The sequence below is a fragment of the Scyliorhinus torazame genome, chromosome 8, assembly GCF_047496885.1.
Source record: "Scyliorhinus torazame isolate Kashiwa2021f chromosome 8, sScyTor2.1, whole genome shotgun sequence".
NCBI lineage: Eukaryota > Metazoa > Chordata > Chondrichthyes > Carcharhiniformes > Scyliorhinidae > Scyliorhinus > Scyliorhinus torazame.
In genome coordinates, this window is record NC_092714.1 from 258,000,634 (window position 1) to 258,242,047 (window position 241,414).

At 48.2% G+C, this 241,414-nt stretch overlaps 4 protein-coding genes across 9 annotated transcripts; 3 read left to right on the plus strand and 1 right to left on the minus strand.

Moving 5' to 3' along the window:
- Positions 1 to 2,512: 2,512 nt before the first annotated feature.
- Positions 2,513 to 9,948, plus strand: tp53rk (TP53 regulating kinase). Of its 2 annotated transcripts, none has more exons than XM_072515161.1 (3): positions 2,513 to 2,661; positions 8,262 to 8,538; positions 9,290 to 9,948. In XM_072515161.1, exons 2-3 carry the CDS (start codon positions 8,289 to 8,291, stop codon positions 9,766 to 9,768), a joined length of 729 nt encoding a protein of 242 aa, XP_072371262.1. In that variant the 5' UTR covers positions 2,513 to 2,661; positions 8,262 to 8,288; the 3' UTR covers positions 9,769 to 9,948. The 2 variants fall into 2 exon arrangements, with proteins under 2 accessions (XP_072371262.1, XP_072371263.1); XM_072515162.1 differs by lacking the exon at positions 2,513 to 2,661 and adding an exon at positions 5,974 to 5,993.
- Positions 9,949 to 15,167: 5,219 nt separating this feature from the next.
- Positions 15,168 to 38,552, plus strand: rab5if (RAB5 interacting factor). Its single transcript, XM_072515163.1, has 4 exons — positions 15,168 to 15,358; positions 31,751 to 31,854; positions 33,236 to 33,365; positions 38,012 to 38,552. Exons 1-4 carry the CDS (start codon positions 15,257 to 15,259, stop codon positions 38,051 to 38,053), a joined length of 378 nt encoding a protein of 125 aa, XP_072371264.1. The 5' UTR covers positions 15,168 to 15,256; the 3' UTR covers positions 38,054 to 38,552.
- Positions 38,553 to 50,086: 11,534 nt separating this feature from the next.
- cyld2 (cylindromatosis (turban tumor syndrome) 2) lies at positions 50,087 to 126,056 on the minus strand. Of its 4 annotated transcripts, none has more exons than XM_072515164.1 (16): positions 126,038 to 126,056; positions 125,063 to 125,320; positions 123,054 to 123,233; positions 122,054 to 122,503; positions 117,223 to 117,361; positions 92,956 to 93,305; positions 89,823 to 89,988; positions 89,088 to 89,229; positions 87,189 to 87,296; positions 85,683 to 85,762; positions 80,573 to 80,639; positions 77,806 to 77,935; positions 73,434 to 73,542; positions 72,786 to 72,904; positions 54,602 to 54,806; positions 50,087 to 51,959 (listed from the first exon to the last, which is right to left on the minus strand). In XM_072515164.1, exons 3-16 carry the CDS (start codon positions 123,054 to 123,056, stop codon positions 51,784 to 51,786), a joined length of 2,244 nt encoding a protein of 747 aa, XP_072371265.1. In that variant the 5' UTR covers positions 123,057 to 123,233; positions 125,063 to 125,320; positions 126,038 to 126,056; the 3' UTR covers positions 50,087 to 51,783. The 4 variants fall into 4 exon arrangements, with proteins under 4 accessions (XP_072371265.1, XP_072371266.1, XP_072371267.1 ...); XM_072515165.1 differs by having other exon boundaries at positions 125,200 to 125,320; positions 126,038 to 126,054; XM_072515166.1 differs by lacking the exon at positions 123,054 to 123,233.
- Positions 126,057 to 147,536: 21,480 nt separating this feature from the next.
- On the plus strand, positions 147,537 to 221,169 carry LOC140428561 (glutathione hydrolase 7). 2 transcript variants are annotated; one of them, XM_072515170.1, is made up of 16 exons: positions 147,537 to 147,974; positions 162,610 to 162,836; positions 164,700 to 164,851; positions 185,113 to 185,230; positions 186,063 to 186,130; positions 188,216 to 188,289; positions 189,796 to 189,989; positions 191,082 to 191,169; positions 196,130 to 196,257; positions 197,106 to 197,194; positions 199,553 to 199,705; positions 200,636 to 200,753; positions 210,400 to 210,537; positions 211,698 to 211,797; positions 216,414 to 216,594; positions 218,612 to 221,169. In XM_072515170.1, exons 1-15 carry the CDS (start codon positions 147,803 to 147,805, stop codon positions 216,575 to 216,577), a joined length of 1,983 nt encoding a protein of 660 aa, XP_072371271.1. In that variant the 5' UTR covers positions 147,537 to 147,802; the 3' UTR covers positions 216,578 to 216,594; positions 218,612 to 221,169. The 2 variants fall into 2 exon arrangements, with proteins under 2 accessions (XP_072371271.1, XP_072371270.1); XM_072515169.1 differs by having other exon boundaries at positions 216,414 to 221,169.
- The last annotated feature ends 20,245 nt before the right edge of the window (positions 221,170 to 241,414 follow it).

The window sequence follows — 241,414 nt, forward strand, 5'->3', positions numbered from 1 at the left end:
ATTTGCACTTGTGTGTTAAAAGCCTGGTCCACAGGGTGGGTAACATTAAAGGGGGGGGGGGGAAATGGTGTATCCATGGCAGGATAACTGGCGAAGAGATTAGAGAAACATCTACCATCATAGACACACCCAGCTGCAGAAAGCAAGCTCTCCCGAAAAACAAGTTGTGGCTAAAAAAAACCTGCTGTCTGAAATCACAACTCGAGCAGAGGAGAATCTCTACGCTGAAAACTAAAGAGTGCTTTCCCAAACGTGGAACATAACCTGTGGGGGTGGTAACTGTAGGCTGGATTTAGCTCATATATAATATTGAATGTTGTTTGGGGAAAAGGGAGCATTTCTCAGAGTTCAGGGAACATAGTTGGTTGGGAACAAGGGGTAACTTCATGAGATACTGTGTGTGTAATTGTTGTAGGTAAGTGTACTGTTGTAATATATTATAGTCTTTCTTGTCTGTTTTCTTTTAAGTTAATAAATATTCCTTATTAACTGATTACAACAAGACTGGACTGTTCCTCCTTGGTTTGCATATCTTTCTCATATTACAGCAAGTTGAAAATATACACCATTAAAAACCAGTGTTCTAAGTTACCCTCCAGAGGGAACCAAGCGGGCACAAAAATATGGGGGCTGAGCCTCCGGGTCCATCTGGATCTTGGTCACGGCCCTTTAATTGTACCAAAGCGCGGCTGGAAAACCTTGGGGAACTTGCTCAGTACCGCACACAGACTGACAGACCCCACTTGGAGGATATGTTGCCAATTCAACTGCAGCCGATGTAGCCAATCGTGGCTCAACTGGCTACGGTCGCTTCCTTGTACGATAATGCGAGGGAGGCGATCCGATTGGTACCCATAAACTACCAGACCAAGCATCGTCCCCACTATATTCAGCCATTCCCCAGTATAAGTGGCCAAACAAGCCACCGTGTCAGCCAAAGTGTACATCCCGTTTAGTAAGATCAAAGGCGCTCTGTGCCACCACAATTCCATCTGGAGCATATGGCCAATTACCTGTTTTGGAACACGAATTGGGGTCACATGAGCTGCTACCAAACAGTTCAACTGCAGTTCAGCCTCATCCTCGGCCTCTTCTGGGTCATCGAGATGCAAGGCCCGGTCCCGGGGCTCACGCCTCCTCGGCCGGGGCACCTGGAGTGCTGCCCTCCTGTTGTCTGCGATTACCCAGGGACCGGCTTCCACACATTGCACACGTCCGGAGTCTCCTTCAGCCGAGTCTGGGGGATGTCCCGCGTCGCGACAGCTGGCCCTTTGTCCAGAGGCAGGAGTCACTGCGGCGGTCAGTCTGGGTCGTGTGGATACCACGTGAGGGACGACACCCAAAACATTCACCGTTATATTTCTCGGATGCCTCATTCCATGCTCTCTCAGGACAAAGCGATCTGTAGCTCCTGTTGAAAAGTCAGAGAGGTTTCACCCAAAAGATTTTTCTTTTTTGCTATATTATTTATACCGCAGACCAAAAAATCGGAGAGTATATCTGATAAAGCAGTTCCGCAGCCGCGATATGAACTCAGTGACAGACTCACCGGGGGATCTCTCCGCCATATTAAAATGATGCCTTTGAACGATCACTGACGGGGTTGGGTTAAAATGTTGCACCACAAATTGGTTGAATGTTTTGTACGTCTACCGCAAGCCAATGTAAGATCCTGATCACTCCAAACGTGTGCGCCCCACAGGCCATCAACAATATGACAATCCGGCACTTATTCTCTGTGATGCTGTTGCCCGGAAGACGTAACGCATTCTTTCTGCCTACTGTTCGAGTCTTCGACACCGGTGTCAACTGCATTTACTTGCCAAACGAGGCATGGCGAAATAAGTAGTTCAAACCTGGGTCCAGAAAATCGGGGGGGGGGGGGGTGGTGTAGCTCAACTGAGTACGTCGCAGAGCCGATAGCAAACCAGTTTACTCCTCGTCGCCAGTTTAATAAGGACACGGGGAGTCCACACCGAGTAAAGAACTTAAATTTATTTTCAATAACGGTATGTACACTTCCGGACAGATGAAGCCAGGTTCCAAAGGGATTTTGGGGTCTGTGTACACATCGCTATGATGTCATAGTCAGGTACAAAATACCACACAAAACTTCATATTTATATTTAGAGGATTAGAATATAAGGGAAAAAACAGAAAGTAGTGGAATAACACGGTAGGGCAGGCAGCATATGTGGAGCGAGAAATACAGTGTTAATGCTTAGAATCCAATAAGACTCTTTTTCAAAACTAATCAAAGCCTTGGTTATATCATATCCGGAGTGCTGTGTACATTTATGGGTCCCACGCCTTAGAAAGGACATGTTGACCTTGGAAAGTGTGCAGCACAGATTTATCAGGTGTGCACCAGTGCTCCAAGGTTTACTATTTTGGATATAACTCAAGTTGGAAAGTCACGTAACTGAACTGTACTGGGACAGGTGCACTTGAGTGGCAACTGCACGGCGCCAGGACTAAAGATGGCGGCCCCCCGTGTCAGCTTCACCAAGCCGTGGTGGGTGTCGGGATACTGGAGGACCGCCTCGGGATCTTCCCCGTGCGCACAAGGCAGTATGTGCAGAATCAGCGGCTGACCTTTCACTCCCCGTCGCCGGGAAAGTTTTCCTTTGGAATAAATTGGCGCCGAATAGCCAGGATAAGGTGAGGCTGAGGGAGGGGAAAGGGCCGGAGCCAGAGGCTCGCGGTGAGGGGCAGGCGTAGCACAGGAGGGGAGTGGGGTGGGGGGGGGGGCGGCACAGGAGGGGAGTGGGGTTGGGGGGGCGGCACAGGAGGGGAGTGGGGTGGGGGGGCGGCACAGGAGGGGAGTGGGGTTGGGGGGGCGGCACAGGAGGGGAGTGGGGTTGGGGGGGCGGCACAGGAGGGGAGTGGGGTTGGGGGGGCGGCACAGGAGGGGAGTGGGGTTGGGGGGGCGGCACAGGAGGGGAGTGGGGTGGGGGGGCGGCACAGGAGGGGAGTGGGGTTGGGGGGGCGGCACAGGAGGGGAGTGGGGTTGGGGGGGCGGCACAGGAGGGGAGTGGGGTTGGGGGGGCGGCACAGGAGGGGAGTGGGGTTGGGGGGGCGGCACAGGAGGGGAGTGGGGTGGGGGGGCGGCACAGGAGGGGAGTGGGGTGGGGGGGCGGCACAGGAGGGGAGTGGGGTTGGGGGGGCGGCACAGGAGGGGAGTGGGGTGGGGGGGCGGCACAGGAGGGGAGTGGGGTGGGGGGGCGGCACAGGAGGGGAGTGGGGTTGGGGGGGCGGCACAGGAGGGGAGTGGGGTTGGGGGGGCGGCACAGGAGGGGAGTGGGGTTGGGGGGGCGGCACAGGAGGGGAGTGGGGTGGGGGGGGCGGCACAGGAGGGGAGTGGGGTGGGGGGGGCGGCACAGGAGGGGAGTGGGGTGGGGGGGGCGGCACAGGAGGGGGGTGGGGTGGGGGGGCGGCACAGGAGGGGGGTGGGGTGGGGGGGCGGCACAGGAGGGGGGTGGGGTGGGGGGGGCGGCACAGGAGGGGAGTGGGGGGGGCGGCACTGGAGGGGAGTGGGGGGGGCGGCACTGGAGGGGAGTGGGGGGGGCGGCACTGGAGGGGAGTGGGGGGGGCGGCACTGGAGGGGAGTGGGGGGGGCGGCACTGGAGGGGAGTGGGGGGGGCGGCACTGGAGGGGAGTGGGGGGGGCGGCACTGGTGGGGAGTGGGGGGGCGGCACTGGAGGGAAGTGAGGAGGGGCGACACAGGAGGGGAGTGAGGAGGGGCGACACAGGAGGGGAGTGAGGAGGGGCGACACAGGAGGGGCAGCAGAGGAGGGGAGTGAGGAGGGGAGTGGGGGGGCGGCACAGGAGGGGAGTGGGGGGGGCGGCACAGGAGGGGAGTGGGGGGGACGGCACAGGAGGGGAGTGGGGGGGCGGCACAGGATGGGAGTGGGGGGGGGCGGCTCAGGAGGGGAGTGGGGGGGGCGGCACAGGAGGGGAGTGGGGGGGGGCGGCACAGGACGGGAGTGGGGGGGGGGCGGCACAGGAGGGGAGTGGGGGGGGCGGCACAGGAGGGGAGTGGGGGGGGCGGCCACAGGAGGGGAGTGGGGGGGGCGGCACAGGAGGGGAGTGGGGGAGGGCGAGGAGGGGAGCGGTGGGGGGCCGAGGGGAGCGGTGGGGGCCAAGGAGGGGCACAGGAGGGGAGCGGGGGGGGCGGGCACAGGAGGGGAGCGGGGGGGGGCACAGGAGGGGAGTGGGGGGGCACAGGAGGGGAGTGGGGGGATGGGAGTGGAGGGGGCACAGGAGGGGGGGATGGGAGTGGGGGGGCACAGGAGGGGAGTGGGGGGATGGGAGTGGAGGGGGCACAGGAGGGGGGGATGGGAGTGGGGGGGGCACAGGAGGGGAGTGGGGGGATGGGAGTGGAGGGGGCACAGGAGGGGGGGATGGGAGTGGGGGGGGTACAGGAGGGGAGTGGGGGGGCACAGGTGGGGGAGGGGTGTGGGGGGGCACAGGAGGGGAGGGGTGTGGGGGGGCACGGGAGGGGTGTGGGGGGGCGCATGTGGGAGGGGTGTGGGGGCACAGGTGGGGAGGGGAGTGGGGGGGCACATGTGGGGAGGGGAGTGGGGGGGCACAGATGAGGAGGGGAGGGGGGGCAGAGGAGGTGAGGGGGAGGGCAGAGGAGGGGGAGCGGGGGAGGGCCTGGGAGAGGAGAGCAGGGAGGGGAGGGGAGAGGAGAGGAGAGTGGGGGAGTGCACAGGTGGGGAGTGGGTGCAGGGCCCAGGATGGATGGATGGTTGGGGGCACAGGAGGTGAGAGCGGGGGAGGAGGGCACAAGAGGGGGAGTGGGGTGTATGAGGGGAAGAAGATGGTCGGGGAGGGACAGTAAAGGCATGCCGTGCCCTGCTGGCCTACTCCAGCTTCTAGTTCTTTTGAATGGGACAAGCAAAAATTGCAGGGGGTGGAGTAGAAGGGGGGAGTGGTGACAAGGGGTTGGGAGGTTTGAGAAGCTGGGTCAATGGGGGTGAAGGATATAGGTTGAGGGAGGGGATTTGAGTGGAGATGAGGTGGGGGTAAAGGGAAAGTGGAGCGGAAGGGCATAATGATACCAGGAATGAGAGACTTAGTTATTTTTTTTAATAAAACATTTTATTGAGGTATTTGTGAATTTGTAACAATAACAGAAGGAACAGTGTACATACAAATATAAACATAGTAGAAAGGCCGTCTCCCTCCCTCACAGGTCCCACCTTTCTTACACACTAATCTAAACTAAACCACACCCCTCCCTCTGCTGACAGTTAATTTTCCCCAAAGAAGTCGAGGAACGTCTGCCACCTCCGGACGAACCCTGACATTAACCCTCTCAGGGCAAACTTGATTTTCTCCAGACAGAGAAATCTAGCCATGTCAGTGAGCCAGGTCTCTGACTTCGGGGGCTTTGGGTCCCTCCAAGCTAATAGTATCTGTCTCCGGGCTACCAGGGAGGCAAAGGCCAGAACGTCTGCCTCTTTCTCCTCCTGGACTCCCGGATCTTCCGACACTCCGGAAATCGCCACCTCTGGACTCTGTGCCACCCTTGTTTTTAACACCTTGGACATGACATCTGCAAACCCCTGCCAGAATCCCCTAAGCTTCGGGCATGCCCAGAACATATGAACATGGTTTGCTAGTCCTCCCCCACACTTTGCGCACCTGTCTTCTATCCCAAAGAACCTGCTCATCCGGGTCACTATCATGTGTGCCCGGTGAATGACCTTAAATTGTATCAGGCTGAGCCTGGCGCATGATGTGGATGCATTGACTCTAAACGCATCCGCCCAGAGACCATCCTCTATCTCTCCTCCTAACTCCTCTTCCCATTTGTGTTTCAGCTCCTCGGTCTGCGTTTCCTCTGACCTCATGAGTTCTTTATGGATGTCCAAAACCCTCCCCTCTCCCACCCATACTCTGGAAACGACCCTGTCCTGTATCCCCCTTGGTGGCAGGAGCGGAAAGGTTGAGACCTGTCTGCGTAGGAATTTCCGCGCCTCCAGGTACCTAAACTCATTCCCTCCCGTCAATTCAAATTTCTCCTCCAACTCCCTCAGGCTGGAAAAGCTCCCCTCTATGAAAGTATCTCCCATCCTCTCGATCCCTGCTCTTTGCCATTTTCGAAACCCTCCATCCAGCCTCCCCGGGGCAAACCGATGATTATTGCTGATTGAAGACCAAACTGATGATCCCTCTGCTCCCACATGTCCTCCATTGCCCCAAGACCCTCAGGACCACCACCACCACGGGGCTGGTGGAGTACCATGTCGGCGGGAACAACAGAGGCGCCGTTACCAATGCCCCAAACTCGTGCCCTTACATGATGCCGCCTATACTCACTCCCACATCGACCCCCTCCAACCACCCAGTTCCTAATCATGGCTATATTTGCCACCCAATAGTAATTGCTAAAGTTCGGCAGCGCCATCCCGCCCTACCCCGGCTACGCTCCAACATCCCCTTTTTTTACTCCTTGCCCGCCCAGACAAAGCCAGAGATCACCTTGTTAACCTGCTTAAAAAAAGGCTTGTGGAATAAAGATGGAGAGGCACCGAAAAACAAACAGGAATCTCGGGAGGATCGTCATTTTCACCATCTGTACCCTCCCCGCCAGTGATAGCGGGAGCATGTCGCACCTTCAGAAGTCGCCCTTCATTTGGTCCACCAGTCGGGTCAAATTTAGCTTATGTAGCCGTTCCCATTCCCGTGCCACCTGGATGCAAAGATCCCAAAAGCTTCCCCCTACCACCCTAAACGGCAACTCCCCAGTCGCCTCGCCTGCCCCCTTGCCTGGATCGCGAACATTTCACTTTTCCCCATGTTTAATTTATTACCCGAAAACCGGCCAAATTCCACCAGAATCCTCAATTTCTCCCATCCCCTCCAGTGGGTCAGAAACATATAGGAGCAGGTCATCTGCGTATAGCGAGACTGTGTTCCATCCCTCCCTGAACCAGCCCCACCCAGTCCCTTGAGGCTCTCAGCGCAATTGCCAGCGGCTCTATGGCCAGAGCAAACAGCAGTGGGGAGAGGGGGCATCCCTGCAGGCCTTCTCTCCATACTCCTGTATCGCCCCCCTCGCCTTCCTCAGCTGCTCCACCGCCTTCCCTGTAGTTAACAAGCCAAACGCCGCCTGTAGCCTCTGTTGTTCCCTTAAAAGCCCTGCCTCTGGGGTCTCCGCAAATCTCCTGACTCACAGTGATGTTGAGAGTGCGGTTACTCCCCTTAGAGCCACAAAGGTTACAGGGAGTTCTAGTCGAGGCTTTGAAAATTGAGGTGTTTTGATAAGAGCAAAGAGGGAGAAAATGTTCCCTCTCTCAGGAAGGTCGGTAACAGATGATTTAAAATAATTGGCAGAGAGAATTTGGAGGGAAGCTGTTCACAAAGAGGATTGATATAATCAGAAACATGCTTCCTGATCGAGACTTTGAACAGAATTGTAGGGAGAAAGCTGGGACTAAATTGGACAGTTCTTTCAAAGAGTCAACCCAAGAACAGTGGGCTGAATGCCTCCTTCTGATTTGTAAGATTCTACAAGGGGAAGGAGGCAAAAATCAAGGATTAAAATACTTTGTATTTAAAAAATCAGGCTGCACCATCTTTTGGCAGCTATTTTTGATTTGCTTACCAATATATTAATTTCAATAATGCTGAATTGCAACATCTAACAAAAGTAATGCATCTCTTCCCAGGCTCTGTAAATAAATATCAGAATTTCCCATCGCTTTCTCCAATCAAAGGGATAGTCTTTGCTGATGGCTCAGTTGGTAACTTGCGCTGTGTGGTGTGGACCGTAAATGCACCGTTTAATCCATGGCCTGTGCTCAAGTCAGCTATGTTTGGCCAAATTGACATTTAGCGTTGAACACTTCACTTCAATGTTAGGTTAGAGGAACCCTTATGAAAGCAAAGAGCTTCTGATTGTTCCCCTGATTTGTTGAAATTGGATTAGTGTGTACTAATGGGCGAGAACAGGGTTGTGCTTGTGCAATTCTTTCTAATGGTCATAAAGGCTAGCTCACTAGCCTCACAACTGGGTAACGTATTGGAATGTTACCCATGAATCTTGAGGTTGTGGAGCGGCACGGTGGGGCAGTGGTTAGCACTGCTGCCTCGCGGTGCCGAGGACCTGGGTTTGATCCCTGCCCCGGGTCATTGTCCATGTGGAGTTTGCACATTCTCCCCATGTCTGCGTGAAAGAGCAAGCACTGCAGCACCTTCTGTTGTAGCTTTGCTTCACCGTTTTCCTGCGTTCTGACTTTTAATTGCAGACTTTCCTTTGAGCTTCCCACACTGTGATGGCAGAAACTCCGCAGCAGGGTGACCCAGAAACACTCGGGCGGCTGCGAGTCCAAGACTTCCTTCAGCATTTCCAGATGGTCAAACAAGGTGCCGAAGCCAAAATCTACAGGGGTCATTTCCTTGGGAAGCCAACCATTGTGAAGGAGAGATTTCCCAAATCCTATCGACACGCTGCTCTGGACAAGAAGCTCACACATCGCAGGACGACTCAGGAAGTACGTTCTATCCTCAGGTGCAGGAAAGCTGGTGAGTGCGGATTACGGGGGAGTTTTATCCCGAATAAAATGACGGAAAACCATCAACATCTCAAAGGAAACCAGTGGTTAACGCTTCAGATGGAAACTGATTAATTTTAGACTTTCAGCAGTTCTTTCCATTACAAAATGCCATACTTTAAGGATTATCTTTTCTCTCAACACTTTGTTCCATGTTCAGTACAGTGCTTATTTCTCTCAAGTAAACATTGAGAAATTGGGATTCACGTTTTTGGCCTTGGGAGTTCTGGAGATTGGATGAGTGCAATCGGATATACGGAAATAAAGAAAGACTTGCGTATATAATATATTTATATATATCATTCAAAGTCACAGGGTACACTAAAGTGCTTTACAGCCAAAGCATTATGTATTTTTTGAAGTGTAGTCTCTGTTGTGGTGTTGAATGAAATAATTTTCCACCCATTCATTTATAATGGGAAGAAAATCACGGGTCGAGCAACATCATGGCAGAAAATCTCAGCCTGTGTCTCCAGTCTAGATCCAGAATCTAGAAACCGATATAGTCGATTTTAATGGGCAGATGCTTAGACTTTGTTTTGACAGATACGTTAACTTAAATAAACGCACTTTAGTACTTGGACACAGTAGCAGAGAAGTGACTGAAAGCTCTCAAAACATATTCCAGCAGGAGTCCAACCTTCCTTGAGATGAGGAAGAAGAAAATCGACCAAGTTAAAGCAAAATATGTAGAAAGTCATTTTTCTTCTTTTTATTTCTAGGTATTGCAACCCCTGTGGTGTATTTTGTGGACTACAATGCAAATTGCATCTACCTTGAAGATTTAGTTGGGGCTATAGCTGTCCGTGACTATATAGCCTCCAAACAGAAGTCTGCAACAGACACAGCAAAGCTATTTGCCTTGGCAGAAAGAATTGGTCAGATCCTGGCGAAAATGCATGATGAGGATGTTGTCCACGGAGACCTCACTACCTCAAACATGATGATACGGCAGCCTGAGGAGGAGTTGAGTTTGGTGCTGATAGACTTTGGCCTGAGTTTCACCTCCGCTTTGCCAGAGGATAAAGGAGTCGACCTTTATGTTTTGGAAAAGGCTTTCCTGAGCAGTCACCCCAACACAGAAAATGTGTTCAAAATCGTCCTAAAGAGCTACTCTACCGCTTCTAAAAAGTCAGCTCCTGTGATAAAGAAACTTGATGAAGTTCGACAGAGGGGGAGAAAGAGATCCATGGTTGGATAGCGAAAATATTTTATTTTAATTAAAATATTTGACTTTTTTCCTAATTTTTACTTTCAAAGGCTTTGTCAAAATATGTAACAAAATAAAATTCTGTGATATTTTTGAGTTCAATATTTTAAAATCACTTGTTGCGGCTACTGATAGGTGGATTAAAAGTGGTCCTTTATTCTTGATTCTTAATTTGATGTCTTCTGCCTTTCCCATCCCTTTCATTCTGCATATTGCTCTGTGCGAAAGAGGACATGTCTGAGGGAAAGTAGTCAAAAATAAATTCAGGATTGCTAAAACAGCAAATTGCAAACCAAGAAACGCTTTATCAGTTGTCAAGGTAATTACAAATATGAGAGTTATTTTTTAATATTCCTTTGTGGGATGTGGGCTTTGCTGGCTAGACCAGAATGTATTGCCCTTGAGAACGTGATAGTGAGCTGCCTTCTTAACCTGCTGCAGTCCGTGTGTTGTAGGTACACCCACGTTGCTGTCAGGAGGGAATTCCTTGGATGTTGGCGCAGTGACCTCGTGAAGGAACGGCGATATATTTCCAAGTTAAGGTGGTGTGGGGCTTTTCACGGTAACTTCATTGCAGTGTTAGTCAGCCACTTGTGACAATAAAGACTATTAATTGTGGGATTATGGGTTTAAAACTGCCCAAACTCGGTTTTTGTATGTTCTTATAAACTTGGGAGTTGAAAGACCAATAGATAACCCACTGCATAATCCAGATCCACATAATTTTGACAGAGTCATCCAGACTCGAAATGTTAGCTCCCTTTTCTCTCCACAGATTCAGTCAGACCTGCTGAGATTGCCCAGTATTTTCTGTTTTTGTTTCAGATTCCAGAATCCGCCGTAATTTGCTTTTATCCCCATAATTTTTGTTTCAGTGGAAAATGTGGTTGTTTGACTCGCAAGAATTGGCACATCTGCCGTACAAAGCTCTTATACCTGTTCCCTTGGCCATGAGTGCACAACCCTTTCATCTCAGCAATGTAGGTTTGAATTTTACCAGGATTGAATAAATGTTTTCTGATTTTGGCTGTCAGAGATTTCATGGTTTCCACCAAGGTGCTTATTAGGAACGTGACTGCAAAGTACAAAATTGCCCTAATTTAGTGTCATAAGAGTTTTACAGCACAGAAAGAGGCCCTTCGGCCCATCGTGTCTGCGTCGGCCATCAATCACCAACTTATTGTAACCCCATTTTCCAGCACTTGCCCCATGCCCTTGTATGCTATGGCGTTTCAAGTGCTCATCTTAATCTTGTATTTAAATTGGCTGGACACACATTTGCTGCAAGGATGGGGAAACGGTGACGTAATGATAATGCCAATGGAGTTGACATGGTTTCAGATCCCAGCACGGTAGCTGCCGTGAATATAAAATCACCAATGATATTTTATTCCGAATCTGTTGCATGTTATATTTTATTACTCACAATTTTTTTGTATTCACAGCGAAAAGATAATTTCCCAAAACAGGACAAGCCTTTATGAGCTGACCCAGCAAGCTTATACATTGCTCGTGAAATACCATGTCAGACAACTATTAATCTTTAGGTACAGTTTGTCACACTGGAGACTACACAGGTGGTTACCATGTTTCCTGTTTAAAAAGGATTGTCAGATTTTAAATATTCATATTTATTTTCAAGTAAAGATAATATACAATTCAGTAAGGCACAGGGAGATATGTTTTTTAAAATAAATTTAGAGTATCCAATTCTTTTCCAATTAAAGGACAATTTAGCATGACCAATCCACCTACCCTGTGCACCTTTTTGGGTTGTGGGGGTGAAACCCATGTAGACACGGAGAATGTGCAAACTCCACAAGGACGGTGGCCTGGGGCCAGGATCGAACGTGTGTTCTCAGCGCCGTGTGGCAGCAGTGCTAACCATTGCGCCACCGTGCCACACAGGGAGATATTAACACTTTAAAATAATATATATCGGTTAACAAGGAATTAAAATGTTATTTTCTAAAATGCACTTCTTGCAGTTTATTATCCAACAGTGTTTTTAAATGAAACAATGTGGAGCTTCAGGGATCCAATGCTACAAGTATGTGACACGATTTATGTTTCAGTCTGTGGAGTACTTGTGCCAATTGTAGAAACTACTGAAGCTGTTGAAAAAGCTCTGCAGTGTGTATTTCAAGCATAAGATCTTTGAATAAGGAGCTGTCAGCCAGTCCAATTTAAAGGGACAATACAAGGAGGTGTTTTTACTCCATGTTGATCAAATTGGCAGTCACCCAGTACTTGTTAATAATTTAAACAGTACATGCTTTGAATTACCCCTACAAAGATCCCCTGATGTTCAGCCACTTAGAATATCTGTAACATGTTTATACCTTTAATGAAAATGAGGTCTCCGTGGAATAGGATCACTGTGTCTGCTGGTTTACTTGAAACCTTCCAATAGTTAGCATCGCAGTTATCAATTTTTCCGGCCACCTGAATTGCAACTTAAAACATTTCACTGTGCATTGTAAGGGTCCTTCTTGTTTATTCCCTTATTTCCCCTTTCTTTTATTTTGATCTAAGGATGACTGATGGACATCTCACTTTAAGGCAAGCAGACTACAAAGCTAAAAAAAAATTTGGAGTACCCAATTATTATTTTTTTACCAATTAAGGGGCAATTTAACATGGCTAATCCACCTATCCTGCACATCTTTTGGGTTGTGGGTGCGAAACCCACACAGACATGGGGATAATGTGCAAACTCCACACAGACAGACAATCCCAGGGCCGGGATTCGAACCCGGGTCCTCAGTGCCGTAGGCAGCAATGCTAACCACTGTGCCACTATTGCCCCTGAAGCCTGTACCTTTAATTCAAACAGAAGAATCTGGAAGGCTATGCTGGTTTAAACTGGAGATTGCATACTGGTTGGTATCTCAGTTTGATTGATTTTGCTTGTGGCCAATGAATTGGCACACAAGGGTGTGCTCTGCCCAGTAACAGGTGGTGATTGGATATTATTTACTGGAAGGCTTTTCAGAGTCTCGAAGTCCCAGTGAAGAGATCCAACTAACTCTCTCCTTAAAGATCCAGCTAATTCTCTCCGGAAGGCTACTGTGAGGGCTGACTCTCCAGGAAGTCTCTGGGTGTTGTTCTCTTGAGACTGCAGAGATCTGAAGTCAAACCACAGGCTGAATGCAAAGTTTGATGTGAAATAGTCTCTCCAGAAAGATAGGAGACCTAAATGTGGATCTCGAGGTGAAGGCCCAGTTTGATGAGGAATAAGGTATTTCTCCAGAAAGCCTGTTGCTTGTGAGTACTGCCCTTGCTAAACTGCAGGGACCTTGAATGAATTATTCTACAAAGAAGACCCTTACTGGCGGCAAACCAAAGACTCTAATCTGCAAGCTTGCTGTGAAGAAAGTGTTCTAAAAGAACCACCATCGGAAGAAAGGAGCCTTAACTTTTGACTTTCATCCTTATTTTTCACCCCTCCCATCCCCCACCCCCTCTGTGTTTGCCTGTCTTGTGGGTAGAGGGTGGGGCAGTTAAAGTGGGTGGTTGACCTGTCATCCAGTTGTATTAATAATAATCATAATCTTTATTATTGTCACAAGTAGGCTTACATTAACACTGCAATGAAGTTACTGTGGAAATCCCCTAGTCGCCACACTCTGGCACCTGTTTGGGTACACTGAGGGAGAATTCAGAATGTCCAAATCACCTAACCGCACGTCTTTCGGGACTTGTGGGCGGAAACCTGGAGAAACCCACGCAGACACTGAGAACGTGCAGACTCCACACAGACAGTGACCCAAGCGGGAATCAAACCTGGGTCCCTGGCGCTGTGAAGCAACAATGCTAACCGCTGTGCTACCTTGCTGCCCATATTTTATGGTAGTTCTTGGTATGAATAAATATCAATCGTGTTTAAACTTACAAACCTGATGACTGTAGTTATTGGGCAGCCAAGGACTTTGGATATTTTTATAAGAATTATTGGTTAATTCACATGTGTTGTGACTCAGGGGCACATGGAGCTAGAATTGATCTAGAACTAGCCCAGGGTGTCGTAACAGCATTTTAACAGGCTATTTATTTATTAGAAGTACTTTCCTTCATGGGCCGAGGGGAGGGGCTGCAGAATGTTTGACATTTTTCTACAAGTGTTAGGCTACTTTTATCCTGAGCAAATAAACCATTTCTCAAATTGGAATCTGAAAAATATCCATTATCCTTATTATAAATAATTGATTAAAAGTTCCTTGTTTTCATTCTGAAATCTCCTCATAGTTCCACAGCAGCAGCTGATATCAATTAAAAGAAAGAAATCGCCTTTAAATGTTACACTTTGTTTATGCTGTTCTACTGTCAGTGGATATGTTTCTGGCAAAAAAAATCCCCAATCTCCTACTCTCTCAACACCAAATTAACTTTAAAAGGCTCTTCCTCGATATTGCCCAACCCTCCTCAAGATTTCCATTAGCTTTGACAAAGAGTCATCGGACTCGAAACAACGGCTCTTTTCTCTCCCTACAGATGCTGCCTGACCTGCTGAGGTTTTCCCAGCATTTTCTCTTTCGTTCAAACATTGTTCGTCTTGGTCATTGGCCACTATTTTCTTGGTCTAGGAAAACACATTTTAAATGTAGAAATATTATTGCAGATGCTGGTAAAATTTTAGCCAGGACACTTGGAATTCTATAACTAAACACAGACTAAAGGTTGTCCCAGGTCTTCACATCTGTGGTTTCATCGTTTTGACAAACCATGGGGTGGGTGCATTCTGCTGACCCTTATTTGTTTTCTAATCACGCCCCTATAACCATAGACTCCCTGCAGTGCAGAAGGAGGACTTTCGCACCATTGAGTCTGCACCGACCCTCTGAAAGAGCACCTTGCATAGGCCCACTCCCCCGCCCTATACCCGTGACCCCGTAGCTCCACCTGCACATCTTTGGACTGTGGCAGGAAACTGGAGCACCCGAAGGAAACTCACGCAGACACGGGGGAGAATGTGCAAACACCACACAGTCACCCTAGGTCGGAATCGAACCTGGGACCCTGGCGTGGTGAGGCAGTGGTGCTAACCACTGTGCCACCCCACCGTGAACACTTTTGTGGTGAGCCACGTATGGCTGTTGTATATGTTATTGTATTTGCTCACTTATCAACTTTAAAAACACTTTTTTAACTCTTAATTGGTGAGTATGAGGAACCTCACAATGGTATTCTGCACCTTACGTCTTGTGAAGGGGAGATGAAAATATTGAAATTGCCAGCGTCCAATGCCACGGTGACACGCCCCGCTGGAAGAGGGAAGATGGCGGCGCCCAGGCCGGCATCATCGCCCCCGCGGGGGCTGCCGGGATACTGGAGGATCCCCTCCTTCCCCGGACGGGGCGCGCGTGCGCCGATGTGGCGCCCGCAGTTGGGAGAGGAATCGGCTGGGCTGGCGGAGCGCGGGCGGGAGTGCGGCAGTGGCGGGGCGGCTTATCGAGCGAGGAGCCGGGGCGACGGGAGAATGAGCGGGGGCAAGTCCAGAGAACACCTCCTGGCCAATGGCGGCATGAAAGTGTCGGTCTGGAGTAAAGTGCTGAAGAGTAACGCGGCCTGGGAGGATAAGGTGAGAGGCCGAGTGGGTGAAGTGATTGGGGTGAGGGAGGCAGGGAGAGAGTGCGGGGCAAGGCCCGAGCCAGCAGCGCCCTGTCACCCGCCCTGTGTGCCTGAGTATCAGAGCCACTGAGTGCAGTCACTGCTGTCACTCTCCTATCACCACCGACTGAATCGTACCTGTGGACAATTTCTACACTACACCCATTGGAAAATCTCCTCGTGTTATCCACCCCCACCCCATCAAATTTAGACTGTGTCTAGAAAGAAAGGACTTATACCCGCCCCCCCCCCCCAGGGTGACGTTCTGGGAGTTCGAGGTATCAGTAAATTGAGATACATGGCCAAGACCATCTGACAAGTTAAAGAGTATTGCCTCAAGTGCAGATTTCTGACAGTAGGTTGAGACCAACACGCCAAACAGTGGTTAGCACTGTTGCTTCACAGCTCCAGGGACCCAGGTTCGATTCCCGGCTTGGGTCACTGTCTGTGCAGAGTCTCCCTGTCTGTGGGTTTCCTCCCACATATCCCGGAAGACAAGCTTGCTAGGTGAATTGGGCATTCTGAATTCTCCCTCCGTGTACCCGAACAGGCGCCGGAGTGACGCGACTTGGGGTTTTTCACACTAACTTCATTGCAGTGTTAATGTAAGCCTACTTGTGACACTAATAAAGATTATTATTATAAACATGGCCAGTTGATGATGCTGGTGGTGATGATGCAAGCTGAGCAGACTTGTGTGATCGTCACGAATTTTAAAACAATTAGCTTGGGAGATTGGCATGGGGGGGGGGGGGGGGGCTTATTTTCATAAAATGTTTTTGCCGCAGGAAAGTCCTTTTTGTTTCTTTGTAAATGGGCGGTGCTCAAGGATCGGTGTACTCCAAGTTTCAGAAATTGAGATCTTGCGCGTTAAAAAGGAGTATCAACGTGTTGTAACCATAGAGCAATTGGAAAATAAATGAAGGTTTGTGTTGAATATGCAACATCGTAATACTACAGATAAATATCAATGACATCAAGCGGCATTTACTTCGCAATAACCTGCTCACTGACGCTCAGTTTGGGATCCGCCAGGATCACTCAGCTCCTGACCTCATTGCAGCCTTGGTTCAAATTGGACAAAAGAGCTGAACTCCAGGCGTGGGGAGACAGTGACTGTCCTTGACACCGAGGCAGCATTTGATCGAGTATGGCATCAAGGAACCCTAGCAAAACTGGAGTCAATGGGAATCGGGGAGAAATCTCTCCATTGATTGGAGTCATACCTAGCACAAAGGAAGAATGTTGTAGTTGCTGGTCAGTCATCTTAGTCCAGGGACATCGCTGCAGGAGTTCCTCAGGATAGTGTCCTAGACCCAACCATCTTCAGCTGCTTCATCAGTGACCATCCTTCCAACATAAGGTCAGATGCGGGATATTCGCTGATGATTGCACAGTGTTCAACACCATTTGCGACAACTCAGACACTGAAGCAGTCTTCATGTAAATGCAGTAAGACCCGGACAATATCCAGAAATTCACGCTACACAAGTGCCAGACAATGACCATCTCCAATAAGAGAATCAAACCAATGCCCCTGACATTCAATGGCATTACCATCACTGACTGAATTCCCCACTATCAACATCCTGGGGGTTATCATTGACCAGAAACTGAACTGGACTAGCCATATACTGTGGCCACAAGAGCAGGTCAAAGGCTAGGGGTCGTGCGGTGAAACTCACCTCCTGATTCCCCAAAGCCTGTCCACCACCAATAAGGCACAAGTCAAGAGTGTGATGGAATACTCCCCACTTGCCTGGATGAGTGCAGCTCCCAACAAGCTCAACACCATCCAGGACATAGCCTGCTTAATTGGCACCCCTTCCACAAACATTCACTCCCTCTACCACTGATGCACAATAGCAGCAGTGTGTACCATTTACAAGGTGCATTGCAGGAACTCACCAAGGCTCCTTACACAGCACCTTCCAAACCAATGACCACTACCATCTAGAAGGACAAGGGCAGCAGATTCATGGGAACACCACCACCTGGAAGTTCCCATCCAAGTCCTGACATTCCTTCACTGGATAGGGGTGATGTCAGAGGTAGGTTCTTTACACAGAGAGTGGTGGGTGTGTGGAATGCATTGCCAGCACAGGTGGTGGAGTCTGAGTCATTAGGGACATTTAAGCGACTCTTGGACAGGCACATGGACAGCAGTAAATTGAAGGGGTGTAGGTTAGGTTGACCTTAGATTAGAATAAATGGTCGGCACAACAACGTGGGCCGAAGGACCTGACTTGTGCTGTATTCGTCTATGTCCTATGTCTCTGATGAGCCACCGTGTATAAGTTGTGTCCATCTTGTAAACTAGACCTTTCATTATGTACTCTATTCATGCTATATTTGATAAGTGATCAAATGAATTGGTTATTTTATACTCAAGCTGTGAATAGTAACTCAATTTTTTTTCTTTTCTTTTTTGAAATAAATTTAGTGCACCCAATTCTTTTTTTCCAATTAAGGGGCAATTTAGGGTGGCCAATTCACCTACCCTGCACATTTTTGAGTTGTGGGGGTGAGACCCACGCAGACACGGGGAGAATGTGTAAACCCTACACGGACAGTGACCCAGGCCCGGGATCGAACCTGGGTCCTCGGCGCCGCGAGGCAGCAGTGCTAGCCACTGTGCCGCCCTTATTGATGTAATTCAGTGATTGGCTTCAATAATCCCACACCATCAACACCCTAGGGATTATCCTTGACCAGAAACTGAACCGAACTAACCATATAAATATTGTGGCGACAAGACCAGGTCAGAGGCTGGGAATTATACAACGAGTAACTCCCCTCCTGACTCCCCAAAGACTGTCCACCATTGGGTCACTGTCTGTGCGAGTCTGCACATCCTCCCCGTGTGTGCGTGGGTATCCTCCGGGTGCTCCGGTTTCCTCCCACAGTCCAAAGATGTGCAGGTTAGGTGGATTGGCCATGATAAATGCCCTTAGTGTCCAAAATTGCCCTTGGGGTTGGGTGGGGTTACTGGGTTATGGGGATAGGGTGGAGGTGTTGACCTTGGGTAGGGTGGTCTTTCCAAGAGCCGGTGCAGACTCGATGGGCCAAATGGCCTCCTTCTGCACTGTAAATTCTATGATAATCTATGATGTGAAGTAGTATGTGTAACCGTGCCCTTGAGTTGTGATTACTGGATGGATGCTCCTATTTATTCAGGGTGAGGTTCAGTGTAGCAAAAAAGTGTTACAAAATGCAGACTTATATCGGAGGAGAGCAGGATCGGGAACTTTGTCCTGACAGGCGTCTGGAGTTTTTGTGCAAGTGCAGATTGGGAAAGGTTAAGCATTTGAAGTCCTTTGGGCTGAGGGCACGGGCCCAGTCTGCCTGTATAAAAAGAAAATAGGGTCATGTCACGCAGACATGGGGAAAATGTGCAACCTCCACACGGACAGTGACCCGGGTCCTCGGTGCCGTGAGGCAGCAGTGCTAACCACTGCACCACCGTGCTGCTCTGCTTAACTTTCTGACTTTGTATAGTAAGGTTTAATTTTTGCTTAAGACTTGTGGAATCTTGTGGCTTTATTGCAAGTATCTTGAATCTCAAACTTTGTCTATTTTGGAACAAAACGTTATTGGCCCTTAACCGGATCGTAGCAAAACCCGTGGGCATGATCCAGGATCATAACTGTTGTCGCACAACATAGGAATTAGGCCATTGAGCTCTTCGAGCCTGCTCCGCTATTCAATAAAATCATGGCTGATCTCTTCCTGGTCTCAAATCCACCTCCCTACCTGTTCCCCATATCCCTTTAACCTGTTTTTTAAAATCAGAAATATATCTATCTCCTTCTTTAAATGATTTGACCACTCAATCTCCTCTGCACTGTGGGGAGGCAAGTTCCATAAATTCACCACCCTCTGCGAGAAGTTGTTCCTCCTCATCTCAGTTCTAAATCTCAACCTATATCTGTGACCCCTCGTTCTAGATTTCCCTACAAAGGGAAACATTTGGTCTATGTTTACTTTATCAATCCCATTTAGTATCTTATATACCTCGATCAGATCCCCATATCTTTCTAAACTCCAGCGAGTACAAGCCCAGATGGTTTAATCTCTCCTCATAGGTCAACCTTCCATCCCCGGAATCAATCTGGTGAGCCTCCTCTGAACTGCCTCCAATGCCATCACATCCTTCCTCAAATAAGGAGAGCGAAACTGGTCTCACCAACACCCTATACAATTGCAACAACACTTCTCTACTTTTATACTCCAGACCTTTTGCAATAAACGCTAAAAATTCATTTGCAAAACGCAGCTGGGCAAAATACATCAAGTAAATGGAGCAGTTTCTATACAGAATGATTACGTAATTGTGAACATAGAAGATTTTAAAATCATGTGACTTGATTTTAGTTGGTGATAATTACCATTTTGTGTTGCGAAATATTGATATGAATATGCAAGCTTCTGTACAGTAAAAGTGTGTGCAAGATTGTTTTGGAAGAGTTATTTTCTGTTGGTTGACTTAAATTCTGCTTAAGTGTTAGATTTCGATAGAGACCTAGTTTGATTACTTAAACTGCATATCACTTGACTCTACAACAGGGTTTCAAATTATTTTTCCAAAGAATTCCAAGTAGATGGAATGGATTTTCAGAAATATCTGTTCTTTGGTGTTTGCTCGAGTCTTCTCTTTTGGAGCATAGCCAGTCTTCTGTGGGAAACTTTGAACGCTGGCATTTTTACTGGTCCATACTAATTGTTGCCTAAAATGCTATGTCAGCCCTTTTCTGTCTTGTCTGTCTTATCTCTATATCACACATGTTCACAGCAAAGGACACCAGTCCTTCATCTGGATCTTGAGATTTACATAGCCCTCTGATTAACTTCAATTTTCTAGTATCCCCAAATCACCTATATTTGCCTATGTAAAGCAATGATCCAGAAGGCACAGCAATTTAGGCAACCGAGCACCACAATCCTGTGCCAGACCAATGACCAACCTATAAATTACTGGCATTTATCTATTGGTCTGGGTGAACTTTCAATGACCAAAACGTCATTGAAATTCCAATATACGGACTTCCGGTTGCGGCTATGCTGAGCTAAGTCGCACGTTCGGCAGCTCCCGCCAGAAACGGACTTTTGGGCTCTTTTGAGGGGCCCCAGCGGCATTTGTTCGACGGTTCCCAGTGTGGGAAGGTGGCAGTACGATTTCTCTGGCACTGTATGGATTGGACCAGGAGTGGAGCGGTGAAAAAAGTAATTCTGGTGCAGCGAAAAGTGCGAGGGAGGAAAGCCAAGATGGCGGCGAGTGGAGACCAGGCAGCGTAGGCGCAAGAGCAGCAGGAGTTTCTCAAGCGCTGCTTCACGGAATTGAAAGCAGAGCTGCTGGAGCTGATGAAGGCTTCGATCGACAAGCTGGTAGAGACCCAGAAGGCCCAAGGGGCGACATCCGGGAGGTGCGGCAGAAGGCGTCAGAGAATGAGGACGAGATATTGGGCCTGGCAGTGACGGTGGAGGCGCATGAGGCGCTGCATAAGAAATGGCAGGAGAAGTTCGAGGACATGGAGAATAGGTCGAGGAGGAAGAATCTGCGGATTCTGGGTCTCCCAGAGGGAGTGGAGGGGTCGGATGCTGGAGCATATGTGGTCACGATGCTGAACACGTTGATGGGCGCGGGTGCCTTCCCGAGGCCCCTGGAGCTGGATGGGGCCCATCGAGTCCTGGCGAGGGGGCCCAAGTCTAACGAGCCGCTGCGGGCGGTATTGGTGAGGTTCCACCGCTTGGTGGACAGGGAGTGTGTCCTAAGATGGGCAAAAAAGGAGCGGAGCAGCAGGTGGGAGAATGCAGAGGTCCGTATATACCAGGACTGGAGCGCGGAGGTGGCCAAGAAGAGGGCCGGGTACAATCGGACTAAGGCGGTTCTGCATCGGAAGGGGGTGAAATTCGGGATGCTGCAGCCGGCGCGACTGTGGGTCACGTTTAAGGACCGGCACCATTACTTTGAGACGCCGGAGGAGGCGTGGACCTTTATTCAGGCCGAAAAGTTGGACACGGACTGAGGATCGGTTGTGAGGGGAGGTCGCGGGGGGTTACTGTGCTTTTGGAGATGTTCTATTCTCTTCTGTATTGTTTCCTTGGGTGCTGGGTGGGGTAGGGTGAAATGGTTCAAAGTGGGGGTTTTGTGAGAGTGTGGGCGTCGGTGGTTGGAAGGACGGGCCCCGTTGGGGGGAGGGGAGATGGGAGGCCCGAGGTGGGGGAGCTGGGATTAGGCCGCAAAAGGGAGAGCGCCAGAGAGGGCGGGGCTTTTTCCTGTGCTAGGGAAGGGCAGTGTTGGAGAGGAGCGCCCGCTGATGGACAGGCGGGGGGGGGGGGACGACTACCACACTGGGGGGTCGATGGAGTGGTGGGGTCAGCAGGAGTCAGCTGACTTACGGGAGTGCTATGGGGTGAGCAACGCAGCTAGGGGAGGGACCTAGCTTGGTGGGGCTGGGGGGGGGACTGGGTTGCTGCTGCATTGGCCAAAGGTGAGCTGGAGCTCGGAGAGAGAGTCGGGGCGGGGGTCTGCCGCTGGGGGGAATGGAGAGTGCGGGAGGTGCGGGCATGTGGCTGGCTTAGAAAAGGGGATGGCTAATCGGCAGGGCTGATAACTTGGAATGTGAGAGGCCTGAACGGGCCGGTCAAGAGGGCCTGTGTGTTCGCGCACCTGAAGGGACTGAAGGCAGATGTGGTTATGCTCCAGGAGATGCATTTGAGGGTGGCAGATCAGGTTAGGCTGAGAAAGGGGTGGGTGGGGCAGGTTTTCCCCTCTGGGTTGGATGCAAAGAGTCGAGGGGTGGTGATTTTGGTGGGAAAGCGGGTGTCGTTTGAGGCGCTGAACATGGTGGCAGACAATGGAGGTAGGTATGTGATGGTGAGTGGTAAGCTGCAGGGGGTGCGGGTGGTATTAGCGAATGTATATGTCCCGAATTGGGACGATGCCGGATCCAGGACTGGTAAGAGGCCGGCGGCGGCCAAGGTGCTGAGGGGGTTTATGGACCAGATGGGAGGAGTGGACCCATGGAGGTTTGTCAGGCCGGGGGCCAGGGAATTTTCTTTTTTTCCCCACGTCCGTGAAGCCTACTCCCGGATAGACTTCTTCGTTATGAGCAGGGCTCTAATTCTGAGGGTGGAGGGCACGGAGTATTCGGCCATAGCCATCTCCATGCCCCGCATTGGGTGGAGCTGGAGCTAGAGGAGGAGAGGGTCCAGCGCCCGCTGTGGCGCCTCGATGTGGGCTTGCTGGCGGATGAGGAGGTGAGCGGGCGGATCCGGGGGTGCATTGAAAGCTATCTAGAGGCTAACGATAATGGGGAGGAGCAGGTGGGGGTGGTCTGGGAGATGCTGAAGGCAGTGATTAGGGGAGAGCTAATCTCCACTAGGGCCCACAAGGAGAAGAAGGAGAGGGGAGAGATTGGTGGGGGAGATTTTAAGGGTGGATAGGAGGTATGCAGAGGTCCCCGAGGAGGGACTACTCAAGGAGCGACAAAGCCGCAGGCCGAGTTCGACCTGTTGACCACCAAGAATGCAGAGGTGCAGTGGAGGAAAGCGCAAGGGGCGGTGTATGAGTACGGGGAGCAGGCTAGCCGGATGTTGGCACACCAGCTTCGGAAGCTGGAGGCAGCGAGGGAGATTGGGGGAGTTAGGGATAAAGGGGGGAACACGGTGCGGAGTGGGGTGGGAATAAATCGGGTATTTAGAGACTTTTATGAGGGGCTGTATAGGTCTGAGCCCCCAATGGAGGAGGGGGGGATGCGTCGATTTTTGGATCGACTGAGGTTTCTGAGGGTGGTGGAGGAGCAGGTGGCTGGGCTTGGGGCACCGAGTAGGGCTGGAGGAGCTGACTAAGGGGCTGGGGAGTATGCAGGCGGGGAAGGCACTGGGGCCAGATGGGTTCCCGGTGGAATTTTACAGGAAGTACATGGACCTGCTGGGCCCTCTATTAGTGAGGACTTTCAAAGAGGCGAGGGAGGGGGGGCCCTACCCCCGACAATGTCCAGGGCGCTGATCTCGCTGATCATGAAATGGGACAAGGACCCATTACAGTGTGGGTCGTATAGGCCAATCTCGCTCCTCAACGTGGACGCGAAGCTGTTAGCGAAGGTGTTGGCTACCAGAATTGAGGACTGTGTCCCGGGGGTGATTCACGAGGACCAGACAGGTTTTGTTAAGGGAAGGCAGCTGAATACCAATGTGCGGAGGCTCCTTAACGTAATCATGATGCCTACAGTGGAGGGGGAGGCAGAGATAATGGTGGCGATGGACGCGGAAAAGGCCTTCGATAGGGTGGAGTGGGGGTACCTCTGGGAAGTGTTGCGGCGGTTTGGGTTCGGGGAGGGGTTCATTAGTTGGGTTAGGCTACTTTACGAAGCCCCGGTGGTGAGCGTGGCCACGAATCGGAGGAGGTCGGAATACTTTCGGCTGTACTGGGGGACGAGGCAGGGGTCCCCCCTATCCCCCTTTCTATTTGCATTGGCAATTGAGCCTTTGGCTATGGCTCTAAGGGAGTCCAGGAACTGGAGGGTGCTGGTCCGGGGGGCGGGGGGGTGACACACACCGGGTTTTGTTGTATGCCGATGACCTGTTGCTGTATGTGGTGGACCCAGTGGGGAGGATGCCGGAGGTGATGAGGATCCTCAGAGAGTTTGGGGCATTTTCCGGGTATAAGCTCAACGTGGGGAAGATTGAGCTCTTCGTGGCACACCCAGGGGACCAGGGAAGGGGGATAGACAAGCTTCGACTGAAGAGGGCGGAAAGGAGTTTTTGGTACTTGGGGATCCAGGTGGCCAGGAGCTGGGGGGCCCTATACAAGCTCAACTTGACGAGGCTGGTGGAGCAGATGGAGGAGGAGTTTAAAAGGTGGGATATGCTGCCACTCTCCTTGGCGGGTAGGGTACAATGCCAATGTGACGTTGATACGCAAGTGGGTAATGGAGGGGGAGGGGGCGGCGTGGAAGAGGCTGGAGATGGCGTCCTGTGTGGGCACGAGTCTGGGAGCGCTGGTGACAGCACCGCTGCCGCTCCCGCCGACTAGGTACACTACGAGTCTGGTGGTGGCGGCGACTTTGAAAATTTGGGGGCAGTGGAGGCGCCACAGTGGTGAGGTAGAGACTTTGGTTTGGTCTCCGATCCGGGAGATACATCGGTTCGTCCCGGGGAGAATGGATGGAGGGTTCCTGAGCTGGCACAGGGCAGGAATTAGAAGGATGGGGGACCTGTTTTTAGGTGGGACGTTTGCGAGCCTTGGGGCGCTGGATGAAAAATTTGGGCTTCCCCCCCGGAAATGCCTTCATATACATGCAGGTAAGGGCATTTGTAAGACGGCAGGTGAGGGAATTCCTGCTGCTTCCAGCACTCAGTATCCAGGATAGGGTGCTCTCGGGGGTGTGGGTTGAAGAGGGCAGGGTTTCGGCGATCTACCAGGAGATGCAGGAGGAGGAGGAGACCTCGGTGGAGGAGCTAAAGGGTAAATGGGTGGAGGAGCTTGGGGAGGAGATAGACGAGGGTACGTGGGCGGACGCCCTGGGTAGGGTTAATTCTTCCTCCTCTTGCGCCAGGCTTAGCCTGATACAATTTAAGGTTCTTCACAGAGCGCATATGACAGGGGCGAGGCTGAGCAGGTTCTTTGGGGTGGAAGAGAGGTGTGGGAGGTGCTCGGGGAGCCCAGCAAATCATACCCATATGTTCTGGGCGTGCCTGGCGCTGGATGGGTTCTGGAGGGGTATTCCGAGGACGGTGTCTAAGGTGGTGAACACCCGGGTTAAGCCGAGCTGGGTGTTAGCACTATTTGGGGTATCGGACGAGCCGGGAGTGCAGGAGGCGGAAGAGGCCGGTATTCTGGCCTTTGCGTCCCTGGTAGCCCGGCGGAGGATTCTGCCACAGTGGAAGGAAGCAAGGCCCCCCGAGCATGGAAGCTGGATCAGCGACATGGCAGGGTTCATTCAATTGGAGAGGGTAAAATTTGCCTTGAGAGGGTCTGTGCAAGGGTCTGTCCAGGATGGTATGTTGCCTCCCTGGTGCAAGGGTCAAGGATGTCTCGGAGCGGCTGGTGGGGTGGGGGAGGGTGAACAGCCAGCTGTCGTGGTGCACATAGGCACCAACGATATAGGTAAAAAACGGGACGAGGTCCTACAAGCTGAATTTAGGGAGCTAGGAGTTAAACTAAAAAGTAGGACCTCAAAGGTAGTAATCTCAGGATTGCTACCAGTACTCTGAGCTAGTCAGAGTAGGAATGTCAGGATAGAGAGGATGAATGCGTGGCTCGAGAGATGGTGCAAGAGGGAGGGATTCAAATTCCTGGGACATTGGAACCGGTTGTGGGGGAGGTGGGACCAGTACAAACCGGGCGGTCTGCACCTGGGCAGGACTGGAACCGATGTCTTGGGGGGGGGGGGGGGTTGCTAGAGCTGTTGGGGAGAGTTTAAACTAATGTGGCAGGGGGATGGGAACCGATGCAGGAAGTTGGAAGGTAGTAAAACAGGGACAGAAATAAAAGGCAGTAAGGGGGAAAGTGTAAGGCAGAGAAGCCATAGTCAAAAATCAAAAAGGGCGACAGTACAAGGTACAGTGACTGAGGGGAGCTCAGTGAATAGGACCAGGAATACAAGAAGAAATAAAACGGGAAGTGAAAACATTAATGGTAAGCGACGCGGCAGGTTGTTACATGAAGATATGGGTTCAACGACAAAGAAAATTAGGAGAAAGGTTAAGAGGAAATATAACTTAGGAGAGGTTACTGATCGAGGTGTTAAGATTCAGAACAGAGGTTAAAAAGCCAACATAAGTGTACTTTACCTGAATGCTCGTAGTATTCGGAATAAGGTAAATGAGTTGATGGCGCAAATCATCGTGAATGACTATGATTTAGTGGCCATTACTGAAACATGGTTAAAGGATGGGCACGACTGGGAGTTAAATATCTGAGGTATCAAACTTTTCGGAAGGACAGAGTGGATGGTAAGGAAGGTGGTGTAGCTCTGTTATTTAAGGATGACATCCGGGCAACAGTAAGGGATGACATCGGTGCTATGGAGTATAAGGTTGAATCCATTTGGGTGGAAATCAGGAATAGTAAGGCGAAAAAGTCACTGATAGGAGTAATCTATAGGCCACCAAATAGTAACAGTATGGTGGGGCAGGCAATAAACAAAGAAATAACTGATGCATATAGAAATGGTACAGCAGTTATCATGGGGGATTTTAATCTACATGTTGATTGGTTTAACCAGGTCGGTCAAGGCAGCCTTGAGGAGCAGTTTATAGAATGTATCCGCGATAGTTTCCTAGAACAGTATGTAATGGAACCTACAAGGGAACAAGCGGTCCTAGATCTGGTCCTGTGTAATGAGACAGGATTGATTCAGGATCTCATAGTTAGGGATCCTCTCGGAAGGAGCGATCACAATATGGTGGAATTTAAAATACAGATGGAGGGTGAAAAGGTAAAATCAAGCACTAGTGTTTTGTGCTTAAACAAAGGAGATTACAATGGGATGAGAGAAGAACTAGCTAAGGTAGACTGGGAGCAAAGACTTTATGGTGAAACAGTTGAGGAACAGTGGAGAACCTTCCAAGTGATTTTTCACAGTGCTCAGCAAAGGTTTATACCAACAAAAAGGAAGGACGGTAAAAAGAGGGAAAATCGACCGTGGATATCTAAGGAAATAAGGGAGAGTATCAAATTGAAGGAAAAAGCATACAAAGTAGCAAAGATCAGTGGGAGACTAGACGACTGGGAAATCTTTAGGGGGCAACAGAAAGCTACTAAAAAAGCTATAAAGAAGAGTAAGATAGATTGAGAGTAAACTTGCTCAGAATATAAAAACAGATAGTAAAAGTTTCTACAAATACATAAAACAAAAAAGAGTGGCTAAGGTAAATATTGGTCCTTTAGAGGATGAGAGGGGAGATTTAATAATGGGAGATGAGGAAATGGCTGAGGAACTGAACAGGTTTTTTGGGTCGCTCTTCACAGTGGAAGACACAAATAACATGCCAGTGACTGATGGATATTAGGCTATGACAGGTGAGGACCTTGAGAGGATTGTTATCACCAAGGAGGTAGTGATGGGCAAGCTAATGGGGCTAAAGGTAGACAAGTCTCCTGGACCTAATGGAATGCATCCCAGAGTGCTAAAAGAGATGGCTAGGGAAATTGCAAATGCACTAGTGATAATTTACCAAAATTCATTAGACTGGGGTGGTCCCGGTGGATTGGAAATTAGCAAACGTGACACCACTGTTTAAAAAAGGAGGTAGGCAGAAAGCAGGTAATTATAGGCCAGTGAGCTTAACTTGGGTAGTAGGGAAGATGCTGGAATCTATCATCAAGGAAGAAATAGCGAGGCATCTGGATGGAAATTGTCCCATTGCGCAGACGCAGCATGGGTTCATAAAGGGCAGGTCATGCCTAACTAATTTTGTGGAATTTTTTGAGGACATTAACAGTGCGGTAGATAACGGGGAGCCAATTTATGTGGTATATCTGGATTTCCAGAAAGCCTTTGACAGTGCCACACAAAAGGTTGCTGCATAAGATAAAGATGCATGGCATTAAGGGGGAAGTAGCAGCATGGATAGAGGATTGGTTAATTAATAGAAAGCAAAGAGTGGGGATTAATGGGTGTTTCTCTGGTTGGCAATCAGTAGTTAGTGGTGTCCCTCGGGGATCAGTGTTGGGCCCACAACTGTTCACAATTTACATAGATGATTTGGAGTTGGGGACCAAGGGCAATGTGTCCAAGTTTGCAGACGACACTTAAGATAAGTGGTAAAGCAAAAAGTGCAGAGGATACTGGAAGTCTGCAGAGGGATTTGGATGGGCTAGGGTCTGGCAGATGGAATACAATGTTGACAAATGTGAGGTTATCCATTTTGGTAGGAATAACAGCAAAAGGGATTATTATTTAAATGATAAAATATTAAAACGAGCTGCTGTGCAGAGAGACCTGGGTGTGCTAGTGCATGTGTCGCAAAAAGCTGGTTTACAGGTGCAACAGGTGATTAAGAAGGCAAATGGAATTTTGTCCTTCATTGCTAGAGGGATGGAGTTTAAGACTAGGGAGGTCCTGCTGCAATTGTATAAGGTGTTAGTGAGGCCACACCTGGAGTATTTTGTTCAGTTTTGGTCTCCTTACTTGAGAAAGGACGTACTGGCACTGGAGGGTGTGCAGAGGAGATTCACTAGGTTAATCCCAGAGCTGGAAGGGTTGGATTACGAGGGGAGGTTGAGTAGACTGGGACTGTACTCGTTGGAATTTAGAAGGATGAGGGTGGATCTTATAGAAACATATAAGATTATGAAGGGAATAGTCAGGATAGATGCGGGCAGGTTGTTTCCACTGGCGGGTGAAAGCAGAACTAGGGGGCATAGCCTCAAAATAAGGGGAAGTAGATTTAGGACTGAGTTTAGGAGAAACATCTTCACCCAAAGGGTTGTGAATCTATGGAATTCCTTGCCCAGTGAAGCAGTAGAAGCTCCTTCATTAAATGTTTTTAAGCTAAAGATAGATAGTTTTTTGAAGAATAAAGGGATTAAGGGTTATGGTGTTCGGGCCGGAAAGTGGAGCTGAGTCCACAAAAGATCAGCCATGATCTCATTGAATGGTGGAGCAGGCTCGAGGGGCCAGGTGGCCTACTCCTGCTCCTAGTTCTTATGTTCTTCAGGCGGTGGCAACCATTCATAGACTTTCTAGCGGGGCGTTAGGAGGTGGTCAGCAGCAACCCAGCAGGGGGGTGGGGTGTACTTTGTTTTCTACTGTGTTTATTATTGCTTAATGGGGGGTTTGTATATTGGGGGAATTTGTGATGTAGTTGTAAGATGTTTATTTATGTGTTCTTTGTTTTTCTTTTTTCTGTAAGGGGGGGGGGGGGGTTTGTTGAAAATATGTAAAAATTTGAATAAAAATATTTCTTTAAAAAAAAAAAGAAATTCCGATATACTCCAGGACAGAGTCGCATCACTCCCCTACCAGAAGTAACCTTCCTGGATTATAGTGTTTACTATGGGCACCCTGCTTTAGGAGGGATGTCAAAATATCTGAAAAGGTGCAGCCAGAATTAAACCTGGGTCCCTGGCGCTGTAAGGCAACAGTGCTAACCACCGTGCTGCCTGAATGAATATCATAGATGAGTGACTTCGGTTATATGGATGGATGTAGAAGTTGAGGTTGTTCTTAAAGAAGTGAAGGTTAAGAGGAGATTAAATACAGGTGTTCATTTTGATAAAATTAGGAGAAACTGTTTCTTCCGGCCAAAGTGTCAGTAACCAAGGACACTGATTTAAAGTGATTAGCAATAGAACCAGAGAGGAACTTAGGTTTTTGTAATGCAGCGAGTTATGATTGTCTATATTGAGCTGTCTAAAAGGCAGTGGAAGTAGATTTAATGGTTGCTCTCAAAAGGGAATTGGATAAATACTTGAGGAAGGGAAAACAAATTACAGGGCTATGGGGGAAGAGCCAGGAGGTGAAATTAATTGAATAGCTTTTTCAAAGAAGCTTGAAGAGATGTGCTGTCCCGAATGGCCCCCCTGTGTGGCATTGGTCTAAGATCATAGTATTCTAGTTTCTGAGAAATGTTGTAATAATGATAATCTTTATTATATGTAAGTAGGCTTACATTAACACCGCAATTAAGTTACTGTGAAAATCCCCTAATCGCCACATTCCGGCACCTGTTTGGGTACGCTAGAATTCAGAATGTCCAAATTACCTAACAGCACATCTTTCGGGACTTGTGAGAGGTAACTGGAGCACCCGGAGGAAACACACGCCGTCACGGAGAGAACGTGCAGACTCCGCACAGACAGTGACCCAAGCGGGACTCCAACCTGGGACCCTGGCAATGTGAAGCAACAGCGCTGACCACTGTGCTACCGTGCCGCCCTATTAGATCGCTATTAGATAGATATTCCAGTTACCAACTAAACAATATGACCATGCTCCAGACCTCAAACTCCTGCACATCACCAGTATTCCACCTTCAGTGACTGTGACTTCAGATGTCTTCCATCCCTAAACCCCTTCAACCCTCTACTTGTCTCCTTTAAAACGTTCCTTCAAAGCTGCCTCTTTAACCGAGCAGTTGAATGCATGTCCTAATATTTCCTTTTGTGACATGGTGTCAAATTATGTCTGCTCAGGAGAAGTGCCTTGTGTTGTTTTACTATCACAAGGGAGGCACTGTTTAAATGCAAATTATAGCAACGGCACCAGAGATTTTTGAGCAATGTTTAGGAGGATAAAAATAAGGCTGAGCTGAAGTTTTGCAGTAAGAGTTAAAGAGTGATGCACCGGTGGCTCTAAGGTGTTTTGCGTTTTCTGCCCTGACTCTTGTTAACTTTAATGGCAACAAGAATTTCAAGTTTAAAGCAAAACAACTTTTATGAATGGATGATATAATCATGGGACCTGGAAAGCAAATTAAGTTAACAGGTAAAAAAAAAAAAATTTTAAAGAATTAAAACGTGTTGAATAACTTTTATTAATCCTAGATTTCAATAAAAGAGAGGTGAAAACGTTGTGGAAGGATGGACAAAAGTAAATGTGTTGAATTGCATTGGGTTAACAGCACAACAAAATCAGTTATCAAACCTGACCTCGTTTTTTCCTGCAGTAAGCATGGATTCAGCATTCGTAGAATCATAGAATTTACAGTGCAGAAAGAGGCCATGCGGCCCATCGAGTCTGCACCGGCCCTTGGAAAGAGCACCCGACCCAAGCCCACACCTTCAGCCTATCCCAGTAACCCCACCCAGCACTAAGGGCAATTTTGGACACTTGAGGGCAATTTAGCATGGCCAATCTACCTAACCTGCACATCTTTGGACTGTGGGAGGAAACCGGAGCACCCGGAGGAAACCCACGCACACACTGGGACAACGTGCAGACTCCGCACAGACAGTGACCCATGCCGGGAATCGAACCTGGGACCCTGGAGCTGTGAAGCAATTGTGCTAACCACTATGCTACCATGCTGCCCCATTACAGTGTTGTGTTTGCTGGAAACCTCCAAACTCTTGTGTTCGCCCCCATCCCTTCGCCTCTCCCAACTCTACTTTTTTTCCTTTAAAACCTCCCTCTCTGACCCAGCTTTTGATCATCTGGTATAATACCCATATGGTTTGGTGATATATTTTGGTTTGTATGCTATTTGGCTGCATTTGTACCTCTGACCAATATGTTCCGTACATTCAAGACAAAATTCTGTTACTGTATAATTTTTGATTTATTGCAGATTTCTATTGAAATAGCCTTTGAAAAGTCAGTCTTGAAGAGAAGCTCGTTGGAATTGATTATTTTCCCTTGTTGTTTTAGAATGGTCGACAAAGTTAACTGAATGTTTTTCCTCTTCTTTCTAGGATGAGTTTCTCGATGTGATCTACTGGTTTCGACAAATAATTGCAATTATTTTAGGTGTTATATGGGGAGTTGTTCCACTTAAAGGATTCTTGGGAATAGCAATGTAAGTTCATATTGTGTTCCTTTATTAATGCAACAGGAGTGAAATATTTATATTCAAGTCAGACTTGTTTTGTGTATTTGTGGTTCACTGTCATCTTTATTAAATTATTTCCAGTTATGGGATTTCCTTTTGGTTTTTTAAAAGATCTGTTCCCCACCCCCTGGCAAGTGTAGTGCTCGCATGCCCTATAACACCAGTTGGCAAGGAAGCGGGCCATTGTTAATTCTGATCAAGCCAAACATTATGAACCGAGGGAAGTTTTGAATCTGTAGTAGATCCCTCCCTTCCTTCACATTCCAAATTTTAAGGCATTTTGTTTTCTTCAGGTTTAGTTCTATAGCCCTCTTACCCTGCCGTCTTACAAGAATTCTGAGCTGGCTCAGCAACCGTCAGTTAACCTGACTCAAAATTGCCACGTTGTCCACAAAGTATGCCCATTTCTCCCAGGAGTGGCTCATGAACTGCACATTGGGTTGCACCATCAAAACCGAAGATAGTTCTGCCTGTGAGTTAGGTGGACAAGACGCTGGGATAGACAAAATTGTAAAAAATATTAAAGACCTTTCCCTGTGAGTTTTCCCCCACCCCCCCACTAAAATCAGGCCTCGTATCATTACAATTCACCTTCACCATACACGCTACAAAGGCACACACACATATATCCAGTGGTTCTGTCTTCATTTCAAGCCCTGCTGGGTATTAGCACAGCTTTATAACAGAGGACCAAGGAAAGCAGTTCTCAGCAACACCGAGACCGCGGAGAGGAAATCTGCTCGATGCACAAATTCTGGATTTGCTTGTCTGCCAAGGATTTACTGTTTTAGGTCTGTTGTTCCTGTTCATTTCCGGTTCAGAGTATATTTGCAAGTGGAGTGGGATTGTCTTCAGGATGATGATAAATGTTATAATTAATAAATGCTGGTATTGTGTTGGGCTTCCTCAGTCTAAATGCATGGGGTTTTGAGGTAAATTTATCTGGGTATCCTGGTGGCCCGTTTGTGAAAGTCCCCGTTGACTTCTTAAATTTCTTAAGAGGGTAGTAGATGGTGCACTTGAATGGTCCTCCGCATCCCTAACCTAGGAAGGAAAAAAATCAGCCAGCCTGCAGATCCAACAACATCTGCTGGAAAGAGTTTGTATGTGGACAGGCCAGGAAAAGATTGCATATTGCATCTGTGGAGAAAGAAACAGAGTTAACGTTTCGGGTCCAATATGACTCTTCAGAAACGTCAACTCTGCTTCTCTCTTCACAGATGCTGCCAGACCTGCTGAGTTTTTCCACCATTTTCTGTTTGTATGACCGCCTCTCTGTTGTCGATTTATAATCTTTGTAGGTTGGGCAGATATCTGTGTAAATGCTCTTTGGGTTTTCTGCTTCCAGATTTTGTCTCATCAATGCTGGGCTTCTGTACCTCTACTTTAGCAGCTTTCAGCAAGTAGACGAGGAAGAGTATGGAGGAACATGGGAACTAACAAAAGAGGGATTCATGACATCTTTTGCATTGTTTTTGGTAACTGGTTATTACTACACGTGCATAATGTAGAAAAATCCTGCTAAATAACATTTATATTTTAAAAAGCAACAATTAATTCCTCTCCACGCGTAGAATTGCGTACAGACTCTGTAAATGTGACTTGTTGATGAACCTGCTTTATAAATGCTGTCTGCGACTTCCTTTATAGACTGAAATTTAATACATATAGGATGTGCAAAAGTATATTTTATTTGGGAAATGGTGTTCTGTTCTTATTCTTGAAATTACTGTTGCCTATGCACAATTGACTAGCTCAGAATTATTGGAAGGGCTTTAACTAGGCACTGCAGTGCATTGATAAATAACCTGCTCCGGCATTCAATCAGATCATGGCTGATCTCTTCCAGGTTTCAAATTCACCTCCCACGTGTCCCCATGTCCCTTTAACCCGTTTTTAAAATCAAAGATATATCTCCTTCCTGAAACCATTTAATGACTCCAACTCCACCGCACTCAGGGGCATCAAGTTCTACAAATTCACACCCTCTACGAGAAGTGATTCCTCCTCATCTCAGTTCTAAATCTACCGCCTCTCAACCTATATCCATGACCTCTCATTCTCGATTGCCCATTCAAGGGGGAACATTTTGTTTACGTTTACTTTCACAATCCCTTTTAATATTTTATATACACCTCGATCAGATCCCCTCTTCTCCTTCTAAACTCCAGCGAGTATAAGCCCAAACTGTTTAATCTCTCCTCATACGCCAACCCTTTTATCCCTGGAAGTGAATATGTTGCACATTAGTGGCAGTTAATGCCAATGTAACTGAACAATGATATAATGATTCATTAGTTTCCTTCAGAGTTCAAAATGAAATAGCCACTTTTAAGAGTGCTGTGTTAAGATGGCTGGTTTGGTACCTATGTCCAGAAACAGTGATTGAGCTATGAAACTATCTAATTCTACGCATAATGGAGCAGGTTGTCATAGTAGCCAAGAGTATGTTTAATTTCTGTTTTAAAAATGAGCTGTTCCAAAGAGTTGAAGGAAGTTGGGTAGGCCCTCTGTCTCAACTGTGCGTCGATTGGAAGGCTGGAGCTGCACTCCTGCTTTTCACTGGCTTAGAAAGGGATTGTGATGCATGGTGCCTAAGAAAGGGATTGAGATGCATGGGAGCGGATAATCTGGGGATGATGAGAATTTGCAGTTGGGGAATTGTGTATGAATAGAGTGAGGTGGTTTCTGGAGCTGTTAGCAGGAGGAGCTCACTAGATTCCAGTAACAAATATGTGGATCAATCAAAATAAAAATAGAACCAAATTTAACAAAAAACTCCGCTTCAAAATTGAGAGCTCATGTGATAGCTTAGTGAGTAAAAATGGGACATGGTGCAGCATTTGATTAGAAAGACAAAAAGGCTCAATTCCTCTGTGGTTCACTGGTAGCACTCTGCCTCTGGAGTCAGAATGTTGTGGCTTCAAGTCCCACTACAGAAACTCAAGCTCATCGTCCAGGCTGACGATCAGTGCACTACTGAGAGTCTGCTGAACGCAGTGTGGGTTTTGGGATGATTATTAAACCAAGACCCTGTCTGCCCAAAGAGGTGTATAAAAGCTCTTGGTGCAATTGGAAGAGGAGCAGGGGAGTACAGGGCAACTTGATAAGGTGGATTCAAAATTGGCTTAGCTGCCAATATTTGTCTGAGGAGACAGAGGGTGATGACAGATGGCTGCTTTAGTGACTGGAATCCAGTGGCGTGCCGCATGGATCTGTGTTGGTCCCCCTATTGTTTGTCATTTATATAAACGACATAGATGACTGTGGGGGGCATGATCAGTAATTTTGTGTATGACACAAAGATTGGTCGGGTGGTTAACAGTGAGTTTGAGTGTCTTGGGTTACAGGAAGACATAGACGGGATGGTCAAATGGGCAGAAAAATGGCAGATGGAATTTCACACTGAAAAGTGTGAGGTGATACACTTTGGAAGGAGCAATGTGACAAGGAAGTATTCAATGAATTGCATGACACTGGGAATCATAGAATCCCTACAACGCAGAAGGAGGCCATTCGGCCCATCAGGTCTGCACCTGCCCTCTGAAAGAGCACCATATCTTGGCCCATGCCCCCACCCTATCCCCATAACCCAGTAAGCCCACCTAACCATTTGGACACTAAGGGACAATTTAGCATGACCAATCCACCTAACTAATCTTTGGATTGTGGGACGAAATTGGAGCACCCAGAGGAAACCCAGGCAGATACAGTGAGAACTCCACACAGGCAGTCACCCAAGCCGGAATTGAACCCAGGCCCCTAGCGTTGTGAGGCAGCAGCGCCAACCACTGTGCCACTGGAAGTTCTTTTTTTTTTAAAGTTTAGAGTACCCAATTATTTTTTCCAATTAAGGGGCAATTTAGCGTGGCCAATCCACCTATCCTGCACATTTTTTGGGTTGTGGGGGTGAAACCCACGCAGACACGGGGAGAACGTACAAACTCCACACGGACAGTGACCCAGGGCCGGGATTCGAACCCAGGTCCTCAGCGCCGTAGGCAGCAATGCTAACCACTGTGCCACCGTGCTGCCCTGCCACTGGAAGTTCTGAGGAACAAAGGGACCTTGGTGTGTTTGTCGTTAGATCTCTGAAGGCAGAAGGGCAGGTTAATAGGGTAGTGAAAAAGACATATGGGACACTTACTTTTATCAATCGAGGCATAGATTTCAAAAGCAAGGAGGTCATGTTGGGAGTTGTATAGAACTTTGGTGAGGCCATAGCTGGAGTACTGTGTACAATTCTGGTCGCCACATTATAGGAAGGACGTGAATGCACTGGAGGGGGTGCAGAGGCGATTCACCAGGATGTTGCCTGGGATGGAGCATTTATGTGATGAAGAGAGGTTGGATGGGCTTGGGTTGTTTTCACTGGAGCAGAGAAGACAGAGGTTCTACCTGATCAAGGTGTACAAGATTATGAGGGGCATTGACAGGGTGGATAGGGAGCAGCTGTTCCCCCTTAGTTGAAGGGTCAGTTACAAGGGGACACAAGTTCAAGGTGAGGGGCAGGAGGTTCAGAGGGGATTAGATGAAAACTTTTTTACCCAGAGGGTTGTGACAGTCTGGAATGCATGGCCTCACGTCCTTTAGAATGTACCTGGATGAGCACTTGGCACGTCATAACATTCAAGGCTATGGACCAAGTACTGGCTAAAATGGGATTAAGTAGACAGGTCAGGTGTTTGTCATGCGTCGGTGCAGACTCTGCACTGTATTATTCGGTTATTCTGAATTCCCCCCAGGTGCCTTGGTACCGTGGGCAGCACGGTAACACAGTGGTTAGCACTGTTGCTTCACAGTTCAAGGGTCCCAGGTTCGATTCCTGGCATGGGTCACTGTATGTGTGGAGTCTGCACGTTCTCCCCGTGTCTGCGTGGGTTTCCTCCGGGTGCTCCGGTTTCCTCCCACAATCCACAGGTTAGGTGGATTGGCCATGCTAAATTGCCCTTAATGTCCAGGAAGGTTAGGTGGGGTTACTGGACCGCGAGGATAGGGTGGAGGCGTGGGCTTAAGTGGGGTGCTCCTTCCAAGGGCTGATGCTGACTCGATGGGCCAAATGGCCTCCTGCACTATAAATTCTATGATTCTATGAAAAATTTACCCTCAACTAACATCACAAAGCAACCTAGTCATTATCTTATTGCTGTTAGTGGGAGCTGCTTTGTGCCAATTTGCTGTTTCCCGCATTACAACAATGACTACACTTCAAAAATGTGTTAGCTGTAAATACATGTTCCTGAGAAATAATACAGAAATGCAAGTTTGTTCTTTCTTTTCTCTTCCGTGCTGATTTTTACTGATTTCAGCCAGCTTGGTAGGAGTTGAGGTGCTAAAATTGACCTCTGTATTCCTGCCTAAACCATGAATCCTGTTTGGCACAGACACCATTCTTCATCACGATCTTTGGAGCCCTGGTTGAAAATGTAGGGCAGCATGGTAGCACAGTGGTTAGCACAGTTGCTTCACAGCTCCAGGGTCCCAGGTTTGATTCCTGGCTTGGGTCACTGTCTGTGAGGAGTCTGCACGTTCTCCCCGTGTCTGTGTGGGTTTCCTCCCACAGTCCAAAGATGTGCACGTTTGGTGGATTGACCACTCTAAATTGCCCCCTAGTGTCCAAAAAGGGTAGGTGGGGTTACGGGGATAGGGTAGAGGCATGGGCTTAAGTAAGGTGCTAATTTCCAAGGCCCTGTGCAGACCCGATGGGCCGAATGGCCTCCTTCTGCACTGTAAATTCTGTGATTCTATATGTGCCAAGTGAGAGCAAATCATTTCAACTGTGATACCCTCAGGTGAAATAACCTGTTGATACTTACTATCTGAGCTGATGGATGGAGAATTGCTGCTGAGTTACACATATTAGAGTATTAATAACATTTTTGAAATTACATTCCAACATGAGTTCGGGAGATGAGGAAAGTCCGAGTACAAGCTAAATCGGTTAAAACATTTTAAATAAAACTCAATTGCCGCCCATTTATATTTTACCCAAATGTTGATATAAATAGCTTGGTGGGTGCCAAGTGAATAATGTCCTTTTATCCAGGCTTTTGTGGAGAGTGAAACTGTAACTGACTGTTTTTAAGTGCAGCTTGTTAAATTTTCGCCTTTTATTTCATTCCAGGTTGTTTGGATAATTTTTTACACTGCAATTCACTTTGATTAAAGATTGAAACGGCTGCCTGTCCCCGTCAAGTTTTAAATTGCGAAAGGAGAGAAATGAAAACACTTTTAACCGTGTTTGCATTGTAAAAACTGGCATCGTTCAGAATTTTTTGTGCCATCAAATCACGGGACCTGTGAAGAAATCTTGGGATATCTTGCAGCGAGCAGTATTCCCACTGAGGCTGTTTTAATGTCTGCAATAATGTATGGAACATCCCAAGAACCTTAAAAGATATGGACCTCTGTTTTGAGACTGTTTTAAGAACTACAGCGTCGAAGGCTGACGCCAACCATGTCAAAAGTGCAGCTTCCCAGTGTCATGCCCTCTAATGTCGGTACTCTTGTTGTTGGTATCTGTTTTAATTTAACAAATGTAAATTACTTGTAGAATTGGAGATGAAACATTAATTTTTGACTTGTACATCTTTCAGAGTTTGTATTTCAGACTTTATAATGGAAAATGATTGCACCTTTGGGTGGCATTAAAATTACAAACCCAAGACTGTTTTGCACCTGCTTCAGCCAGCTTTTCAAAATTTACTCACCTGATAAGGATCAGTACTTGGGCCTGATTTTGAGTTTCTCGTCCTGTCTCCTTGACTTCCTTCTTCTTGTTTTCTTGTACTAATATCTATCCATGTTGTCAGAGATATATATAAACACTTCAATCACTTTACTTTTTGATGTACAATATTTCCAAAGCTTTGAGGCCATCTATCTTTTACTGACTACGCAATATATCCAAACGTTGATGGACGGCAAAAAGATCCTCTGATCCGTACAGCCTGATTCATAATTGTGGTACCCATCGCAACATCTACGCTCCCTGTTCAGTTTTTAAAAATAAAACTTGTGACCTGGGAGAGGTGCAAAACTGGATTTTAAAACCCATGCCAATTTGGGGAAGAGAATGTATTGGAAATAGTCTATGACACTTCCTACCTGATCAAACTTGGTACAAGGAGATCACTGGCCCTGATAATGCCTTGCTGTTGCTCCCGTTTGTAAGGAGCAAACTCTGCCCCCGGCAGAAATGGGCCCAACTCTCGCTTGAATGAACTCGGTGAATTGTCGTCCACCAGACAAGGCAATTATTCATTCCACTATTCTCTGGCAAAAAATAGCCCCCTCCTAACCAAGAACTGGCCTTGTATGTCTTAAACTTGTGACCAGTGGTCCTCTCCTACCTATTGGAACAAACTACCAACCCCCAAACATTTATTCCCTGCAACATCTTATAAACCTCAATCAAATTGCATCTCTAAAGTGGCGTCTCAGTTCTTTTAGCTTATCTTGATAAAATATATTTTTAAGTAGACTGCAAAACTTTATAAATAAGACAGTGGGGCCAGTAGATATGCGATATGAGTGGTCAACTAGATTGCATTTTTGCTGAAGGACAGTGTAGTAGGTGTACCTGCATATAGAACTAGAGGTGACTAAAATGTTATTTCAATAATCTTACAAGAGCATAGCTATATATTTGAATGTTCAAGTTCTGCTTAGCCCCTGGGTGTCATGGTCAGTATTCTTATTGCTATGCCCCATTTTCTTCTTACACAATCTGTGGGTCTGCAGACTTTTTTTCCAGTGTTGCTTTCTGACAATGTGTAAGTCTGTGTTTCAACTGACTTGACTTCGGGTTTGCTGCAATCACTAAAACACTTCACTGCTTTTGTTGGTTTTGTTCAGTTTGATGCAGAGCTAGGGTAGTTAGCAACCTTCAGATAATCTGGAGAATTTTTATTTTAAGACTGAAGGGCAAGATGTGGGTGGGGAGTCTTGGGCAGCTGTTTGTAATAAATTCAGCACCCACCTGCTGCACCCACCTGACCTGCTGTCAAGGGACCGAAAATATGAGGAATGGAGGCGTTTAGTTTTGGGCAAGAGAAGTGGAAAGTGATGGGATTGTGCTTTGTCCATGTTTGCCGCTGATCTCTGCGATGGTGGCGCTACAGGATGCAACATGCGAAGAATCAACGTTTCCCCATGGGTTTTGAGTTTAAACAGACTTAGTTGCACCTTCTCATTTCACTAAGCTGGAGTTTGAACCACAGCTATATAGTTAGCCGGGCTGTCTTGAGCTCAGGTATAATTTAGAGATTCTGTGCATTAGGGAGGCCTTTCTGGGGGGAAGAGGACAGCCCTATCCCTCACGGATGTGTTCCTGGTTCAGGGCGGTGGAACCATGCTGATGGCTGCTGTTGTGGCCTTGCAAAAACAAGTGGGGAAATATTCCATTCAATTTAAAGATGTTCTTGCATATTGTATCCTGTGTTGCGCATTAACATAGTGTATATATCAAAATTAAAATACAATTTACTTTGATTACATGATTCAATTCTGAAAAATCTTGCTCCTTTGTTTTACAGTTAATAGAGTGATTTACCGCCTTGAAACTAATGAAATAATCCAAAAGGCTAATGGAATGCTCGCCTTTTTATCTAGAGGATTGGAATATAAAGACTGGTTATGCTGCAGCTATACAAAACCCTGGTTAGACCCCACTTGGAATACTGTGAGCAGTTCTGGGCACCACACCTTAGGAAGGATACATAGGCCTTGGAGGGAGTGCAGTGTAAGTTTGCAAAAAGAATAACCTGGACTACAGGGGTTAAGTTAAGAGGAGACTAATTTAGTTCTGTTTTTGCTAGAATTTAGGAGGTTAAGGGTGTTTGATCGAAGTCTTCAAGATATTAACAGGGACAGCCAGGGTAGATAAAGATAAACTATTCCCACTGGTTGGACATTCTAAAAATTAGGGCCAGACCATTCAGGAGATGTATGAGGAAGAATTTATTCACGCAAAGAATGATTGAGGTTTGAAATACTCTCCCACAGCAGTTGAAGCTGGAACAGTTGTTAATTTTAAATCTGAGATATAGATTTTTGATGAGCAAAGATATTAAAGGATTGGGCCAAAGGCAGGTGTATGAAGGTAGGCCACAGATCAGCCATGTTCTCATTAAATGGGACAGGCTCAAGAGGTTGAATGGCCTACTCCTGTTTCTAACTCAAAATTGAAAATACGCAAAATGACAATGCAGGACTAATCTGAATGTGACAATTGTCTAATCCTTTATCTGCGATGTAATTTTATTCTGTGGCTGTGGCTCCATGAGATTATTATTAAAGTACCAGTTTACAGGGTGACCTGCTTTCTAATTAAAAGTTGTAGGTTCATGTGGCAGTATTGAAGTGGATCACATCATTCAGGTTGACATCAAGGTAATGCTAAGAATATAAAAGCAAATTACTGCAAGATGCTGGAATCTGAAACAAAAACAGAAAATACTGGACAATCTCAGCAGGTCTGACAGCCTCAGTGGAGAGAGAAGGGAGCTAATGTTTCGAGTCTGGATGACTTTGTCCAAGAGAATGCTGCATTGTTGAAGGTGCCATCCCTCAGATGAGTTATAAAACGAAAGTGTCTCTGCCTGTTCTGACTGATGTGAAGCACCCAATGCCACAGCCTGTTGGAAGAGCAAGTATTTATCATCCTGACCAACATTCCTTCCTCAGCCAATATCGCAACTACAGATTTACTAGATTTTTAATCTCGTTTGCAGTTTCTGAGTTTCTCCTTTGTGCAAATCGGACAATTGCCTATGTAACATTGCACCTGGAAAGTAACTAATTGGCTGTGAGGTTATTTTAGACATTCTAAGGAGATGATAAGCTGCTATGTTTTCTTTTCCTTCCATTGTACCCTACTACAGTTTATTCCCCACTGCTTTTTTTCAACGAAATTATTGAGTGGCCAGCTCTAAATTCCATTGCTTTGTTCATGCACCAAAACAATCGTAACAACCCTAATAAAGGGGAATGTTGCTTGAGGTAAAAATAGTATTGAAGGAATAAAGGGAGCAGAGGGTTAGTTATAATATTTTTACAGCAGTGCTTCATTGCACTGGCAAAGTTGATTTAGGATGAAAATGAACATTTGTAGAAGGGAAGATTGACTTAAAACCGCATTTGATGAATCTGCTAATGTCATCATGAGTATTTTGTATAATGAAAATATATCCAATCAGAAATCTTTTGACCATTGCAGCTACACCCAGGTCTCATTGCAGAACATGGGTGGCACAGTGGTTAGCACTGCTGCTTCACAGCGCCAGGGACCCCTATTTGATTCTGGTTTTGGGTGACTGTATGAAGTTTGCACGTCCTCCCGATGTCTCCATGAGTTTCCTCCAGTTTCCCCTCTCAGTCCAAAGATGTTCAGCTTAAGTGGATTGGCCATGCTAAATAGTCCAAAGATGTGCAGGTTAGGTGGGGTTATGGGGATAGTGCAGTGGATTGGGCCTAGATAGGGTGCTCTTTCAGAGAACCGGTTCAGACTCAATGGACCGAATGGTCTCCTGCACTAGGGATTCACTGGAGTCTATGAGCAATGCTGCTGTAGCTCCCCCGCACCCCACCTCATGGGCAGGGCACATCCAGGCCCGATACCTGGTGCAGGAAAAATGCCAGACTGGCATCTTAGTGCCACCTGGGCAGTGCCAGGGTGGCACCCAAGTGGCTCTGCCAAGGTGCCTGGGTGGCACCAGCAGTGCCAGGGTGCCACCCTGCCCAGAGGGCAACCACTGGGGGAACCTTCGGTCCCCTGGGTGACCCCTCCAAATGTCGTTCCGTCTGGTCCCCATTTGTGAGGAACAGTACTGAACGGCGCTCGCCTGAGGTCTCCGAGGTGAAGGGGTTAGATCCCAAAGCCTGGCATAGATCTGGCGAACTGTATTTTAGAGTGAATAGCTGTTCACTCTAATATGCAGATTTGCCAAATACTGAACCTGCCCACAATGGGAGAAATTCAGATCGTGATGTCTCGCAAGATTCCATTAGATCTAATGAGGCACGGCGAGTCGGGTAGATCCCGGAAGAGTTTGGGCGCAAAGCGGCCAGTAGATCCCGCCCTGGATACCAACCTCTTGCAGATTCTCCCCATCTCTATCAAATCCCCTTGTACAGCTGGATGGGCATAAAACAGTAGAATAAAGGAACAACTTAATGTGTGTACATAAAAGCAAAATGCTGCAGATGCTGTAAATATGAAATACAATGGCTGGAAAGACTCAGCAGGACTGGCAGCATCTGTGGAGCGAGAAACCGAGTTAACATTTTGATTCTATCTGGCCCCAGAGCTGAAGAGGGGCCGAAGTGTGATTGATTATATTGCTGGAGGGGGGGGTGGGGGGATGGGGGATGGGTGGACCAGAATAGGTCAGGACTAGATGGGAGCTCAGGAAAGATTGACAAAGGTGTCATGGACGCAAGAGAAAAGGAGTTTTAACGGTAGTGGTAAAGACTAAAGAAGGTGCTAATAATGGCACAAAGGTAAGGTAACAGAACATGCTAGTGTTTGAACATAGCTCGTGTAATCGATAACAGAAAATCTTAAATTTAAAAGTACATGTTATGTCAAAATCAGAGATATAATCAGACAAAAATGAATGCTGAGGCAAAGGAAAAAAAAAAAAATGAAATGCAAATCGCTTATTGTTATAAGTAGGCTTCAGAGAGATACCAGGAGGGATGTCTGAACGCTTGGGAAAGGCGGGTTTTAAGGAGGGCCCTGAAGTTGGGAGAGGTTTAAGGAAGACAAACAGATAGGGAAGATCAATGAGATACTATTCATATCCTTGTGCTACAACCATTAATTTACTTGCAATTCTTGCCGGTGAGCAATCAGGCAGTCCTACTGGTAGGCTGTATTATTTAATTTGACCACTTTTACTCCTCCATGATGCTCTTTAAAACCTACTATTTGACTGAGCTTGCATTCAAGTTTTATTCCCTCAATTAAAGACCCAAAGACTGGAAAAATATTGGCGTGTTCATGGCGTCTGCCGCTACTGATGCCGAAAGAGCAGCAATTTGTGTGGCAAGAAAAAGATGAACCAAGAGTTGTAAATTGCCAGCAATTGCTGTACAAACTATGCTGCTTTGCTACCAAGAGAAAATGCTGGAAAATCTCAGCAGGTCTGGCAGCATCTGTAAGGAGAAAAGAGATAACGTTTCGAGTCCGGATGACCCGTTGTCAAAAATTTTTCACTCTTTATTTCTCCTCTCTAATTTGATTCTAATTCATCCCATTTCCATCTTTGTTGTTTCTCTATCCAGTAACCATTGGGACTGATCCTCACGAGGCTCATGATGTGCCCCATTGATCTCTAGCTGTAATTTTTCAAACTTTAATTAATGGTGATAATATGAAATGTCTGCAGAGAGAAGGTGTTCAGTGTGTGACATTTAATACTTGGTTGCTTTACGAAAAACACAATTTGCTGGAAATAGGATATTAGTTAGCATCTGTGGAGAGGACTAGCGCGGATTCATCATCAGAACAAGGTATTTAATGGGAGCAAGAGTGTCTGAAGTTGAGGGAGGTGAAAGATGAGCTGGTTTAACAAGGCCATCACAAGGCAGCAATCCGCTTTACCATAACTAAAGGAACAAGAGCCATTCAATTAGATCACAGCTGATTAGAAATTAAAATGTTGCCACAGTCCCAGAGGGTCCATGTGCTGCTCTTTCCTTTGAGAGAGAGCTGACTGGTGGTGTTTTAACCCGAGGGTCACTGCACCTCAGCCCAGCGACAAGGTTGAGAAGGTGGGGCCTTCATGAATACCTTGGCCGGTACAGGAATTCAACCTGCGCTGTTGGCATCGCTTAACTAATTGTACAGCTCACTACACCAAGCTTCATTTCCTGCTCTGATATTTCTTTGTGATAAACATTTTATAGAAATAAATCAATGGGAGCAAGTCATTAACCATTTCTTGCTTTATTTCTCTAAATGCACTAAAAAGGCAACATTGCAATCAAGTGACTAAGTTGCTGAACATTTTTGTACAGTAGCTACTGCCTGCTCTGAGGTGAATTAAACTTGCTCTCAACATGAAATGGCAAAAACAAATCCAATGCTGGAAGTCAAAGTTCTCAAAAAAAAGTGTAATTAAATAATTAATTTAAAAAACTTCTTAATGATGTGAAATCTAACACAAGTGAAATACGTGTGTAGTTTTTCCTGTTTGTCAGCCCCTTTGCATACAATATTCACAAGTACAGTTCCTCCACCAAGAGAGCAGGAACATTTATTCTTCTACAGCTCTGCACCCAGCTTTGTAATGCTGGACAAAGTTGTTGCATCCTCTAACTTTCCTTTGCTCTGACTTCCGGTCGCGGCTATGCGGAGCTAAGTCGCACATTCGGCGGCTCCCGCAAAAACGGACTTTTGGGCTCTTCAGGGCCCCCAACAGCACTTTTTCGACGTTTCCCGGTGTGGGAGGAAGTCTTTAACAGCTCCCCGTCAGTATATGGCTTCAACTAGGAGCGGGGCGACAAAAAAGGTGGTGGTGGACCCGAGGAAGGTGCGAGGGAAGAAGGACAAAATGGCGGCAGGCGGAGACCAGGCAGCGTGGATGCAGTGGGCGGAGGAGCAGCAGGAGGGTATACAGCGCTGCTTCAGAGAGATTAAAACGGACCTGCTAGAGCCGATGAAGGCTTCTATTGATAAGCTGCTGGAGACACAGACGGCCCAGGGGGGTGGCGATCCGCGAGGCTCGACAAAAGATCTCTGACAATGAGGACGAGATCTTAGGCTTGGCGGTAAAGGTGGAGGCGCTCCACAAGAAATGGCAGGAGCAAGTTGAGGAGATGGAGAATCGGTCAAGGCGGAAGAATCTGCGGATTCTGGGCCTCCCGGAGGGGCTGGTGGGGGCCACACGTGGGGGCCTATGTGGTCACCATGTTGAACTCGCTGATGGGAGCGGGGTCCTTCCAGGGGCCCCTGGAGCTGGAAGGGGCCCATAGAGTGCTGGCGAGGAGGCCCAAGGCTAACGAGCCTCCGCGGGCAGTGCTGGTGGGGTTCCATCGGTTCGTCGATCAGGAGTATGTGCTCAGGTGGGCCAAGAAGGAGAGGAGCAGCAGGTGGGAGAACACAGAGGTTCGAATATACCAGGACTGGAGTGCAGAGCTGGCGAAGAGGAGGGCCGGGTACAATCGAGCGAAGACGGTGCTGCACAGGAAGGGGGTGAAGTTTGGCATGTTGCAGCCAGCGCGACTGTGGGTTACCTACAAGGACCGGCACCATTATTTTGAGTCTCTGGAAGAGGCGTGGGCCTTTGTTCAGGCTGAGAAGTTGGACACAGATTGAGGGTCGGGATGGGCGATTGGGGACTGCAGTTGATATGTTATGTTTATTTTTTTTCGAGGGGGGGGGGCCTTTGTATTGCTCTGGGTTTCTTTTTCTCTGTGTTTTTCTCTTTCGGGTCGGTGAGGTGGCTGGGGCGGGTTGGGCACTGTTTTGGTTGGGTTGGTCGGGTGGGCTCTTGGAGGGGGGTAGGTAAACGGAACAGGGGTGGTGGCCAGCGGTGAGATGGGGCCCCGTGGGGGAGGGGGAGGCCCAAGTCGGGGGTGAGGGGACCGGGCCTGTAAAAGGAGCTGCGTCAGAGGTGGCGGGGCCTGGTAGGTGGAAAGCGCGGGCTTTTTCCCGCACTGAAGATTGGAGGGAGCAGGGCTGGGGCAGGGAAGCGAGGGTTGTTTCCCGCGCTTAGAATGCAAGGGGGAGGGGGAGAGCCTATGGATGGGGAACGGGAGAGGAGGGTGTGCCACACAATGGGAGGAGTCAAAGGAGAGGCGGGAGTGGCCAGGGTCAGCAGGAGTCAGCTGACTTGTGGAAGTGCAATGGGGGGAGTAAATCAGCCAGGATGGGTCCCAGCCGGTTGGGGGGGGGGGGGGGGGGGGGGGGGTCGAGACGGGGGTATGCCACTGTGGGGAACGGGCCAGGTGTGGGGCGCGTTGCTGGCCGAGGAGGTGTCATGGCTGGTCGGCGGGGGAGGGGGGGCGGGTAGCCCCCTGATCTGGCTGATAACCTGGAATGTAAGGGGACTGAATGGGCCGGTTAAGCGGGCACGCGTGTTCGCGCACCTGAAGGGGCTCAAGGCAGATGTGGTTATGCTTCAGGAGACACACCTGAAGGTGGCAGACCAGGTAAGATTGAGGAAAGGGTGGGTAGGTCAGGTGTTTCACTCGGGGCTGGATGCCAAAAATCGATGGGTGACGATCTTGGTGGGAAAGAAGGTGTCATTCGAGGCGTCGAGCATTGTGGCAGATAATGGCGGTAGGTACATAATGGTAAGTGGTAAGTGGCAGGGAGAGAGTGTGGTACTGGTCAATGTGTGTACCCCGAACTGGGACGATGCGGGTTTTATGTGGCGTATGTTGGGTCGGATCCCAGACTTGGAAGTGGGGGGCCTGATAATGGGGGGAGACTTTAACACGGTGCTGGATCCTGCACTGGATCGCTCCAGGTTTAGGACGGGTAGGAAGCTGGCTGCGGCTAGAGTGCTGAGGGGGTTTATGGACCAGATGGGAGGGGTGGACCCTTGGAGATTTGCAAGGCCAGGGGCTAGGGAATTTTCATTCTTCTCACATGTCCATAAGGCTTATTCCCGAATCGACTTTTTCATTTTGAGTAGGGCGCTGATAGCGAGAGTAGAGGATACTGAGTATTCGGCAATAGCCATTTCGGACCACGCCCCGCATTGGGTGGACTTGGAGATGGGGGAGGAGAGGGACCAGCGCCCGCTATGGCGCTTGGAGGTGGGGCTGTTGGCGGACGAGGAGGTGAGCGAGCGGGTCCAAGGAAGTATAGAGAGATACTTGGAGACCAACGACAACGGTGAGGTCCGAGTGGGGATGATATGGGAGGCACTGAAGGCGGTGGTGAGGGGAGAGCTGATCTCCATTAGGGCCCACAAGGAGTGGAGGGAGTGGGGGGAGAGGGAGAGGCTGGTGGGGGAGATGGTGAGGGTAGACAGGAGGTATGTGGAGGAGCCTGAGGAAGGATTGTTGAGGAAGAGGCGTAGCCTCCAGGCCGAATTTGACCTGGTGACCACCAGGAAGGCGGAGGTGCAGTGGAGGAAGGCCCAGGGGGCAATTTACGAGTATGGGGAAAAGACAAGCCGGATGCTGGCACATCAGCTTCGGAAGCGGGATGCAGCTAGGAAAATCGGGGGACTTAAGGACAGGGGAGGGAATGCGGTGCGGAGTGGGGTTGGCATCAATGGGGTCTTCAGGGACTTTTACGAGGAAGTGTACCGATCCGAGCCCCCACGGGAGGAGGGAGGGATGGGCCGCTTCCTGGACCAAGTGAGGTTTCCAAAGGTGGAAGAGGGACTGGTGGCGGGATTGGGAGCCCCGATTGGGCTGGAGGAGCTGATCAAAGGGATAGGAAGCATGCAGGCGGAGAAGGCACGGGGCCAGACGGTTTCCTGGTCGAAGTCTCTAAAAAATATATGGACCTGTTGGGCTCGCTGTTAGTCAGGACCTTTAATGAGGCAAGGGAGGGGAAGCATAGCGTGTCACTTTATGCGGACGACCTGCTGCTGTATGTGGCGGACCCGGTGGGAGGAATGCCGGAGGTAATGAGGATTCTTTGGGAATTCGGCTTTTTTCAGGCGGGTTAACAGGAGTATAATGGGGTTTGTGTGGACGCGAGGGACTCCGAGTGTGAGAAGGGTGCTCCTGGAGCAGAGTAGAGATAGGGGGGTCTGGCGCTGCCCAACCTCTGTGGGTACTATTGGGCCGCCAATGCGACGATGGTGCGCAAGTGGGTGATGGAGGGGGAGGGGGCTGCATGGAAGAGGATGGAGATGGCATCTTGTGTGGGTACGAGTCTGGAGGCGCTGGCAACGGCGCCGCTGCCGCTCCCTCCAAGGAGGTATACCACAAACCCGGTGGTGGTGGCGGCCCTCAAAATTTGGGGGCAGTGGAGGGTGCACAGGGGGGGGAAGTTGAGGCCTCGGCGTGGACCCCATTACGGGGGAACCATCGGTTCGCCCCAGGAAGAACAGGTGGAAAGTTTTTGGGGTGGCACAGGGCAGGGATACGAAAGTTGGGTGAGCTGTTTGTGGACGGGAAGTTCGCGAGCCTGGGTGAGCTGGAGAAGTACGGGCTCCCCCCGGGGAACACCTTCAGGTACTTACAGGTAAGGGCGTTTGCCAGACGGCAGGTGGTGGAATTCCCGTGGCTACTGTCACACACAGTACAGGGCAGGGTGCTCTCGGGGGGGGGGGGGGGTTGGAGTGGGGAAGATCTCGGAAACTTACCAAGTGATGCAGGAGGAGGAGGCCTCGGTGGTGGAGGTAAAAGGGAGGAGTTGGGAGAGGAAATTGAGGAAGGGACGTGGGCAGATGCCCTGGGGAGGGTGAACTCTTCCTCATCGTGCGCGAGGCTCAGCCTCATACAGTTTAAGGTGCTGCACAGGGCACACATGACCAGGACAAGGATAAGCCGGTTTTTTGGGGGTGAGGACAGGTGTGTTAGGTGCTCAGGGAGCCCAGCAAATCACACCCATATGTTCTGGGCATGCCCAGCGCTGGAGGAATTTTGGAAGGACGGTGTCGAGGGTGGTAGGATCCAGGGTCAAACCAGGCTGGGGGCTCGCAATATTTGGAGTGGCAGAGGAGCCAGGAGTGCAGGAGGCGAAAAAGGCCGGTATTCTGGCCTTTGCGTCCCTGGTAGCCCGGCGAAGGATTCTTCTTCAGTGGAAAGATGCGAGGCCCCCAAGCGTGGAATCCTGGATCAGTGATATGGCAGGGTTCATTAAATTGGAGAGGGTAAAATTCACCTTGAGTGGGTCGGTACAAGGGTTCTTTAGGTGGTGGCAACCGTTCTTAGACTTTCTGGCAGAACGATAGACATTGGTCAATGGCAGCAGCAGCCCGGGGGGGGGGGGGGGGTTTAAACTTTATTATTGTTTTTGTTATTTACACTGAAGGGTCTGAGGGGGTGTATATACCTGTTGTGTTAAGTCGGGGTGTTAATGTTAATTTATTATTTATGTAGAGCGGGGGTATGGGGGGTTGCTTTTCTAGATTGTGTTTTGTACTTAACCCTGTTGGGTTCTTTTTGTTTTCTCATTTTGTTATTGATATTTACTTTCCTTTGCTCTTCATGGAGATTTGTGAATGGCAAACTGGGATTCTATTGCTTCTTGGTACGGGTGAAACGAAAATACACAACAAAGCAACAACCAAACTGCTGTTTATTTTTCTCAAATGGCGGATGAAATCATTACATACTATCACCAAAACATTGGTAAAAATCTGTGAATGCCAAGTTATACAGAAGAAATTTGACTTTGTCATCATAAATCAGTGGGACCCAGATTTGAGGGAACAGCAGTCTTTCTCGATTAGTATAGAGGAATGAATGAATTGAAAATGATCCTCAGAACACCAGTAAAAATTGAGAAATCTTACAAAAAGGAAAGTAGTGTTTAACTGATTTAATCACATAAAGCAGTGGACTCCCCATCACTGAAGTCAGATCATCGCCACAAAAACATTGCCGTCCCTCATCCAGGCGATGGTGATCACTGACCATCAGAAAGCAAAGAGATGATACTTTGGTTCCTGGCACAATTGGATTTCACAGGAAACTGTGGGCCTGTCATGCCCAATTTCCCAGCTATTTCAATTCATGAATTTAACACCATGTTTTGTGGGTGTGTAAAGCAAGCCATTCTATCCATTATAGTTAGGATCAGTAATAGTGACAATAAGACCATTAGACGTACGAGCTGAAAGAGCGGCGTGGTGGTGCAGTGGTTGGCACTGCTGCCCCACGGCGCCGAAGACCTGAGTTCGATCCCAGCCCCAGGTCAGTGTGTCTGTGGAGTTGGCATATTCCCCCCCCCCCCCCCCCCCCCCCCCCCCCCCCCGTGTCTGCGTGGGTCTAACCCCCACAGCCCAAAGATGTGCAGGGTAGGTGGATTGGCCATTCTAAATTGCCCCTTAATTTAAAAAAGACTTACGAGCAGAAGTAGGCCATTCAGCCCATCCAGTCCGTACTGCCATTCAATGTCATAAGAACCCACCGGCTTCACTATTGCCCTTTAGGGAAAGTAATCTGCTGTCCTCATCCCATCTGGCCTGTATGTAATTCTAGACTCACTGTAATGTGAAATGGTCAGATAAACCACTGTTGTTAAGGCAAGCATTTTTTGCCCATCACAGATAGCCACATCCCACAAAAGAATCTGTAAAACTAGGAAGGAGATTAGTAAACCTGCTTCTTTGGAAAATAGAAGTAATATTTCAGTAAAGTTATAAATTTGTTTCAAGTTCTTTATCTCCTGCATAAGTAAATGTATCGGAATAGAAAATTACACCTGGCAGCATTCTTATAGTGTATATGTGGGTGCAATTATATGTTTAACCTGTCCTCAAGGAAGATAGTCCTACAGTAGTCACATGCTGATTATATGAGTAAATAATCTGATTTCCTGACATGCAAGCTGCTCGGCAAGTCCAGCTGTTACTCTATTGCCCAGTACCATATGGTCAACAATTTCTTTTGCCTGCTACATTCTATAACAGAGCTACCGCATTCTCCTCCCAAAGTCTATTCACGTCATTTTGTTGGTTTTATTTCCCGGCTCAATAAATCCAAAGTATACAAACACTGGGTGAAAATTAATCGCATCCAACATTCCCATAAAATAGGTTTTAATTCAGAAGTCAAAACGGATTGCCTTGTTGTTTCATAGTACAGGGCAGACTATTTTATAAAGATGGTACAGGAGCATTTGACAAACCAACATTCTTTCCTCACTGAATGATTTGCTCCACACGAGAATGTGGAACACTGAAGATGCAACTACTTTCAATCATTTACTGGAAGGTGCAGTTTCATTGTAAGGTTTTTGAATTCCGTTGTGAATCATTTATACAAGCACATCCTTGGGCTCTGATACATGCACATATAGGCATCACAGAACAGTCTCTTAGCAAATCCATCAAGCTGCTTCAGGTCTGCATAAGCCAGCTTGTCCTCTGACATCATCAGATAATCACCTATTTGTGGACAATCTGTTATCTCTGGAATATTCTCCTCACCTAGAATAAGGAGAACAGACTGATTAGCGAAACAAACCTTGCGTCAATTTGCGCATGAGACAATGGAGTTGATGCTTGCACTGTAGAAAGCAGCGGTTTGTGAATTTATATAATTTTTGTACTCAAGTATACAAAATATTCGTATACAAGTCAAACTCAGAGAGCAAGACAAGAAAGCAAACTGGAGGACAAATACAAATGTGACAGGAAAGCTTTAAAACATCCATTAGGAAGAGCACCTTTGCTCAAAGGTCAACATGTTCAAAATAATCTCTATCAGTGCAGAATAAATTACACTGACGAGCTTTTGGCTTCCGTTCTCGGTTTTAACAAAATGAATTTTTTTCATTGAAATAAATAAAAGTAGTGTCTTTGTCCTCAAGACATGTCAAAGAGCTTTAGATCCAAAAAATTATTTGTGAAATGCAGAGAAATGCATTGTCACTTTGCATACAAAGGTCCCAGGAACAGCCATGAGACCAGTTAATGTTCCTGGTAGTGGTGGTTCATAGAATTAGAATTTACAGTGCAGAAGGAGGCCATTTGGCCCATCGAGTCTGCACCAGCCCTTACAAAGAGCACCCTACTCAAGTCCACGTATCTACCCTATCCCTGTAACCCCCGTTTAACCTTATTTTGAACACTAAGGGCAATTTAGCACAGCCAATCTACCTAACCCGCACATCTTTAGACTGTGGGAGGCAACCGGAGCACCCGGAGGAAGCCCACGCAGACACGGGGATAACATGCAGACTCCGCACAGACAGTGACCCAGCCGGGAATCGAACCTGGGACCCTGGAGCTGTGAAGCAACTGTACCAACCACTATGCTACCATGTCCATAGAATCATAGAATTTACAGTGCAGAAGGAGGCCATTCGGCCCATCGAGTCTGCACCAGCCCTGGGAAAGAGCACCCTACCTAAGCCCACACCTCCACCCTATCCCCAGAACCCAGTTACCCCTCCTTAGCTTTTAATTATTAGCTTTTGGTATTATTGTGAACAGACAGATGCAGCCCCAGTTCAATGTCCTATGTGAAAGATCTCACCTGCAATAATGCAAAATTCTCTCTGGGATTTAGCTTGAACCACCAACGTCTGACTCCAAGGCGAGTGTATTATTTATTGTTGAGGAAAACCAAACTTAATGTTCTTATCTATTGCTGGGCAAGGTATGGAACCCAAATGTGTTGAAACATTTTTAGAGTACGGATAAGCAGATGCGCTCAAGGGTCAAAAAGGATGATTTCAGTTTTGAAGGTGTTAAGTTGTAGGGCGGGAATGACTGATTTACGACTGATGTCAGATAGTAGTTGACTAATACGGCACAGGAAAAACAGCTCTTACTTTCAAGGAAGTCAGGTTAGTACGGTCAAAGTACATATTCAAGGGAATATCAGAGTACAGGAGAAACTGGTTTGTGTTATAAATGGATTGGAAATATTACATATTGCCCACAAGAACAGGTCCGATGAGCTGATTTGAGAATCTAACTCAGCAAGTACGTAAAATCTGCCTTAGGTTCCACAGCTACAGTTTCACTGCAGGGCACAATTTGATACACCATCAGATGAGCAGTCCCACCAAATAAAGCTGCTCATTGCTCAGTAACTAATAAGTATGGATTTCAGAAAAGGGCAAGCTACAAAGAGATGTTGTAAACACTGACCTAATTTCCACAATGCAGAAAATCAGTTCTACTTTGTATAGTTTTAAATTTGAATTTAGAGGTAATACAAATATGCAAAGAGCTCCCACATCCAGACTGTCGTGTGGCTAATTCTGCTGATCATTAGAGTAGCTTCAATACTATCAGTGAGCTCATTTCCACCCACCCCACGCTTCGAGAACACATTTTTTTGTATTCATTCATGGGATGTGGGCATCACTGGCTGGGCCTGAATCTATTGCCCTTCAACTGAATGGCTTGCTGGGACATTTTAGAGGATATTTAAAGCGTCACCCACATTGCTGTGGATCTGCAGTCACATGTAGGCCAGACCAGGTAAGGACGACAGATTTCCTTCCCTAAAGGACATTAGTGAACCAGATGGGATTTTACAACAAACAACAATGGTTTCATGGTCATCATTAGACTTTTGATTCCAGATTTTTTTTCAATCGATGTGCCATGGTGGGATTTGGTCGCCAGAGAATTATTATCATAGATTATCATAGAATTTACAGTGCAGAAGGAGGCCATTCGGCCCATCGAGTCTGCACCGGCTCTTGGAAAGAGCACCCTATCCAAGGTCAACACCTCCACCCTATCCCCATAACCCAGTGACCCCACCCAACATTAAGGGCAATTGTGGTTACTAAGGGCAATTTATCATGGCCAATCCACCTAACCTGCACATCTTTGGACTGTGGGAGGAAACCGGAGCACCCGGAGGAAACCCACGCACACACGGGGAGGATGTGCAGACTCCGCACAGACAGTGACCTAAGCTGGAATCGAACCTGGGACCCTGGAGCTGTGAAGCAATTGTGCTATCCACAATGCTACCGTGCTGCCCCTGGAGCATTGGTGCTCTGGATTACTCCACCAGGAAGTTCAAATGATTAAATTAGTCAAATATGGATGCAAATGAAGGGGAGGAAGACGAGAATCCAATTTGTGCAATCAATAGAAATTACCAATTCGGTCAGCCATGCTGTCAAAGAAAAGCCAGGAATCTTTGCCGGGCCCATACTTCACAAATGAAACATAATGGCTGGTTTCAATACAAAGCACAGCAAACAGTTCCATCTTGTGTCGTGGAAAAGGGGATTGGACAGAAACGCCTCTCGGATATGGAAATGTTCTGAATTGGTGATCTTTCCTCTCCTTATGGGAATGAACCTGTGGGAAATTCAAGAGAAAAGCTATTAGAACAGTGGTAGCAGGGTGGACTGGACATAATTGAAAACAGCAATCCAACAGGCACACAGCCCGTAGTAACTTGGCTCCTCCACCAGTTAGATACAAACAACAAACGTTTACTTACACAACATGCAACCTTCACAATAGTGCAGCCACGATGCTGCCAGTCTGCCTCCTGGATCGAATGGAGCAAAAGCCTCCGCTCAGCAATTCCGCGCACTAACTGCCAATTGGACGAGCGGGTCACGTGGCCCTTCAGTAGATCACCCCTTAAAGGGCTGGCTACTATATTCCCCCTGAGGTAGTCACCACTGATGTATATATGAGGTGCTTTGTGGTAAGGCCCTGTACTACAGGTACGGTGGCAGTTCCCTGCCTGCTGGCTCCGCCCAGTAGGCGGAGTATAAATGTGTATAAATATCACCAGCTGCTGTAGGAGGCCACGCACCTTCGTGTAATAAAGCCTCGATTGCATCCAACTCTAGTCTTTGTGTAATTGATCGTGCATCAACTTATTACACTAAAGTTTTCAGAGGATGGATCTCCGCATCAAGCCAGATCGCCTGCAGCTGGATCCGCAATCAGGCAACGCCAAAAAGGACTTTGAACATTGGCTAGCATGTTCGAAGCTTACATCAGGTCTGCACCAGACCCAATTCCGGAAGCTCAGAAGATTCAGATCCTCTACACGCGGCTAAGCTCCAACGTCTTTCCACTTACCCAGGACGCGCCGACCTACGAAGATGCCTTGCGCTACTGAAGGAAAACTACGCTCAGCTTACTAACACGCTCTACGCCACACATCCTCTCCACTCGTAGTCAACTTCCTGCTGAGTCAGTGGAAGATTTCTGGCGTGCTCTAATTCCCGTAGTCAGAGTCTGTGACTGTCAGTCCGTCACAGCCACGGAACACTAGAACCTGCTCATGAGAAACGCTTTTGTTATGGGGATAGGGTCCGATTACATCCGCCAGCGCCTCTTAGAAGGGGCCACGCCGATCTCGTGGCAACCAAAAAGCTACCGTTCTCGCTGACGGTCACTTTGCGCAACATCCAGGCCTACACCCCTGGCCATTTGGCCCACCCCTCCTACGCATCGTGGACTCCACAGACGGCCGCCCCATCGGGGACCCCACTCAGCCAACCCCACGCCTGTGCCGCGCAGCAGCCAACCAACACTGGGGGCCCCAAATGTTACTTCTGTGGGCAGCCAAAACACCCCCGACAACGCTGCCCGGCCTGGAGCGCCCTTTGCAAGGCCCGCGGCAATAAGGGACACTTCGCTGTGGTGTGCCAGGCCCGCGCAGTCGCCGCTATAGTTCCAACCACCCCATGTACGGCCAGTAGGCGCCGCCATCTTCCCCTCCCCGGACCACGTGCGGCGCCGCCATCTTGTCCTCCCCTGTGATCATCAGGCGCCGCCATCTTGTTTTTCCCACGACCCGTGGGCGCCGCTCTCTTGTTTGACCCCCACCTCGTGCGGCCCGTGGGCGCCGCCATCTTGTTTGACCCCCACCACGTGCGGCCCGTGGGCGCCGCCATCTTGTCCTCCCCTGTGATCATCAGGCGCCGCCATCTTGTTTTCCCCACGACACGTGCGGCTCGTGGGCGCCGCCATCGTACCATGACCCATGCCTCCCGGGCACCCCGTCCTCTGCCACCATCGACAACCAGCCGCGTCTCACCTCGGTCACTGAGATACCCTCAATTACGACTCAGGAGAGGAGTTTGATAATACAAAGGCTTTAATTACCAGAGAACTAGACAGCTGCCGAGAAGTGAGCTCACTGCACGCTGCCTACTGAACGCAACCTTATATACAGCTTCCTGGGGGCGGAGTCCCCCAAGGTTCCAAACCCGGTCTTAAAGGGGCCTACGCATTAAAGGTACATGTGTATACAGATATCATTCATCACATTCACACCCTGTTTAAAAAAAACGCATAGTCCATCGGGGGTGAAGTGGAATTACAAGTTCAGTCTTTTGGGTAGTCTGATTGCCCGTGTCGACCTACTCAGCTCCGGCGGTGGTGCGGCGGATACGGTCGTCCTCGGTGGTGGTATGGGCTAAATCGCTGGCTTTTAAAGCAGACCAAGGCAGGCCGGTTCGATTCCCGTACCAGCCTCCCCGAACAGGCGCCGGAATGTGGCGACTAGGGGCTTTTCACAGTAACTTAATTCGACAATAAGCGATTTTCATTTTTTAATTTTTCATATCCGGGAGCACGGTTGTTGCTCGCCTCTATGACCCCTTCTTTTAATAGCCGCTGAACCTCAGACTTGATGAAAGTCATGTCTTGGGCACTGTACCGCCGAGTCGTGGTGGCGACGGGCTTACAGTCGAGGGTGAGGTTCGCGAAGAGGGGGATGGTGCAACTTTGAGTGTTGCTAGGCTACATACCGTGAGTGGGGGCAGGGGTCCGCCGAACTTCAGGGTCAGGCTTTTGCACTGAAAGTCCAGACCGAGCAGCAGGGGGGCGCAGAGGTGAGGGAGGACATAAAGTTTAAAACGGGCGTATTTGGCGCCTTGGATAACGAGGTTCGCGACACAATACCCCGTGATTTGGACCGAATGAGACCCAGATGCGAGGGCGATAGTTTGGGAGGCGGGATAGGTGCGCAGGGAGCAGCATCTTACCGTGTCTGGATGGATAAAACTCTCCGTGCTCCCAGAGTCAAAAAGGCAGCAGGTGTCGCGGCCGTTGATTTGAACCTGCATCATTGAGTTTCGCAGGTGCTTCAGCCGAGATTGATCGAGCATGATCGCTCCTAGTTGCGGACAGTCAGAGTCCTCGGTTGAATCGGATTCTCAAAATGGCCGCCGCCACCGTCAGTCGCACGTATTGAGTTTTGAAGATGGGCGCCGCCAAGATGGCCACCCCCATGACTCGCACGAGGCCGATGGCGCGTCAGAAGTAGGCGTGTCCGGCCACCGCGCGGCCGCATTGCGGGGCCTGTGGTCCCGGGAATTTGATTTCTGGGCCCGATGAAACTTTTGTTTCTGGCCTTTGGGCCCAGCCAGGTAGACCTTCGCGAAGTGCCCCTTCTTGCCGCATTCGCCGCAGATAGCGGAGCGGGCCGGGCAACGCTGGCGTGAGTGCTGGCCTTGCCCACAGAAATAGCATTGGGGGCCCCTGGTGTGAGCGGGTCGCCGCGCGGCACAGGCCTGAAGCCTGGCCGAGTCTGGAGGGGATCGAGAGGGATTCGCAAGGTCCGCGGAGTACGTGCAGAGATTATGGTGGGCCGCTTCCAGGGAAGAGGCGAGCGTTACCATGCCTTGGAGGGCCTTCGCTCCGTCTTCTAGGAGCCAATGCCGGATGTACGTGGATCGGATACCGGGCACGAAAGCATCACGAATATGTAAGTTCATGTGGACTTCTGCCGTCACCTCTTTATGGTCGCAGTTCCTGGCGAGCGCGGTGAGTCTTTCCAAGTATTCATCGAGCGTTTCCCCGGAGCGCTGGCGGCAGGGCGCGAGCAAATGTCTGGCGTGTACCTCATTTTTTCGGCTTTACGAAGCGCTTCTGTAGGATTTCGACCGCCATTTTGTACGTCGTAGCTTTCTCGATCACGGAGATAGTCGCTGGCCCACCTGGGCATGTAGACAGCTGCCGAGAAGTGTGTTCACTGCACGCTGCCTACTGTACGTAACCTTATATACAGCTTCCTCGGGGCGGAGCCAGAGGCGGAGTCCCCCAGGGTTCCAAACCCTGTCTTAAAGGGGCCTACGCATTAAAGGTACATATGGCTGGAAGTTGAAAGTCAGGACAGACAGAGTTGTCATCTCTGGTTTGTTGCCGGTGCCACGTGATAGCGAGGCTAGGAATAGGGAGAGAGTGCAGTTGAACACGTGGCTGCAGGAATGGTGTAGGAGGGAGGGCTTCAGGTATTTGGATAATTGGAGCGCATTCTGGGGAAGGTGGGACCTGTACAAGCAGGACGGGTTGCATCTGAACCAGAGGGGCACCAATATCCTGGGAGGGAGGTTTGCTAGTACTCTTCGGGAGGGTTTAAACTAATTTGGCTGGGGAATGGGAACCGGATTTGTAGTCCAGCAACTAAGGTAGCCGATATTCAGGACGCCAAAGCATGTAATGAGGCAGTGGGGAAGGGAACACTGACAAAGGAGAGTATTTGCAGGCACGGAGATGGGTTGAAGTGTGTATACTTCAACGCAAGAAGCATCAGGAATAAGGTGGGTGAACTTAAGGCATGGATCGGTACTTGGGACTACGATGTGGTGGCCATCACGGAAACTTGGATAGAAGAGGGGCAGAAATGGTTGTTGGAGGTCCCTGGTTATAGATGTTTCAATAAGATTAGGGAGGGTGGTAAAAGAGGTGGGGGGGTGGCATTATTAATTAGAGATAGTATAACAGCTGCAGAAAGGCAGTTCGAGGAGTATCACCCTATTGAGGTAGTATGGGTTGAAGTCAGAAATAGGAAAGGAGCAGTCACCTTGTTAGGAGTTTTCTATAGGCCCCCCAATAGTAGCAGAGATGTGGAGGAACAGATTGGGAAACAGATTTTGGAAAGGTGCAGAAGTCATAGGGTGGTAGTCATGGGCGACTTTAACTTCCCAAATATTGAGTGGAAACTCTTTAGATCAAATAGTTTGGATGGGGTGGTGTTTGTGCAGTGTGTCCAGGAAGCTTTTCTTACACAGTATGTAGATTGTCCAACCAGAGGAGGGGCAATATTGGATTTAGTACTGGGTAATGAACCAGGGCAAGTGATAGATTTGTTAGTGGGGGAGCATTTTGGAGATAGTGACCACAATTCTGTGACTTTCACTTTAGTAATGGAGAGGGATAGGTACGTGCAACAGGGCAAGGTTTACAATTGGGGGAAGGGTAAATACGATGTTGTCAGACAAGAATTGAAGTGCATAAGTTGGGAACATAGGCTGGCAGGGAAGGACACAAGTGAAATGTGGAACTTGTTCAAGGAACAGGTGCTACGTGTCCTTGATATGTATGTCCCTGTCAGGCAGGGAAGAGATGGTCGAGTGAAGGAACCATGGTTGACAAGAGAGGTTGAATGTCTTGTTAAGAGGAAAAAGGTGACTTATGTAAGGCTGAGGAAACAAGGTTCAGACAGGGCATTGGAGGGATACAAGATAGCCAGGAGGGAACTGAAGAAAGGGATTAGGAGAGCTAAGAGAGGGCATGAACAATCTTTGGCGGGTAGGATCAAAGAAAACCCCAAGGCCTTTTACACATATGTGAGAAATATGAGAATGACTAGAGCGAGGGTAGGTCCGATCAAGGACAGTAGCGGGAGATTGTGTATTGAGTCTGAAGAGATAGGAGAGGTCTTGAACGAGTACTTTTCTTCTGTATTTACAAATGAGAGGGGCGATATTGTTGGAGAGGACAGCGTGAAACAGATTGGTAAGCTCGAGGAAATACTTGTTAGGAAGGATGATGTGTTGGGCATTTTGAAAAACTTGAGGATAGACAAGTCCCCCGGGCCTGACGGGTTATATCCAAGGATTCTATGGGAAGCAAGAGATGAAATTGCAGAGCCGTTGGCAATTATCTTTTCGTCCTCACTGTCAACAGGGGTGGTACCAGGGGATTGGAGAGTGGCGAATGTCGTGCCCCTGTTCAAAAAAGGAACTAGGGATAACCCTGGGAATTACAGGCCAGTTAGTCTTACTTCGGTGGTAGGCAAAGTAATGGAAAGGGTACTGAAGGATAGGATTTCTGAGCATCTGGAAAGACACTGCTTGATTAGGGATAGTCAGCACGGATTTGTGAGGGGTAGGTCTTGCCTTACAAATCTTATTGAATTCTTTGAGGAGGTGACCAAGCATGTGGATGAAGGTAAAGCAGTGGATGTAGTGTACATGGATTTTAGTAAGGAATTTGATAAAGTTCCCCATGGTAGGCTTCTGCACAAAGTAAGGAGGCATGGGATAGTGGGAAATTTGGCCAGTTGGATAACAAACTGGCTAACCGATAGAAGTCAGAGAGTGGTGGTGGATGGCAAATATTCAGCCTGGATCCCAGTTACCAGTGGCGTACCGCAGGGATCAGTTCTGGGTCCTCTGCTGTTTGTGATTTTCATTAATGACTTGGATGAGGGAGTTGAAGGGTGGGTCAGTAAATTTGCAGACGATACGAAGGTTGGTGGAGTTGTGGATAGTAAGGAGGGCTGTTGTCGGCTGCAAAGAGACATAGATAGGATGCAGAGCTGGGCTGAGAAGTGGCAGATGGAGTTTAACCCTGAAAAGTGTGAGGTTGTCCATTTTGGAAGGACAAATATGAATGCGGAATACAGGGTTAACGGTAGAGTTCTTGGCATTGTGGAGGAGCAGAGAGACCTTGGGGTCTATGTTCATACATCTTTGAAAGTTGCCACTCAAGTGGATAGAGCTGTGAAGAAGGCCTATGGTGTGCTCGCGTTCATTAACAGAGGGATTGAATTTAAGAGCCGTGAGGTGATGATGCAGCTGTACAAAACTTTGGTAAGGCCACATTTGGAGTACTGTGTACAGTTCTGGTCGCCTCATTTTAGGAAGGATGTGGAAGCTCTGGAAAAGGTGCAAAGAAGATTTACCAGGATGTTGCCTGGAATGGAGAGTAGGTCTTACGAGGAAAGGTTGAGGGTGCTAGGCCTTTTCTCATTAGAGCGGAGAAGGATGAGGGGCGACTTGATAGAGGTTTATAAGATGATCAGGGGAATAGATAGAGTAGACAGTCAGAGACTTTTTCCCCAGGTGGAACACACCATTACAAGGGGACATAAATTTAAGGTGAAAGGTGGAAGATATAGGAGGGATATCAGAGGTAGGTTCTTTACCCAGAGAGTAGTGGGGGCATGGAATGCACTGCCTGTGGAAGTAGTTGAGTCAGAAACATTAGTGACCTTCAAGCAGCTGTTGGATAGGTACATGGATTACGGGAAAATTATATAGTGTAGATTTATTTGTTCTTAAGGGCAGCACGGTAGCATTGTGGATAGCACAATTGCTTCACAGATCCATGGTCCCAGGTTCGATTTCGGCTTGGGTCATTGTCTGTGTGGAGTCTGCACGTCCTCCCCGTGTCTGCGTGGGTTTCCTCCGGGTGCTCCGGTTTCCTCCCACAGTCCAAAGATGTGCGGGTTAGGTGAATTGGCCAATGATAAATTGCCCTTAATGTCCAAATTGCCCTTGGTGTTGGGTGGAGGTGTTGAGTTTGGGTGGGGTGCTCTTTCCAGGAGCTGGTGCAGACTCGGGGGGCCGAATGGCCTCCTTCTGCACTGTGGATTCAGTGATAATCTATGATTAATCTAGGACAAAGGTTCGGCACAACATCGTGGGCCGAAGGGCCTGTTCTGTGCTGTATTTTCTATGTTCTATGTTCTATGTATACAGATATCATTCATCACAGTCACGATTGACCAGTCCCGCCTACGCAACCTAGCAACGGCCTCTACCAACATGAAAATCGATGGACATGAGATCTCCTGCCTGCTGGACTCCGGGAGCACCAAGAGCTTCATCCATCCCGATACAGTAAGGCGCTGCTCCCTAGTGGTACACCCCGCCAACCAGAGAATCTGCATGGCCTCTGGGTCCCACTCCGTGGCGATCAGGGGGTACTGCATTGTCACTCTCACTGTGCAGGGCGAGGAGTTCTGCGGCTTCCGCCTCTACATCCTCCCCAACCTCTGCGCTGCCTTGCTACTCGACCTGGACTTCCAGTGCAACCTCCAGAGCCTAACATTGAAATTTGGCGGGCCCTTACCACCCCTTACTGTGTGCGGCCTCGCGACCCTAAAGGTCGACCCACCTTCCCTATTTGCATACTTAACCCCAGATTGCAAACCCGTCGCCACTAGGAGCAGATGGTACAGCGCCCAGGACAGGACCTTCGTCAGGTCCGAAGTCCAGCGACTGCTTCGGGAAGGCATCATCGAGGCCAGCAACAGCCCCTGGAGAGCCCAAGTGGTAGTTGTGAAAACGGGGGAGAAATAGACGTGGACTACAGTCAGACCATCAATAGGTACACGCAGCTCTACACGTACCCCCTCCCACGTATATCTGATATGGTCAATCAGATTGCACTGTACCGGGTCTTCTCAACTGACGACCTAAAATCCGCCTACCACCAGCTCCCCATCCGTAAGGCGGACCGCCCATACACTGCCTTCGAGGCAGATGGCCGCCTTTACCACTTTCTTAGGGCTCCCTTTGGCGTCACCAACGGGGTCTCGGTTTTCCAAATGGAAATGGACCGAATGGTTGACCGGTATGGGCTGCGGGTCACTTTCCCGTACCTAGACAATGTCACCATCTGCGGCCACGATCAGCAGGATCATGACGCCAACCGTGCCAAATTTCTCCACACCGCCACTCTCCTCAACCTAACTTATAACAAGGAGAAGTGCATGTTCAGCACGAACCGCTTAGCCATCCTTGGCTATGTGGTCCAGAACGGAGTTCTGGGGCCCGATCCCGACCGCATGCGCCCTCTCATGGAACTCCCCCAAGGCCCTCAAACGTTGCCTGGGGTGCTTTTCTTACTATGCCCAGTGGGTCCCAAATTATGCGGACAAGGCCCGCCCACTCATTCAATCCACTCTTTTTCCCCTAATGGCCGAGGCTCACCAGGCCTTCAACCGTATTAAGGCTGACATCGGCAAGGCTGTGATGCACGCAGTCGACGAGACTTAACCATTTCAAATTGAGAGCGACGCATCAGACATTGCTCGAGCCGCCACCCTCAACCAGGCAGGCAGGCCCGTGGCATTCTTTTCACGAACCCTTCATGCCTCCGAAATTCGGCATTCCTCCATCGAAAAAGAGGCCCAAGCCATCGTTGAAGCTGTGCAGCATTGGAGGCATTACCTGGCCGGCAGGAAATACACTCTCCTCACTGACCAACGGTCGGTACCTTTCATGTTTAACAACACACAGCGGGACAAGATCAAGAACGATAAAATCTTGAGGTGGAGGATCAAGCTCTCCACCTACAACTACGAGATTTTGTATCGCCCCGGTAAGCTCAACGAGCCCCCCGATGCTCTATCCCGAGGTACATGTGCCAGCGCACAGGTTGACCGACTCCGGACTCTGCACGACAACCTTTGTCACCCGGGAGTCACATGTTTGTACCACTTCATCAAGGCCCGCAATCTGCCCTACTCTGTCGAGGAAGTCAGGGCAATCACCAGAGACTGCCAGGTCTGCACGGAATGCAAACCGCACTTCTACCAGCCAGACCGTGCGCGCGTGGTGAAGGCCTCACGCCCCTTTGAACGCCTCATCGTGGACTTCAAAGGGCCCCTCCCCTCCACCGACCGCAACACGTTCTTCTTCACGGTGGTCGATGAATATTCCAGATTCCCCTTCGCCATCCCATGCCCCGACATGACATCTGCCACCGTCATCAGAGCCCTCAACACCATCTTCGCTTTGTTCGGCTTCCCCGCCTACGTCCACAGCGGCAGGGGATCCTCATTTATGAGCGATGAGCTGCGTCAGTTCCTGCTCAACAAGGGTATCGCTGGAGAATGGGACGGTCTGGAGGGCCATCCAGCTGGCCCTACGGTCCAGAAATCTCCCGGCCTCCCGCTGGCAGGTGGTCCTCCCCGACGCACTGCACTCCATTCGGTCGCTCCTATGCACTGCGACTAACGACACACCCCATTAACGTCGCTTTGCCTTCCCCAGGAAGTCCACCTCCGGGGTGTCGCTCCCGACTTGGCTCGCAGCTCCAGGACCCGTACTCCTCCGTAAACACGTACGCCTCCACAAGGTGGACCCGTTGGTTGAGAGGGTACAGCTACTCCACGCCAACCCACAGTACGCCGACGTAGGGTACCCCGACGGCCGCCAAGATACTGTCTCCCTCAGGGACCTGGCACCAGCTGGTTCCACACACACACACCCCCTCCGGCCCGGCGCCACCCTCCCCTCCCCCGGCGCACCCAGCCGCAACCCTCGCCCCAGGACAATCCATCCTGCCCCTGCCCACGCCCGAGGATAAAGAGGATTTTGGCACGCTCCCGAGTCACCGAAGACCAGACCGACACCGGAATCGCCACCATCACTGCGGCGCTCCCAACGGCAGATCAAGGCTCCGGACCGACTGAACCTGTAACTTGATCAGGACTCTTAAAAAAAAAAAATCACCCTTCTGTATAACTTTCCTCCACCCCCGCTGGACTCAAATTTTTTTTCCTGTACTTTAAAACATCTACTTGTATATAGCTCTCCACCACCATCGCCGGACTCAATTTTAACAGGGGGTGAATGTGGTAGTCACCACTGATGTATATATTAGGTGCTTTGTGGTAAGGCCCTGTACTACAGGTACGGGGGTAGTTCCCTGCCTGCTGGCTCCGCCCAATAGGCGGAGTATAAATATGTGTGCTCCTCGTACAGCAGCCATTTTGCCAGGTGCTGTAGGAGGCCACACATCTTCATGTAATAAAGCCTCGATTGCATCCAACTCTCGTCTTTGTGTAATTGATCGTGCATCACCCCCCCAAAAAAAACTCCTTAATACAGAGAATAATAGTTAATTTATCCAGTTCTCCATAATTAACAATAATGCATCTTTTTAACGAGACCATCAAAACGTCAGTCTAGCTGGTGGCTTCCGCTTCCTCGTAGAACGGCACAACTCCACTGACTGGGGTGCTTCTGTTGTGGCATTCTGTAGAAATGGTCATGCCAGGTCTCTCTTCCAGAACAGAGGCTTCACCCTCCTCTGTTTCAGTCAGAACAATACTCTTGTCTGTCACGGGCAGATTGGAAATTTCACTTCTCGGGTAGCCAACACCATCTCCAGCTGGCAATAACGAATCAGGCTATAGCACTAGTTCTTGGGATGACTCGCGCCCATGCAGATGGTCCACATATTTTCTCAAAATCCTGCCTTGTACCGGTGCCTCTTTTATTGCCCTTACCTTGCCCTCCAAAGGTTGCAGTCCCTGCGCATCACATGGTAACAGTCATCAATATGGGGTGGCACTGCTGCCTCACAGCGCCAGGGTCTTGGGTTCAATTCCAGCCTGGGGTGACTGTCTGCGTGGAGTTTGCACGTTCTCCCAGTGTCTGCGTGGGTTTCCTCCGGGTGCTCCGGTTTCCCCTCCACAGCCCAAAGATGTGCAGGTTAGTGGGGTTGGCCACGCTAAATTGCCTCTTAGTGTCCAAAACGTTAGGTGGGGTTACTGGGTTGCGGGGATGGGGTCGAGGCATGGGCTTAAGTAAGGTGTTCTTTCCAAGGGCTGGTGCAGACTCAATGGGCCAAATGGCCTCCTTCTGCATTATAGGGATTCTATGAATATTCTGTTCAAATATACAATGACTGGATAGTCAGGTGCTCTTTCCTAGGGTAGGAGAGTCAAGTACTAGGGAACATGAGTTTAAAATGCATGGGGAAAAGTTTAGAATAGATGTGCGAGGCAAGTTTTTTTACACAGAGGGTGGTAAATATATGGAACTCGCTGCCTGGGGTGGTCGTGGGAGCAGGTACGATAGTGGCATTTAAGGGGCATCTGGACAAATATATGAATATATGAATAGAGTGGGAATGGATACAGACTCCATAAGTGCATGTGGTTTTAGTTTAGGCAGGGACCGTGGACGGTGCAGGCTTGGACGGCCGAAGGGCCTGTTCCTGTGCTGTATTGTTCTTTGACACGCAGTAAACCTTGTAACAAACTTTCCATGATTCTTTGAAATATGGCTCAAGCCAATGAAACAGCAAAGGGCAAGAATGTATACTGATATAATCCTTAATGCGTATTAATAGTCAGGTATCGGACTTCACGTGGCGGCCATGGAGGAGCAGGTCGCACATTTGATAGCTCCCGCCTGTGACGGACTTTTAGACCTTTTTTTCTGGATTTTATGGGATAAATCAGTGAAGAGTGAGACAGGAAGGAGAAATTCCCCTCCGGTGTATGGAGAATTGGACCAGAAGTGGCTGGGTGAGAAGACAAAGTCCTATAAGGAAGACGCAAGCAGAGCTGGTAACGTGGGAAAGCATGGCGGAGGGCAAGGGCCACGGGGAGACGGCACAGTGGTCGACGCAGCAGCTGGTGAAGTTTTTTGAAGATTGCTTCGCCAAGCTGAAGGATACGCTGGACCTGATTAAGGCTTCGATTGATCAAGTTATGCAGAACCAAGAGACCTGCGGGAGAGCGATCCAGGAGGTGGAGAAAAAGGTGTCCGAGCACAAGGAGTACATAACCGTGCTGGAGACCAAGGTGGAGATGATGAACGACAGCCAGAAAAGAATGCAGGAGAAGCTGGAGGACCTGGAGAACATGTCCAGGAGGCAGAATCTTAGAATTGTCGGCCTCCCTGAAGGCAGTGAGGGATCGGATGCGAGGACTTATGTGACAGACATGCTGGAGAGCTTGATGGAGGCTGAGGCATTCCCTCGGCCTCTGGAAGTGGTTAGAGCGCACAGAGCCCTCGCGAGGAAGCCCCAAGCGAACGAGCCGCCAAGGGCCATGGTGGTATGCTTTCACCGTTTCCTGGACAAGGAACACGTTCTGCGGTGGGCCAAGAAAAAACGGAGCAGCAAGTGGGAGAACTGTGAGCTGCGCATTTATCAGGACCTGGGCGCGGATCTGGCCAAGAGGCTTTAATCGGGCAAAAACGGCCCTCTTTAAGAAGGGGGTAAAGTTTGGGATGCTGTACCCAGCCCGTTTGTGGGTCACACATGAGGAACGGGACTTCTACTTTGAAACACCAGACAAAGTATGGATTTTTATTTAAAAAAAGAGGCTGGAGGCGAATTAAAAGACACTGAAGCCTTGGAGAAGTACTGTGGCGGCGATTTGTTGTGCTGGGCTGTATAAACATAAGTAGTGCTATGTGTCATAAGGGGCTGTTTGGATGGCTAAAGGTAACTTTGTCTTGCAGGGAGCTGGTTAGAGGGGGGATGGGCTTTGGGGTTGGTTCTGCTTTTTGGGTGATTCTTTTTCTAAAGTGGCTGTTTCTTCACTGTTATTTTTAATGTTTGTTTACTGGGGAATGTGATGCTTTTAAAATGCTTGTCCATGTGGGGGAGAGAGGAGAGAACAATGGGGAGACAGACTGCTTGGTGACATGGGTGGGCGCTATCAAGTTAGCATGGATCAATTGACTCTTGGAAGCGCAGTGGGGGGTGGACAGGTGTTAAGCTGGAGCTTGACTTGGGGGGTTGGGTTTCTAGTGTTGTTGCTGGGGGGGGGGGGGGGGGGAGGGAGCTGCTTTGCTGACAGTGGAGGAACTGTTACTAGGGGACAAATGGGAGGTCGGGTACGGGGACTGCCCGAGGGGGGCTCAAGGAGGCGGGTAATGGCTAGTCGGCGGAGCGGCTGGTTAAGAGGGCTCGTGTGTTTGCACATTTAAGGGAGCTGAAGGCGGATGTGGCAATGCTACAAGAGACCCACCGAAAGGTTACAGACCAGACGAGATTGAGAAAGGGGTGGGTCAGCCAAGTATTTCACTCAGGCCTGGACTCAAAGACCAGGGGGGTAGCGATCTTGATCAACAAATGAGTGGCATTCGAGGCAGGGAGAATCGTGCCAGACACGGGGGGTAGGTACACAATGGTGAGTGGGAAGCTGGAGAGGGCGTGGGTGGTACTCGTGAACATATATCCTCTGAATTGGGACAATGTGGAATTTATGAGGCAGGTTTTAGGTAACATCCCAGACTTCGGTTCACATAACCTGATCATGGGAGGAGACTTTAACACAGTCATTGATCCAGAATTGGACCGGTCAAAATCCAGGACAGGGAGGAGGCCGGCTGCGGCAAAGGAATTGAAGGGTTTTATGGAACAGATGGGGGGAGTAGACCCATGGAGGTTTGCACGGCCAAGGGTGAAGGAGTTTTCCTTTTTCTCACATGTCCACAAGGTATACTCTCGCATCGACTTTTCTGTTCTGAGCAGGGCGCCGGAGGTGGTGGAGACTGAGTACTCGGCAATCACAGTGTCGGATCATGCCCTGTTTGGGTGGATCTACGGATTAGTGTGGAGAGGGGGGAACGCCCGCTTTGGAGACTGGATGTGGTATTGCTAGCGGACGAAGCGATCTGTGGGCGGGTTAACAAGTCCATCCAGGACTACCTGGAAACAAATGATAAAGGGGAGGTCTCCGCAGCGACGGTTTGGGAAGCTCTGAAGGCAGTAGTCAGAGGGGAATTAATCTCGATACGGGCCCACAGAGAAAAGGTGGAATGGGCTGAGAGGGATAGATTAGTGGAGGAGATACTCCAGGTGGACAGGAGATACTCGGAGATCCCCTGATGCGGGGCTACTGAGGGAGCGGCGGAGGTTACTGGCGGAGTTTGGGCTGTTGACCACAGGGAAAGCGGTGGAACAGTTGAGGAAGGCATGAGTAGGCAAGATTTATGAGTACGGGAAAAGGCTAGCAGAATGTTGGCGCACCAGCTCAGGTAAAGGGAGGCGGCCAGGGAGATAGGTAAAGAGTAGAGGCGGGAATACTGTCCTGGGCCCAGCGAGGGTGAGCGAGGTGTTTAAGGACTTTTACAGTAAATTATGTGAATCGGAACCCCCGGCTGGGGTGGAGGGGATGAGGCAGTTTTTGGAGGTTCCCGAGGGTAGATGAGGATCTGGTGGAAGAGCTGGCAGCCCCAACTGAGATTGAGGAAATAATCAAGGGGCTGGAGGGCATGCAGTCGAGCAAGGCCCTGGGGCCTGACGGCTACCAGTGCAATTGTATAAGAAGTTTTCAGAGATATTGAGCCCACTGCTAGTGAGGACATTTAATGAAGCAAGAGAGAAGGGAGTCCTCCCCCCAACAATATCGCAGGCCTCGATTTCATTGATCCTGAAACGGGAGAAGGATCCGGAGCGATGCAGGTCAATTTCTCTACTGAATGTGGATGCCAAACTGCTGGCTAAGATACTGGCCACAAGGATACAGGACTGTGTCCCGGGGGTGATGGGGAAGACCAGACGGGATTTGTAAAGGGCAGGCAACTCAATGTCAATGTTCAAAGGCTTTTAACTGTTATTATGATGCTCTCAGAAGGAGAGGAGGTGGAGGTGTGGGTAGCGATGGATGCGGAGAAGGCTTTTGATTGGGTTGAGTGGGATTACTTGTGGGAGGCGCTAGGAAGGTTTGGGCTTGGCGAGGGCGTCATTGACTGGGTACGGTTGCTCTATGAGGCACCAGTAGCGAGTGTGCGTACGAACCGGCTGAGGTCGGGGTACTTTAAAGTACACCGAGGGACGAGGCAAGGGTGCCCCCTCTCCCTGTTACTGTTTGCTCTGGCCATAGAGCCATTGGCCCCTAGGAACTGGAAAGGGCTGGTTCGGGGCGGGGGGGGGGGGGGGGGGGGCAATTTTTCGGGGTATAAATTGAACATGGGGAAAAGCGAGATGTTTGCGATCCAGGCAAGAGGACAGGAGAAGAGACTGGGAGTGCTGCCGCTTAGAATGGTAGGGAAGAGCTTTTGATATCTGGGAATCCAGGTGGCCCGGGAATGGGAGGTACTGCACAAGTTAAACGTATCCTGGTTGGTAGAACAAATGGAAGGGGACTTTAAGAGATGGGACATGCTCCCGCTATCACTGGCGGGGAGGGTACAGGCCGTGAAAATGACGGTCCTCCCCAGATCTCTGTTTGTCTTTAAGTGCCTCCCCATCTTCATCCCAAAGGCTTTTTTCAAGTGGGTGAATAAGGTTATTTTGGGCTTTGTGTGGGCGGGTAAAACCCCACGAGTGAAGAAAGTGTTGCTGGAGCGCAGTCGGGGGGAGAGTGGGTTGGCGCTGCCGAACTTCTGCAATTATTATTGGGCGGGTAATATAGCCATGATCACGAAGTGGGTAGTGGGGGAGGGGTCGGCATGGGAGCAGACGGAGGCGACGTCATGCAAAGACACCAGTTTGGGAGCAGTGATAACGGCACCTCTTCCGTTCTCGCCGGCCCGATACTCCACAAGTCCGGTGGTAGTGGCGGCTCTGAGAATCTGGGGGCAATGGAGGAGATATAATAATCATCGGTTTGTACTGGGTAGGCTAGATGGTGGGTTCCGGAGTTGGCAAAGGGCAGGAATTAGAAGGATGGAGGATCTATATACAAATTGGAGCTTTCCCAGCTTGAAAGCCTTGGAGGATAAATTTGAATTGCCAGCAGGGAACAAGTTTAGGTATTTGCAGGTGCTCGACCTCCTGAGAAAACAGGTGCCGGTCTTTCCGCTGCTGCCGCCACGGGGGATACAGGATAGAGTAGACTCCAGTACCTGGGTGGGAGAGGGGAAGGTCTCAGATATTTACCAGGAGCCTTCGAGGCGGAGGAAACTCCGGTGGAGGAGCTTAAGGGCAAGTGGGAGGACGAGCAAGGAGGAGAGATAGAGGCGGGTCTGAGGGCGGGTGCCCTAAGCAGGGTAAATATCTCCTCATCATGTGCCAGGCTCAGCCTGATACAATTTAAGGTAGTCCACCGGGCACACATGACAGTGGCGAGGATGAGCAAGTTTTTCGGGGTAGAGGATAGGTGTGTGAGGTGCGCAGGAAACCCAGCAAATCATGTCCACATGTTTTGGGCATGCCCGAAGCTTAGAGGGTTTTGGCAGGGTTTTGCTCAGGCAATGTCCACGGTGTGGTGCCGAGTCCGGAGGTAGCGATCTTTGGAGTGTCGGAAGATCCAGGAGCTCAGGGGGCGAAAGAGGCTGACGTCTTGGCCTTTGCCTTCCTGGTAGCCCGGAGACGGATCTTGTTAATGTGGAGGGACTCGAAGCCCCCGAGTGTAGAGACCTGGGTTAGTGACATGGCTGGGTTTCTCAGTCTCGAGAAAATAAAGTTTGCCTTAAGAGGGTCAATGTTAGGGTTCTCCCGGAGGTGGCAGCAGTTTGTCAACTTTCTCGGGGAAAATTAAAATGTCAGCAGATGCAGTATTCCGGGGGGGGGGGGTTGTTGTTTTATGGTTGGGATGTGTGAAGATTGAGATGGGGGGAGAAATGTTTATTATACCATGTTGAGATCATTGTCTATGTTATTTTTATAAACATTTTCAAATGCCTTAATAAAATATATATATTTTTTAAATAGTCAGGTATCCTCTGGAAGCATCATCCAACTCGAACTGTTGTTGATAAACATGACTCGTATCTAATTTCACATATGAATGTCCTCCAGCCAGTCTTGCATATAAATCCTCTATCTTTGGGTTATCTGCCCAGCTTTGCTGCTTAATTTACTGTTAATTATAATCCCCGCAGATGCAGATTGTCTTATCTGGCTTAATAACAGGTACTCCGGGTGCTCCGGTTTCCTCCCACAAGTCCCGAAGGACGTGCCATTAGGTGAATTGGATATTCTGAATTCTCCCTCTGTGTACCCAAACAGGCGCCGGAGTGTGGCGACTAGGGGCTTTTCACAGTAACTTCATTGCAGTGTTAATGTAAGCCTACTTGTGACAATAAAGATTATTATAAACAAGCTTGCACTGTGAGCGTTTGAGTCCTGCACACGCTTAGCAATATCGCTTTCTTCTTAACCTCCTCCTCAATTCTGTTTTCTCTGAAGAAACAGTCTAGTCGCTCAACATACCGCAACGAATGTTCAGCCAGGCATCGAAGGATCCATTCTAACGAAGACAAGCATATCTGCAGCTATCTTATACTTCGCAAGCTTGACTTCGACTGCACCAGGTTCTGAGTTGATGATGGTTCTGAGTTGATGATCTTGCAAGTGCACTTGCTGCTTTCTTTTACCTCATCACCAAATGTAGAAACTTGGGCTCCACCAATTAGGTACAAACAATGAACATTTATTGACACAACATGCTATGTACAGAGTAGTATAGCCACGATGCTGCCAGCCTGCCTCCTGGATCGAACCGAGCAAAGGTCCGCGCTCTGCTCGGCGATTCCACGCGCCAACTACTGAATGATCAAGCGGGTCACATGATCCTTCAGAAGATCGCCCCTTAAAGGGGCCAGCTACCACACAAACTATTCACTTTAACTTTTTAAAATCTAGTGTTATTACCTGATTGTTGCAAACGTAGCAGTATTGTTTTATGGCACCTGGATTAAGAGTCGGGTCCAGAAGACACTGAGCACATTCATACTCTGCCACTTCTCCACAAATGAAGCACTGTCTCAGAGCTGCAAGTAACCAAATGCCATAGTTCTTACACAATTTAAAGTGTATAATTAACCAATACAACTTTTGACAAATTTAATATCACTCCCGCACAACTCTGTAACATTGTGTTCCTCACTGTGGTGGGTCTAATACTGACAGTGGGATGGGACATACCAGGCAATGAAAGTACAAGAGTCGGAGATTTTGGATGATCGACATCTGTGCAGAATAACCTGCAGAGTGGATTATAAGACCAATTGCCTAATTTATGGTGTTCATAATATAAAATATGTGACGACAAACGTTATTTCAATCTCTATACTGTATGTGACAGCCATGCAAAATCTAATAGGCTCTGTCTTATTACACTGGCTGTGCTATAATTATGTTGTTCATTTAGTGCAGCATTAATACTAGCAAAGCACAGCATGACACGTTTCCATTTGCTGCTAGTTGATTCACTTGTATAATTACACGTCATTAAGCAAAAGGAACAATATTGTCCTGTAACACGAGTGGCAGAATCACTAACATGGAGCTGATACTTGCCGTTATTAAGTAAATCTGTGATATCTAATTCCAGCGAGGGCATGATCTTTTTGAACATTTTAAACTGTTTTCCGAACCGTGGCATCTGAACCAGTAGGCACAGCGGAATCTGAAATAGAGACAATGCCAAACATAGTTTCAGAGGATCTCAGCAAGTATCACCACAGCTCAAGGCCAACAAATTAGATAACTCTCCCAGTGTTTGGGTGGGTTTCGCCCCCACAACCCAAAGATGTGCAGGCAAGGTTGATTGGCCACGCTAAATTGCCCCTTAATTGAAAAAAATTAATTGGGTACTCTAAATTTATTTTAAAAAACAAGTTAGATGCCAAGTTCAAATCTTTGCTGCACTACCCCAATGTGCCTCACCTCCAGCCTCAAGACACTAAACCCCCCCCATCCTTCACTGCACTATGTAGCACTTCAAATATCCACACAAGTCGGGCAGCACGGTGGCGCAGTGCTCACGGCGTCGAGGTCTCAGGTTCGATCCCGGCTCTGGGCCACTGTCCGTGTGGAGTTTGCACATTTTCCCCATGTTTGAATGGATTTCGCTCCCACAACCAATGGTGTGCAGGCTAGGTGGATTGGCCACACTAAATTGCCCCTTTATTTGGGGGTGTAGGAGAAAACAAATTCCCTAAATTGTACATACACAGGGATGAGATGCTGATCCTATCGATCTGGGAATAATTTAACTTGAGCCTCAGTGATATAACGAAAAATGTAACATATTAAGATACAAATGCTTTTAAAACCATAAGCAAAGTGAAATACATTATAATATACCAGGCCTATGACAGCACATAAAAAGGTTCTTTCATAAACAATAAAAATAAATAAAAGCCAATAAACATATGATATGACACAAATGATTTTAATAAGAGATGTTTTTATGATCAGAAAGTACAAACAGCATTGAGGCAAATGTGCTCTAAATTCAAATTATCTGATAACTCAATTTTTAGCCCCATGTAATATTGCATTGCTTTCTTCAAATCAGTAGTTCAAACCAGGGGTTTCCAAACCGAGTTCCGTGAAACAAGAGCCTCCCAGTGGTTCAGAGCCAAGTCGGGCTGATCGATAGCATTTGGGTTTTGTGTTGTTTCCAATGCATCCAATCAAAAGCTGGCTTCTCCAGAGCTATAACCAGCACAAAACATAAATTGTATTGATCAGGGTGAATGTGGCTAACTGAGAAAAGGTTGGTTTCGAGCCTCGGAGGGAGGTGTAGCATGTGAGAGGATGAGTGCACGCGAGAGAGAGGATGAGTGTGTGAGGATGATTGAGTGATTGAGGAAGGGTGAGTGTGTGAGAGAGAGAGAGAGAGAGGGGATGAGTGTGTGTGAGGATGTGAGAGAGGATGAATGTGTGTGTGTGAGAGAGAGAATGAGTGTGTGTGGATGAGTGAGAGAGAGAGGAAGGGTGAGTGTGTGTGAGAGGGTGCGTGTGTTCGCGTATGAGAAAGGATGAGTGTGTGTGAGTGTGAGATGCATAAGGTGTTAGTGAGGCCACACCTGGAGTATTGTGTTCAATTTTGGTCTCCTTACTTGAGAAAGGACGTACTGGCATTGGAGGATGTGCAGGGGAGATTCACTAGGTTAATCCCAGAGCTGAAGGGGTTGGATTACGAGGAGAGGTTGAGTAGACTGGGACTGTACTCGTTGGAATTTAGAAGGATGAGGGGGGATCTTATAGAAACATATAAGATTATGAAGGGAATAGATAGGATAGATGCGGGCAGGTTGTTTCCACTGGCGGGTGAAAGCAGAACTAGGGGGCATAGCCTCAAAATAAGGGGAAGTAGATTTAAGACTGAGTTTAGGAGGAACTTCTTCACCCAAAGGGTTGTGAATCTTTGGAATTCCTTGCCCAGTGAAGCAGTAGAGGCTCCTTCATTAAATGTTTTTAAGATAAAGATAGATCGTTTTTTGAAGAATAAAGGGATTAAGGGTTATGATGTTCTGGCCGGAAAGTGGAGCTGAGTCCACAAAAGATCAGCCATGATCTCATTGAATGGTGGAGCAGGCTCGAGGGGCCAGATGGCCTACTCCTGCTCCTAGTTCTTATGTTCTTATGATGAGAGGGTGTGTGTGTGATAAAGAGAGAGCGAGAGAGAGAGAATGAATGAATGTGTGTGTGAGAGAATGAATGTGTGTGTGTGAGAGAGTGAGTGAATGAGTGGATGCGTGTTTGTGTGTGAGAAGGGATGAGTGTGTGTCAGAGAGAGAGAGAGTGGATGAGTGTGTGTGTGAGAGAGTGAGAGAGAGAGAGAAAGAGGGAGGATGAGTGTGTGTGTGTGTGTGTGAATGAGTGAGTGTGTGAAGAGGCGTGAGAGACCAGCATTCCAGCAGCACTCTTCCCATTGAACCATAGAACCGCAACACTCAAGAACAAAGAAAAGTACAGCACAAGAACAGGCCCTTCGGCCCTCCAAGCCTGTGCCGAACCATGCTGTCCGTCTAATCTTCTACACTTCCGGGGTCCGTATCCCTCTATTCCCATCCTATTCATGTATTTGTCAAGATGCCCCTTAAACGTCACTATCGTCCCTGCTTCCACCACCTCCTCTGGCAACCATCCTGGTAAATCTCTTCTGCACCCTCTCTAAAGCCTCTACATCCTTCTGGTAGTGTGGCGACCAGAATTGAACACTATACTCCAAGTGTGGCCTAACTAAGGTTCTATACAGCTGCAACATGACTTGCCAATTTTGATACTCAATGCCCCGGCCAATGAAGGCAAGCATGCCGTATGCCTTCTTGACTACCTTCTCCACCTGTGTTGCCCCTTTCAGTGACCTGTGGACCTGTACACCTAGATCTCTCTGTCAATACTCTTGAGGGTTCTATCATTCACTGTATATTCCCTACCTGCATTAGACCTTCCAAAATGCATTACCTCACATTTGTCCGGATTAAACTCCATCTGCCATCTTTCCGCCCAGGTCTCCAAACGATCTAAATCCTGCTTTATCCTCTGACAGTCCCCATCGCTATCCGCAATTCCACCAATCTTTGTGTCGTCCGCAAACTTACTAATCAGACCAGTTCCATTTTCCTCCAAATCATTTATATATACTACGAGTAGCAAAGGTTCCAGCACTGATCCCTGTGGAACACCACTGGTCACAGCCCTCCAATTAGAAAAGCATCCTTCCATTGCTACTCTCTGCCTTCTATGACCTAGCCAGTTCTGTATCCGCCTTGCCAGCTCACCTCTGATCCTGTGTGACTTCACCTTTTGTACCAGTCTGCCATTGGGGGACCTCAGCAATTTCCTCTCTTGCTTCCTTCAGTATTCTGGGGTAGATCCCATCAGGCCCTGGGGACTTATCCACCTTAATATTTTTCAAGATGCCCTCATCTTTTTGGATCTCAATATGACCCAGGCTATCTACACACCCTTCTCCAAACTCAACACCCACCAATTCCTTCTCTTTGATGAATACTGATGCAAAATATTCATTTAGTACCTCGCCCATTTCCTCTGGCTCCACACACAGATTCCCTCCCCTGTCCTTCAGTGGGCCAGCCCTTTCCCTGGCTACCCTCTTGCTTTTTGTGTACGTGTAAAAAGCCTTGGGATTTTCCTTAACCCTATTTGCCAGTGACTTTTCGTGACCCCTTTTAGCCCTCCTGACTCCTTGCTCAAGTTCCTTCCTACTTTCCTTATATTCCACACAGGCTTCGTCTGTTCCCAGCCGTCTAGCCCTGACAAATGCCTCCTTTTTCTTTTTGACGAGGTCTACAATATCTCTCGTTATCCAAGGTTCCCGAAATTTGCTGTATTCATCCTTCTTCCTCACAGGAATATGCCGGCCCTGAATTCCTTTCAACTGACTCCTCCCATTAAAACCTACAAAAAGGTTAAGGCCAAGTACATTTTCTTAATAAGAGAACTTTTTAATTATAATAAAAGTATACATATAAGTAATAAGAAAAAGCTTCCATAAATTAAGTTTGGGTATGTTTGCACCTATTGCACAAAAACAGTCATTTTTTAATGGCTTGGCTCTTCAACACAATAATGTTTCTCAGGGGCTCCTTCAGTGCTCAAGAGGTCAAAAGGGTTCCACGGTTGGAAAAGTTTGGGAAACCCTGATTTAAACAATCGTAGTGCACAATAAACACACTATTTGGAATAGACTATGTTTTGAGGGGTGCTTTTAAGTTCTAAAATACAAGTTACGTGTACCATATGGAAGGTAGGTCACTAAGCAATAATGACGTGTATTAAGATCAATAAGGTTTTATTTCCGACATAAATCAGTATTACGCAGGGCTACACAGAAAAATGTGCTCGACGCTTAAAAGATCAAAAAGTAAATAGAGGTCTCAACATTTTGGGGGGAAAAGAGACTGTGACCAACCTCTTCGAATTTTAAATCACAAGAGAGAAAAGATCTCTCCAGGAGCAACTGGACTGTTGGCACATTCAGTTTCTCATCTTTCTCCAGGATTATCTGATAACAGTAGCTCTCTTGAATTTTCTGGCCTGACCTACGCAGTGCAAAAGAATAATAATGTTACACAAATCTCTTGGGCTCCTATGAATAAGTATAGCCAACGTAAGGCAACCATAAATAGCACTATTAAAATGACCAGGTTCAAGATCTGTAGGTTGGGTTGGAATCTCTGAAAACTGAATTAGAAGGCATCGACCAAGATGGCACACTGTTTCAACCTGCAACATGTGTCACAAGTGAGGAGCCACATGGCGCACCACAACAGGAACAGTTGTCAATTCTAGTCCAGGTCACAAGGGAAATATGAGAAGAAAGTTAGGATCCCCAGAACAAGCTGTCCGCCTGCCCTATGATTGCTACCTGGCCTACACAGATTTGAAAAGAAAATACTGCCAGTTTTCAAAATTTGCATCACCACTACAAGAAAATATGATCAAAGTGACAACTTTTCAGTACAAATTGTGAGAACAGAAATTCAACATCTAATCTCCAAAACGCTGGGCTCCAAGCAAATTCCAATTAATACACAGAAAACTATTCTTTTTTAAAATAAATTTAGAGTACCTAATTCATTTTTTCCCCCAATTAAGGTGCAATTTAGTGTGGCCAATCCACATAGCCTGCACATCTTTGGGTTGTGGGGGCAAAACCCACGCAAACACGGGGAGAATGTGCAAACTCCAGACGGACAGTGACCCAGAGCTGGGATCGAACCTGGGACCGTGGCGCCGTGAGGCACCAGGGCTAACCCACTGCGCCACCGTGCTGCCCCCAGAAAACTATTCTAATAGGAGTAAGCTCCTTGCACTTATTTGAATGAATAAATTTACCTACACAAAATTGAATTTCAACGGCTATGGTGCAGATTCGATGGTCAATGATGAATGTCACTGACCTTGAAGAAAGCTGACCACAAGGATCTAGGAATCGCTGTTCCATGAATTTCATCCCTCCCTGAAGTCAGTTTGTTCTGGCGCCAAGTCAAGAGAATTTCCAGATGCCCAGTGATGCCATCAAGCAGCGTAAACAGTCAATCACATTGAAAAGGTCTCAGGCAACAAACCCGGAAGTACATGATTATCCCTCATTTTTAATTTGACAGGGAGGGACATAAACAATTGAGAAACAATTTGGGAGCGGCGGGGCGGCACAGTGGTTAGCATTACTGCCTCACAGCTCCAGGGACTCGGGTTCAATCCCGGCCTTGGATGACTGTCTGTGTGGAGATTGCACTTTCTCCCTGTGTCTGCATGGGTTCCTTCCAGGTGCTCTGGTTTCCTTCCACAGTCCAAAGATGTGCAGGTTAGGTGGATTTGCCATGCTAAATTGCCCCTTAGTGTCTAAAACATTTGGAGGGGTTACTGGGTTACGGGGATAGGGTGGAGGCGTGGGCTTAAGTAGAGTGCTCTTTCCAAGGACCGGTGCAGACTTGATTGGCCCAATGGCCACCTTCTGCACTGTAAATTCTATGAATTTATAAATCCACATGGGACTACGGTAGAAGCTAAAATATCACAAGTTATAAAAAAAGTGAAATTATCACAATTGAGAAATCCACAATATAAAGATAGTGAGAGGTTTTTCAGCAGCAATCACTTAAAACTCAGCTATACCTCATCAGCAGGACACAATTTTTTCAAGGGTTTTTACAGTAAGATTAATAAGGATATAAAAGCAATTTTTTTGTCAGTTTAGTCATTTGTACTCAAGTACAGTCTGAGGGGACTTATCAGCTCTGGAGATATGTAGAATTACAGACAGCAACTTCTCCATTGCTGCATTTAACTGCATATGGACTCCTCTGACTCCTCAAACTGACAGCAAATTCTGGAGTAACAAAGAAATCCTGGTAGCTTTACCCTCCGTACAAACCCCAAAATCCGTGTCTCTAGTTTCCCACTATGGCTTATTGCTTTAGAGTTATTCTTAGCAGCCTATTATCACCAGATATCTCACAAACCCTCTAAATAAATAACAGAAAATAGTAAAACTGGAGATTAGTTTTTTGCATTCCTGATTCCTGGGATCAATGATTAAACAGAAGTGTGTTTTGGACGGATAACAGCCACACTTTCAAAATAAAACAGAAAATCCATGCACTGAGCTTTCAGACTTGCACTTAAGACTGCACTCTACAGTGTGACATCTAGTGAAAACAAACAAATTTCTTCACAGCAGCTAATGATTGCTCAGAATAGATCAAACCTTACTTTCAAATGGATTTCCTTTGTGTAAAGAAACTTGTAAAATTGAAGATAGAGCTAGTAATTCGTATGTTGGCTGGCGTAGAGTTTTCCTTGATTTTAAACTATCATCGGAGGTTCTTTAATGGGAGATAGCATCACAGTGTAATAAACAGCTACGTAGACCAGCAAGTCCTGGTAGCAACTCAAGGCCTATGCTGAGTAACCTGAACCCAGATCAGTCGGGCAACAATGTGGGGTTTACAATTAGTTTCAGCTTCTTCAGCTATGGAAAGAATCAATCTGCCAATGCACACATCAAGCAAGCTAGGATTGAGATCCACTGATGAACATCATGGTTCAATATGTCCTGTCTGGACACATATGAACTGAGCACAATTATGAGGTATCAGTGGGCAATCGTCATGTGTAACTGTGTCCTGACAACATTCAGCAAGAGCAAAAAAGAGACAGATGTTAAAAGCTACCTGATCTTTAGCAATGGATCAACTGCAAGGACCTCATGCAATAGGACATTGATAAATTCTTCCGGATCTAAATTTGAAAAATTGCACAATGTGTTCATATTTATGTAAACAGTATTAATCACCTCAATTTTAGACAGTAACAATGGTTAATAAGTTACGTATTGTGCATCATTCTTGGCATGCTAAGTCAGCTGATAGTCTGATTTGTAAGAACGTGTGTGTTATAGCTTGTTCAGCACCAAGAATTATTACACTCGGGGTGTGTCCCTTTAAGGCTACAAAGTCTAACTGATGTTAAATAAATAACAGGCAAGATAATGCAAAGGTTAACAGCTATTTAAGCTACAGACCAGTAAAAATCCTATGGGCATATCAATTAAGGGACAGAAGATAGTTTAGATCCTCCTGTTGCTTTTTTTCTGAGCATTGTAAATGACTGCCATTTTCTACCTTAATTTTTAAACTGTTTTCGCTACAGAAGCATAATCAAAGGCCCCTCCCACTCGGCTTACTCACTGTTCCAACTTCTTCCAACTTCTTCCATCGGGCAGGAGATACAAAAATCTGAGAACACGCACGAACAGACTCAAAAACAGCTTCTACCCCACTGTTACCAGACTCCTAATGGACTGACCTCATTAACACTACCCCCCTGTATGCTTCACCCGATGCCAGTGCTTATGTAGTTACACTATGTACCTTGTGTTGTCCAATTATGTATTTTCTTTTATTTCATTTTCATGTACTTAATGATCTGTTGTGCTGCTCGCAGAAAAATACTTTTCACTGTACCTCGGTACACGTGACAATAAACAAATCTATCCAAAAGGAAATTTGGATTTATCACAAATCTGTCAAAAAGGTGCATGCATTCTATCTTTATTATAAAATATATGTACATTCATGAGAGCAGCACAAAAAAGAACATTAAAAAATAATCATCTGTTTAACTTTAAACAGGGGCTGTTTAGCACTGGGCTAAATCGCTGGCTTTGAAAGCAGAGCAAGGCAGGTCAGCAGCACGGTTCAATTCCCGTACCAGCCTCCCCGAACAGGCGTCGGAATGTGGCGACTAGGGGCTTTTCACAGTAACTTCATTTGAAGCCTACTTGTGACAATAAGCGATTTTCATTTCTTTAGCGTGCAAAACAACTAATTCTGAAGATCATAGCGTTGGTTGAATTTATGCTAGAATACGGAGTAAGAGAGTAATGAATGAGAAAGTACAGAAGTACGACAGATAAATTAGACTACTGAAGTAATACAAAAATAATTTTACTGTTGTATAATAGACACATAGTACATCCTCAGCAATTCAAAACATAAGCTGGGTAAACCAGCTGAGAGACAGACAGATGCAAACTCAACAGCCAGGTGTCCCCAGGTGGATTTTGGCGGTTGCATAAAACTACAGGGTAGCGACGTGAAATCTGAGCCTACATGCTCAACTGTGCTGCCACTGCTCTAGAGTTTTATTATTCCACTATTAGGGCCAAGGCATAGAGCACTGTGCAGATATAAAAAGTAGTCATCTAACTAAGCTGACTCATGTAAATATTGACCTTGACCAAGGGGAGATCTGGATTGCACAAATAACTCTGACCTCTGCTTCCAAGAGGAAGGATAGAAAGTATAGGCATCTAACACAATATCGAAAAATGATGCCAATTACGAAGCAATTCTAACCACAAGTGTGAACAGCTTACAGTATTGTGTATGAAAATAATTGTAAAAAGTCCCACCCCTTACATTCGCTGTGATGACCACAATGTTTCATGTTTTAGTCTATTCTCGGCAAAACTACTAATTACAAATACATTAATTGCTTTCATTAAATAAAATGAAGTCAATTATCATCAAAATAAAGAGAGTTCAAGTTAATGTCATAATGTCATAGAACATAGAACATAGAAAATACAGCACAGAACAGGCCCTTCGGCCCACGATGTTGTGCCGAACCTTTGTCCTAGATTAATCATAGATTATCATTGAATTTACAGTGCAGAAGGAGGCCATTTGGCCCTTTGAGTCTGCACCGGCTCTTGGAAAGAGCACCCTACCCAAACTCAACACCTCCACCCAACACCAAGGGCAATTTGGACATTAAGGGCAATTTATCATTGGCCAATTCACCTAACCCGCACATCTTTGGACTGTGGGAGGAAACCGGAGCACCCGGAGGAAACCCACGCAGACACGGGGAGGACGTGCAGACTCCGCACAGACAATGACCCAAGCCGGAATCGAACCTGGGACCATGGAGCTGTGAAGCAATTGTGCTATCCGCAATGCTACCGTGCTGCCCTTAAGAACAAATAAATCTACACTATATCATTTTACCGTAATCCATGTACCTATCCAATAGCTGCTTGAAGGTCCCTAATGTTTCCGACTCAACTACTTCCACAGGTAGTGCATTCCATGCCCCCACTACTCTCTGGGTAAAGAACCTACCTCTGATATCCCTCCTATATCTTCCACCTTTCACCTTAAATTTATGTCCCCTTGTAATGGTGTGTTCCACCCGGGGAAAAAGTCTCTGACTGTCTACTCTATCTATTCCCCTGATCATCTTATAAACCTCTATCAAGTCGCCCCTCATCCTTCTCCGCTCTAATGAGAAAAGGCCGAGCACCCTCAACCTTTCCTCGTAAGACCTACTCTCCATTCCAGGCAACATCCTGGTAAATCTTCTTTGCACCTTTTCCAGAGCTTCCACATCCCTCCTAAAATGAGGCGACCAGAACTGTACACAGTCCTCCAAATGTGGCCTTACCAAAGTTTTGTACAGCTGCATCATCACCTCACGGCTCTTAAATTCAATCCCTCTGTTAATGAACGCGAGCACACCATAGGCCTTCTTCACAGCTCTATCCACTTGAGTGGCAACTTTCAAAGATGTATGAACATAGACCCCAAGATCTCTCTGCTCCTCCACATTGCCAAGAACTCTACCGTTAACCCTGTATTCCGCATTCATATTTGTCCTTCCAAAATGGACAACCTCACACTTTTCAGGGTTAAACTCCATCTGCCACTTCTCAGCCCAGCTCTGCATCCTATCTATGTCTCTTTGCAGCCGACAACAGCCCTCCTTACTATCCACAACTCCACCAATCTTTGTATCGTCTGCAAATTTACTGACCCACCCTTCAACTCCCTCATCCAAGTCATTAATGAAAATCACAAACAGCAGAGGACCCAGAACTGATCCCTGCGGTACGCCACTGGTAACTGGGATCCAGGCTGAATATTTGCCATCCACCACCACTCTCTGACTTCTATCGGTTAGCCAGTTTGTTATCCAACTGGCCAAATTTCCCACTATCCCATGCCTCCTTACTTTCTGCATAAGCCTACCATGGGGAACTTTATCAAATGCCTTACTAAAATCCATGTACACTACATCCACTGCTTTACCTTCATCCACATGCTTGGTCACCTCCTCAAAGAATTCAATAAGATTTGTAAGGCAAGACCTACCCCTCACAAATCCGTGCTGACTATCCCTAATCAAGCAGTGTCTTTCCAGATGCTCAGAAATCCTATCCTTCAGTACCCTTTCCATTACTTTGCCTACCACCGAAGTAAGACTAACTGGCCTGTAATTCCCAGGGTTATCCCTAGTTCCTTTTTTGAACAGGGGCACGACATTCGCCACTCTCCAATCCCCTGGTACCATCCCTGTTGACAGTGAGGATGAAAAGATAATTGCCAACGGCTCTGCAATTTCATCTCTTGCTTCCCATAGAATCCTTGGATATATCCCGTCAGGCCCGGGGGACTTGTCTATCCTCAAGTTTTTCAAAATGCCCAACACATCTTCCTTCCTAACAAGTATTTCCTCGAGCTTACCAATCTGTTTCACACTGTCCGCTCCAACAATATCACCCCTCTCATTTGTAAATACAGAAGAAAAGTACTCATTCAAGACCTCTCCTACCTCTTCAGACTCAATACACAATCTCCCGCTACTGTCCTTGATTGGACCTACCCTCGCTCTAGTCATTCTCATATTTCTCACATATGTGTAAAAGGCCTTGGGGTTTTCCTTGATCCTACCCGCCAAAGATTGTTCATGCCCTCTCTTCGCTCTCCTAATCCCTTTCTTCAGTTCCCTCCTGGCTATCTTGTATCCCTCTAATGCCCTGTCTGAACCTTGTTTCCTCAGCCTTACATAAGTCACCTTTTTCCTCTTAACAAGACATTCAACCTCTCTTGTCAACCATGGTTTCCTCACTCGACCATCTCTTCCCTGCCTGACAGGGACATACATATCAAGGACACGTAGCACCTGTTCCTTGAACAAGTTCCACATTTCACTTGTGTCCTTCAACAACAGAATAGGCCTCCTTGTGAACTTGCTTCTAGGCCTGGCCAAGCTTGCCATCAACAGGTCCAGACACTGGCCGATCAGGGGGTCTGCCCCTCTCCCGCAGCTATGTTCGCAGGTGGGCATTTTTCGAGAGGGAGCTTGTGGTGTCCAACTGGCATGATCGAGGCCTTTCATGGCAGGAGGGCACCACAGAGGATAGGGTGTTTTATTGATCCCTTTAATCCCACTTTGTTTTGCTGTTTTAAGTTTTCTGTGAGATTTGTTTTTGTTTGATGCAATACCCCTTTAAGGAGCTGACTTTTAATTTATTCATAAATTTGTTCATTTAGTTTGTTTAGCCCGAAACACCATCAACAGAAGAGCAAAACGTGGCAAAAAATAACGTCAGATTTTGGAGAAAGAGATACTGATTATGTCCAATGGGGTTACAAGATACTTTGAGGGGGGACATGGGTTGAAAAAAATATTTCTAGCACAATTTTATACACATAAGATATAAAAAATATTCAACGGGGAAAACAATACTGCACATATAATATAGTAGGGAAGATAGCTTTTGGTAAACAAATTCATGTAGCAAATTGGCGAGAGAGAGAGAGAGTGAGAAAGAAAGAAAAAAGATATGTATAATGTGAACTAATTAAAGATATACAATTAAATTATACATTTTTATTGTTGAAGATGTATAATAATAAAGGATATAATGTATTCATACATTGTGGACTAATTAAATTAACTTCTGTAGAATGTTACTTGTGCAAAAAAAATAGTTACCCTTCTCTGCCGAAATAAACGTGTCACATCCTAATAGTTTCCTCAATTTTGTCACCTTATCTGCATTCACAACCCCAGTCCTAGGATCAAAGAATTTGGTGGTTAACCCTTGGCATCTTGAATACTTATTTAAAAATCCGGATCCTAGGTTACAGAAAAAACTACAAAGTGCAATATTTCAGAATGCTTCTACACGAATCATTTCCCTGCTGCCTTTCTGTCACCAAGGCTCTTGTTGGGTTACAGTTCCATAAGTCCAGACAGATTTCCAGTACCTCTTGAAGAATAAATGTAAAGGATATGAGACTCGTCATCTGCTTATGCATCAGAATGAGAAATAGTTCATGTCTTTTGGGATTTTTGCCAATTTGGTTCAGAAGGGGATTTGAATTTAACTTACAATGTATTTCTACAGGGTCACTTTCTGTTTCCAGTCGTTAACTCCCAGAATCTTTTACGTTAAAAAGCTTGTATACACTACAGTGGATGGTTGGGAATTCTGATGCTTTGTGCTAAAAATGGCAGTAGGAAGTTGATGAGGTCTCACCGAAACGTTTCATTCGGTTCACTCATGTAGCATGTGAAAATAAACCAGCTTACTGGTTTTCATTCAGCCTTGCTTTACGAGACTGCTGTTCAGTCTGCCTTTGAAAAAGATGGGAGAATGTATAAATTGGCAAATGAGAGGTCACAAGACCCAGTATAATCAATAGTTGGTCTATTGTTACAAGGATAGCACAGTGGTTAGCACTGCTGTCTCACAGCGCCAGGGGCACGGATTCAATTCCGACCTTGGGTGACTGTGTGGAGTCTGCCCATTCTCCCCGTGTCTGCGTGGGTTTCCTCCGGGTGATCCGGTTTCCTCCCACAGTCCAAAGATGTGCAGCTTAGGTGGAATGGCCATGTTCAATTGCCCCTTAGTGTTAAACGGTTAGGTGAGGGTTATGGGGTTGCAGGGATAGGGCGGGAGAGTGGGTCTAGGTAGGGTGCTCTTTTAGAGGGTTGGTGTAAACTCGATGGGCTGAATGGCCTCCTTCTGCACTGTCGGGATTCTTTGATCCCTGGTCCATGCTGTTATTTAGCTGGATACTGCGCAATATAAATGCTCTCCAGATTTTAAGCAACGCAAAATCCACTTCTGGAATTGGACGAATGATTCTTACCCTAAAAGAATATCTACGATAATCCTGTCCTCAGACTTCCACACAAACACAACAGGGATGTAACAAATAAGTGCAAGCACCCTTGCTGACTTTCTCCTATTTGACCCAGTGTTGGGGTCAAATATGGTGCCTCGACCACTGCTTTGGCTGAAGTCAGCTAACTGAGCAGTGACTGAGAATTCAATCGGGGACATTGCTGCTCTGTATGGATCAGCTTCTCACCCCACCAGGGACGCCTGAAAGGTATACTCAACGAGAATTCGTACCAAACTTTAAAATCAGTAAAAATTGCAGCAATCTTCAAATTATCAGGTACAGGATTGCAAGTACAATCCTCACTCACTTTCGTAGAGGGTTGACTATGTCTTCCCTCAGTATATGTTGAATTTTCTCATCCTGTCCTCCAGGCATATGAAGTATACTATCCAACACGGACGTGAATGTGAATAAGCTGGAAGAACATTATTTTAAATGATGAAACTCATTGTGAAGTAAAACAAAAATCAGATGTGATTCAATAGAGTACGTTCTTATTCTTACAGTTTTAATAGCCATCAGAACTGGGAATCATATATTTTCTACCATTGGTATATTGTGTCAGCTTTACATACCTCTAATAATCTACAGCATTAGTCAAGCTGCAAGAGAAGAGCTCCATCTATATTTCCTTGATTTGGGTTCAATCAATTTTTCTCCCCATTTGCCACCAAGGGCAATTTACTTCCAGGTATGAAACATGAAACAAATATTAGGAGATATACAAACATGGTCTGTGAGTTACTCCAATTTTCCCATTCCATTTGGACACTGGTTCGCCTTGAACATGAGTGGAGACAGGGAACTCAAAACTTTACGAGAGGGCTAGAATACAAGAGTAGGGATGTACTTCTGAGGCTGTATAAGGTTCTGGTCAGACCCCATTTGGAGCACTGTGAGCAGATTTGGACCCCGTATCAAAGGAAGGATGTGCTGGGCTTGGAAAAGGTCCAGAGGAGGTTCACAAGAGTGATCCCTGGATGAAGAGCTTGTCGTATGAGGAATGGTTGAGGACTCTGGGTCTGTACTCATTGGAGTTTAGAAGGATAGGGGGGGATTTTATTGAAACTTACAGGATAATGTGAGGCCTGGATAGAGTGGAAATGCAGAGGATGTTTCCACTAGTAGGAAAAACGAGAACCAGAGGGGACAATCTCAGACTAACGTGACGATCCTTTAAAACAGAGATGAGGAGCAATTTCTTCAGCCAGAGGGTGGTGAATCTGTGGAACTCTTTACCGCAGAAGGCTATGGAGGCCAAATCACTGTGTGTCTTTAAGACAGATATAGATAGATTCTTGATTATTAAGGGGATCAGAAGTTATGGGGAAAAGGCAGGAGTATAGGATGAGAAAAATATCAGGCATGATTGAATAGTGGAGCAGACTCAATGGGTCGAGTGGCCTAATTCTGCTCCTATGTCTTATGGTCTACAGGCATTGCCACAATCCACAACTCTGATGCAGCGGGTGGCCCGCTTTAAGGGCAGCACAGTAGCACAAGTGGATAGCACTGTGGCTGCACAGCGCCAGGGTCCCAGGTTCTATTCCCCGCTGGGTCACTGTCTGTGCAGAGTCTGCACGTTCTCCCTGTGTCTGCGTGGGTTTCTTCCGGGTGCTCCAGTTTCCTCTGACAGTCTAAAGACGTGCAGGTTAGGTGGATTGGCCATGATAAATTGCCCTTAGTGACCAAAAATGTTAGGAGGGGATATTGGGTTACAGGGATAGGGTGGATCTGAGGACTTAAATGGGTCGGTGCAGACTCGATGGGCCGAATGGCCTTCTTCTGCACTGTATATTCTATGTTATGACCCATTTAAGGACCTACAAATGATTCAATAATGCACATTCACCATAACATGGAAACGCTTCCATTATTGCTGAGTGTTATTCTTATATTCAAAAACACACATCCCTCTGGCCTTTCAGTGAGGTGGCTAGATATGTTATAATTATTGTCAAATTGTGCGCCATTTGATAGCTGTGAATGCCAACATTTTGAGACACAAAACTTAATTTCATCAGCCTAACCTAACTTCAACAACTAGAAGTGGCTTAATGAGACTGCACGTGGTCAAAACCAGAAACTAGAGTTTATATTCCTTATCCGCATCTGCTGGATGCTTTCAGCTTACAACAATCAGTTTCTTCACAAGAACAGCAGAATCCTATCGTAACTGACTTAAAACTAGAAACATCAGTCAAACCTGAAAATGGTGGAGTCCAGATAACAAGAATTGTAATGTCCTTGAATCCCTTTCATTCTTCCCTTCATCAGCTGTAGAGCTTCATCTTCTCGCACAGGTGGGACATCCTCTTTTACGGTCAGATAATCAGGAGTGGTTTTCACTTGTAATTGAAATGGACCAAATTCATATTTTCAATACTGACACAGACCTGCATCATATATTAATGATCTCAACAATCGAGCACTCCAATGAAGGGAACCCCTAGCAACATGCAACAATGAAAGAAAATTTTAAATTGCAGACCCCAATTTAATTGGGCCACAATATAAAAAACTCAAATAAGACATAGAAAATCTAATCCTGAAGTCCCAATGACCAGAGTGAATTACTGGGCTAGAATTTAATCGGAACATTCCTCAGACTTTGCTATATCCCCAACTTGAATGTTAAGAAATCTGCTATATCATTCACTGGCATCACATTCTCAGCCCTTGTTCTTGGCAGTGAATTAGCTTAGTCTCCATAAGAGTGTTTCTCCTACTTTATCGAACGATATAGTGGATTATAATTCCATTCCCTTCTAAGTGCTTGAGTTACGAATGCAAACAGCTGTTATTTTCTCTAACCAGGTAAATTCTGTGTAATTTTAGGCAAGGGAAGAAGTAACAGAATGGTAAAACTGGTTCCCAAGCTTGGTCAAGCAGCCGCATGCCAAAAACACAAACCTGTTTATTCCACCAACATTAATTTTACCTGGTGCGTGAAGTGGACTGCTAGGTATCTCCTTTGGTACATTTGAACAAAAACGGGCATCTGGCTTACAGTTCCTTAACGGTATAAAAATTGCTTTGTTCTGCTCACAATTGAAGTAACGATTTTTCTCAAAGGTTCCATCAGTAGCATCATTTAGTTCATAGTCCTATAAGTAAATCATTTTAAAAAGAGGCCAATGTATTACTTCCCAATGTTGCAAAATTGTCTTTGAATTCAACTCCTGACTTTTCCCTCCCTGGAGTCCATATTCTTTTAAATTTTATAACCCCATATAGCAAATATCATTTCCAGTTCTGTACTACCAAACAACTAGAGTATTGCTGAAAAAAGACACATGCTGTTAAAGCTTTTCAACTTGCACTTTTCAGGACAGAAATACCAAATTGTGAAGGGAACAATTTACAATGCATGAGTGCTGATTAATTGACAGGCAGACCCTGATTGGTTTCCTCCCACAAGTCCCGAAAGACATGCTTGTTAGGTGAATTGGACATTCTGAATTCTCCCTCGGTATATCCGAACAGGCGCCGGAGTGTGGCGACTAGGGCATTTTCACAGTAACTTCATTGCAGACACTAATAAAGATTATTATTAATGAATATTGGTAGTTAGTCTATCACCAGAAATGGCAGTTAATTGTCAGTTATTAGTCAACTGGTGCATTCTCCATAGCAACAACCAATCAGTGCCAACCAATCAGCACTCTCTTCTCCTGCAGTATAAAGTGATGTCCCCTTTACAATTTAGTATTTTTGCAAATTGTCCTGATAAGTGCAAGGAAAGCAGCTTTGATAGAATGTCTTTTTTCAGTAATATTCAACATCTGTTTTTGTAACAACCAACAACAAAACGGGAATATACTGCCAGGGGTAGATGAAATGAGAGATCTTGGCATCCAAGTGCACAGGTCCTCAAAAGTAGCAGTACAGGTAGATAAGATTGTAAAGAAGATTTATGAATGCTCTCCTTCAGTGGCAGAGGTATAGAATACAGAAGTAGGGATATAATGATGGAAATGTACAAGATACTGGTGACACCACAACTGGAGTAGTGTGTGTAGTTCTGGTCACCACATTATAGGAAGGGTGTAATTGCTCTGGAGAGAGTGCAGAGACGATTTACTAAAATATTGCCAGGGTGGAGAATTGTAGCTACAAGGAGAGATTGGGGTTGTTTTCCTTGGAACAGAGAAGGCTGACAGATGACATGTTTGAAGTATACAAAATTGTGAGGGGTAGAGATAAAGTAGACGGGAGGAACCCGTTTCCCTTGGCAGAGACTTCAAAAACCAGGGCTCATAGATTCAAACTAATTGGCAGAAGGATTAGAGGGGACATGAGGAAAAACTCTTTTTAAAAGTACTTGGATCTGCATCTTAGGTGCTGTAATCTGCAGGGCTATGGGCTGTGTGCAGGAAGATGATATTAGAAAGGTTACCTAGGTGTCTTTGGGTCGGCATGGACAAGATGGGCTGAATGGCCCCCTTCTGTGCTGTATCATTTCTATGGTTATATGCTTCTAAAAGGGAGAACCAAGCGACTCTAACTAATCACTAGGAGATACATCAGGATGATACTCAGTTGAAGCCCCTGAAGCAGAGGTTGCTTCCACTCATCGTAATCAGTCCAGTGGTTGGGGAATCAAATATCCACCTCACTTTCAAATGGCACCAACAATTTAAAGCACCCTCCTAAATATATAACTATCAAGGGCCTTCCACAGGTCTCATCTTTTACACAAGAATACAGAACACTTAGAAAGGGGAGGATAACATAATGCTTGAAGCAATTTAATTTCTTCATGGGGATTACATTTTGACCAGAAGAATTAAGCTCTAAATTGGATTACAATGATGGTCACAATGGCCCTGTATTTGTGACTAATTTTTACATCTAAGAACAATAAACACAAAGTATCCCACGTGTCTTCCTGATCATCTTAGCTAACTGTCCAGCCACATTTAGGGAACTGTGGACAACTAATGGGGAGATGGTGACACAGTGGCAATATCACTGGACTAGTAATCAAGAGAAGGGCCACACTAATGCTTTGGGAGAGGGCTCAAATCCCACTATGGCAGCAATCAGCAAATCTGAAATTGAAAGCTAGTAATAGTGACCATGAAATGATTGTCAATTGTTGTAAAAACCCATGGCGGTTCACTCACGCCCTTTAGGTGAATAAATCTGCCAACTGTACGTGGTCTGGCTTACATGTGACTCCAGACCCACAGCAATGCAGTTGATTCTTAACTGCCTCGGAAATTACCCACCAAGCCACTCAGTTCAAGGACAATTCACAGATTTGTTACGGTGTAGAAGGAGGCCATTTGGCTGCAGGTGTCTGCACCGGCTCTCCAAACAAGCATTATGACGTAGTGTCATTCCCCTGCCTGAACCCCGTAATGCTGCAAATTATTTCTATTCAAGTATTCATCTAATGCCCTCTTTAATGGCTCAATTGAAACTGCCTCCACAACATAGGCAGTGCATCCCAGACCTGAACCACTTGTGTGAAAGAGTTTTTCTCTTCTTTTGCAAATCACCTAAAATCTGTGCATTACTCATACAAGGATCTGTTTCTGAGATTTGCTCATACAGTACGTTCCCATAGCAGCCATGCCACTTTTAAAGGTGGTGAGGACAGGCCAGGCATCACATCCTCCTCAACTAATTCAAACTTGCTCATCTCTTGTTGCAGCATCAGTCTCAATTTCAGTGGCTAGTGATCAAACATTGACAAAAGTATTGAAAATAACAAGGTGGCTACCATTTTCCAAAACAAACTGGTTTGATCTTTTTAAAGAACATTGCAGAAGAGCACATCAAGAGCAAAGGTATGATCTGATATTTCAATGAGCGGACAACCAAAGTCGTTGATACATCATGCTGCCCCTCCCATTACTGACATATGAATAAAATATTCAGGAGGTCAAATCATGTCCAGATTTGCTTTTTTCCAATGGGGCAATTAGTGGGGGACCATGGTATCACTGACTAATGTCAAGAGTCTTTCAGCCATTGACATCCTTAGTATAAATACCTATTTTTTAGAAATTGAAATGTATATGTACGGCACATGGTTCAGAAAACATCCATACACTTATACTCACTAATTCAATTCCTGCCCAGCGATTGCAGCGCCCTTCTGGTGTACCAATCCATCTAATAACTCCATAGACTATTGCATTATTATGCAGTTTCACCTCCACCATTGACTCAACCTCCAGAGCTGGATTTTCACTCTCAGCAGGCTGAGCATCAGGACTGGGTGGGGTGGACATCCCCGGGTGAAAAGTATTCGAAGTGTAGTGTTTAGAATTCTTTGAATGGTCTGACGTGGAACCAGAGGGTAGATGTGGGATTGAAACATCATTTGATTTTTCTCTGCCCATTCTTCTAGAAGGCAAACCAACTTGTTGGGGTGGACTTCCAGCCGGCGACTTGCTCCAATGTTTTGCATCTACCAGGAAATTAACAGGAAATTGTCAATACACAACAAAAATATACAGACTAAAAATAACATGGTTGGTGGTGGAATTTAAACTCAATAGTAACATCTGGAATTAAAAGTCTAATGATGACCATGAAACCACTGTTGATTGTTGTAAAAACTCATCTGGTTCACTAATGTCCTTCAGGGAAGGAAAGCTGCCGTCCTTACCTGGTCTGGCCTACATGGGACTCCAGATCCATAGCAATGTGGTTGACTCTTAAACACACTCTTCATGTGGTGGACTGTTCGCCCTCTTAAATCGCCTAGCGAGCCCCTCAGTTGTATTTCTTTTTCTATTTTGTTTTAATTTTTCTAATTAAGGGGCAATTTATTATGGCCAATCCATCTATCCTGCACGTCTTTGGTTTGTGGGTGTGAGACCCACGCAGACACGGGGAGAATGTACAAACTCCACAGAGACAATGACCTGGGGCCGGGATTGAACTTGGGTCCTCGGCGCCGTGCTAACCACTGCGCCACAGTGCCGCACCACTCAGTTGTATTTCAACCGCCAAGAAGAAAACACAAAGGAATGAAACCGTCCAACCATCCAGCATCAGCCTGGGCATCATGAACTACTGTGGCAAGCACAGCCCTGTCGATACTGCAAACCGCTCCTTACTAACATCTGGGGGCTTGGGTCAAAGTTGGGAGAGCTGGCTCATAGACTAGTGAAGCAACAGCCAGACAGTCATACTAACAGAATCATACCTTACAGAAAATGTCCCAGACACCACCATCACTATTCCTGTATATATCCTGTCTTACCGGAAGGACAGACCCAGAAGTCGTGATGGTGCAGAGGTATACAGACGGGGAGGAGTTGCCCTAAGAATCCTCAACATTGACTCGGGACCCCATGAAGTCTCATGGCACCAGGTGAAACATGAGCAAAGAAACCTCCAGCTGATTACCACTTACTGTGCCTCCTGTGCTGATGAATGAGTACTCCTACACATTGAACACCACTTGGAGCGAAGCGCTAAGTATGGCAATGGCGCAGAATGTACTCTGGGTGGGGGTTTCAATGCCTATTACCAAGAGTGGCTCGGTAGTACCACCACAAACCAAGCTGACTGGGTCCTAAAGGACATAGTTGCTACACTGGGACTGCAGCAGGTGGTAAGGGAACCAACAAGAGGCAAAACAAACTTGACTTCATCCTCACCAACTTGCCTGTTGCCGATGCATCTGTCCATGACAGTATCAGTAGGAGCGATCACTACACAGTTCTTGTGGAGATGAAGTCCCATCTACACATTGAGGATACCCTCCATCGTGCTGTGTGGCACTACCAGTGTGTTAAATGTGATAGATTCAGATCAGATCTAGCAACTTAAGACTGGCCGTCCATGTAGTGCTCTGGGGCATCAGCACTCAACCACAATCTGTAACCTTATGGCTCAGCATAACTCCCATTCTACCATTACCACTAAACCAGGGGATCAACCCTCGTTCAATTAAGAGTGTAGGAGGGCATGCCAGGAGCAACACCAGGCATACCTAAAAATAAGGTGTCAACCTGGAGAAGCTACAACACAGGACTACGTGTGTGCCAAACAGCTTTAATAGCAAGTGATAAGACAGAGCTAAATGTTCCTACAACCAACAGATCAGATCTAAGCTCTGCAGTCCTGCCACATCCAGCCATGAATGGTGGTGGACAATTAAACAATTCACTGGAGGAGGAGATACCACAAACACCCTCATCCTCAATGAGGAGGAGCCCAGCACATCTTGCAAATGGTTGAAGCATTCGCAACAATCTTCAGGCAGAAGTGCTGAGTGAATGATCTTTCTCAGCCTCCTCCAGAGGTCCCCAGCATCACAGATGTCAGTCTTCAGCTAAATTGATTCAATCCACGTGCTATCAAGAAACAGCTGAAGGCACTGAGTTCTGCAAAGGGCCCTTACAATATATCAGCAATAGTCCTGAAGACTTGTGCACCAGGATTTTCTGCGCCCCAAACCAAGTTGTTCCAGTACAGCTGTAACACTGGCGTCTACCTGGCAATGTGGAAAATTACCCACGTATATCCTGTACACAAGCAACAGGACAAATCCAATCCGGCCAATTAATGTCCCATCAGTCTACTCTCATCAGCAGTAAAGTGATGGAAGGGATTATCAACAGTGTTATTGGGCAGTACTTACTCAGCAATAACCTGCTAGCAGACACACTGTTTGGGTTCCGCCAGGGTCACTCAGCTCCAAACCTCATTACCGCCTTGGTTCAAATTTGGACAGAAGAGCTGAACTTCAGAGATGAGGCGGGTGACTGCCCTTGACATCAAGGCAGCATTTGGCAGAGTATGGCATCAAGGAGCCCTCGCAAAACTGGAGTCAATGGGAATCAGTGGGAAAGTTCTCCACTGGTTGGTGTCATACCTGGCACAAAGGAATGTGGTTGTGGTAGTTGGAGGTCAATCATCTCAGTTCCAGGACATCACTGCAGGAGTTCCTCAGGGTAGTGTCCTAGGCCCAACCATCTTCAGCTGCTTCATCAATGACGTACCTTCCATCATAAGGTTAGATGTTCAGCACCATTCGCAACTCCTCAGATACTGAAGCAATTTATGTTCAATGCAGCAAGACCTGGACAATATGCAGGCTTGGGCTGACAAGTGGCAAGTAACATTTGTGCATCACTCCAGGGTAAGAGGATTTAACCCTGACATTCAATGGCAATACCGTCGCTGAATTCCCCAGTATCAACATCCTGGGGCTTAACATTGGCCAGAAACTGGACTAGCCATATAAATACTGTGGCTACCAGAGCAGGTCAAAGGCTGGTAAAACTGCAGCGACTAACTCACCTCTTTCGTCCCCGAAGTCTGTCCAACATCTAAAAGGCACAACTTGAGTGAGTAATGGAATACTCTCCACTTACCTGGATGAGTGCAGCTTCAATGAGTGAGGTTTGACACCATCCAGGGCAAAGCAGCCCACTTGTTTGCCACCCGTTGCACAAGCATTCACTCTCTCCCCCACCGATGAACAGCGGCAGCTGTGTGTGCCATCTACAAGATGCACTGCAGGAACTCACCAAGATTCCGTAAGAATCCAACCTCGACCATCCAAAAGTACAAAAGCAGTAGATACATGGGAGCATCATCCCCTGGAGGTTCCCCTCCGAGTCACTCACCATCCTGACTTGAAAATATCACCGTTCCTTCACTGTCGCTAGGTCAAAGTCACAGAATTTACAGTGCAGAAGGTGGCCATTCTGCCTATCGAGTCTGCACCGGCCCTTGGAAAGAGCACCCCACCTAAGGCCACACCTCCACCCCATCCCCATAACCCAGTAACCCCACCTAACTTTTTTTTTTTGGCCACTAAGGGCAATTTATCAAGGCCAATCCACCTAACCTGCACATCTTTGGACTGTGGGAGGAAACCGGAGCACCCGGAGGAAACCCACACAGACACGGGGAGAACGCGCAGACTCCGCACAGACAGTGATCCAAGCCGGGAATCGAACCTGGGACCTTGGGAGCTGCGAAGCAACTGTGCAAGCCACTGTGCTACCGTGCCACCCAAATCCTGGAACTCCCTCTCAAATAGCAGAGGGTATACCTACACCATAGTGGTTCAAGGCAGCTCACCACCACCTTCTGAAGGGCAACTAGGGATGGGTAATAAATGCTGGCCTAGCCAGCGAAGCCCGCATCACGGAAATTATATTTTTAAAACCCTACTCTGACATTGACTATACTGGGGTCCTAGTGTGAGTTTTTCTACTCATGACTTTTTGAAGGCAAGAGATAGGCGACGGAAAATGGGTCGCTTCCCATGTTAACCTGATACTCTTCAATTAAGTTCTGACAAAGACACCAAGGTATTAAAGGAAAATTTCCTTGGGCTGAACTCAGGTGTTAACAACCGAAAAACAAATGACATACAGACACGTCAGTTAAAAACCAGAATGTGAATGTTAGAAAGCAGAGTCAATTGGTCTGGGGTTGAATGAAGCTCACACCGAAGCAAGTTCCTAAAATTAATTTGACAAGTTTCACCTAGTTTGTTGTGGCCACAGCATAAAATGACCATAATTCTGCAACATGTCTATCATCTCACTCTTGAAATGTTATAAAGAAAAGGGGCACGCATTTTAAAGGCCTTTCACAGCCTAAGGAAGTGCTTTAAGCCAAATAAGAAACTCTTTGAAGGGCAGTAACTGTTAAAATGTAGGGCAACACAGCAGTAAATTTGTGCGCATCAAGGTCCCATAAACAACAATGAGATACATCACCAGGTAATCTATTTTAGTGATGTTGATTGATGGGTGAATATTTGCCATTTTATTGAAACAAACACTCCACTTTGAACAGTGCCGTGGGATCTTATCCATCAAATCAAGGGGGCAGACAGGGACCTCAGTTTAACTTCTCATTCAAAAGATGGTGGGCGAGATTCTCCACTCCCGCGCCGGTTGGGACAATCGCCTGGGCCGCCAAAATTTCCCGGGATGCCGGTCCGACGCCCTCCAGCGATTCTCCCAAGCGGCGGGAACAGCCCCGTCGAGTTCTGCAGGCCGCAGGCTGGAGAATCGCCGGAGACACCCAAAATGGCGATTCTCCGGCACCCCGCAATACTCAGGCCCGGATGGGCCGAGCGGTCAGGCCAAAACAGCGGTTTCCCCCCGGCGCCGTCCACACCTGGTCGCTGCCGTCGGGAACAGCGCGGGAAACGCTGGGGGGGGGGACCTCAAATGTGGCATGGCCCGCGATCGGTGCCCACCGATCGTCGGGCCGTCCTCTCTGAAGGAGGACCTCCTTCCTTCCGCGGCCCTGCACGATCCGTCCGCCATCATCTTGCGGAGAGGACGGCAACCACGCATGCGCAGGTGACGCCAGTTATGCGGCGCCAGCCGCGTCATCTATGCGGCGCCGCCTTTACGCGGCGACAAGGCCTGGCGCGTGTAGATGACGCGGCCCCGATCCTAGCCCATTGTCGGGGCCTGAATCGGGCGGGATCGGGGCCGTTTCGCGCCGTCGTGAACCTCGACGGCGTGGGCACTTCGGCGCGGGAGTGGAGAATCCCGCCCGGTGTGTTCCACGGCGTATGCTGCCTCAGTATTGCACCGGGTGTCAGCCTCGATTAAGTGCACAAGTCTCTGGAGTCTAATTTGATCAGGACGACGACGACAGTTGGTACAGAAAATTGGAAACGTCTAACAATTGCATTGCAATGGCCTCTTTAAATTTTGCTTTTGGATAAATTATTTTAAAAAAAAAAAACGTTTATTCAAATTTTCACAAAATATCAACAACCAAATACAAAAAGAAAAGAACAAACCCCCCCCCCCCATACACAAATAATAAATTAACAGCCATCATCAACACAAAAGCAAATATATACGCCCAATCAAGAAAAACGAACGAGCCCCCCCCTCCCCCCGAGTCGTCCCCCAAGTCCATCCTCTCCCCAGTCCATCCCCCCCCCAACCCCACCCCCACCCCCCAGTCCATTCCACCCCCCCCAGTCCATCCCCCCCCAACCCCCCAGTCCATCCCCCCCCAACCCCACCCCCCACAGTCCACCCGCCACGCCCCCCCGGGTTGCTGCTGCTGCTGACCATCTCCTAACGCTCTGCCAGGAAGTCTAGGAACGGTTGCCACCGCCTGAAGAACCCTTGCACCGATCCCCTTAAAGCAAATTTCACCCTCTCCAATTTAATAAACCCCGTCATATCGTCGATCCAGGATTCCACGCTTGGGGGCCTCACATCCTTCCACTGAAGAAGAATCCTCTGCCGAGCTACCAGGGACGCAAAGGCCAAGGCCAGAATACCGACCTCTTTCACCTCCTGCACTCCCGGCTCCTCTGCCACCCCAAATATTGCGAGCCCCCAGCCCGTTTCAACCCTGGATCCTACTACCCTCGACACCGTCCTCGCTACACCCTTCCAAAAGTCTTCCAGCGCTGGGCATGCCCAGAACATGTGGGTGTGGTTTGCTGGGCTCCCGGAGCACCTAACACATCTGTCCTCACTCACAAAGAACCGGCTCATCCGGTCATGTGTGCCCTGTGCAGCACCTTAAATTGTATGAGGCTGAGCCTCGCGCAAGAGGAGGAAGAGTTCACCCTCACCAGGGCATGCGCCCACGTCCCCTCGTCGATCTCACCCAACTCCTCCTCCCACTTACCCTTTAGCTCCTCCACTGAGGCCTCCTGCATCACCTGATACGTTGCTGAGGTCCTCCCCTCTCCAAGCCACAACCCCGAAAGAACCCTGTCCTGGACCCTGCATGACGGCAACACTGGGAACTCCACCATCTGCCGCTTAACAAACGCCCTTACCTGCATATATCTGAAGGTGTTCCCCGGGGGGGGGGGGAGCCCAAACTTCTCCTGCAGCTCATCCAGGCTCGCGAACTTCCCGTCCACAAACAGGGCCCCCATCCTGCCCTGAGCCAACTCAGGAACCCTCCGTCCATTCTCCCCGGGACAAACCGGTGGTTCCCTCCGTATTGGGGATCACACCGAGGCCCCCACCTACCCCCTGTGACGTCTCCATTGTACCCAAACTTTAAGGGTAGCCGCCACCACCGGGCTCGTGGTATACCTTGTTGGAGGAAGCGGCAGCGGCGCCGTCACCAGCGCCTCCAGGCTCGTGCCCACACAGGACGCCATCTCCAGCCCCTTCCATGCCGCCTCCTCCCCCTCCATGACCCACATACGCACCATCGCCACGTTGGCGGCCCAACAATACCCCCAGAGGTTAGGCAACGCCAACCCCCCCTCCCCCCATTCCTGCACCACTCCAGGAACACCCTTCTCACCCTCGGGGTCTTCTGCGCACACATGAACCCCATAATGCTCCTATTAACCCGCCTGAAGAAGGCCTTAGGGATCATGCTGGGGAGGCACTGGAACAGGAACAAACACCTCGGGAGCACCGTCATTTTAACTGACTGCACCCTACCCGCCAGGGAGAGTGGCAGCACATCCCACCTCTTAAACTCTTCCTCCAGTTGCTCCACCAGTCTAGTGAAGTTAAGCTTATGCAAGGCCCCCCAACTCCTAGCCACCTGGACCCCCAAGTACCTGAAACTCCACTCCGCCCTTTTTAGTGGGAGCTCACCAATCCCCCTCTCCTGGTCCCTTGGGTGAACAACGAACAACTCGCTCTTCCCCATATTGAGCTTGTACCCGGAGAAATCCCCAAACTCCCTGAGAATCCTCATCACCTCCGGCATTTCCCCCACCAGGTTCCCCACATATAACAACAAGTCGTCCACATAGAGCGACACCCAATGTTCCTCCCCACCCCGCACCAGCCCCCTCCGGTTCCTCGACTCCCTCAACGCCATGGCCAGGGGCTGAATCGCCAGCGCAAAGAGCATGGGGGACAGGGGACACCCCTGCCTCGTCCCCAGTGTAACCGAAAATACTCTGACCTCCTTCTGTTCGTGGCCACACTCGCCACCAGGGCCTCACACAGCAACTTAACCCAGCTGACTAACCCCTCCCCAAACACGAACATTTTCAGCACCGTCCACAAGTACCCTCATTCTACCCTATCAAAGGCCTTCTCCGCATCCATCGCCGCCAGTATCTCCGCCTCCCCTTCCACCGCCGGCATCATTATAACATTCAAGAGCCTCCGTACATTCGTATTCAGCTGTCTCCCTTTCACGAACCCCGTCTGATCCTCGTGAATGACCTGCGGCACACAGTCCTCTATCCTCGTGGCTAAAATCTTCGCCAACAACTTTGCATCTACATTTAGGAGTGAGATCGGCCTGTATGACCCACATTGTAGGGGATCCTTGTCCCGCTTCAGGATCAAGGAGATCAGCGCCCGAGACATCGTCGGGGGCAAAGCCCCTCCTTCCCTTGCTTCGTTAAAGGTCCTTACCAACAGAGGGCCCAGCAGGTCCGCATACTTCTTATAAAATTCGACCGGGAACCCATCCGGCCCCGGTGCCTTCCCCGCCTGCATGCTTCCTATCCCTTTGACCAACTCCTCCAACCCAACCAACGCCCCCAGTCCCGCCACCTGCCCCTCCTCCACCCTCGGGAATCTCAACCGGTCCAGAAAGCGACCCATCCCTCCCTCCTCCAGTGGGGGCTCGGACTGATACAGTTCCTCGTAGAAGTCCCTGAATACCCCATTGATACCCACCCCACTTCGCATCGTGCTCCCTCCCCCATCCTTAACTCCCCTGATCTCCCTAGCTGCCTCTCGCTTCCGAAGCTGGTGCACCAGCATCCGGCTCGCCTTTTCTCCATATTCAAATACCGCCCCCTGCGCCTTCCTCCACTGCGCCTCCGCCTTCCTGGTGGTCAACAAATCGAATTTGGCCTGGAGGCTGCGCCGCTCCCTAAGCAATTCCTCCTCCGGGACCTCCGCGTACCTCTTGTCCACCCTCACCATCTCCCCCACCAGCCTCTCCCTCCTCTCCTTATGGGCCCTAATGGAGATCAGCTCTCCCATGACCATCGCCTTCAGCGCCTCCCAGACCACCCGCACTTTGACCTCCCCATTGTCGTTAGCATCCAGATACCTCTCCATACACCCTCGGACCCGCCCGCTCACCTCCTCGTCCGCCAACAACCCCATCTCTCAGCCCCACAGCGGGCACTGGTCCCTCTCCTCCCCAAGCTCGAGGTCTACCCAATGCGGAGCGTGATCGGAAATGGCTATCGCCAAGTACTCCGTATCTTCCACCCTAGGAATCAGCGGCCTACTCATGACAAAGAAGTCAATCCGGGAATAGGCCTTGTGGACATGGGAGAAGAATGAGAATTCCCTGGCCCCCGGCCTCGCAAACCTCCATGGGTCCATCCCTCCCATCTGGTCCATGAACCCCCTCAGCACCTTGGCCGCCGCCGGCCTCCTACCCGTCCTAGACCTGGAGCGATCCAGCGCCGGGTCCAGCATCGTATTGAAATCCCCCCCCCATTATCAGGCCCCCTGTCTCCAGGTCCGGAATCCGGCCCTAGCATATGCCGCATGAAACCCGCATCGTCCCAATTCGGGGCGGAAACATTGACCAACACCACCCGCTCCCCCTGTAGCGTGCCACTTACCATCAGATACCTACTGCCATTGTCTGCCACGATGCTCGACGCCTCGAACGACACTCTCTTCCCCACCAAGATCGCCACGTCCCAATTTTTTGCATCCAACCCCGAATGAAACACCTGGCCTACCCACCACTTTCTCAACCTTACCTGATCCGCCACCCTCAGGTGCGTCTCCTGAAGCATGGCCACATCTGCCTTCAGCCCCTTCAGGTGCGCGAACACCCGGGCCTGTTTGACCGGCCCATTCAGCCCCCTTACCTTCCAGGTTATCAGCCTGATCAGGGGGCTGCCCGCCCCCCCTCCCCCGACTAGCCATATCCTTTCCTAGGCCAGCCACACGCCCACGCCCCCCGCACGACCCGTTCCCCACAGCGGCAGACCCCCGCCCCGAACCCCTCTACCGGCCCCAGCTCCCCCTTGGCCATTCCAGCAGCAACCTGCGCCTGCGCCCCCCCCCCCCTTCCCAGCTCCGGCCCCGCCCCCTTCAGCCCTTAGCGCGGGAAAAAGCCCGCGCTTGCCAATCGCTCGGTCCCGCCTCCCCCGGCGCAGCTCCCTTTCCAGGCCCGGTCCCCTTACCCCCAACTCAGGCCAACCAACCCCCCCCCTCCCCACGGGGCCCCATCCCCCCCTGTCGGCCATCAACCCCCCCAAGCCGTTTACCTACCCCCCCTCCACGAGCCCACCCGGCGGACCCAACCAAGACAGTGCCCAACCAACCCCCGAAAAACAAAGAACCAACAAAGAACCCCCCCTCAAAATACAACACAACAATCCCCAACCATCCCTCCACCGCGACCCCCCGTCCCTGACCCTCAGTCCGAGTCCAATTTTTCAGCCTGAACAAAGGCCCAGGCCTCCTCCGGGGACTCAAAATAATCATGTCGGTCCTTATGGGTGACCCACAGACGCGCCGGCTGCAGCATGCCGAACTTCACCACCCTCCTGTGCAGCACTGCCTTCGCCCGATTGTACCCGGCCCTCTTCTTCGCCGCCTCTGCGCTCCAATCTTGGTAGATCCGGACCTCCGCGTTCTCCCACCTGCTGCTCCGCTCCTTCTTGGCCCACCTTAGCACGCATTCCCGATCAGAAAACCAGTGGAACGCACCAGCTCCGCCCGCAGCAGCTCGTTGGGCTTGGGCCTCCTCGCCAGCACTCGGTGGGCCCCCTCCAGCTCCAGGGGCCCCTGGAAGGGCCCCGTTCCCATCAGCGAATTCAGCATGGTGACCACGTAGGCCCCCACGTCCGACCCCTCCAGGAGGTCCAGGATCCGCAGATTCTTCCGCCTCGACCGGTTCTCCATCTCCTCAAACCTCTCCTGCCATTTTTTATGGAGCGCCTCGTGCGCCTCCACCTTCACCGCTAGGCCTAGGATCTCATCTTCGTTCTCAGAGACCTTTTGTCGGACCTTCCCGATCTGCACCGCTTGGGCCGTCTGGGTCTCCAGCAGCTTATCAATTGAAGTCTTCATCGGCTCCAACAGATCCGCTTTCAGCTCCCTAAAGCAGCGCTGAAGAAACTCCTGCTGCTCCAGCGCCCACTGCATCCACGCTGCCTGGTCCCCACCCGCCACCATCTTGGTCTTCCTCCCTCGCACCTTCTTTTGCTTCACTGCCACTTTTTGGATCGCCCCACTCCTGGTCCAAGCCATACACTATCGGGGGAATGTTGCTATCTCCTTCCCACATCGGGAAACGTCGAGCAAGCGCAGTTGCGGGCTCTAAAAAGAGCCCAAAAGTCCGCTTCTAGCGGGAGCTGCCGAACGTGCGACTTAGCTCCGCACAGCCGCAATCGGAAGTCCCGGATAAATTGTTGTCGTGGCAATGAAGAAACTTTACCCGACATCCACTCTATTCTCCATCCAACACGAGGGAACTTAAATTATTTAAAAATTATGTTAGAAGTACAAAACTCCCCGGCACCATAACACTTTGCATTATTTCAATCTTCTAGTTGCTAATGTTGAAAATAAATACAACGCATTTTTTACTTAAACATTCTACAATAAACAATAACACCCGAATACCATTTACAGCAAGTATTACCAGGCACCCAAGTAGAGTTATCATAGTCTTCGGTGAAGAGAAAAAAAACCGAATAAAGCCTTATATACTTTCCACAAAAATGCAATAGGGGATAAATTTACAAACTGGACTCGGTGAAGCATTCCTGTGCAGTTCATAAGTTTGTGAGTCTTTGTTCTTTCAAATCAGCATTCTGTTCTTTGGGTGGGTTGGAACAGAGAAGGAAACTATTTGTCCTGATAGTCATTCTAGTTACTCAGCAACAGTGTGCATGGTGAATGTCTAAAATTCAGAAAGAGTTGGGGTTGTGCAGTTGAGAAACAGATGGACACTGTTAGACTGCACCTCACTGACACACTTGTTTAATTAATATGGCTTAAGTTGTTAAACTGTACTGTACCTACGTTTAGTGATGGAAAGTCTCAATTTTATTTGTATGTATCATTGGAATGTTAAGATGTCTTTAAGTTGGCATATCTTAAGTATAAAATATCATAACGTAGCTTAAACAAAACACAAAAGTGAACCAAGGTTATATTTGGGACACATGTTGCATTCGAGCACCAGTATGTCCAACATTAGCAATAAATAGAAGCCAAAACTGGGGCAATGATTGACTAAAAGGATGGTCTGAGGGCTAGAATTGTAAAAGAGTACAAGTCCAGGTTAGTTTGATGCAGGGAATCCATAAATATTAATAAAGCATTGTAAATATAGAGTGTAAGTTAAGGTTAGGGTTTTGTAGGGAGGTTCTGAGCACACTTATTGTTGGTGAGGATTTACTAATATTTGAGAAAAGTTAGTTGTATTCATGCTGCTGCTCAGACTTGGGCTGAATGTTGCAAAAGCTCCCTGAAAAAAAAGGGTATAAAAATAAAACAGCAGCATTTGGACCTTTGCGTTTGCCAGGGGGTACCATTTGTTTCAGGTGACTCGCCAAAAGGGAGCTTTTACCAGGCGAGAGTTAGGAGCTAATAGTTGTGCCAAGCAAGGTTTGGGGTTTACTGCAAGAAACCCAGAGCTAAATATTGGTTTAGGGTTTGCCGTGAGAAACAGAAGTAACTAAAGGCTAGGAATTGCCTTAAGAATTCAGACGGCTAAGGATTTTCCATATGAAGTCCAAGGTATCAAGGTTAGAATTCAGTATTAAGATAGGAGATAGTTGCTTTAAGAGAAAGTGAAAGCTGCCTACAGCACTCAACAGCAATTTGAAACTGGGAGAGAGAAAGCATTCACAAGTGGCTGTGACGGAGACTAGGAAATCTGAAGTCTTAAAAGGTGCAAATGGGCTTTGTATGCATATTAGCATTAAGCTGAGAAAGGTAGAATCTTTTAAGACTTCAAGAGTCAAGACCCCAGAGATTCCAGAAAGCAAGAAGGGAAAACCCCAGAAATTCCTGGAAGCAAGACGGCCCCAGAAGTCCTGGGATCCATGGGAAAGACAGTGGCCGGGATTCTCCATCGCGAGTCTGCCCCGCTACCTCTGCTAGCGAGGATGGAGAATTTGACGCTGAGGCAAAACTCCCATTCCTGCAGGGGGACCAGGAAGTCCCATTGACTCATTTTAAATTGTGTTTAGGATCCCCCCCATCACTGAGCTAACACCAATCAATTGCTACCTGCACATGGAAACACTGGTCAAATCATTAAAATTATAATTAATTGGTTACAGTTTCTTTTACAAATTGATTTAGGTATATTTCTCTATTTTGCTTTGAAAGTAAATGTAAGAATTTACTGAAGGAGTGAATTGATGACATGCAACAGCATTTAAAAAAGAAATCCAAGCAATCAAAATCACAACATCTGGCAGTAATGGTGCCTCATTTCAAGTGCTCCACTTGCTGTACTGAGAGCAGAAGCAACTCAGAATAGTTTTAAACATATGGTGGTAACATGATATTGTCTGTGGTCCTCGCTGCAAGTATACTCAATACAATGGACATAATAGATACTGAAAGAATCCTTCCTGTTGATTCCTTTATTTCCCCTTTCTTCATTTTTGCCGTTATTATTTTTGATCCATGGACGTTTAATGAACATGTGTCTTTAAGTCAAGCAGCAGGGAGAATGACACATTCAAAAAGTTGCAACATAGTATATGGTGATGCTAGCTTTGGACAGGAAGACCCAGACTTTTCAACACCCGAAAGATGGAGTGGGACTCAGTTCGATTGGTTGGCTGGTGGCCAATGATTTGGCCAAAAAGGCCGTATTCTGCCCGGTAACAGGTGGTGATTGGACCCTGCCGGAGTGGGATGATTTCCAGAGACCTAAGGAAAGCAGAGTTTGACTCCTGGAAGAACAGGGACAAGGACCTGCCCCTTCTCTCTCTCCATAAAGACTGTGAGTTGATGTGTTTCTGAACCTCCAGAGAACCTGAATGAATGGATCTGCAGGAAAAGTGTAGCCATCTGGGATGGCCACTTCCAGATTACAAAATGGACATTTTGCAAAGATTGCAGGGAACATGGACAATACTGAGTAAGCAAGCAAGTGCAGGGTTTGTCTGTTGACTGGAGATGCAGCTCCCAGACAAGACCGAAACTGCAAAGCCATTACCATATTAATGAGCCATCTCCGGGGACAAAAGAGTAACATTTAAGTAAACGATACCAAGGCGGACACCCCGGCGCCAGAGGACACTAGAACAAAGCAGGCCAACGGCCACCTAGGACATGTCCAGCCATCAGGGCACCCACCCCTTTATCGGAGGAAATCGATAGGAACGATTGAGAAACGGCCCAATTAATTGGGGCCAAGTTCAAGGCCCGCCCCAAAAGCGCGCGAAGCCCCCTTTGGGTATAAGAAGGAACTCACAAGAGAGAATCGCTCTCTTGGCTCCGGCTCTCACCAAGGAGAGACCTGCCCAAAAGCTGCACCAGAACAAGTAAGTCCAAGGTAAACACACGCTACCAGACAGACAACCTTAGCTGTTCCCCTTCACCACTTCGACCCCAGCAGCCTCAGAACTGAACAACGGCCTTTGTTCCTCTAACTGAGTGGGCGCCTGAAGCGAAGTATAGGCTTTAGCAGTAGTGATAGTTTAGTCTGTCGTATTTGTGCATGATTATATTTAACTGTGTGTGTAAATAAATAAGCATTTGACTTTGAACTAACTAACTGGTGTATCGAGTCTTTGATCAGTATTTGGTTTGAACCTTGTGGCGGTATCGAGAGATACCTGGCGACTCTGGAGCAAAATGTAATTAGAATTAAGGAAGGCGACCATATTGACCGCCATCTTCAGAGCCAAATAAAGAGAAACACAATTAGCAACAAAACCATTACAGGCAGCAAACAGATACCTAGATCTGAAAGCTTACTTTGAAGAAAGGTCTGCTTAAAGACAACCATCTGAAACAAAGACTCTTTTTCCTTTTACCTATAATTTTCATTCCTCTCCTTCTTTTGTGAGGGCCACGAAGAATCCAGCACGAGTTTTAAGGATACAAAGAAATAACATTTATTTCCAATAACATATATACACACAACAGCAGCACCAACTTCGCTTGCTGCTCACTCCTTCCTGCTGGTTCCAAACTGGCCAGCTTTATTTATACAGGGAGTCTGCTAATGATTTCTCTGCCCCCCCCTCATTGGGGAAGCTCATACTCCCACAGGATTGTGGGATTGTCATTAGTCCCCAGCCAATGCTAAGCAGGCAGGTTATATCATCTCCCCCCCCCCCCCCCCCAAGTCCAAGGAATCCACCGAAGACCCTGGCGAAGGAGGGCTTCGGACTTGTTTTGCCGCAGGCCGGACACCATTTGCACGAGGCGCTGGATCGGGCAGCGTTTAACGAGACGGAGACCAGCGCTTCCGTGATGAACGGCGTAACGGTTGTACATCCACGGCCTGTGGGCCCCGAGGACTCCCCCTCTGATGCGTCCTGTGTCTCCATCTCGGAGTCAGAGTCTGCTGCCTCCGTCATCTCGCCGTCTCTATCTCCACGCGGTTTTGTAACGACCTGCGCAGGCTTCGAGTGAGGCACCAGAGGAAGATTGTGAGGACTACTTTCCATTGTCTCTGGTCTCTGTGACTGTAGAAATGAGCTCCGGGGGCGAGGAATCTTTGGAAGGGATAGTCTTCTGGACCGAACGTGGTCTACATGTTTGCGCTGGAGACGACCCTGGGCTTGCACCTGGTAAGATATAGGACCCGTTTGGCGAAAGATTATGCCAGGGACCCACCGGGCATCACCAGCAAAATTCCGAACGAACACTGTCACCGGGCGCAAACTGCCGAAACGGCCGATGCCGAGAAAATCCCTGTCCCTGCCGTTCTTGTGTGCGGCGTACTTTTGCGCCAATGTCCGGGAAAGCCATTCTAAGGCGGGTGCGAAGTCTCCGGCCCATTAGGAGTTCTGCGGGAGCTACCCCAGTCACCGCACGGGGGGGTAGTCCTATACGAAAACAAAAAGCGAGCCAGTCTCGTGTCCATTGACCCGGAAGACTGCTTCTTTAGGCCTCGTTTGAATGTCTGCACTGCGCGCTCCGCTAATCCGTTTGAAGCTGGATGGTAAGTGGCAGTGTGGATATGGCGTATGCCGTTCATCTTCATGAACCTCACAAACTCCTCACTTGTGAATGGAGTGCCGTTATCCGTGACCAGCACCTCGGAGAGGCCATAAAAGATAAACACATCTTCTCAATTGTTGCGCAGGACGTTGTGCCTAGCATCTTATGCACCTCTAGCCATTTAGACTTGGCCTCAATTAATAAAAGGAACATGGATCCTTGAAAAGGGCCGGCGAAATCCGCATGCAAGCGCGCCAAGGCCGCCATGGCTATTCCCAGTGATGTAGGGGCGCGGCCGGCGGAAGCTTCTGATGCTCCTGGTAAATAGAGCAGTTTTGGGCCACCTTCTCAATGTCGGTGTCGAGGCCTGGCCACCAGACATAACTCCGGGCCAACATTTTCATTTTGGTCACACCTGGATGCCCATTGTGCAAGTCTCTTGGTGTCAGCTCCTGTCCTTTTTCCGGGACAATCACACGCGTCCCCCACAAGAGGATGCCGTCTTCCACGCTAAATTCTGACAGCTTGGAGGAAAATGCCCGCAGCTCGCCTGGGAGCTGTCGATGCTGCCCACCATACAGGACTATGTGCCAAACCTTTGACAGGACTGGCTCCGTCTGGGTCCGCTCACGGATCTGTGATGCCATGACAGGCAAGGTGACAATAAAATTTAGGGTTGCAACCACGGTCGTGGGGGTCGACATGGGGCCGGTCGATAAAGGCTCAGTGCGTCGGCATTCGTTATCTGCGTTCCTGGTTTGTGATCCAGAGAATACTCGTATGCAGCGAGCAACAAAGCTCAGCGCTGGATCCGTGCGGACGCAATGCGCGGTATTGGCATTTCCTCTCTGAAAAGTCCTAGCAGGGGATTATGATCAGTCACGATAGTGAAGTGGCGGCCATACACGTACTGGTGGAAACGTTTCACCGCAAAGACCACTGCCAGGCCCTGCTTCTCGATCTGTGCATATTTCTTTTCCGCTGCAGTCAATGTGCGGGAGGCGAAAGCTATCGGCCGCTCGGCCCCGTTCTCCATCTTGTGGGACAGGACGGCCCCAATACCATACGGGGATGCATGACATGTGACGAGCTTTCCAGGATCATAGTGGGTTAGTAACACAGGATTGTGGGATTGTCATTAGTCCCCAGCCAATGGTAAGCAGGCAGGTTATAACACCTTCCCTCTGTGTTTGTCTATCTTGGGGGTTTGTTTATAGAGGGTGGGGATTAGGAATTAGATAATAGTTAACCAGTTGTACTTGCTGCATATTTTATTGTGGTTCTTGTTATAAATAAAAAGTAATTGCGTTTAAATTTACAAACCTGGTGACTCGAATTATTGGCCAGCCAAGGGCCTCAGACTTTGTTTTTTTTTTCTGAGAATTACTGGTTAACCTAATTGTGTTGCAACTTCGGGTCAAATGGGGCTGGAATTGACCACGCACTAGCCCAGGGGGTCAGAACAATATCCCGAGGTGAATTGGTTGAAGGGGGAAAATGCCCTTTCTAGATAAAGGATGCACAAGTAGAATTTTTGGTAGTGTCGAAAGTTTAAAATGTTTGCTTGTCCCTCACAGAAATTGGATTTTTTTCCCCCACAAAAATGAAATCTACGCTATATGCTCCACTATCCATAGTCGATTTGTTTTCAGTCCTACATGCCTTGAAATTATTTTCTAAAATGACTTTGCCTTGCTTTGTTAGTGATTATTCCACAGATATTGTGTACATGAGGTATCAACCTCATCATACCATCATTAGTCGGACTACAACAGTGTTCTAAAATTGTCTCACCCATGGAGCATTAAAAGATTGCAGTACCCATCTTCTGTCAATGCAGGGAGCTCCATTTCCATAGTTTGAGGGATCTACACTACAGAAACCTGGGAGACGATCACTGAATCAATGGCTAGGACATCATAGAATAAAGATCTAAATTGAGTGCTCAATTTTTTCCATGCAGTTTTAACATATTTTTGTACTCATTAACCTTTAAAAAAAATTCTACACTCTCTTTTCCAGATCCCAAGTCATGTATCCAAAGCTACATCGAAGATGTGGCGGCACCCGGGTTCGGATCCCGACCCTGGGTCACTGTCCGGGTGGAGTTTGCACATTCTCCCCGTGTCTGCGTGGGTTTCACCCCCACAACCCAAAGATATGCAGGTTAGGTGGATTGGCCACACTAAATTGCCCCTTAATTGAAAAAGAAATTGGGTACTCTAAATTTAAAAAAAAGATGGGGCAGCACGGTGGCGCAATGGTTACACTGTTGCCTCACGGTGCCGGGGACCCGCGTCCGATCCCGACCCCGGCACATTCCCCTCGTGTTTGTATGCATCTCACCCCACAACCCAAAGATGTGCAGGGTAGGTGGATTGGCCACACTAAATTGCCCCTTAATTGAAAAAAATAGTTGGGTACTCTAAATTTGTTTAAAAAGTTACATCTAAGAGAGTTTTGTAAGGGCCACGAAGAATCCAGCACGAGTTTTAAGGATACAAAGTAATAACATTTATTTACTATAACATATATACATAACAGTAGCAGTAACGTCCCTTGCTACATACTCCTTCCTCTTGGTTCCAGAACTGGCCAGCTTATTTATACTAGGAGTTTACTAGTGGTTTCTCTGCCCCCCTCATTGGGGAAGCTCATACTCCCATTAGTCCCCAGCCAATGGTAAGTAGGCAGGTTATAACATCCCTCCCCCCCAAAGTCCAAGGAATCCACCGAAGACACTGGTGAAGGAGGGCGTCGGACTCGTTTGGCCGCAGGCCGGACACCATTTGCACGCGGCGCTGGATCAGGCGGCGTGTAACGAGACGGAGACCAGCGCTTCCGTGATGAACGGCGCGGTTGTACATCCACGGCCCGTGGACCCGAGGATTCCCCCTCTGATGCATCCTGTGTCTCCATCTCGGAGTCAGAGTCTGCTGCCTCCATCATGTCAGCGTCTCTATCTCCATTCGGTCCCGTAACGACCTGCGCAGGCTTCGAGTGAGGCACCAGTGGAAGATTGTGAGGACTACCTTCCCTTGTCTCTGGTCTCTGCGGCTGTTGAAATGAGCTCCGGGGGCGGGGAATCTTTTGAGGGGATGATCTTCTGGACCGAACGTGGTCTACATGTTTTCGCTGGAGACGACCCTGGGCTTGCACTTGGTAAGATATAGGGCCCGTTTGGTGAAAGATTACACCAGGAACCCATTGGGCACCACCAGAAAAATTCCGAACGAACACTGGGTCACCGGGCGCAAACTGCCGAATCGGACGATGCCGAGAAAATCCCTGTCCCTGCCGTCCTTGTGTGCGGCGTACTTTTGCGCCAATGTCCGGGAAAACCATACTAAGGCGGGTGCGAAGTCTCCGGCCCATTAGGAGCTCTGCGGGAGCTACCCCAGTCACTGCATGGGGGGTGGTCCTGTACGTAAACAAAAAGCGAGCCAGTCTCGTGTCCATTGATCCGGAAGACTGCTTCTTTAGGCCTCTTTTGAATGTCTGCACTGCGCGCTCTGCCAACCCATTTGAAGCCGGGTGGTAAGGGGCAGTGCGGATATGGCGGATGCCGTTCATCTTTGTGAACCTAGCAAACTCCTCACTCGTGAATGGAGTGCCGTTATCCGTGACCAGCACCTCGGGGAGGCCATGCGTACTAAACGATAAACGCATCTTTTCAATTGTTGCGCAGGACGTTGTTCCCTGCATCTTATGCACCTCTAGCCATTTGGACTGGGCGTCAATTAGTAGAAGGACTATGGATCCTTGAAAAGGGCCTGCGAAATCTGCATGCAAGCGTGCCCAAGGCCGCCCTGGCCATTCCCAGTGATTTGGGGCGCGGCCGGCAGAAGCTTCTGATGCTCCTGGCAAATGGAGCAGTTTTGGGCCACCTTCTCAATGTCGGTGTCGAGGCCTGGCCACCAGACATAACTCCGGGCCAACATTTTCATTTTGGTCACGCCTGGATGCCCATTGTGCAAGTCTGATAGTATCAGCTCCTGGCCTTTTTCCGGGACAATCACACGCGTCCCCCACAAGAGGATGCCGTCTTCCACGCTGAATTCTGACAGCTTGGGGGAAACTGCCCGCAACTCGCCTGGGAGCTGTCTATGCTGCCCACCATACAGGGCTATGTGCCAAACCTTTGACAGGACTGGCTCCGTCTGGGTCCACTCACGGATCTGTGATGCCGTGACAGGCAAGGTGTCCATAAAATTTAGGGTTGCAACCAACTCACCGGTCGTGGGGGTCGTCATGGGGCCGGTCGATAAAGGCAATCGGCTCAGTGCGTCGGCATTTGCTATCTGCGTACCTGGTTTGTGCTCCAGAGAATACGCGTATGCAGCAAGCAACAAAGCCCAGCGCTGGATCCGTGCAGAAGCAATGGGCGGTATTGGCTTATCCTCTCTGAAAAGTCCCAGCAGGGGCTTATGATCAGTCACGATAATGAAATGGCGGTCGTACACGTGCTGGTGGAAGCGTTTCACTGCAAAAACCACTGCCAGGCCCTCCTTCTCGATCTGCGCGTACGTTTTCTCCGCTGCAGTCAATGTGCGGGAAGCGAAAGCTATCGGTCGTTCGGCCCCAATACCATACGGGGATGCATCACATGTGACGAGCAAAGGCTTTCCAGGATCATAGTGGGTTAGTAACCCAGACGACGACAATTGTTGCTTTACTCGCCGGAAAGCGGTTTCTTGCGGCTGACCCCAAACCCAGGTGCGATTTTTCTTTAGCAGAAGGTGCAACGGGGCCAGCGTAGTTGCCAGATTGGGGAGGAACTTCCCGTAATAGTTTACGAGACCGAGAAAAGAACGAAGATGCAAAGTGTCAGTCGGGGCGGGGGCATGTTGAATTGCACGCACCTTCTCTGCGTCGGGGTGCAGACCTTCGCGGTCCACCCGATAACCTAGGTAGACTACTTCCTTTGCCTGAAATACGCACTTTGTGCGACGTAAACGGACTCCAGCCTCCGAAAGGTGTCTAAGGACAGCCTCCAGATTTTCCAAATGTTCCTGCTCCGCCGTCCCTGTAATCAAAACGTCATCTAGGTAGACAGCCACACGTGGTAAACCTCTCAAAATGCCCTCCATAACACGTTGAAAAATTGCGCAGGCAGAGGATACTCCAAAGAGCAACCGTGTATATTCATACAGGCCCCTGTGTGTATTAATCGTTACATATGGTCGGGAGGCAGGGTCCAGCTCCAACTGCAGGTAGGCGTGACTCATATCTAATTTTGTGAACGAGAGTCCACCTGCAGGTTTCGCGTAGAGATCCTCTATGCGAGGCATTGGATATCAGTCGAGTCGGGAAACTGTATTCACTGTAAGTTTATAGTCGCCACACAAGCGAACTGTGGCATCTGGCTTCATTACAGGTACAATTGGCGCTGCCCAGTCAGCAAAACGGACGGGCCTGATAATACCCAAACTCTTCAAACGAGTGAGCTCCCCTTCTACCTTCTCGAGCAAGGCGTAAGGCACTGGGCGCGCCCGGAAATAGCGCGGCGTGGCTCCTGGTTCAACTTGGATACGGGCTACGGCCCCTTTTATTTTCCCCAAACCTGGCTGGAATACATCTGGGTATCGTCCTAGCACCTCAGTCAACCCTTCAGAAACTGTTTGGAGGATGTGCTACCATTGCAACCGCAAATGGCGCAACCAGTCCCGACCCAACAGGCTGGGCCCATGGCCGCGCACCACGATAAGTGGGAAACGCCCCTCCTGGCGTCCATAGACAACAGGGGTCATTGTAGTTCCTGCAATGTCCAGTGGTTCCCCCGTGTAGGTGGCCAACCTGGCCTGTGAGTCGGTTAATGTAAGGGTCTGTATACCCTGCTTGATGCGGTCGAATGTCCTCTGGGTGATCACGGAGACCGCTGCGCCAGTATCCAACTCCATCTCAAGCGGGTGGCCATTGACCCGTACTGTCACCTTAATGGGGGCCACACGGGGAGCTGCCACACAATGCAGCTGCAGGCAGTCGTCCTCCGTCTCCACGTCCTCAGGGGCAGTCGCCGCAGGTTCATCCACATGGAAGGTACGGCCTCTGGGCTGGTCCCAGTTATGGCCCCTGGGCTGGTCCCAGTTTCGGTCGGAACGACGGCGCCTCTGGCGCCCCCAGGACCGCCGTCCGCGACGGGGTTGGCGCCTACAAGTCTGACACGGACATGGCTCCTCATCCATTGGTTCTGGAGAAGGCTCCCTTCGGGGAAGAATGTCTGACGGCCACTGGCGTCGGTCCGGACGTTGCCTCGCCCAAGGTACCGCAGGAGTGTGGGGGGACATTTTCGGACGGAAGGGGTTGCGCCCCAAGGCGTGCACTTCCATTTCCTGTAGTTTCTGTACTCCTCGCTCTGCGCTCTCTCGGGACAATACTATTTGAATAGCCTGTTGAAAAGTCAATGTTGGCTCCGCTAACAACTTTCTCTGGGTGGCCGCATTGTTAATACCGCAAACCAAACGGTCGCGTAACATTTCTGACAAGGTCTCACCATAGTCACAGTACTCCGCAATCCTGCGTAGCCTGGATAGAAAATCGGCAAGGGATTCTCCAGGGGTCCTCTCAGCGGTATTAAACCGGTAACGCTGGACTATCGTGGACGGGGTTGGGTTAAAATGTTGCCCCACTATATTCACAAGTTCATCAAACGTTTTGGTGTCCGGCGCAGCTGGGTACGTAAGGCTCCTAATCACCCCAAATGTATGCGGGCCGCAGGCGGTGAGCAATATGGCCACCTGGCGCTTGTTTGCCCGGAAATAGTAACGCATCCGTTGTGTGTACTGGTTCCAGCTTTCCAGCGCAGCATCAAAAACATCCAAACGTCCGTACAGAGGCATGGTGTAATAGAAAACAACTTCCAACCTGTATCCAACAAAAATCCAGGGAGGTGGCTTCAGCAGTGTAGACGGCTATTCACTTTAACCTTCGTCGCCAGTTTTGTAAGGGCCACGAAGAATCCAGCACGAGTTTTAAGGATACAAAGTAATAACATTTATTTACTATAACATCTATACATAACAGTAGCAGTAACGTCCCTTGCTACATACTCCTTCCTCCTGGTTCCAGAACTGGCCAGCTTATTTATACTAGGAGTTTTCTAGTGGTTTCTCCGCCCCCCCTATTGGGGAAGCTCATACTCCCACAGGATTGTGGGATAGTCATTAGTCCCCAGCCAATGGTAAGTAGGCAGGTTATAACAGAGAGCATTGGCTGGCCAATATTTTTTGGAGTTGCAATGGCATTCAGAATCTCCCTCACTCATGCAGTGTGGTACAAATGTAATGTTTTATAAGATGATTGTGTTGGACTGTCTATTTAGTTTAGGTTAAAATGGAGTAATAAAGGAAGTCATGCTATTGGCTAGGAGTTCTGTCTGACAACAACCTGTGTCCCCATAGGTATCAGGGGGCCTAGGTTAAGATATATTCAGAGCCAGGTGCAATGTTTTCACACCTGCAAATAAAGGCAAAAGGAGATGTTCTTGTTTTTACAGACTTTTTGCATCTGAGAGTCTTTGAATAGAGACACAGAAAGAGAAAGAGAAAGAAGACACAGCAGTTGGAGATGGATAAGGCTTTCGTCCGTGTTAGTTACCAGGCAGAATGCTGGGGGAAACTTGTCCACTGGTCAAAGAGGACCCCAGAATGATTTAAAGGATATCGGAAGGTTTGCTCTGCTGAGGCTGGAAGAAGAAATCAACAGAGTGTGGCTTACAGCTGAATGTCAGTTTGAGTATTTCAGAGGACAGTGGGAGAGAACCTTCAATAGTCATGGGACATTACTATTTGACAAAATAAAGACGTGAACCCTTTGGAGGTTGGTCATGATTTTAGACTTTCCTGAAAAGGCTGCAATTCTTTGGAAAGCGGGCTGTAAAGTATATATGGGATGTGGCATTATTTATTACATTAAGACACTGATTTTTATTTGTTACAGTAAAAGTCTTAAAAAACTTTAAATCTTGTCATACAATTCCTTTAAATTGGTTGCTGGGAATTCAAATCTTTCTTTTAAAGTTATCAGTCTCCACAGGGATCGTGACAGTTAAAAGGATTGCAGTACCCATCTCCAAACAATGCAGGGAGCTCCATCTCCACGGTTCATGAGGGATCAGGAACCTGGTAAAGCAGCTCTTAAATCAATAAATGGGATATTGTAAAATATCAGATCTAGAATATGGAGATAAGAGTATTAAAAAATAATGTTCAAATCCTAAAGATAGGTGCTAGTACACAGGCAAATATGTGCACAAAATATACTCCTAGCCAGCATCAAGAATAAAGGTCACCTGATGTTTGAGCTTACCATCATTATACAATTTACTTTCTTCATTATTTGTATGAGTTGGTTCTACTTCAGTATTACTTGCAAAAATGATATCTCCCGCATGAATAGAGAGGTCTTTAACGTTTTTCTTCCCTTTCAATTTATGGTCTTGTCCCTCCTGCATTGAGAAACAAAAGGAAAATATTTGCTCTAAGGAAGTATATCTTACAAACTGTTGCACTGTACTTGTCTGACATTTTAAAGAAAACACAAGTTCTACATGGCACAGAATCACAGATTTGTTACAGTACGGAAGGAGGTCATTTGGCCATTGTGCCTGCACTGGATCTTGGAATGAGCAACTCACGTAACGCCATTCCCCCATCTCCTCCCCAAGACCCCATCTTCCTTTTCAGATAACAACCTAGTTCTCTTTTGAATTATTCAATTGAACACTCAGCCCTAAATCGATCTCAAACATGGTTAAAAAGCACAAATAAGAAAGCAAAAAATGAGTTAGTTTACCTGAGGAAGGAGCAGTGCTCCGAAAGCTAGTGTTTGAAACAAACCTGTTGGACTTTAACCTGGTGTTGTAAGACTTCTTACTGTACTATACATTATCATTTGGTGAACCTTACAAATCCCTACTCCTTCTTAGCCAATTCATCATGGGGATTATGTACCCATCCCATGTATTTGTCTGGGAAAGGCATGCATTACCAGGAAACTCCAAAGCAAAGAAAACCACAAAAATTATTCCCACTATAATATAGAAAACAATTTACAGGCCCAAGTTTCCCAAACTATCTCTGCTTCGTGAGATGATGGAAAAAAGCGTTTGTTGTCGTACAATTCCAGTATTTTTATATTGTTATTTTTATATTGTTATAACAGAAATTGAAATCTAATGTGAATGGATAAAAACAGCCAGTAAGCAAAAGCTCAAATTACTAAATCTACCCCATTTTGTGCCTCAATGCAAACAGTGAAAACTCAAGCTGTAAGAAGTCAGATTAACCACTGGATACCAGAAAGGTCTTCTGAGGTAAGCAGCTGAAATATTACACAAAAATCCGAACTCCAGAACAAAAAGACACAGTTGAGACCAGGAGGTTGACGCACAAGCATTTTTAAAAAAAATTTGATTGCTGGACCAGACAGAATCAATTATACATGTTACCACATTTTGGAGTACTTCCAGCTCACTTCCCTAGCTTAACCCTTCTCTGCAAGATATATACCAACTGATAAAAAATCTGGCAGCTCATACCTTTTACATTATATATTTTTTAAAAATATATATTTATTAAGAATTTTAACACAATTTTTCACCCTTACAAACAACCCCCCCCCCCCCCCCCCCCCACCCCCGTAACAAAAAGAAAGCGCACATAGCAAGACATGAACAGAGCAAATCAATATGATACAGAGCTTTCTACATTGGATTCCTCCCGTACATGTCAGTTTTCCAGATCCTTCATGTGTTTTCTTGCTCAAATACCCCCCAAACAAGCCCCCCTTCCCCCTCCTACCCCCCCCCCCCCCCCCCACCACGCAGGACATCCCCCCTCCCCCCCCCCAGGTTGCTGCTGCTGCTGACCGACCTTCATCGAACGCTCCACGAGATAGTCTAGGAACGGTTGCCACCGCCTGTAGAACCCCTGCGCAGACTCGCTCAAGGCAAACTTGATAAACCCAGCCATATCGTTTATCCAGGCCACGCTGGGGGGCTTCGCCTCTTTCCACATTAACAAGATCCTTCGCCGGGCTACTAGGGACGCAAAGGCCAGTATGCCGGCCTCTTTCGCCTCCTGCACTCCCGGCTCGTCCACTACTCCAAATAGTGCTATCCCCCAGCTTGGCTTGACCCGAACTTTCACCACCTTAGATACTGTTCCCGCCACTCCGCTCCAGAACCCCTCCAGTGCCGGGCATGACCAAAACATATGGACATGGTTTGCCGGACTTCCTGAGCACCTCCCGCATCTGTCCTCTACCCCAAAAAACCTACTCAACCGCGCCCCCGTCATGTTCGCTCTATGAACCACCTTAAATTGTCTCAGGCTATGCCTGGCACACGAAGAAGAGGAATTAACCCTACTTAGGGCATCAGCCCATAGCCCCTCCTCAATCTCCTCCCCCAGCTCCTCCTCCCATTTACCCTTCAGCTCCTCTACCAATGCCTCCCCCTCTTCTTTCATCTCCAGGTATATCGCCGACACCTTGCCCTCTCCGACCCATACACCCGAAATCACCCTATCTTGAATCTCCTGTGCCGGGACCAACGGGAATTCCCTCACCGATCGCCTCACAAACGCCCTCACTTGCATGTACCTGAAAACATTTCCCGGGAGCAGCCCAAACTTCTCCTCCAGTGCCCCTAGGCTCGCAAACGTCCCATCAATGAACAGGTCCCCCATTCTTCTAATCCCTGCCCGATACCAGCTCTGAAACCCCCCGTCCATCCTCCCTGGGACGAACCGATGGTTACCCCTGATCGGGGACCCCACCGAGGCTCCCATTGCACCCCTGTGCCGTCTCCACTGGCCCCAGATCTTTAGCGTTGCCGCCACCACCGGACTCGTGGTGTACCTTGTCGGCGAGAGTGGCAGCGGTGCCGTCACCAGCGCCCCCAGGCTCGTTCCTTTGCAGGACGCCATCTCCAACCTCTTCCATGCCGCCCCCTCTCCCTCCATCACCCACTTACGGATCATCGCCACATTGGCTGCCCAGTAGTAACCACCCAGATTCGGCAACGCCAACCCTCCTCTGTCCCTACAGCGCTCCAGAAACCCTCTCCTTACCCTCGGGGTCTTATTCGCCCACACAAAACCCATAATACTCCTGCCTGCCCTCTTAAAAAAGGCCTTGGTGATTACAATTGGAAGGCACTGGAACACAAAAAGAAACCTCGGGAGGACCACCATTTTGACCGACTGCACTCTACCCGCTAGCGAGAGCGGCAACATGTCCCATCGTTTGAAGTCCTCCTCCATCTGCTCCACCAGCCTCGTCAGATTAAGTTTATGTAGGGCCCCCCAACTCCTAGCTGTTTGGATCCCCAAGTACCGAAAGCTCCTTTCCGCCCTCCTCAGCTGTAGATCGTCTATCCCCCTTTCCTGGTCTCCTGACTGCACTACAAAAAGCTCACTCTTCCCTACATTCAGCTTATAGCCTGAAAAATCCCCAAACTCCCTTAGAGTCTGCATGACCTCCACCATCCCCTCCACTGGATCCACCACATACAGCAACAAGTCGTCTGCATAAAGCAACACTCGATGCTCCTCTCCCCCTCGGACCACCCCCCTCCATTTCCTAGACTCCCTTAATGACATGGCCAAGGGTTCAATTGCTAATGCAAACAACCGGGGGGACAGGGGGCACCCCTGCCTCGTCCCACGATACAGCCGAAAATACTCCGACCTCCGCCGATTCGTAACCACACTCGCCACCGGGGCTCTGTATAGGAGCTTAACCCAACTAATAAACCCTCCCCCGAACCCAAACCTCCACAGCACTTCCCAGAGGTACTCCCACTCTACTCGGTCAAAGGCCTTCTCCGCGTCCATAGCCGCCACTATACCCGCCTCTCCCTCCACCGATGGCATCATTATCACGTTTAGGAGCCACCGCACATTGGTGTTTAGCTGCCTGCCCTTTACAAATCCCGTCTGGTCCTCGTGAATCACCCCGGGACACAGTCCTCGATCCGCGTAGCCAGCACTTTTGCCAGCAACTTAGCATCCACGTTGAGGAGCGAGATCGGCCTGTACGACCCACAACCCACATTGCAGTGGGTCCTTGTCCCGCTTCAGGATCAAAGAGATTGTCGCCTCAGACATTGTCGGAGGCAGGGTCCCTCCATCCCATGCCTCATTAAAAGTCCTCACTAGCAATGGGGCTAACAGGTCTACGTACTTCCTATAGAACTCAACCGGGAACCCGTCCGGTCCCGGGGCCTTCCCTGCCTGCATACTCACCAGACCTTTGATCAGCTCCTCCAACCCAATTGGTGCCCCCAAACCAGCCACCTCCTGCTCCTCCACCCTCGGGAACCTCAGTTGGTCCAAGAATCGTCGCATCCCCTCTTCCCCCGCTGGGGGCTGGGATCTGTACAGCTCCTCAGAAGGCCTTGAATGCCTCATTTACTTTCGTTGCACTCCGCACCGTAGCTCCCCTTCCATCCTTGACTCCACCTATTTCTCTCACTGCCATCCTCTTACGGAGCTGGTGTGCCAGCATCCGGCTCGCCTTCTCCCCATACTCATACGTCGCCCCCTGCGCTTTCCTCCACTGTGCCTCTGCCTTCCCTGTGGTCAACAGGTCGAACTCCGTCTGGAGATGTCGCCTTTCCCTAAGTAGTCCCTCTTCCGGGGCCTCTGCGCATCTCCTGTCCACTCTTAAAATCTCCCCCACTAACCTCTCCCTTTCCCTGCCCTCTATCTTCTCCCTATGAGCCCTGATGGAGATTAGCTCTCCCCTGATCACCGCCTTCAGCGCCTCCCATACCACCCCCACCTGCACCTCCCCGTTATCGTTGGCCTCCAAGTACCTTTCAATGCACCCCCTCACCCTCCCACACACCGCCTCATCTGCCAGCAGTCCCACATCCAAGCGCCACAACGGGCGTTGGTCCCTCTCCTCTCCCAACTCCAGTTCCACCCAGTGCGGGACGTGATCTGAAATGGCTATGGCCGAATACTCCTTTCCCTCCACTTTCGGGATCAGCGCCCTGCCCAGAACAAAAAAATCTATCCGGGAGTAGGCTTCGTGTCCTTTTACATTACAAGTGGAACATGATACAAACCTTCGCCAGGAACTGCTGTTACCCTGCCCACCCCATAATATTTACCAATTATGTGCTACTTACCACCAACTCAACTTGAAACAACGATCCCTGTAGTTTCAATCCATATTCTCGAGTAGAGTTTTTAATATTTTTGACAATTCCTACACAGCTTCCAGTTCTCCTTCTGACTTTTACAAGGTCATTAATTTGTAGGTTAGAAATAGATTTGAAGAGCTTTTCATCCTGAATAAGTTCACATCGACGATACATATCCTGAATTTCAAGAAGCAACTCTGCTTCATCCTTGCTGATTTCTTTTAAAAGTTCTTTCTTCACTTTCATGGTTCTTTTGCATTGCTCCACAACTGCAGATAATTCCTCAGTTTCTGACCTGGTGTAATAGCCCAATGAGCCTTTTGGAATCTTCTTCTTGTTGTCAGTAAATTCTTTCGTCACAATAAAATAATGTTCATCTTTTTCAATTCCTCTCATTCTGATTGTGGGTAATTCAAGGCTTAAAAACATTTGAATCTGAAAAAGATGATATAAATGAAGTGCTTCTTTAAAAAAGGTATAGTTCACAAGGATGAATACAAAGTCATAACATCATTGGACAACAGGATCTGAAGAGTTCCACAGCAGTTCAAAAAAAAAAGCCTGGTCTGTCACAGAATAGTGCCTGAGATACTGCAGGCCTATCCGCCTGACTCACGCATTGGATTATTGGATAATCCACAGAAGGCTTATTTGGATCCAACATTTTCCAGCTAGTTTATCTGTTAACTTCATACGAAGCCCCAAAGCAGTCTAAATTATCAGAGATCTCATCCAACATTCATAAACTACAACTCGAACACCCTCCTGACCACAGCAGGGACAGAGACCATATCCCACCAAGCAAGACTTGCCACCATGCTGCATGTAACTTTCCTTCATGTGAGAAATTGAGGCGTAGCACAACAGTTGCTAAAAGGCAAGTCTGGGTATGAGACCACATGCAAAGGTATATTCAGAATTTGGTGCCTATCATGTAATGGCTGCTAAAGCTTTGTACTTCCAGGTATGTAGGAAATCTATGTACCATCAATCTTGATGTTCTACATGTTCAAACCCACTGCCATTTCTCACGCTCAGCAACTTCTTAATTTAGGCTCTCAAGGAAATGTGCTCTCCCATCACTGTAGGCTGAAAGGTTTTATCTCCTCTGCAATCTGTTTTCCTTTCTGCAATAAAATCCTCTTCACAGATCAGTCCTGAACACCTAACAAGGAACAAAGAAAGTTCTTTCATTCCATATTCCAGTCAATGAATAATAATAATCATCACAATAATAATTATTATTATCATAACGAGGAACAAAGAGAGTTCTTTCATTCCATATTCTAAACCATGAAACAGAACGGTTTGGACACAAGCTCTAACGACATTGTGACTTAACTGGAATCAAAGAAAAAATAATAAAGGACAAAACAGAATCGCTTCAGATTCTTCTCATAATCCCCAAAATCTGTCTAAAGTTAAGCTGTTATTTACTTGACAACAAAGATACCAATATAAACTAATAAGATGGATAGGTTCCCCATTCTCTTTCCAATCAAAACCTTCAGGGCCCCTTCTTGAGCGAGCCATTGGTGCTAACTTTTGGTTGGCTCTTAATTCGTAATTTGCTCTGTTTGTTTAACCTTTGCTCTAGAGTCACCAGGTATTTTTATGATACCGCCACGAGGTTCAAGTTCAAGTACTGATCAATAACTCAACACACCAATTAGTAAGATTCAAATCAAAACACATTTATTATACACAGTAAATCACTACTCATGCATAAACTCTACTTTCTAGACTATTCTCTATCACTAAAAGGCCTATACTTAGCTTCGGAATTGGCCCACCAGGTCAGGGGAACAAATGGCCTTTCGTTCGATCTGAGTCTGCAGGATTCAAAAGCTGGTATGGACTGGTAGCTAGGAGCGCCTATCTCGTAGCGTGCGTTGACTGGAGACTTACTTGGTTGATGCGGCAGCTAGGACAGGTCACTCTCACGGGTTGATTCAAGTTGCTGAGTGACCCTGCCAAAGAAGGACAATTTGAACTTGGGGGCTTTATAGTCCCCAGGGGCTTCCCGCCCTTTGGGGCGGACCCCGTACCTGGTTCCAAATGATTGGACTGCGTTCCGATCATTTGGATCGATTTCTCCAATACTAGAGTTGTTCCCTGATCGCTGGGTGGTCCCTAAATGTCCGTTGGCCTTCCTTTGTCTTGGCTCCTGCTGGCGCCAAGGAGTCTGGCTTGGCTTTATTCACCTTGAGTGTTGCAATTGTGCCTTGGAATTGCTCATTACTATGCAGATGGCTGTTGGTTTCAGTGCTGCCTGGTTTTTGCAAGTTTCAATACACATGATTTCTGCACTTGCTCAATTTTGCCTGTGTTGGCTGAATTTCCTTTCAGTCTTTGCGGTTCTCCATTTTAAGTCGGGAAGTGGCCAACCCAGGTGGCTACACCATTCAAAGATTACAATGCTGCAACTAGAGTAGAGTGTAATGGCATTTCTTGGAGAACCCAACAAACACGCAAATTACATTTATTTTTGAATCTACAAATCTACGGGTGGCACAGTGGTTAGCACTGCTGCCTCACAGCACCAGGGATCTTGGGTTCAATTCCAGCCTTGGGTGACTGTCTGGAGTTTGCACATTCTCCCAGTGTCTGCTTGCGTTTCCTCCGGGTGCTCCGGTTTCATCTGCGTTTGTTTCCTCCCACAGTCGAAAGATGTGCAGATTAGGTGGATTGGTCAAGCTAAATTGCCCCTAAGTGTCTGAAGATTTGCAGGTTAGGTGGGGTTACAGGGATAGGATGGGGGAGTGGGCCGAGGTAGGGTGCTCTTTTAGAGGGTTGGCGCAGACTTGGTGGGCCGAATGGCATTGTCGGGATTCTATCAATCTTCCAGAAGTGCCTGAGTAGAGACATTTCATAGCTTTGCCTGATGATGTCGGCCAAAACATAACTGTAGACACTGATTGGGATGGGTAACAGTGAGTAAATTTGCCTCATTAACCTTTTGAGCAGAATAAGAACCAGCAGGCTTCCACTTACTTGTACATGGATCCTGGAGATGGAATACACCAAGATTTGTCACACACTCCTCCAGCTCCTTTATAAGTAGTGACCTATATCTTATACACAGGTATGTAGCAAAGATATTTTGCAAAAGTGTCTCCATAAAGACACACCTGTGTTGTTGAATCACGCTCCAGCCAATTCACATGAGCATACGAATGAATTCACGGACTCCTTCCTTGTCCATTGTTAAACACCATCTTGCTCCAATCTTTCTGTGTTCCAATTCAGGTGCTATGATAGAAAAAGCAAGAGATTACTGAAGGAACTGGACTGATACACCTTACATTACATACACAATCATAGCAGCATCCGCTGCCCAGTTATAGAATTTTAAAATGGCTGTCATTTGGTCTGTCCTGTCCAAGCCCATCTGGCCCAACTCCCGCAGGCCTTTCCCCCAAAGCCCTGCGCAGTATTTCTCTTCAGATAATTATCCAACTCTCTTTTGAAAGCCAGAATCCAATCTTTCTCCACCGCACTTTCTGGCAGTACACATTCCGGATCCTAACCACTCAGTGAGTAAAGTGTGTTGTCCTGTCACCAATGCTTCTTTGGTCAATCACCTTAAAATTAGTGTCCTCTTGTTGCAATCCTTCTGCAACAGTTTCTCCCTAATTATCTTTTTCTGGGCGCCTCTTGATTTTGAACACCTTCCCCAAATCTCCTCTCACCTTCTCTGCTCCAAGGAGCACAGTCTCAGCTCCGCCCCCCCCCCTCCAACCCACACAAACTTTCCACAGAACTGGGAGTCCCTCATCTGGAGGACGTGCTCTTCAAATCCTTTCAGCGTCCTTTCCAAAGTTTTCACGTTTCGTAAACAGATTAGGAACGATTCACTGAAACTCCCAACTCCTGTTCTAATAGTAACAATTCATGCAACCGCAGGGGGATTGCCAGGGAACTCTTTAGATTTGAGTTATGGAGGGGGTGAGGATCAATACCGCAAACCTTTGCCAGGCCCGCCTCTTCAGTCCTCAGTCAACTTGCCTATTTTCAGAAATGGGGCAACAACAACAGAGCGGCACTGCACCGCCCTCCTTAACAAACTACTCATCAGAAATACATTGAGGTCTTTGTAAAACCGTTAAAAAAATATATATGTCTGGGTTTGCTGAACTTAAAATAGCCATGGAGCCAAATGCGGAAGTGCTCGTTCCAACTCCAACCATCAGCTCCGGATCTGCGCTCAGAGAGGAGGGAGCAGAGCCTCCCAAAGCGAAACAAACCCTGACCGGAAACTGCCTGGGGGGGGGGGATCTGCACCGGACCCTGCCGGGGGGGGTCTGTACCGGACCCTGCCGGGGGGGGTCTGTACCGGACCCTGCCGGGGGGGGGGGGGGGGGGAGAGATCTGGACCGGACCCTGCCGGGGGGGGGTCTGTACCGGACCCTGCCCGGGGGGGGGGGGGGGGGGGGAGAGATCTGGACCGGACCCTGCCGGGGGGGGGGGGGGGGGATCTGTACCGGACCCTGCCGGGGGGGGGGGGGGGGGTCTGGACCGGACCCTGCCGGGGGGGGGGTCTGGACCGGACCCTGCCGGGGGGGGGGGGGGGGGTCTGGACCGGACCCTGCCGGGGGTGGTGGGTCTGGACCGGACCCTGCCGGGGGGGGGGGGGGGGGGGGGTCTGGACCGGACCCTGCCGGGGGGGGGGGGGGGGGGGGGGGGGGGGTCTGAACCGGACCCTGCCGGGGGGGGGGGGGGGGGGGGTCACTGTCAATCCAGGGGGTCACTGTCAACACGGGGGGGGTCACTGTCAACACGGTGGGGGGTCACTGTCAACACAGGGGGGGGGGGGGGGGAGTCATTGTCAACACGGGGGAGTCACTGTCAACCCGGGGGGGTCACTGCCAACCCGGGGGGGTCACTGTCAACCCGGGGGGGTCACTGTCAACCCGGGGGGGGGGGGGTCACTGTCAACCCGGGGGGGGGGGTCACTGTCAACCCGGGGGGGGGGTCACTGTCAACCCGGGGGGGGGTCACTGTCAACCCGGGGGGGGGGTCACTGTCAACCCGGGGGGGGGGGGGTCACTGTCAACCCGGGGGGGGGGGGGGGTGTCACTGTCAACCCGGGGGGGGGGGTCACTGTCAACCCGGGGGGGGGGGGGTCACTGTCAACCCGGGGGGGGGGGGTCACTGTCAACCCGGGGGGGGGGGGTCACTGTCAACCCGGGGGGGGGGGGTCACTGTCAACCCGGGGGGGGGGGGGGTCACTGTCAACCCGGGGGGGGGGGGGGGTCACTGTCAACCCGGGGGGGGGGGGGGTCACTGTCAACCCGGGGGGGGGGGTCACTGTCAACCCGGGGGGGGGGGTCACTGTCAACCCGGGGGGGGGGGGGTCACTGTCAACCCGGGGGGGGGTCACTGTCAACCCGGGGGGGGGGGCCACTGTCAACCCGGGGGGGGGTCACTGTCAACCCGGGAGGGGGGGGTCAATGTCAACCCGGGGGGGGGTCACTGTCAACCCGGGAGGGGGGGGTCACTGTCAACCCGGGAGGGGGGAGTCACTGTCAACCCGGGGGGAGTCACTGTCAACCCGGGGGGGGGGGGGTCACTGTCAACCCAGGGGGGGGGGGTCACTGACAACCCAGGGGGGGGTAACTGTCAACCCGGGGCGGGGGTCACTGTCAACCCCAGGGGGGATCACTGTCAACCCGGGGGGGGGGATCACTGTCAACCCGGGGGGGGGATCACTGTCAACCCGGGGGGGGGGGGATCACTGTCAACCCGGGGTGGGGGGGTCACTGTCAACCCCGGGCGGGGGTCACTGTCAACCCGGGGCGGGGGTCACTGTCAACCCGGGGCGGGGGTCACCGTCAACCCGGGGGGGGTCACTGTCAAGCCGGGGGGGGGGTCACTGTCAAGCCGGGGGGGGGGGTCACTGTCAAGCCGGGGGGTTAACTGTCAAACCGGGGGGGGGGGGGGGTCACTATCAACCCGGGGGGGGGGGGGGTCACTGTCAACCCGGGGGGGGGGTCACTGTCAACCCGGGAGGTCGTGTCAACCCGGGGGGTGGGGGTCACTGTCAACCCGGGGGGTCACTGTCAACCCGGGGCGGGGGGGGATCACTGTCAACCTGGGGGGGTGGGGGGGGGTCACTGTCAACCCGGGGGGGGGGGGTCACTGTCAACCCGGAGGGGGGGTCACTATCTACCCGGGGTGGGTGGGGGTCACTGTCAACCCGGGGAGGGGAATCTTTGTCAACCCGGGGGGGTCACTGTCAACCCGGGAGGGGGGTCACTGTCAACCCGGGGGGGGTCACTGTCAACCCGGGAGGGGGGTCACTGTCAACCCGGGAGGGGGGTCACTGTCAACCCGGGAGGGTGGTCACTGTCAACCCGGGAGGGGGGTCACTGTCAACCCGGGAGGGGGGTCACTGTCAACCCGGGAGGGGGGTCACTGTCTACACGGGAGGGGTCACTGTCAACCCGGGGGGGGGGGGGGTCACTGTCAACCCGGGAGGGGGATCACTGTCAACCCGGGAGGGCGGTCATTGTCAACCCGGGGGGGGGAGAAGTGATCACTGTGAACCCGGGGGGGGGGGTCTCTCTCAACCCGGGGGGGGTCACTGTCAACCAGGGGAGGGGGGTCACTGTCAACCCGGGGGGGGGGGGGTCACTGTCAACCCGGGGGGGGGGGGGTCACTGTCTACCCCGGGGGGGGGGGGGGTCACTGTCAACCCGGGGGGGGGGGGGGTGGGTCTCTGTCAACCCGGGGAGGGGGGGGGTCCCTGTCAACCCGGGGAGGGGGGGGGGTCTCTGTCAACCCAGGGGAGGTCATTGTTAACCCTGGGAGGGGGTCACTGTCAACCCGGGGGGCGGGGGGGTCACTGTCAACCCTGGGAGGGGTCTCTGTCAACCCAGGGTGGGGGGGTCACTGTCAACCCGGGGGGGGGGGGTCATTGTCAACCCGGGGGGGGGGGGGGTCATTGTCAACCCGGGGGGGGGGTCACTGTCAACCCGGGGGGGGGTCACTGTCAACCCGGGGGGGGGGTCACTGTCAACCCGGGGGGGGGTCACTGTCAACCCGGGGGGGGGTCACTGTCAACCCGGGGGGGGGGGGGGTCACTGTCAACCCGGGGGGGGTCACTGTCAACCCGGGGGGGGGGGTCACTGTCAACCCGGGGGGGGGTCACTGTCAACCCGGGGGGGGGGGGTCACTGTCAACCCGGGGGGGGGGTCTCTGTCAACCCGGGGGGGGGGGTCTCTGTCAACCCGGGGAGGGGGGGTCTCTGTCAACCCGGGGAGGGGGGGGGGTCTCTGTCAACCCGGGGAGGGGGGGGTCTCTGTCAACCCGGGGGAGGTCATTGTCAACCATGGGAGGGGGTCACTGTCAACCCCGGGGGGGGTGGTCTCTGTCAACCCGGGGGGTCTCTGTCAACCCGGGCTGGGGTCTGCACCGGACACCCCGAGGGGAGGGAGGGGGGGGGGCGGCTCCCGCTCTCCCGGTGCGGTTGGGGGGGTCCCGCTCTCCCGGTGCGGTTGGGGGGGTCCCGCTCTCCCGGTGCGGTTGTTTACTTGCCTCAGACAGCCTCCCCCCTCCCCTCTCCCCTCTCCCCTCTCTCACTCACCGCCACAGACCCCGAGTGCGCATGCGCCACCCAGCTCTCGCGAGATCAGCCGGCCAATTAGCCGCGCGCACACGGGGCTGCTCCGAGACCCACTCCCCCTGCAGGAGGAAACATGGAGCTGCACCCACACACATGCACCCTGCAGGAGGGAACATGGAGCTGCACCCACACACATGCACCCTGCAGGAGGGAACATAGAGCTGCACCCAGACACATGCACCCTGCAGGAGGGAACATGGAGCTGCACCCACCCACATGCACCCTGCAGGAGGGAACATAGAGCTGCACCCAGACACATGCACCCTGCAGGAGGCAACGGAGATGCACCCACACATAAGCACCCTGCAGGAGGCAACATGGAGCTGCATCCACACACATGCACCCTGCAGGAGGAAACATGGAGCTGCACCCACACACATGCACCCTGCAGGAGGGAACATGGAGCTGCACCCACACACATGCACCCTGCAGGAGGGAACATGGAGCTGCACCCAGACACATGCACCCTGCAGGAGGGAACATAGAGCTGCACCCACACACATGCACCCTGCAGGAGGCAACGGAGATGCATCCACACACATGCACCCTGCAGGAGGCAACGGAGCTGCACCCACACACATGCACCCTACAGGAGGCAAAATGGATCTGCACCCACACACATGTACCCTGCAGGAAGCAACATGGTGCACTCAGACACATGCACCCTGCAGGAAGCAACATGGTGCACTCAGACACATGCACCCTAAGGGAGGCCCATTGAGTCTGCTTTGCTATTCAATCACGGCTGATATGTTTCTTATTCCCATTCTCGTGTCTTCTCCCCATAACCCCTGGTCCCCTTACTAATCAAGGACCTCTCTATCTCTGGCTTAAAGACACTCAGTGACTTGGCCTCAACAGCTTTCTGCAGCAAAGAGTTCCCCAGATTCACCACCCTCTGGCGGAAGATATTCCTCATCTTAGTCTGAAGGATCATCCCTTCTGTCTGAGGCTGTGCCCTCTGGTTCTAGTTTTTCCTACTAGTGGAAACATCCTCTCCACTTCCACTCTACCTAGGCCTCTCAGTATCCTGTAAGTTTCAATAAGGTACCCCTTCATCCTTCTAAACTCCAATGAATACAGAACCAGAGTCCTCAACCGCTCCTCATATGACAAGTTCTTCATTCCAGGATTCATTCTTATGAATGTCCTCTGGACCCTTTCCAAGGCCAGCACATTCTTCCTTAGGTACGTGGCCCAAAACTGCTCACAATACTCCCTTGAACCGCTGCAGTCCCTAAGGTGTAGATACAACCGCAGTGCTTGTTAGCAGGAGAGGATCTCAAAGATATCACTCATGCCCAGGGCTACTGGTCCTCACATCAAACGGTTTATTTCGCTGGGGGGAGATGGCACCTGTTAAAGTCCCAGACCGTCTCTCCACCGAACAAATGAAAACATTAATTCTTATACATTTTCTAAACAGCTACACAGCCCATTTTGGCTGGACATTGTCCAATAATATTGATTATAGATTACATACATTAGTTATATATCCAATGAAATCTGACGTTACGTAAAATGGGTTGGTACCTTACCAGCCCCTGACTTCATGAAGAAGTCACTCACACTAACTGTTAATGTTATCTCTCCTGCCTGCATCTGAAGTCCTTGGGCTGGTGGGGATGAACAATGGTCCTTGTCCTGTGGATGCTGTTTATCACTTCTCTTGCCTCCCTAGAATCTCCCATTTCTGTTTCCCATTCAATGCCGTAATATCAATCATCCTTGATCCCTGACTATCTCTGCTGTCTGTAATTAAATGATGTTGTTTATACCAGTTTGCAACTTAATCCAGCTAATGGTTGTTCAGGAATGTGGCTAATTCACCTAAAAGCCATTTTGTGTCTTTAGTATTGCTAACTCAGCTAACAGCCATTTTGTGTAACTTATTTTAATTGTATGTCTGTCCTTTCTGAAATTATTAATTCTTAGGTTATATAATCACACGCATTGTTTATACACTATCTATTCCTACAAATTGCCTCTTATACAGGCATCTAAGCCAATAGATAACTTTTTTCGAAAAACCTTCTTTCTAAATCTAACTTCAACAGTGCCGTTAGGGAGAGAGTTCCAGGACTTTGACCCAGTGACAGTGAAGGAATGCAACATATTTCTAAGTCAGGATGGTGAGTGACTTGGAGGGAAGCCCCCAGATAATGGTGTTCCTAGGTATCTGCTGCCCTTGTCTTTCTCAATGGTAGCAGTCGTGGGTTTAGAAACTGCTGCCTAAGAAACCTTGGTGAGTTCCTGCAGTGCACCTTGTAGATGGTACACACGGCTGCCACTGTTCGTCGGTGGTGAATATTTGTGGAAGGGGAGGCAATTAAGCGGGGTTGCTTTGTCTTGGATCATGTTGATCTTCTTGAGTGTTGCCGGAGCTGCACTCATCAAGGCAAATGGAGAGTATTCCATCATGCTCCTGACTTGTGCCTTGTAGATAGTGGACAGGTTTTGGGGTGTCAGGAGATGAGTTACCCACCGCAGGATTCCTAGCGTCTAACCTGCTCTTGTAGCTACAGTATTTATATGGCCAGTTCAGTTGCTGATCAATGGTAACTCCCAGGATGTTGATCGTGGGGATTTAGTGATGGTAATGCCATTGAATGTCAAGAGGCAAGGGTTTGTATGTACGTATCACTTCCGTCATACCAGTAGGAAAAAAACTAGATTGATGGATATCAGTGGAATATGGCAACCCTGCGTGTGGGGAATGGTCTACAAAATGAACTCACCAAGGTTTCTTAGGCAGCAGTTTCTAAACACACGACTGCTACCATCGAGAAAGACAAGGACAGCAGATACCTAGAAACACCATGTTTCATGGGCCACACTCAGAGCCCAGATGAGTCGCATCTGGCTCCCAGGCTGCAGATTTCCCATAACTATGTTAGATCCTCTCTTGTTTATGAAGATAGAATCATAGAATTTACAGTGCTGATGGAGGCCATTCGGCCCATCAAGTCTGCATCGGCCCTCAGAAATAGCCCCCTACTTAAGGTCACACCCGTAACCCAGTAACCCCACCTAACCTTTTTTGGACACTAAGGACAATTTAGCACAGCCAATCCACCTAACCTGCACATCTTTGAACTGTGGGAGGAAACCGGAGTGTCCGGAGGAAACCCACACAGACACAGGGAGAACGTGCAGACTCCACACTGACAGTGACCCAAGCCGGGAATCGAACTTGGGACCCTGGAGCTGTGAAGCAACTGTGCTAACCACTGTGCTACCCCCAAATATTGTCCTAAATGGAGAATTACGGCTATGAGAAAAGATTGGATAGATTGGGTGTGTTTTCTTTGGAATAGAGGTGATATTTAAATGTGTATAAAATCACGAGAGACTTAGATTGAGTGGATAGAAAGGACCTATTCTATTTAACAGAGGGGAACACAACCAAAAGGCAAAGATTTAAATTGATAGAAGGATTAGAGAGAGGTTGAGCAGAACCTTTTCACTTGGAGGAAGTTGGGGTTATGGGGTTCACTGCATGAAAGGTTGGTAAAAACAGAAACCCTCATCACATTGTGGCAAAGTATTTTTATTAATCAAATTTTCAACAATTTTACAATTCACAACAACCCCACAAAACCCCCCAGCACCCCCCCCCCCACCCCCCCATCAACAGTCGACAGTGCCGACTCCCGAAATTGCATGACAAACAAATCCCAACAATTGTAGAACTCATCACTCACCCCACTGTCCCTGGGGAGTTAACATGCTCTCAGCCTGGGGAGTTAATTTGTTTTCAACTTTGGAAGATGATGCCATTGCTGCGTGGAGCTAAGGTATTCAGACGTTTTGAGAAAGCTTTTGAGTTGCATTCTGATCTGGTTTACACTGATTCCACAGGTAAGGTCTTTTGCTCTCACAATAGAATAGTTTTTTTTTAATGTAATAGTATTTAAAGCAGTGCAGACTTGTCTGAGGACAAAGGGGACACTGAAACAAACCAGTTAAAACAGCTTTTTGAAGACATCCATCTAGAGTCTGCAGGGTCTCTAACAGGAGCCAAATCTGTTCTGGAAAGCAAATACTACTTTGTGCCATTGGGGCTGTTGGATGGATTGAGAGCTGTATGGCTTTTTTTCTTGTTGTTTAATTGGGAATAGAGATAGTAATTAAGAATATTGTATTTACTGTATTTAGTAGTATTGTTTAAGGAGTAAATGCCAGCTATTTTGATTTGATTTATTGTCTGTTTGATTTCTGCGGTCGAGGGAACTTACACATAACGTACATAGCAAACAAAAGAATAATCAACAGAGAACATTGACAACTGGTACACCGACAAACAGTGATTGGTTACAGTGCATAACAAGGGTCCAAACAAAGCAAATACATGAGCAAGAGCAGCATAGAGTGTCGTGAATAGTGTCCTTACAGGGAACAGATCAGTCCGAGGGGGGAGTCATTGAGGAGTCTTGTAGCTGTGGGGAAGAAGCTGTTCCTATGTCTGGATGTGCGGGTCTTCAGACTTCTGTACCTTCTGCCTGATGGAAGTGTCTGGAAGAAGGCAATGCCTGGGTGGGAGGGTCTCTGACAATGCTGTCTGCCTTCCTGAGGCAGCGGGAGGTGTAGACAGAATCAATGTGGGGGTGGCAAGCTTGTGTGATGCATTGGGCTGAGTTCACCACACTCTGCAGTTTCTTGCGATCTTGGACCGAGCAGTTGCCATACCAGGCTGTGATGCAGCCGGATAGGATGCTCTCTATCGCACATCTGTAGAAGTGTGCGAGTCGATGCAGCCATGCCAAATTTCTTTAGCTTCCGTAGGAAGCAGAGATGTTGTTGGGCTTTCTTGACTGTTGCATCAACGTGAGTGGACCAGGACAGACTGTTGGTGATGGTGATCCCCAGGAACTTAAAGGTATCGACCATCTCTACTTCGGAGCCATTGAGTGTGAGTTTAATATTATGTTAATAATAAAGTTTTGTTTTAAAATACCAAATCCGTGCAATCACTTCTGGAGCAAAGTACTCTTTCTGCATAGTCTTACAAAATGAACTAAAACATTGGGTGTTCGGTCCAATATCCTAGCCACTGTTGGGGTCTGGTCTAGGATCGTAATAACATTAAAGAAAATACTCAGATATACATTTAAAGTGCCATAATCTAAGGAGTGATGGATCAAGTGCTGGAAAGTGGGATTAATCTGGATAATTCTTTTTCAGATTTCTGTAGCAAGTGAGATCATAGATACGGACTCTACTCAGACGGATGCAAGTCATTTGAAGATTTATTTTCTAATAGAATGACAGGATGAAATCTACAATCCTGCTCAGAATGTGACTGATTTTTGGAGAATGATGCCCATTCCATGGAAGAATATGTCAAACAAAATTGCACAAAAGGTTGACCAAGTTCAATTTGGGGATCCCTGGATCAATATCAGTTTCAAATTGGATCACGCTAGGGTGTCTCGAATGGACAAGGAACTGTTTCTTACTGGGTTCTGTAGTGTTACCTGCGTGGTCGATAACACGTGTTACTCAATCCTTGGCTGGTGGTGAGGTCCTCTGAATCTTGTTGAAGAAGACTCGAACTCGTCCAGTAACAACAAAGGTTTATTGAGTAACTATAACTATTAATGCGTGAGTTCTTTACCTTAACATGGGAACTAGGAATTGGATAACAAGATTTAACAATTGTAAATAAATGTAACTCCACTGACTATCTACGTGATTCTGATGTTTCCCTGTTCACAGCACACCCGAAAGAGAGACAGAGACCCCGTGTGGCTGCCCGTCATACCCCTGTTGGTCCAGCCCTCTGGTGATCATGTAGTGCTGCTATCTACCCATTAACCCCTTGTGTGCATGCACCTACAGAGATCACCACAGGTTCCAGTTCTCAGAGAAGGTGAGTCTGATCAATTAGATGTTCGTTCTTTCAGAACGATTACCTGTGGAAAGTTATTCTCTCCAGCCTTCATGGGACAACCTGTGTTACGACACAAAGGGTGAGACTTGGATTTCCACTCCACTCCTAGATTCCTTTTTTAAAAAAAATTTAGAGTACCCAATTCTTTTTTTTTCAATTAAGGGACAATTTAGCGTGGCCAATCCGCCTACCCTGCAAATCTTTGAGTTGTGGGGGTGAAACCCACGCAGACACGGGGAGAATGTACAAACTCCCCATGGACAGTAATCCGGGGCTGGAATGGAACCTGGTGGCGTCATTCTCCGACCCCCCGCCGGGTCGGAGAATCGCCGGGGGCTGCCGTGAATCCCGCCCCCGCCGGTTGCCGAAGTCTCCGGCACCGGAGATTCGGCGGGGGCGGGAATCGGGCCGCGCCGGTTGGCGGGCCCCCCCGCTCGATTCTCCGGCCCGGATGGGCCGACGTCCCGCCGGCGTAAATTAAAGCACCTATTTACTGGCGGGACAAGGCGGCGCGGGCGGGCTCCAGGGTCCTGGGGGGGGGGGCGGGGTGATCTGGCCCCAGGGGGTACCCCCACGGTGGCCTGGCCCGCGATCGGGGCCCACCGATCCGCGGGCGGGCCTGTGCCGTGGGGGCACTCTTTCCCTTCCGCCTCCGCCACGGTCTCCACCATGGCAGAGGCGGAAGAGACTCCCTCCACTGCGCATGCGCGGGAAACTGTCAGCGGCCGCTGACGCTCCCGCGTATGCTCCGCCCCGACATGTCATTTCCACGCCAGCTGGCGGGGCAACAAAGGTCGTTTCCGCCATCTGGTGGGGCAGAAATTCCTCTGGCGCCGGCCTAGCCCCTCAATGTTGGGGCTCGGCCCCCAAAGATGCGGAGCATTCCGCACCTTTGGAGCGATGCCCGTCTGATTGGCGTGGTTTTGGGCGGCAGTCGTTGGTCATTGCGCCGTTTCGGGAGAATTTCGCCCTGGGTCCTTGTTACCGTGAGGCACGGTGCTAACCACTGTGCCACCATGCCGTCCACACCTAGATTCTTACCTCGATATCCAGATGATCAATCCTTCGACTCAGGCGAGGCAGGAACTTTGTAGAGAAGCGCACTCCTTTTAAAAAAAATAATTTAGAGTACCCAATTCATTTTTTCCAATTAAGGGGCAATTTAGTTTGGCTAATCCATCTACCCTGCACATCTTTGGGTTGTGGGGGCGAAACCCACGCAAACACGGGGAGAATGTGCAAACTCCACACGGAGCCGGGATAGAACCTGAGACCTCAGCGCTGTGAGGCAGCAGGGCTAACCACTGGGCCACCGTGCTGCCCTGAGCAGCACACTCCTGAGACCTTCAGTCAAGGCTGCAGAGTCAGAGGTAAGGAGGCTACATTCCCTATTTATGCAACTAGCTGCCAGATAACAGATTATCTTACAGAACCTGCCACCTTCAAGCCATGGAGAAGATAGGTTTGCAAGTTGGTATGGGATTGGCGGGACTGGGGGAGAGCTGGGGTGTGGGTGCGGTGGGGATGGTCAGTTAGGAAGTGTGGGGGAGGTCGGGTAGTCAGTGGTGGGTTATCAGTCAGTGGGATAGGGATGGTCAATGGTTGAGTGGGGGAGTGGGGGTCAGGTGGTCAGTGGGTGGTCAGTTGGAAGGGTGGGTGGTCAGTTTGGGGGGCTTCAGGCTGTCAGCTGGGAGGGTGGTTGTGTGGGGTGCAATCGAGGGGGGTAGTCAGTGGAGTGTGCAGTTGGAAGTGGAGGTACATTCAGGGGGCATGTCGTCAGGGGACCTAATGTGAGTAAGTGGGGTGGGGCATCTTGTGGGGTCACGGGTGCAGTCGGGGGTGGATAATTAGATGGTGAGGGTAGTTGAAGGGGTACCATGGGTGGGGGAGGGAGGGTATTCAGGGGTCTCATGGAGAGTTGGGGGGGTTGGGTTTGTCAAGGGGGGGTCCCCTGGGTGGTCGGGGGAGGTCAGTACAAATGTTACAAAGCTAGAAGTGGTTTAATTGAAACATTTTCTGGGTAACTAGTATTGTAACACAGTTGGAATCACCTGAAGTTTGTAATTTGAATCACATTGTCAGATAGTTACCAGTGCACCGTGCATGGCATTGTTCATCCGTGGGTGGTTTGGCAGTGCATCATTGCCCCAGAGCTCGGAAGTTGTGGACCAAAAAGTATGAGATTTGCTGGTTTGCAAATTACTGGATTAAGGCACCAATGATTAGGATTAAAGACAGACGAATAGGAAGCATGTTTAGCAATTCTGGTCATATCAGCAGATGAAATTGGAACATTCATATTGGGGGAATGCCCACAGTCAAGTTCACAGACGCTTTAGCTGTGACTCGAAGTATCATTATATGGCAAATTGCTCAGAGTGCAGAGATAGGATCTTTGAAATGACACATTAAGAAAATAGTTCTGAGAGGATAAAGAAAATGATAAATGAACAAATTAAACTGGTCACAAGGAGTTTGAATCCTGTGATGAATGTATTTGTTGCTTTAATTGTGCAGTAGTTTGGCCTCGGGTCTGTGAGAGGGCGGTGCGGATGATCTTAATCATTGGGGCCTGTGCATCTAGGAGGCATAGTCTCATCGACCAAGTGATCTGTCAATCTGGAAGGTCAGTGTCCAAAGCAGCCAATCTGGCACTAGATCATCCCAATCAACAGTCTAATCGACCAATGATTGCTGTTGCTCTGAACAACAATCATCATTGGTTGAGTAGTAGGACGCACCAGATTCCTTCCCTACTTACCTTGTGGGGTTCTACTTGAGCCTCATCATCGTACAGTGCTGCTTGACTAATCTTCAGGCCTGGCTGGAGCACAAGCAGGTTGGTGACAGTTGTTTCAAAGCAGATTCCCCTCAACCACTCCCATCCCAATACACCCACCTGTTTCCTCCGTAAAGTGCAGGCAAGTGGGTTTCTCTTTGGGCTTGACTTCTCTATTTCAAATTCTCAATTCACTGCAATCAACTCTTGGGCTCGGGCCAATTTGAAATTTAAACTCTGCCTTCCCTCCTCGCAGCTCCGCCCATTTGGTCAGTTTTGATGGCGACAGGCGGCAGGGGGTTGGATGACACCAGGCAAGTAGGCGGTGGTGCTATGAGTCAACTGGCCTGGGAAGTTTGAGGCTAATGGTTTTGGCCATTAATGAAATCCGACCAGTCAGTTGGAGCAAAAGGTGCTAAATTGAGATCTGGAAGTCTGATCACCATTTAGAGCTTGCCATGGGATCTACTGAAAATCTTTTCCTACTTAGATGTATCATCCTTGTGTGCTGGCTGTCAGCAAGTCTTCCGCCAGATGTCTACTAACAATTTAATTTGGCACAGAGTCTATTGCAGGTATTTTGTATATCAGAATGGCCTGGAAGCCCAAGACTGTAGACATAGCTATGAGAAGCTGAGTAGAATTTCAATACTGTACAGAATTTTGGATAAAACAGTGCATATAGAACATAGAACATACAGTGCAGAAGGAGGCCATTCAGCCCATCGAGTCTGCACCGACCCATTTAAGCCCTCACTTCCACCCTATCCCCGTAACCCAATAACCCCTCCTAACCTTTTTTGGTCACTAAGGGCAATTTATCATGGCCAATCCATCTAACCTGCACATCTTTGGACTGTGGGAGGAAACCGGAGCACTCGGAGGAAACCCACGCAGACACGGGGAGAACGTGTAGACTCCGCACAGACAGTGACCCAAGCGGGAATCGAACCTAGGACCCTGGCGCTGTGAAGCCACAGTGCTATCCACTTGTGCTACCCTGCTGCCCGGTGGTTGCAGGTGGAGAAGATGGAGATTTTACCACAAGATCCTCAGCAGCATTCTCCTCCAGAACAGACTCAGGTTTTACCTCTTCCAAAGGTGTTTCTGATTTTGGTTCCAAATGTGTTCTTCCCAAGAGTTCTATGTTCCATCCCAACCTCAGTCCTCCCTCGAACGTGGGACTAGGGAGTGGACCAGACGCGCACACACACACCACACACAAGAGGCTGCTTGATGTGGGGATGAAAGCACACCTCCCCTTCCTCCACCCTCCCTAAAGCTCATCCACACTGGGTGGTAAGAGGAGGAAATGCATGTTGACAGCCAACCTTCTTTCACTTTCATATGAATTCAGCCAAGGCCAACTTGGAGTTTGCATCACCAGAGGTGAATGCAAGGACAGTGTTAGTTGAACCCAACTCCTTAGCTTGGACCGTTTCCTCCCCCTTCCTGGTGATCAAGTCTTGGGGCCCAGTTTGTTGTTTTCTAGCTCTGCTTCTTCTTGAAGTGGAAATTCAGAAATGATTTTATTATTAGCTCTGCTGCGTGGCATTTTGAAATGATCATCTTTATTGATTTTCTTTTCAATTAGCAATTTATTGCTTTGACATTGTTTTTTTTTGGCTCAGCAAGTTGTTTTATCTTTTCTTCATACCTTAACTTCTTGTTTTGAAATTCATGTTAAATTTGTGCCAAACTAGGGGCGGCACGTGGCGCAGTGGTTAGCACTGGGACTACGGCACTGAGGACCCGGGTTCGAATTCCGGCTCTGGGTTACTGTCCGTGTGGAGTTTGCACATTCTCCCCATGTCTGCGTGGGTCTCACCCCCACAACCCAAAGATGTGCAGGTTGGGTGGATTGGCCGCGCTAAATTGCCCCTTAATTGGAAAAAATATATAATTGGTTACTCTAAATTTTAGAGGAAAAAAAATAAAATAAAATTTGTGCCAAACTAAATTTCAGGCAGCTGCTGCTGGGTTTCTTGCTGAAGGTGAACGGGAGGCTCTCAAGAAGACAATTGCATTTGGGGGCTAGCAAAAGGAATGGGGATAGCTCCAATAGAAATGGGAAGTGTTGGAAATGTTCAGTATGTCTGACGGCATCCGTGCAGGGAGAAACAGAGGTCAGTGACCCTTCAAAAGAACTAGTGCAATTGTGGACTTGAAGAATTAACTTTGTTTCTCTCTCCACAGATGCTACCTGGTTGCTGAGTATTTCCTGCATTTTTTGTTTAATGTTTCAGAATTGCAACATCTGCAGTACTTTGCTCTCCTACTTCTTGCTCCATGCTGGACATTTGCAACTGTGGTTAGTTTCAATTGAAAATGAGGAAATATTTATCACAATGTAAAATGTGATTGTTTTTCGTTAACATTGGTTGATGCTGAGACTTCCGGTGACAGGAGGCAGCCGCGCGTTGGAGGGCCCGCGCGTTCGGGAACGGCATTGTCGGGGGTTAACGCCCGGTCCTCGGGCCAGCGAAGGCAGTAAAAGTCGGGAGACAGCACAGAGGAGGGGATTGTCGAAGACCAGCAAAAAAACGGCCGTGAAAAAAGCGGCTGAAAGTCCGTCGGAGAGGGGGAAAGGTCACCGCGGGGTCAGTAAAGAAAATGGAGGCTGGCGCACCAGGGGAGGCCGCATTGCTCACGGCTGAAGAAATAACTAAGGTGGTGGCTGCGGAATTCGAAAGGCAGTTTACAAAATACATGGAGACGGCGAGGAAGGAGATGAGGGAGGTTTTGAGTGCGCTGGTGGAGGAGGCGATTTCCCCGGTGATGTCGGCGGTAGCGAGCGCAGTGGCGGAGGTGCGAGAGCAAGGGGAGGCGCTGAAGGATGTGGAGGAGACGTTATTGCAGCACGGTGATCAACTTGCCTCGATGGGGAAGGAGATGCGGAAGGTGATGGACATTAACAAGGATCTGTGAGGAAAATTGGAAGACCTGGAAAACAGATCCAGGCGACAGAATTTGAGGATTGTGGGGCTGCCCGAAGGAGGGCTGTACCAAAGGCGAGTGAGCCGCCAAGGGCAGTGACTCTGTGCTTCCGTAGGTACAGTGTGAAGGAGAAGGTCCTGAGCTGCGCCAAGCAGAAGCGGGTGGTGCAGTGGGCTGGAGCTGGTATACGTATATACCAGGACTTTACGGTGGAGCTGGCGAGGAGGCGGGCTGCCTTCAACCGGGTGAAGAGGGCACTGTACATTAGCAAGGTGCGGTGCGGCATTGTATATCCAGCGAAGCTGAGGGTGACTTATAAGCTCAGGGACTTTTATTTTGGAACGGCAGAAGCAGCGGAGGAGTTTGCGAATGCAGAAGGACTGTGGCAGAAATAACAAATTGAGAAATGGCCATGTGCCGATGTAACCTCATGACTGTATTTTCTTCTTTTTTGTTTCACTGCGTGCGGGTGTAGGGGCTTGTGGCACAATCAATTACTCACGAGTCGAGAAGTGATGAAGTCAATCGAGGCTTTATTAAGCAAGACTTGTTCCCCAGCAGCTCAGTTACAGAATGCGGCTGCTGGAAGAACCCGGGCTCTTATACTCCGCCTTACTGGGTGGAGCCAGCAGGCGGCAGATCCAATGAGGACCCAGTGTCTGTCTACCAATAGCCTCTCGGCATCACAGGTACTGTACTACCCCTAATACATACTACCACATTCACCCCTTGTTAAAAAGGAACCCGGCGGGGTGGTGTGTCGCATGGTGGTAGGGGTTTACAAAGCTGGTCCTGGAATTATCTTCATACAATGGCTATGCATTGATCTCAACAGTTAACTATTTACAGATTTTGGCTGAATTATTTACAGATTTTTGTTTTGTCACACGGATTCCACGAGTCGAGTGGGTGTCCTGGTCGTCCTCGTCGATCGTCTCAGCCCCGGTGGTGGTGCAGGTGCTGGCTCGGGCACTGTCGTCTCTGGGAGCATTGCGCTGTTTTTTCCTGTTTCCTTACTCCTGGGCAGGCACGGGAGGCAGACTAATCCACCCGGGAAGGGAGCGGCCGTGGGGTGCGCCAGCGGGAGGGAGGGGGTGATTGGTGTTGGGGGGGTGTGTGTGGTTCCGGCGGGCGCCAGGTCCCGCAGGGAGACCGTGTCCTGTCGGCCGTCGGGGTATGCCGCGTAGGCGTACTGAGGGTTTGCATGGAGAAGGTGAACCCTCTCGACCAACGGGTCAGATTTGTGCGCCCGCACATGCTTTCGGAGCAAGATGGGTCTAGGGGCTGCCAGCCAGGTTGGCAGTGACGTTCCGGAGGAGGACTTCCTAGGGAAGACCAGGAGGCGCTCGTGAGGCGTTTGATTAGTGGTGGTACACAGCAGCGACCGGATGGAGTGGAGGGCATCCGGGAGGACTTCCTGCCAACGGGAAACTGGGAGACTTCTGGACCGTAGGGCCAGTAGGACGGTCTTCCAGACCGTACCGTTCTCCCTCGCTACCTGACCGTTCCCCAGGGGTTGTAATTGGTCGTCCTGCTCGAGGCAATGCCCTTGCTGAGCATGAACTGACGCAGTTCGTCGCTCATGAAGGAGGACCCCCTGTCGCTATGGATGTAACTGAGCTGCTGGGGAACAAGTCTTGCTTAATAAATTGTGGCACAATCAATTACTCACGAGTCTAAATCGCTGGCTTTGAATGCAGACCAAGGCAGGCCAGCAGCACGGTTCAATTCCCCTAACAGCCTCCCCGAACAGGCGTCGGAATGTGGCGACTAGGGGCTTTTCACAGTAACTTCATTGAAGCCTACTTGTGACAATAAGCGATTTTCATTTCATTTCATTTCGAGAAGTGATGAAGTCAATCGAGGATTTATTAAGCAAGACTTGTTCCCCAGCAGCTCAGTTACAGAATGCGGCTGCTGGGAGAACCCGGTCTCTTATACTCCGCCTTACTGGGTGGAGCCAGCAGGCAGCAGATCCAATCAGGACCCAGTGTCTGTCTACCAATAGCCTCTCGGCATCACAGGTACCGTACTACCCCTAATACATACCACCACAGGGCTAAAGGAGCCAATGTTGTATATATTTGGACAAAGGAAGGGATGGGACTTTCACTCGAAATGAGGGCTCTTTGGGGTGTAGGTGGATATGTGGGGTGTGTGTGATAAAAGGGGATCTCTGGGCTTTCCAAGGGCCGGGCAAGGGGAAAGGGACCCGGGCGGGGGCCTCCACGCTGGCCGGTTTAAGCCGGCTAGTGAACAGGAGTGAGGTGGGGGAGGGGCTGCGGCCATCGGAGCCTGGCAGAACAGGGTCCGAGTGGTCTAGCCGGGGTGGAAAATTGGGGGGAAGGAACAGAGGTTGGGAGGAGGAGTTTTACAAGAGGCAGTGGACGGGAGGAGCTGGAGACTTGGGAGGGGGGGTGGGGTACAACTTTTGGGTATCATGTACGGTACTCTTTCAGAGGCTGGATGACGCTGAGTGTAGGGGGGGAGGGGGAGTGGACTCTATAGGTCAATGGTGACCATGGGCGGTCCCGGACTCCTTTTTCTTTTTCTCCTTTGTTTTTTGTTTCCACCGTGGGAGGGTTTGGTTTATTGGATGCATATATTGACAGGTGGGCCGTTGTTTGGGGTGGTGGGAGGATGGGATCATTGGTATTGTTAAGGGGATTGATTTTGTATTTGTTACCATTTACTGTTTGTGGGTGGGGTGTAAAGTCTTGAAGGAAAATGTGAAAATGTAGAATAAAATTTTTTTTTTAAATAATAAATTGGTTGATGCTAATTTACTGGAAGGTTTGACCATTTTATAACTTAGAAGTGAAACCAGGAGTTAAGCAGCAATAGAATAAGTCACTGTTAATTCAAGATATTCTCAGTTATACATAGGATTCTTGTTTACAGTGTTTGTGAGGATCATATCTTTTGGATGTTGCTGTCTTGGTGTTACATAGGACCTGGTTCAAAAGAGTGGAGCTGGTTGTACAGTGTGAACAATCAAGTTGCAAGTATTGGGCCCTCGAGGCACATTGCTCAGAGTCGCCGGTCGGTGCTGTCTTGTGTCTGACGGGGGGTATACGGCTTCCCGTATCGAAGTACAGACTTATTGGCACATGACTTTAATGAGATAGTTGCCATGGATCAAAACAAAAACAGAAATGTGTTTATTTTTCATTTTGGTAGTACAGAACTTGAATATTGCTGAAATAAAGAGAGGTTGACGTTTTTCGTTTTCTAATTGTATTCTTGTGAATCTGGCCTGATGAGTACAAGATGGAAAGCTTCAACAGCATGTTGCTTTTTTCAGCAGTTTTTCATTTTATTGACCTTACCATAAGATTTAGTATTTCTACACCGATATATAGTAAGGAAAAAAAGCGCCATTATAGTTAAAATTATAGAAACATGGATAGGGACTAAACTGGGATGATTAGAATTTATTTTTAAACTGATAATTGAGATACATTTTCTCATGATGAATTCAGAGATCAGCAGCTGAGAGTCCATTTAGAAAAGGCCTTTGTGAAAGGAATCATGCTATGATTGATGACATAGTTGCACCAAATATTGGTTGGCTGACCAGGATGTAAATTGTTAACTGCCTTGGCATGTGCAGTTCATGGAAAGTATTTTCTTTAGGTCGTTGGAGAAAATAGTCAGCATCAACTAGTCCATTACTGCAATTCCAAATTACCTTCTGTTCTTTGAGATGATCCTCCTCTATTGGAAGGTACTATTATTAGTGCCATTTTTTTTAAAGCATTTCATGTAGGGAGACGGGCTTTTATCAAGACTTAGGAATCAAAGATAATTCCCTGAGCACTGAGACATCATATTAGACCATCTGAGAGAGGAAATTTGATATACTGCAAAGGAAAGGGTCATGGGGAAAGGAAAAGGTCATGGGGAATGGAAGGGTCATGGTAAGGTAGAAGGGCGTGATGGTAAAACGGGACTTGTTAAACATGGCAATCAAACAGTAAAGGTTCGCAAAGGGTGGCAAATTTGTGGAACTCGCTGCCCCATAGTGAGGTGGAGTCTGAATCACTAAATGGTTTCAACAAGGAGATAGATATATTTCTGATTTAAAAAACGTGTTGAACAGATATGGGAATTGAATGGCAAAGCAGGCTCAAGGGGCAGAACTGCCTAATTCTGCTCCTATGTCCCCATGTTCCTCACAGGTAATCTGAATTAATTATAAAATCTCAGACTCTCAGCAGCAGATCAAAGTAAACGATGGAGCTTGCACCTCAAGCGCTCATGTATTTTTGTGTTGAGGTTCCTGACGAAAAGAATGCATTAGATCAAGTGCTGGACTGCAGTAATCTGAGTGATTGTGAAACAGATGACAGAGCTATCGGATCCACAGGTCAATTACCCACCGTGTCACACAGTACATGTATGTTTCAGCCTATTGAATGGAGAGAGGAGACAGCAATTGTTAGATGTGCAGAAAAAGCCACTGGTAAGTTTAAATTTTGATTGAATGCTGCTAGCAAAATGGGGTGAAAGGGTAAATAGAATGTGCAATGCAAATAGTGATACTGAGTCCAGAAGTGACCCTGGGGTCAGAAAATGATCATAAGCTACAAGAAAGAACTCCCAAAAGTGCAAAAGGGACATCTCACAATAACCGTCCTTACAAACGTTAAAGTGGATGTAAATGTTGTAGCTTAAATAGATGAGACAATGAAATAAAATCCACAGGAAAACTACATAACATAACTAAGTAGGAGTCTATGTGATCATGATATTTTGATGGCTGCCTATAAAACTGAGAATAAACTAATAAGAGAGTCAAAACAAAAGGATTTATGTGTTGTTTATGAGAATTTGGAGTGCATTCTGAGACATCAGATATGTGCCAATCACATTTTTCGCATAGGTTGTTTTGTACTGAAAATGTCCTTGCAGATGGAACTTATAACGTTAAAGCAAGATTATTAGCCAGGAGTTTCAAAGAGAAACTGGCTGATTCAGATGTCAGAATTGATTCATAGTATTGGAAAAATAATCAGAAAAATACATTCATGGGAGTGCAGGTCAAACAACTTAAAAGCCACATTTCTGTAGGGCAATATTTACAAAGAGAACTGTTTCAAAAACCGCTTAAAGAGTCAGAATACTATAACGCCTCTCCACTTGTGCTGCTGGAGTCACTGTAGGCACAATGTTAAATACAAAAGCAAAAGTACTGTGGGTGCTGGAAACATGAAATTAAAAAACAAAAAAATGGCTGGAAATAGTCTGTGGAGATAGAAACACAGCTAATGTTTCAGGTCATTGACCATGTGATTAAACATCAGCCTAACGGTCGAGATTTTAACTCTCTCAAAACCAACCCACATACATAGTTAAAATCCGGCCCAAGTTAACTCTCTCCACAGATGCTACCGTACCTGCTTTTTAAAAAAACGTAATCTTTTATTGGATGTGGGTGTTGGTGGGTGGGCCAACATTTGTTGCCCATCCCTAATTGCTCTTGAGCTGAATGATTTGCCGCAACATTTCAGAGGGGAGTTAACAGTCAACCACTTGCCGTGTCTGGAGTCACATGTAGGCCAGGCCAGGTAAGGACAGCAGATTTCCTTCCCTGAAGGGCATTAGTGAACCAGATGGGTTTTAATGGAAATCGGCGATAGCTTCACGTACATCGAGGCCAGCTATTCAAATGCCAGAGTATTAATTGAGTTGTTGAGTTCCAGCAGTTTCTGTGTTTCTCTCAGCCTGTCAGCCTTTTGCTCTTGGATTAAAAGTGGAGTTTGGTTGTGAAACACGAACAAGCAGACACAAGGGTTTGAGCCAAAAAGAAAGCTGCTCAAGGGAAGCCTGCTATTTTCACTGCATCAGCAACGACAGCCCCAGTTCTGCTTGAGGAAATCCAGCTAACAGGGAAGGGTGGGCATGACTTATATCTTGTCCACTTATTGGCCTCGAGTTCGCCTTCACCCTCTGCAGTGCAGTACAGCAGTGATTCTATCATCCCTCGCATCGCAACATTTTAAGGAAAAGCAACGTCACCATTCACAGCCTTCCCTTGAGTGAAATTAGTTTGTTATTCTGTAAATTTGCACTAAAAACTCCATTGTGTTACGAAATCTATACAAAGTTAATCAAATGTGTACAATTATGCATACATACATACATCCATATGCAAAGCATTTTGGTCTGCATAAGAGTGAGGGTGTCACCTGATCCACACGCTTTTTATTTGAACCACTTGTATTTCCAGCTCCCCACCCACCTGATTGTCCTGAAAGAAAAGAATATTGCCTCTGTAACCTGCCGGCGCGGTGATCACACATCCTGCAAGGGTTACAGTACAGAAAAAGGGCAACATCTACATTCACTCTCACACACACACAGAGATACACAAGGCAACAGTGTATTCTCCGAGGGGGGGAGTGTCTCAGGATTTCCTCCACCGCTCTGCTTTGTCCCCACCACCTTTGTGGCGACGCAGAGACGAGCAGGGTGGATAATAAACACACTCACACCATGGCAGAGGAGGACGCCGGCCAGGAGACCAACCTCGGGGCCTACTCGCCCGTAGATTACATGAGCATCACCAGCTTTCCCCGGCTGCCCGAAGACGATGCCGGCTCCACCGACAACGTCCTGCGGTACCGTAAGGAGGACGACTCGTCTCTCTGCGACCCGGACACGACAGGTTGGGTCATACAGCCAGTTACTGAAAATGCAATTTGTCATTTCATTGTTGTATATCTGTGCAGGTGTTTAAAAAAAAACCAATGTTATTCATTCCATAATGCGATGTGTGTTTTGTTACATGTAAGTAAAAGATACATTTGTTTTCTAATGGGGTTATTGATTTGGATGTGAGGTTAATATGGGTATCAGATGTTGAAAGGTGAGATGACAGTCAGGTGGAAGACGATTGACAAGGAAATGCCTGCGAACCGGTGTTAACACCACCTTCTCCGGGCTGCGAAATTAACCCCTTCGGAACCATCGGCCTGGCTGCTGGATTGTGTAACTGATTTGTTGGGTTAATTGAATTCCCGCGGTATCCTTCCATTTCTGATGGACAATCTTTGAGAGGGAGGTATCCAGGGCCATAATTGCAGCTTTCGGTGTAATTTGCATGCAAGTGCACACACAGCAAGCAATTAGGAAGGCAAATAGCATGGTAGCCTGTTATGCAAAGGGAGGGAGGACTGCCATAAAGTGTAATTGTACAGAGCTTTGGTGAGACCATGATGTGAAGTTTTGGTCTGCACGTTTCAGATGAGGGGTTGCCCTGTGATGAGAGGTGGAGTAAACTGGGTCTATATTTAATAATCTTTATTATTTTTAAAAATAAATTTAGAGCACCCAATTATTTGTTTCCAATTAAGGGGCAGTTTGGCGTGGCCAATCCACCTAACCACATATTTTGGGTTGCGTGGGTGAAACCCACGCAGACACGGGGAGAATGTGCAAACTCCACACGGATTTGAAACCGGGTCCTCAGCGCCGCAGTCCCAGTGCTAACCACTGTGCCACCGTGCTGCCCCAATAATCTTTATTATTGTCACAAGTAGGTTCACATTAACACTGCAATGAAGTTACTGTGAAAATCCCCTAGTCGACACAGTCCGGCGCCTGTTCGGGTACACAGAGGGAGAATTCAGAATGTCCAGTTCACCTAACAAGCACGTCTTCCGGGACTGGTGGTTCCCTCACCACCTGCCATAGGCCCAATCTAGCAGCTATATCGTTTAGGATTTTACCAGCTCGGTGGTGCTACTGAGCCTGGACATTGAAGTTCCCCACCCAGAGTACATTCTGTGCCCTTGCCACCCTCTGTGGTACCTCCAAATGGTGTTCAAAATGGAGGAGTACTGATTCATTAGCTGAGAGCAGGATATGTGACAATCAGAAGATTTCCTTCCCCATTTCCTCCACCTGCCAGGGTGGAATTCCAACCCGGGTCCCCAAAACATTACCCTGCGTGCCTGGATTATTAGTCCGGTGACAATATCATTAAAGCCACCACCTCCTACCATCTCCCCCATGGCTGTTTTCCTTGATTTTTTTTAAGCATCAGGAAAACTGTGGACATGGGGGACAAATCGTTCCAGCTCCACCCCTGATCACTCTAAATAAACCTCGTTGGAAGTAGTTAGCAAATTCTGCCGCCTCAAGTCCACAATGACACAATTTCTGTCCCTTGATGCAAAACTTGATACATGGCTTACGGAAAGCAACCACCACATTTGGCCAACTCAAAACTAAAGGGCTGGTCATTGACTTCAGGAAGCAAAGCACTGCACACACCTGCCTGCCACAGATGTATCAGTAAGAGTGACCACTGAACAGTCCTTGTGGAGACAAAGTCCTGTTGAGACACTGACGATACCCTCCATCATGTTGTGTGATACTACCACCGCGCTAAATGGGATAGACTTTGAACAGATCGAGTAACTCCAGACTGGGCATCTATGAGGCACTGTGGGCCATCAGCAGCAGCAGGATTGTACTCAACCACAATCTGTAACCTCCGTGGCCAGGCATATCCCCCAGTCTACCATTACCATCAAACCAAGGGATCACCCCAGTTCACTGAAGAATTCAATGTGAGGAGCAACATCAGACGAAATGAGGTATCTATCCGGTGAAGCTACAACAGAGGACTAGTGTATCAAACAGCAAAAGTAGCAAGTGATAGACTGGGCTAAGCGATCCCACAACCAACAGATCAGATCTAAGCTCGGCACCCAGCTGTGAATGATGTTGGACAATTAAATACCTCCCTGGAGGAGGAGGAGGCTCCACAAATATCCCCATCCTCTTATGATGGGGGAGTCCAGCACATCAATGCAAACGATGAGGTGGCAACATTTGCTACAATCTATAACCAGAAATATAGAGTGGATGATCCATCTTACAACACCACAGGTACCAACTCCATGTGATACCAAGAAATGACTGAAGACTGTGGGCCCTACAGTATTCTGCCCCTGGGGAGGCAGTGGCGTTGTGGTATTGTTGCTGGTCTTGCAATCCAGAGACCCAGGGTAATGCTCTGTGAACCCAGGTTCCCATCCCCCCCAGGCCAGGTGTGAGATTTGAATTAAATTAAAAACCTGGAATTAAAAGTTTAATGTTATAAAGACCCATCTCGTTCACAAATGTGCTCTAGGAAGGACATTTTATGTCCTTGCCTGGCCTACACGTGACTCCAGACCATATCAATGTGGTTGACTCTGTTTATATATTTTTTTAAATGCCTTCTGAAATGAATTCTGTTCATGGGCAAAAAGGGATTAAATAAATGCTTGCCCAGCCATGAATGAATAGAAAAGAATTCCATGGCATAGTTATCACTGAAACCCCCACAATCAACATCCTGGGGGTTACCATTGACCAGAAATACAACTGGACTGGCCATTTAAATAGTGTGGCTATAAGGGCACAGAGGTTAGGAATCCTGTGGTGAGTAACTCCCTGCCTGACTCCCCAAACAAAGCCTGCCTGCCCACAATCTACAAGGTACAAGTCAGGAGTGTGATGGAATGCTCTCCACTTGCCTGGATGAGTGCAGCTCCAACAACACTTGAGAAGCTTGACACCATCCAGGACAAAGCTGCCCATTTGATTGGCGTTCCTTCCACAAACATTTACTCCCTCCACCAACACACAGTAGCAGCTGTGTGTACAATCTACAAGATGCACTTCAGGAACTCACCAAGGCTCCTTGGACAGCACCTTCCAATCCCACGACCACTGACTTGTAGAAGGACAAGGGGAACATGACCACTTGCAACTTGCCCTCCAAGACACTCACCATCCTGGCCTAGAAATCTATCGCTGTTCCTTCACTTGTGACTGGGTCAAAATCATGGAACTCCCTCCCTAACATTGAAAGACACTTAATATAACAAATTGGCCATAAGCAAGAAAATAGATGTGTTTAAAATCAGCCACACGAGAATCCTAAATGTTGACCTTGGGTTGATCCTTAGCATGTGTCCATGCATCATTCCTTTCTCAATCTCTATTTTGATTACTCTCTTTCCTTTCCATCTCTGCAGATTCTCTGCATTTCCCCCATTCTCTGTAGGTGCCTCATCATCTTCTTTCTGGGATATCGTACCCGAAGCCTGTCTGCTCTGACCTGCTAATCCTGTGGAATTGTCTCATCTGCCCTCGCACACAAAGAAATGCAAGGGGCAATGCTTCTTACTTGAGCCTCAATAATCTTCCTCCTGCCGCTGCGTTGTATCTGTAACTACGGCTGTTGTTAGGTGCAGGCCTGCCCAGCAGGAATGGACGCTCGGGCTTGAGGTAGCAGGGAGTGAGAGACTGAGGCAACCACAAGGCTAAGAAGAATGAGGAAATGTAGGGTTTGGGTGCTGGGGTTGGCAGAGAACAGGGAGGCTGTGTTTGAGAAACAGTGGGGGAACTGGGGCCTGCGCTGGTATGAACACTAATTGGGAGAGGTTGTTGGAGACCGGGACAAGTTTCAGAGCCAGGTGAGGCCACCTTTGTTTTATATTTCATATACATGGGGCTGTGCGTGGGTTCCTTAGGAGGGAAGTAGAAATTGGCTTCTGGTAACCAAGTGATTGAAATTACATTCAATGTTACCACATACCATTAGATCGCAGAAAACCGATGAACAGGGTTGGGGAGAGGAACAGACAAGTTTATTTATTTGTACTATCACACCTCCTGTAATACTATCATGGTAATCAAATGGATATATTTGATTCATAAAGAAGTACAATAACAACTACAGCAACTATTTTTTATTTATATCACACCGTTTTAATGGACTAAAACATCCTGAGGTGCTTTGCAGGAGCATTACGAAACAAAAGTATGTTCTGAACCACAAGTAGATGTTACCTCTGATTACTAAATGCTTGCTCACAGAGGTGTGTCTTAGAGGGAAGCGAGAGAAGGGTAGGGAAGATATTCCAGAATTTACTGAAGGCGCAACCACCAGCGGATGCACAAGAAGAGTTGATATCCTGGAGAGGTACGGGGCTGGAGGAGATTCCAGAGGTAAGGAGGGGCAAAGTCATGGAGTTTGGAAACCAGGATGAGAATTTTAAGATCAAGCCATTGCTTGGCTGGAAACCAGTATAGATCAGTTAGCACACGGGTAATAGGGGAATGGAACTTGCTGCGAGTTTTATGACACAGACAGGAGAATTTTGGATGCCTTCAAGTTTATGGAGGGTAGAATTCGGGAGACCAGGCAGGAGTGCATTGGAATAATCATGCCTCGAGGTAACAAAGGCATGAATTAGAGCTTTAGAAGCAGACGGGCTGAGACTGAGGTGGTTAGCACTGCTGCCTCACAGCTCCAGGGTCCCGGATTCAATTCCAGCCTCAGGTGACTGTCTGTGCAGAGTCTGCACTTTCTCCCCGTGTCTGCGTGGGTTTCCTCTGGATGCTCCGGTTTCCTCCCACAGTCCAAAGATGTGCAGGTTAGATGGATTGGCCATGATAAATTGCCCCTCAGTGTCCAAAAAGGTTAGGTGGGGTTACTGGGTTAGGGGAAAGGGTGGAGAGGGGCTTAAGTAGGGTGATCTTTCCAAGGGCCGGTGCATGCTTGATGGGCCAAACAACCTCCTTCTGTGCTGTAAATTCTATAATGTTATGGAGGCAGAAATAAACTGCCTTGGTGATGACATAATATGAGGTCAGAAGCTTGTATCGGTGTCAAAAGTGACACCACGGTTGCAAAAAGACTTGTTTAGTTTCAGACTATTGCCAAGGAGAGGGTTGGAGTTGGTAGCTACGGAAGAGAGTTTTCATGTGTAATCGCTATCTCTCTTTCTTACACACACACACACACACACACACACACACACACACTGTATTAGCTGTAATATGACCTCCTGCTTCCCGATTATATTGTTGCTGTAATAATATGGAATCGTGGGATCTTTGCAGGTGGCCCTATACTTAACCCTAGTTGATCTGCTGACCTCTCTCTACCTAATTTGCTCTAATCCTGAATAGCAGGTTCTGCAGCTACTTGTGGTTCAAGAGTGTTTGAATGGCTGGCCGGCAGTATCACCACCTCAGCAAGCCTTAACTTTCACCACATTTTTGGCTCAGTGTGGGTGACTGGATAACAGAGAATGCACTCCTGCCTGGTCTCCCGAATTCTACCCACCATAAACTTGAAGTCATCCAAAACTCTTCTGTGCAAAGGAGAAATTCCGATACGAATACAGAGTTATTTGTCGATTCTGGAAATCTGAAAGAAAATCTGAAAATGATGCAAACTGAAACACCCAGTAGGCCGGGCAGTATCCATGAAGAGAAACAACAGCTTTAAAAAAAAAAAAAAAAAATGTTTTTTTTAAAGTACCCAATTCATGTTTTCCAATTGAGGGGCGATTTAGCTTGGCCAATCCACCTCGCCTGCACATCTTTGGGTTGTGGGGGTGAAACCCACGCAAACACGGGGAGAATGTGCAAACTCTACTCGGACAGTGACCCAGGGCCAGGGTCGAACCTGGGACTTTGGCGCTGTGTGGCAACAGGGCTAACCCACTGCGACACCGTGCTGCTGCTTATTTATGGTGTGGAACTTTTTGTTTCTGACCATTTTAAGAAAACATTGAAAATAAATGAATAAGAGCACAGAGTGAACACTGAAAACAATTGGATAGATTGGAGTCGGGGTGGGGGGGGCTGGATTGTAAATTTTATTTGTAGGGAAAGAGAAACCATATGGTTGCTGTAAGGAATTCGGAAAGAAGTCTGTTCTTTACTTGTTTGTGGGAATTGGGCATCGCTGGGAAGATGCTTCTCCCTCGTAGCCTTTGAGAAGGTCGTGGTGAGCTACCCACCTTCACGTGTTGTAGTCTTTGGGCTTTACTGCGGGCCCCGTGCGATCGGCATGGTAGCACAGTGGTTAGCACTGTTGCTTCACAGAGCCAGGGTCACCGGTTCGATTCCCGGCTTGGGTCACTGTCTGTGCGACGTCCGCACGTTCGCCCTGTGTCTGCGTGGGTTTCCTCCGGGTGCTCTAGTTTCCTCCCACAAGTCCTGAAAGGCGTGCTGTTGGGTAATTTGGACTTTCTGAATTCTCCCTCTGCGTATCCGAACAGGCTCCGGAATGTGGCGACTAGGGGCTTTTCACAGTAACTTCATTGCAGTGTTAATGAAAGCCTCCTTGTGACAAAGATTACTATTATTATATTGGTTTTCATAGTTGGAGGCAGCACGGCGCAGCGGTTAGCACCGTTGCCTCACGACCGAGGTCCCAGGTTCGATCCCGGCTCCAGGTCACTGTCTGTGTGGAGTTTGTACATTCTCCCCGTGTCTGCGTGGGTTTCACCCCCACAACCCAAAGATGTGCAGGGTAGGTGGATTGGCCATGCTAAATTGCCCCTTAATTGGAAAAAATGATTGGTACTCTAAATTTATTATAAAAATATTAGTTTTCATAGTAATTTAACGCATCTTGGTGCTTTCTGGGTCATTTTAGAGTGTAGTCAAGATCCACGGCATTACCTTGTGTCTGGGGTCACACGTGATTCATACCAGGTAAGGCTGGAGATTTTCTTGTCTAAAATGCATGAGAGGACCAACAGTCCAGTAGTTTAATGGTCACCATTACAGATATTAGATTTTTATTCCACATTTATTTAATTGAGAGGTCTTGTGCTGTTGTAGGTACTTATGAGGCAGAATCTCCTGGTTCACAACCCATTCCAGGACTTGTTGGCCAAGGAAGGCGAGTTCAACAGGTTGAGTATCAACTTGTAAATCCTTCCACCATACGCTCAAAGAACAATATTGGACAGGAACAGGCCCTTCGGCCCTCCAATGCTGTACTGGTCATGGTACCACCCTTTGCCAAAGCCCTCAGCACTTCCTTGTGCCGTATCCCTCTATACCCATCCTATCCATTTGTTTGTCAAGATGCCTTTTGAATGCAGTTAATGTATCTGCTTCCACAACCTCTCCTGGCAACGCGTTCCAGGCACTCACCACCCTCTGCATAAAAAACCTGCCTCGCACATCTCCTCTAAACTTTGCCCCACGGATCTTCAACCTATGTCCTCTGGTGACTGACCCCTCCACCCTGGGAAAGAGTTCCTGCCCATCCACTCTATCCATGCCCCTCATAATCTTATAGACCTCTATCAGGTCACCCCTCAACCTCCAGTTTTCTAATGAAAACAGTCTATTCAGCCTCTCCACATAGCTAACACCCTCCAGAGCAGGCAACATCCTGGTAAACCTCTTCTGCACCCTCTCCAAACGCTCCACATCCTTCTGGTAGTGTGGCGACCAGAATTGTGCGCAATATTCCACACAGATGGTAAGAGCAGGAGAGATTCCTGGTCAGTCATGTGATGGAAAGAAAATTGGAGTCTCGACCATTGCTATTCATGGTGCCGGGCTAAAGGTTTATGTTGCCACAGCAACTCGAGCTCCTTGTGAGGCCAGTTGGAATCACATTGGTGCCTACAGCACAGGCTTTGATTCCCGATCTGATCAGTGTGAATTTGGGAACTGCCTCTTTGCCCTACCTCTGGTGGAGGTTACATACAAAATAGGAGCAGGAGGAGGCCATTCAGCCCTTCAAGTCTTCTCCACCATTTAATACGATCATGGCTGATCTTGTACTTCAACAATGGGCGGCACGGTGGCACAGTGGTTGGCACTGCTGGCTCACAGCTCCAGGGTCCTGGGTTCAATTCCAGCCTCGGGTGACTGTCTGTGTTGAATTTGCACCTCCTCCCCGTGTCTCCGTTGGGTTTTGTCCCACAGTCCAAAAATGTGCAGGTTAGGTGGGTTCGCCATGCTAAGTTGCCCAAAAGGTTGGATGGTGTTACGGGGATAGGGTGGAGGGGTTCGATTATGTAGGGTGCTCTTGGGCACACACAACACAGTGGTTAGCACTTGCGTTTTAATATCTAGAAATCTATTGATCCCAGACTTGAACATGCTCAATATCTTGGCCTCCGCAACCTACTGGGGCAGAGAATTTCAAAGATTTACCACCTTCTGAGTGAAGAAATTTCTCCTAACCTCAGTCCTAAATAGCCTACCCCTTATTCTGAGACCATGTCACCTGATTCTAGACCCCCCGCCCCACAAACCAGGGGAAACATCATTCCCGCATCTACCCTAACAAACTCTGTAAGAATTGAATGAGATCACCTCACATTCTTTTAAAATGCAGAGAATGAAGTCTATTTCACCTTTCCTCATAGGACAATCCCTGCATCCCAGGAATTAATGTAGTGAATCTTCATTGCACTCCCCCTATGGCAAGAATATATTTGTTTAGGTAAGGAGACCAAAACTGCGCACACTACTCCAGGTGAGGTCTCGCCAAGATTCTATATAATTGCAGTAAGATTGTGTGTGGCATGTTGGGGCAGCCTTGCCCTTGAGCAGAGAGCTGAAAAATAACTTATTTAATTCACTGAATTTGAATTCCACAACTGCTGTGGTGGGATTAGAGCTCTTGGGCGCAATCTACCTGAATGGGAACATCGTCCTGTACTGCATGCGATGAGCTGGGTGTTTCCTGGTGCTCGGAGCGCCGAGAAGCACCATGCTATGGGCCATTTGGGTAGATCGGGGGCCTCAGCAGGGAACGCACGGCCGACACCGTACTTAGTCCCATTTCATGCACTGAGGAGCTTCGTTCGCCGGAAGAGATCCGGATGCCATCTTTAAATGGCGCCCTAGTCTCTCTGGTGTGTGGGGGGGGGGGGATGTGACCCCTTAACTCTTTCCCCCCCCCTCCCCAAGCACCAACTTGCATAAAAGAGGTCCTATGGGTGGGGGGTGGGGGTACTCGACCCGCTTACTGCACAGAGCACCCCCCAGGCCCAATCCCCGTTACTGGGAAAAGTGCCACTTTGGCTCACCCTAGCAGTGCCCCAGCTAATGCCACCTTAGCAGTGCCAGTTGCACCCTTCCCAGAGGGCAAATACCTGCCGGCCTCCGATCATCTGGGAGAGCTCTGCCTTTTAGTTTCAGTGACCGGTACCCTGTTCCAATGACAGTTCCTCTTTGTTACTTCAAACCTCCTAGAAACTTCTGGTTTCTGAACTAACTGTCCTTTAGTTAGCCTTTCTACCCTAAAGATGCCCCTGGTTGCAAAGCATCATTTCATACTTTCTCCAAGCTGGTGTTTTCCCGTCGTAAACCCTCTCTCAGCACAATAGAAAAACAGTTCGAACTGAAACCAAAAATCCCCTTGCATGCAAATGCCGTTGATTAACATGAATCTAATTGATGTTATTGCACATAGCATGAATTAAACCCACTTAAATCGATATCTTGGCCGGCATTCTCCGAAATCCCAGCCAAGTGTTGACGCCGGAGTAAACACCGGAGTGGCGGGAATTTCCCGCTTCCCCGGCAATTCTCCGGGCTCGGTGAATCCCGGCCCTTATTTCTAATATCTAACAATACAATTTTTGATCACTTAAAACTACTTCTGTTTTCCTGACCCAATTTAGTTGCTATTTTCATTGCTATGGTCGCTGTTGAATGGAAAACCAGGATTGGCTAACATGTTCAAGATTACCATCCAGCTTTCAAAATGTAATATTCTCAATCAGAGATTAAAACTAGCAGTGGTAGATGTTATCAATGATCTGAACAGTTTAAACTGTTTTATGGCTAAGTTGTACCATCATACAGCTCACTCAACTGAATTGAAGATATGCCCAACATCTGGATTTATAATGAAATAAAATTGGGAACCGAAACAGAAGATGCTAGAAACACCCAATAGATCAGCCAGTATCTGTGAGGAGATCAGGGATGTTTCAGACGCCGATCCTTCATGAGGACTGCCAAGATATTACAGATGAAAAATATTTTAAAAGGCGCAAGGCGAAGGGGGAGAAAAAACACCACATATTTATTTAGGCCGGCATGAAAATAGAGGCAGACAAATGCACACAACAGAAAGGTAACGAATAATCACTTAAATTCCTGGGGTGATGGCATCTGCGGTTCAGTTGGCAACATTCCTTGCCCATTTCGGGGGATATTTAAGAGGCAACCACATTGCTGGGGATCTGGAGTCACATGTAGGCCAGGCCACATGAAGGTGGCAGATTTCCTTCCCTCAAGGATAATAGTGAACCAGGTGTTTTTGTTTTAACAACACTCCATATTGGTTTATGGTTGTCATTAGAATATTCCAGATTTTTATTGAATTCAGATTCCACGATCGGCCACGGTGGCATTTGAACCTTGGCCCCCAGGGCATTACCCTGGATCTCTGGATTACTAATTCAATGACAATATCACTACTATTCATTTATATTTAAATTAGGTTTCTTTGCCAAGAAATATACTCTTTTTTTTTTTTGTTTGTTTTTTGATGAAGCTTTTCATTTTGCACTCATCAGGACATTTGTAAGGATACCAGTGTAAGGGAAATCTGCATGAGAAGAGACTGCTGATTGATTGGCAAGTGGACTCTGGTAGAGCCATTGCCATGGAGATTGCACCAGTTGATTGTGACTGACCATTAACTGCCAAGCATTGCTTGAAATTTAAACCAGGCAGCTTGACTCTGGTCAAGGCATTGCCCTGAGGAATGAACCAGTGAATGGCTGTCACTTATTTAGCTGAAACAGGTGAAATATGTGTACATGTCCCTTCTGTCCGCAAAGAACAGGGCCCTATGTATTGATATATGTAGCTTCCAGCACACACGCATGTGCCACATTGCGAGTTTGACTGACAATCTTAAGTTGGTTGTCAACAGAGACGAGCTGCTTGGTTTAAACTTTTGTTATCATTTTTGGGAGATTATCCTTTCTCAGAAATGCCAAATGGGTACGGCCATCTTTAGGATTGAAGAGAACAGAGGTGAGGGGGAAAAAGAATAAGTTAAAAATGAAGAAAGTAACAATACTTCCAAATGCTAGAAATCTGGAATAATACCAGAGGATGCTAGAAACATTCAGCAGGCCAGACAGCATCCATAGAGAGAGAGAGAGAAATATTGTTAATATTCCAGCTTGGAAGACCTTTTCTCAGAACTTCTAAGTACAACCCGTACTTTACTTGATTTATTTCCTCAATGGGCAGAAAGATGCCAACCCTGGCCCATCGCAATTTCTTTCATTGCAGCCTAGGTGATGTCCTAATCTTTAAGGTCATCCTCAAACGTACTTCATTAGATCGTCTTTGACCAGCCATGTCTTTTTCCAGCTGATGATGTCCATATATATACTACCATTCTGCCGAGACATGTGTCCAGGAGATGAAATAATTGTCCAGCCACTGTCAGTCGTCATTCCATCACAATATCCCATAGTGACTTCTCACCAGTTCCCTGTAGCACCTCTTTGTTGATGTTGCTTCTGCATGGTGATGCAGAGGATCTTATGTAGGCAACACTGGTGAAAGGTGTCCAACTTTCCTTCCATGTCTTGTTGCTGGTACCACTGTGGACATGTCGAGTCACAGGCTCATGGCCATGTTGATGGTGTTAGATGCTCACGCCGTGCTCAGCTGCCCGATGCTGCTTTGCTGATTTTGTGTCGATGTCAATCTCTACAAGCCCTCGCTGGAGAGGTCACCTCCTAGGTAGGGAAGTGGCCGTTGTCCTCCAATGTCGTTGCCCAATGATGATGGGAGGACCTTGTTGCTGACTAGCTGTTACTGTCTTGGTCATGCAGCTGATGCAGCACGGTAGCATTGTGGATAGCACAATTGCTTCACAGCTCCAGGGTCCCAGGTTCGATTCCGGCTTGGGTCACTGTCTGTGCAGAGTCTGCACATCCTCCCCGTGTGTGCGTGGGTTTCCTCCGGGTGCTCCGGTTTCCTCCCACAGTCCAAAGATGTGCAGGTTAGGTGGATTGGCCATGATAAATTGCCCTTAGTGTCCAAAATTGCCCTTAGTGTTGGGTGGGGTTACTGGGTTATGGGGATAGGGATAGGGTGGAGGTGTTGACCTTGGGTAGGGTGCTCTTTCCAAGAGCCGGTGCAGACCCGATGGGCCGAATGGCCTCCTTCTGCACTGTAAATTCTATGTGTTGCCCAACCTTGGATCTGCTACTCCCAAGATCGGTAGTCATGATTTGGAGCGTGTGCAATTCTTCAGCCAACAAGGTGGAATTCAGTCCAGTCAGCTGGTGGTGTTGCTATGGGATGCCAAAGTCTGCACCCACCATTGCCTTCCTCATGATGCAATCACTAACCAAGAGGTAAAAGAATGGGGAGAGTGTGCAGCCAGCCTTACCATACTCCTGTGATGACGCTGAAGGAGTTTGTGGTTCCCGTGCTGGAGGAGCAGCCCCCCCCCCCTCACCAATGAAACTCGCCTGTTTTTCGTGAAGGGTACTGTCTATTTCCCCTTTCAGTCTGTTGAGGAGAACCATGCTGAAGAACTTGCCAGGTACTGACAGCACTGTTATGTCCCTCCAGTTGCTACATTTGCTCAATTTCTCTTTGGCAACTTGGCAATTGCTCCTTGCCTCCAGTCATCCAGAACGTGCTCCACAGTTCACACCTTGTTGAACAGGTCTTGAGCTCTATTGTGACGGAGTTCTTGCCATATTTTAATCGCTCTGCTGGTCGCTCGTCGATCCCGGGTGCTTTGTTGGTTTTGCATTTTCAGTCATAAGACTTTAAAGAAAGCATTTGTATTCTTATGTAGCACCTGCCACATCCTCAATGTCAAAATGCACTTCACAGGCAACTAATTGCTTTTGAAATGTAGTCATTATTATTTCGGCAAACGTAGCATCCAATTTGCGCACCCCACATATAACATTGAGATAAATGACCAGTTTATCTGCTTGTTGGTAATGCTTGTGTGTTCTGATGGAAGGTCATGATCTAAAACGTTAACTCTGAACCTCTCTCTACAGATGCTGCCAGACCTGTTGAGTATTTCCAGCATTTTCTGCTTTTTAAAAAAATTCCGTTTTTGAGGAGTAATTGTTGGCGTGAACACCAATAGGACTCTTCCATTTTTCTTTGGCAGATGCTTAGAAGCACATCTCCTTCTTGTGTCTCTGTTTACAAAGAAACTTAGCACATCACACAAAAAAATACTTTGAAGAGCAATGATTGTTATTTAAACATATATCTGCAAACTCTCTCTCACTCTCTCACTCTCTACCTGTGTAACAGGAATGGGAATTCACCATACTGACATCTGCTTTTATGTGTAACACATTGGAACTCTTTCTCTGGTGAATGTGCTATATAAATAAGAATTGTAAAAAAAAATTCCTCATCTACAAATATTGGTGTATCTCAGTCTGTTGAGGCTATTTGCAGTGTAGTATGAATCTTGTTCAAGAATGAATTATAAAACGTTTAATTTTATTACGTTTAGTTTTACTTCCTCTTAGTTTCATGAATTTACTAAACTAACTTCTCTAAAATTCGTGCTTCCATTTCTAACTTCCTGTGTTGCTGCATTTCATAGGCACCATATTGCTCGTGTCTAAGGTTAGTTATATTTCTTTTCCAGTGTGTAAGCCATAGGTTAAAATTGCACTTGTGCAATTGTGCTCGCCCTTCATGGCTAGTTAATCTCTGAAACTGGCATAAAATCTTTTAACTCCACCTGCACAGTATGCATTACATCTGGTTATGTCACACAAGGTCAACAGGACATCCCAGGGACCTAAAAGCTTGCACAATCTGACCTCTTCAGGTGTGCAATCTGTTAAAGATCACTTTGCCTCTGTCTCGCTGTAGGTCTGGGGTGGGATTCTCCGTCCCGCCGCACTCATTTTCTGGTGCGGCGCGTCCCCACCAGCAGCGGGATCCTCCGTCCCGGCAGCTGGCCAATGGGGGTTTCCCATTGTGGGCACCCCCACGTCGTCGGGAAATCCGCGGGCGTGAGTGCGCTGCCTGGCGGAGCGGAGAATCCCGCCGACGGAGAATCCAGCCGCAGTACCTTTGAGTAGACTGATGTCTTTAGCAGCCCCGAAAATCAGCTCGGCTGTCTTTGCTAAGTGCCGAACTGTGAGTAAAATAATTGCAGTACCTTGAGTTTTGTCATTTTCAAAGGGCACTCTCCATTCCCACCAGCCCATTCACATTTTATGGAACATCTCGATCTATTTTTTCCCTTCTTTGCTTCTCCGAGCTCAGAGCGAAGTTGGATGCCAGTTTGGGGTAGAGAGGTGAGGCAGAGGTACTTCAGATAGGACCAATATGCCTATAGCATTAAGCGACCATTTGTAAATTCTGTGAGATATATGGACTTCTCCGCTTGCGCATACCTGCCAGTCTTGTGCACGTACGTTGCTGTTGTTGAAAATGAATACCCTCAATTGAAATAAACCAAGATTAAACTCTTTTCAAATTATCTTTTGTAGATCCTGACTTGTTCCTGAAATCGGCTCGCCTGCAACGCCTGCCCTCCTCCTCTTCTGAGATGGGCAGTCAGGAGATATCTCCATTGCGCGTGACCAACAAGGATCCTTTTTCTCGCGACTGCACCTGTCGGCAGGATGGTTTGACTGTTATCATCACTGCCTGCTTGACATTTGCAACCGGAGTCACTGTCGCCTTGATTATGCAGATCTACTTCGGAGACCCACAGGTAACTGATCTGCCTGTAACTGCAAATGCAAAATGTTCACACACATGTTTTTTTTAACCTGCCCCTGCAAACTAAAAGAGACGCTTGTCACTAAGCCGGCACTCTTCCTGATCTTGGGACATCTGAAAATGCCTTCTGCCCAATCAGCATAACATTGAAGACACAGCAGCCAATTTGCACACAGCACGATCCCATAAACAGCAATCCAATGATGACCATATTATCTGTTTAGTCATGTTGGTTGAGGAATAGATGCTGGCCAAGGTATTGTGAAGAACCCGCCTGCCCTTCCTTAAACTAGTACCACAGAATCTTTTAGATCCAGCTGAAAGAACTGAGAGCGTCTTGGCTCACCATCACTTCCAAAAGTCGTCACCCCTAACATTGCAACACACCCCTCAGGTTTGATCATGTGCTCGAATCTCTTCAGGTGAGACTTGAAGCCATGACCTTCTGACTGAGGGGCAACACCGCTACCACACTGCCAGAGCTGACTTTGAGGAAATGAATGTGCTCTCCTCTCACTTACACTTCCTGGAATGTGAATCTCCACAGTCTCTGTTGTTTCCCTCCAGCCTATCCCCTTTTGCTGTGTCCTTACTGCTCCCATATCCCTGGAAGAGTATATTTGATGCCATGGGAGGTCCAGCTTACCAAGATTCCCATACATTTCTGTCATAATATACACGCAGGTATATGATGGTGCACAGACAGGCAGTGATTGACACACAGGATGACCAATGAACACACAGAACACAGCAGCCAATCACCAGACAGGACACACGACCACTATAAAGCCAGAGGGCGCTAGTTTTCCTGCTCTCTTGGGATGCAGCCTCTGAGACAGAGCCCGTGAGCAGCAACTAGAACATCCACCATGTGGTAGTCAGATAGTCTGGTCAGGTTAGCCTCAGGTCGCCAGTCAAGTCAGCATAGTGTCAACCCACAGTTAAAGTATGTCTGATAGTTAAGAGTTCAATAAAATCGAGTTGCATTTCTTCAAGTGTTGGAAGCCTGTCTCTCTCACTGCTGCAGTAAATGCAGTCCTCGCAGACCCGGCATAGCCAACACATCATGGTACCAGTGAGTCATGCTCGAGTTTAACGGACCTACCTTGAGATAGTCTGCCTTTGACCAGCGATCAGCCATCCGGTAAGATGGACAGTGTCCAATCTCAAAATTCCTTGTTTGTTTATTTACCTACTTGGGCACAAAAGAGTGCAACTTAGTTTATAGTGAATGAAGGAACCAGTTTGATATGTTGCTCAACTCCTGGCACATACTACCATTTTCTTCATTGAAAAAAAATTCCAATTAAGGGGCAATTTAGCGCGGCCAATCCACCTTTGGGTTGTGGGGGTGAGACCCACCCAGACACTGGGTGAATGTGCAAACTCCACACGGACAGTGACCCGGATCGAACCTGGGACCTTGGTGCCGTGAGGCAGCAGTGCTAACCACTGTGCCACCGTGCCGCCTGATATACTGCCACATTAAGTTCCCAAGCATGCTTATCATCAGGCCTTTAATCACTATAAACTAACTTGCACTCTCTTGTGGCCAAGTAAGTGAATAAATAAACCAGGGGTTTTGAGGCCTGTGGGAATCCTGGTAAGCTGGACATCGCATGGCATCAAATATACTATTTTAGGGATATGTTCTGGATATCCCTTTTTGCTGGGGATACCAAGAACAAATCATCAGTTTTTAACTGAGTACCAATGCGGTGATTTCCAGTATTCATTGTGCCATATTCTGCACTGCTATTGGCAGCATTTCAGAAACCAAATGAGTAACATGGGAAGTCATGAACATGGGAAATTTTGCCTCTGTTACTCTGCGTTCCCCTCTTGTTCCATGTAGATCTTTCACCAAGGTGCAGTGGTCACCGATGTGGCCCATTGCTCTACAGTTGGTACCGAAATATTGAATCGTGATGGCTCTTCAGTGGATGCAGCCATTGTGTCCGCATTATGCTTAGGAATAATTCATCCCCACAGCTCTGGAATTGGAGGGTAGGTGTTGTAGGTATTACGGATTCACTAATAAAAATACTCCTGTTTATTCTGTTGCTAACTGTTGGTTGGCTCTTAAATGTTGCCCGTTGTATCTTTGCTTAATTTGCTCTGTTTCTATAACCTTTGCTCTCGAGTCACCAGGTATCTTTATGATACCGTCACGAGTTTCAAGTTCAAGTACTGATCAATAACTCAATACACCAGTTAGTAAGTTTCAAATCAAAACACATTTATTATACACAGTTAATCACTACTCGTGCATAAAACTCTACTTACTAGACTATCTCTAACACTATAGGCCTATACTTAGCTTTGGACTGGCCCACCAGGTCAGGGGAACAAATGGCCTTTCGTTCGGGTTCTGAATCTGCAGGCTTCAAAGCTGGTATGGACTAGTAGCTAGGAGCGCCTATCTCGTAGTGTGCGTTGGCTGGAGACTTACTTGGTTGGTGCAGCAACTTAGGCAGTTCACTGTCAAGGGTTGGTTCGATCTGCTGAGTGACCCTGCCAAGAAGGATGAATTGAACTTGGGGACTCTATTTTATAGTCCCCAGGGGCTTCCCGCCCCTTTGGGCAGACCCCGTACCTGGTTCCAAGTGGTTGGACTGCATTCCGATCACTTGGATCGATTTCTCCAATACTGGAGCCGTTCCCTGATCGCTGGGCGGTCCCTAGTGTCTGTTGGCCTTCTTTTGTCTTGGCTCCTGCTGGCGCCGAGGAGTCTGGCTTGACCTTATTCACTTTAAATGTTTCAATTGTTCCCGGGGATCGCTCATTAATATGCAGATGGCTGTTGGTTTCAGTGCTGTCTGGGTTTCTGCAACGTCTAATACACAGAAAACTTTGCACATGCTAGTTTTTGCCTGGCTTGACTGAATTTCCCTTAAGTCTTTGTGGATGTCCATTTTAAGTCTGGAAGTGGCCATCCCAGGTGGCTACACTCCCTCCTTGTGATCCCTAACGCGAAGCGTGAAGGATCACATAACTGCGTTGTCTTCACTCCCTGACCCAGCGAGCACACTTCCATGGCCTCTACACTGACCATAACTATGTATGGAAATTTTTAACTAACAATTCTAAATGGCGCTATGTCACAACAGGGACATGCATTACAACGTAAAAAAACGGTACCTCTAACTATCCTCCATAAATTATCTCACTCAAACAATCAAAAATAATCTACAACACTTTAAATGTACAAATAGCAGCAACACAAGTTTGTCTGTCTTGGCACAGAGGTTTACATTTCTTTATTGACCAAAACACCCATAAAGAAAAGCGGATGCACTTTAATTCACGCGAGGGGTTGGGGGGGTTTGATGAAGTCCGAAAATAGGGGACCTAAACGTGTATGCCGGGGTGCGAGAGCGGTAGGCTCTCCTTCACCATTTTCTGAGTCTAAGTGCCTGCACGACACTGCAGAGTATCGCCAGTACTAAGAGTGATTCTACAATGTACGATAGTGAATACCAGGTCGGGGTGTCGGTAGCTATCTCGGGGTTAACTATGTCAGGGTGTAGTGTATGGTAGGGGTGGGAATCATTCACGGCCTGTGTGGTAGGGGTCAGGGGGTAGCATCCGCGCGCAACTGAAGGGATCCCGCTAAGATCCAGGTGAACATGAAGGTTGTCTTCATCTTTCCGTCTTTCTGTCTTCTTCTCTTTCTTCCTCTGGAATTCCTGAGGTTCCGGAGTTCTATGGAGACGAGCATAATATCTGTTACTATCTTGTGTAATATCTTGTATGTTAGCATGTCTGTCTTTTAGTGCCAATTTCCCTTTATAATTTGTCACCATGTGTGACTCACTCATTTTTTTTTTTAAACCGAAAATTTGGACTGGACATCTAAGAAAATACTGCCGTACTGCGAGCCGTCTCGCAGCCTGTGTGATTTACCATCCCAGTGTTTGAGGATGTAAATAGCATAGGGAAGCAACCCTAAGGTTGCCAAAACCAAACAAAAGAATTTTGAACATAATGAGCCAAAAATGGGGTGCGGGTAAGATTTGGATGGAATCCCCGGGTAGGACGGTGATCAATGCCGTATGTGCTCTACCCGAGCGTAGCTGACCAGAGGGGGGTCCTCGGGCAGGGTGGGGATCAATGCTGTTTCTCCACTGCCTGAGCAACTGGCAAGAACGGGCAAAAATGTAGTCATCGTGGGGGGTGTTGTAAAGGTTCTACCGTCGAACCAGAAAAGCAGTTATGAACGGGGGTCTGGCAAGCTCTCAGCGGTTTCTGCCGATAAGCGTGCTGGCAAGTTTTCACAGGTTTCTGCCGACAAATATGGCGTGTGGCCGTGGAAGCGGTTTAAACTGAAACAAAGAACATTAGGTAAACATGCAACGAATATCGTGCAGGTTCCATCAGAAAGGACACCGTTTCTCCCAAGCGGTTCCTTTTTAAAACAACATCTGGCCACCTCAATTATCAGTTGCGGACAGGGTCGCAAAGGGGTTCTCGTTTTGGGAGTCAGACCCAATGTCATCATCTTCTCCCGGATGCCATACTCGTGAATGGATGAGGGTTGCTAAAGCTGCATGGTGTGACTTAGGGTCCATCTCGGCGTTTCGGACGAGCCTGTATGAATTGTCACGGTGCCAAAAGGTGGTGTCTAATCCTGTGGGGACTGAGTCGGGGTCGTCATCGTAGGGCGGTGGTCTTTGGTGAGGTTTGTTGAGGAATTTGATCAGGAAAGGATCAGTCGAATCGTGTTCAGATTCGCTGGGTGTGGGGCCTGTTGCATGGTGATAGTAGGGAGGCGTGCTGTGGCCATTGTCTGTGTCACAGTCGCTGTCTCTGCTGCTGCTGTCTGTGGGCATTCTGGGGCGGAGTCTAGAGTTCGGGGGTGGAGTCGAGGGCGAGTCTGTGGGTGGGGTGGACGTGTTGGGGGAGGGTAGGGATACATTGGCTGTGGGCGGGGCGTGGTCTGCTGCGTCGAGCATGACGTGGTGTGCGTGGTTAGACTGCGGGCCATATTCCTTGAGCTGGTTAATATGGAACCGCGCGGTCTTCCCGTTGGGGTACTTAATTTTATAGACGGAGGGGCTTACTTTGTCCGCAATGGAGTACGGACCCGAATACGTCGGTGACAGGAATGTGCTGGGGTTGTAAAAGGAGAGCATGACCTGCTGTCCTACCTCAAACACAGTCGCATGCACTGTTTTGTCGAAACAGGCCTTGCTCTGTTTCTTCCTTGTGCCTAATCTTACTGCGGCTGCTAGCTGAGCCGTTTTTACATTTTCAACCAATTGTTTGACTGCGTTCTCATGTGTGAGGGCTGTCACTTCGGGGCTGGTCAAGTCCAGTCCTAATAAAAATTCTGTGCCTTTCATGGGGCGTCCGGTCATGTGTGTGTGTGGGTTGTAACCTGTGGATGTTGAAACAGTGTTACACAAAAACATTAGTGCAAAAGGGAGGACTGAATCCCGAGTGGTGCTGTTTTGTTGGACCATTTTTCTGAGGGTGGCTTTTAGGGTCCGATTCATTCGCTCCACGATACCACTTGACTGGGGGTGGTATACGATGTGGAATTTTTGGGTAATGCCAAATATCATGAGGACGTTCTTCATGACACATCCCGTAAAATGGGAACCTTGGTCGGATTCAATGCTGCGGGGGAGTCCCATCTCGTAAAGATGTGGTGGGTTAAAATCTTTGCGGTAGTCTTTGTCATGTTCGTTCTAGATGGGAATGCTTCTACCCATTTTGTGAATGTGTCTATAACAACTAAGGCATACTTGTAACCATTCCTGGAAGGGGGCAATGGTCCTATAAAATCAATCTGGAGGTTAGTCCAGGGGCCATTAACGGGGCGGGTGTGGCTAAACTGAGATTTCTTTGCATATCTGTCATGATTGTTTTGGGCACAGATAAGGCAATTTTCCACATAGTGCGTGACGTCTTCCTTTAAATTCGGCCACCAACAGAGCTGCCTGAGGTGGGCTGTAGTGGCGTCAATTCCCTGATGCCCATGACTATCATGGAACAAACAAATAAGCTGATTCCTGTCCTGTTCAGGAACCACATAAAGGGTGTCTTTTAACATCACACCGTCATGTGTGATCAGTGCATTTTTAAACCTATCGTATGGGGCTGGAAAGTTTCCTTTTGAAATCTCCCTGAGATTACTATCTTGCTTCTGGGCCTGCACTAAATCCTCGATATTAGTCTGCGAGACCTGAACTGCATTCACTGGGGCGCTTTCGGGGGGGTTCCAAAAATATCCATGTCTGGAGCCTGCTTTAGCCAGTGCGTCGGCTTTTACAGTTCCGGGGGGGAGGATCTTTAATAATGCCGAATGTCCTGTCCTGTGCTTTGTCTAAAATGCGCCGGAGCAATGGGGCTGAAGGGAGGGGTTTTCAGTCTGCGGAAACAAATCCTCTTGCTTTCCACAGGGGTAGGAATTCTGTGAGGCTGTTACAGACATGGAGGCTGTCCAAGTATATGTCTGCTGGGCTGGGGAAGGAATCTGGGTGATCCACAATGTACACAACGGCTGCTAGCTCTGCCGCCTGCGCGCCTAAGTGTCCTGGTAGTTGTAATGAGATTTCTTCTAGGGCGCGTCCCTGCGCGTCCTCAACATAGATGCCGCATCCTGTAATGCGCTTCCCGTCTAATACAGTGGAAGGACCATCCACATATATTCTCACAGGTGCGCACGTCTCTGTGCGCTGGGGGCTCTGGGGTGAACTACCTATCTTTCTGGGGGGTGCTTTTGCGATAAAGGGGCCTGTGTTGTGGTGCGGTGAGATGATTTCACATTCGTGGGGGGTGCCTGGGTACTGAAGGTTGTCGGCTAGGAAAGTGTGGTTCTTGGTCCTTTTAACAGTGATGTCCCGTCCCTGCAAAAGAAGGGTCCATCTGGCTGCTCTGATTTGGCTTACTGTACCGTCCTTAAGTCGTCCGTCTCGTAAAAGTTGGGTGGGGGTGTATTCCGTGAGGATTGTGATGGGGTTTAGTCCGGTGATGTATGAAAAGTACTGAACTGCCCAGAAAACTGCGAGCAGGTGCCTTTCACAGGCCGAAAATCCCTGCTCCACAGGATCTAAAACTCTGCAGGCGTAAGCCACAGGTCTTAACTGTTCGTGCCGTTCCTGGAGGAGCACGGCCGAAAGGGTGCGGTCTGTGCTAGCTATCTCCATAGCATAGGGGGAAAGCGGGTCTGGAACCTGTAGTGCAGGGGCTGCAATGAGTGTACGCTTTAAAACATCTACAGCATCCGTGTGCTGTGGAAGCCATTCCCAAGGGGCTCCTTTCTTTAGGAGTCCCGAAAGGGGAGCTGCTTTGGTGGTGAAACCGTCAATATGGTTTCGGCAGTAGCCAACCAGTCCTAAAAACGACTGGAGGGCTGAAACATTCTGGCGAAGGGGCAATTTGACAATCGAGTCAATTTTTTAATGCTCGATCTCGCGTTTACCATGCGTGATAATTGTTCTCAAATGTACCACCTTGCTGTCCACAATTTGGGCCTTTTTGGGGTTCACTTTACATCCAATTTGCTGTAGGAGTTCCAGGAGTTCGGACAGAAGCTCGATGTGCTCTGCCTTGGTGTCTGTCTGCAGTAATAGGTCGTCTACATACTGGACCAGACATTCGGGGCGAGAAAATTTCGATAAACCATTTGCCAGCTGTCGGTGGAAAATGGAGGGGGAGTTGTGGAATTCTTGTGGAAGGCATGTCCACGAGTACTGCTGACCTTTAAAAGTGAAGGCAAATTTGTATTGGCACGCTTTTGCCAATGGAATGGACCAGAATCCGTTACTGATGTCCAAAACAGTAAAATATCGTGAGTTGAGTCCCTGTTTGAGCATGGTCTCGGGACTTGTGGCTACCGTGGGGGCTGCTGCGGGGGTGACTTTGTTGAGTTCCCGGTAATCGATGGTCAGTCGCCATGATCCATCGGGCTTTCTCACTGGCCAAATCGGGGCATTATTAGTAGAGGCTACCGATCTAAGTACGTCTTGTTCTAACAAGCTGTCAATAACCTTTGAGATTTCTCCTTCTGCCTCTTGGGGAAATCCGTACTGCTTTTGAGGTCTAGGGTCAAGTCCTGTTATTTGAACCGAACCAGCCATCCTGCCACAGTCATGTTTATGGCTTGCAAATGCGGTCCTGTTCTTTTGGAGAACTGTCCTAACCTGTTTGTCTGTGCTAATCGTGGTCGGGTCAAACCAAAATTCGCCGACTGCGCTAATCTTGTTTGCATACTCACCTACTGTGAGCGTTGCGGGGGCTCTTGCTGACTTCGTCCTTTTCCAGACACATTGATTTACTGGTTCAAAGGACAGGTTGTGGGAGTTCATGAAATCAATGCCCAAAATGTGTTCTGCTGTGTGGGGCAGATCGACCAAAACTATGTGGTGTCTTGTTGTAATATTGCCAATTTGAATTGGTACAGGGGCTGTGATGTGTCCCTGTTGTGAGTGGCCTGTGAAGCCGCTGAGGGTGATTGTGGCGGTCGTGGGCCACGTGTCTTTTTGGAACATGGTGGAGGAATTAATTGTGGTGCGGGACCCTCCTGTGTCCCAGAGAAATTTGATGGGCTGTCCCCGTATTTTCGCTCCAACGACTGGTCGGCTGGACCTATCCCAAAGGGTGTCACAGAGCCAGGTGGGGAAGCCCGAACACTGTCTGTCTGTTCCGTTCATGTCTGTCTGGTCTGAACGGGAGCTCACACTATGTATGGGCTTTGTCCTATTATTATTCAGAGTGCCTGCCTGCTGGGCCTTCTGTGGCTTTCGTGGGGCATTGCACTCTCGTGCAAAGTGACCTAATTGTCCACAGTTGTAACACTTCTGTGGGGGGCTGTTCCTGCCTTCGTTCACCCATGCGGGGTTCTGTAACTGCTTGGATATCTGCCTCTGCCTGCTGTTCTTCGGGTTTCCTAATTGCGGGTTTGTTGTGGACAGATTGCTCCCAGGCGCGGGACAATCTTTATAAAACCCACTTTTCGTTGTGCGCTTCTTCCGAGGGGTCATAATTGGTACAGGCTTTTTGTCCTGCCTCTGTGTCTTGGGAGATAAGGCTGTGGGTCCATTTGGCCATGTTGTCTGGGGACAAATGGGTGCGGTCTAAATTGCCAAAAACAGCTGTAAAATGGATCTACAGGCGTCCAGCAAACGCTGTGGGGTGTTCTGTCTTTTTCTGCCTGCACTTATTCAGGCCTTCTACTGGGTCACCACTGTTATAGCCGATCGCATCTAGGATCGCCGTGTGCATCTCTGCAAGGGTGTCTCCTCCTACATTCTGTGGGTTGGGGAGGGCTGCTACAACTGGAGGGTCTAAACTCAAAACTGTGAGCTTCACTTGCTCATGCTCATCCAGGCCGTACATGGTCGCCTGCTGCTTCACTCTAGCAAAGAAGTAGTGGGGGTCCGAAGTGGGGAGGAACGGTGTGATCCTTTCGCACACGTCCTGTAATTGGGTCAAGGTTAAGGGGGTGGTGTAAAGGAATTCCGCGTCTCCTTCCGATGTGACTGTGCAGTGGGTGGTTACTGGATTCATGGGTGCCTGATCTATCTGCTCTGTGGGGGGTTGGGGTGCTTTCCTCTTTTGAGGCTTTCCTTGCGCACATGTTCCCTGAACATACCTATGCGCGGTTTTGTTTAGTTCTTGCCAATCAGGGCCGTCTTCCTCATCTAATTGGGATCCAAAGGTGCTCTGAAACCCATTTTGCACTGAAAGCAAAGACTGCAGTTCCGCAATCTGCTTCCGGCATTTCGAATGATCCACTGAGCTTTGTCTGTGCTCCGTGGTGGCAGCATGGAGTGCTCTTAACGCTGCTTTTAAATCGCTGCATTGCCTTTGCAATGCCTTTACCTGTTTCTCTGTCTCTTCTCTTACCAGGTCTGCACGTTGCGTGTCCTGATAGGCCTTTTCATATTGGGTTTGGAAGCTGCTCCGATGCGCTAGACAAGACTGGTGTGCCCACTTGGCATCATCCACCTCACCGTCCTTTGCTGCCAACTTCCTTCACAAATCTATATTCTCTCTCTCGATCTCACTAACATCGACTTTGCTCATTCAATGTCTCTCTTCTATCTCTTTGCGGAGCGTCCGAATGACCTCCTCTGTGCCTCGCAATTGTGCCAGGCAGGACACGATTGCCATCGGCTTGCGAGCTTTCCCTAAGCTCCTCTTATGGATTTCGCTCAGGTTCTCCCAAGTATGTCCTATACTCCCGGGACCTGTTTCCTCATTATCACAGAATTCACTCCAAAAGGCCATCCTTTCCCTTTGAGATATTTCCTGATCTCTTCTTCCCAAACGGGACACTGACCTACTCTGCTGCTGGTCGCTGCGCCCACAAATTCTTGAGGGTTCATGAGGCGTTCCATTGCCTTCATTGCCATTTTTCCTATCTGAATGCTCTTTTAAATTTGGAACGAGGGGTACTAAGGCGGTGCTGTAAACACGGGTACGGCGTTCGCTACTTTCCGGAATACAAACTCCTGACAGTTATTCGCAACAAACATCTATCAGTTTTAACTTGTAGCCCTGTTAGTTACGCATGCATTAGCACACTTCCGAATTATGAGGATTGATCAGAACTGCTTGAACACTTGTGACTGTTTCTGTTCCCAATTGGATTCTCATTCAAATTTTGGGTCCTCCCGGAGTGGTTAGGCCACTTCTAAGAAGCTGCTCCGATGCGCTAGACTAGACTGGTGTGCCCTCTTGGCATCATCCACCTCACCGTCCTTTGCTGCCAACTTCCTTCACAAATCTATATTCGCTCTCTCGATCTCACTAACATCGACTTTTCTCATTCAATGTCTCTCTTCTATCTCTTTGCGGAGTCCCACCAGAGTCGCCACTAAATGTGCTAACTTTTGATTGGCTCTTAAATGTTGCCCGTTGTATCTTTGCTTAATTTGCTCTGTTTCTATAACCTTTGCTCTAGAGTCGCCAGGTATCTTTATGATACCGTCACGAGGTTCAACTTCAAGTACTGATCAATAACTCAATACACCAGTTAGTAAGTTTCAAATCAAAACACATTTATTATACACAGTCAATCACTACTCATGCATAAAACTCTACTTACTAGACTATCTCTAACACTATAGGCCTATACTTAGCCTGGCCCACCAGGTCAGGGGAACAAATGGCCTTTCGTTCGGGTTCTGAATCTGCAGGCTTCAAAGCTGGTATGGACTAGTAGCTAGGAGCGCCTATCTCGTAGCATGCGTTGGCTGGAGACTTACTTGATTGGTGCAGCAACTTAGGCAGTTCACTGTCAAGGGTTGGTTCGATCTGCTGAGTGACCCTGCCAAGAAGGATGAATTGAACTTGGGGTCTCTATTTTATAGTCCCCAGGGGCTTCCCGCCCCTTTGGGCGGACCCCGTACCTGGTTCCAAGTGGTTGGACTGTGTTCCGATCACTTGGATCGATTTCTCCAATACTGGAGCCGTTCCCTGATCGCTGGGCGGTCCCTGAGTGTCCGTTGGCCTTCCTTTGTCTTGGTTCCTGCTGGCGCCGAGGAGTCTGGCTTGGCCTTATTCACCTTAAATGTTTCAATTGTTCCCGGGGATCGCTCATTAATATGCAGATGGCTGTTGGTTTCAGTGGTGGCTGGGTTTCTGCAAAGTCTAATACACAGGAAACTTTGCACCTGCTAGTTTTTTCCTGGCTTGACTGAATTCCCCTGCAGTCTTTGCGGTTCTCCATTTTAAGTCGGGAAGTGGCCAACCCAGGTGGCTACACTTCACACACTCATTATTTTGCCAAGGGTCATATGTCAAAGAACAAAGAAAAGTACAACACAAGAACAGGCCTTTCGGCCCTCCAAGCCTGCGCTGACCATGCTGCCCGTCTAAACTAAAATTTTCTACACTTCCGGGGTCCATTTCCCTCTATTCCCATCCTATTCATGTATTTGTCAAGACGCCCCTTAAATGTCACTATCGTCCCTGCTTCCACCACCTCCTCCGGCAGCGAGTTCCAGGCACCCACTACCCTCTGTGTAGAAAAAACGTGCCGCATACATATCCTCTAAACTTTGCCCCTCGCACCTTAAACCTATGCCCCCTAGTAATTGACCCCTCTACCCTGGGAAAGAGTCTCTGACTATCCACTCTGTCTATGCCCCTCATAATTTTGTAGACCTCTATCAGGTCGCCCCCTCAACCTCCGTCGTTCCAGTGAGAACAAACCGAGTTTATTCAGCCTCTCCTCATAGCTAATGCCCTCCATACCAAGCAACGTCCTGGTAAATCTCTTCTGCACCCACTCTATAGCCTCCACATCCTTCGAGTAGTGTGGCGACCAGAATTGAACATTCTACTTCAAGTGTGGCCTAACTAAGGTTCTATATAGCTGCAACATGACTTGCCAATTTTTAAACTCAATACCCCGGCCAATGAAGGCAAGCATGCCGTATGCCTTCTTGACTACCTTCTCCACCTGTGTTGCCCCTTTCAGTGACCTGTGGACCTGTACACCTAGATCTCTCTGACTGTCAATACTCTTGCGAGTTCTACCATTCACTGTATATTCCTTACCTGCATTAGACCTTCCAAAATGCATTACCTCACATTTGTCCGGATTAAACTCCATCTGCCATCTCTCCGCCCAAGTCTCCAAATGATCTAAATCCTGCTGTATCCTCTAAATCCTGCTGTATCCTCTGACAGTCCTCATCGCTATCCGCAATTCCACCAACCTTTGTGTCGTCTGCAAATTTACTAATCAGACCAGTTACATTTTACTCCAAATCATATACGAACAAAGGTCCCAGCACTGATCCCTGCAGAACACCACTAGTCACAGCCCTCCAATCAGAAAAACACCCTTCCATTGCTACTCTCTGCCTTCTATGACCTAGCCATTGTGTATCCATCTTGCCAGCTCACCTCTGATCCCATGTGACTTCACCTTTTGTACCAGTCTACCATGAGGGACCTTGTCAAAGGCCTTACTGAAGTCCCTATAGACAACATCCACTGCCCTACCTGCATCAATCATCTTTGTGATCTCCTTGAAAAACTTGATCAAGCTAGTGAGACATGACCTCCCCTTCACAAAACCACGCTGCCTCTCGCTAATACGTCCACTTGCTTCCAAATGGGAGTAGATCCTGTCTCGAAGAATTCTCTCCAGTAATTTCCCTACTACTGACGTAAGGCTCACCGGCCTGTAGTTCCCTGGATTATCCTTGCTACCCTTCTTAAACAAAGAAACAACATTGGCTATTCTCCAGTCTCCCGGAACATCACTGTTCTGGGGGAGGTGGGACCAGTACAAACCGGACGGTCTGCACTTGGGCAGGACTGGAACCGATGTCCTCGGGGGGGGGGTGTTTGCTAGAGCTGTTGGGGAGAGTTTAAACTAATGTGGCAGGGGGATGGGAACCGGTGCAGGAAGTTGGAAGGTAGTAAAACAGGGACAGAAATAAAAGGCAGTAAGGGGGAAAGTGTAAGGCAGAGAAGCCATAGTCAAAAATCAAAAAGGGCGACAGTACAAGGTACAGTGACTGAGGGGAGCTCAGTGAATAGGACCAGGAATACTAAAAGAAATAAAACGGGAAGTGAAAACATTAAGATATGGGTTCAACGACAAGGAAAATTAGGAGAAAAGTTAAGAGGAAATATAACTTAGGAGAGGTTACTGATCGAGGTGTTAAGATTAAGAACAGAGGTAAAAAAGCCAACATAAGTGTACTTTACCTGAATGCTCGTAGTATTCGGAATAAGGTAAATGAGTTGATGGCGCAAATCATCGTGAATCGCTATGATTTAGTGGCCATTACTGAAACATGGTTAAAGGATGGTCACGACTGGGAGTTAAATATCCGAGGGTATCAAACTTTTCGGAAGGACAGAGTGGATGGTAAGGGAGGTGGTGTAGCTCTGTTATTTAAGGATGACATCCGGGCAACAGTAAGGGATGACATCGGTGCTATGGAGGATAAGGTTGAATCCATTTGGGTGGAAATCAGGAATAGTAAGGCGAAAAAGTCACTGATAGGAGTAATCTATAGGCCACCAAATAGTAACATTATGGTGGGGCAGGCAATAAACAAAGAAATAACAGATGCATGTAGAAATGGTACAGCAGTTATCATGGGGGATTTTAATCTACATGTCGATTGGTTTAACCAGGTCGGTCAAGGCAGCCTTGAGGAGCAGTTTATAGAATGTATCCGCGATAGTTTCCTCGAACAGTATGTAATGGAACCTACGAGGGAACAAGCGGTCCTAGATCTGGTCCTGTGTAAAGAAACAGGATTGATTCAGGATCTCATTGGCAAATAGGGTTAAGGAAAATCCCAAGGCTTTTTACACGTACATAAAAAGCAAAAGGGTAGCCAGGGAAAGGGTTGGCCCACTGAAGGATAGGCAAGGGAATCTATGTGTGGAGCCAGAGGAAATGGGCGAGGTACTAAATGAATACTTTGCATCAGTATTCACCAAAGAGAAGGAATTGGTAGATGTTGAGTCTGGAGAAGGGTGTGTAGATAGCCTAGGTCACATTGAGATCCAAAAAGAAGAGGTGTTGGGTGTCTTAAAAAATATTAAGGTAGATAAGTCCCCAGGGCCTGATGGGATCTACCCCAGAATACTGAAGGAGGCTGGAGAGGAAATTGCTGAGGCCTTGACGGAAATCTTTGGATCCTCGCTGTCTTCGGGGGATGTCCCGGAGGACTGGAGAATAGCCAATGTTGTTCCTCTGTTTAAGAAGGGAAGCAAGGATAATCCCGGGAACTACAGGCCGGTGAGCCTTACTTCAGTGGTAGGGAAATTACTGGAAAGAATTCTTCGAGACAGAATCTACTCCCATTTGGAAGCAAATGGACGTATTAGTGAGAGGCAGCACGGTTTTGTGAAGGGGAGGTTGTGTCTCACTAACTTGATAGAGTTTTTCGAGGAGGTCACTAAGATGATTGATGCAGGTAGGGCAGTGGATGTTGTCTATATGGACTTCAGTAAGGCCTTTGACAAGGTCCCTCATGGTAGACTAGTACAAAAGGTGAAGTCACACAGGATCAGGGGTGAGCTGGCAAGGTGGATACAGAACTGGCTAGGCCATGGAAGGCAGAGAGTAGCAATGGAAGGATGCTTTTCTAATTGGAGGGCTGTGACCAGTGGTGTTCCACAGGGATCAGTGCTGGGGCCTTTGCTGTTTGTAGTATATATAAATGATTTGGAGGAAAATGTAACTGGTCTGATTAGTAAGTTTGCAGACGACACAAAGGTTGGTGGAATTGCGGATAGCGATGAGGACTGTCGGAGGATACAGCAGGATTTAGATTGTTTGGAGACTTGGGCGGAGAGATGGCAGATGGAGTTTAATCCGGACAAATGTGAGGTAATACATTTTGGAAGGTCTAATGCAGGTAGGGAATATACGGTGAATGGTAGAACCCTCAAGAGTATTGAAAATCAAAGAGATCTAGGAGTACAGGTCCACAGGTCACTGAAAGGGGCAACACAGGTGGAGAAGGTAGTCAAGAAGGCATACGGCATGCTTGCCTTCATTGGCCGGGGCATTGAGTATAAGAATTGGCAAGTCATGTTGCAGCTGTATAGAACCTTAGTTAGGCCACACTTGGAGTATAGTGTTCAATTCTGGTCGCCACACTACCAGAAGGATGTGGAGGCTTTAGAGAGGGTGCAGAAGAGATTTACCAGAATGTTGCCTGGTATGGAGGGCATTAGCTATGAGGAGCGGTTGAATAAACTCGGTTTGTTCTCACTGGAACGAAGGAGGTTGAGGGGAGACCTGATAGAGGTATACAAAATTATGAGGGGCATAGACAGAGTGGATAGTCAGAGGCTTTTCCCCAGGGTAGAGGGGTCAATTACTAGGGGGCATAGGTTTAAGGTGAGAGGGGCAAGGTTTAGAGTAGATGTACGAGGCAAGTTTTTTACGCAGAGGGTAGTGGGTGCCATGAACTCGCTACCGGAGGAGGTGGTGGAAGCAGGGACGATAGTGACATTTAAGGGGCATCTTGACAAATACATGAATAGGATGGGAATAGAGGGATATGGACCCAGGAAGTGTAGAAGATTGTAGTTTAGTCGGGCAGCATGGTTGGCATGGGCTTGGAGGGCCGAAGGGCCTGTTCCTGTGCTGTACATTTCTTTGTTCTTTGTTCTTTGTTTGTTCTCATAGTTAGGGATCCTCTCGGAAGGAGCGATCACAATATGGTGGAATTTAAAATACAGATGGAGGGTGAGAAGGTAAAATCAAGCACTAGTGTTTTGTGCTTAAACAAAGGAGATTACAATGGGATGAGAGAAGATCTAGCTAAGGTAGACTGGGAGCAAAGACTTTATGGTGAAACAGTTGAGGAACAGTGGAGAACCTTCCAAGTGATTTTTCACAGTGCCCAGCAAAGATTTATACCAACAAAAAGGAAGGACGGTAAAAAGAGGGAAAATCGACCGTGGATATCTAAGGAAATAAGGGAGAGTATCAAATTGAAGGAAAAATCATACAAAGTAGCAAAGATCAGTGGGAGACTAGAGGACTGGGAAATCTTTAGGGGACAACAGAAAGCTACTAAAAAAGCTATAAAGAAGAGTAAGATAGATTATGAGAGTAAACTTGCTCAGAATATAAAAACAGATAGTAAAAGTTTCTACAAATACATTAAACAAAAAAGAGTGGCTAAGGTAAATATTGGTCCTTTAGAGGATGAGAAGGGAGATTTAATAATGGGAGATGAGGAAATGGCTGAGGAACTGAACAGGTTTTTTGTGTCGGTCTTCACAGTGGAAGACACAAATAACATGCCAGTGACTGATGGAAATGAGGCTATGACAGGTGAGGACCTTGAGAGGATTGATATCACCAAGGAGGTAGTGATGGGCAAGCTAATGGGGCTAAAGGTAGACAAGTCTCCTGGCCCTGATGGAATGCATCCCAGAGTGCTAAAAGAGATGGCGAGGGAAATTGCAAATGCACTAGTGATAATTTACCAAAATTCATTAGACTGGGGTGGTCCTGGCGGATTGGAAATGAGCAAACGTGACACCACTGTTTAAAAAAGGAGGTAGGCAGAAAGCGGGTAATTATAGGCCAGTGAGCTTAACTTCGGTAGTAGGGAAGATGCTGGAATCTATCATCAAGGAAGAAATAGCGAGGCATCTGGATGGAAATTGTCCCATTGGACAGACGCAGCATGGGTTCATAAAGGGCAGGTCGTGCCTAACTAATTTAGTGGAATTTTTTGAGGACATTAACAGTGCGGTAGATAACGGGGAGCCAATGGATGTGGTATATCTGGATTTCCAGAAAGCCTTTGACAAGGTGCCACACAAAAGGTTGTTGCATAAGATAAAGATGCATGGCATTAAGGGGAAAGTAGTAGCATGGATAGAGGATTGGTTAATTAATAGAAAGCAAAGAGTGGGGATTAATGGGTGTTTCTCTGGTTGGCAATCAGTAGCTAGTGGTGTCCCTCAGGGATCAGTGTTGGGCCCACAACTGTTCACAATTTACATAGATGATTTGGAGTTGGGGACCAAGGGCAATGTGTCCAAGTTTGCAGACGACACTAAGATAAGTGGTAAAGCAAAGAGTACAGAGGATACCGGAAGTCTGCAGAGGGATTTGGATAGGCTAAGTGAATGGGCTAGGGTCTGGCAGATGGAATACAATGTTGACAAATGTGAGGTTATCCATTTTGGTAGGAATAACAGCAAAAGGGATTATTATTTAAATGCTAAAATATTAAAACATGCAGCTGTGCAGAGAGACCTGGGTGTGCTAGTACATGAGTCGCAGAAAGTTGGTTTTCGGGTGCAACAGGTGATTAAGAAGGCAAATGGAATTTTGTCCTTCATTGCTAGAGGGAAGGAGTTTAAGACGAGGGAGGTTCTGCTGCAATTGTATAAGGTGTTAGTGAGGCCACACCTGGAGTATTGTGTTCAGTTTTGGTCTCCTTACTTGAGAAAGGACGTACTGGCACTGGAGGGTGTGCAGAGGAGATTCACTAGGTTAATCCCAGAGCTGAAGGGGTAGGATTACGAGGAGAGGTTGAGTAGACTGGGACTGTACTCGTTGGAATTTAGAAGGATGAGGGGGGATCTTATAGAAACATATAAGATTATGAAGGGAATAGATAGGATAGATGCGGGCAGGTTGTTTCCACTGGCGGGTGAAAGCAGAACTAGGGGGCATAGCCTCAAAATAAGGGGAAGTAGATTTAGGACTGAGTTTAGGAGGGACCTCTTCACCCAAAGGGTTGTGAATCTATGGAATTCCTTGCCCAGTGAAGCAGTAGAGGCTCCTTCATTAAATGTTTTTAAGATAACGATAGATAGTTTTTTGAAGAATAAAGGGATTAAGGGTTATGGTGTTCGGGCCGGAAAGTGGAGCTGAGTCCACAAAAGATCAGCCATGATCTCATTGAATGGTGGAGCAGGCTCGAGGGGCCAGATGGCCTACTCCTGCTCCTAGTTCTTATGTTCTTATGTTATCACCTGAAGACCGTGAGGATCCAAAGATTTCTGTCAAAGCCTTAGCAACTTCCTCTCTTTCTTCCTTCAGTATTCTGGGGTAGATCCCATCAGGCCCTGGGGACTTATCCACCTTAATATTTTTCAAGACGCCCTCATCTTTTTGGATTTCAATATGACCCAGGCTATCTACACACCCTTCTCCAGACTCAACATCCACCAATTCCTTCTCTTTGGTGAATACTGATGCAAAGTATTCATTTCCTCTGGCTCCACACATAGATTCCTTCCCCTGTCCTTCAGTGGGCCAACCCTTTCCCTGGCTACCCTCTTGCTTTTTATGTACGTGTAAAAACCTTGGGATTTCCTTAACCCTATTTGCCAATGGCTTTTCGCGACCCCTTCTAGCCCCCCTGAGTCCTTGCTTAAGTTTCTTCCTACTTTCCTTATATTCCACACAGGCTTTGTCTGTTCCCAGTCTTCTAGCCTTGACAAATGCCTCCTTTTTCTTTTTGACGATACCTACAATATCTCTTGTTATCCAAGGTTCCTGAAATTTGCCATATTTATCCTTCTTCCTCACAGGAACATGCCGGTCCTGAATTCCTTTCAACTGACATTTGAAAGTCTCCCACATGTCAGATGTCCTTGGATCTGTTCCCTTCACCCAGCTGAATGTTTTCTACGCTAACGACCCTATAGAAATGCAAGTTGTTGTAAAAGTTTAAAGTGAAACAAATCTCAGCCCAGTTCCTAAAAGGCCCAAAATGGCTCATGGCCCAACAAAGCTGGCGCCATGTTACCAATCTCAATGATACTAAGAGATAAGAACAGAGGATGCTGGAAAAACAGGTCTACCATCATCTATTAGGAGAGAAGTTTTTTTAAGCTAAGTTTTTCCAGCGTCCTCTGTTCTTGTTTCAGATTCCAGCATTTGCAGTATTTTGTATGGCAGATGCAAAACTTAGAGTCATAGAGGTTTACAGCATGGAAACAGACCCTTCGGCCCAATGTCCATGCCGCCCTGTTTCTATCACTAAGCTAGTCCCAATTGCCTGCATTTGGCCCATATCCCTCCATACCCATCTTACCCATATAACTGTTTAAATGCTTTTTAAAAGACAAAATTGTCCCCTCCTCTACTACTGCCTCTGGCAGCTCCTTCCAGGCACTCACCACCCTCTGTGTGAAAATATTGCCCTTCTGGATCCTTTTGTATCTCTTCCCTGTCACCTTACACCTATAAGAAGTCTTACAACACCAGGTTAAAGTCCAACAGGGTTGTTTCAAACACTAGCTTTCGGAGCACTGCTCCTTCCTCAGGAGTGCTCCAAAAGCTAGTGTTTGAAACAAACCTGTTGGACTTTAACCTGGTGTTGTAAGACTTCTTACTGTGCTCACCCCAGTCCAACGCTGGCATCTCCACACCTTACACCTATGCCCTCTAGTTTTAGACTCCCCTACCTTTGGGAACAGATGTTGACTATCTACCTTATCTATGCCCCTCTTTATTTTATAGACTTCTATAAGATCACCCCGAAGCCCCCTACGCTCCAGGGAAAAAGTCCCAGTCTATCCAGCCTCTCCTTATAACTCAAGCTGTCAAGTCCCGGTAGCATCCTAGTCAATCGTTTCTGCACTCTTTCCAGTTTAATAATATCCTTTTTATAATAGGGTGATCAGAACTGTACATAGTGTTCCAAGTGTGGCCTTACTAATGTCTTGTACAATTTCAACGAGACTTCCCAATTCTTGTATTCGATGTTCTGACCAATGAAACCAAGCATGCTGAATGCATTCTTCACCCCCCTGTCAATCTGTGACTCCACTTTCTAGGAGGAGCTATGAACTTGTTCTCCTAGATCTCTTTGTTCTATATCTCTCCCCAACTCCCTACCATTAACTGAGTAGGTCCTGCCCCAATTCGATCTACCAAACTGCATCACCTCACATTTACCTAAATTAAACTCCATCTGCCATTCATCGACCCACTGACCCAATTGATCAAAGATCTGTTGCAATCCTAGATAACCTTCTTTACTATCCACTATGCCACCAATTTTGGTGTCATCTGCAAACTTACTAATCATGACTCTCATATTCCCATCATTTATATACATATATATATATATATATATATATATATCTCATAAATAACAGTGGACCCAGCACCGATCCCTGAGGCACACCGCTGGTCACAGGCCTCCAGTTTGAAAAACAATTCTCTATATATTAGGGCAGCACGGTAGCACACGTGGCTAGCAGTGTAGCTTCACAGCGCCAGGGTCCCAGGCTCGATTCCCTGCTGGGTCACTGTCTGTGCGGAGTCTGCACGTTCTCCCCGTGTCTGCGTGGGTTTCCTCCGGGTGCTCCGGTTTCCTCCCACAGTCCAAAGACGTGCAGGTTAGGTGGATTGGCCATGCTAAATTGCCTTTAGTGTCCCAAAAAAGTATAGGAGGGGTTATTGGGTTAAGGGGACAGGGTGGAGGTGATGGCTTAAGTGGGTCGGTGCAGACTCGATGTGCCGAAGGGCCTCCTTCTGCACTGTATGTTCTATGTTATAACCACCTGTCTTCTGTCGTCAAGCCAATTTTGGAATTGGCGTGAGATTTAACCATATGCAACAACCTGATGTTTGCATAGGGAGAGTAGCTACCACCTTTGGTCAGTTCCCAAAACACACATGGAATAACATCAAGCTGACCCTTAAGCCCAATCTGATGGTGTTGCCAGCACCTTGCTGTATGGCTATGAAACATGGAGAACTTGCAAATATCAAAGGGCAGTACGGTGGCGCAGTCGTTAGCGTTGCTGCCTCACGGCGCCGAGGTCCCAGGTTCGATCCCGGCTCTGGGTCACTGTCCTTGTGGAGTTTGCACATTCTCCCCGTGTCTGCATGTGTTCCTCCCCCACAACCCAAAGATGTGCAGGGTAGGTGGATTGGCCACGCTAAATTGCCCTTAAATGGAAAAGATTAATTGAGCACTCTAAATTTATAAAGAAGCAACGTATACATATCAAGGAAAGAAACTCAATAATTTCCATCATCGCTCTCTGGGTATAGCCTGGTGATATAAAATGACAAATGTGGCAGTCCTCATAAAGGCTGAGCTCCCAAGTTTGTTAGCACTCAACAAACAGAGGAGGCTATGTTTACTCAGGCATTTCCACAGGACATCAGTGGAAGCTGGTTGTGTACCCAAAGACTTTTCTGCATGGTGAGGTAGCTGGAGCAAGGCAGCTTGTAAGCGTCACACAAAGGCTCTAAACATTGATTATTGGACATGGAGAATCGTTAGCCGATGACAGGAAAACGGCGCCACCTCCTGCAGTCAGGGGTGCATTGCCATTGCTACAGCGGCTCGCCAACTGGCACCAATACCAAAAAATAACAACCCACAATGACATGTAGCAGCAGCATTTGTGGCAGAACCTACCTCTCGAGGATTGGCCTCCTCAACCATCAGCAAAGGTGCGCCATATGAAGACAGTCCATCTGAATTAGATCGTTTTCTCCCTGTCGATCATCCTGGATGGAAGAATGCTGACATATATAGTTTTTTTGTATAAATTTAGATGACCCAATTCATTTTTGCCAATTTAGCCTGGCCAATTCACCTACCCCGTACATCTTTGGGTTGTGGGGGCAAATCCCCCACGCAAACACGGAGAGAATGTGCGAACTCCACACGGGCTGGGATCGAACCTGGGACCTCAGTGCCGTGAGACAGCAGTGCTAACCACTGCGCCACCGTGCTGCCCCACTGACATGAATAGATAAATGTATGTCTGAATTTGGCTCATTAGGAATTTGCAGGAATGATGCCCTTTCTCGTTGCTTTTTGCAGGGGAGGTGTAATGTTAGTTCATGATATCCGGAAGAATGAGAGCTTCGTTGTGGACTTTCGAGAGACGGCTCCAGCAGAAGTTGAAGAGCAGATGTTGGCACACAGCTGGGAGGACAAGGTTTGCGCTGCCGCCGGCCTCTTGCTTGTGTTTGTTTATTCGAGGAGTGACAGTGTTCCATTAGTTATAATGTGCAACTTTAATATACGCATGATAGAAGCAAACTGTAAATGATGGTTGGAGCTGCACTCATCCAGACAAGTGATGACTGCTGCTTTGTATGGAAAAGCTGTCTGTTAATCCTTTTAGGGATGATGAATGATATGTCAATGCCTAGAGAAGGGAATAAAAACAGCTTGGTGTTAAATGCTTGAGTTTCTTCAAACCACTTATTTCCACATGAACTATATTCACTTGAGAATGCAGTCCATGGTCAGAATATCATTCTTTTATTTTTAATGCCTTTACAAATTAACTCAAGTCTTCAGAAAATCCACTTGAAGGTGTGACATTGGATTTCACTATGTGTCAGCGCAATTGGTGAAATGCATAACATGAACACTGCAGGATAATTTATTTGCTACCGACTTAAAACGTTGACTTCCAACTAGGACTCTTGAGTTTAAATTGCAGTTTTGTTTTGCATCTGAGCTCTTGCCCTAAATAGGGGGGCAAAAATTCCAATTTCTTTTAAGGGCTGCCTGCGGACACCATTGACGTGATGTATTCTTCTCTTCTTTACTGCTGAAGCCTCACCTGGTGGGACAGCCAGTGAGAATTGCTGATAGCAGCTATGGAGATGTCTGAGGAGTGTGGTGCTCTGCCCTTCATTTAAAGAGGACAATGCCTTTGGAGAAAATTGAACATTTTGGAAGACTCCTTAAGACTAAAGGATTAGTCTTAACAGGCCTCCACTATATGTAGTTGATGTCTTCTTTCTTTCTCTATGCAGCCTGGTCTCTTGGTAGCTGTCCCAGGTATGTTACAAGGATTGCATCAGGCCCACCAACTCTATGGCAGGTAAACATTGCACCGGAGAACATTTAGTAATAGAGATTTCTGTTCCATGACCACATCAATTTGTGTTTGAATTGTTTCCAAATATTTGGCTCCTCTTCATTAGTTTGGTTGAGAAGTTGGACCCTGGCATCTTGTTCCAATCCTATAGGATTCTGTAGGATTATCTTTTTCTCCAGAAATAATTACATTGAAGGAGCTGTATTATTTTTTATTTTGTAGAGTTGCGAGCAGACCTTGCAACTGGGCCCAAAGTTCAAAACGGCACTGGAAAATAAGCATCGTTTTTAAAAAGTCACATCCAAGATTGGTTGGTTGAGTTTGACTGAATCCCAAATCTCCGGTATCCCTGAAAAATCACCCTTTGCGGCTGATTTCCAGTGAGCTGCAAACCAGTGTTTTTGATGCACGTCCCATCACCAGTATGAGTGGTGGGGTGGTGTATTAAAATTCAAATACTTTAAAATTTGAAAGAGGTATGCCGTAGAAACGATCGGAAAGAAAACTATATTTAAAATGAGAGGAGAGAAAATTTGTGAAGAAAGCTGAACCCAACTGAAATTATTGCCCAAGGATTTTGCTAAAAGTTTTTACGTTTAGCAAGATGAGCTCCATCAGCGTTAGATTTGGAGTATTTTTCCAATATGGCATCTGTATCCAATCGAGTGTAAGAACAAGCGGGAATATGGAATAAAGAAAGATCATGCAGCTGCTCCAGGCCAAATCTCCAGTGGTTCTGTTCCAGCAACTCGTCTTGGATGCTATTCTTGGAAGGACACACTGGACTACATTTCACACCTCAACAATTTTTCTGATTTGAAATTGCCATTTTGCCAAGTTGTAGGCACTTTTATGATCTGACTCATGTCCAACAGGAACTGAAACTTGACTGCCCGCACCTACTCCATTCCATGAGGAGGTGGGGGGGCGGGGGGGAGCAGGGAGCAGATTTTCAACAGCAGCTGAAAAAACCATAGCATTGTGGGACAGTGGAACAGGGAAACAAATTGAGAGCAAGGCCCCATTTCCTTTGTGAATTTATTTTACCCAACCTTGTAGCTAGGGTTACAAAGTCTCCCACTGAAATAATCCAGTGAGATGGGGTTTAATTCACTGAACTTGATTCAACAGAGTTAAAGGGAATGATTTGTTTTCTTCCCCATGGAAAGGGACTTGGAAAATTGGAATTCAAACGGAGTTGAAAAGACTGTGTGCTAACCTACCGTATGCGCACAAAACTGTAGAATGATCAATAAGCAGTCAAACGACTTCAGCCAAAGCTGTACTTTAGAAATCCTGCTTTTGTGTAATTTCAGAACATTATAATTAAGCAAATGCTTGTATAAGATTGATAATCTAAAAATATCTGCTGTTTTGTATGGTGCTATTAAATTGCCAGTGGTATTGCCTAAAGTCATAGGAACATAGAAACAAGAGGAGGCTGTTGCAAGGTGTTGGGTGCAGTTCGATAGGTGTTATTCAGGTATTGAAAGTCTCGGTAATTTGACAGTAAATATTTATTAATTACTAGAAACGATGTACAAAGATATAATAAAGGTCCAAGCTGGGAGCTGTCTCCCTGCTTGCTTCTGCACATTGCTCTGTCTAAAGCACCACACTCGCCTCTAGTTGTGGGTCATGCATTCCCTTATATCACTGTGCGTGAAACTGTACTTCAGTCCCACGTTAACCCTTTGTGTGCCGGACCCTAATACTACAGAGGCCATTTGGCCCCTTGAGCCGGTACAACTAGGTAATTAAATTATGGCCATTTTGTGACCTAACTCCATATTCCTTAATACCCTTGGTTACTAGTTGGTTAGCAAAAGCTTTTCATACATGAAAGAAAGTGATGCTTTTAGGAGGTAGTCTTCAGGAACTGGTTTCACAGAGTGAACAGAGACTGCAGCCATATTGTGACTGTTTACATATGAAAGTTGAATAGGGAATATAGTCATGGCAATTTACAATGGTAAATATTGCCCAAAGAATTGTGGCATTAGGGGATAAGGTTTCTGAACAGGAAGTGCATGAACTATTCAAGACTGTCACAAAACATTCCTGTTATTTTGTTTTAAATTTTTCCAGAATCTCCTGGTCTGAATTAATGGCTGCAGCAGCAAAGGTTGCACAAGAAGGTTTCAATATTACACAAGAACTTGGTAGGTATAATAACAATATGGAATTAAATGCAGCATGCTGCTGCGACAGGGAACCTGTGATTCCTCTCTAAGAGATGAGAATCTTATTGATTTTAAAAAAGGGCATTGAATGAATCTCAAGTGTCCAGAGGGGCTTGGAAAGGTTAGAGTGATCCAGGAGTTATAGGATGTGAGGACATTTCTGAAAGGTTAAGTTTTTGGAGAGCAGAGAATCTTGTAGGTGTAGAAGTTTGTGTGAATCCGCTATCTCCAGATAAGCATTTGACTATTTTGAGCATATTACTGATGTCACCTCGTTTTTTCTTCGAAGCAAAGATGACCATGTTCATCATCTGGGGTGTTTGACCAGGTTTCAGTGGGTATGTCGGTGACTGCTACAGCCGATCTGCACCTAGAATGTTCTGCTGTAAATGGCACAGGGTACTGGAGATGATTGCGTTTTGGACGATTTGCTGGTTCGGATTTAGAATCATAGAATCCCTACAGTGCAGAAGGAGGTCATTTGGCCCACCAGGTCTGCACCAGCCCTTGGAAGGCAGGAGAATGGGGATGAGAAAAATATCAGCCATGATTGAATGGCGGAGCAGACTCGATGGGCTGAGTGGCCTAATTCTGATCCTATGTCTTATGGTCTTATGGAAAGAGCACCCCACTTAAGCCCACACCTCCACCCTATCCCCGTAACCCTACTAAGGGGTCATTTAGCATGGCCAATCCACCTAACCTGCAGATCTTTGGACTGTGGGAGGAAACCGGAGCACCCGGAGGAAACCCGCTGACACTGGGAGGAGGTGCAAACTCCACACGGGCAGTCACCCGAGGCCAGAATTGAACCTGGGTCCCTGGAGCTGTGAGGCAGCAGTGCTGGCCGTTGTGCCACCATGCCATCTCTGTTTCTGATATGCACTAGCTTAGGGTTTCTATGGACTGTGGCCTGAAGCAATAGGGAGAACCAGCAATTCATTTTGGAGATCTGGATGTGACGAAAAGGTGGAATCTTTGATAACTGAGCAAGCTAGCTGGAGAAACATGGTAGTCTTGAGGGATGGATCTGGGGAATCCCTGAGCAATGAATTGGGGAGGAGGGGGTGGGGATGGGCAAGCTGGATTAATCTGTCCCATAACAATTGAACTGTTTTTACTCTTTCCAACCTTCTGCTATTGGGAGAGACAGAAAAAGTCTGAGAATGAGGTGGGGAGAGAGCATGATCGAAGAGAGATGTACAAAGTGAAAATGTCTTGGAGTCAAATGTTCCTTTCCCATTTAATAAGTCAATCAGGTGAACTCTGAAATTTGATTTTAGTGCATTCCTAGGTAGCCAGTAAGAAGGGTAATTAAAACATCAGTACACCGCTCTCTAACTAGTGAAATCTCTTTTTTTTTTTTTTGTTTGTTTCTTTCTCTGGAAATATTTATTTTCTCTGGAAATAATTTGAAGTGAATCAAGATCCTTTATTGCTGTGATTTAATCGGCTAACATTTCTTTTTGGCTTCCATTATTGCAGCTAAAGCAATTGATCAAGTAAAGGACAAAAATATGTCGGATACGTTCTGTGAAACCTTTCTGCCACAGGGACAACCATTACAACCAGGAGCTTTCATGAAACGTTTGGATCTCGTAGCCATTTTCAATGCAGTTGGCTCCGAGGGTGTCTCGGCATTTTACAATGGAAATGTCACAGAAGAGATGGCTTCTGAGGTACAAAGTTATTTCTGATATCATAAATTTTTCAAGCCCAAGGACACCCTCGATTGTTTATTGTACTTATTAAAATTTAGACTTGTTTAATCTTTATGAAGCAGTTAACTCCAGTTAAACACACAACTGCTAATCAAATATTGTGACTTAGTAACTTATTCTGTAGGAATCTTGGGCGGATTCTCTGATCCTAAGGCCGTGTTGATGCCGTCGTAAACGGTGTCGCGTTTTACGACGGTGTCAACAGGCGCCCAGGATCAGCGATCCTGCGCCCTACAGGGGGCCAGCACGGCACTGGAGCGACTCGCGCATCTCCAGCTGTCGATACCAGCACCAAACTGGCGCCGTGGGTCTGCGCATGTGCACTGCGGCCGGCGCAAACTCGCGCATGCGCGCTAGTTTCCTTCTCTGCGCCGGCCCCGACACAACATGGCGTACAGCTACAGGGGCCTGGCGCGGAGTAAAAGAGGCATCCACCAGGAGAAGCCGGCCTGCTGATCGGTCGACCCCGTTCGCAGGCCAGGCCATGGTGGAGCCCCCCCCCGGGTAGGACCCCTCCCTCCCCTCACCGGGCCGCCCGCCGCAGGATGGACGCCGAGGTCCCACCGGGTTGGACCACATGTGAACGGCGTCGGCGGGACTCTGCTTATCTCGGTGGCCACTCGGCCCATCCCGCGCGTAGAATCGCCGGGGGCGGCGCATAGAACGGCCCCCGACCGGCGCCAATGCCGCCGATTCTCCGGTGACCGGAGAATCGACAGACCAGCGTTGGGGCGGCGTCGCGTGAATCATGCCCGGCCCGGCGATTCTCCAACCCAGCCCGGGGTCAGAGAATCCCACCCCTTATGTGCTGCAGCAATGGCTAAAAACTTAACACACTCTCTGCTTCACTACTGTCCATTGGGCAAATTCTGTGGGCAACTGGTCTCAAAAGTGTTATTTCCAAATCCCAGCTTTGCATTTCTTGCTGAAGTAGTTATGATTGTTCCTCTTTGGGATTCAACTGCAGTTCATAGAATGGATGTCCATGCCAGGAATTTAGTCTTGCTGGAGCCCTTAGGACTGACTCTCTTTGCCTTTGTTTCTCTTCAGGTTCGGAGTAAAGGTGGAGTAGTCTCTGTTGAGGATTTTGCCAATTACAGCGTGATTATCGAGAAGCCCGTTGAAGGATCGTACCAAGGTCTGAACTGATCTCTCTTCATCGGTTGGGAAGGGTTAATTGAATCTGAACCTAGAATTCAGAATTTTCTTATCTTTGTGCATGAATTATAGGATCAGATTTCTTCAGGGAATTATGCTATTAGTTTGGATCAGTTGTTGGCAGCAACATTTCCCAGGTTGTCAGTTCCAGATCAGGTCCAGGCCTTGAGCATGTAGTTTTGGCTGTTACCCATACTGAACCGGGAAAGTGCTGCACTACCTGAGGTGCCATATTACAGCTAAGGCATTAAACTGAAGTCCTGCCTCCCTGTTCAAAAACAACAAGCTAAATTATTCACACTTTTAATGTAGCAAAATGCCCCAAGGTGTTAAATGAGCAATATCAATAAACAAGCCACTGAAGGAGATATCAGAAAAGCTTAGTCAAAGAGGCAACTTATAACGATCTTTTAAACAAGGAAAAGCAGGTAGAGAGGCAAAGAGATTTGGGAGGGAAAGTAGGGGTGACGGATTCAAGCGCTTGGAACCAAGGCCACAATGGTGGAGAAATTAAAATTGTGTATGTGCAAGAGATCAGAATTAGAGGAGCGCAGAGATCTTGGTGTAGGCATCACTGGCTAGGCCAACATTTATTGCCCATCTTTAATTGTCCTCAAGAAGGTCACAGCTTGTAGGGTTGGAGAAGATTGGGAGGGGTGAGACTATAGAGAGATTGGAAAACCAGGATGAGGATTTCACGTTTGTGGTGTTGTTGGAGGGAAGCCAGTATAGGTCAGCAAGCACTGGAGTGATAGGGCTGTGAGACTGGCAGCACATTCAGATATGGACAAGGGAGTTTTGGATGAGTGTGAGTTTATTGTGGGTGGAAGAATGTGTGGTGATATACATCACTGTAAGTACACAAAGGGTTAATGTACATACACTACACCTAGCTAGACACTAGAGGGAGCACCAGAGACATGACACTATGACAGTCAACCAACAGGTCAGTAAGATAGGACACGACCAATGGGCATTCAAGATACACACAAAGGTGACACTACCACAGGAGGGCATTATACCAACCCATATATAAGAACACAGCACACATGCTCAGACTCTTTCCAGTGGAGACACTCAGTGAGTACAGACACAGGGTTGATTGAACATCACACCCACCTCGTGGATTGTAGCAGACTGGTTCGTCAGTCTGAGTAGCTATAGCAGGATTAACAGTAGAGTCAAATCCAAGTAGGAGAATTGTTGATAGTTTAATAAACGTGCTAAAGCTATCTCCAAGTCTGACCTTCCTTTGTCAGAGTGCACATCAAGGAAGCAGCTTATGCTACGTCAACATCTTTCCCAACCCTAAATACTTAAAATGAGTTGTCGCTAACCGAAATGGCAACCCTCCCACTCCCGCCCTTGCATCTGGAGAAGACGCCACAAAATAGCACAGGGCTAAATCGCTGGCTTTGAAAGCAGACCAAGGCAGGCCAGCAGCACGGTTCAATTCCCGTAACAGCCTCCGCGAATGGAGGTTGGTCATGAGAGCATTCTAATAGTCTCATCTAGAGGTGACAAGGCATGGTTGAGTAGGGCGATTTAATGGAGGTGTGCCTAGGCAGTCTTGGCGATGGCACTGATATGTGGTCAGAAACTCAACTCAAGGTCAAATAAGACACCAAGATTGTGGGCCATCTTGTTCATCTTTAGACCGTTGCCAAGTATGGAAACGGTGACCTGGCATCAGAGTTTGTAACAAGATGATTAGTAATTGCAATATTTAGTTGGAGAAAATTCCTTTTCATCAGTAAATGATATTTGACAGGCAGTCTAACAGCTCAGACAGTGAAAAGGTCCAGGGAAATGGTGGTGAGATGGAGCTCAGTGTTTTCAACGTACTTGGGGAACCTGATGATGATGATTCTTTGGGCGATATCAACGAGGAGCAACCGGTAGGTGAGAAACAAAGGGGCCAAGGGCAGATCCTTGCGAGATGGCACGTGAGTGTGAAGGAAGTTTTTTGTAAGTGATTCTCTGGCTATGTTGTAAGATTGGAACCAAGCAAGGGCACTGTCGTGTTAGGTACACTGCTCTAACACTGGCTGCAACTGGATGCAGCTTAGATCAGAAAGATACTCCAGACCTTGAAGTTAGTTCCATCAGGTTTATTGAACTAAAAGCACAGTTAGTACAGTTTTCTGTGAGTTCGACTCTCTGCTAACTTAAGTGTGGTTACTCTGTCTGACTGAACCAGACTAGCTCTTAGCCACGTGGTGGAGGTGTGAGATTGTAACAACGCCCTTGACTGACTCTCTAGATGTTCATCAGTGGAAAGAGGCGGAGTGTGAGTGCCTCGTGTCTTTTATAGTCCGATCTCACCCCTGAGTGTCCTGACTGCTTATTGGGCATGTCCTGTTCTCTGTGTCCATTAGCTGCTTGTCTGTATATCATTACGTGTGTGTCTGCATATCATGACAGGCATCTCTACCGGGTAGGCAGGATGCTGGAGGAAAGGTGTTTGAGGGGGATAGTATGGTCAGTTGTGTTTGAGACTGGAAAGGAGTAAGGAAAGATGGAAGAGGAATAGTTTACCATAATGAATGTCATTTGTGACTTTCATTGGAATCATTTCAGTATTATTGCAGGGCAGGGATTGGAGGGATTCAAACAAGGGAGTTCCAGAAAAGGTAGGCACAGATTTAGGCCCATCCTCTGCGTGTGCTGAACTGACGGGCTCAACGGTGGGTTACAATCCAACAGAGGCAGCAAGAGTGTGTGCTCGTGTTCATTTTAATTATTTTTCTGTGCACCAGCAGAGAAATTGGAAACATTAAATTATTTTTCCAGCTGGATGAACTGCCTCTTTCAACATTCATATTTTTGGAGAAGAAAGGGAGGTTGGAGCTTAAGTGGTAGTTTATAAGGAGGGCGGGAAGAGGGGAGATGGAATCAGATTGAAGGTGGCAGAGAGGGAACCATTAACAGCTAACATGGGGCCCGTGGAGATAAGTTAGGTGATCAGCAGTTTGGCTGGAATAGGATTGAGAGTCTTTATGGACAGGATGAACTCAGTGAGACGAGGCAGAAGGCGGAACAGAATCTAGAAGATGCGGGTTCATGGCTAGGGCAGCTGGGAAGATTGGAAGAATTTGCCCAAAGTACTGGAGAGAGTGGCAGGTTGCAGAGGCAGCTGAAGGCATAGATTATCGTAGAATCTACAGTGCTGAAGGAGGCCATTCAGCGCAATGAGTCTGCACCGGTCCTTGGAAAGAGCACCCCGCCCAAGCCCACAACTCCACCCTATCCCCGTAACCTAACCTTTTTGGACACCAAGGGCAATTTAGCTGGGCCAATCCATGGCTAACCTGCACATCTTTGCACTGTGGGAAGAAACCGGAGCACCCGGAGGAAACCCACGCAGACACTGGGAGAACGTGCAGATCCCGCACAGACAGTGACCCAAGCCGCGAATCGAACCTCGGACCCTGGAGCTGCGCAGCAACTGTGCTAACCACTGTGCTACTGTGCCGCATAGTCTCGACCTTTTGTGGAAGTCCATCAACCCCTGGCATTTTTGTTGAACGGAAGGGGAGTTCAAGAGGATGATGCTCGGCACAACATTGAGGGCTGAAGGGCCTGTTCTGTGCTGTACTGTTCTATGTTCTATGTTGGTGGAATGGAGAAGGCCTTGGGTGCATGTCAGCAAACCAATGACAAGATTTGAAAAAGAGCAATATTCTAGTCAAATGGTTCTTCTTTTTGCCGCCTTCATAACTGAAACCTACATTATAACTGTGACTAGATTGTTGTAAAGCACTTTGGGATGTCCTGAGTTCATGAGAGGTGCTATATAAATGCAATTTCTTTTGTACCTTTTTTTAGTGGATAGTCCTCCCAATGCTTTCATTGAAAGAAAAGGTGCCACATTGTCTTATCAACCACCAATCATTCCACAAAACATTATCATTGTGGCTGTCTGTTTTTCATTCATTCTCATAAATTCTCTTGATATATTTGTTATTTCTTAGTTCTGAAGAAAGCCTGAAATTTCGTGCCAAATTTCACCATGATTGCTAACTAGCCTGTGTTTCCTGCCAAAGAGGTTGGGCGGGAGAAGGCAATCAGAAATGTTAGCTCATAGAATTTCATTGGGAAGTTGCTCCCCTTTCACCCTCGTTAACCTCAACTGAGTGTCAGCTGTGGCTACGCTGGTATCACTCTCAACTCGGAGTCACGAGGTTCTGAGTTCAAATTCCACTCGAGGGCTTGAGCCCAAATATCAAGGTTAGTGCAGTACCGAAAGCGCTCTGCATTGTCAAACCTTTCCTGGGTGGATGTAAAATATTCCATGGCACTATTTTGGAGAAGAGCTGGGGAATTATCCTTGGTGTCCTGGCCAATATTTATCCATCTCTCGACATCTCACAAAGAAAAGCCTGATTTTTCTGGTCTCCATCACGTTTTGGCTGTGTACAAAATGGCTGCCACATTTCCCATGTTACAACAGTGTGGTTCATAGGCTTTAAAGCTCTTTGGGAGATCGGATGGTCGCTGTGGTGATCTTTGTGAGGGGTTTCTATGATGAAAGGCATTGTGATCACAAAGATACACAAAGCTCTTTTGAAGAACTATACTAATTTTATTAACACTATTAAATGAGTTCGACACATTCTGAATAGCAAACATACAGGTAAGACTTAAACTACACTCGCTAACACTATCTTTATCTTCAATTATGACTATTAAATCTTAATTAACTCTGCAATAAACGTATGAATCTTATCTTTGTCAGCTCCGTCTAATCTCCTCCACTTGGCTGAAGAGCCAGTGCAATTTATGGTACTGTCCCTTAGCTCCCTCTAGTGGCTAGGCGTAACATAACATTAACTCTTCATATGCTGTACATTTGTATAATGTCACAGTCGGGAAGGACTCCATATAAATGAAAGTATTTTTTAAACGACATTTTACGATCTTATTTTTTTTTTTTACAGGTCATTTTGTGCTCGCTGCTCCACCCCCACACGCAGGAGCTGCGCTTGTTTCTGCCCTCAACATTTTGGAGCAATTTAACATAACGGCCCAGGCAAGCAGGAATCTGACCTATCACGTACTCACTGAGGTAGGAGTCGGGGCTTGGCACGGCATTACCATTCAACTAGTTTTAGAGTGAACATTCCAGGTTTTATAAGCAATTCCGAAAGGACACCTGTTAATCAGTCAAAACTGAACAAAGATTGCTACCATTATAATGCACATGGAAATTTATATAAACACAATTTGCTAAAAATGTTTCAAAATTAAATTGAAAATATACTTTTTTGTCTGTCTTTTGTCACGGGAAGGTATTAGTTTCCAACCATCGGCTAATGGAGACGTTCAATGCCTGTGTTTCCTGCCAAAGAGGTTGGGCAGGAGAAGGCAATCAGAAATGTTAGCTTATAGAATTTCATTGGGAAGTTTTTTGGAGGCCACAGAAGAGAATGTTTTGGCCAAGCCAAGGCTTTAAAGAATACCCATCTCCGATCTTAGTGGCTTTTGTGTCCCTTTTAAGTTGCTTCCTCCTCGTCTGGAATCATGACGGACAAAAGAGGAAACTTCTGGTCAATGTCTCTGAATCCTTCAGCGGGCAGAACGACCTGAAACATGGACAGCCGACTAGGGGAAAGTTACATTTGTGGGAATGTCTGAAAGCTCCTGTTGAAGGGAAAGATCTTTAGGAACCATTTGCACATGGAGGGGATGGCAAGGCAGAGAAAGTTGAAGGGAATGTTCCAGAAGGCAAGTGTATGTGTCTGCAATAACGGCTGGTCATGGTGAAGTGAGGATTCGGGGTTGCTGAAGACTTGTGCTATGAGTGTATGCCTTCCTGATCCATGACACATCCTGCTGACAATCCAGAAAGCACAAAGTGAAAGTATTTTGTATTCTCTGTGGATCCTGCTAATCCTTCAATTCTTTTTCCCCCAGTCGCTGAAAATTGCTTTAGCCTTGGCGAGCAGTCTTGGTGACCCCTTCTTTAATTCCACGATTACTCAGACGACAGAGCAGATGCTCAAGTGAGTGATTTCATTGTTTTAAAAAGAACATTCCAAAGAGTTTGAGTCTTACAACCCCAATTTTGTGCAAAATCTTTTTATTGATTTCAAAGCTGTGTGTTGGTAATGAGGCGTCTAAAACTCGCCGACCTGCCTGAAGAGTCCATTTTCAGAGTATTGCTTTAGGCCATTGCTCAGCTGATCGAATCAAACAGCATGTTCCCTCGTTTATTTGTAATCGGCAGAGTGCACACCGCGTATCACCAGCCCAGGCTTGCAAAACCCAAAACAAAACATCTACTGTTAGATGTCATTCTGTGATTGGGCAGCACTTGCTGAACAATCCCGATTGTGCCAATATTGGATTGGATTGGATTTGTTTATTGTCATGTGTACCGAGGTACAGTGAAAAGTATTTTTCTGAGAGCAGCTCAACAGATCATTAAGTACATGAGAAGAAAAGGGAATAAAAGAAAATACATAATAAGGCAACACAACATATACAATGTAACTACAAAAGCACTGGCATCGGATGAAGCATACAGGGTGTAGTGTTAATGAAATCAGTCCATAAGAGGGTCATAAAGGAGTCTGGTGACAGTGGGGAAGAAGCTGTTTTTGAGTCTGTTCGTGCGTGTTCTCAGACTTCTGTATCTCCTGCCCGATGGAAGAAGTTGGAAGAGTGAGTAAGCCGGGTGGAAGGGATCTTTGATTATACTGCCCGCTTTCCCCAGGCAGCGGGAGGTGTAGATGGAGTCAATGGATGGGAGGCAGGTTCGTGTGATGGACTGGGCGGTGTTCATGACTCTCTGAAGTTTCTTGCGGTCCTGGGCCGAGCAGTTGCCATACCAGGCTGTGATGCAGCCTGATAGGATGCTTTCTGTGGTGCATCTGTAAAAGTTGGTAAGAGTCAATGTGGACATGCCGAATTTCCTTAGTTTCCTGAGGAAGTATAGGCGCTGTTGTGCTTTCTTGGTGGTAGCGTCGACGTGGGTGGACCAGGACAGATTTTTGCAGATGTGCACCCCTAGGAATTTGAAACTGCTAACTATCCCCACCTCGGCCCCGTTGATGCTGACAGGGGTGTGTACAGTACTTTGCTTCCTGAAGTTAATTACCAGCTCTTTAGTTTTTCTGGCATTGAGGGAGAGATTGTTGTCGCTACACCACTCCACTAGGTTCTCTATCTCCCTCCTGTATTCGGACTCATCGTTATTCGAGATCCGGCCCACTATGGTCGTATCGTCAGCAAACTTGTAGATGGAGTTGGAACCAAGTTTTGCCACGCAGTCGTGTGTGTACAGGGAGTAGAGTAGGGGGCTAAGTACGCAGCCTTGCGGGGCGCCGGTGTTGAGGACTATTGTGGAGGAGGTGTTGTTGTTCATTCTTACTGATTGTGGTCTGTTGGTCAGAAAATCGAGGATCCAGTTGCAGATTGGGGAGCCAAGTCCTAGGTTTTGGAGCTTTGATATGAGCTTGGCTGGGATTATGGTGTTGAAGGCGGAGCTGTAGTCAATAAATAGGAGTCTAATGTAGGAGTCCTTGTTTTCGAGATGCTCTAGGGATGAGTGTAGGGCCAGGGAAATGGTGTCTGATGTGGACCGGTTGCAGCGGTATGTGAATTGCAGTGGATCAAGGCGTTCTGGGAGTATGGAGGTGATGCGCTTCATGATCAACCTCTCGAAGCACTTTATTACGACTGACGTCAGGACCACTGGTCGGTAGTCATTGAGGCACGTTACCTGGTTCTTCTTTGGTACCGGTATGATGGTGGTCTTCTTGAAGCAGGTGGGGACAGGTTAAAGATGTCCGTGATATCTGCACCAACAACAGATTTGAGATAATCTACCAAGCTCCAATGTGGTTTATTTATGCTTGATAGTTGTGACGTAGATTCATACGCAGGGACCCATTCTCTGCAAGCAACAGGAATATGTTAAAACATTGGTCTTTTTTTCGATTCGACAAGAGCTTGGGGCACCATAGTTCCCTGTGTCTTTCTCCATGGCAATACCTTGGTCAATCAGAGTTGGCTTGCCAACCCATCAGCTCCCTTTCTTCTGTAGTATAAATTGTTTTGAAATTTGGCATTCTTGCATTTGTCCCGATGAGTGCAACATGAGAAGCTTCGACAACCTGTCACTCTTTTCCGCACTATATATTATTGTAAAGATAAATGTGCCTTTCTAACGCACTGTCTCAATGTTTGTGCTGCACCATGATGTGATTAGATGATGCTTTGCACCTTTGTTTCTCTGGCGTTTACACCAAAGCTACAGCAGAAGATTGGGTCAAACCTTTGTGGAAACGTGACCCATTTTAACTCACGGTCCTGCTGAAAACTTAAACTTTGTTTTCTCCTTCACTCCGCATGTCCAGCAAATCAGAAGCCAAATCTCTGCGTCAGCTGATCAACGACAGTGTGGCGTTCCCTCCTGCCCACTATCTGCCCTTCTACTCCCTCGAGACAGGTCCTTCTGCCAGCCAAGTACACGTCATAGGACCTGATGACTTCATTGTTTCTGTTGTGAGGTAAAAAAAAATGGGGGAATTATTATTTTTTTTTAAGACAAATGTTTGGACCCTTGGGGAGTCGGATTAAATTGAGCCCATCCTTTTAAGAAACTGACTTAATCGCACAAAATTACACAAGGACTTTTGGTGACTATTGTTGACCATAGTGTAATAATACATTTATTTGTATAGGACCGTTTCCTATCAAAATACGCTATGTTTTGAAACACATTTATGGTGATGATTTGAAGTTTGGGCAGGTGATGTATTTTTTTTTTCATAGAATTTACAGTGCAGAAGGAGGCCATTCGGCTCATCGAGTCTGCACCGGCTCTTGGAAAGAGCACTCTACCCAAGCCCACACCTCCGCCCTATCCCCATAACCCAGTAACCCCACCCAACACTAAGGGCAATTTTGGACACTAAGGACAATTTAGTGTGGCCAATCCACCTAACCTGCACATCTTTGGACTGTGGGAGGAAACCGGAGCACCCGGAGGAAACCCACGCACACACTGGGAGAACGTGCAGACTCCGCACAGACAGTGACCCAGGCCGGGTATCGAACCTGGGACCCTGGAGCTGTGAACCAACTGTGCTAACCACTGCTTACTGTGCTGCTCTATTTGATGTAGATGTTGTGGAGAAATGTTTTGAGTCCTGAGTTATTGTAAGCCCTGGGCTTCACTAACTGATCCACCATCTCATACTGTTGAGACATTGCTCTTCAAAAGCATTAATTGCACATGAAGTACTTCAGGAATAGTGAAAGGTGCGAGTGCAGAAGTCTCACATTCTCTCGCACCATTCAGCCAGACGTAAATGTTAATTGATGAGCAAGGAAAGCCATGTTTCCGGAAGGTTCTGAAATGCACTGTTGAGCTGGAACTGTGCCTAATCTGCGGGAGCATTAATGTCAAAACGCCTATTTGTTTATCTGTTCCGCAGCTCCCTGAACCGTCCGTTTGGCAGTGGGATCATGACGGCCTCTGGGGTTCTTCTCAACAGCCAGATGTTGGACTTCTCCTGGTCAAACAAAACACAGGACAATTCCACAGTGAACCTTGTAAGGAAATGTTGTTTCCCCACTAAAATTACTCCCCATCTTCATTCTCGCAAAATCTCTGTAAAATATGTTAAACTAGAAATCCATTGAGAGCTCATTTGTTTTACAGGCGATAGACACCTAAACACCCAATGCCCGCACATAATTACTGTGCTGGCAGTGTGTCATCCTCCATATTTGGTACAGACTGAAGTAATAGTGTCCTGGGCTGGCACCTGAAGACCCTCTGTTAGGGTGCTACCCCAACACCATGGGGTAGTGGCAGTGCGAGGTCAATTCCAGCCCCACTTGACCCGGAGTTGCGATGCAGGTGAAATTAGACTTTATTTAAAATGCCCAAGGACCTTGGCTGAGCCCTAAAACTACAGTCACCAAGTTTGTAACTTTATCTGCAGAGTCAACTTCTTCCTTCCAGGCTTGAGATGGTTTTCTCTGGCAATGTTGTCTACCTTCTCTGCAGACTCCGCATTAATTCAGGTTTGCAGCAAAGGATGCGTCGGGCACTCATGGCTTTCAGCACAATAGAGCAGTTCTTTCATTTCCAACGAGCAGGAGAAAGAGAGAGTCCCTTTCACTTCCAAAGTCTAAACACGTCTGCTGAGTTCTCTCAGAAAGCATCACGCAGGAACCAAATCGCTCACCGTTTTCAGGCAGAACACTGTCCCTGGCCAACCCACCGGTGTTGTCGGGCAGTATGGTCGGCACTGGCTTGGAGGGCTGAAGGGCCTGTTCCTGTGCTGTACATTTCTTTGTTCTTTGTTTGTTTGTTCTTTGGTGGCCAGTTCACCAATCAAACCGAGTCCCTCCAAAGCTGGTTCCTGCGATCCACTCGGTGCCGAGGAGTCTGGTTTCTCCTCTCCAAAATACAAAATCTGGGAACACAGTGTCCCGGCAAGCAGGCTGTTTTAACTTGGGGTAAAGGCACACCCCATTTATGGGTTTACAGGCCAAAAATAATAAAATAAAAGAAATGGGAACAAAGGAAATAACAGGAAGGACTCTTACAGTGGTCGCTGCCGGTGACCACTAATACCAGACGCAGTTGCAAAGATTCATCGAGGCTTGAGGGACAACAGGGTTGGGGGAAATGGGAGCAAATCAGAAAACCAACCTTTTTCCGTATCCCAGTCAGTTTGAGGCTGTTGCAAATGGAGAAAAGACGAGCACAGGCCCCTGCTTGTGCTTCACTGAGGTAAGTATTAAAGTACAAAATATTGGTCATCAACCCATCCAGGACAGTGGCCAAACTGTCTGGTATAAAACATTGACCACTTGTGTACACAAATAGGAAGACAAATGTCTGTTCAGGCACCTTGACAAGATTTGGATGCCCTGAACAGCCCAGTGTTGGGAGCCTTGCCAGTGCCAGGTGTGTTGTTTTCAGGATACCCATGATCTACATGGGGTGTAATTAGGACTTTAAAGGATCCTCTGCAGGCCTCCATTAAACCAGGAAACTCCTTTCAAAACAAAATTTAAAAAAACCCACATAATGTGGAGTTATCCCAACATTGCTCAAAGCAGTACCCGTGTGCAGCTTACTGGTCGAACTTAAATGAATCCTAGGTCAAATATCGAGTGTGACTTGGGCCTGACTATTCGGGCGCCATTTTGTTCCAGCTGGCAATTTCACCTGATTAAATCCTTCAACATTTTCTTGAAGTCTCATAATGAGAACCCCCTTTTTCTTAGAAACATTATGGTTGACATCCTTAGCTGTTTTTATTATGTCCACTTCTATTGATTTGGCAATAGGTTTCATTTAAACAATCTGAGTTGAGGGCCTTACTGAGCATGCTAGTTTTTAGGAGTTTAAAACGGTTTTCAAAAAATGTGCTTCTGGGCAATATCTATTTTCCTTTTCTTTCATGGGGTGGGTCTATCATTGGCAAGGCCAGCACTTATTGTCTGTCCCAAGATATAATGCAGTCCTTGTGATGAAAGTTGGGGTTAAGCTCCAACGATAATGTGCTTCAAAGCATGGACTAGTAATCCAGAAGTCTGCAACAATGATTTGGAGACGAGTTCAAATCCTACCACGGCAACTGGAGAATTTAAATTCAATTAATTATATATTCTTTTTTAAATAATATTTTATGAAGGTATTTGAAATTTTTTATAACAGTAACAAAAACAATGACATCAACAAGGTAAAATAAACATCCCCCCCCCCCCCCCCCCCCCCCCCCCAGCCCAATCTTCACACACCTCAACCATACAACAGCAATCCGCCCCCCCCCCCCCCCCCCCCCCGGAATACTGCATCTGCTGACATTTTTAATTTTCCCCGAGAAAGTCGACGAACGGCTGCCACCTCCGGGAGAACCCTAACATTGACCCTCTTAAGGCAAACTTTATTTTCCCTAGCCTGAGAAACCCAGCCATGTCACTAACCCAGGTCTCTGCACTCGGGGGGGACCCTGCCAAAACCCTCTAAGCTTCGGGCATGCCCAAAACATGTGGACATGATTTGCTGGGTTTCCCGCGTACCTCGCACACCTGTCCTCAACCCCGAAAAACTTGCTCATCCTAGCCACTGTCATGTGTGCCCGGTGGACTACCTTAAATTGTATCAGGCTAAGCCTGGCGCACGATGAGGAGGTATTAACCCTGCTTAGGGCATCCGCCCATAGACCCGCCTCTATCTCTCCTCCTAGCTCGTCCTCCCACTTGCCCTTAAGCTCCTCCACCGGGGTTTCCTCTGCCGCTGAAAGCTCCAGGTAAATATCTGAAACCTTCCCCTCTCCCACCCAGGTACTGGAAACTACTCTATCCTGTATCCCCCGTGGCGGCAGCAGCGGAAAGGCCGGAACCTGTTTTCTCAGGAAGTCTTGCACCTGCAAATACCTAAAACCATTCCCTGCTGGCAATTTAAGTTTATCCTCCAAAGCTTTCAAGCTGGGAAAGCTCCCATCGATCAGTAGATCCTCCATCCTTCTAATTCCTGCCCTCTGCCAACTCCGGAACCCGCAATCTACCCTACCTGGTACAAACCTGTAAATCGTGGTCCAAATCGATGCTCCCTCCACTCTCTTATATCTCCTCCACTGCCCCAAGATCCTCAGAGCCGCCACTACCACCGGACTTGTGGAGTATCGGGCCGGCGAGAATGGCAGAGGTGCCGTTACCAATGCTCCCAGACTGGTGCCTTTACATGACGCCGCCACCATCCGTTCCCATGCCGACCCCTCCCCCACTACCCACTTCCTAATCATCGCTATATTAGCCGCTCAGTAGTAATTGCAGAACTTCGGCAGCGCCAACGCTTCCTCCCCCCGACTGCGCTCCAGCAACACTTTCTTCACTCGCGGGGTTTTACTCGCCCACACAAAGCCCGAAATAATCTTATTCACCCGCTTGAAAAAGGCCTTGGGGATGAAGATGGGGAGACACTGAAAGACAAACAGAAATCTGGGGAAGACAGTCATTTTCACGGTCTGTACCCTTCCCGCCAGTGATAACGGGAGCATGTCCAATCTCTTAAAGTGCCCTTCCATTTGTTCTACCAACTGGGATAGGTTTAACTTGTGTAGTACCTCCCATTTCCGGTCCACCTGGATTCCCAGATATCGAAAGCTCTTCCCTACCATTCTGAACGACAGCTCTCCCAGTCTCTTCTCCTGTCCTGTTGCCTGGATTGCAAACATCTCGCTTTTCCCCATGTTCAATTTATACCCTGAAAAATTGCCAAATTCCCCCAGATTCGCATTACTTCCCCCATCCCCTCCAACGGGTCCGAAATGTACCAGAGCAGGTCATCTGCGTAAAGCGAGACCCGTGCTCCACCCCCCACCCCCCGGACCAGCCCTTTCCAGTTCCGAGGGGCTCTATGGCCAGAGCAATCAGTAACGGGGAGAGGGGGCATCCTTGCCTCGTCCCTCGGTGTAGTTTAAAATACCCCGACCTCAGCTGGTTCGTACGCACACTCGTACGTACCCAGTCAATAAAGCCCTCACCAAACCCAAACCTTTCCAGAGCCTCCCACAGGTAATTCCACTCCACCCGATCAAAAGCCTTCTCCGCATCCATCGCTACCACCACCTCCGCCTCCTCTCCTTCTGAGGGCATCATAATAACATTTAGAAACGTTTGAACATTGGCCTTGAGTTGCCTGCCCTTAACAAATCCAGTCTGGTCTTCCCCTATCATCCCCGGGACACAGTCTTCTATCCTTGTGGTCAGTACCTTAGCCAACAGTTTGGCATCCACATTCAGTAGAGAAATCGGCCGTATGACCCGCATTTCTCCGGATCCTTCTCCCGTTTCAAGATCAATGAAATCAAGACCTGCGACTTTGTTGGGGGGAGGACTCCCTTCTCTCTTGCTTTGTTAAATGTCCTCACCAGCAGTGGGCTCAGTATCTCTGAAAAAGTCTTATAGAATTCCACCGGGTAGCATTCAGGCCCCGGAGCCTTGCCCGACTGCATGCCCTCCAGCCCCTTGATTATTTCCTCAATCTCAATTGGGGCTCCCAGCCCCTCCACCAGGTCCTCCTCCACCCTCGGGAACCTCAACTGATCCAGAAATTGCCTCATCCCCTCCACCTCAGCTGGGGGTTCCGACTCATATAATTTACTGTAAAAGTCCTTAAACACCTCGTTCACCCCCGCTGGGTCCAGGACAGTATTCCTGTCTCTACTCTTTACCTATCTCCCTGGCCGCCTCCCTTTACCTGAGCTGGTGCGCCAACATTCTGCTAGCCTTTTCCCGTACTCATAAATCTTGCCTACTCATGCCTTCCTCAACTGTTCCACCGCTTTCCCTGTGGTCAACAGCCCAAACTCCACCTGTAACCTCCGCCGCTCCCTCAGTAGCCGGGGCCTCTTGAGTATCTCCTGTCCACCTGGAGTCTCCACTAATCTATCCCTCTCAGCCCGTTCCACCTTTTCTCTGTGGGCTCGTATCGAGATTAACTCCCCTCTGACTACTGCCTTCAAAGCTTCGCAGAGACCTCCCCCGTATCATTTGTTTGCAGGTAGTTCTGGATGGACTTGTTAACCCGCCCACAGACCGCCTCATCCGCTAGCAACCCCACATCCAGTCTCCACAGCGGGCATTGCCCTCTCTCCACATTAACCTGTAGATCCACCCAGTGCGGGGCATGATCCAACACTGCGATTGCCGAATACACAGTATCCACCATAGAATCATAGAAGTTTACAGCATGGAAACAGGCCCTTCGGCCCAACCAGTCCATGCCGCCCAGTTTTTACCATTAAGCTAGTCCCAGTTGCCCGCACTTGGCCCATAACCCTCTATACCCATCTTACCCATGTAACTATCTAAATGCTTTTTGAAAGACACAATTGTACCCGCCTCTACTACTACCTCTGGCAGCCCATTCCAGACACTCACTACCCTCTGAGTGAAGAAATTGCCCCTCTGGGCCCTTCTGAATCTCTCCCCTCTCACCTTAAACCTATGCCCTCTAGTTTTAGACTCCCCTACCTTTGGGAAAAGGTGTTGACTATCTACCTTATCTATGCCCCTCATTATTTTATAGACCTCTATAAGATCACCCCTAAGCCTCCTACGCTCCAGGGAAAAAAGACCCAGTCTATCCAGCCTCTCCTTATAACTCAAACCATCAAGTCCCAGCAACATCCTAGTAAATCTTTTCTGCACTCTTTCTAGTTTAATAATATCCTTTCTATAATAGGGTGACCAGAACTGCACACAGTATTCCAAGTGTGGCCGTACCAATGTCTTGTACAACTTCAACAAGACGTCCCAACTCCTGTATTCAATGTTCTGACCAATGAAACCAAGCATGCCGAATGCCTTCTTCACCACCCTGTCCACCTGCGACTCCACCTTCAAGGAGCTATGAACCTGTACCCCTAGATCTCTTTGTTCTATAACTCTCCCCAACGCCATACCATTAACTGAGTAGGTCCTGGCCTGATTCGATCTGCCAAAATGCATCACCTCACATTTATCTAAATTAAACTCCATCTGCCATTCGTCGGCCCACTGGCCTAATTGATCAAGATCCCGTTGCAATCCTAGATAACCTTCTTCACTATCCACTGTGCCACCAATCTTGGTGTCATCTGCAAACTTACTAACCATGCCTCCTAAATTCTCATCCAAATCATTAATATAAATCACAAATAACAGTGGACCCAGCACCGATCCCTGAGGCACACCACTGGTCACAGGCCTCCAGTTTGAAAAACAACCCTCTACAACCACCCTCTGCCTTCTGTCGTCCAGCCAATTTTGAATCCAATTGGCAACCTCACCCTGGATCCCGTGAGCTTTAACCTTCTGCAACAACCTACCATGCGGTACCTTGTCAAAGGCTTTGCTAAAGTCCATGTAGACAACGTCTACTGCACTGCCCTCATCTACCTTCTTGGTCACTCCCTCAAAAAACTCAATCAAATTTGTGAGACATGATTTTCCACGCACAAAGCCATGCTGACTGCCCCGAATCAGTCCTTGCCTCTCTAAATGCTTGTAGATCCTGTCTCTCAGAATACCTTCTAGCAACTTACCTACTACAGACGTTAGGCTCACCGGTCTGTAGTTCCCAGGCTTTTCCCTGCTGCCCTTCTTAAACAAGGGCACAACATTCGCCACTCTCCAATCTTCAGGCACCTCACCTGTGGCTGCCGATGATTCAAATATCTCGGTTAGGGGACCCGCAATTTCCTCCCTAGCCTCCCACAACATCCTGGGATACATTTCATCAGGTCCCGGGGATTTATCTACCTTGATGCGCTTTAAGACTTCCAGCACCTCCTCCTCTGTAATATGCACACTTCTCAAGACATCACTATTTATTTCCCTTAGTTTCCTAACATCCATGCCTTTCTCCACCGTGAATACCGATGAGAAATATTCATTCAGGATCTCACCCAACTCTTGTGGCTCTGCACATAGATGTCCTTGTTGATCCTTAAGAGGCCCGACTCTGTCCCGAGTTACTCTTTTCCCCTTTATGTATCTGTAGAATCTCTTTGGATTCTCCCTTTCATTATTTGCCAAAGCAATTTCATGTCCCCTTTTTGCCCTCCTGATTTCCCTCTTAACTCTATTTTGACAATCTCTATACTCTTCAAGGGATCTACTTGATCCCAGTAATACCTTCGGTATTAGCGCCCTGCTCAGAACAAAAAGCCGATGCGAGAGTATACCTTGTGGACATGTGAAAAAAAGGAAAACTCCTTCGTCCTCGGCCATGCAAACCTCCATGGGTCTACTCCCCCCATCTGTTCCATAAAACCCTTCAATTCCTTTGCCGCAGCCGGCCTCCTCCCTGTCCTGGATTTTGACCGGTCCAATTCCAGATCAATGACTGTGTTGAAGTCCCCTTCCATGATCAGGTTAGGTGACTCTAAGTCTGGGATCTTGCCTAACACCCGCCTCATAAATTCCACGCCGTCCCAATTCAGAGCATATATGTTCAAGAGTACCACCCGCACCCCCTCCAGCTTCCCACTCACATTGTGTACCTACCTCCCTTTTCTGAACGATTCTCCCGGCCTCGAATGCCACACGTTTGCTAATCAAGATCGCTACCCCCTGGTCTTTGAGTCCAGTCCTGAGTGGAACACTTGGCTAACACACCCCTTCCTCAATCTTGTCTGGTCTGTAGCCTTCAGGTGTGTCTCTTGTAGCATTGCCATGTCCGCCTTCAGTTCCCTCAAATGCGCGAACATGTGAGCCCTCTTGACCGGCCCATTCAGTCCTCTCATGTTCCATGTGATCAGCCTGGATGGGGGGCTTCCAACTCCCTGCCCCTGCCGACTAGCCATGACCCTTTTTAGGTCAGCCTCGAGCTCGCGCCCTCCGCTTCCTCGAGTCCCCACTCGGGCTGTCGCTGTTCCCGACCTCCCATTTGTCCCCTCGTAACAGTTCCTCCCCTGTCAGCAAAGCAGCTCCCCCCCCCGCCCCCCCCCCCCCCCCCCGCAAGCAACAACACTAACAACCCAATCCCCCAAGTCAAGCTCCAGTGTAACACCTGTCCACCCCCCACTGCGCTTCCGAGAGTCAGCTGACCCATGCTGACTCGATAACTCTCGCCCCTGGCACCAAGTAGTCTGTCTCCCTAGTGTACTCTCCTCTCTCACTCCCCCCCCCCCCCCCCCCAACATGAATAAACATTTTAAAAGCATCACATTCCCCAGTAGACAAACAACAGGAAAAAAAACCAGTGAAGAAACAATCACTTTAGAAAAATAGTCACCCAAAAAGCAGAACTAAATTCAAAGCCCATCCCCCCCCCCTCTAACAAGGTCCCTGCAAGACAGATCAACCTTTAAACATCCACACAGGCCATTATTTCACATAGAGCTACATAAATTTTTACAATCCAGCCCCGCAAATCGCTGCCACAGTACTTCTCCAAGGCTTAAGTGTCTTTTAATTCGCCTCCAGCTTCATTCCTTTAACAAAGGTCCATACTTCGTCTGGCGTTTCAAAGTAGAAAGTCCCGTTCCTCATGTGTGACCCACAGACGGGCTGGGTACAGCATCCCGAACTTCACCCCCTTAAAGAGGGTCGTTTTTGCCCGATTGAACCCAGCTCGTCTCTTGGCCAAATCCGCTCCCAGGTCCTGATAAATGCGCAACTCACAGTTCTCCCACTTGCTGCTCCGTTCTTTCTTGGCCCACTGCAAAACGTGTTCCTTGTCCAGGAAACGGTGAAAACGTACCACCATGGCCCTCAGTGGCTCGTTCGCTCTGGGCTTCTTCGCGAGGGCTCTGTGCGCTCTGTCCAATTCCAGGGGCCATGGGAACCCTCCAGCCCCCATCAACGTCTCCAACATGTCCGTCACATAGGCCCTCGCATCCGATCCCTCACTGCCTTCAGGGAGGCCAACAATTCTGAGATTCTGCCTCCTGGACCTATTCCCCAGGTCCTCCAGCTTCTCCTGCATTCCTTTCTGGCTGTCGTTCATCATCCCCACCTTGCTTTCCAGCACGGTTATATACTCCTCATGCTCGGACAACTTTTGTTCCACCTCCTGGATTGCGTTCTTGTGGGTTCCCTGATTCTGAACCACTTGATCAATCGAAGCCTTAATCAGGTCCAGCGTGTCCTTCTTCAGCTTGGCGAAGCAATCCTCGAAAAACTTCACCAGCTGCTGCGTCGACCACTGTGCCGTCTCCCCGCGGCCGTTGCCCTCCACCATTCTGCCCCGTGTTACCAGCTCTGCTTGTGTCTCCCTTATAGGACTTTGTTGTCTCACACATCCACTTCTGGTCCAATTCTCCATACACCGGAGGGTGCTTTCTCCTTACTGTCTCACTCTTCACTGCTTTATCCCATAAAATCTGAAAGAAACCGGGGGAAAAGGTCCAAAAGTCCGTTGAGGCGGGAGCTATCAAATGTGCGACCTACCCCTCCATGGCCGCCACCGGCAGTGTTGAATTAATTATATATTCAATTAATTAAAAAAGTCAAGATTTTTTTTAAAAAAGCTAGCATAAGTAATGGTCATTATGAAATCACTGCTGATTCACTAACATCCTTGGAAAGGAAATCTGCTGTCTTTTACAGGGTCTGTCCTATACATAACTACCTTCCTTCGAAACCTAAATGAACCGGGCCGAATCTGTGCAAGAACAGCAGACTATTGTATGATCCTCAGAATCCGTCCTTATTTTGTGCTTAAATGTCTTTGTCTTTGTTTCAGAGGAATAATATTCAAGCAGGCAAAAGGCCCATGTCCTTTTTGTTACCCACCATTGTACGGCCATTACGAGGTATGTGTGGAACGTACCTCTCTCTGGGAGCCTCCCTTGGGACCAAGTCACTGAGTAGCATCGCCGAGGTTAGTGAGAATTATTATTTGTTACTGTGCTTCTATTCCCCTGACTGTGGAAGATTTGAAGGGTGGTATGATTGAGGTGCTCAAAAGGGGCTAAAAGAGTTGATGGGGGGGGAAACTATTTCCAATGATTGGGGAATCGATAATAAGGGGGCAAAATCCTAAATTTGGAGCTGGGCCATTCAGGAGGGAAATCGGGAAGCATCTTTTCGCACACCGGGGGGGGGGCAGCCTTAATTGACCTAGAGTGGTTTGCTGCCACCACCCTAAGAGACTACAGCTCTGTAGTCCCAGCAGCACCAGGTTTGAGCAATTGCCATTGCTGGGTCTGCAAGCAGTCCACAGAGAAGTGTCATGGATCCTGAACTCTAGGTGAGTGTCAGGACTTTGGACGGTTTGTCTGGCAGACCCCAGCCAGAGGGGGAGACATGTCGGTGGGGAATGGGTTGGAGAGACTGGTGGGAGGCTTATAACCTATGGGGGTGAGGGGTGGATAGGGTTGGTTTGGGATTTTGGGGGGTAGGGGTGGGGGGGATGCAGGGGAAGAAGGGGGTGTGGGGATGGGGGTGGGGGGACGGCGGGGGAGATACTATTTTGGGTGATGCCTCCAGTGGGCACAGGGGGAGCCCTCCACCTTCCCTCACCTGAAAGAAAATACCTTGCCCATCACCCCCCCTCTTTTCCTGCCTGCCAGCAGCCCATGCAGTAAAAGCTGCCGGCCCACCTGCCCCCTGCCTACCCCTGGCGTCTGTATTCTAATGGCGGAGGAGGGATTAGGCCTTTACATGGCCATTAATTGACCACTTGACGAACGTAATAGGCCACACGTAATGGGCTGCCTGATGCCTTACCCGCCCACTATGGGCGACCGGTTGGGGGTGTACGAGAAGCCAGCAGGCAGGCCTCCATTTTCTGAGTCCTCCCGTCTTCTAAATACGCCGGCGCAGAGGGGGCTGTAAAACTCACTCCAACGTTTCAATATTCAAATGTACTGTGTAAATGTCAGCCTATAATTCACAACTTCAGAGCGTAGGAAATGGAAAATAATTGTGATTGTTGAATGACAGACAATAGGGCGGAGGGGGGAATACAACAGTAACATATTCTGTTGCTGACAGCCTGATTCACTCTCTCATCACAGTTTGTTTATTGTGTCCAAGTAGGTCTTGTTGAACATTTTCTCGTTTCGCAAGCAGCTGAACGAAAGTCTTGCTCTTGGCCGATTCTATCCCCAGCTTCAGCCGAATGTTTTGCTGGTTGACAGTAAGTAAATCCAAATTTTATCTGAAGTAATAAAATTGATTACTTGAAGGTTGTGTCTGGATGCTCCAAAGCACATTAAATACATTTGCAGAAAGTGGTTGCTGTAATGTCAGAAACATGGTTGCCAATATATGGGCAGAGCCCCTCCCACACCGCTCGCAGCTCTCCTCCACCCCCTCAAACAGCCGGCTCATCCTTGCCTTCGTCAAGTGCGCCCTGTACACGACTTTTAACTGAATTGACCCCAGCCTCGAGCACGAGGTCGAGGCACAGACTCTTCGCAGCACTTTGCACCATAATCCTTCCTCCAACACCATCCCCAACTCTTCCTCCAACTTGGCCTTAATCCCTTCCATAAACTCCTTGGCCTCCTCCATGGACAGCACAGTGGTCAGCACTATGGCTTCACAGCGCCAGGATCCCAGGTTCGATTCCTGTCTTGGGTCACTGTCTGTGCAGAGTCTGCACGTTCGTCTGCGTGGGTTTCCTCCGGATGCTCCGGTTTCCTCCCACAGTCCAAAGGTGTGCAGGTTAGGTGGATTGGCCATGCTAAATCGCCCTTAGGTTAGATGGGGTTGCAGGCTTATGGGGATAGGGTGGAGGTGTGGGCTTATGTAGGGTGCTCTTTCCAAGAGGCAGTGCAGACTCGATGGGCCGAATGGCCTCCTTCTACACTGTAAATTCTATGATGATCCTACCGTAGATCGCCGAAACGGCCCAATCAACGAGGAGGGCGGTGCCACTGGAAGGTTCAGGAAGCCCTTTCTTGCAAAATTCCACAACTGCATATACCTGAAGCCATCCTCACGCTGGAGGCCATCCTTCACCCCCAATTCCTCCAAGCTTGCGAACCACCCCTCCAAAAACCGATCCTTCATCTCTTTCACCCCTTTCTCCTCCCATTCCCAGAATCTCGCATCCATCCCCCCTGGCACAAACCCATGATTCCCTCTTATCGGCATCACCCTTGAACCTGCCTTCAACTTGGAAGTGCTGTCGTAATGGCCCCCAAACCTTCAGCATGGCTAACCGAGTATTTCCGAGGGCGAACGGTAGCGGTGCCCTAGCCAGCGCCCACAACTCCGACGCTTTACAGGAACCCACCTCCATCTGCACCCACAGAGTCTCAGCCTCTCTACTCCAGCCCCCCCCCCTCCCCCCGCACCTTCTCCGTATTCACCACAAGTTCGGAAGGGCCGACCCCCCGCCCCCCCCGACTGCCGCCCCCTTTGGAGCACCGCCTTCCTTATCCTGGCTACCTTCCCTGCCCACAAAAACGACAAGACCAACCTGTCCACCCCTTGAAAGAATGACTTTGGCAAAGAAACCGGCAGACACTGGAACGGAAACGAGAAACTTGGCAGAATGTTTATTTTTTACTGCCTGCACCCGCCCTGCCAGTGACCAGGCGAGACTCTCCCAACTCACCCGAGTCCTCCTTCACCCTCTCTACTAGGCTCGTGAAATTGAGATTACGAACTCGTGCCCAGTCTCGCGCCACCTGCACCCCCAAATACCTAAAATAAGTTGTGGCTACCCGGAATGGCGACCCTCTCACTCACGGCACTTGGAGAAGACACCACAATATATTCGCTCGTCCCTAAATTTAACTTATACCCCAAAAACTCCCCAAATTTCCTTAACAGCCCCATGATGTCCACACCCACGAGCTCTGGTCCGAAATGTACAGTGGCATATCATCCGTGTGCATAGGCATGCTCCACCCACCCCCTAACTATCTCCTTCCATAAGTCTGAGCTCCCCTGCGCAATGGCCAAGGGCTCAATCGCCAACGCAACCAGGAGAGGGGACATGGGGCATCCCAGCCTCGTTCCCGAAATAGTGGGAAGTACCCCAGATTTGTATCATTCGTCCGCACACATGATGTCGGGTCCTTAACAATTTCACCCTTGCCACAAACCTAGGCCCAATCTCAACTTTCTTCGGCACTGCAAACAAATAACTCCACACCATTCTGTCAAACGTCTTCTCCGCATCTAATGCCACCGACACCTCAAGCTCCCTTCCCTCTAACGAAGAGAGCACTACATTCAGCACTGCTGCGTATTTGACGACAGCTGCCTGACCTTGACGAACCCCGTCTGATCTTCCCCCACCCCTTAAGAAAGCATTCCTCCAACCTCATCGCCAAGACGTTCACCAATATCTTAGCATCCACGTTCAGTAGATAAATGGGCCTATACGACCCACATCCACCAGATCCATCTCGTTTTTGAGTAATAATGAGATGGATGCCTGCCTCATCATCTCCGGCAATGCTCCCCTACCATCGCGTCCTCAAACATTTCGACCATCAGCGCTGCCACCTTATCCTTGAATTTTGTATACAATTCCACTGGGAACCCATCCAGCCCCGGTACCATGCCCAACTGCATCTTTCCTATCGCTGCCTATACTTCCTCCATCCCCATTGGCTCCTCCAGTCCGGCCCTCCCATCCTCTCCCACCTCTGGGCACTCCAGAAATTCCCTTCTCTCCGACTCATCCTCCGGTGGCCCCGACTAAGCCCCTATAAAAGTCTTCGGACACCTTATTCACCTGCTCCAGCGCCACCACCAACCCATCCGTTCCATCTCTAACCTGCAGGATCTCCCTCGCTGCTGCCTGCAATTGATTGGCTTTCTCACTATACTCATTTTTCTTTTAAACTCTCGCTTGCCTCAACTGCCAAACCCACCCTTCCTGCGGATAGAAGATCAAACTTCGCCTGCAACTCCTTCCTCCCCACCAAACGTCCCAGTCTGGGTCCTCTGCATATCTTCCATCTACCTCCAAAATCTCCTTTATCAGCCTTTGCCATTCCTCCCGCGCCTCTCAATCCACGTTCGCCTTGAATGAAACGACCTCACCCTTCACTACCACCTTCCAATGCCCCGAAAGCAAGGCTTCCCCATTTTGACCAAACTCTGCATACTCCTCAATCACCCTCGTACAAAACTTTGGGTTGCCATCAAACCCATATCTAGCCTCTACGCCAGCCTCTGGGCCGGACCCTTCTCCAAGGCCACATCCATCAACGCAGAGCATGCTCCGATATCACAAACGCCGAGTACTTTGCCTTCTTTACCCCAGTTAGCGGCGCCTTCCCTACCACAAAACATTGATCCTTGAGTATACCTTATGCATCGGTGAAAAGAACGAATACTCCCTTTCCCGTGGATGCAAAAACCTCCATGGATTCACCTCTCCCATCTCTCTCATGGACCCGGCCGACACCACCCCCACCGAAGGGACCAGCAAGCATGGCCAGGACTTGTCCAAGACCATATTCCAATCAACCCCCTCCCCCAAAATATCAACTGATGAGTTTCCAAATATGGTATGGCCGCTAATATTTTCTTCACAAACCCAGCAATGTTCCAATACGGGGCATTTCTATGGCATCACAGTGGCTGGCTCTGTTGCATCACAGCGCCAGGGTCCCAGGTTCGATTCCCAGCTTGGGTCACTGCCTGTGCGGAGTCTGCACGTTCGCCCCGTGTCTGCATGGGTTTCCTCCGGGCGCTCCGGTTTCCTCCCACAAGTCCCGAAAAATGTGCTTGTTGGGTGAATTGGGCATTCTGAATTCTCCCTCCGTCTACCCGAACAGGCGCCGGAATGTGGCAACAAGGGGCTTTTCACAGTAACGTCTTTGCAGTGTTAATGTAAGCCTATGTGTGACAATAATCAAGGTTATTTAAAAAAACAGCACCACCAGCCTCCCTTCCAACGCCGTACGTGCCAGTTCCCCCAACCCTTCATGTTATCTCTTGCTCATCCACCCTCCCAGGCAGTCCCACCTTTCCCCCCTCCCAGGACATTCCCCCCCCCCCCCCAAGGTTGCTGCTGCTGCTGACCGACCTTCCTCGAACGCTCCGCGAGATAGTCTAGGAACGGTTGCCACCGCCTGTAGAACCCCTGCGCAGACCCTCTCAAGGCGAACTTAATCCTCTCCAACTTTATGAACCCAGCCACATCATTTATCCAGGCCTCCAGGCTGGGGGGGCTTCGCCTCCTTCCACATTAGCAAGATCCTTCGCCGGGCTACTAGGGATGCAAAGGCCAGAATGCTGGCCTCTTTCGCTTCCTGCACTCCCGGTTCGTCCACTACTCCAAATAGTGCTAGCCCCCAGCTTGGCTTGACCCGGACTTTCACCACCTGAGATATTGCTCCCGCCACTCCTCTCCAGAACCCCTCCAGTGCCGGGCATGACCAAAACATATGGACATGGTTCGCCGAGCTCCCTGAGCACATTCCACATCTGTCCTCTACCCCAAAGAACCTACTCAACCTCGCCCCCGTCAAGTGCGCTCTGTGGACCACCTTAAATTGTATCAGGCTGAGCCTGGCACACGAGGAGGAGGAATTAACCCTATGTAGGGCATCAGCCCACAGACCTTCCTCTATCTCCTCCCCCAGCTCCCTCTCCCATTTACCCTTCAACTCTTCTACCAACGCTTCCCCCTCTTCTTTCAACTCCTGGTGTATTTCCGACACCTTGCCCTCCCCGACCCATACACCGATTTGGAACACTTCTACTGAATCCTTCCCCCTAACCTTCTCTGCTGTAACGAGGATAATTCCAAGTAATTAAAACTTCTTTGTTACTTTCCAGATGAATTCCCAGAGGAGGATGTGGAATTTCTTACGGAACGGAGTCACACGGTGGTGAGAGAGGAGATTCGTTCCTTAGTCCATGTAGCCAAGAGGGTGAATGACTTCATCAGTGGCGCCAAGGATCCCAGAAGCAGTGACGCAGCCGCGGCTGTCATCTCGTAGCCGGAAGTTTCTTTCCAGTAATTGTTTCCTTTCCTCGTTTTTTTGTTTGTTTTTGTTTTCCCTTTTGGTTCACCGTGAAGGTGCGGAACGGACGACGAAGGTCAAATGCAGAATGTAGCAGTCAAGTTAGGGCACAGTGGGAGGAGAAGCGGCGAGCTCTGCAGGTTGTGGGTTGACGGGGGGGGGACTCCTCCTCCTCTCCGGGTCTGGTTACCATTGATGTTTTTATAACTGAAGGTGGCCTGACTCCTGCTGGTTGTCTATGTTTTTTGTGATTGGAACCTTAAGAGCAGATAAAACGTGCTCTGTCAGTCACCTTGAACCAACGTATGCGGCAGGTTCACTTGGTGATCCTCCTCCTGCCCCTCCCGCTCCTCTTATTTCCATAGACATTGGGTTCCAAAGATACCCTAAATAATTAGGACTTAATGCCACTGGTGAGCTGCGAAAGCGTCAACATTTTCGAGACATTCACTTCCAAGATGCCGATCCTTGCTCACTTTGCATCAGTGTAGGATATGGTCGCGCACTGCTTCTGTTACTGCTTCAGTGATCCAGAGAGCGGATTTCAAACCCCGCCACAGGAGCTGGGCAAATTAAGCAAGTCTGCAGTAAAAAGATCATGGCTAATAATGGACTGTCGTAAAAAACAAAAACACCTGGTTCACTCATGTTGCTTAGGAAAGGAAATCTACCATTCCTACCCAGTCTTGCTTATATACCACCCCGGGCCAACAGTAATGTGGCTGACCCTGAATTGCCGCTCAGTTATGCCAAAACTGCAATGAAAAACCAGAACAACTCCCTGCTTTCCCAGCATTGTGGGAATATTGCACAGACTGCTGCATTTCAAAAAGATCACTCACCACCACCTTCCCAAGGGGAGGGCAATAAATGCTGGCCTTGCTTGCAAGGCCCCACACCCCTTTAGTAAATTAAAGAAAAATCTTTTTCCCCTATCCTGTCTACATTTAGGGGTCACAGCACCCCAATTTGTTACAACAACAGGGTCAAGGGGATAGGGCGGGGGAGAGGGCCTAGTTTAGGGTGCTCTTTGGGAGGGTCGGTGCAGATTTGATGGGCCAAATGGCCTCCTTATACACTGTAGGGGATTCTATGAACAATTAGAAGTTGAAATTAACAGGTCTTGTCATTCCCTGACCCCCTCCCCCCCGCCCCTTGGTTACCCCTAAATAAATATGGCGCTATGTGTTGAGGATTGTTTGCCCAGTTGGATGGAAATTGCCTGGAAATTTCATCTCTAGTTGATATACCCTCAATTATGACACAAGAGAGTGTACTCTTAAAACGAAGGCTTTAATAAACCGAGAACTTCGCCAACCGGAGAGAGGAGTGCTCACTGAGCGCCGCCCATAGGACGTCACCTTATATCCGGCCCCTGGGAGGTGGAGCCTCCCGGGGTTCCAAACCCGGTCTTAAAGGCACATTACCCATTCATCACACTAGTCTTTTCACCAACCAAACACACAAACGAGTATTCTATATTTGAAACAAGAAGGAAGGGCTGAAGGGGAACTTTGTTCAGTGTTGTGCGTCAATGTCGACTGCTAACTTTGGAGGCGAGTGCTGCTAAAACATAATTGTGTCATGGAATCTACACTCTGCCATTTTTATGTCATTTCCCAAGTAGTAGTTTAGTTTGACCGATTTTTTTTTTTTTTCTTCTTTTTTTTTTTCTTTTTTTAAAAAAAAATCTTCCATTAGAAAGGTTTATACTATTTAACTCTGAAGGAATGTTGCAATGATTTTATTCTTGATTTTGCTTCATTTAAAACTTTTTCCTGAAATGTCTGTCTCCAGCGGGCGCTGATTTTAAAAGTGAAAAATCGCACTGAACCTGCTTTCTACCATTCACCCTATCCCAGCTCGGCCTCACAAGTGGAGCTTAACGTTTCAACCATGGTGCAATTGCGATAAGAACAATTCTGTCAATCATGCCAAATGTTTCGGTGTTGGCCAATATTTATTTATTTGTTTGTTTTGAAATGATTTCATTACACTTTATTTGTACAGAGCTCTTTTTAAACACTGAATCTTCTAAAGCTGATTGTTGTGAAGGTATCAATTCAGTTCAACTCTTTGTCAGCCCAGCCGAAACTCGACTGCTGTTTTTCCGCAAGAAACCAAGATGTGTGGTTATTCACACGATGTCAGCTGAATTTCAAACTCTGCGACTGAAGATATGTATTTATTCCAATTAATATCGTTCAGGCATGTTTTAAACTGTTGCAAAATGAAACTTCTGCTGCCACGTATTTTTCCATGAGCTCGTAACTTAGACCGACTGAGGATCAATACTGAAGGAGTGCAGCACTGTCAGACAGGCAGCCTTTCAGGATGAGAGGTTAAATCCGAGGACCCCCATCTACCCCGTGGATGGGACATCAAATGCCACAACACTATTGGAAGGTTCTCCCCTGAGTCGTGGGGGGACCAATATTTACCTCTCGGCAAACATCAATTAAAACACAGATGATCTGGCTTTTTATCACGTTGGTGTTCCTGGGACCTTGCTGTGTGCAAATTGGCTGCTGTGCTTCCTAACTTACAATAGTAACTGCGCTTCCAACGTAATTCTGAGGTGTTTTGGAACATCCTGAGGTCATGAAAGGTGCTTTAGAAATCAGGGTTCGCTCTTCCTTGAGCCCCTGGTTTGTTACATCTGCTTTTGTTCGTGGTTGGTATTTTAAGGTCAAGTTTACAGCAGTGCATAAGCGAAAGGAGTTTCATTTATTGTCACCTATCACTTTTAATTCTATTGAACAACGTGACAACTTTTGGGATGTAGAAAATGGTGCAATCTACAGAGGTGGCCCTGCAATTTTAAAAATACTTAGTTCCGATTGTTGTGCCTGTTTCTTATATCCGTTGCTTTTTTTTCCTCCCTCCGTCCCTATCTCCACACCCCTGACTTATCCCAGACAACAGCGAGGACAGGAGACTATTCAATCTGGAGTGTGAAAACACAGCCAAGGCCGTTTCTGCGCTCGCCACCGTTGCCCATAAATGTACACTTTGCAGCAGCGCGCACAGTGATTCAGAGTTGCAACTCTAGCTGCTTTTAATTTTTCTTTCCTCTGTACCTCCAGTGGCAATTGTAATAGAAACTCCCCTTGCTTCCTTTTTCAAAGTTAAGCCTTGAACCAGAGACCTTTGTGATCCACATCACTCTATGCCACAATGTATGGTGCATTTATCTACATAGAATGTACAGCTAAGGAAATCCTCATGCCACTCCCACCTCTATCTAAAAGACAGAATTTATAATGAGGTGTTTTGTAAACTAAATATGTAAATAAAAAATAAATGACGTTAATTTATTTATATAGGATTTACATAGAGCATACAGTGCTGAAGGAGGCCATTCGGCCCATCGAGTCTGCACCAACCCACTTAAGCTCTCACTTCCACCCTATCCCTGTAACCCAATAACCCCTCCTAACCTTTTTGGTCTCTAAGGGCAATTTATTATGGCCAATCCACCTAACCTGCACGTCTTTGGACTGTGGGAGGAAACCGGAGCACCCGGAGGAAACCCACGCAGACACTGGGAGAACGTGCAGACTCAACACAGACAGTGACCCAGCGGGGAATTGAACCTGGGAATCTGACGCTGTGAAGCCACAGTGCTATCCACTTGTGCTACCGTGCTTGAAGGTAAAACCTATTATTTCTTTCTCAGTGGCATATTGGCGAACTACCTAAACATTTTTTTTTAAAGAGTTCAAAACAAAAATTGGAATTCCCAATTAATTTTTTTTCAATTAATGGGCAATTTAGCGTGGCCAATCCACATACCCTGCACATCTTTGGGTTGTGGGGGCGAAACCCACACAGGCACGGGGAGAATGTGTAAACTCCACAGGGTCGGTGACCCAGACCCGGGTAGCGCCGTAGGCAGCAGTGCTAACCAATGTGCCACCCTGCCGTCCCGAGAGCTGCCTAAAACATAGAACAATATTGGTTTACTGCACATAAAGAGGCCACTTGGTCCATTGTGTGCGTGCTTGCTCTTTGTTGGAACACTCAAACAAATCCTCTCTCTGCTTTCTCCCCAAGGCCCCGCATTTTATTCTGCTTCTAATATTTATTTGGTTTTTCTCTTGACAGATATAATCACCCCGAGAGAAATGCCTCTTGGCCTCTTTCTTCCGTCTCTTAGTGATAACTTAAGCTAAGGACCTCTTGTTGCTGTCTCCTCATTCCATGGAACTGGTCTTTCCCTATTTTACTCTGTTTAACACTTCAGAATTTAAAATCCTACAGTGTATAAAATGTCAGAAAAGCTACACTGCACGACTAACTAAATGTTCGCATGACTTAGGATGTGAGTGAAAGTGCAGCGTGATGACAGCCGATCATTTATCCCTGTGCATGCTGAATCATCTGTTTGGATGACCCGCTGGCGAAGTGACCAGTAATGGCCAGTGGAGGTCGAGTAGTATCCCAGAGTCAGGGACTTGACGTGGTTGGAAAAGATTCAGAACCGCATCCTTGGCCTCTTTTGCTCCTGGTGCTGTTGTTGAATTCATGATGGAAAGATAAAATGGAGATCAATGATCGAAGCTGAATTTCATGGTCCAAAATAGTTTTTTTTGAAACTTTGTTCCATGGAAAGTTAAAACGCCCATATGTCCTTTTGAGCTGTATAAGAAACATTCTTGTGAATAGTAGGCATGCCGGGGGAGGGGAGGGGGGGGGGGGGGGGGGGTGGGTGTAGGTGGGGAGAAGATAGTTGGAAGGAAAACAGCAAAATAATTGGGACATGAAATAATACAAAATTAAATTTCAAAATGGGGGCCGAAGACGCCATAGATTCCTTCAGTAGTTTCTTAGTGTTAGACACATCCAAAAATGTGTCACTTATTTTCATCAAAGAAAATTGCCACTGATCAGTCAGATCCTTACCTAGACACTAGGTCATAGAGTTAATTAAATAAAGGAGACATAGCCCAGTTCATGTCTCATGTACAAAGGGAATGATCAGATCGAGTGCCCGTTCTGCCATTTTATCTGTAAGTTACTGCAGTAAACGCTATTCCAGTAAAGCTACTCTTAGGCTGGAGGTGGAGGACATGTTTTACTTGTTGTTTGGCAGATGCACTTGGCTTGGACCTTTTGTGCTGCATGAACTTGAAAAGGGTGGTGATAGATGAAGGAATAGAACAAAGACTAATGCAAATGTGCAGGGTTTCAAAAGCAGGCTGGATATTTTGAGGAGGGTAGCAATTATTCATGAGTTATTCCTGGGAGTATAATATTGAATGATGATGTATTACTGTTTAACGATGTGACTGTTTTGAGTCGGGTGTCCGCAAATGAACACCAAGAATTATATAAATAGAATGTTATTTATTTATCAAATTGCCAATTTGCACCTCAAATAAAAATCCTTACCCTGCTGAATAAAACCAGTACCCTTCGAACAAAATTTCTGCTGACAATTTTCAATCAAGCCTTGAAAGGTTACTGCTTTTTAAAAAAAAATATATGAATAGGAGTCCTGGATAGGCGGATGGGAAAAGGGATTAAAATGCGCATTAGTATCATCGGAGGTTTACAGAACAGAAAGAGGCCGCTTGGCTTATTGTGTTCAGCAGATGTATTGTCTCGGTGAACATGCTTTCATATTATTTTGGTCTGGGTATAAAAGAAGTTGCATTTATAAAGCGCCGTTAAGGTAGGGATAGGCAAGAGGTACCAGGGTTGGCTCAGTTTAAGCAGGAGTGTTCCTCCTGGGCTCCACTATATCGCCCTGAACAGCTGTCTCATCTGCCCCACCCCCATCTCAACCCCTGAGAATCAAGCTCCACGCTCTCAACGGATTGATTTACCTTGCAGCTCAGGTCAACCCAATATTGCAGCAGCAGAAAATCAGGATGCCTTCCTGCACCCTGAATGGTACAAGGTCCAGGTTGCTCATGCAGGTACTGGGAGGATGGTTAGCTGACTGAATCCTGTACCAGGGTAAAAATGACTCCTCAGCCCCCATCAGCTATGGGCAAACCTAGGCTAGTGAGTGGCCCTCCTTCATCCCAGTGGGCCATATGACTGAAATCGGGCTTGTTCACGTAACCATAACCCCATGAGTAAGATTGAATACGTTTAATGCATGCTGAATAATAATAATCTTTATTCCTGTCACAAGTAGGCTTACACTAACACTGCAATGAAGTTACTGTGAAAATCCCCTAGTTACCACACTCTGGCGTCTGTTCGGGTATGCTGAGGAACGGGGAAGTTTATTTTTCACATATGAAAACCTTGGCCGATGAGCTTTTAACTGGAGGAATAAATAATTTTGAAAGGAATTAAATGCACTCTGATGATATAAATGATGGGAACCTAGTCAATGGGGTAAAAGAACAGCTGTCATAAAACGCAACGGATTAATGTAGCATGACAACAGAAAAAACAGAAATGAAAGCTTGAATTTACAGGGATAAACTGATAAAGCAAGCAAGGATTATTTGCACGGTGAACAAGGAGTGGTGACGGAAGCATCAACAGAGTGAAGAATTGGCTTTGGATATAGAAAAACGCTGAAGAATTGGAGCTGGAGGAACAGGCAAACTCGAGAGTCATGTAAATGCAATGAAGGATTAGAATTGAACACTTTAGCGTGTTTAACAAAATTTCTAGGGTGTTCTTACAGGACCAAAATAGTGGACAAAATTTGACATTAAGCCTCAAGATGATATTAAGACAGATGACCAAAAACTTGGTCAAAGAAGTAGGTTTTGTGGGACAGCTTAAAAGAGGAGAGAGAATAGGAGGGAGAGAGAGTTTAGGGAGAGAATTCCCAAACTTGGGAGCCCTGGCAGCTGAAGGCATGATTGCCACCGCCGGAGTGATAATTGATCCAGAATTGGAGCAGTACAAGAGATCTTTGAAGGTGTGGGGCTGGAGGAGATTACGAGAGGGAGGAGGGAATTGAAAATAAGGCTGTGAATTTTCAAATCAAGCCATAATAATCTTTGTTGTCACAAGTAGGCTTACATTAACACTGCAATGAAGTTACTGTGAAAAGGCACTAGTCGCCATACACCAGCACCTGTTTAGGTACACAGAGAATTCAGAATGTCCAATTCACCTAACAGCACGTCTTTCGGGACTTGTGGGAGGAAACCAACGCAGACGTGGGGAGAATGTGCAGACTCCGCACAGACAGTGACCCGAGCAGGAATCGAATTTAGAACCGTGGAGCTGTGAAGCAATGGTGCTAACCACTGTGCTACCATGCCGTGAACCAGGGGGCCAATGTAGGTCAATGTACAATGTAGAGACGTGACGTTTGAACGAGTCATGTGTGAGTTAGGATATGGGCAGCAGGCAGTTCCTGGACCAATTGAGGTTCCCGAAAGTGGAGGAGCGGGGGGTGGTAGGCCTGGGGGCACCGATTGGGGTGGACGAGGTTATTAAGGGACTGGGAAGCATGCAAGCAGGGAAGGCCCCAGGACCAGACGGGTTCCCGGTGGAGTATTACAGAAAATATGTGGACTTGTTGGCCCCGTTGATGGTGACGTTCAATGAGGCCAGGAAAGGGGGGACTCTACCCCCGACGATGTCGGAGGCGACGATATCGTTAATTTTGAAGAGGGATAAAGATCCGTTGCAGTGCGGGTCCTATAGACCCATTTCATTATTGAATGTGGACGCCAAATTGTTGGCAAAGGTACTGGCATCGAGGATAGAGGACTGTGTCCCGGGGGTGGTGCACGAAGACCAGACAGGGTTCGTAAAAGGGAGACAACTGAATGTTAACGTGCGACGACTATTAGGGGTGATAATGATGCCCCCAGTGGAGGGGGAGGCAGAGATAGTGGCGGCAATGGACGCAGAGAAGGCATTTGATAGGGTGGAGTGGGAGTATTTATGGGAAGTGTTAAGGAGGTTTGGGTTTGGGAACGGGTTTATTAGCTGGGTTAGACTTCTTTATGGGGCTCCAACGGCAAGCGTAGTTACAGGTCGACATAGATCGGAGTATTTCCGACTAGAGAGGGGAACAAGACAGGGATGCCCGCTGTCTCCATTGTTGTTCGCGTTGGCAATTGAACCTCTGGCCATGGCGTTGAGAGACTCCAGGAAATGGAGAGGGGTGATTAGAGGGGGAGAAGAACACCGAGTCTCGTTATATGCGGATGACCTATTGTTATACGTGTCGGACCCAGCGGGGGGAATGATAGAGGTTATGCGAATTTTGAGGGGGTTCGGGGATTTCTCGGGGTATAGGCTAAACATGGGGAAGAGTGAATTATTTGTGATACATCCAGGGGACCAGAGTAGAGAGATAGAAGGCTTGCCTCTAAGGAAAGTGGAAAGAAACTTCCGATACCTGGGGATTCAGATCGCTAGGAGCTGGGGAACCTTGCACAGACTTAATCTGACACGGTTGGTAGAACAAATGGAGGAGGACTTCAAGAGGTGGGACATGCAGCCTCTATCGCTGGCGGGCAGGGTGCAAGCAATTAAGATGATGGTCCTCCCGAGGTTCTTATTTGTATTTCAATGTCTCCCTACACTAATCACTAAGACCTTTTTTAATAAAATAGACAGGAGCATCACGAGCTTCGTGTGGGCAGTGAAAGTTCCGAGAATAAGGAGGGGGTTCCTTCAGCGTAGTAGGGACAGAGGAGGATTGGCACTACCGAACTTGGGCGATTACTATTGGGCCGCCAATGTGGCAATGATACGTAAATGGATGATGGAGGGTGAGGGAGCGGCGTGGGAAAGACTGGAGAGAAAGTCCTGTAAAGGGACGAGTTTAGAGGCGCTGGTGACGGCGCCGCTACCGATCTCACCTAAAAAGTTTACCACGAACCCGGTGGTGGCGGCAACATTGAATATCTGGGGACAGTGGAGGCGACAGAGAGGGGTGCGGGGAGCCCTGGTGGGGTCCCCAATCAGGAACAACCATAGGTTCGCCCCAGGAAGAATGGATGGAGGATTTCAGAGCTGGTTCCAGTTGGGAATTAGGAGGGTGGGAGATTTATTTATAGATGGGACTTTTGCGAGCTTGGGAGCATTGGAGGAAAAGTATAAGTTGCCCCGGGGAAATTTCTTGAGATATATGCAGGTGAGGGCATTTACTAGACAACAGGTGAGGGAATTTCCGTTGCTCCCGACACAGGGGATACAGGACAGGGTGCTTTCAGGGGTGTGGGTCGGAGAGGGCAAGGTGTCAGAGATTTACCGAGAGATGAGGGAAGAGGGGGAGGAGTCGGTGGGCGAACTAAGAGGAAAGTGGGAAGAAGAACTAGGGGAGGAGATAGAGGAGGGTATGTGGGCTGATGCCCTAAGCAGGGTAAATTCCTCTTCCTCATGCGCCAGGCTTAGACTGATTCAATTTAAGGTGCTACATAGAGCACACATAACGGGAGCAAGATTGAGCAGGTTCTTTGGAGTGGAGGACAAATGTGGGAGGTGTGGCGGGAGCCCGGCAAACCACGCACATATGTTTTGGGCGTGCCCGGCACTGGAAGGGTATTGGAAGGGAGTGACGGGAGTGATTTCGCGGGTGGTGAAGGCCCGGGTCAAACCAGGCTGGGGGTTAGCTCTATTTGGAGTTGCGGAAGAGCCGGGAGTGCAGGAGGCGAAAGAGGCCGACGTTGTGGCCTTTGCGTCCCTAGTAGCCCGGCGCAGGATCCTACTCATGTGGAAGGAGGCGAAACCCCCCGGACTGGAGGCCTGGGTAAATGATATGGCGGGGTTCATTAAACTGGAGCAGATAAAGTTTGCCCTGAGAGGATCGGCTCAAGGGTTCACCAGGCGGTGGCAGCCATTTCTCGACTACCTAGGGGAACGTTAGAGGGAAGACAGATGACCAGCAGCAGCAACCCAGGGGGAGGGGGGGAGGGGTGGGGGGGGGTTTAGTTTAGGTCAAAGATAAAGGGGTTTTGTTACTTGTGTATTGTTTAAAATTTCTGTATTGTTATTGTTGCGTTTGCTTTGTAAGAGGGGAAAAATTGTTGTTTGGGAAAAAAATTTCAATAAAACATTTATAAAAAAAAAAGGATATGGGCAGCAGATGCTGATTGAAGATGATGAGATTGGTGCCTCGAAGTTGTTTCTTTTTTCAGCCTAATTACAATTGGAAATTAACTTCGCATCGAAGCTTGGCAAAGAGCTTCCAACACATGCCTGTTCTGATGAAAAATGTCTGCATTCATACCTGTATAACTCATTGCCAACAGTCAGGATCATGTTTAAAGATTGGCAGCAGCTGATGGGAGGTTCGCTGTGCGTATATTTTTGTTGGATTGCTGAATTATTGAATTATTCAAGCTTGTTCTGTGTGTGAATGTAATGTACTTCCACTTTTGAGTGTGAATATTTGTAAAGACAGCTTAAGATTATGAAATTGGGTCACACAAATTAAGACATTCTTTTTGTGATCATATCATTCGATCTTTTATTGTTAATGAGAAAGAAAACTGGGTATTCTTATTTTGACACCAAACACTTCACCCCACCTCATATTACTGAGATTTGTCTCTACTGTTTATTATTCCTCTAGTTCCAGCATTCTGTTCCCTTATTTAGGTCAGCGGGGTTAGCATGACCTTGTTTTATTTTCTTGTTAAGAACAGTGGGTGAATTGAATCACTGTGGACTTAGCCCCAGCACTAAACAGGTCTAAGCTTTGCAGGGATATGGTGATTAGGACCAATTGGTACAATTTTGAGGCAACACGGTCGCACAGCGCCAGGTTAGATTCCCGCTTGGGTCACTGTGCAGTGTCTGCACGTTCTTCCCATGTCTGCTCCGAGTGCTCGGGTTTCTTCCCACAAGCCCCGAAAGACGTGCTGTTAGGTGAATTGGACATTCTGAACTCTCCCTCAAGATAGTTAACAGTAACTTTAAAAAAAAATAAAAATATAAAAAAATTTTTAAAACTTTTAATTTTAATTAATTGACGCATTGTCAGTTAGAGGGGTGCAGTGCTCTGACTGTGAGATGTGGCAGGTCCGGGAGGCTTCCAGCATCCTGGATGGCTTCATCTGCAGAAAGTGCACCCAACTGGAGCTCCTCACAGACCGCATGGTTCGGTGGAGCAGCAATTGGATGCACTTAGGAGCATGCAGGTGGCGGAAAGCGTCATAGATCGCAGTTATGTAAATGTGGTCACACCCAAGGTGCAGGCAGAGAAATGGGTGACCACCAGAAAGGGCAGGCAGTCAGTGCAGGAATCCCCTGTGGTTGTCCCCCTCTCGAACAGGTATACCCCTTAGGCTATCTCCCCCCCCCCCCCCCCCCCCCCCCCCGACAGTATCCAATCAGGGGAAAACAGCAGCAGTCAGAGCAGTGGCACCACGGCTGGATCTGATGTTCAGAAGGGAGGGTCAAAGCGCAGAAGAGCAATAGTAATAGGGGACTCTATAGTCAGGGGCACAGATAGGTGCTTCTGTGGACATGAAAGAGACTCCAGGATGGTATGTTGCCTCCCTGGTGCCAGGGTCCAGGATGTCTCTGAACGGGTAGAGGGCATCCTGAAGGGGGAGGGCAAACAGGCAGAGGTCGTTGTACATATTGGTACTAACGACATAGGCAGGAAGGGGCATGAGGTCCTGCAGCAGGAGTTCAGGGAGCTAGGCAGAAAGTTAAAAGACAGGACCTCTAGGGTTGTAATCTCGGGATTACTCCCTGTGCCACATGCCAGTGAGGCTAGAAATAGGAAGATAGAGCAGCTAAACACGTGGCTAAACAGCTGGTGTAGGAGGGAGGGTTTCCATTATCTGGACCACTGGGAGCTCTTCCGGGGCAGGTGTGACCTATATAAGAAGGACGGGTTGCATCTAAACTGGAGAGGCATAAATATCCTGGCCGCGAGGTTTGCTAATGTCACACGGGAGGGTTTAAACTAGTATGGCAGGGGGGTGGGCATGGGAGCAATAGGTCAGAAGGTGAGAGCATTGAGGGAGAACTAGGGAATAGGGACAGTGGGGCTCTGAGGCAGAACAGACAGGGAGAAGTTGCTGAACACAGCGGGTCTGGTGGCCTGAAGTGCATATTTTTTAATGCAAGAAGTATTATGGGTAAGGCAGATGAACTTAGAGCTTGGATTAGTACTTGGAACTATGATGTCGTTGCCATTACAGAGACCTAGTTGAGGGAAGGGCAGGATTGGCAGCTAAACGTTCCAGGATTTAGATGTTTCAGGCGGGATAGAGGGGGCTGTAAAAGGGGTGGCGGAGTTGCGCTACTGGTTAGGGAGAATATCACAGCTGTACTGCGGGAGGACACCTCAGAGGGCAGTGAGGCTATATGGGTAGAGATCAGGAATAAGAAGGGTGCAGTCACAATGTTGGGGGTTTACTACAGGCCTCCCAACAGTCAGCGGGAGATAGAGGAGCAGATAGGTAGACAGATTTTGGAAAAGAGTAAAAACAACAGGGTTGTGGTGATGGGAGATTTCAACTTCCCCAATATTGACTGGGACTCACTTAGTGCCAGGGGCTTAGACGGGGCGGAGTTTGTAAGGAGCATCCAGTAGGGCTTCTTAAAACAATATGTGGACAGTCCAGCTAGGGAAGGGGCGGTACTGGACCTGGTATTGGGGAATGAGCCTGGCCAGGTGGTAGATGTTTCAGTAGGGGAGCATTTCGGGAACAGTGACCACAATTCAGTAAGTTTTAAAGTGCTGGTGGACAAGGATAAGAGTGGTCCTAGGATGAATGTGCTAAATTGGGGGAAGGCTAATTATAACAATATTAGGCGGGAACTGAAGAACATAGATTGGGGGCGGATGTTTGAGGGCAAATCAACATCTGACATGTGGGAGGCTTTCAAGTGTCAGTTGAAAAGAATTCAGGACCGGCATGTTCCTGTGAGGAAGAAGGATAAATACGGCAATTTTCGGGAACCTTGGATAACGAGAGATATTGTAGGCCTCGTCAAAAAGAAAAAGGAGGCATTTGTCAGGGCGAAAAGGCTGGGGACAGACGAAGCCTGTGTGGAATATAAGGAAAGTAGGAAGGAACTTAAGCAAGGAGTCAGGAGGGCGAGAAGGGGTCATGAAAAGTCATTGGCAAATAGGGTTAAGGAAAATCCCAAGGCTTTTTACACGTACATAAAAAGCAAGAGGGTAGCCAGGGATAGGCAAGGGAATCTATGTGTGGAGCCAGAGGAAATGGGCGAGGTACTAAATGAATACTTTGCATCAGTATTCACCAAAGAGAAGGAATTGGTAGATGTTGAGTCTGGAGAAGGTTGTGTAGATAGCCTGGGTCGCATTGAGATCCAAAAAGACGAGGTGTTGGGTGTCTTAAAAAATATTAAGGTAGATAAGTCCCCAGGGCCTGATGGGATCTACCCCAGAATACTGAAGGAGGCTAGAGAGGAAATTGCTGAGACCTTGACAGGAATCTTTGGATCCTCACTGTCTTCAGGTGATGTCCCGGAGGGCAGCACGGTAGCATTGTGGATAGCACAAATGCTTCACAGCTCCAGGGTCCCAGGTTCGATTCCGGTTTGGGTCACTGTCTGTGCGGAGTCTGCACATCCTCCCCGTGTGTGCGTGGGTTTCCTCCGGGTGCTCCGGTTTCCTCCCACAGTCCAAAGATGTGCGGGTTAGGTGGATTGGCCATGCTAAATTGCCCATAGTGTCCAAAATTGCCCTTAGTGTAGGGTGGGGTTACTGGGTTATGGGGATAGGGTGGAGGTGTGGACCTTGGGTAGGGTGCTCTTTCCAAGAGCCGGTGCAGACTCGATGGGCCGAATGGCCTCCTTCTGCACTGTAAATTCTATGATAATCTATGACTGGAGAATAGCCAATGTTGTTCCTCTGTTTAAGAAGGGTAGCGAGGATAATCCAGGGAACTACAGGCCGGTGAGCCTTACTTCAGTGGTAGGGAAATTACTGGAGAGAATTCTCCGAGACAGGATCTACTCCCATTTGGAAGCAAATGGATGTATTAGTGGGAAGCAGCATGGTTTTGTGAAGGGGAAGTCGTGTCTCACTAACTTGATAGAGTTTTTCGAGGAGGTCACTAAGATGATTGATGCAGGTAGGGCAGTGGATGTTGTCTATATGGACTTCAGTAAGGCCTTTGACAAGGTCCCTCATGGTAGACTAGTACAAAAGGTGAAGTCACACGGGATCAGGGGTGAGCTGGCAAGGTGGATACAGAACTGGCTAGGTCATAGAAGGCAGAGAGTAGCAATGGAAGGATGCTTTTCTAATTGGAGGGCTGTGACCAGTGGTGTTCCACAGAGATCAGTGCTGGGACCTTTGCTGTTTGTAGTATATATAAATGATTTGGAGGAAAATGTAACTGGTCTGATTAGTAAGTTTGCAGACGACACAAAGGTTGGTGGAATTGCGGATAGCGATGAGGACTGTCAGAGGATACAGCAGGATTTAGATTGTTTGGAGACTTGGGCGGAGAGATGGCAGATGGAGTTTAATCCGGACAAATGTGAGGTAATGCATTTTGGAAGGTCTAATGCAGGTAGGGAATATACAGTGAATGGTAGAACCCTCAAGAGTATTGAAAGTCAAAGAGATCTAGGAGTACAGGTCCACAGGTCACTGAAAGGGGCAACACAGGTGGAGAAGGTAGTCAAGAAGGCATACGGCATGCTTGCCTTCATTGGCCGGGGCATTGAGTATAAGAATTGGCAAGTCATGTTGCAGCTGTATAGAACCTTAGTTAGGCCACACTTGGAGTATAGTGTTCAATTCTGGTCGCCACACTCCCAGAAGGATGTGGAGGCTTTAGAGAAGGTGCAGAAGAGATTTACCAGAATGTTGCCTGGTATGGAGGGCATTAGCTATGAGGAGCGGTTGAATAAACTCGGTTTGTTCTCACTGGAACGAAGGAGGTTGAAGGGCGACCTGATAGAGGTCTACAAAATTATGAGGGGCATAGACAGAATGAATAGTCAGAGGCTTTTCCCCGGGGTAGAGGGGTCAATTACTAGGGGGCATAGGTTTAAGGTGAGAGGGGCAAGGTTTAAAGTAGATGTACGAGGCAAGTTTTTTACGCAGAGGGTAGTGGGTGCCTGGAACTCGCTACCGGAGGAGGTGGTGGAAGCAGGGTCGATAGTGACATTTAAGGGGCATCTTGACAAATACATGAATAGGATGGGAATAGAGGGATACGGACCCAGGAAGTGTAGAAGATTGTAGTTTAGTCGGGCAGCATGGTCGGCACGGGCCTGGAGGGCCTGTTCCTGTGCTGTACACTTCTTTGTTCTTACCCGAACAGGCGCTGGGGTGTGGCAACTAGGGGACTTTCACAGTAACTTGCAGTGTTAATGTAAGCCTACTTGTGACAACAATAAAGATTGTTATTATGTGTTTTCCACGTTACAACAGTGATCACACTATTAATAGTTTTGGGCCATTTTGAGGTCATGAAAGGCGCTATAATCCAAATCTTTTTTTTATTCGGGTTTTTCTTTTTATACAGAGTAACGATGAACGTGAACACACACAAACTATGTACATCGGTTACAATTCACCATATACATCAGTTACAATTTCATGTTTTTCAGCAGGTGCCTAGTTTTGGCTAGATCAACTCCTCCCAAATCCGCCCTTTCCTTCCGATTTCCCCCTCCCCTTCTTGTTGACTGGCATGCCTTCTTTATTCGTTGGCTCTTCCAACCTGGACCTGTTTTTGGGGGGGGGGGGGGGGGGGGGGGCAGGAGATGGTGCTACGTATATTGTTGTGTTAGATATGGTTGCGTTCTGTGGCTCTTGGATTTCCCCCCACCCCTTTCTTTTTGTTTGTGTCTGTGGTTCTTCTGTGGATCCCCCCCCCCCGACTTATTGGCTATAAACAGGTTATGGAACAAATTGGTGAATGTTTCCCACGTTTTGTGGAAGCCCTCTTTCGACCCCGGATCGGAAATTTGATTTTCTCTATTTGGAGGAATTCCGACAGGTCAGACAGCCAGCCTGCAGCTGTGGACGGTGCTGCCAATCACCCGCGTCGAGCAGAATTATCCGGTGGGCAATTAGGGAGGCGAAGCAAGGGTGTCGGCCCTCTTCCCCATAAAGAGTTCTGGCTGCTCTGAAACACCGAAGATGTCCACTGTCGGGCACTGCTCCACCCTCATCCCCACCACCTTGGATATCGCCTTGAAGAAGGCTGTCCAGAACCCGATAAATCTGGGGCATGACCAGAACATGTGGGTGTGGTTGGCCGGGCCTCCCTGGCACCGTTCACATTTGTCCTCCACCTCCGGGAAGAACCTGCTCATTCGGGTTCTGGTTAAGTGAGCTCTGTGTATTACTTTTCAGCTGCATTAGGCTTAGCCTCGCGCAAGTGGAGGTGGAATTGATCCTATGCAGTGCTTCGCTCCAGAGTCCCCACCCTATTTCAAACCCTCGGTCTTCCCATTTTTCCCTTGTCTTGTCTAGTGGAGAGTGTGCCCTTACCAGTAGTCGGCCATACAAGTCCCCACAGTTTCCCATCTCTAGGCCGTCTAATAGCGATTGTTGCAGTGGCTGTGGGTCTTTGTTTCCCTACGCAAGAAGTTTTTGACTTGCATATATCTTAATTTGTTTCCCCAGTCAGTTGGAATTGCTCTGTTAATTCCTCTAATGTTGTCAGTCTGTTGTCCGTGTAAAAGTCCCTAACTGTCAGTGTCTCCCCGTCTTCTCTCCACCTCTTCAAGGTGGCATTCATTTATTCTGGCACGAACCTGTGGTTGGTTCAGATGGGGGCCTTAATGGACATCTCAGTTGGACCGAAGTGCTGTTGTATTTGACTCCACGACCGGAGTGTGGCTACCTCCACTGGGCTTGTTGAGAGTCTGGTCGGTGGGGATGGGAGCGCTGCCGAGGCCAGGGCCCGGAGGGAGGTCCCCGCGCAGGAGCTCTCATCCATTCTTACCCATTCGGTCCCTGGCTCCTTTATCCAACCCGTTACCCTATCCGCTGTTGGTGCCAGTGATAATATTGCAGGTTTGGGAGGGTTAGGCTCCCCATGCTTCTTGTTCTTTGCAGGACTTGTTTGTGGATCCTAGGATTCCGAGACCCCGACTGTAGAACTCCTGGCAGAGAGGAAGGAGCTACAAATGGACTTTGACCTGCTTTCCATGAGGAGTGCACCAACCCCGCTAGGCACGGGGGACTCTGTACAAATGCGGAGACAAGGCTCACCAGCTGAGAAAGCAGGCAGCCATGATGGAAATAGTCCAGATTAGGGACAGCAGAGGCAAACTAGTAACGGAGCCAGAAAAGGTCAACAAGGCATTTGAGGCCTTCTTCGAGGTGCTGTACACCTCCGAGCCCCCCGCAGGGGACTTGGGGATGAAATAGTTCCTCGATAGACCAGTTCTCGGGGAGGATAGGAAACAGGGGCTGGAAGCACTATTAGAACTAGGAGAAGTTCCCGGGGTCACTATCTGTGTGGAATTTGCACATTCTCCCCGTGTCTGTGTGCGTTTCACCCCCACAACCCAAAGATGTGCAGGTTAGGTGGATTGGCCACACTAAATTGTCCCTTAATTAGAAAAACATAATTGGGTACTCTAAATTAAAACAAAAAAGAACTGGGAGAAGTCATGGAGAGCATTAACTCCATGCAGGTGTGGAAGGCGCCGGGACCAGAATGATTCCCGGCAGACTTTGACAAAAATTTCATGGCAGCACTGGCCCCGCCCTTGCGGGAGATGTTCACTGGCGAGGGGCATGCTGCTACCCAGGATAGCACAAGCTTCAATCTAGCTGATATCCAAAAAGGACAAAGACCCAACAGAATGCGGGTCCAACAGACCCATTTCGCTGCTAAATGTAGACATGAAAATACTGGCCAAGATCCTAGCCAAAGGATGGAGGACTGCTCCCAGAATTGGTGGCAAAAGACCAGACGGACTTTGTCAAGAGTAGACAGCTAACATCGAACATCAGGCAACTACTGAACGTGGCAATGAGCCCACCCAGGGAGAGAAAACTAGAGGTGATCATCTCCCTGAGTTTAGCCGGGTACAGCATCCCAAACTTGACTTTGCTTTTGTTCAGGGCCAGCTTCGCCCTGTTGAACTCTGCCTGGCACTTGGCCTGGTCAGTCCCAATATCTTGATATCCTGATCTGGTGTCCTTCCCAATTGCAGGTCCTTGTCTGCCTGACCCAGCGCAGGATTCTTTCACGGTCCTGGTACCGGTGCATTTTGGCGATTATCGTCCCCGCCTGCTCTCCAGCTTTGGATCTTGGGCAGAGCGACTGGTGGGCTCTGTCTATTTCTGGCAGGTTGGGGAGGCTGTCCCTCCCCAACAGGTTTCCCAGCATCTGGGCCACATAGTCCATGGGGTTTCTGCTTTTGATCCCTTCTGACAGGCCCACTATTCTTAGGTTATGGTGCCGTGACCGGTTCCCCTGGCCCTCTATCTTCCCCTTCAGACTTCCCTGCATCACAACTAACCTCGCTATTTCCATCCCCAGGGCAGTAATCCAGTCGCTTTGGTCTGTTGAAGCTCTCTCTGATTCTTTGATGGTGTTCCCTTGTGCCTTCAGTCGCCTCTCTGCCTGTCCATGGCCACCTGCATAGTTGCCAGAGCCTCGGCGACTGGCACCCTGACCGCAGCTTGGATATCGGTCTTTGTCTCTTCCCTATGTTCTCTTAGTTCCCTGGAGAGGAACATCCTCCATCCGCCCTCTGGTGAGGGGGAATTCCGAGTGCGGTTTGCCGGCCCTTCTCACTCTGGTGTGGCTGGCACTTCGTCACCTCGTGCGTCTGCCATCTCGGCTACTTGTTTCTCCTGGCTATTCCGTTTCTCATCTCCTTACGGCCTCTGGCGTTGCTATTGTTTGGTATCCTCTTTTGTATTATTATTGGTTAGGGTGAGAGGATGCTTTTTCCCCCTGTTTTAGCGGGCTAGTTTGGGTAAAAGAGTCTACTTTCGGGTTCATAGGAGGAGAGCCACCTGATGTGTGACCACGCAGCACATCCCCGTCACCAGAAGTCTCCAGGCCTTTCTTTATTGAGGTAGTCTGGAAATGCTTTGGGATGATACTACGTCTGATATCCAAAGGAAGTGCATTTGCTTCCCAACTACATTGACACAGTATTGACAGAAGCTCTTGTAGAAAAGGAGATTTTTTTTTGTCTAAGTAAACGCTTGAAAATTGGTGACAAAGGCAAACGCAGACCAAAATTCCACGAGTCTAAAACGAGAATCTTATCGGTGAGATCACATTGCGTGGCTGTTCACCCCCTCCCCCACTCCATCCCCGCCATTAATGTAACGAGGTTCCTGCACAAGAAGTTCAGGAAGCTCATTTAAATAGAGTAGCTTTTAATTATATTATTAATTATAATAATACGGCGGGGTTGCACAGGTATGGTGGGGTTGCACAGGTAAGTACTGCCTCCAGGGGAAGAGGGACATGCCCTGGCAGTGTCCCCTGGAAGTGCCAAGGAGCAGTGCTGGGATGCCCCTCTGGTGAGCTCTTTACTGGTGGGATCTCTGTGTGCGTTTGGGGGGGCGGAGGTGCACGAAAGGGCGCCATGATCTCGGGAATCCTGTTGCCGCCACGTTTTTGTGGCTGCGCCTCACCAGCGTGGGCCACGCTTTCAGATTTCTTTTCTTCCAAGTGTTGCACAATATAGAATTTAAAGTGCAGAAGGAGGCCATTCGTCCCATTGAGTCTGCACCGGTCCTTGGAAAGAGCACCCCACTTAAGCCCACACCTCCACCCTCTCCCCGTAACCCAGTAAACCCACCTAACCTTTTGGACACTAAGGGGCAGTTTAGCATGGCCAATCCACCTACCCTGCACATCTTTGAAATGAGAAATGAAATGAAAATCGCTTGTCACAAGTAGACTTCAAATGAAGTTACTGTGAAAAGCCCCTAGTCGCCACATTCCGGCGCCTGTTCGGGGAGGCTGGTACCGGAACATCTTTGGACTGTGGGAGGAAACTGGAGCACCGGAGGAAAACCACGCAGATACGGGGAGAGCGTACAGACACCACACAGGCAGTCACCCGAGGTTGGAATTGAACCTGGGACCCTGGAGCTGTGAGGCAGCAGTGTTAACCACCGTGTCGCCCTAATAGGGCGAGAAAAGCCGGCTGTGCGGCTGACGAGCTGCACATCGCGTTTCTCTCCTGAGCCAGCAGGAAAAAAAGGGAAAGAAAATTCCGGCCAAAGTCCTTTTTTAAGAATAACACTCCCTCTACAGTAGCATAAGGGGATAGCACATGCATCCATTAACAAGTACAGTATACACCTTTTTTTTAAGGAAGTGGTATTTTTCAGCTTTCCCCCTTTCCCATCTTCTTTGAAGGAGGCATTAATTACTTTCCCATTCCGATGTTAACTATAGGGTGGTGGGGTGGACATCTAAGTTGCCCATCTGCATGAAGTCATGACTGTCGCACTGATCATTTCTTGCGAGTTCTTAAAGGTTGTGGGTTTTTAAGCTCCGCTCCACAGACCCAAATACAAAACTCTAGGCTGACAGTCCTGTGTATAACTGAGGGGGTGCTGTACTGGAGGAGGTGCCACTATTCAGATGAGGGGCGAAATTCTCCCGAAACGGCGCAATGTCCGCCGACTGGCGCCCAAAATGGCGCCAATCAGACGGGCATCGCGCCGCCCCAAAGGTGCGGAATGCTCCTCATCTTTGGGGGCCGAGCCCCAACATTGAGGGGCTAGGCCGACGCCGGAGGAATTTCCGCCTCCCAGCTGGCGGAAACGGCCTTTGTTGCCCCGCCAGCTGGCGCGGAAATGACATGTCGGGGCGGAGCATGCGCGGGAGCGTCAGGGGCCGCTGACAGTTTCCCGTGCATGCGCAGTGGAGGGAGTCTCTTCCGCCTCCGCCATGGTGGAGACCGTGGCGGAGGCGGAAGGGAAAGAGTGCCCCCATGGCACAGGCCCGCCCGCGGGTCGGTGGGCCCCGATCGTGGGTCAGGCCACCGTGGGGGCACCCCCCGGGGTCAGATCTCCCCGCGCCCCCCCCCCAGGACCCCGGAGCCCGCCCGCGCCGCCTTGTCCTGCCGGTAAATAGGTACTTTAATTTACACCGGCGGGACAGGCAATTTATCGGCAGGACTCCGGCCCGGAGAATCGAGCGGGGGGGCCTGCCAACTGGCGCGGCGTGATACCCGCCCCCGCCGAATCTCCGGTGCCGGAGACTTCGGCAACCGGCGGGGGTGGGATTCACGGCAGCCTCCGGCGATTCTCCGACCCGGCGGGGGGCCGGAGAATGACGCCCGAGGTGTTAAGCTGAGGCCTCCTGTCTGTCCTTTCAGTTGGGTGTAAAAGATTCGCTGGCACTAATTTGAAGGGGTGTTTTCCCTGGTGCCTTGGCCAGTATTTATCTCAACCAACATCATATAAAATATTATCTGGTCGTCTTGTTTCTGAGCGGTCCGAATGAAGTCCGTGTCATTTTGCATAGCTCGCCCACAAAAATCTTGCCCTTGCTATACAAAAATTGGTTGCTTTGTTTCCAACATTGGAACATTTTTTTTATTCGTTCATGGGGTGTGGGTGTTGCTGACTGGATCAGCATTTATTGCCCATTAAGAGTCAAGCACATTGCTGTGTGTCTGGACTGACATACAGGCCAGACTGGGTAAGGATGGAAGATTTCCTTCGCTGAAGAACATCAGTGAACCAGATGGGTTTTTACAACAATCGACAGTGACTTCATGGTCATCATTAGATTTTTAATTTTTATTGAATTCAAATTTCCCACCTGCCACGGCGGGATTCGAACCCAGGTCCCCAGAGCATTAACCTGGATTCCTAGTCCAGCGACATTACCACTACGCTGAAGAAATTGAGTTATTTCTATCCAGTCTGGTCCCAATCAAAAGCCGAGTTCGGATTTAGAAATTCCTTTAGTTTATTTCAAATAGCTTGCAAGCTTACACTCCCTCTGATAAAGGCAAGAGACCCTTGTCTCTTTGAAACTCCCAGAGCGAGTGAGACAAAGTGGTCATAATATACACCAGTATATTATGGTGCAGACACACACACACACACACTGATGGACATGCAGAGGGACCAATCAGCATACACAACACAGCAGCCAATCACCAGTGAGAGCACACGCACTATAAAGACAGGGGACAGGAGAGTTCCCGCTCATTCTAGTAGCAGCCAGCTCGGAGCACAGAGCTCGCAGCCTGCAACACAGACATTCACTATGTGCTGAGTGCATCACCTGGTTAGGACTAGGCAAGGGTCAACAGATAAAGCTGGTATTGCATTTAGCCACAGTTCAAGTATGTTAATATAGTTAACCTTATAATAAAATAGAGTTGCACCACTTCCAGTGTTGGTGACCTGTTTGTGATCCAGAACACCCAACTCATCATGGTACAAGGAGTGGTTGCATACTAGCACCCCTGAAACCCACCTGCAACTAATCAGCATTCTGGCATCCTGAAGTATGGAGAACATCAACCCGCCGCCGCCGCCGCTCCGCCGGCAATCTCGGGGTCAATTGGAAGATTTTAAAACAGCGCTTCCAGCTCTTCCTCGAAGCCACGGACAGGGAGAACGCCTCGGACACCAGGAAGATTGCTCTGCTCCTCTCCACGGCCAGGGCAACACGCCATCCACATCTTCAACTCCCTCACATTCGCAGATGACGAGGACAAGACAAAGTACAAGACAGTTCTCCTCAAATTCGATCCCCACTTCAGCATAGAGGTCAATGAAAGCTTCGAAAGATACCTGTTCCAGCAGCGTTTGCAGGGTAAGGACGAGCCTATCCAATCCTTTTTAACACACCTCCGCATCCTTGCGCAGTCCTGCGGCTATGGGCCCACCTCTGACTCCATGATACGCGACCAGATCGTATTTGGTGTTCTGTCGGACCCCCTGCGTCAGCAGCTCCTCAAAATTAAGCAACTCACCCGAGCGACTGCCATTGCGACCTGTGTCCTGCATGAAAATGCCACCAGCCGGTACTCCCACATACAGGCGGCTGAAATGGCGCGGCAAAGTCCCCACGAGGCGGAATGGGTCCAAACAATTGAACACCTCCAAGGCTGCAGCCTGGATGAGGGTAGCCATTTCGCACGCTTTTCGCGGCCTCCCGCGCTTGTATGCGCCAAACGAGGGGACGGTGATGTGGAGGAACGTGATGCGCAGGCGTGCACCATGCAGAACCGCACCACGCATGCGCGGTGGCGCAATGAGCTTACTGACGTCACGACATGTGGCAACTGTGGCTCCGCCCATTTAAAGCGGCAATGTCCTGCAAAATCGCGACAATGCCTACGATGTTGCAGACTTTGCCACTATGCTGCCTGCTGTCAAGCAGCTCAGCCTGCCAATTCGCATCGCTTCAGCCAGCCTCGCAGGAACGTTCGGGCAATTCAACCCACGTTCACCGAGTCCGATTCCGACTTCCCGCAGATCAGTGACACCGAGGACCCGGGGGAGCCTTTTCGAGTCGCTGTTATAACAAAGAACAGGCTGTCCCTGAATCAAAACCACCAGCCACTGTCGGTGCACAGCATTGATCCAGACGATGAGTGGTATGCCACCCTGACGGTCAACCGATCCCAGATACGATTCCGACTGGACACTGGTGCTTCCGCTAATCTCCTAGCGTGGTCAGCCTTTCAGACCCTTGGGGTTAAACCAACCATTCTTCCGTCGACCTGCCAACTAGTGGACTACAACGGCAACGTCATTCCTGCTACCGGTTCATGCCAACTCGAAGTGACGCACAACTCGTGAAAAGCCATCCTTCCCTTCGAGATCGTGGGCTCCTCGAAGGACTCTCTGCTAGACGCACAGGCGTGCAAACTCCTAAACCTCGTTCAACGAGTACACTCTCTCTCTCCAGAGGACATGTCTGCCTTCCAGGATGCGGACTTCAGGGCGCAACTCAATGCCATCATCGACCAGCACCGCGACGTTTTCGAAGGCATGGGCATGCTTCCATACACTTACAAAATCCTGCTCAAACAAGATGCCACGCCTGTGGTTCATGCACCTCGCAGAGTCCCAGCACCCCTCAAGGACCGCCTCGAGCAGCAGCTGCAGGACCTCCAGGACCAAGGAGTGCTCTCCAGAGTGACGGAACCAACCGACTGGGTCAGTTCCATGGTGCGCGTAAAGAAGCCTTCCGGCGAGCTCCGGATCTGCATTGACCCAAAGGATCTGAATCGCAACATAATGAGGGAGCATTACCCTATCCCCAAGCGCGAGGAGATCACGTGCGAGATTGCTCGGACCAACATCTTCACCAAACTTGACGCCTCGAAAGGATTCTGGCAAATTAAACTAGACAGGTCCAGCAGAAAGCTGTGTACCTTTAATACCCTGTTTGGCAGATACTGCTACAACAGGATGCCGTTTGGGATTATATCGGCATCAGAAGTATTCCACCGGATCATGGAGCAAATGATGGAAGGCATTGAGGGTGTGCGCGTGTATGTTGACGACATCATCATTTGGTCCACCACCCCGCAGGAGCATATCAGTCGCCTCCAGCGCGTTTTCAAACGAATACGGGACCAAGGCCTTCGCCTCAACAGAGCCAAATGTTCCTTCGGCCAGACGGAACTCAAGTTCCTAGGGGACCACATCTCCCGGTTGGGTGTGCGGCCGGATGCGGACAAGGTGGCAGCCATCACGGCCATGCAGAAGCCAGCGGATAAGAAGGCGGTCCTCCAATTTTGGGGCATGGTCAACTTCCTGGGGAAGTTCATCCCCAACCTCGCCTCCCATACCACAGCTCTCCGGAACCTGGTCAGGAAGACGACAGACTTCCAATGGCTTCCCGCCCACGAGCGCAAATGGGAGGAGCTTAAGACCAAGCTTACCACGGCCCCAGTATTGGCATTTTTTGATCCCACGAAGGAAACAAAAATTTCAACGGATGCTAGCCA

Bases quoted from the DNA above. Each gene is read 5' to 3' on its own strand.
- LOC140428561 (XM_072515169.1), top strand. From the start codon at position 147,803: ATGGCAGAGGAGGACGCCGGCCAGGAGACCAACCTCGGGGCCTACTCG. The intron at 164,852-185,112 runs GTAGGTGTTGTA...TGCTTTTTGCAG, and splicing joins CACAGCTCTGGAATTGGAGG to GGGAGGTGTAATGTTAGTTC. The intron at 199,706-200,635 runs GTAAAAAAAAAT...TCTGTTCCGCAG, and splicing joins TTCATTGTTTCTGTTGTGAG to CTCCCTGAACCGTCCGTTTG.
- tp53rk (XM_072515161.1), top strand. From the start codon at position 8,289: ATGGCAGAAACTCCGCAGCAGGGTGACCCAGAAACACTCGGGCGGCTG. The intron at 8,539-9,289 runs GTGAGTGCGGAT...TTTTATTTCTAG, and splicing joins CCTCAGGTGCAGGAAAGCTG to GTATTGCAACCCCTGTGGTG.
- rab5if (XM_072515163.1), top strand. From the start codon at position 15,257: ATGAGCGGGGGCAAGTCCAGAGAACACCTCCTGGCCAATGGCGGCATG. The intron at 31,855-33,235 runs GTAAGTTCATAT...TTCTGCTTCCAG, and splicing joins GGATTCTTGGGAATAGCAAT to ATTTTGTCTCATCAATGCTG. The intron at 33,366-38,011 runs GTAACTGGTTAT...ATTTCATTCCAG, and splicing joins CATCTTTTGCATTGTTTTTG to GTTGTTTGGATAATTTTTTA.
- cyld2 (XM_072515164.1), bottom strand. The intron at 117,362-122,053 runs GTAAGTAGCACA...TTCTCAATGCAG, and splicing joins TGTTTCAAGTTGAGTTGGTG to GAGGGACAAGACCATAAATT. The intron at 85,763-87,188 runs GTGAGTGAGGAT...CTTTGATCCTAG, and splicing joins ATAGTCAACCCTCTACGAAA to GACTGGGGTTGTGAATGCAG.